Source organism: Astatotilapia calliptera, chromosome 15, assembly GCF_964374335.1.
Source record: "Astatotilapia calliptera chromosome 15, fAstCal68.1, whole genome shotgun sequence".
Classification (NCBI taxonomy): Eukaryota; Metazoa; Chordata; class Actinopteri; order Cichliformes; family Cichlidae; genus Astatotilapia; species Astatotilapia calliptera.
Genome location: NC_137436.1, coordinates 28,664,859 through 28,905,752, shown reverse-complemented (window position 1 = coordinate 28,905,752; position 240,894 = coordinate 28,664,859). Strand labels below are relative to the sequence as shown.

The 240,894-nt window shown below is 42.6% G+C and overlaps 2 protein-coding genes and 2 long non-coding RNA genes across 9 annotated transcripts; 3 read left to right on the top strand and 1 right to left on the bottom strand.

The window, feature by feature from the left end:
* The first annotated feature begins 3,911 nt into the window (after window positions 1–3,911).
* LOC145420594 (uncharacterized) lies at window positions 3,912–6,992 on the top strand. 3 transcript variants are annotated; one of them, XR_013901922.1, is made up of 5 exons: window positions 3,912–4,200; window positions 4,643–4,678; window positions 5,037–5,189; window positions 5,556–5,646; window positions 6,241–6,992. It is a non-coding gene; the product is annotated as an uncharacterized LOC145420594 (long non-coding RNA). The 3 variants fall into 3 exon arrangements; XR_013901921.1 differs by having other exon boundaries at window positions 3,919–3,947; window positions 4,069–4,678; XR_013901920.1 differs by having other exon boundaries at window positions 3,912–4,678.
* Window positions 6,993–10,862: 3,870 nt separating this feature from the next.
* Window positions 10,863–13,452, bottom strand: LOC145420304 (uncharacterized). The gene is made up of 4 exons (XM_080289390.1): window positions 13,339–13,452; window positions 13,046–13,229; window positions 11,331–12,641; window positions 10,863–10,882 (listed from the first exon to the last, which is right to left on the bottom strand). The coding sequence occupies exons 1-4, from the start codon at window positions 13,450–13,452 to the stop codon at window positions 10,863–10,865; spliced, it is 1,629 nt and encodes a 542-aa protein (XP_080145516.1).
* A 16,280-nt stretch (window positions 13,453–29,732) lies between these two features.
* On the top strand, window positions 29,733–231,203 carry tnfrsf21 (tumor necrosis factor receptor superfamily, member 21). 4 transcript variants are annotated; one of them, XM_080289960.1, is made up of 6 exons: window positions 29,733–30,121; window positions 71,697–72,387; window positions 80,815–81,381; window positions 124,665–124,930; window positions 194,534–194,786; window positions 228,954–231,203. In XM_080289960.1, the coding sequence occupies exons 1-6, from the start codon at window positions 30,086–30,088 to the stop codon at window positions 229,181–229,183; spliced, it is 2,043 nt and encodes a 680-aa protein (XP_080146086.1). In that variant the 5' UTR covers window positions 29,733–30,085; the 3' UTR covers window positions 229,184–231,203. The 4 variants fall into 4 exon arrangements, 3 of the variants coding, with proteins under 3 accessions (XP_080146086.1, XP_080146087.1, XP_080146089.1); XM_080289961.1 differs by lacking the exon at window positions 194,534–194,786; XM_080289963.1 differs by lacking the exon at window positions 71,697–72,387 and having other exon boundaries at window positions 29,751–30,121.
* Window positions 126,306–131,063, top strand: LOC145420593 (uncharacterized). Its single transcript, XR_013901919.1, has 2 exons — window positions 126,306–130,831; window positions 130,963–131,063. It is a non-coding gene; the product is annotated as an uncharacterized LOC145420593 (long non-coding RNA).
* Window positions 231,204–240,894: the final 9,691 nt, after the last annotated feature.

Here is a 240,894-nt window from a genome sequence, read left to right as displayed (position 1 = left end):
CTTTCTTTCTTTCTTTCTTTCTTTCTTTCTTTCTTTCTTTGTAGCTATGTGCGGATGCTCTTCGTGGATTACTGCTCAGCTTTTAACACCATCCTTCCACACAAACTGGTGGCCAAGCTACAAGACCTGGGGCTTCCATACAGCACCTGCATGTGGATCAATAGCTTCCTCTCGGGCCGTAGACAGAGAGTCAGAGTTGGCCATCACACATCCTCAGCCCTGAGTCTCAGCACTGGCTCACCCCAGGGCTGTGTGCTCAGTCCACTGCTCTACTCTCTCTACACACACGACTGCACTCCTCGCCACCACAGCAACATCTTTGTGAAATTTGCAGATGACACCACAGTGGTGGGGCTCATTTCCAAGGGAGACGAGTCTACGTACAGAGACGAGGTGGAGCAGCTGACGTCATGGTGTAAGGCCAATAACCTCCTCCTCAACACTTCAAAAACCAAAGAACTCATAATAGACTTCAGAAGGAAAAAGGCAGAGATCCAACCACTATTCATAAATGGGGACTGTGTAGAAAGGGTGGCAAGCTTCCGCTTCCTGGGAGTCAATATAGAGGAGAACCTTTCCTGGAGTGTGAACACCTCCGAGCTGCTGAAAAAGGCCCAACAGAGACTGTACTTCCTGAGAATTCTCAGGAGGAATAACATCACACAGAGACTGCTGGTGTCCTTCTACAGAGCCACCATTGAGAGTGTTCTAACTTACTGCATATGCATCTGGTACACTAGCTGCACAGGGGCTCAGAGGAAAGCACTCCAAGGGATCATTAACACCGCCCAAAAGATCACTGGCTGCCCTCTCCCCACACTGGAAGTTCTACACAACGCCCACTGTTTTAAAAAGGCCCAAAACATCATAAAAGACACCTCACATCCTGGCCACTCCCTGTTCGAACTGTTGCCCTCAGGCAGACGGTACAGGGCAATCAGAGCAAGGACTAATAGACTCAAACACAGCTGTTATCCAACTGCAATAACACATCTGAATACTACAAAAAAATGTCCATCACGCCACTCTTGTGTTAATCTATGCACGGTCTGAAGCATGTGTGTGGGAATGTATGTGAATGTTTTACTGTTATATCTTATTAGTATTTTAAGTATTCTATCTATTTTATTTATTGAATTTTATTGTTTTATTTATATTTTGATATTGCTAGGGATGATGCAATGATCGGGGACCATTCTTAATTTCGTTGTTCTCATGACAATGACAATAAAGTTTCTGATTCTGATTCTGATTTCTCCTTTTCCTATCCCCCAGTCATGTCAGTAGTAAGTAGTAGTTAGGCATTTTTCTTGGCCTTCAGACCAAAATTCCGATTGCTAGAGAACCAAATGGGACAGATAATAATAATAATAATAATAATAATAATAATAATAATAATAATAATAAATTGTAAAATTGCACTTTTGAAAATGATAGTCGGGATATTTGAATTGCAATGACAATTTCTGTCCAGTAGATGTCAGGCAATTGTCAGGCTACTGGAATTTTCAAGGTTCAAGGTTCTTTATTTGTCACATGCATAGTTATACAAGTATAACACACAGTGAAATGTAGCCTGACACACTCCTCGACATGTGCAAAAATTGGGGGGGGGGGGGGGGGGGGGGGCTGTAGAGGAAGAACATTATATATATATATATATATATATATATATATATATATATATATATAGTATATACATTGGGTGAATGTGCAGTAGTAGCAGCAAGCAGGTGAATTCTGTACATTAATATGAATAGACATCTGACTATTTTACAGGATAGACAATATAAACATGTTTAAAATTAAAGGAATTTGAAATGTACATTGTTCCTTGGTTTAGTGTCTGGAAGAGAGTCCTGTCTCAGTCAATTATAGATGATGTGAGATAATGTGAGATGATGTGAGCGGGCGGGTGTGTGTGTTTAGGGCACGGATGGCTTGGGGATAGAAGCTCCTCTTGAGTCTCTCTGTCCTTGCCCGGAAGATGCGGAACCTTCTACCAGATTGCAGAAGTTGGAACAGTTTGTTGCCAGGATGGGACGGGTCCTTCAGTATCTCCTGCAATTTGCCATTGCAGGAGATCCTGAGCAGGAGAGCAGAGCAGGAGATGAAGGAAAGCTGCTGATGACAGTTAACAGGAAAACGGGAACACAGAATCTCAAGTGACAAGTTTGGTCTTGCAGTTACCCTGACACATTGTTTTGTACTAAATGCTAAACTCCTCGTTTAGTCTGCAGTGTGTTTATTACAGTGTAGGAAGACTGTCATGTTGTCGATTTAAGTCATCAAAGGAGTTTATTTTTTTATTTAAATGCTGTTTCTGTATCACTTCACACTAACAAATGACTTACTGTGCTCATTAAAAAATCCACTGCCACTTGCTGAAGGAACTAACATTTCAAATGCCACATTATATCACAGTATTGACCATAGGCAGCGTGTCTGGCCTTTTACTGGGTGCATCCTTTTTTTTTTTTTAACAATATTTTTATTGTTTTTGCAACAGCATACAAAGATTTGTTTTCACAGTAATATGCAGCAGTAGTAACAAAAAATGTCCCACAGGCTTCTCCACATTTAAAACATGTATCTGGAATTCTGATGTTTTAATTGTTCAATTTCACCAGTGTTACATAAGTTTGCAGGATCCAGTTGTATTGTAATAGCTTTAGGTTGCTATTAATCGATTGTTTTTGTAATTTTAAACAAACTGACTTCCATGTATCCTCAGAAATGTTGATATTTAAGTAATTTCACCAAGATTCTAACTTAGAAGCTGATGTTTCTGGAAAGGCAGTGACAATCCTGTTATAGAATGTTGAAATTAAGCCTTTGTTACAACATTTTTTCAACATGAACTCCTCTAGATGAGTTAACCGTTTTTTTTTCTTCTCCAATTCACCACATCTGTAAAGTTCAGTATGACGTTGTACATGATACAAAAGAATAAATACAGAAGAATAAAAACTTTATGTGAATATCTTTACTCTTCTTAAAAAAAACTCATAAAACAAGTAAAAGTACAAATGTGTACAAGTTACAGACTTCCTCAGTAAGTTTAAACTCTTTTGGAGAGATTTTAATTGTGTGTTAAAGGAGAAAGAGATACAGTAGAGGATGCAGAGTCCATCATCAATGAGGCTGTCTCTCCTGCATGACGTCCAGGTGCTGGTTTTCCAGTGTGTGCATCTGATGGCCCAAAGCTGACTCAGAGCTGTAACACCATCTATGGCTGCAGTATGGAATAGAGATGGACCAATCCGATATTACGTATCAGTCCGTTACTGACCTAAATTACTGGGTCGGATATCGGAGAGAAATAAGAAATGTAATCCGATCCATTAAATATCACGAAAGCACCTCACAAAACTTGCGACACGCCGTAACTCGCCTCATAACCTTAGCACGTTGGAGCAGTAGTGATGGTAAATTTGATTCTTTTTACTGAATCGAGTTTTAATGAGTCATTCACCAAAGTGAATCGGTTTTTTGAGTCACTGTTTATTGTTGATTCACTGAGTCAGTGGACCAGAGAGTGCAAAAAATTTACATTTTCACTCAAACTTAATTTGTTTCTCTTTTCATGTAAATCCTACTGCTAAGATGAATGATTCTATAAAAAAAACAACTATTTTATAGAGCAAAAAAAGAGCAAAAACATTTCTAAAATTAAGCAATTTCCTATCAAAATTGCTTAATAAACATTTATTTGGTTTATTTTTATTTTATTAGTATTTTCCTTAGATGTTAAATATATATTTTCTCATCTAAATGTCCACTGAAATGTGAGCCAGAGGGCGGTAATGCGCCTTAACATTGGTTGCCAACCAAAAAGAAGAAGAAGCTGTGAGCCAGGAGGGAGGGGGTGAGTGATTGAGTGATTGGCTTACGCTTACGATTCAGCACACACTGAAAAAAAGGGACTGGCCATCTCTTGGATTTATGTAAGCATCTTGCATGCATTTAACACAATTGCCTCATGTTTTAAAGTTAAATGTAACTATATAGTGTAAAAACTACATGATATGCAGAAAGGGTGTATTAAATTGTTCATATCATGTTCAGGTGACGTAAGTCAATAAGATAGCAACGTTAAATCTCGTGAAACCACGCGTGATTTCATCTCGCGGGCTTTGGATCGTGGTTTAAAAAAGGCATCCATCTCAGTCAAGTCGAGCAGCCAACTCTACGTTTTTGGTATGTCTTGATTTTTTGAATTCATTTTTACCATAATTCAGCCAAATGTAGTTAAACGTCTAGAGTGTCGCCATGTAACATGCTAAAAAAGAGCCGTTAGCTTATTTGCTGTTTTATCTGTTGTCAAAGAATTGGCGCTTTTTCATTTGAATTTGTCTTTGGCACAAGAGCCGTAATATCACATTAAACCTAATTACGAGGCACTCTCAACATAATTTGGTTTTCTGTGTGAATAGATTTGTCAACTGACTCTTCAGTTACATTGTGTATTTACTGCACCGTGGTGTTAGTGAGATTTTGGACATTGAACAGCTTTAGCTAATATCATCAGCGGCATTATGCTAGCTTACATCCCTACCCCTCCTGCCCTCACCTGCTGTCCTTTTGTTTTTGTTTTTTTTGCTGCACATTGAGAGACCACATCTATTCTGCATTTCACCAGGAGTCAGCTGATGGATTGTGGGTTCAAGGTGTTATGGTAAGAAAGTATATTCTATTTTCGTTTCTGTAACTTAATTATAATAGGTTTTTTATAATTATTAGATGCATGCATACTCACCCTATTAATACAACTGAGAGATCCAAAATCTGCCATAGGTTTATCTTATACCTGTATGTATTGCCAGAAAGGTGATTACTGGACTCGCATTAATGCACACTTGAACTGAAATGAGGTTGTAACTTGTGGGTTGTTGGGTTGCAAATCAGAAACAAACATCTTTGGATTTTTTTTAATCCCATAAGATCTGGAAACACAGTTTTTATTCAACAAAACATTACTGATTAACCAAGCACAGTGCCTGCTGTTATTTCAAAATAATTTTATGTCATTTCAGATAAAATGCAGCATTCCAGTGCATCCCAACCATGCCTTTACAGTCAAGGTTTCTGACGGAGCTGAGTTTTTCTCTGACAGTCTGCTGAAAGTGTTTGCAAAGTGATCGGGGGAACAGGGCACAAAGCTAAAGGATGTAGCTGCCATAATGACAGTAAGAACTTTAAAATTCTTTAACTACAAAGTGTATATGTATTGCATTAGGTCAGTAAAAGATTTTTATGCTACATCCATTGAAACAGTCAACTATTACCTGTGAGTAATGATTCCACTAAAAGGATGCCATAATTTTCGTCATGCATTTACTGGCCCACTGAGAAAAAATTATCTTTTTTTAAAAATAAATGTTCTGGAAACTATATATCCATAAAGTTGATGTCAAACAGGAACTTTTGATATTGCTTTGTAGATGCTGGTGTTGCATGTTGACTGGTTTAAAAAGTCAAGAGTTTTTGTCTGGGATCATTTTCTTCTGTGCTACTGAAAAGTTCACAAATCTCTGTTTTCTTTGTTATAATAGTCAAGGATGACATTAATGCTCGGAGTCCCTCATCAAAGTGCTCCGCATCTGTGTGAAAGACAATTGCAACATCTTGGTGCAGGAGTTCATGGTGAGTGTTTTATGAGTAGATTGTGGCTTTGCAACATTTAAAAATGCATTTAGTTATCCACTTGATCCTCATTGGACTGGTTAGGACCAGTAGTCCTCTTTAATAATTTGAAGTTCACATGAGGCCTGGTAGTGAACTCGGCCGCCGGCCCTTGAGGCCCCATCCCCACCCCTGTATTAGGGGTCACATCAGTGTGAAAAAACTTTAAATTTGTCATTCTAATGAACAAAGGAAAATCCCACCAATATTTATATTAGCTTTTGTTTGAAAAAATGACCAACTGACCAACAGCTAACCAAATTGTGGGGCTGAAAGTCTAAATTCTAACATCTTCTGAGTGACATAACCTGGATTTCTGATGGGCCGGTGTCTTTCTAACAAAAACTAATGTAAAGCATTTGAAATTATTATGTTTTTCACCCTCTCTTAGAAACTCTGTTAGACCATGAATGGCAGCATGGCAGGCCACTCTTTGGCTATAGCTATTTACTATGTTGCTTGCATTGGTTTAAATTACTCTAACATTAGAACTGGTAGATTCAAAAGAGATGAGTTTAAAAAGGAATCTTAAAGAAATGTTTTGTGTTTAACCAGGACTTGACTGAGGCCACTGCACAGATTGAGAAAACCACAATGAACATCTGTCTCCAGAGGATGCGGCAGGCAATGACTTTTCTGATGTTGTTCTTCAAGATCTGGATAACGTGACCTTTGCAGTAGCCATGCTGTTTGGACCTTTTTTATTCCTTCAACATGAGTTACCCATCACAACTCTGCTACACTTTTGAGGTGATTCAATGGGTGGTAATGGAGTTGGATGCAACTCAGCTCTCAAGAAAAGCTCACAACTAAGACAAAACTGCTCCTGCAACGAAGCTCACTGTTATGCATGTGAGGTGACCAGCTCTAGGTGAGAGGACATTTAAATCTCACACTTGTTCTGCTGCATTTTTGAAGCTCAATTCCAGGAACGGATCGCAGGGTTCATTTTTATATACTCTGCAACTGCCATGAGGACGAGCCGTTTTTTGTTGTTGTTTGTTTTTCCTTTTGCTCTGTACAAGTTCTGTTTGTCTGTTTGGCAGCATTTTTAAATTTCTCTTTGTATTTTTTCTTTCTTTTACTAGTGAAGAGATGTAGCGTGAACAGTTATACAGTCTAAATATCCCATATGGGTCGTGTGAAATGGTATTTTCAGTTTCATTCAGTTGAAGTAAAGAACGTTGAATATTTCTAAGTGTGCTGTTTTGAACCAAGATGTCACAGTATGATCAGTGCTGTAATTTTTGACAGTCACTGTATCAATGTTATTTTTGCGTCTCTTGAATAAAGGTTTTGACCTGCAAGTGCTAATTTCTTTAGTTATTGGGGTAAAATGGGTAGTGTTAATAGGAAGGTGTTTGCCAATTCAGTAACCTAATTTAATGTTAATGGAAACTAACATTACCTCAAATTGTTTAGTCATAATTGTTGTTTAACTGAATCTTGACGTTAGAGGCCTTAAATAGAATGTTTTGTATTGTTCTTTCCCAACATTTTTCAAAAGAAACAGTCCAATTTCTGTGCTGTGATTGATTCCAGAGAACACGGAAGAACTGACATTATTTAACTGTTGATTTATATAGATTCAGTAGAGGAGTAATGTCAGTTTAATTCTTTACCTACTGTCAATGCAGTGAAATTAGACATTTTGTTTTGAAAGGTTACTGGTGGATGCCAGCAACCATCTTGGAAGAGAACAATACAATCTGTTATAAGGCCTCCATTTGAAAATTGTGTATTTGATACCAGAATATAATAGCAAAATGTAATTTGAAGATAACATGTAGTATTTAAGGGACCAAGTAGTATTGGGTAAAAGTTATTGAATCGTGTTGGGATAACGTGAGAAAATTGTGAAGGATTAAAATATTCCAAGAGCTCAAATTACTTCATCAAAACATGTTTAAGTCACATTTTATCAACACAAATTGCACAAGTTTATTGAACATGAATAAATCGTGTTAATTTAACTCAATTGTTTAAGTTGCTGCCAAAGCAAAACATCTGTGTGCAACAAATGTCCACCATTGAATTAAGTAAATCCAACAACATATTTTTTTCAGTGCAGGAGGGAGGAGGTAAGGCTACGTTCACACTGCAGGTCTTAATGCTCAATTCCGATTTTTTGATCAAATCCGATTTTCTTGTCTGCTTGTTCACACTACAAATAAAATGCGACTGCAAACGCTCTCTAGTGTGAACGCTCAAAGCGGCCCGCATGCGCAAAAGAAGATGTCACACACAACGCGCTCTGTTTAGACTCAGAGCAAACAATATTGTTTGACTGATGGCCCTTAATATAAAGACTTCGGACTTTACGTTTCCCAATTTTTGCTTTAAGTTATTTTCTTATTTACATAATAATGTAGATAACCTAATAATTATCCTTATTGCTGTTTTAGAGGAGCGGTGCTTCAAAGGATAGTTGCAGATTTCTGTCAGAATCTGCAGATTATACAGTACAAATAAAATGTTCACGTTTCTCCAACGTTGTCTTCCCAACAGTTTCACTGACATCTACACTGGATGGCCAGGAAGCGTTCGCGATGTGTTATCGGGCGCTTTTCCGGTGCTGATAATTGGCGTCTGTCTTGTGTCAGTGACGTAAAAGATGGATTTAATGCGACTTGACCGTTCAAACAGCAGTCGCTTTCTAAAACATCGGATATGTATCGGATTCAGTACCACATACGAAAGTGACCCAGATCGGATTTGAAAATATTGGATTTGCACCATTCACACTGTCATACCATACGATTCAACACGGGAGGGGGTTAGTGAGTGATTCGTTCGCTCTATGATTCAGTACAGGCGGGAGGGGGTGAGCGAGTCCTGAGTGATTCGCTTATGCTTACGATTCAGCACAGGAAGGGAGGGGGTGAGTAGCTCAAATGTGCTGTTAGCATGTTAGCAGAGTGATGCTACAGTGAACCGAGGAGCTATTTTCTTGATGTGAGCTTCTACTCAGGGTTTTTTCTTCCAGTTCAGAGCAGAATTTTTTTTGTTAAGATACTGGATGTTGTGTTTTTCTCCACAATTTTAATTATAAGCTAGATACATTGCTGCTAACAGCAACAGGGATGAGTCAGTGAGTCAGTTGGGCTTGTGAATCATGATTCATGAGTCAGTAAACTCAGCGGTGCCCAACCCCCGGGCCTCGGCAGGGCTGGACTGGGACTGTCACTACCCGATCCGTACCGGAAACCCGATCGGTACCCCGCATGCGCAAATCTTACGTCACTTCCTCTCTTTGCGACATTCAATATATTTGAATGATGCGGTTAGCGCCCAGTTAGCTCCTAGCATTTCTCAACAGCTCTGCCTCCTTTTCGACTGCCCGGGACATTTAAACAATGGATAATCCGTATACAAAGAAATTCATGCTTTTCTCCTCAACAGAGAGCGTCCCCTGATTGAGCAACAGCGCCGTAAAATAAGAAGAATGGCGCCTAATTACAGAGTTAATAATGCAGACTTTGTAATATCTCACGTGTAGATTCATCAGCCAGATGAAGTGTTTACTGACAATTGACAGTGATAGCGCACATCATCATCACTATTCCAACAATCCTCTCCTCACAGACAAGCATAAAGACACTCGACTATCGCTAAATCAAATTTAACACACGTTTGTAATGACGCTAATTCAGTTTATAATAGGGTTTATTCGCTCGGTCAGCAGGTGGCGGTATCCTCGTACACTGGGGAGTACACTGCCATTAAACGAACAGAAGAAGAAGAAAACATCTGCACATGCGCAGTACGGATCGGGTAGACCCGATTTGTTATTCTTAACATCTTAACAGATACTCTGACCTGTAACTATCGTAAAACACTACGACTGGAAGTAGAAACCTTTCGCGCATGCGGGGTACCGATCGGGTTTCCGGTACGGATCGGGTAGTGACAGGGACAAAAAAATCGGCCCGGGCATTTTGACTAAAGACCGGCCCACCAAAAATGTGACGTCATTCAGGGGTAAAACCGCAAAGGATTCTGGGAACTTGTGGCAAGAGGTACTAGCGCATGCAGGCTTTCAATTGAACTCAGTTACACAGCGATAAAAAGAAACACAAAAAATGCCAAGAAGCTGTTGTTGTCACGGCTCGGCTGTGTGGCAGGCAGGAGGAGGACCCAAACGCAAAACTCACAGACACGGGGATGAACTCAAAATCACAGCTTTAATGCTGGAATGGCAGAACATAGGAAATACAAAACTAAACTGGGAAAAGTAAACTAACACTCGGAGGGAGAGACACAGGGAAATCCACGCAGCATGAGGGACGACGTCACACTGAACAGAGGGAGACGCAGACAGAAATACACAGAGGGTTAACGAGGGAAGTGGGAACACACGGGGAACACAGGTGACACTGATAATCATAACGAGACAGGGCGGGGTGAACTGAACACTGACGGGAGAGGTGAAACAGGAAGTACAGGAGGAGAGAGAGCACGAGTAGAACCCCAACGTAACAGGCAGGGGAGACATGGAATAAACACGAAAGGGGACGAGGGCTCATAAATACATAGAGGGTACACAGGGGGAAGAGAGAGCACGGGGAGAACTTAGACATAATGGGCAGGGGAAGCATGGAATAAAATACAAACATACAAGGAAACTAAGAACGCTGGGCCAACATGGCCCAGGACCATGACAGTACCCCCCCCTCAAGGGCTGGCTCCAGACAGCCCAAACACAGAAAAACAAAACCAAACAGAAAACAACCCAGGGCGGGCGGCGGGGGCCCAGGACGGAGGGCCCGGAACAGAAAACAAAAGAGGAGCACAGCAAACACCGGAGCCCAAGAAAACAACCCAAACACAGAGCAGTTCAGGGGGCCGACCATGCGGAAGGCAACGGCGGAGACGTGGAACCAGTTCAGGGGGCCGACCGTGCGGAAGGCAACGGCGGAGACGCGGAACCAGTTCAGGGGGCCGACCGTGCGCAAGGCAACGGCGGCGACGCGGAAACAGTTCAGGAGGCCGACCGTGCGCAAGGCAACGGCGGCGACGCGGAAACAGTACAGGAGGCCGGCCGTGCGCAAGGCAACGGCGGCGACGCGGAAACAGTACAGGAGGCCGGCCGTGCGCAAGGCAGCGGCGGCGGCGAAGGAGACGACGGAGCAGTTCAGGGGGCCGACCGCGCGGAAGGCAGCGGCGGCCCTCCAGTCTCAGGCGTGCTGGCCATGGCCTGGTGGGCACAGGACCAGACAAGGCGGAAGCTGGACCAGACGAAGCAGCTGATGAGGAGGCTGGACCAGACGAAGCAGCTGATGAGGAGGCTGGACCAGACGAAGCAGCTGATGAGGAGGCTGGACCAGACGAAGCAGCTGATGAGGAGGCTGGACCAGACGAAGCAGCTGAGGAGGCTGCAGCAGACGAAGACTCGGAGGCCGCAGCAGACGAGGACGAAGACTCGGAGGCCGGACCAGACGAGGACGAAGACTCGGAGGCCGGACCAGGCGAGGTTGCAGAGGCTGAGGCCGGGCCAGGCGAGGTTGCAGAGGCTGAGGCCGGGCCAGGCGAGGTTGCAGAGGCTGAGGCCGGGCCAGGCGAGGTTGCAGAGGCTGAGGCCGGGCCAGGCGAGGTTGCAGAGGCTGAGGCCGGGCCAGGCGGAGCTGCAGAGGCTGAGGCCGGGCCAGGCGGAGCTGCAGAGGCTGAGGCCGGGCCAGGCGGAGCTGCAGAGGCTGAGGCCGGGCCAGGCGGGGTTGCAGAGGCTGAGGCCGGGCCAGGCGGGGTTGCAGAGGCTGAGGCCGGGCCAGGCGGAGCTGCAGAAGCACAGGTAGAGGCTGGCCCAGGCGTAGCAGAAGCGGTCGCAGATGGCGGCTGGACAGGCTCCTCGGGCCCTCCAGCTGATGCGGCGTGAGGCTGGACAGGCCCCTCGGACCCTCCAGCGGAGACAGGAGGCTGAACGGGCCCCTCGGACCCTCCAGCGGAGACAGGAGGCTGAACGGGCCCCTCGGACCCTCCAGCGGAGACAGGAGGCTGAACGGGCCCCTCGGACCCTCCAGCGGAGACAGGAGGCTGAACGGGCCCCTCGGACCCTCCAGCGGAGACAGGGAGGTGCTGGCCGGGCTCACTGGAACCCCCAGCGGACGAGGTAGATGGCGGCGTGGGGGCCGCGGAGTCCTGGATGAGCTCATCCGAGCTTCCAGCAAGAGCTGATGTAGAGCCAGAGAGAATTGGGGCCCCGGGCTCAACGTTAAGCTGGCTAGAAAACCGCACTGCTACGGGGAACAGGGCCAAGGGTTCAGGTGGGACCTGAGCTGCTGGACACACGGGGACCTGAGCTGCTGGACACACGGGGACCTGAGCTGCTGGACACACGGGGACCTGAGCTGCTGGACACACGGGGACCTGAGCTGCTGTCTGTAGTAACGGTGGTGGTGAGAGTGGAGTAGGTAGTGGAGATAATGACTTCACAGGGGAACGAACTAGAGGTAGTGACGGTTGTGGTGCTGGTGGTTGAGTGGGTGACTGTGCTAAAGGAGGCTGCACTGGGGACACTGGAGACCGCACTGGGGACACTGGAGACCGCACTGGGGACACTGGAGACCGCACTGGGGACACTGGAGACCGCACTGGGGACACTGGAGACCGCACTGGGGACACTGGAGACTGCACTGGGGACACTGGAGACTGCAGTGATGGTTGTAGTGGAGGTGTAACGGGTGAAGGAGTGGCTGAAGTGGCTGTGGGTCGGGCGGCTAGTGGCTCAGCTACAGGGTATGGTAACGGCAGGGCTATGGGTTGAATGACTGACTGAGTAGCAGCCTGAGTGGCTGGGTGTAGCGACGGTTGTGGTGAAAGAGAAACAGGTGGTAGTGTGGATGACGGAACTAAGGGCGACTGAGTGGCAGACCGAACTGATGACTGAAGCGATGGTAGAGGTGAAAATGGAGCGTGTGGTGGAGTTAATGGCTGAGCTAGCGGGGACACAGGAGACTGAACTGAGGGGGACACAGGAGACTGAACTGAGGGGGACACAGGAGACTGAACTGAGGGGGACACTGGAGACTGAACTGAGGGGGACACTGGAGACTGAACTGAGGGGGACACTGGAGACTGAACTGAGGGGGACACTGGAGACTGAACTGAGGGGGACACTGGAGACTGAGCTGAGGGTGGCTGCGAGGGAGCTAACTGAGCTGAGGGTGGCTGCGAGGGAGCTAACTGAGCTGAGGGTGGCTGCGAGGGAGCTAACTGAGCTGAGGGTGGCTGCGAGGGAGCTAACTGAGCTGAGGGTGGCTGCGAGGGAGCTAACTGAGCTGTGAAGGGCTGCGAGGGAGCTAACTGAGCTGTGAAGGGCTGCGAGGGAGCTGACTGAGCTGTGAAGGGCTGCGAGGGAACTGACCGAGCTGGAAGCAGCAGCGAGGGAGCCGACGGAGCTTCTGGTAGCACAGCAGGTGAATTAGAAGGCCGAATGTCCGGCTGTGGGGTGGCGCGTCGGCGGCGTGAATGCCGTTTCCTTTTTGATGATGGCTCTGACGGGCCGAGCGGCTCCACATCCGGGCCTTCAGGCAGGTGGGTAGTAGCAGCTGGGGGATGAAGGTGGAGCTCGTTGCGGATTAAATCCTGTTCGAGTGGGTGGAGCGCACTGAGTAGCCAGGGAAGACCAGAGATTAAACGCTGTAGTTTGGTTTCCACAGCACGGCGAAATTCCTTCCCCTCACGTTCGAGCCACAGATGCAGGAGTCTTTCCACGGAGTAGATAATGTCCAGACGCAGTTCTTCTGGTGGGTTGAGTGCTGCTGGGTCCATATCTGGTGACGTCGTACTGTCACGGCTCGGCTGTGTGGCAGGCAGGAGGAGGACCCAAACGCAAAACTCACAGACACGGGGATGAACTCAAAATCACAGCTTTAATGCTGGAATGGCAGAACATAGGAAATACAAAACTAAACTGGGAAAAGTAAACTAACACTCGGAGGGAGATACACAGGGAAATCCACGCAGCATGAGGGACGACGTCACACTGAACAGAGGGAGACGCAGACAGAAATACACAGAGGGTTAACGAGGGAAGTGGGAACACACGGGGAACACAGGTGACACTGATAATCATAACGAGACAGGGCGGGGTGAACTGAACACTGACGGGAGAGGTGAAACAGGAAGTACAGGAGGAGAGAGAGCACGAGTAGAACCCCAACGTAACAGGCAGGGGAGACATGGAATAAACACGAAAGGGGACGAGGGCTCATAAATACATAGAGGGTACACAGGGGGAAGAGAGAGCACGGGGAGAACTTAGACATAATGGGCAGGGGAAGCATGGAATAAAATACAAACATACAAGGAAACTAAGAACGCTGGGCCAACATGGCCCAGGACCATGACAGTTGTATTATTAACTGCAAAAACTGTTGTGCCAAAAAGTGATTTCCGGTATTTGCCAAAAAATGATTCCTCGTATTTAAATTGCTATAAGTAACTTGTTGGGCTATAATATGTGAAACATATGTCAAATGCATCCCTCATGGATGACATAAAGTCATCTCTCCATCTCTCTCTCCTGCTCTTTTATTTCTCTCTCTTGCTCCATCTCTCTCTGCTGCTCTTCTGTCTCCTCTGTCACAGACTTCTCCACTTTTGATGATAAATCAGCCTGGTGCAACATGTAAGGATTGGCACAATTTGTTAAGATTTTGAGGAGTTTGAGAAACTAACCTTAAGCATAAAATAAAATTTACTATCAGTAACTTCATAGCACCCGACCAGCAGTATATAAACTCCGTCATGCTAGCTAGTACGCAGTACCAGTTATTCTAAGTGACTGTAAAAAGTCAGCACAACGAAAATAAACTCCACCTAAACTTGGTTTATATCTGACACAGATAGACAGCAGGTCATAACTTCTTACCTGAAGTTCAGTTCCTCTGCCACTATGACCAGCGGCCGCCTCGGGTCTCTCCTCCTCTTGCCTCCCCTTTCCCTTATCCACCTGCTGGCCTCCACCACTTGCTGAGGTTGCTAAATCTGTGGAAGCTATGCCATAGCTACCGCCAAACAATTCAGTTATTTTTGCACATTTGGCAGCGTCTGCCTGAAGGGCTTGTTTCTTTTTGGCCCTAATTTTTTCTGCACCTCCTTTCCTTTTTTTGTTCTCCATTTTCTTTAGTTCATCTATAAGATTGCTAAACAAGGGGGAGGGTGCAACCGACCTCCTCGGCTGTAATTGGTCCAGCCCAGAGTCGATCATGACCAATTGGCCAATCCAACACCTTTCATTATTTATACCCTTCCAAAAAAAAAAAAAAAATCGATCAGCCCATAAAAACAAAAAATCGCCAGCGGCCCACCAGGCAAATGCCCGGCATGCCCGATGCCCAGTCCAGCTATGGGCCTCGGACCAGTACCTGTCCGTGAGTCGTTTGGTACCGGGCCGCAAGAGTTGAGGCTCAGGTGTGAAATGTATGGTTTTCAGGGTTGTTATTGTTTTTATCGTTAACTCGGTTTTCCTGGGTCTTTTCAAGTGTGTTATGAATAAATCTTCTTTTTTCGGTACCGGTACTAGTTTTATTTTGTTGTATTTATCCGTGACACCTTAAAGGCCGTTCCGTGAAAATATTGTTGGGCATAAACTGGTTCGTGGCGCAAAAAAGGTTTGGGACCGCTGAGTAAAGTGATTCTCGAGTATTGAACGATTCATTCATGATTCGCGCATCACTACAGAGCAGTATGCATCACGTGATAGAGCAGCTGTGGCGTGCGAGACCTGTCGGTGGTCTGGTTCAGCATTTGGAGCTTCGCTACCAACCCAGCATTTCATCTCCGAAAAAGTTATCCCCGAGAGAAGTAAAGCAAGTGTGTGTGTTTGTAAAGCATTCCCACGTTAAGCTTAACAACTGATTTATGGAGCGACTGCCTCTTCTCTCTCTCTCTCCCTCTCCTGCTGCTACTTCAATTATGAAACTGCTTAATGATCTTTTTTCTGTCGCGACTCCATCTCTCTTGTTTGTTTTTGGCCCACTTTGCACCAGAAAGAGAGAACCAGCAGATAAACAACAGCAGCACGTTTAAGCTTGATAAGCTGTTGTTAGAATTTATTTAATATTACTTTCTACACCAGGATCCTTTTCTATGTAGCTGACGGCTGGTAACTGTGCAGGGGCGGATCTAGCAAAGTTTAGCCAGGGGGGCAGGTAGGGCATTAACAGGGAAAAGGGGGGCACAAAGAAATACTTTCTTTCTTATTCTCATTTAAAATGTCTAGCTTTTATTAAATAATTATCTGACACCCAAAGTTTTAATTTGATATAAAATGAATAGAAGTCCATTACTGTATATAGTAACTATTAAGTCTAATATATATACCCTAGTAAGCTATAGTACATTTTCCTTTGGGAAGGCACCATCTGTGCAGTCTGCAATTCTGTTAAAGAAAGATGTTGAATCTATTTAATATTTCTTGAAAAATAATTGATTTCTGTGTATTTTCTTTTCACGCTGCATCAAATTAAGGTTGATTATGTCGATTAAGCATCTTGAGGTGGAGCATAAGGAGTTGTTCTCTATTTTTCTTTTTTGCTGGGAGTTAGGTTGCTTAATATTTACGCTAAGTACTCTTTAAAATACCAGAATAGGGAGGATGGTGTAGGTTTATGTTTATTAGATTGATCAGTATTGCTGAACTATGAAATATTTTTTTTGCATACAGGTATAACAGAATAGCTTTAGTGTTGTTGTTTTTTAAACTTGAGTATGAACTTATACAAAATGCAGCAAGACATTAAAGAAAACAGTTTTATTGATTAAAAAAAAACACTATATCGGATTCATATCGGTATCGGCAGATATCCAAATTTATGATATCGGTATCGGACATAAAAAAGTGGTATCGTGCCATCTCTAGTATGGAACAGATGTGGGTGTGTCCTCATCTCCCAGAGGAGTTCAAATCGTCATCAAACAGCCCTACAGACACAAAAACATGTGAAAATATAAACCACCAGACTAGCCGCAGTGATTTAAGCACTTTAAGACCTCTGTGAAAATCATTAACTGTATATATCACAGAATTTAAGGCCTTTATAATCACAGAGCATACAGAGAAAAGTAATAAACTGAATCAATTTCAGCTTTCATTTTTCATGATGTATATTGTATTAATAATTACATTTCACTATCTGTATCTTTACCACACATTTGCCACACAGGTGTAGATACTGTAGGTTCAGTGAATGCTTAAATTGCACTGATTAGAATATACTGGACATTCAAAGCTAAGATTCAGCGCACTGTGTTAGAGGCTGGGATTTGATGAATTCATCATATATACAACCTTTGATCATCATTTACGTCCAGTTGAGAATGAATCTGTGCACTCACATATTAAATGAACTGAAATCAGTAGTGTGATCTTCAGTCTTTATATAAGGAATGAGAGAACTAACAGCTGTTATTTTAATCAGCCTGTCTCAGTTGTTTTAACTCTAAGTATCACAAAGTAATGTGGTAACATCTGGACTGACGAGTTTACTGTCAGCATTTTAATCGCTAGTTTAAAGGCTGTAGGTTGCAGCCACTGCTCTAACTCTGTATAAACGAAACAGGGCCCAGTGCTGGTTCTAATAGTCTGAGCTGCTTCAAGCTTTATTTGTGAAGAGCACAGCGGTTTACAAAACACGTAGCTAGCTCGTACAGTTGCGATGTAAGATTTTCTCAATGCTAAGATGACCTTAAGAGATAGCAAAATGGCGACTGAGCGTGTCGGACAATCGGAGAGTGGGTTGTTGGGCTCCACCTTAACGCTCTTTATTCTGACATTCTCTTTATCGCTATTTTATGCTCTGATTTACATATTACAGCAAACTTTCAGCACTTCTCAGGATGATTTTAAAACCCCTGGAGGGTCTTAGGTCGATTTGTGGCTTTTTTCAAATTTTGATTACATGCCATTTGCACAGTGTTGAATGGACTATAGCCAAATTCTCCAAAAAAAGTTTGATATGATTTTATTTCAAAATTCAAGTCTGACTTCCTTCAATTAGCTTCAGTGGCTAAGCTACAAATAAACTTACACTATTGGGCTTAGTGGTCGATTTGTGCCCCATTGAAACCCATTATAAACTCTATTTTTCACTGCAAATTAATTACGGTCAAAGGGATCGTCGATGTTTAAGTTTCATTTTCATTTTGCAGTAGGGGCCTTAGAGTTGTAATTTTTTTATTTGTCCACCGGGTGGCGCCCTTGCTCCACATTTGACCCCAGGCTGGAAAACAGCGGGCTGCTTAGACAGACCTGCGGGAAATGAAGCCTCCTTTCCGGCGTGCAGCAGCAGCTTCGCCCGCTGATTGGGCGGGACCATTTTCGGTCCCTAGGGCTGTGAGAGGGTGCATTTTTTTTTTTAGTCAACAGGAAATGACGTATTTGTTGTCACGTGGTATCGGACGTGTGTGCTGGAAAAAGGAGTCCGACGCAACATGCCCCGGTCATCGTCGCGACTTACCCCGGCAAGATGCACTTCTTTCGGCCTAGAGTAGCATTTGCCGCCTGGAGACCATTTTCTGGTCCTGAAAAAAAAAAAAAAGGCGATCGAAATGAATGTTGGTGCCAATCTTTAGTCCATCTAAAGGCCTAATTATAATAACAATTGAATATTACCTCAAATGTTTTTTTTGGAAAATATTCAAGTTTTTTGTTTTTTGGGGCAAAAAAAGCAGTGCGCTCATGTGACGAAACCGGGATATAAAGGGTTAAAATCCGCGAAATGTAATTAAAACTTGACATGAATATTTCAAGGAGAAGTAGGTCCCTCATAATCAGATGACTTTGTGACCCTTAAAGAGGAAAAATCTGGAAATGCATCAGTGTAAAACTGAAACATTCAGGTGAATAAACAAGGAACAAAACCCATGCTTTACAGCGCTATCTAATGGGGAACTCTAGCCACAGTGCATACTGTAAAAGCCAAGTTTGAAAGATAATTGGCAGCTCGGCCTTCATTTCTCTCATACTTTATAAAACTGTCTTTACGAAAGTTGTTGCTGGGTTCTAGAAACAAACCCACATCAAAGCCAGAAACAGAGATAGTCAGATGATCGAGTCAGCACCACCTTTGTTTGGGTGTGTGTGTGTTTAATTCCACAACTTTGCTTTATGCCTTTGTTTTCATTTAGGAATAAGCATGTCTAACCACAGGGTGTGTTTGCGACCTGTGTGGTCGTCTGACTGCTCGTGTTCCTCGCCCTGCCTCACTTCTTTTTACAGATGTTGCTCTAACTACCAAAATAATAGACCCAAGTTGTAATAAAGCGGAACTACCCTTTAAAAGGAATTACGACAGCCATGATTAAAATGTTTGCCAGGCTGTGTGTGCTTGCGGCTATAGTAGATGCTTGTGTGTGTCTGCTGTTGAAGCATATGTGATTTAACAAACAAACAAACAAACACGTGCATCTGGTAACGGCTTTGCACACCTATACACAGTCTCTCTCTCTCTCACACACACACGCGCGCACACACACACACACACACACACACACACACACACACACACACACACATGAATCTCCTCACCACCGTAGTGGCCTGTTTATAACTTCACTTCTATATAAGGCAGCTTCACCTAGTAACTGCTGTTTGAGAATATGTGTGGCCCTGTGGCAACACAGGCTGTTTGGCCCACTGAATGTTAGCTCTGCATTGCAGCATGACTGAGCAGCTGCGTAGGTCAAGGCAAGCGCTATGTGTAACATGCTCTCCGGCTTTGCTCATTCGTGTCTTCGCATTAATCGCTTCCAGGCTGAGGTCCTATATAAGAAGGATTGAATCAAAATCTTGATTTTACATTGATTTTCCCTTCATTCCGAGTGAGTCACTGACCCGCTTACACTCTCTTCTTCCCCCACCAGCAAAAAGCAAAGCGGCATGTTTCATCCCTTTATCTCCCCCCCTTTCCTCCCTGTCCACTGTCTTCCTCTCCACGTGCAGGGCAGATGGAGCTCCGCTCTCATATCGGCTGCTATTTCCAGAAAAGTCTGTGGCTATAAGTGTGCCAGTTTGCGTGCGTATGCAGACTGCTCACTAACAGCTTGCCTGACAGGCCACAGAGCTGGGCGTATTGTGTCTGGGTAGCTCGACAGCAGGACGGTAAATGGGTGGGTGAGGGGTTGAGAACAGATGACTGAGTGGCTAGCTCAAGGAGCCATGTTTGCTCCACTGACACACATGGGACAGTTGCTGTCCCTCTCTTGGAGCCGGATACCACAATGAAAGATTAAACCAGTGGAACCCAGGACTAGGGATGGGTACCGGTATCCGGTGCCATGATGGTACCGGTATCCGGTGCCATCTGACATAAACGGTAGTAACCAGACCGAAAAGCAGCGCACATTATATACATAAGTCACTCATTAATAAATAGCTGGAAAAGAAACGTGTAGTTGTAGCAGTAACCAGTGTGTTAAGTGGATGCGTTGTACAGGGAGATGGCCACAGGCAGGAAAGATTTCCTGTGTCGTTCAGTGGTGCTTTTCGGTAATCTCAGTCTCTCACTGAACGTGCTCCTGTGACTGACCAGCATGCCATGGAGTGAGTGGGAGGTGTTATCCAATATTGTCTTTATCTTGGACAGCATCCGCCTCTCCGACACCACCTTGAGGGAGTCCAGCTCCATCCCCACAACATTACTGGCCTTATGGATTAGTTTATTAAGTCTGTTGGCATCTGCTACCCTCAGCCTGCTCCCCCAGCATGCAACAGCATAGACGATTGCACTGGCCACAACAGAATCATAGAAAATCCTGAGCATTTTCTGGCAGATGTTGAAGGACCTCAGTCGCCTCAAAAAATAGAGACGACTCTGGCCCTTGCGGTAAAGTGCTGTGGTGCTTTTAGCCCAGTCCAGTTTATTGTCAATGTGTACTCCAAGGTATTTATAGTCCTCAATGGAATACATGGAACTCATAATAATGGAATACATGTACCGGTGTTATGTATTTAAAATACAAAATATGAGTAACTCTATTCCTCTACAGTTACTGTTTAAAAAGGTGGTATTCAGAATACAGTTACTTTGTTGAATATATATATATATATATATATATATATAAAAATTGGCAACATTGCAGACATAGAGGACAGTTACAAGTACCTGGGGATCCCGCAGGCGAATGGGAACCATGAAGGGGCCGCTAGAAAAGCTGCAACCACCAAGTACCTGCAGAGATTCAGGCAAGTCCTGAGGAGTCAGCTGAATGGTAAGAACAAGATCCGGGCCATCAATACGTGATCAGGTACCCTGCTGGGGTAATAGGCTGGCCAAAGGAGGAGATAGAAGCCACTGACATAAAGACAAGAAAGCTCCTTACCATGCATGGAGGGTTTCACCCCAAGTCCAGCACCCTGAGGCTGTACGCTAAGCGGAAGGAAGGGGGCCGGGGACTGGTGAGTGTCAGCACCACAGTCCAGGATGAGACAACGAACATCCAAGAATACATTGGGAAGATGGCCCCAACTGACCGAGTGCTCAGTGAGGCATACATGGAACACCATAACCAAGTGGCGTTCCATGCAATACGTACCAGTGGCCAGAAGAGCGCAGTCCTGGGAACAGCTAAGATACTGCGCAGGACCCTCAAGCTCCCAGGCCTCTGGTAGAGGACCCGAGCTTGAAGGATAAACCGCCCGCAGGGGCGTGCTGGGTGTTGTGTATATATATATATATATATATATATATATATATACACACACATGGATGCTAGCAGGCAAGGCATACATGGAACGCCATAACCAAGTGGCTGGCATAGTGTACAGGAACATCTGTGCCGAGTATAACCTGGAAGTCCCAAGGTCAAAATGGGAGATGCCCCCAAGGGTGGTGGAGAATGACCGAGCTAAGATCCTGTGGGACTTCCAGATACAGACGGACAAAATGGTGGTGGCTAACCAACCGGACATAGTGGTGGTAGACAAACAGAAGAAGACGGCCGTAGTGATCGATGTAGCGGTTCCGAATGACAGCAATATCAGGAAGAAGGAACATGAGAAGCTGGAGAAATACCAAGGGCTCAGAGAAGAGCTCGAGAGAATGTGGAGGGTGAAGGTAACAGTGGTCCCCATGGTAATCGGAGCACTAGGTGCGGTGACTCCCAAGCTAGGTGAGTGGCTCCAGCAGATCCCGGGAACAACATCGGAGATCTCTGTCCAGAAGAGCGCAGTCCTGGGAACAGCTAAGATACTGCGCAGCAGGCACGTGCAGAGGGGGGGGGCTAGAGGGGCTTGAGGGCGGGTGCTCATCCTTTCCTGATGGGTGCCCAAAGTGCCCTTTTGTTGAGGCAACTTTTAATTTTTTTTTATTTATTTATTTATTTTTTATGTGTGTGGGCGTGCGGAGTCCTGTCTGTGCCCCTCAACAATAATATTTAACTATTAATCACAGTTTTGCTTGTAGGAGAAACACAAGTTAACTCAGAGACACAGACTGATGCGACAAAACCAGTAAGTAGGTGTGCAGCGCACACTGTAGTGTGTAGCACCCAGGAGTATTAGCTTATTACGTACACGTTGGTAAGTTGTCTTGTGGCAACTGACGAACTGAAACAAACGAGCGTGCTGTGTGTGCAACAGCGCGACAAACATTACCTGTCCTTTTATTAACTGCACAAGTAGTGCTGGTCACAGCTGCTGGCTACCTGTGTAAGGCTGTCATGGGTCTGTAGCTCTGTCACCGTTTTAGGGAACATATTTAGTTTTAAAGTATTTAGAAACATTTAGTTTTAAAGTATTTAGAAACATATTTAGTTTTAAAGTAAGTTTCCGGGCTTTTCCTGCCTTTCTGGAGGGATTATATTTCACTAAAAAACGATCTAATATGCATGTCCACATAATTATGCATTATTATAATATTTTAAAAAACACACGCTGTATTTTAAAGAACATACATTAAGAAGCAGATTATATTAGATTTATATTTTAAATAAGACAAAATTTGGAATTTACAGCAGTAAAATTATTGTATCTCTACAGTTTAAAAATGTAATAAGCTTTGCCCCTGCACAGAGTGGATAGTGAAACAAATGGAATCATCATAATGACATTATTTCATATTTATTACTTCCCCCTCCTCATTGCTTTATTATTGTAACTCTAGTAATAAATAATAATGTAAGGATTCTGGATCAGCACCATGATGCCCATAGTATATACAGTATTCTGAAGAAGGTCTAAAATGTCCCTGTGTGTGCGTGCATGTGTTTGTTTTATTTAGATGGATTAAAAAAAAAATATTACTCATGATATAACATTGTCCAGACATGGCTGGTAAGGACATGAGGAAGAAACAGTAGGAGCTGTGTGAGGCTACTAAAGGCAGTGCTATAACATTTTTCTGTCATCATTTTATTTTAGATTAAGTGCAAGAGTTGTTAGGTGTGGATAATTAGATTATAGTTTATTGCAATAGCAAGTTGTGCCTTGTTCTCAGATAGACAGCAAGTGGAGAGTGATATATGAAAAGATGGGATGGAAGGAAGAAGAGAAGCAAAGAGTGATTCACAGGCAGAGCCTAAATTATTTCTCACAGTTTTTTGTGTCCTTATGGTTCCAAGCGCTGTCACCAATCTTTGCATTTTGTTATTATCTCATGACACTTGTTTAATCTGCTACCATCTCTCCTATGGACTTTTTAATGTCTACAGTCTCAGATCAACACAGCCCTGCCCTTCCCATATTAGATTCTTGATGAATGTATGTTGTTGTTATTCAGCCTGGTTCAATGTGCCCCTTTTTAACTTTGAGCACCCGCCCCTTTAAACCTCTCTGCACGGCCCTGCTGCGCAGGACCCTCAACCTCCCAGGCCTCTGGTAGAGGACCCGAGCTTGAAGGTTAAACCGCCCGCAGGGGCGTGCTGGGTGTGTGTATATACATATACAGTGGGGCAAAAAAGTATTTAGTCAGCCACCGATTGTGCAGGTTCCCCCACCTAAAATGATGACAGAGGTCAGTAATTTGCACCAGAGGTACACTTCAACTGTGAGAGACAGAATGTGAAAAAAAAATCCATGAATCCACATGGTAGGATTTGTAAAGAATTTATTCATAAATCAGGGTGGAAAATAAGTATTTGGTCACCTCAAACAAGGAAAATCTCTGGCTCTCACAGACCTGTAACGTCTTCTGTAAGAAGCTTTTCTGTCCCCCACTCGTTACCTGTATGAATGGCACCTGTATGTGTATTAGGTTATGCCCTAGGTTCTAATGCTTGTGTCGCAGCCCATGTCATCTCTACTTGCGCCCGCATAATGACGTGAAGAAATTTTTTTTTTTATTATTATTCAAAAAAATGACCGACCTAAAACGGGAGATTTAAGTATGTAAATATAATAATAACCACTGCAGACAAAACGAGTGCCTGACGAGCCCAGTTGTAATTAAGCTATTAAGACTCGACTGTATACTGTGTTCATGTTTTCCTCCGAAACAATAAGTTCCGTTGGAGCAGCCTTTCAACACCTCTCTCTGTCTCTCGTTAGCAAAGTTGACCCAGACAACAAAGCAAAGCTACACTGAACAAAAATATAAACGCAACACTTTTGTTTTTGCTCCCATTCCCCATGGGATGGACGTAGAGACCTAAAATTCATTCCAGATACACAATATAACCATCCCTCCCAAACAGTGGTCACAAATCAGTCCAAATGTGTGGTAGTGGGCACATCTGCTATATTGAGATAATCCATCCCACCTCACAGGTGTGCCACATCAGGATGCTGATCTGACATCATGAGTAGTGCACAGGTGTACCTCAGACTGCCCACAACAAAAGGCCACCCTGGAATGTGCAGTTTTGTCTCACAGCAAAATACCACAGATGCCACAAGCAATGAGGGAGCGTGCAATTGGCATGCTGACAGCAGGAATGTCAACCAGATCTGTCGCCCGTGCATTGAATGTTCATTTCTCAACCATAAGCCGTCTCCACAGGCATTTCAGAGAATATGGCAGCACATCCAACCGGCCTCACAACCGCAGACCCCGCAGGTCCACACCAGCCCAGGACCTCCACATCCAGCAGGTTCACCTCCAAGATCGTCTGAGACCAGCCACCCAGACAGCTGCTGGAACAATTGGTTTGCACAACCAAACAATTTCTGCACAAACTGTCAGAAACCGTCTCAGGGACGCTCAACTGCATGCCCGTCGTCCTCATCGGGGTCTTGACCTGACTCCAGCTCGTCGCCGTAACAGACTTGTGTGGGCAAATGCTCACATTCGATGGCATCTGGCACGTTGGAGAGGTGTGCGCTTCACGGATGAATCATGGTTCACATTGTTCAGGGCAGATGGCAGCTGAGAATGTCCCAGTTCTTGCATGGCCAGCATACTCACCGGACATGTCACCCATTGAGCATGTTCGGGATGTGCTTGACCGGCGTATACGACAGCGTGTACCAGTTCCCACGAATATCCAACAACCTCGCACAGCCATTGAAGTGGAGTGGACCAACATTCCACAGGCCACAATTGACAATCTGATAGACTCCATGCGACGATGTGTTGCACTGCATGAGGCAAATGGTGGTCACACCAGATACTGACCGGTTCTGGGTCCCCAGACCCCCAATAGCGCAAAAAACTGCACATTCCAGGGTGGCCTTTTGTTGTGGGCAGTCTGAGGTACACCTGTGCACTACTCATGATGTCAGATCAGCATCCTGATGTGGCACACCTGTGAGGTGGGATGGATTATCTCAATATAGCAGATGTGCCCACTACCACACATTTGGACTGATTTGTGACCACTGTTTGGGAGGGATGGTTATATTGTGTATCTGGAATGAATTTTAGGTCTCTACGTCCATCCCATGGGGAATGGGAGCAAAAACAAAAGTGTTGCGTTTATATTTTTGTTCAGTGTACTTTTCGGCTACGAACCCGAAACAGAACCCGTCGTATTAACCAGAGGTCCCTTTACTATGGTTTGGAGTTGCGGACCTGTTTTATATATGGGCGGAAAACGAGAGAATGCAGAACTGAAAAGGCTGATAAATGATTCATATGCTGGGCTCCAAGACTAAGCAATTTCTAAAAATAGCAAAATACATTCAGAATACCCCAGTGCTGTTTTGGGAGAAATGGAGTAACCATCTAGTATAATGTAAACCAGAAAATAGAACAAAAATATCGCCTGGTCTGACAAGTCTTGGTTTCTATTGCAAGATTCAGATGGTAGAGTTACAATTAGGAACAAATGAGACAAATGACTAAGGCCTCTGGAGCTATGTGTAAAAAGCTGAATGTGTGGTGTGTATTAGAGATGGACCGATCCGATATTACGTATCGGTATCGGTCCGATACTGACCTAAATTACTGGATCGGATATCGGAGAAAAATAAAAAATGTAATCCGATCCATTAAATATCACGAAAGCACCTCACAAAACTTGCAACACGCCGTAACTCACCTCAGAACGTTAGCACGTCGGAGCAGTATGCATCACGTGGGCTGTGGCATGCGGGACCTGTCTGGTCTGGATAGCATGTGGAGCTTCGCTAGCAACCCGGCATTTCATCTCCGACAAAGTTATCCCCGAGAGAAGTAAAGCAAGTGTGTAAGTCCATCTCTGAATGTTTGTAAAGCATTCCTGCGTTAAGCTTAACAAACAATATATGGAGCGACTGCCTCTTCTTGCTGCTACTTCAATCATGAAACTGTTTAATGATCAGCTGATCGGCTTTTCTGTCGCGAGTCCGTCTCTCTTGTTTGTTTTTGGCCCACTTTGCACCAGAAAGAGGAAACCAGCAGCTGAACAACAGCAGCACGTTTAAGCTTGATATGCTGTTGTTAGAATTTATTTAATATTACTTTCTACACCAGGATCTTTTTCTACGTAGCTGACGGCTGGTAACTGTACAGGGGCGGATCTAGCAAAGTTTAGCCAGGGGGGCCGATAGGGCATTAACAGGGAAAAGGGGGCACAAAGACATACTTTTCTTTCTTATTCTTATTTAAAATGTCTAGCTTTTAATAAATAATTATCTGACACCCAAAGTTTTAATTTGATGTAAAATGAATAGAAGTCCATTACTGTATATAGTAACCATTAAGTCTAATATATATATACCTAACTAATATATAAGCTATAGTACTAATATGTAAGCTATAGTACTTTTTCCTTTGGGAAGGTACCATCTGTGCAGTGTGCAATTTTGTTGAAGAAGGATGTTGAATCTATTTAATATTTCTTGAAAAATAATTGATTTCTGTGCATTTTTTTTTCACACTGCATCAAATTAAGGTTGATTACGTCGATTAAGCATCATGAGGTGGAGGGTGGTTCCCTATTTTTTATTTATTTATTTTTGTTGTTGCTGGGAATTTGCAACCCTATTAGTTAGGTTGCTTAATATTTACGCTAAGTACTCTTTAAAATACCAGAATAGGGAGGATGGTGTAGGTTTAAGTTTATTAGATTGATCAGTATTGCTGAACTATGAAATATTTTTTTTTTGCATACAGGTATAACAGAATAGCTTTAGTGTAGTTGTTGTTTTAAACTTGAGTATGAACTTATACAAAATGCAGCAAGATATTTAAAAAAACAGTTTTGTTGATTAAAACACACTATATCGGATTCATATCGGTATCGGCAGATATCCAAATTTATGATATCGGTATCGGACATAAAAAAGTGGTATCGTGCCATCTCTAGTGTGTATCACACAAATTGTCATCAGCAAATGTAAAGATGCAGTAAAACTACATTTAAACCTTACATTAGAAACATTCGTCAAGTTCTGACAGAGATTTCGGAAAAATGAAAAGGTAGAGCTCTGATATCACTTTGGACATAAATGAAGACAGAAAATCAAACTGCAGCAACATTTGAAGGATTACTGAAGTTGGGTGGGCTAGCTGGAATGTAATGGTGTGCTATGTGGTGGATAGCTACTAGAGATGGCACAATACCACTTTTTCATATTTTCAGTTCTTACCCTCTCCGACTAAATCGGTTTCAGTTATGTACTGAAATATAAGAATGGACATTAGACGGTTCTTTCAAAGAAAAAACTCAGGTAAATGTTATTTTATATATTATGCTTTGGATGTTGTTCAGTATATTTCTATGCAAAACAAGAGGGATTTCAGTACACAGCAGGATATTCACATTTGTAACCAGATATTTACATACACTTTAGGGAGAAAACATAAAACATTTTTACTGTACAACATCAATTTAGAGTAAACTTTTGTTTTAGATAAATATCGAAATATCTTTTGAATTAGTTAAATGTCAGAATAAAGAGAGACAGAGCTGTCTATTTTTTATCACTTTGATCAAATTTAGGAGTACATATACACTAAGTTTGTTAATGTCATGGTCCTGCGACCATGACTCAGTGACTTTATGTTTATGTACTTATTGTTATTACTTTCATTATTATTCATGGCTGTTTTGGGATGGTTTGTGTTTGGGATTTTAGACACTGGGTTCTGGGTTTGTGCTCCCTCTGTTGGTCCCTGGTGTTAGTGTTCCCCTGTCTCGTCAGGTTAATCAGGTCCAGCTGTTTCCCCCATCTGTGTGTGATTTCCCAGTGTCTCTTTGTGTATTTATAACGTGTGATTTCCTCTGCTCCTCGTCGCGTCGTCTGTATTCCTACCTGTGTTCCTACCTGGTGTAATCCTCTGCGTGTTCTCCCTGCTGTTCTCCCTTGATGTTCAGGTTTGCCACTCCTCTGTGTAGTTTATCCCAGTTTAGTTTCGTCCTTAGTTCTGTTTGCCATCTCCACTTTGTGTTTGTTATTAACAATAAATCACCCTCACATCTGAATAAGTGCTGCATTTTGGGTCCTCCTTCCACTTTCCACACGGCCGCTGCCCCGGACCGTGACAGTTAATTAATAAGAAAACTCCAGACGATTCCATTCTGAGCTGAAGAAGCTTCTGATAGGTTAGTAGAGTCCATGTGAGTAAATTGGTGGCACACCTGTGGATGCATATAAGGCAAAACACAGAGCCTGTTTCTTTGACATGGGGAAATCAAGAGATTTCAACCAAAACACCAGGAAAAGAACTGTGGAGCTCCATAAGTGTGGCTCAATTTTGAATACAATTTGGTGCTATTTGCAATTAAGAAATACAGATAGTTTCTCTCTTTACTCTTAAAGTTAACAAATATGTTTTTTATATTTATCAATCTAAAAAAATAAACATTTAGTCTGATTTGATGTTACAATTAAAAAAGTGTTTGTGTTTTGATCTGAAGAGTACATAACATAAATATGTGGTTTCAACTGTATATTTGATGATTGTCAGCACAAAGAGGGAGAGAGAGTAACAGAGAGGGAGATGGAGAATGAGGACAGAACAGAGCAGGTGAGACATACATGTTAGTCAAATGGTTCTTTACCAAAAGTATCACCGTATCATAGGTCCTCATGTATCTCGTACCTAGTGTTTCTTTTTAGGTTTGCTATTTTTCAAATTCTATATTTATTAAGTTATGCAGGCTTGTATGCACAACAAGGCTAAATAATTATACAAACTTTTCTCAATCTAAATAGTGTACTTTGGTAGAATTAAAAAGTGCAGGTCTATGATGATTTTTAGTGCTACTATCATCTAGTTCTGATTCTGATTCTGTCTTGGTTAAATCCTAAGTAGTCCTGATTTTGAACTGTTGTAGTCCTGTTTTAATTCCGGATCAGTTTAGGGGTCTGGTTGAATTGGGGTTTAGACCTCGTGTCTTGATACAGCCCCGATTTTGTTCTGCCTTGCTGCTTAATTAAAAAACTAGTTTAAGGTGTCCTGCACATGTGATATATATTTTTCCCTATAAGAAGTCATTCTTTTTTGAACCAAACTCAAAACAGAGCCTATTAATCTTTCAGTCATTTCTAAAAAAAAAAAAAAAAAAAAAAAAAATCCCACATGCATACTACCCTTTAGGGCTAAACCCCGGGTGTTTCAAATGTCTTCCACTGCAACCCCTGTTTTCCTAACCAGAAGCGGGGTTCAATACACGTGCACGACTCATTCGTGACTGGGATTGGCCGACAGCCCTTCGCTAAGTCCCGCCTCTCGCTTTACGTCAGCAGTGTCTGTGGAGGACTGCAAGAGCGGACGGAGAGCCGCACTGCACGCTGACAAGCCAGGACAGGGCGAGGCGGCGGTCCCGGTGTATGCCCCCATCCATCATCGCAATGGGAATTACCACAGCGTTGTCTGTGAAGCAGACCCTCACCTCGCATCTAAAACCGGTTCACCTGGAGACACAGACTATAAAACACTGCAGTGGAGACTGTCGCTGCTCAGAGCCGGGCTCAGCTTCTCTCCTCCGGTAAACTGAGGAGGACGATGATGATGATGATGACTAACATCTATAGATGAGAAGTCTTTCTCAAGCCGTCACCTTGGACCTCTGCTCGACCTTCATCTGTATACTCTAAATGAGGACCATGCCTGCCATGTGTGTATCCGCAGTGGTGAGTACATCCCATTTCAATTCACCTCCGTGCATGTTTTTCTTTCTTTCTAAGTACTGCTCTAGCAGGTTCTTCATTTAAAGGGCCAGTGCCTGTTTTTTTGCCCCCTGCTCTGATTCAGCTTAAAATGAATTATCCAAATTTCTTTAAGAGTTGACACGTGAAGAATTTATTTCGTTATTTTTTCACTCATTTATTATTTTTTCAGTTCAACGTTTGAAAACTGTGTCACGAGTCTCAGTCAGTGGAAAGATGGAGAAAGAAATGCCACTCAACAGTCTGTTGTTTAGCCCTGTTGCACTGCGAACAATTAAAACGTCAGTCAGCGGAGTTTAAACTGATAGGTTTTTGTCACAGCTGATAAAGAATATGGCTCTAGATATTTAAACACACAAACAAATAATTAAATAATTTAAAACTGTAAAAAAAAAAGTAATGGTTGTTTTACAAATGTTTTACAATTCCACTTGATTTTCATTTTAAAAAGTCAAAGTATTATTATTATTATTATTATTATTATTATTATTATTATTATTATTATTATTATTATGATGGCCATCACTCAAGTTTTAGGGATGGGTGAGCTGATGTTTTCATGCATTTTAATATAGTTAGTGTCATCATTCCAGCCTTCGGGCAGATGAGACTGTGCCTTTGTCTCCTCCCAGTCATGTTGACATGTGCTAAAAAAGAGTGAAGTGTTTCCCTCAGTAGACATCATACTTATTTCATCAGGGCAATTTTATGGAGTTCATAGCTTCGTGCTTGGTGTATTTCTAGCGTTTAAAAAAATAATTTATTTGAAAAAAAAAGCTTTTGCCATGATTATATATTATATTTGATTTTTATTTTCAAACGATTTAAAGCTTTAAACCCCTGCTTTACTGCAGTGGTTAATGCATGTGACTAAGGGGTAATAACAATTTAACATCTCCACTAGGAGTTTCAAACAAGCAATTAAAAAGTACCATCTGCTATGATCTACTGCAATGCAATATAAAAGGTTTGGAGCATGCTGGCAGGACTAACACACAATTTATACTTAACACTACTGCATGGCTACACCTCTTTGCAAGGGTCTGTCTGTGTGATGTTAATGGTGTCATCTAATTATCTCCATAAGAACTGATTTGTGTGGACCTTACACGTGTTAGGCTACAAACACTGTCAGCTGCATTCTGTCTATTATATATCTATTTATGCATTTTTTTTTAAAAAAGTGTCCCAACAAAAGTGAGATCAGGTTTAGTTCGAGTTGTTGCATGAAACTTTAGTTGTTGCTTTGAATTTGCCAGTTGCCTGTGTCATGTCATGTTGCCTGTTGGAAAACAGACAGACAACTGCTAGGGTAATGGCATGTTTTACAATGTATTGCATTAGACTAGTCTGCAATGGATGATGTAAAGTACAGATACAACTTCAAATCCTGGGTTTGGTCATTAATAAACATGCTCAGGTTTTGGGTTTCACTTTTAAGCTTTTATGCTTTTTTTTCTTCTTTACAACATATTTTAAAATAAGACCACAGCCAATGTAAAAGTAAAATCTCTAAAATGTATAAAAAGTAAAGCCAATGCAAAGTGCCTTAAACACGTTTTCTGTTTATTGGCCACCAAGGTTTGATGCTTAGCAAAAAACTTGCAATGGAATCTTATAGAAGTCTATAGGAAAATGGCTTTCTGCCTTTATCCATGGAAACACTTTCCTACTTAACTTATGGGCTCAGTAAATTGTGCATTTATGACACGCCCCTTTCTCATCACATCTAGTTTCAAAAGACCAGGATGTGAAAACTGTGAAAACACTCAGCCTGATGCTTCAAAACATGAGATTATAAATCATTGTCCAATAGTGAATGATATCACAAGAAATTCACCTTGTATGATACCAGAGACAGTTTAAGAGAGAGGCATGGCATGTGAAAAGTCAGACATTAGCAAAGATGGCAGTGACATACAAAAAAATAAATAAACACTTTTAATTATGTAATTTTCCATTTTGTTCTGCGGTGATGTTAAATGGAATCCAGCCATTAATAATATCATGACAACTAATTAACTTCCTTGAGCAGTTATTTTGAAGCATTTTCTAAATTAACTAGTGGCCATCCACCAGCTCCCAGAGAAGAGTTGTGTAAACAAGTCGTGTGTGAATATTATTCACACTCACCTTTTTTTAATGCAGTACAGACTGCGTGTTTTCACAGGATGAATTTGTGGAATTAATGTTTTTGGATCATACTTGATTTTTCAGATTGTTTGGACGCAAAAAACAGATCTGACCAATGAGAACATTTGGTGCGCTCGTAGTTCAAACGTACATTGGTACTGAACATACAACGATATATAAATAGTTAAATATTACTATTTTACATCAGAGCCGAGATCAGATAGAATCAGTTAGAACCTGTTGTGGTCCCAACTCTGTCACGAAAAGCTTAAACTGACCCACTGACATCCTAAAATATGCACAAAAGTGTTATAGCTTTAACTCATGGATCAAACCATGAACTTCTCCCTGGTGCTGCCTTCTTGTGAGAATTGGATGAACCATGAATCTCTGTTTTTTTTTCTTTTTCAGGACCGGCTCATCATCACTTTACATTTTTTCACAGTGCATTTTTCGAGGACAAATTTTTCTAAACACTCAATGCTGCTGATGTTTCTATATGTTACCCAACAAATTTGCATCCAAAATTTCGGGATTCTGTGACATTTTTTCACTAGGTGGCCTTTAGGGTTCAGCTTTAGTAGGGTTAGGGATAGACTGAGAAACGAGAACAAATTCTGTTTGTGTATGCCAACTAAAAAATCCATACTTCAATTGGCATTAATAGCATCCCCAGGCTTCTACCTTTCTACCTATAAAACCCGGAGAGCAGTCAAATGGTGGAAGTGGAAGCTAAATTGGCTAGTCATTCATATGTATATTAGGTCGTTACCTAGGAGTTCTGGAGGGAGGGGAGTGGGGGTGAGTGATTGAGGGGGTGGGGGAGTGGAGTGTTTCAGTTTGCCATCTTAGGGAGAAATCAACACATGTCCTTTGTATGTCCTTTGTTGCTGACATTTATTGATGAAAACAGTACAAAAAACCAACCATTTGTACACATATTTACAAATAATGATAAAAAGTGAGTGAGTACATTTCAACATTTTCAGCAATCACTCACAATCCTGGCACTGCCACGGTATCTGTCGTCTGCATTTACCACATGTGTACCTGTAGCAGTGAACACATCGCACAGTGGCCTGATTTTTTTTGCATCTGTGTACTTGGATTTTAGGTCGCAAGCCACCCAAAACTTGATCCCAAACTTGTCAGGTTTACTTGCAATATACTGCAGGAAACAGCACCGAGTCTTTGATGGGAAAAGCTGTTCATCAACGGTGATATGTAGACCAGGGTTGTAGCACGTGATGCAGTTGGTGACAAATGATCCCCACACACTGGAAATTGCAGCGAACTTATCAGTCTTTGCTCGATCACTGCGGGTGGACTTGTCATCAAAGCGTAGGTGTTGCATGATGTCTTGGAAGCGGTTTCGTGCCATAGTTCCAATTATCTGTGGGTTTCCCAGGTTTGCTGACCAGCAGTCATTTACCGATGGAACCCTGTAAACCCCCCGCAAGATGACAATTGCAATAAATGCCATTAGTTCAGGGAGGTCCATGAACCAATGAACATGCACTGCACTTAGCCTAATCCTTCATTGAAGAATCTTCATTGAAGAATCCTCTCCAAGGAAAGAAAATTCATCGCCCTGAAGAATCCTCTGGTGTACGGACCTCCTCTCCAAGGAAAGAAAATTCAGAGAAGACTCACTACTCAGCAGGCGTTGGAAATGATCCTGACGGAAGTCGACCCTTGTGACTCGGATGGAGAAGACCTAGCAGTTCAGCCGGATTCGGACTCAGAGCTGTCTGATCAGTCTTCCGGTTAGTTTCATTTCATGTTATTTCCTTTTTCATTTCAAACAAGTAAGTGGATGTAGTTAGTAAGTAAGATATTTCAGACATTATTCTGATACAGAGGAGGAGATACTGGAATTATAATTAGTATCTATGCATGCATTTGTGATTTTGTTTGACCTTCCCATTTTGCTCACAATTTGAATTTGTTCACACTGCAGATGAGGAGACTGCTTCTCCACCGAAAAAGAGAGCTTGTTTGGGGACTGAGACAGCGAAAGATGGCACAGTGTGGCGTGAAGAACATGTGGGGACCCGTCTCCCTTTCACCCCAATAGAACCGTACGCTGCAGATGGAGAGCCAACGGCTAAGGCCAGGAGAAGTATCTCGAGTCGCCTTCAGAGCTTCCTGTGTTTCGTCACTCTTGACATGCTTTGTAGCATTCAAGAATGGACTATTCAACATGCACAGCAAACGGAGCATGTTCATTGGTTCATGGACCTCCCTGAACTAATGGCATTTATTGCAATTGTGATCTTGCGGGGGGTTTGCAGGCTTCCATCTGTAAATGACTGCTGGTCAGCAAACCTGGGAAACCCACAGATAATTGGAATTATGGCACGAAACCGCTTCCAAAACATCATGCAACACCTACGCTTTGATGACAAGTCCACCCGCTGTGATCGAGCAAAGACTGACAAGTTTGCTGCAATTTCCAGTGTGTGGGGATCATTTGTCACCAACTGCATCACGTGCTACAACCCTGGTCTACATATCACCATTGATGAACAGCTTTTCCCATCAAAGACTCGGTGCTGTTTCCTGCAGTATATTGCAAGTAAACCTGACAAGTTTGGGATCAAGTTTTGGGTGGCTTGCGACCTAAAATCCAAGTACATTTGCAATGTCTTCCCATATCTTGGCAAGGACCCCAGTCGTCCCACTGGGGAGAGACTTTCTGAAAATGTAGTAATGAGGCTGATGGAACCATTCCTAGACAAGGGCAGAAATGTTACCACGGACAATTTCTTCACATCGCTTTCACTTGCGCAAAAACTTCTTGGACGGAAAACCACCATCCTCGGCACAGTCAACAAGATTCACAGGGAAATTCCTCAATCCACTAGACAGACAGATCGCAATGAATTCACCACTCAGGTATGCCACTCCACACCGAGCCCTGGAAAAAGGGCCACGTGTCAGGTCAAACACAGATGCAAAAAAAATCAGGCCACTGTGCGATGTGTTCACTGCTACAGGTACACATGTGGTAAATGCAGACGACAGATACCGTGGCAGTGCCAGGATTGTGAGTGATTGCTGAAAATGTTGAAATGTACTCACTCACTTTTTATCATTATTTGTAAATATGTGTACAAATGGTTGGTTTTTTGTACTGTTTTCATCAATAAATGTCAGCAACAAAGGACATGTGTTGATTTCTCCCTAAGATGGCAAACTGAAACACTCCACTCACAGTTGGTGACAAATGATCCCCACACACTGGAAATTGCAGCAAACTTGTCAGTCTTTGCTCGATCACAGCGGGTGGACTTGTCATCAAAGCGTAGGTGTTGCATGATGTTTTGGAAGCGGTTTCGTGCCATAGTTCCAATTATCTGTGGGTTTCCCAGGTTTGCTGACCAGCAGTCATTTAGAGATGGAACCCTGGTAACCCCCCGCAAGATGACAATTGCAATAAATGCCATTAGTTCAGGGAGGTCCATGAACCAATGAACATGCTCCATGCACCACTCAGCAGGCCATTTGTAAATATGTGTACAAATGGTTGTTTTTTTGTACTGTTTTTATCAATAAATCTCAGCAACAAAGGACATACACCCATGTGTGTTGATTTCTCCCTAAGATGGCAAACTGAAACACTCCAAGTTGGTGACTTTTGGAGATTTGTTTCCCTGGATGATTGAGAATGCATCAAGATGAAACACAAAAGGAAGCTCACCGCTTTTAGCAGCTCCCCCACCCCCTCAATCACTCACCCCCACTCCCCTCCCTCCAGAATTCCTAGGTAACGACCTAATATACATATGAATGACTCCAGCATTTGACTGACTGCTCTCCAGCTTTTAAAGGTAGAAACGCAAAATGATGACTCCGCGGGGGTCTAAGGTAGAAAACCAAAATGACTGCTCTCCGGGGGTCTAAGTGTTAAAATATGAAATGACAGATGGCCATCTTTCCCTGAGCTTGCCTAGTTCTGTCGGCGGTTTCTTCCTGTTAAAAGGGAGTTTTTCTTTCCCACTGTTGAAAAGTGCTTGCTCGTAGGGGATTGTATGATTGTTGGGAGTCTTTACCCTACAATATAAAACGCTTTGAGGCAAGTGTTGCTGTGATTTGGCACTATTTGAATGTCTAAAAGAGTAACCCATTTTATTAATTTAATAAGACAGACTACAGTCAATCAATAGCAACATAAAAAAACTACATCACTTAATTTATTGACTGCATCCATCAATTTTTTATTTAAATTATTAGATTAGTGCTTACTGATTAGTGCTAATGACATAAAATCATCGGTACTGCTGAATGGCGACCCCAGCTAATGGCATATTTCAGTACTGTTTAACCTCAAACACTCTAAAAAACCCCAAATATTCTTGCAACACTTGAAAACAAACACAATGAGCTCATCAGGCAGTCCTGCCATTATTCACTCATTAGCAATAAACTCAATAAGCATCTACAGGAATAATCATTGCTGCCTATTGTGAGTGATATGTTCAGCGCGACTGAATCCAAACAGAGTCTCTTTCTCCCAGTGAGCAGTGACACGAGGATATGCAGCAACAGGTGCTGGGTAAATGTGTGTGTGTGTTCGCTGGTTAATAAGACCATGTGCAGGTGCAAGCATGTGTGTTTGTGCTCACTGTTTGTTTGCTAGTGTGTGTCTATCCATGCATGTTTGCTCATGTGCATTACTTAAATTTGGATAGTAGTTACAGTCTAATGTTGTCTGCCACAAACATCCTACCCATGTAGTGTATGCACGCACCTTGTTACATAACAGTTTCAAGCACACACACACAAAACACGCACAACATCCTAAACAGTAACTGATTGTTTCTGTCATGACCGACTGTGTGCAGTTAATGAAGTCATTTATTAAAATGAGTCATGTATTTCTATTATGTAAAAAAAATGCGAGGTTGATGCATGGAAAACTTCTCACCGACAGTCCACTTCCTGTTCTGTGGTAATCCTTGTAAGCACTAATCATAAGTCTTGTCACAGGATGTGTTCACGTTGTGTAGCACAGCTGCAGTAGCTTCAGATCACAAGTCTCGAAGACAGTCACTATGCCTCTGACGGGGTGAAAGCGGTCACACGTTGCATATTTTACCTGCATGTTTTTGACCATTGGTGGGATGTGTAAAAGCATTTAAATGTGCTTCTGTCTGTCTGGGGTGGCTGTAGCTCAGGTGGTAGAGCAGGTCAGCTATTAACTGGAAGGTTGGGAGTTCAATTCTTGAGCAAGATACTAACCCCATGTTGCCCTCCGATGCATCCATTGGAGTACGAGTGTTAGATAGTGAGCACTTACAGCTTAGAAAAAGTGAATGAATTAGTTGTATTGAGTGCTCAGACAGAGTAGAAAAGCGCTATATAAGAACCAGTCCATTTTGCACATATTTCAGGTCAGTGGGTTCATTTGGAATTTGTGTAATTTGGAATTTGCCATATTTATTTCAGCATAAATATTTAAGCCTTAATTTAAAGTCTTGCATAGAGCATTGCAAAGTCCAGTACTGTATTGATTTTGGGAAATACATTAGAATGAATAGCTATGACTCAACAGTTTTGCCTCAGCATCCACAAAAGCATTTACTCACAAAGCACTTCTAGTATCCAGTAAATCTTTGAACTTGAACTAGTGCAGCACTCACGGTTAATGGAAACCTTATATGGGATTGTTTTTTCAATAAACCTAAGTTAGGAACCACTGGTTACTAAAAGTAACCAACTGTCAATTTCTAGGGATAAAAAATGTAACTATCGCAGGGACAAAAAATGCAGTTTCTCTACTGGCGAGGAAGTGAGTCAGTCCCTATAGACTCCTATGCTAAAATGCCTGGCTTTTTAGAACAGTGATTAACAGTGATTAGCCTGGTACAAACAATTGTCTTGAGGGCTTTACATATCAAGAACATCACCTTTCAGATGCAAACGTCTTGTGTAACAGATCAAACACCACACCAAAAGCCTTGTGTTTTTGGAAAAATTCATCTTTGTTGAGCATGTTAAGGCAAGGCAAGTTTATTTGTATAGCACAATTCAACAACAAGGTGATTCAAAGTGCTTTACAGAGACATTAGAAACAAAAACAAATAAAAAGCATGATTTAAAATTGATTAAAACAAGCAAACAAACAAACTAATTAACAAACAAACAAAACAGTATATAAAATCAAAACAGATAAAATCAGAACAATAGATAAAATCAGTAGTTAAATGTAAGTTTTGAAATTTAAGCTTAAAAGTGTGGATTTGGTGCTTTATTCAAATGCAGCTGAGAATAGGTGAGTCTTCAACCTGGATTTAAATAAACTGAGTGTTTCAGCTGATCTGAGGCTTTCTGGGAGTTTGTTCCAGATATAAGGAGCATAAAAGCTGAATGCAGCTTCTCCGTGTCTGGTTCTGACTCTGGGAACTGATAAAAGACCGGATCCAGACGACCTGAGGGATCTGGAAGGTTCATACTGGGTCAGGAGGTCACTGATGTATTTTGGTCCTAAACCATTCAGAGCTTTATAGACCAGCATCAGAACTTTAAAGTCCATCCTCTGACGGACAGGCAGCCAGTGTAAAGACCTCAGAGCTGGACTGATGTGGTCCACTTTTTTGGTCTTAGTGAGGACGCAAGCAGCAGAGTTCTGAATGAGCTGTAGTTGTCTGACTGATTTTTTTTAGGTAGACCTGTAAAGATGCTGTTACAGTAGTCAAGCCTACTAAAGATGAATGCATGGACTAGTTTTTCCAGGTCCTGTTGGGACATCAGATCTTTTATCCTTGAAATGTTCTTGAGGTGATAGTAAGCTGACTTTGTTATTGTCTTAATGTGTTTTTCTAAGTTTAGGTCTGCATCCATCACTACACCCAAATTTCTCGCCTGGTTTGTGGTTTTTAGGTGTATAGATTGAAGTTCTCTGGTGACCTGTAATCGTTTTTCTTTGGCGCCAAAGACTATTACCTCAGTTTTGTTTTTGTTTAGCTGGAGAAAATTGTGGCACAGCCAGTCATTAATTTCCTCAATGCATTTACCAAGAGCCTGTACAGGGCCTTGGTCTCCTGGTGACATTGTGATATATATTTGTGTGTCATCTGCATAGCTGTGGTAGTTTATTTTGTTGTTCTTTATAATCTGTGCCAGTGGGAGCATGTAAATGTTAAACAGAAGGGGTCCCAAGATGGAACCTTAGGGAACTCCACATGTGATACTTGTCTGCTCAGATGTGAAGTTACCTATTGATACAAAGTATTTCCTGTTTTCTAAGTATGTTTTGAACCAGTTTAGTACAGTTCCTGAAAGACCTGCCCAGTTCTCCAGTCGTTTGAGTAATATGTTGTGGTCAACTGTATCAAATACTGCACTGAGATCCAGTAAAACTAGGACTGACATTTTTCCACTGTCTGTATTCAGACATATGTCATTAAACACTTTGGTCAGAGCGGTTTCAGTGCTGTGATTCTGTCTAAAACCTGACTGGAAGGCATCATAGCAGTTATTCTGTTTTAAGAAGTAATTGAGCTGTTGAGAAACTGCTTTTTCAATGATCTTACTTAAAAATGGGAGATTTGAGATCGGCCTGTAGTTGTTCATTTGTGTCTTGTCAAGATTGTCCTTTTTCAGTATAGGTTTTATTACAGCAGTTTTTAGTGGTTCTGGAAACACGCCTGATATTAATTAAAGAAAAGTTGGCGATCTGTAACAGGTCTGACTCCAAAGTCTTTGAGACCTTTTTGAAAAAACTTGTTGGCAGGACATCTAAACAGCAGGAGGAGGAGTTCAGTTGACCTAAGATGTCCTCCAGGTCTTTGCTGTTAATAGGGTGAAACTGTTTCATGGTGTTTAAACAGTTTTTCGGTGGACACAGTACATATTCTGGATCTGCTGTTGATGTACCAATTGCTTGTCTAATTTTTTGGATTTTTTCTGTGAAGAATTTGGCAAAGTCATTGCAGGCCATGGTCAAATGAAGTTCAGCTGCCACTGACACAGGAGGGTTTGTTAGCCTGTCAACTGTAGAAAATAAGACCCGAGCATTATGGCTGTTTTTAGTGATGATGTCAGAGAAGTAGGACCTCCTTGCACTCCTCAGTTGTAAATTATAATTGTGAAGTTTCTCTTTATAGATGTCATAATGAACCTGGAGGTTTGTTTTTCTCCATCTGCGCTCAGCTTTCCTACACTCTCTTTTTTCATTTTTTACCAGTGTGGAGTTTCTCCATGGAGACTTTTTCCTTCCAGAGATAACCTTCACCTTAATGGGAGCAATAGTGTCCATTACATTTAACATTTTAGCATTGAAGCTATTGATGAGCTCATTGACTGACCCTCTGGACAGGTCAGGTGTTAATGGGAAGACCTGGTTAAAAATTGCACTACTGTGTTCAGTTATACACCGTTTTGTGATCACTGTTGTTGATATATTTATGTGGGCTGAGATTTTACTTTCAAAGAAAACACAGTAATGATCAGACACGCCCACATCAGACACAGTAACCTTTGAAATGCTCAGGTCCTTGGATATCAGTAGGTCAAGAGTGTGTCCTCTATTATGTGTGGCCTCTGTTACATGCTGAGTCAGCCCAAAGTTGCCCAGAGTGTTACTCAGGTCTTTAGTCCCTTTGTCCTGAGGGTTGTCCACATGGATGTTAAAATCCCCAACAATAATTACACAGTCGAAATCAACACAGATCACAGACAGCAGTTCACTGAGGTCATTAAAAAAAGTCTGTGCAGTATTTGGGAGGCCTGTAAACATTAAGAAACACAACTTTGGATGGGGCCTTCAGCTGTAAAGCCACATATTCAAAAGACTGAAAACTTCCAGGAGATAGCTGCTTACATTGAAATGATTCATTAAATAAGACAGCGATCCCCCCTCCTCTCCTGCTCACCCTGGCCTCACTGATAAAACTGTAGTTAGGAGGGGTCGTCTCGATGAGAACAGCTCCACTGTTACTTTGGTCCAACCAAGTTTCAGTTAAAAACATAAAATCAAGGCTGTGCTCAGTGATTAAATCATTAATTAAAAATGTTTTCCCAGCTACAGATCTAACGTTTAATAAAGCCAACTTAAGTGTTTTAGAGGTATTACTTCCCCCTCGTGTTTGGGAACAGTCTGTGGCACACAAGGTATGTTTACTATGTTTAAAGATCTTTTAGAGTGCAGCTCTCTGTGTTTTGACCAGGCCACATGTCTCCTTCTGTCACCTAAAAGTACAGAGATTTTAAAACCTTCTAGTAAACAGGGTCCCAGCTTCTCCTGGGAAAAGTCACCACTGCCATAATCCTCGCAGCCCGGACCCTCCACACATCACACATCAGACTTCGGAGACAGAGCATGAAGGTGGTAAGGAGGAACTAAGGGGGGCGAGGCTGAGCAATGTGACTTCGATTGCTCTGTTGACGGTGGGGCTCGATGGCGAACCTTTGGCCGCTCTGGTGGGGGGTTTATAGGGGACAAAAAGGGATTGGGCCGGGGGGTAGATCTGAGCCCAGCATTGACCCACTCCATCATCTCCTCAGTGAATTTCAGGTGTGGGGAGGAGGGAGAAAGGGAGGGGGAGGAGGGTGATGGGGGTGATGGCCTGTCAGGGGTTTGGGGGACTGGGGAAGATCGTGGTCCCTGGTCCTGGTCCTGGTCGTTGGTGTTGTTGAGAGAGTTGGAGGCAAATAGGGACCCCTCTTCTTGCCTCAGATGTCTCTCCTTTCTGAGGCTCTTCCCGGGTGGGGGCAGATGGAGCTCCTCCTCAAGGTTTCTGCTGGGCTTTGTCTGTTCTTGGAGTACTGTTTGTTCCTCTTTATGAGATAACTCCTCGTTTATCTCAGCCTTGGCACCAAGCACAGATGGATGACGTATGGAATAAAACAAGTTGGAGGTGAACAGTTTCACCCCTGACTTGTTAAAATTAAATCCATTTGCTTTAAACAGATGCCTGCGTTCCCAAAAAATAAAGTTGTTGATGAGAGTGGTCAGTACATGCTGATATAAGCCATTTATTCAGTGTAAATAACCTGCTGAATCTCTCGTCTCCTCCTCTGACGGGTGGTACAGGTCCACTGATGAATACAGCTGCATTCAGAGAGTTTACAGTATTTAGTAATCCAGTAAAGTCCCGTTTCAGAACCTCCGACTGTTGTTTGGACACATCGTTTGACCCTGTATGCAGAACAATGTTTGTCACAGTTGGATATTCATCTGCAATTTGAAGAATTCTCTCCTTCAGGTTGTTGACCATATCCTTAGGAAAGCAGAGGACTTTAGTGTTCTTACCGCACATCCTTTGTACATCTTTACGGCAGAGTCACCCACAATCAGAGTTTCAGGCCTAGCCTTTAGCTTTCCCTGTGGTCTTTTACTTTTCAACAGATTTTCGGACCTTACTTTGCTGCTTTTAGATGGATGGTTGTCCGATATAGATCCAGGGTCCTTTGATAGTGGAGCAAATCTGTTCTGCAGTTTCACATTCAGTTGTTTTGGAGGTTTGTTGTTAACCTTCCTATTCACGGTTGTCCAGTCCTGTTTCCTCTCGTATACAGGGGTAGAAGAGCTTCTCTGTCTCGTAGGAAGTGAAGGCCCGTCGGTTTCAGAGATTTCAGCTCGCTGTGCTCTGCCCGTGATACGTCCTCCCCCTTCCAGGAGACATGATTTATGTCTTGGTTTTGCACCAAGACAGTCCAAGGGGGGATTATCACTTGAGGATTTATAATAATGCACAGAGTCTACTTTCTTGGTCATGTTATCTGTGCTCCTTAGCTGTGTACTAGCTTGCTCATCGCCATTGTTTTGAATCAAAGGCAAGGTTGTTTCATTTCCACACAGTCCATTTACCTCCACGTTTACTTCTAAGCGATGAATTTTTGTCTCCAGGGCCCTATTTCAGGAAGCCGGTTTAGTGCAAACTCTCAGTAAGTATACCCTGAGTTAACGAAAACTCTGGGTTTTCAGTTTCACAAAGCGAGTTTAGATTAATTCTGAGTAAGTTACTATGACGACACACTCCGTGAAGCTAACCTGCTCCCTAGCAGGTTTACTTCAACTAACCCTGACCTTCTCCGCCTCTTTGTCGGAAACCTGACTGTAGGAAGTGTCAGACATGGCGTGTCCCTTCCTTGAAGAGCCAGTAGATGGTGAAGCCCAAATTCTCCGCAGAGCTCTCCGCCGGGAGAGAGTGATTAGAGCGCGTTTGGACATTTTATCATTTCCTGATGATTTCCTGTGTGAACGTTACCGTTTTTCAGCACAATCTATAATTTATTTGAATAACATCCTCAGGCCTAATATTGCTCATGTGACACATCGCGGACATTCTCTCAGTTCTGTACATATTATTTGTATTGCACTTCGTTTGTGGTGTTCCCCGGTCATAGACCCACAAGATTTATCAAAGAGGGATGCCACAAAATTGCAGGTATCAGGATGAACGAAACTTAATTCATGATGTGGTGATACTTGAACTACTACTTAAATTTTACATTTATTTTCAGGGTTCCCAGGCGTGATTGGCTGTACAGATGGCACTCACATTCCAATCATTGCTCCTTCAGTAAATGAAGGAGACTATGTGAACAGGTAGTCTTTCCACAGCATTAATGTACAGGTACATAGTTCCCTGTAGCATTTCAAACTAACAAATTATTTCATTATAGTAATGGATGCTAATTTGTGTTCTCTGCACTGTGAAGAACATATGTGATGCTGCCAACATTATCACAAATGTGGAAGCCAACTGCTCAGCCTCTGTGAGTGGTGGTGGTGGAGGACCCCCACCTGTTTTTCGGGCCTCCGCTTTTTTTTCTGTTGGCTATAACGGGTCACATTTGAGCATACAGAGTAAGCAAATATGTACTTGTAATGTGCTCAGATAATTTCAGTAAGTGCTTACACACACTACTGAAACGCTCTCACACACACTACTGAAACGCTCTCACACACACTACTGAAATGCTCTCACACACACAACTGAAACGCTCTCACACACACAACTGAAACGCTCTCACACACACTACTGAAATTTTAGCTCTCACACACACAACTGAAACGCTCTCTCACACACAACTGAAATGCTCTCACACACACTACTGAAACGCTCTCACACACACTACTGAAACGCTCTCACACACACTACTGAAATTTTAGCTCTCACACACACTACTGAAACGCTCTCACACACACAACTGAAACGCTCTCACACACACAACTGAAACGCTCTCACACACACTACTGAAATTTTAGCTCTCTCACACACAACTGAAACGCTCTCACACACACTACTGAAACGCTCTCACACACACTACTGAAATTTTAGCTCTCTCACACACAACTGAAACGCTCTCACACACACAACTGAAACGCTCTCACACACACACTACTGAAACGCTCTCACACACACTACTGAAACGCTCTCACACACACTACTGAAACGCTCTCACACACACTACTGAAATTTTAGCTCTCACACACACAACTGAAACGCTCTCACACACACTACTGAAATTTTAGCTCTCACACACACAACTGAAACGCTCTCACACACACTACTGAAACGCTCTCACACACACTACTGAAATTTTAGCTCTCACACACACTACTGAAACGCTCTCACACACACTACTGAAACGCTCTCACACACACTACTGAAACGCTCTCACACACACTACTGAAATTTTAGCTCTCACACACACTACTGAAACGCTCTCACACACACACTACTGAAACGCTCTCACACACACTACTGAAACGCTCTCACACACACTACTGAAATTTTAGCTCTCACACACACAACTGAAACGCTCTCACACACACAACTGAAACGCTCTCACACACACAACTGAAACGCTCTCACACACACTACTGAAACGCTCTCACACACACTACTGAAATTTTAGCTCTCACACACACAACTGAAACGCTCTCACACACACAACTGAAACGCTCTCACACACACAACTGAAACGCTCTCACACACACTACTGAAATTTTAGCTCTCACACACACTACTGAAACGCTCTCACACACACTACTGACAAACCAAGTCATTTCAGTTGAACAGGAAGGCATTTCAGTTGAACAGGAAGGCATTTCAGTTGAACAGGAAGGCGTTTCAGTTGAACAGGAAGGCATTTCAGTTGAACAGGAAGGCATTTCAGTTAAACAGGAAGGCGTTTCAGTTGAACAGGAAGGCGTTTCAGTTAAACAGGAAGGCATTTCAGTTGAACAGGAAGGCATTTCAGTTGAACAGGAAGGCATTTCAGTTGAACAGGAAGGCATTTCAGTTAAACAGGAAGTTAATTCTTGACAAGGAAACTGAAGGAAAAAGTGTTAGATTTCAAACAAACCACTACACAGATGTCTACTCAGCAACCTGTTAGTTAGGGGTGGGTTTTTATAATCGATTTATTGATTAAAATCGATTCTGGCTTGGATAACGTGAAATCGATTCATTAAAATCCTGAATCGATTCTTTTTTTCTTTTCTTTTTTTTTCGCCTGTCCCATTTGGTTCTTTAGCCATCAGAATTGTTGTCTGAAGACCAACAAGGATACCCAATGGATTTACTTTGCCAAATGGATCATCGTGGCATTGCCGTATTGGTCCATTTGGTCGATCTTTGTTTTTATTATTTATTATATTTTATTTCCAGATGTTACAGACGGGACAGACATGAGTGAGAGATAGGAAAGGGAGAAAGAAAGAGGAAGGAAAGGAAAAACAGAAGGGGAGAGGGACAGTGAGAAAGGGGGGGAGAAAAAAAAATAAAAATCTCCTGGATCACCTGTTGAGAGAAGAATAGAAAACAAGCAAAAAAAGACAACAAAAAAAAAGAAACAAAGCAACATACTAAACACAACACCATCGCATTAATCTAGCTAAGTGTAAACAGCAGTAAATACTAAATATTCAATGTTGTTGTGCAGCACGCAGGACAGATGTGCTTCGAAGTAGCAGCCAAGAAAGGTGTAATTTGGGTCTACGAGCAGTGAACACCCGTGTGCATACCTGTGTGGATCAGCGCGCTTGTATTCCAAAGGTTTCTCCATGTAACGATCTGCTAGGGAGTGTGGGGGGGCCACAGCCCCGTCCTCCAGGGTGTGAAGCAGGTATGGAGGAGATCAAAACTCCAGACATTCAGAGGCCCCCAGAACACAAGAAACCATGGAAGACCAACAGAGGGGCAGCCGCGCCACTGTTCCAGTAAGAGCTGAGGAGAGTCCCAGATGAGGGTTCACTCAGCAGCCGCGGAGCAGAAGCCAGGGGGAGTTGCAGTGACGCGTCCGTGAGCTCCGCCGGCCGCCAGCTGTGCCTGAGTGACCGAGCCCCAGGCCGAGAGGCCGGGGGCACCCCACCCCCGAAGGGGCCCGAGCGAGCCCCAGGCTCCAGGCCCCGATAAGCGGCCGCCAAGGAGTGAGCCGGTGTGTACCTGGACGCCCACCCCCAGACACAAAGAACCACCAACGCACCGACACCTGAGGGAGTCCGCCACCGGCAGGGGAAGTGGTGGTAGGTGGAGATAGGCCTCCAAACCTTGGAGGGCCTGAGGTGTCCCCAGAGAGGTGGCGTCTGATACCCAACCTGACATATAGACACAGACATACAGGCACACACAGACACAAACATCCATTCCCCCCCTCATGCTCTCATATGCACTCACTCCACACTCAACCAACGTGGAGACAGACATAAAGAGACGCTGTACACACGATCACACTCCCCAAGCGTACTCTACAAACCGGGTCTAGGTACCCTTGCCCCTGGAGGGGGGAACTGCACCCAGACCCAGGTGGTGTTACCCTTTTCCCTGCGGTGGGGAGAGGCAGACCACCCCGACTCCGTAGCAGCAGGGAGGCCCCACACCCCAGACCGCAGTCGGACGGCCAACTCCACCTAGCCCTCCCGCTCCAGCAGGCCGCAGAGAATGGGGGTGGGAGAAGACTCCAAACCTCCCTCCACCCGCTCATTGTAGTGTTGATGCATGTGTGTTCTAAGGTGCAATTAAAACCCAGGAGGGCACGGAGCTACCTGCCAAGGAGCAGCAGGTAAGCGCATAGTCCCTCCTGATAGCCCTCAATGTCTAAGTGTATTTAAAATTGAGAGGTGGGCAACGACGCCAGGGGTGAGGTGTACACCCTGATGGTAATTTGGACTCCGTGATTGTGCCCACCCCCAAGATCCTATATGTATGTGTAATGAGAGTGTGAATAATGTGAATGTCTAAGTTGTGGGATAAAATTGAGGCAGAGGCAGCCAGCAGGGGACAGGGGGGGGGGGGGTAGCCTCCTCTGCACCCTGGTGACATACCCCTACTCCAAGGCCCTGCATGTGTGGGTGGTTGTGGTGGAGCGGGAAGAGAGAGGCAGCTGGAGATGGGGAGGGAAGGAAGGGAGGGGCAGGTAACCCCTCCCTGGGGCCAGCTCCCCCGCTGACCCCAGTAGTCACTCCCACACTCCGCGACCCGCCAGGGAAAGGGGGCCCAGGCCCATCCAGACCGGGGCCCAGTGCAGCAGCGCCTCCCGGCCCCACACAGCCCGGGACAGTCCACCCAACCCCACCACAGAGAAAACTGCACCCACCCCACCATCCACTCATCTTCCAGACTACATAAGACAGTAAACGCCCAGGCTGAGATCTTCCTCCACCTCTCCTGTATCTCCCCCTCATGCAGAGAGAGTTCCTGAAGAGAGGAAAGCTCCTGCAAGATGTGACCATCTCCCCCACCAGTTGAAGAGCCCCCCAGGTGGTTCGACGCACCGGCGGCACCCTGCTCCAGGGCCGGGCCCCCATGCACCCACCCGCCCACAACCCCGGCAACACACCAACCAGGATCCAAGCCCCGAGGCCCGGCCCGGGCCCCAGCCCAGAGACGGAGCGCCCCCAGAACCTCACGCCCATCCCGGACCCACCCAGGGCCAGCCAGGCTACCAGGTCAGTAACCCACGTCCGTCAGCGCAGACCCTCCCCTAGCCCCGCTGCACGCAGCGGCGAGGAAACAGTCACCTGAGAGCCAACAGAGCCCCCAACCGGACATGACCGCTACCCCGGGTTGAGCCCCCCAAGGAAGATGCCTCCGGGGAACCCCCCGACGCCCTAAGCCTGTCCCTACCCCCACACCAATCACAACAGTGAAAGTGGGACCAAATTATGACCCCCCACCCCCACTAGGTGATGGAGCTGATAAAAGGAGTCCAGAGCAATTGATCTGATGTGGTGGCAGAGGCTGTATCAAGACTAATGTAATCTAATAGATAATTTCTATATTGGTTAGAATTAAGATTATTTTTATTTTTCCAGTTCATGAGGACTGTTTTCTTGGCTATGCATAGGGCAGTGAAAATCATATGGGCTATATTCTTTTCTGAAGTGACATTATCTAAGCTGCCCAGTAAACACACTAAGGGGGAGGTTGGAATGTTACATTTCAGACACTTTGATAAGTCTTCACATATCTCGCGCCAAAACTTTTGCACTGGTGGACAGAACCAAAGAGCGTGGATGTAATTGTCTGGTGTATTGCCTTGACAGTGTGAGCAGTTGTTGGAAGATGTAAAGCCCATCTTGAACATCCGATGACCTGTATAGTGCACTCTATGTAGTATTTTGTATTGTATTAATTGCAGACTGGGATTTTTAATTAATTTAAAGGTTTTTAAGCAAATCTGAGACCAGAAGTTTTGGTCTAAGCTGACTGATAAATCTGCTTCCCACTTTGCAATAGGAAGGGATATTGATTCATCTAATTTAGAAAGTGTTCTGTATATTTTAGATAATAATTTGGGGGATTTAAGAGTAAGAAAATGTGCCGCACTTAGTGGTGTTTGTAATTCAACTTGACTGAGGTTAAATTTCTTTTTTACTATGGATTTAATTTGTTGATATTCTAAAAATCTTGTCTTGTTGATCCCATATTGTGCAACTAGTCTGTCAAATGGAATAAATTCTGTTCCCTCTAATATATGTTCTAAGTATTTAATTCCTTTACAACTCCATTCTGGGAAATTAATCATATTATTGTTTTGTAATATGTCAGGGTTATTCCAGATAGGTGTACGTTTGCATGGGATTAATGAAGACTCCGTTATTTTTAGAAACTCCCACCATGCTGTCAGAGAAAAGCTGATGTTGATACTTTTAAAGCATTCATGTCTTTTGATGTTTGAGCTAATAAATGGTAGGTCTGAAATCTCTAGATCCTTGCATAGTGCCTGTTCAACATCTAGCCAGGGCTCAACTAAGAAGGTATGTTTTAACCATTCTGAGATGAACTGAAGCCTGTTGGCTAAGAAGTATTGGTGAAAATTAGGCAGATCTAATCCTCCTCTATCCTTGGTTCTTTGTAACGTTTTTAAGCTGATACGCGGGGGTTTATCTTTCCAAAGGAATTTGCAAATATATGAATCCAGAGATCTGAACCAATCTTGTGATGGTTTGTTAGGGATCATCAAAAATAAGTAATTTATTTTTGGCAAGATCATCATTTTTATAGTGGCGACCCTTCCCATGAGTGATATGGGTAAAGATTTCCATCTAGTCAGATCGCCTTCTACTTTCTTTAGAAGTGGGATGTGGTTTAATTTAGTTAAGTCTGAAAGCTTAGGAGAGACATTAATACCTAAATATTTAATATTTCCGGATTGCAGTGGGGCAGAGGAAGAATTATGGAAGGAGCAGTTAATGGTGAGAACTGTAGATTTTAGCCAGTTAATTGAATAATCTGAAACTCTTGAAAACCAGTTTATTAAAGTAATTACCTCAGAGAGGTTGGTTTGTGTGTTTTGCAGAAAAAGCAACACATCATCCGCATAGAGACTGATTTTATGTTCTATGTTCTTACATTTTATGCCCTTAATTGTTGTAGCCTGTCTAAATGCTGCTGCTAGAGGTTCGATAAAAATTGCAAAAAGTGAAGGGGAGAGTGGGCATCCCTGTCTGGTGCCCCTCAGGAGATAGAAGCTGGAGGATGTCTGGTCATTTGTTCTGATACGAGCTTTTGGGGAATCGTATAGTATTCTTATCCAGTTTATGAAAGAGTTTCCAAAACCAAATTTGTGTAAAGTTGCGAATAAAAATTTCCAGTTAACTCTGTCAAATGCTTTTTCTGCATCTAGAGATAATATTATGGTTTCGATGTTTTTATCGTATGAGTAGTCTATTAAATTAAGTAATCTACGAGTGTTTGTTGAGGAGTGCCGACCTTTTATGAAACCAGTTTGGTCAGGATGAATTAAGAGGGGGGTCATTTTCTCTAATCTCTTTGAGAGAGCTTTGCAGATTATTTTAAGGTCTACATTTAAAAGAGAAATTGGACGATAGCTTGAGGGAAATAAAGGGTCTTTGCCTGGTTTTAGCAGGAGACTAATGTTGGCAGAATTCATATTTGGTGGTAGTCTGCCATTTTCCTCGATTTCCTGCAACATGCCGTGGAATACTGGTGCCAAAATTATCCAGAATTCTTTGTAGAATTCTGCAGGGAAGCCGTCTGGACCTGGAGCCTTATTATTGGGAATACTTATCAGGGCTTCCTGGAGTTCACTTGGCGTCAGTGGCGAATCCAGTTCCATTGCTTGACTATCTAGTAATTTTGGAAGAGTTACGTTGTCAAGAAACAGATCAATTTCATTTTTAGATGGGTTTATTTGTGGTGAGTATAAAGTTTCATAGAAATCCCTAAAAATGTTGTTTATTCTTCCAGGATCATATATTATGTTCCCCGATAAATCTTTAGCAGCACATATAGTTGTTTTTTCTTTATTTATTTTTAGCTGGTTAGCTAGAAATCGACCTGATTTGTTACTGTGTTCAAAATTCTGCAAGCGAAGTCTTTGTATAAGGAATTGTGTTTTTTTATTAATAATTTCATTTAATTCTAGTTTTGTTTTGCATATTTTGTTCAATGTTTCCTGATCTTGGTCGCACGCGTAGGCTTCTTCTAGTGATTTGATGTTTTTTTCTAATTCCTGTATATTTTTGTTTTCTTCTTTCTTTTTGTGTGATGAGAAAGAAATTATTTTACCTCTCATCACAACTTTCCCTGCTTCCCATAGAACAGAAGCAGATATTCCGGGAGTGTCATTAAAGTCTAAATATGAAGTCCATTCCTTTTTAAAATATTTAATAAAGTCTTCATCTTTAAGTAGTGATATATTAAATCTCCAGTTTTTTCTTGGCGTAGTGTTATTCTTGTGCATTAGTGTTAAAGATACAGGAGCATGATCGCTGACAGCTATAGGATGAATCTCAGTGTCTGAAATGTCACACAGCAGTGAGCTGCTGACCAAAAAATAATCCAGACGAGAGTAAGAGTGATGAACATGCGAGAAAAAAGTATATTCCTTACTGGTGGGGTGAAGAGAGCGCCATGCATCGCAAAGACCAAAGTCGCTCATATACTGTTTGATTATATTTGTGGACTGCCAATTGCGCTGAGTTCCTGTTGTGTTGAGCCTATCCATGTCTTCATTTAGTCCAAGGTTGAGGTCACCGCCAAGAATGAGTGTGCAATCAAGGTGTTCAGAGAGTGCACTAAAAAATCCGTGGAAGAATGAGGGTTCATCAACATTTGGACCGTATATACTTACAATACATAGTTTTTTGTTCAATATTGATAGTTTAATAATTAGAAATCTACCCTCTGGATCTATAACTGTATCGAGTACTGTAAAATTAACATTTTTATGTATTAAAATTGCTACTCCCCGTTGTCTAGAATTATAACTGCAAACACGTTAGGAAACTCAGGTGTTTTAAGTTCGTTTAAACCTGTGACAGGTCTGTGAGTTTCTTGTAATAAAACAACATCTGCCTGTAGTTTTTTAAGCTGGTTAAATATCTTTAACCTCTTTCCTCTGGAGCCAGCTCCATTTACATTCCATGTGACAAACCTCAGCATGCCCATAATTGTGTGTGTATGTCTAATGAAGTATGCTGGGTGTTTCGTTTAGACAGGTGGAGAGAATGTGGAAACATCCCTTGTTTGTAAATAGAAAGAGAAAAAGAAGTGTGGTGAGAGGCTCCATAAGTCTGACTATGTGTGTGAATATTCACTAATATGAACAAGCGTGGCTTGCTTATGTGTCCTGCAAGTCTGTGCGTGCTGTGAGGCTGTTGTGAATGTGCTGCCGTTGAGCTGATGTGTTTGCGTGATCGTGGTGTGAAAATATGGAGAAATAGAGGGTGTTGTTTGTAGGTGAGTGGGGAAGTAGGTGATCACAGCAGTGAAAGACAAGAGAAAGAAAGAAACCACATGAACTGTGAGCAACAACAACAAAAAAGAAACGAAACGAAAACATTCCAATTAAAGCAATGACGGAGGGTGACGGTGTTATATCTGCTATGACATCATATTGATATTACTAGGTTAAACCCATGTTAAAAGAGAAAGTGTGAATGAATAAGAAAAGAGTGTAGCGGGTTCTTATCTGGAGTGCAGTCAATATAACCACGGTGTGGTGCCGGGGTCGCGGTAGAGCTGTCCGTCCACGTAGAGCCGGTCCACGGCGATGACAGCACGGGAGCCTTTCTGGATGAAGCTACGTCGAACTGGGAACAGGACCTTGCGTCGTTCCAGGATCTCTTTGGGGAACTGGTCGTTCACGCTGAAGTCTGTTCCTTTCAGCTCTCTGCCGCGACTCTTCACCTGTTCCTTCTGTTTGAATTGACCGAATTTGGCCACAATAGGCCGTGGTCTCCCGGTCCGCGACCGCACGCCCCCCAAGCGATGTACTCTATCGAAGTTGATGTTCTTTACGGTGTCCTCCGGCAGCTTCAGGTGGATTTTAATGAAGCTTTTCACCGTTGCCTCTGCGTCCTCTCCGGCAGTTTCTGGAATACCAGAAAACACAAGATTATCTCTCATGCTACGGGCTTGTAGATCGATAACGGACTCTTTTATTTTTTTATTTTCAATGTTTAGCTGGGTCACGTTATCGGTGAGAGATTTGACCGACTCCCGTAGCGTGGCATTTTCAGCGGCAAGCGTTTCCACCTGCTGCTGGCTGAATTCCAGGGATTCTCTCAGAGATTTAAATTCCCGGTGTAAAATCTCCACCAGGGACAGCCTCGCATCGAAACTGGACAATCGCTTGTCGATTGACTCCAGGATGTCTGCGATGTCTTTGCCGGCAGGCGATGTTGTACCGGGGGAGTCTGCCGGGCGACATCTCTTCGATGACGGCGTCTCAATTTTGGCCGGGGAAGATGCACTCTGGGCCTTATTCATTACTAAATCTTGAAAACAGCGGTCGATGTAATCTTGGAGAGCGTCTAAACTCTCCCTGTTGTCCTCCAGGGTGTTAGAGATGATAAAACAGATGTTGTTAGTTATATGACAGTTGATTAGTATATTTGGTAATACTGAAGCTTGAAAAACCTTTGTTAAACTCTATGCTACCATTTGCTTTTTCTCCGCCAAAATCTCCGGCGTCTGACGTCCCCTACAACATGGGTCGCTTACCTTGTCCGTCACTTCCGTCACTTACCTTCTTCCGTCGAATCGATTTTTTAATATAAATTTATTTTACCCGAAATGCCAGAATCTCTGGTGAAACCTCACAAAATTTCAACAACCACCAAACAGCTAAGACAGTAAATGAGAGCAGGTACACGGCTTCTGCACAAAGACGTAAACACACAGCGCGGACCCGCGGATCAGAATCAGTGAGATGTCGCCTTTCTCACCCGACAGCACGGACACGGTCGGGGCTGAAAGCCGACAGCTCGCTGACTCTGATCTGTCGGCAGGTCCGCGCTTTGTTTTCACGCCGTTTTTGCGCCGATTCTAAAGCTGTTAGTTTTATCTCTCTCCAAACAATATTGACTGAACCAGCAGCAAAAGAAGATCCAAACTGCGCTTCACATAAACATCGTCATGAATTCACTCACTGTTTTGCTTCCACCACGATAAAATCGCACGTCATGCACAGCCCTCTCTTTCTCTCTCTCTGTACTTCAAGAACAGTTTCCCGTCTAAAAATCTGTTTTCTGTATTATTCGCTTGCTTGTTATGCACAAGTCTACTGTTGTTTACAGCGCAGTCGGCCGCTGTTTTTTTTTTTTTCATTTTACATACTTCCGAAAAGAAAACCTAATTTCTGCCGTTCAATACTGAATAAATTTAAACTTTTTAAAATTATGCAAAATGCAAAACGTTAGCCGTGTCTCTAATAAAACCGCTGTAACGTCAGAGGTAATGTTCATATGTTGATTAATGGTTTTCTTTCGTTTTTGATGTACTGCAGAATATTTTTTATAAAATCCCAGGCCAGGAAAACCACCTTCATGTTTTTATGTGTTTTATCTTCAGCTACTTTGACACAAAGGCATCTGCTGTGATGCTCACACCTTTGATAAAGTCTTGCGTGTGTCAGCTTCCTTTTTTTAAATACAAAAATATGTAAATGTACTGATCTGAATTATAATATTTCTGACTGTCAAAATTCCCCATAATCAAATCGAATTGAATTGAATCGAATCGTGGAACAAATCGATTCTGGACCTTAGTGAGACAGCTGCATTACTTAACAATATATTAGCCTCAGCATAAGTCAAAATCTAGAATAGCGGGAGACGTACATTATCCTGGTTATTTTTTTGGCATATGTGCTTTTTGTCTTTTTTAGCAAAGAAAAATATCTTAAAATCATCAATAAAACCAGGGAGAGAAGGCTTAGCATTCCTCCATTTAGCACAATGGATATGATATTTCAACCCGTTCTCACTCCCAAAGCGTAACATTTTACGCTAGGTGACAAATCGTCACCATATTACGTTTTCGGCTACCCACCACGTTCCTAAATGACGACCTCGGAAAAAGAGGAAATATGAGAACCGTCTGGACTGAACCTACACATGTTCGCTCTTATTCTTCAAATCGCTTAGAAACACGCTATTTAACATCATTAAAGTCCTGGTTAAGGTCAGGAATAAGGTTATGGTCAGGGCTAGGGATAAGGTTAGGTTTAGGGCTGGAATACAGGGCTGGAACGTCTACTCCCGCGGGAGCGTCATTGCACTGGATTCCAGCCATAACCCGCCGCGTACCATAAGAACTCCGAAGGTGTCCTTTCGCGTTCCTCAGGAACGCCGCGGGACGTGACAAAACGTCGACATGTTACGCCTCGGGAGTGAGAACGCTCTGGATATTTACTCAAAAGTATGATGATGCACAGCAAATTCAAAAGTGTTAAATGTTTTGGTGTTAATAGTCTTCTTGCAAAAGTATAGTTAATTTTACTCTAAGCAGAGTCACATTCTTTTAATGTAACTCTGAGGTGTAAAATGATAGTAGTTAAAATCGAGTGTTAAAAATGAGTGTTTCTCTGTCAAATCTGGAGGTGTTACAATGGAAACATTAACTCTTGACCTCTTAACTCTGAACTCCTACAGGGGCTATGACACCAATAGTGTAAATTCACAGACTCCGCCCCCAGCACGGCTCCAATCGAAGCTGAAGTGAAGCCGTTTCAGAACATTTTGCTCTACATATTTGAGTTGTTTGCCATGCTTGGTAAGTCATTTTTTCAAAGATTGTTTCAATTATTATTATGAGCTTTTACTTCTGTGGCTCTTTGGAGTTGAGACAAAGCTGTGTGAAAGACATTAGCCATGTTGCTCGGTGATAGCATAATATTCTGTCTTAGCTAGCTGAAAGGTATTGTTTGCGGGCAAATACCACAGCCTTGAAAAAAAGCTTGCATGTGAATTTTCAGTCAAACTTTTGGTCAAATACACCTAAAACAATGTCTGGAATGTGAAATGTTGGTATAATGGTGCTACTTGAAGCCTGAAAACGATCGCCCATAAAAAAAAACAAAAAAAAAACACGAGCAAACAGCAGTAGCAGGCGTCCTGACTCGATTCTACGTTAGCATAGATCCCTCCAGAGTTTTGTGCACACGGTTTAGGTAAAAATGAAAAAGGTTGAGGTTTTACATTTAGTTCAGTATTACCTGTTGCCTGTGTCTTTGTCTTTTGGGAAAATACTTTACACAAGTAATGGCTCAAAGAGGATTCCTTTTTTTTTTTTTTTTTTACTGTGCTGCAATTGTTTACTGGATTATTTGTGCCATTAATTAGTGTCAACTAATTTTTATTCAATCTCCGCACAGGATATGCTTGTGAAGATGGAATATGGGGGAGAGCAGAAGTGCGTTGAAGTTCCACAAAGGGATGAATGAAGGACATGCATATTGTATTGAAGAAATAAGTGATGAGAATGCTGTTATTTGCATTTACTATGTCAGACCTTTTGATAAACAAAATTCTAATGAAAGTGAGAACATGTATACTGTTACATCTTTCAGAAATGTTTTGAAATTGTGGTGCACAGTTCAGAATAAATGTTTTTCAAAAACCATTGCATCTTTTTAGTAAATGTTTATTTCCAAAAGAAATTTCTAGACGTTCAGAACAGTAAAATTCCCGCTTTTTAGAATGAATTAGAAGATAACTCTTACGTAGTTAAACTAAAATACTCTTTGAGAGTTAATATATAAACTCTTAACACCAAGTGTTAAATTATCAACTCCAGACAGATTTGGTGTTTAACACTAAATCAGAGTTAAATTAACACTCTCTGGTGTGGACCCATATAGACACTTTAATAGTGTTGAAATCAAATCCGACAGTGTTAATTTGGACATGCTGGATTTGCTGTGTGTTAATAATGTCTGAGACATCCAATGCTAGATGATCCATATAAAAAAAATTATGATGTAATTTAAACAGTGGCACATCATTAATATTTAGGGAAATCCAATTTTTTAAGTTGCACCAAATACATTGTGTGATAGGGCATAGGAAAAAAAAAGATGTTCTAGGGTTTCATTTTCATCAGTACAAAAAGAACACTGATCCACCTCAAAGCCAAATCTCTTTTTTTAGAAATTCTGCCACAGTATTAGTTTTGTTTAAAGTGTGTTTCTTTAACTTTAGGTAGAATAGGCTATTTCATAAATTTTTAGTATGCTTTATCCAGTGTATATGAAATAACTAAATTAGAACCATGCCATGTAACCATTCTGTTGTAACTATGAAATATTTTGTCTTTGAAGAAACTACTAACAAATTTCTTATTGCATTTTTATCAAACAGCTGACATTGCCCTAGCAATAAATTTGGGAGCACTGATGAGAAATTATTGTATATCATAAAAATTTTAATCAAATGAAGCAGAGGCAGTGGGACCAGTTCACAAAATTTGTTATATTCTCTTTGAGAACAGTTTAGACAATATTTTTCTGAAAAGTCTGTGTAACTTAGAATGACACCGTTATCATCCAACAAATCTGTTATGAATATAATATTTTTGTTCAAACCAGTCACTCTTGAAAATTGATTTTTGATTAAGTGTTATTACCCTATTATTCCATAAGGTTGAATTATGGGGAGAAGTTGTGGGTAAATCTCATTTTCCCAAAAATGCAACGTCTGTTTTGGAAAGTTTGATATCTTTATGGGGATTTTATTTGCCGCAAAATCACATTTCAAAATAAAGTCTAATCCTGTATACTATTTTATTAAACAAGAATCATGGGATGTGGAGCTAAGTAGAGTCTGGCTGTGACAGACAAGATTTTAACCATTTAATTCTAAGGGTGCCAACCATAAATTCCAATTCTGGAGTTTTGATACCACCTTTATTGTATCCCTTCACAAGCTGAGATCTTTCTATGTAATGGGTTTTATTCCTCCACAAAAATTCGAACACATTTCTATTTATGGTTTTCATGGTATTTATCGTTTTTTCATTTTTATATCGTTTACGTGGCGCAAAAAAGGTTGGGGACTGCTGTACTAGCAGATTGCTGAGTAGAAATCCTTGTAGTGTTTTGAAATATACCACTTTTTCCATCAGTTTCCTTGTCAGGAAACAACTTCCTGTTCAGCAGAAATGCCTCTGGTTTCAGTGGTGTGTGTGAGAGCGTTTCAGTTGTGTGTGTGAGAGCGTTTCAGTTGTGTGTGTGAGAGCGTTTCAGTAGTGTGCGTGAGAGCTAAAATTTCAGTAGTGTGTGTGAGAGCGTTTCAGTAGTGTGTGTGAGAGCGTTTCAGTAGTGTGTGTGAGAGCGTTTCAGTAGTGTGTGTGAGAGCTAAAATTTCAGTAGTGTGTGTGAGAGCGTTTCAGTAGTGTGTGTGTGAGAGCGTTTCAGTAGTGTGTGTGAGAGCTAAAATTTCAGTAGTGTGTGTGAGAGCTAAAATTTCAGTAGTGTGTGTGAGAGCTAAAATTTCAGTAGTGTGTGTGAGAGCGTTTCAGTAGTGTGTGTGAGAGCGTTTCAGTTGTGTGTGTGAGAGCGTTTCAGTAATAATGTCCCTTACGGCACCTCATACAAACAGACCAAGCACTATGGCTCATAATACAATTACACCTTACCTGTTTGGACTATATTTTTATATTTCATTTTTACTTGCTGCCAGGAACGTTTGGGGCCTGTTGGGTTGCACCTGCGCTCAAATCACATCACAAAATCAAATGTATAAAATAAAAAATAAAATAAAATATAATAAAATAACGTGTTAAATGGGTGGAAATCCCTAGATCAATGTTTAAATTAACACTCACGCATTGACTCTGTCGGCTTTGTTTTGCCATGCATGCTCCCTTTGTTTTGCAGCTGAGGCTGTGTTACTTTTTTTCCGCGGAATTTGCATGTTATCGGCATATGCTGCCATCAGAATTTCGGCCTCAAGCGCTGTAAGATACATTGACCGCGCCTTCTTTCCCTCCGTCTCCATGGTGACTCGCTTAATCTGTGCTCCACTAATCAGGGCTTTATGTATCCTCGTGCGCGCGCTTAACTTGGGGTTAAAGCAACTCCGCGTTGATTGAACTAATTGTTATCAGCCTTTCTGAAACCGAATATTCCGAGTTGGACAGTTCGGGGTTACTCAACCCTGAGTATCGTTTTTCACTCTGAGTTTTCTAAACCAGCTTCCTGAAATAGGGCCCAGTACTGCAATCTTCTGCAGGAGGCTGTGGTAGTCATCTGTGGAGAGGGAAGGCATCTTGTTGCTAGTTAGCCTAGCGGTTAGCACCTTTCCAGGCTATTGAGGCTGTTCGGTGCCCAGACGCTGTAATCAGGCTTCAGCTGTGTCTAGGCCACAGACACACGGAGCGCTGAGGATAAGGTAACTATAAAAATGTTGCTGTTTCTGTTAAGAACACTTTAGTCCTAATGATCTATAAGTGTCCAGAAGCTATCGCGGGTAAGCTCATACGGAAAAAAGGGAAAAAATCAGCATAAAAATCAATAAAAATCAATAAAAGAAGCAAAGCATTTAAGAGCAAAGAGATGAAGCGTCCACACTCACAAAAGGGGAGGAGCAAAAAGCAGTGAAGTGTTCCTGATGTTTCTAAAGAAGAAAATTAAGGAAAGAGATTTGTGGTTCATTATATTCTCAGAAGAAGGCAGCAACAGAGAGAATATCATGGTTTGATCCGGGAAGCCGACGCTGTATCACAGCCGCTTTTATACATATTTGAAGATTTCATTGCAGAAGTCTTAGCAGAACTAGGACCACATCTGTGGAGACAGAGAAATAATTTCAGAGCCGACTGGCCAAGTTTTAAGCTACAAGCATGCTTGTTGTCAAATGAATCTGATCGGTCAGATCTGTTTATTTACATGTGGGAGATCATCAAAAAATCATGATTGATCTGAAAAAAAAAATAGTTGCTGCAAATTTGTGGTATGAATTTGCACTGAACAGCTGTAATAAGAAAATGTCAGCGTGAAAAACAATATTCCATCCATTCGCTTATCCTTTTCAGGGTCGCTGGAGCCTATCCCAGCTGTTATAGGGCGAGAGGCGGGGTACACCCTGGACAGGTCGCCAGTCTGTCGCAGGGCCAACACACAGGGACAAACAACCATTCGCACTCACATTCATTCGCACATTCACACCTATTGACAATTTGGATTATCTAATTAACCTATCCCCACAAGCTGCATGTCTTTGGACGGTGGGAGGAAGCCGGAGTACCCGGAGGGAACCCACGCAAACACGGGGAGAACATGCAAACTCCACACAGAAAGACCCCGGCCTGATGTTGGAATTGAACTCAGGACCTTCTTGCTGTGCGACAACAGTGCTAACCACCGTGCCACCGTGCTGCCTGCAAAACAATATTCTTACAGATTATTGCATCCTGAGTGTAAAAGCTTTTTGTCTCTAGAGCCAAATTTTTACACAGCTGTATAATAAAATTTCAGAGGTGACCAATTTGAGTGACAAGTGGCTGCTGCTTTTCAACTCAACAAGCTAGCTAGTCAGCACTAGTATACAATAAGAACTGCAAGCTCTAAAATCCTATCTGATGGTAGCCATAAAAATATTCAGAGAGGTGAAAAGCTTACTGAATAGCTTTGTTTTGAAAAAATGTTAGCCTTCACTGTTAAAGATGTGTGAGTACCCTCTATCTAATTAACTGCTAAGAAGCTAATACTAGCGATGTGTTATTATACTACTGTAATTAGCTGCACTTGGAAGCATAATACCATTACTCATGGATTTCTGAATCATCCACATTCCACTGGAACAGAAAGAGTTCACTATCAAAATGCTTTAGCTTAACTTAAAGAAATATGTTCTCTGTCTCACATTTTATTTATTGCTGCTTCCTACTCTTACTTTTTAAAAATGTTATTGCTTGAGTTGGAAGTTGCACTTAGTTGCCTTATTATTTCCCAAGATATAATGGGGTGTCAGAATCTTTTAAAAGTGAGATGTGTTGTTGGGACCTATGTGGCTGTGTGTGGATCTTCATAATACAGACTCTATGAAAAAGGGCAAAACTACCTTAAGGGGTAATTGCAGTGGTTCAGTATTGCACTGACATGTTGCTTGATGGCTGAAACCTAGAGCTTAAATAGGAAAAACATTTAAAATAGAGGCAATAGAATTGTTAGCATGACCTGTAATTGACATGCTCATGTGTTCCAAACCTCTAAACACATTTTTTCCCCATGATTTCTTTTTTTGTTTGAGAGCGTAAGTCAGTTAAAATGTTAAATTGACTTTATTGATAGGAAAATACTGTGGTTTAGCTACTCAAAAAATCAAATGTAGTGTCTATGTAATACTGCTAAGCTATGGAATCGGTAAGTATGTTGAAAATGGTCTGACCTATCGGCTCTACTTGGGAGCAGAGTTGGACCCAGGCGTCTATGCAGTAGCTGGAGTTGGAAGTAGAATTACAGGTTTTCTGCTTAGGGAGTCACAAAGTCGGTTGTGTTTTCTGGAAGTGACTGTGTGTGTGTGTGTGTGTGTGTGTGTGTGTGTGTGTGTGTGTGTGTGTGTGTGTGTGTGTGTGTGTGTGTGTGTGTGTGTGGCGGGTGGGAGTGCTCAGTGCGATCCTGCTCTGCAGTGGTAGTGCAGTGGTGTCACACTGATGCCTCTGTGATGTAAACACAAGCTTCCTGGCTAAAGACTCCACCCTCAGATCTTTCGCTCTATCCTCTGCTCTGTGCTTCACTCTGTGAGTCACAGAGACATCAGCCAAATATCCACTGGGATTCCCTCTACAGTTTCTACCAGCAAAACTTTAACCTTCAAGTTCAGCTAGCACCAGCTAAACATAAATAGATCCTGAATGTCTCAGAAAGTTGATTCTGTTCATTTGGAAGTAACGTTGTCAGTGAGAGAAACATTTCGTCACTCACCCAAGTGACTCCTTCAGGCTCAGCTGACTGCAGGTTTCCCCAACCTTATAAACAGTACCGCTGCATAATAGCGCTGCATAATAGTGCTGCATAATAACATGCACCATGTGCACTATTACCTAACAATGAGTCACAAGCCACAATTTCACGATTGTTAATATACAAATTGTCATGAGCATTAATCAAGTGGCCATGAGTTCTGTTCACGGAAACTTAGGGAGTGACTGTAACATGGTGAACAATGTATTCAGAGGAGGGGGCCAAACGTTTAAAATCTTTCAGCTCAACTTTGAGAACTTGTATCTCTATTTTTATTAATGTGTATTCTCAAAGTTGAGATCATCAGAGTCAAAGCTGTACAATGCTTCTATGGGGGCAGGGAGGATGTTATAAAAAAACATTTAGATGTTTTTTCACACAAGTGTGTGACTGAAGAGGGGAATCAGATCACACAGCATCTTAAGTTTTTTATGCTCTTCTCTGAAAAACAGTCAAAATGAATTTATTTCACCTGCTTTGGTGCAAATGTAAATGGCCACAGGTGCATGGGAGGCGAAACAGCAAGACACACCCCCAACAGGTAGTTATTTAGCAAGTTCGAGACTATTGCAGTGAATTAGGTGAAATGGATTCACAGTTTGCTTACATTTTTTGGAGCAGTGCATATGCATCCAAGTTCCCCACTGTTCCAACTGGCTTCAAAGAAGCCCTGCGACTGCTCCTGGTTATGAGTAGTAAACTGGATTTCAGATTGTAAAGTTGGTTTACCTCTACTTTATGAATATGTGAAGTAGCTATAAATGAAGATTTAGGTCAACGGGTCAGGCTGGAAGCTGGTGAGGGTTTCCCTGTATGTTGTTAATGCCTATTAGGTTGAGTAACTTGTGGAGACTGCCAGACAACAGTAATGTTTGCAGAGGCAGGACTACAGAGATGGAACAGAACATACATATGATAGCCCAGGTCTTTTCCAATCCGTTTGTGTCTGACTCTGATTGAAGGTCTGTGCACCAGGCAAATGATGTAGTTGATCAACAGTGTGGACAGAGAGAGAGAGAAGGCTGTTGTAAAAGGAGGAGTGCTGGCAGAGGAAAGACAGAAATTGATTCACACACTAAATCTGCTGAGGTTTTATTGTGGATCTTCAGACAGCGTCTGTCTGTCCTGACAAAGTACCATTACTGCACTTTGCTTCCTCTTCTGCTCCTGTGTGTCTTTGTTGCCAGTTTGTCTTGTATCTAAAATGCAGAAAGAGGGAGGATTAAAAAAAGCAGAGGGCACACAGCCAAATGGGACCATGTGCGGCCATTAGCTTACTCACCACTTCCCCAACATGCTGACTAACAGCCGTTGCAGTAATTACCTTCATTGGCTTAAAAGCATAGATGCAGACAGAAAAGGGTCATGAGGTCAGTCTGCTCCCTGAACAGCTTTACCATGAGAGAAATAGAATACAATAAAATCCTTCCCTTTACCAGGAGATGTTCTGTTTTTTGTTTAAAGGTCCAAATGTTCTGTTAAGTGTGTGTTAAGCAGTGTTCTGCTTAACACACACTCCAGGGCCTGATCAACCCTGGCAGGGCCTCTTTGGATGAGGGTGTCTAGTGATAATGGCCGAAACACCCGATGAATCCAAGGTCCACTACTGACGATGTGTCCCAAACTGGTGAAGTGTCTGGGCTGCCTTTCCTCATAACAGTCATCCCTCAAGATTTTCTCCATTTAAAGCAATGCATTATCAGGGACTGTAACATCTGGTCCTTATTACTGAATCTCCACACCTTTAAGAATTGTTCAACGTTACCAAGCTCCCATAAATCACAAGGGCATATAATAGAATTAAATAGGTATGAATTCAGTTGATGGTTAAGCAAGAAAGTATTCAGAGCACCTCACTTGTTCCACATTTTGCAATGTTACAGCCTTATTCCAAATTGTATTAAATTCATTTTCACTTCAAAACTGCACATTCCAGGGTGGCCTTTTGTTGTGGTCAGTCTGAGGTACACCTGTGCACTACTCATGATGTCAGATCAGCATCCTGATGTGGCACACCTGTGAGGTGGGATGGATTATCTCAATATAGCAGATGTGCCCACTACCACACATTTGGACTGATTTGTGACCACTGTTTGGGAGGGATGGTTATATTGTGTATCTGGAATGAATTTTAGGTCTCTATGTCCATCCCATGGGGAATGGGAGCAAAAACAAAAGTGTTGCGTTTATATTTTTGTTCAGTGTATAATATCAAACAAAAGCCATTTTTGGATCTCTACAGAGATGTTCAGGTTCAATCAGGTTCTGGGAAGAGGGCCATCTTCCCTTACATTCCTATAGAACTGGACGATTTTTTGCAATCACACTTGCTGCCCCCTTGTTGCCTTTAAAAAGACTACAAGTTTCAGGCACTTCTGTGTTGAATTTACTTTTAAGACCTGGAAGTCGCTACCATCTGCGGCTGTGTCAGGCTTACAGGGTCACAGACTACTTACCATATTCTATGAAATTAATGGGGAAACATGTATAAGGAGTATATGCTTTATAGTCCAGCATGACGAGAAAGTACAGTCATCTCTTTTACATATAACAAGGATAATCAGTGAACATAAGTGGAGATCTTCGTGTTAAAAAAAACTAAATTAAGTAATAATATTTTCCTATTTAGTTTCATGCTGTATGATTTTATTTGTGAAGAAAAGCTATCGAGAACAGTAGGCAAACAAAATATGTGAGCTAGCTTAATGTTGAACAGCTAGCTTAATGGGATGAAAAGCGGTCCAAGTCAGGTGGTGTTGCTCATGATCCCTTACTGTACCTTAAAGGTGCACAGGGATATATATCAAATGGTAAATTTTTTATTTTTTCTTCCAGCATAACAACATCAGCACCAATGGTAGGGGAATGGGATAGAAAATTTCAGAATCCTCTTGATTAATACCATCACTTGTGATAATCTCCAAATGCTTACTGTGTCAGTAATCAAATTCTATAAACAAACAGTAGCCCCGTGGTGGGGAAATATCCATTGTGTTCTGTAACAAGCAGAATGTCTCCATTTACTGCTGCGTGTGTTTTCACTTTGAACACTGATGTGAGTGAATGCATTGACATGAGTGACGCAAGTGAGTTATGAGTAGCGCCTCGAGAACATGCTCTAATGTTTATGGATGAGGTTCTTGGAACGAACACAAAGAAGCAAAGGAGTGGTGTGGCAAAGGGCAACAGAGTCCTGAAAGAATGGAAAGCTTTATCCTTTTTAGCACTAATCATAGAAAGAGTTTGGCTTCCATTGACTGTTTAATTGCAAGTAGTCTGTGGTAAGTTCCTTCACATATTCATATAAGTAATTTCCAATGACCAAAACATACATGTGTGGTCCGTTTATACCCACCCATTCCTACCACATTGGTATCACTCTGACCCCCTGCTTCCAAAGCAAAGAATTAGAGTTATCTTTGCTCAGGAGGATCTTATGAGAAACGGTGTCAAATGCCGCACTAAGATCGAGAAGGATGAGAATGGTTAAAAGACCAGAATCAGCTGCCATCAGAAGGTCATTAGTAATCCTTAACAAAGCCGTTTCTGTACTATGATTGGGGCAGAAACTAGGATGAAATTGTTTTTAGAGATTATGGTCATTGAGGTATGAGTGAAGCTGGGAGGCAACAACTTTCTCAAGGATTTTTAAAATAAAGGGCAGGTTTAGAATAGAATAGAATAGAATAATCCTTTAATTGACCCACAAGGGGAAATTTGGTTGTAACAGCAGCCAAAAAGACACATATACAAACAAACAGTACACAGGACACGGAACAGAAACATACACAATTTTTCTTACATATTTACATTAAGGACAGTGGTCACTATAAACAGAATACTGTACAGTTATTAAATTAAATAAAAATAACTACAGATAAGAGGCAAACCAGGTTGTAGTGCAAATCGGTTAATTAACTTATTGCAGTTACAGCGCAGATGTAAACATCTATGTCAAATCAAAATCAAATCAAATCACTTTTTATTGTCACATCACATGTGCAGGTACATTGGTACAGTACATGTGAGTGAAATTCTTGTGTGCGAGCTTCACAAGCAACAGAGTTGTGCAAATACAATAATGTAAACAAGCAAAATACAAGAATGGCTACATCTGAAACTAATAAATATATGTACAATATATAATAGTATATGCATTTCTGGATGTGTATACTAAATATTTTTCTACGTGTGTGTGTGTGTGTGTGTACACATATTTTATAAATTAAATAGAGTAAACAATAAATAAAATATATAAATATATACAGAGTTGGTTGAGACATGTGCAAAACAGTGGCATTACTGTACAGTATGGAGTGCATAATGTTGAAGTTCCAGTAGTGAAGCTGAGGTGTCTATGACGTGTTCAGCAGTCTGATGGCCTGATGGAAAAAGCTGTCTCTCAGTCTGCTAGTACGGGACCGGATGCTGCAGAACCTCCTTCCTGATGGAAGTAGTCTGAACAGTTTATGGCTGGGGTGACTGGAGTCCTTGATGATCCTCCCCGCTTTCCTCAGGCACCGCTTCCTGTAGATGTCTTGGAGGGAGGGAAGCTCACCTCCAATTATCCGTTCAGAGCACCGCACTACTCGCTGGAGAGCTTTGCAGTTGTAGGCGGTGCTGTTGCCATACCAGGTGGTGATGCATCCAGTGAGGATGCTCTCAATGGCACAGCGATAGAAGGTCCTGAGGATGCGGGGGCTCATGCCGAATCTTTTCAGTCTCCTGAGAAAGAAGAGGCGCTGCTGCGCCTTCTTCACTGTTTTGTTTGTGTGTACTGACCACGTAAGATCCTCAGCCAGGTGTACGCCAAGGAACCGGAAGCTGCTCACTCTCTCCACAGCAGCGCCATTGATGGTGATCAACAAATATATACTAGAGCTGGGCGATAGAACGATAATGATATGTATCGCGATATAACTTTTACTCGATAGAGAAATTAAGCTATCGCGATAGACCTCGCTGCTCTTGTCCTCAAAAAAAAAAAAAAAAATCCAAATTAAGTAGCGCAGAGCCAAACCAATCACAGCCGCAGCGTCACGTCGCGTGACTTGTTACGTACAGCACAAGTGCCAAGCCGCACGTGTGTTTGTTTGGGAAGCAGCCAGCGGGTAATGGAGCCAGCGCGTAATGGAGGAAATGAGTGTGCCGACTAGAAAAATCAACCGAGCGTGACCGAAGAGAAAACAGATGATGGTTCCAATGCCGGAGAGGTTGTCAAACGGAAGAGCCAAAGAAGTTCCGTAGTGTGAAGGTATTTCGGCTATTTCAAGTCTGACAAAAAATAGAGTAGCGTGCACTGTAAATTGTGCCGAAAGCAAGTCTGGAAATACAATAAACTGGTGCATGCGTCACACTGTGCGCCACGTTATTGTTTCGGTGAAATGAATTTCTACAATACTGTTACTGTTAATTCTACTCTCTGCAGTGTTTAAATGCTTACATATACACACAGTTACTGTCCCTCCACACATACGACTCGGTTCTGCTTCTATGCCCCAGCTTTGTTTATTTTTTCCCACCGAGGCTTCTAGACTTCTGATTGGCCAACATTTCGGTACGGTTAGGAATCTAGCGCCACCTGCTGCTTTGGGATGTTCATAGCAGCGTTTTCCTTCATTTCTGCCTTTATGTGTGTACGGGATTATTTTTTAAAACGTAAACGGAAAATCTCCGTTTTCAAAAATACCCGTGTACGTGTGGACGTAGCCTCAGTCTCTGACTGGAAGCGCTAATTCGTCATTCGGCTTTTGTCAGACTAAAGTAACTGTTAAAACTGTTTGAAAAGCTAAGCTATACAACAAGGAGAGATTGAGAATTTCCTTTTAGTTCTCAGTTTATTTGATATTGACAAAAGTTAGTCAGTTTTGTCTGTTCTTCTGTAAAACAATCTAAGATTTATTTTTAGAATTAATATTTTGTTTCTAAGTGGAATTGACAATTTAGTCTGTTTTGTTTGTTCTATTTTGAAACGTAAACGCTTTAGTGGCTGCCTTTTGTGTAGTTTGCAATATTTGCCTTTATTTATCTGAAAAAGTCTCATGTTCCTTAAGTACATCTACCCTGTTGAACTTATTATGGGAAATAAATATTTAAATAAAAACAAGCTGCTGATTATTTCACATTTTACTTGTGAGCAACGGCACATTTAAATCTTACAAATATAGTTATTTGGTTATATCGTGATAGATATCGTTATCGCCTGAAATGAAAAAAACATATCGTGATATGAAAAAATCTCATATCGCCCAGCTCTAATATATACCCATTTCAATTATTTATTTTTACCAGTGAAACCAATATAACATCTCCACATTCACAAATATACATTTCTGACATTCAAAAACAAAACAAAAACAAATCAGCGACCAATATAGCCACCTTTCTTTGCAAGGACACTCAAAAGCCTGCCATCCATGGATTCTGTCAGTGTTTTGATCTGTTCACCATCAACATTGCGTGCAGCAGCAACCACAGCCTCCCAGACACTGTTCAGAGAGGTGTACTGTTTTCCCTCCTTGTAAATCTCACATTTGATGATGGACCACAGGTTCTCAATGGGGTTCAGGTCAGGTGAACAAGGTGGCCATGTCATTAGTTTTTCTTCTTTTATACCCTTTCTTACTCACTGTGGAGTACTTGGACGCGTGTGATGGAGCATTGTCCTGCATGAAAATCATGTTTTTCTTGAAGGATGCAGACTTCTTCCTGTACCACTGCTTGAAGAAGGTGTCTTCCAGAGACTGGCAGTAGGACTGGGAGTTGAGCTTGACTCCATCCTCAACCCGAAAAGGCCCCACAAGCTCATCTTTGATGATACCAGCCCAAACCAGTACTCCACCTCCACCTTGCTGGCGTCTGAGTCGGACTGGAGCTCTCTGCCCTTTACCAATCCAGCCACGGGCCCATCCATCTGGCCCATCAAGACTCACTCTCATTTCATCAGTCCATAAAACCTTAGAAAAATCAGTCTTGAGATATTTCTTGGCCCAGTCTTGACGTTTCAGCTTGTGTGTCTTGTTCAGTGGTGGTCGTCTTTCAGCCTTTCTTACCTTGGCCATGTCTCTGAGGATTGCACACCTTGTGCTTTTGGGCACTCCAGTGATGTTGCAGCTCTGAAATATGGCCAAACTGGTGGCAAGTGGCATCTTGGCAGCTGCACGCTTGACTTTTCTCAGTTCATGGGCAGTTATTTTGTGCCTTGGTTTTTCCACACGCTTCATGCGACCCTGTTGACTATTTTGAATGAAACGCTTGATTGTTCGATGATCACGCTTCAGAAGCTTTGCAATTTTGAGACTGCTGCATCCCTCTGCAAGATATCTCACTATTTTTGACTTTTCTGAGCCTGTCAAGTCCTTCTTTTGACCCATTTTGCCAAAGGAAAGGACGTTGCCTAATAATTATGCACACCTGATATAGGGTGTTGATGTCATTAGACCACACCCCTTCTCATTACAGAGATGCACATCACCTAATATGCTTAATTGGTAGTAGGCTTTCGAGCCTATACAGCTTGGAGTAAGACAACATGCATGAAGAGGATGATGTGGACAAAATACTCATTTGCCTAATAATTCTGCACTCCCTGTAGTATGAAACAAGTTCACCAGGGGATAAGAAGCTGTGAATGAATGGAAGGTCATAAATAGCAGATGAACGATCTGCAGGGTTAATACTACTAATTTTCCTAAATGTGATTACACAGGGAGTATCGCTTTTGGAGGCTGTTGTATTTACAATAAAATAAATAAACATGATCAGATTGGGGAAACAAATTGCCTTTACAGTGGTATTACTTAGACTTCACATGAGTAAGAGGTTAATGTTATAGCGTCCCTAAAAATCTTATGATTGGTTGTTTTGAAGTAAATAAGTGTAAAAGACTGCAACTGGTTGTTTAAAAGTATAAAATGGTAAAGCCATGTATGGTCTGTAGCATTTTCTGATAACATCACTCTGACATGACTCAGCTTGGGCCTGTGTAAATGTGTAACCCTAGACATGTGTGGGTTACTCCCCTAAACCCGCTGAGCTGAGGTTCCCAGCAGCAGTGAGAGGGAAGCCTTTGGGAAGAAAAAAGAACAAAGTTCCCCATGATACATCAGTTAAATTCTTAACTGTGGAAATGAATGCACACCATTTGACACTAAAGTTGTGACGAGCATGATGAGTCAGTGTAGTGACTAAGTGATATTAGCGATACCAGATGGAGGTATGAGTGTATCCATGTGGTCATGTCTTTTCTGTCTGGTGAGGGATGTTGAGTACCAAAAAAGGCAATGATAAACCAGAGAATGTTCACAGACTTACTATAATGTATTAATAAATTAATGAATAAGTATAATATGATTTCTCTATTTAGTTCTAATTTGTGACTCTGTAAAAAACCTAATATTAAAGTACATGTAGTATTTTAGGCATAGGAGTTGTGTCATTGTTTGACTGAGAGGGCCTGGACCTTCTGTGCTTCTCCCAAGTCTTGTTATCACGGGACAAGTAATCATTTTAACTGACACACATAAAAATGTATGTTTCTTTCTTCTAAATTTTTTTTGCTTAATTCCAAAGCAGGTTTAAGTTTAGGTTTTAGGGCTAGGGTTGGGACCATCACTGATGACAATTTAGACCTCAGATGGTTAACCTCTTACCATCCACAACGTCGCTGGCAACCTGTTGGTTTTGGTTTTGTTAGAGCCACATGCTCAAGAGGCAAATTTTCATAAACTACATGTTAGCTGTCATACATTTTTGCATTGAAGTTTTTCATATTAAATTGGAATGCTTCAGTCAGGGCAAAAATTTATAAAAAAGCCATGGACAGCATAAAAAATAGTAGATGGTAAAGGAAATAAGTACCATAACAGGATATTAGTTAAATGGACTGGTTCTTAAATAGCGCTTTTCTACTTTGTCTGTGCACTCAAAGTGCTTTATACAACTAATTCATTCACCCAATCACATCTTCTAAGCTCTTAAGTGCTAAATATCTTACATTTATACACATTCACACTCAGATGGATGCATCGGAGAGCAACATGGGGCGACCGTGGCTCAGGGGGTTGGGAAGCGCATCTGTAACCGGAAGGTTGCCGGCTCGATCCCCGGGCTCTCTGTCCTGGTCGTTGTGTCCTTGGGCAAGACACTTTACCCTACCGCCTACTGGTGTTCGCCAGAGGGGCCGATGGCGCGATATGGCTTCTGTCAGTCTGCCAGGTCAGCTGAGGCTACAACTGTAGCTTGCCTCCACCAATGTGTGAATGTGAGAGTGAATGAATAGTGCCATTGTAAAGCGCTTTGGGTGCCTTGAAAAGTGCTATATAAATCCAATCCATTATTATTAGTATCTTGCCCAAGAATTATTTGGCATTTTGCACAGACTAGAGCAGTCTGGGATCAAACCACCGACCTTCTGGGTAGTGGTTGACCTGCTCTGCCACCTGAGCTACAGCCTTAATGTGGGTGGTTCTTGTAAAATTAAGTTACTTCATACTCCATCTTTCAGTGGACAGTACTGACAAAACCGCCTAATGTGTGAAACTGACATTGTGGATCCCAGTCTTAAGAATTCAGATAGTGTTTGGTTTTTGCTTTAAACACTTACTGCAGTATAATGAATGCAGCATCATTCAGGGGTTGACAATCTGTCCTGTTGCATAAATTTCTACACCAGAACATTTTTCAAAACATTTTTAGTCTTTCGCCTAATAGCTGCCTTCTCTTTTCCCCTCAGCTCTTATGTACAGTTGTGGTTGATATCTCAGCTCGGGTTTTGACCACATCCAGCACAGATGACCAGCCCATTTTTTCTCAACGGCACTATCAGCACACCGACCAAGACACGGGCACCCAGCTGGTCTGTGATAAGTGCCCGGCTGGCACCTATGTCTCCATCCACTGCTCTCCAACTTCTGTGAGGGAATGCAGCCCCTGTCCCAAAGGCACCTTCACACGGGGAGAGAATGGAGTTCAGCAATGCCATCGCTGCAGGAGTCCTTGCCCAGCTGGCTTTATTGAGAAAACGCCTTGCACAGCCACCCAGGATCGAATCTGCACATGCCCACCCAATACATTCCTGTCAGGGGATGGTGCTGCTGTGTGTAAGCCCCACTCTTTGTGCCCCCCAGGCAAGAGGGTGAAAAAGCAGGGCAGTGAGAAAAAGGACGTGGTCTGTAAGCAGTGCTCTGAGGGAACTTTTTCAGATGTGAAATCAAGTGCAACACAGTGCAGAAATCACACAGGCTGCCAGGTTCAGGGGCTGGTGCTGCTCTCACCAGGGACTAGAGAGAAAGATAATATCTGTGGACCCCTTTCTACAGCTCCATCCTCTGCCTCCACCACCGCTTCAGGTGGCTCAGGACTTGTACAGGAACCCATTATTTCTTCAATCTTTCCAGCACCCCTGGCTGGACCTGCACAAAAAGGTGAGGGATGGGAATTCTGTTTAATAATCTTCTATTTGAATTTATATAGTTTTCAACTTTAACTGTTTTTTATTTTAATGTTTCTTTACATTTATAAAAGTTGACCTAATAAAAGTTGCATTTTTCAAACATTTTCCATGTGAATTTCCCTGCGAAATTTCAAAGGTGGCATTTATTGTCTCCTCCATTATTGCCTTGCCTAAAGGCCTCTTTTATGCTTGCTTACATTATCAACAGCAAACAATATTAGCTACCAATAGCTAAAAAAGTGCTAATCATAATAATACTGCCATTGACGTCTATAGCCGTCAATTGCAGTGAATGAGTCAATGGGTTTAACTCATTCACTGCCAATGGCTGGCAGTGAATGAGTTAATAAACAGCTGGAAAGTCAATAAAGCGCGTTTGTGCCACCTCATAGACATTCGGTTGTAATTAAAGTTATAAGCCACCACCTAGTTTTTTTTCACCAACACTTTACCATTACGTAGCTTTAGTTAGTGTACGACGCTCACGCCATGTTATAATGATGCAGTGTGTTAGTGCCAGCCAAAATATCACACTGATTTTGAGGATTTGTCTTGCATAAACAGAAGCCAGTTGCTTCTGTGAGCAGCAGGGTGGTACTGGCTGACACACTGATAATCAATAGTGGTAAATAATGCACTGATATTGATTGATCATTGGTTTGTTCCAGTGTCCACAAAGCACTGCTCCACTTTTATGTCAAACACATTGCTAATTGTTCTACCATTTCAACAGACTGAAAGCAGTTTTTAAGTTGTTCTGTCTGACTAGTTCCCTCTCTTTTTTTGATTTAGCACTGTTCCTCCACCCAGGCTGATTACAATGTCCCTCACTTCTTAATTAATGAACAGACTGTGGAATGAGCAATTTAGAGCTCATCTGCTCTACGATAACAAGATGGAGCACAGCTTTATTTGCAAAGCAGAAGGAGGAGAAGGATATTAGGGGAAAGTTTGTAGTTACATTTTGACGGATGATTTACCTCTTGAGGGATGCAAACATACTGTAGTCACCCAAGTCAGTTGTGTTCACACTAAGTACGACTGAAACAATATTCAGCACCTCATCATCACTTCTGTGCAGTCCCTTTGGAAAGCTGTGCCTTTTCAGGCTTCTGTCTTGGATATTATTATTTCATTTTCTTCACTTGAAACCCACTCCTGCACCTAATGTAAGAACAAAATTAAAAAATTTTCTGTTTGTGCACCAAGCTATGCTAATTGCAGATGCTCAGATTAAGCTCTCTGGTCATTTTTTGTGTGTGTTGTGTACAGCTTCTCCTTGTTCTCCCCAAATGTGGGCATATGTATTAGAGACGGACCGATCCGATATTACGTATCGGTATCGGTCCGATACTGACGTAAATTACTGGATCGGATATCGGAGAGAAATAAAAAATGTAATCCAATCCATTAAATATCAGAAAAGTACCTCACAAAACTTGCCACACGGCGTAACTCGGCTCATAACCGTAGCACGGAGCAGTGTGCTCAAGTGATAGAGCGGCTACGTGTATTTGTAGCCTCAAACCAGCATTTCATCTCTGATGAAGTCATCACAGAGAGAAGAAAAGCAAGTGTGTAAGTTCATCTCTGAATGTTTGTAAAGCATTCCCACGTTAAGATTAACAACCGATATATGGAGCGACTGCCTCTTCTTGCTGCTACTTCAATCGTGAAACTGCTTAATGATCAGCTGATCGGCTTTTCTGTCGCGAGTCCGTCTCTCTTGCTTGTTTGTGGCCCACTTTGCACCAGAAAGAGGAAACCAGCGGCTGAACAACAGCAGCACGTTTAAGCTTGATTAACTGTTGTTAGAATTTATTTAATATTACTTTCTAGACCAGGATCCTTTTCTACGCAGCTGACGGCTGGTAACTGTGCAGGGGCGGATCTAGCAAAGTTTAGCCAGGGGGGCCGATAGGGCATGAACAGGGAAAAGGGGGCACAAAGACATACTTTTCTTTCTTATTCTCATTTAAAATGTCTAGCTTTTAATAAATAATTATCTGAATCTTACACCCAAAGTTTTAATCTTATGTAAAATATATAGAAGTCCATTACTGTATATAGTAACTGTTAAGTCTAATATACCCTAGTAAGCTATACTACTTTTTCCTTTGGGAAGGTACCATCTGTGCAGTCTGCAATTCTGTTGAAGAAAGATGTTGAATCTATTTAATTATTCTTGAAAAAGAATTGATTTCTGTGCATTTTTTTCCCACACTGCATCAAATTAAAGTTGATTACGTCGATTAAGCATCTTGAGGTGGAGGGTGGGGGTGGTTCCCTATTTTTTTTGCTGGGAGTTTGCAACCCTATTAGTTAGGTTGCTCAATGTTTCTGCTAAGTAGGCAAGGCAAGGCAAGGCAAGTTTATTTGTATAGCACAATTCAACAACAAGGTGATTCAAAGTGCTTTACAGAGACATTAGAAACAAGAACAAATAAAAAGCATGATTTAAAATTGATTAAAACAAGCAAATAAACTAACTAACTAATTAACAAACAAAACAGTATATAAAATCAAAACAGATAAAATCAGAACAGTAGATAAAATCAGTAGTTAAATGTAAGTTTTGAAATTTAAGCTTAAAGTGTGGATTTGGTGCTTTATTCAAATGCAGCTGAGAACAGGTGAGTCTTCAACCTGGATTTAAATAAACTGAGTGTTTCAGCTGATCTGAGGCTTTCTGGGAGTTTGTTCCAGATATAAGGAGCATAAAAGCTGAATGCAGCTTCTCCGTGTCTGGTTCTGACTCTGGGAACTGATAAAAGACCGGATCCAGATGACCTGAGGGATCTGGATGGTTCATACTGGGTCAGGAGGTCATTGATGTATTTTGGTCCTAAACCATTCAGAGCTTTATAGGCCAGCATCAGAACTTTAAAGTCTATCCTCTGACGGACAGGCAGCCAGTGTAAGGACCTCAGAGCTGGACTGATGTGGTCCACTTTTTTGGTCTTAGTGAGGACTCGAGCAGCAGAGTTCTGAATGAGCTGTAGTTGTCTGACTGATTTTTTAGGTAGACCTGTAAAGATGCTGTTACAGTAATCAAGCCTACTAAAGATGAATGCATGGACTAGTTTTTCCAGGTCCTGTTGAGACATCAGATCTTTTATCCTTGATATATTCTTGAGGTGATAGTAAGCTGACTTTGTTATTGTCTTAATGTGTTTTTCTAAGTTTAGGTCTGCATCCATCACTACACCCAAATTTCTCGCCTGGTTTGTGGTTTTTAGATGTATAGATTGAAGTTCTCTGGTGACCTGTAATCGTTTTTCTTTGGCGCCAAAGACTATTACCTCAGTTTTGTTTTTGTTTAGCTGGAGAAAATTGTGGCACAACCAGTCATTGATTTCCTCAATGCATTTACCAAGAGCCTGTACAGGGCCTCGGTCTCCTGGTGACATTGTGATATATATTTGTGTGTCATCTGCATAGCTGTGATAGTTTATTTTGTTGTTGTCTGTGCCAGTGGGAGCATGTAGATGTTAAACAGAAGGGGTCCCAAGATGGAACCTTGGGGAACTCCACATGTGATACTTGTCTGCTCAGATGTGAAGTTACCTATTGATACAAAGTATTTCCTGTTTTCTACGTATGTTTTGAACCAGTTTAGTACAGTTCCTGAAAGACCTGTCCAGTTCTCCAGTCGTTTGAGTAATATGTTGTGGTCAACTGTATCAAATGCTGCACTGAGATCCAGTAAAACTAGGACTGACATTTTTCCACTGTCTGTATTCAGACATATGTCATTAAACACTTTGGTCAGAGCGGTTTCAGTGCTGTGGTTCTGTCTAAAACCTGACTGGAAGGCATCGTAGCAATTATTCTGTTTTAAGAAGTAACTGAGCTGTTGAGAAACTGCTTTTTCAATGATCTTACTTAAAAACGGGAGATTTGAGATTGGCCTGTAGTTGTTCATTTGTGTCTTGTCAAGATTGTCCTTTTTCAGTATAGGTTTGATTACAGCAGTTTTTAGTGATTCTGGAAACACACCTGATAATAAAGAAAAGTTGACGATCTGTAACAGGTCTGACTCTAAAGTCTTTGAGACCTTTTTGAAAAAACTTGTTGGCAGGACATCTAAACAGCAGGAGGAGGAGTTCAGTTTACCTAAGATGTCCTCCAGGTCTTTGCTGTTAATAGGTTGAAACTGTTTCATGGTGTTTAAACAGTTTTTTGGTGGACACAGTACATATCCTGGATCTGCTGTTGATGTACCAATTGCTTGTCTAATTTTTTGGATTTTTTCTGTGAAGAATTTGGCAAAGTCATTGCAGGCCATGGTCGAATGAAGTTCAGCTGCCACTGACACAGGAGGGTTTGTTAGCCTGTCAACTGTAGAAAATAAGACCCGAGCATTATGGCTGTTTTTAGTGATGATGTCAGAGAAGTAGGACCTCCTTGCATTCCTCAGTTGTAAATTATAATTGTGAAGTTTCTCTTTATAAATGTCATAATGAACCTGGAGGTTTGTTTTTCTCCATCTGCGCTCAGCTTTCCTACACTCTCTTTTTTCATTTTTTACCAGTGTGGAGTTTCTCCATGGAGACTTTTTCCTTCCAGAGATAACCTTCACCTTAATGGGAGCAATAGTGTCCATTACATTTAACATGTTAGCATTGAAGCTATTGATGAGCTCATTGACTGACCCTCTGGGCAGGTCAGGTGTTAATGGGAAGACCTGGTTAAAAATTGCACTACTGTGTTCAGTTATACACCGTTTTGTGATCACTGTTGTTGATATATTTGTGTGGGCTGAGATTTTACTTTCAAAGAAAACACAGTAATGATCAGACAGGCCCACATCAGACACAGTAACCTTTGAAATGCTCAGGCCTTTGGAGATCAGTAGGTCAAGAGTGTGTCCTCTATTATGTGTGGCCTCTGTTACATGCTGAGTCAGCCCAAAGTTGCCCAGAGTGTTACTCAGGTCTTTAGTCCCTTTGTCCTGAGGGTTGTCCACATGAATGTTAAAATCCCCAGCAATAATTACACAGTCGAAATCAACACAGATCACAGACAGCAGTTCACTGAGGTCATTAAAAAAGTCTGTGCAGTATTTGGGAGGCCTGTAAACATTAAGAAACACAACTTTGGATGGGGCCTTCAGCTGTAAAGCCACATATTCAAAAGACTGAAAACTTCCAGGAGATAGCTGCTTACATTGAAATGATTCATTAAATAAGACAGCAACCCCTCCTCCTCTCCTGCTCGCCCTGACCTCACTGATAAAACTGTAGTTAGGAGGGGTCGTCTCGATGAGAACAGCTCCACTGTTACTTTGGTCCAACCAAGTTTCAGTTAAAAACATAAAATCAAGGCTGTGCTCAGTGATTAAATCATTAATTAAAAATGTTTTCCCAGCTAGAGATCTAATGTTTAATAAAGCCAACTTAAGTGTTTTAGAGGTATTACTTGTCCCCTCGTGTTTGGGAGCAGTCTGTGGCACACAAGGTATGTTTACTATGTTTAAAGATCTTTTAGAGTGCAGCTCTCTGTGTTTTGACCAGGCCACATGTCTCCTTCTGTCACCTAAAAGTACAGAAATTTTAAAACCTTCTAGTAAACAGGGTCCCAGCTTCTCCTGGGAAAAGTCATCACTGCCATAATCCTCACAGCCCGGACCCTTCACACATCACGCATCAGACTGCGGAGACAGGGCATGAAGAGGAACTAAGGGGGGCGAGGCTGGGCAATGTGACTTCGATTGCTCTGTTGAGGGTGGGGCTCGATGGCGAACCTTTGGCCGCTCTGGTGGGGGGTTTATGGGGGACAAAAAGGGATTGGGACGGGGGGTAGATCTGAGCCCAGCATTGACCCGCTCCATCATCTCCTCAGTGAATTTCAGGTGTGGGGAGGAGGGAGAAAGGGAGGGGGAGGAGGGTGATGGCCTGTCAGGGGTTTGGGGGACTGGGGAAGGTCGTGGTCCCTTGTCCTGGTCGTTGGTGTTGTTGAGAGAGTTGGAGGCAAATAGGGACCCCTCTTCTTGCCTTAGATGTCTCTCCTTTCTGAGGCTCTTCCTCAGATGCCATGGATGTCTCTCCTTTCTGAGGCTCTTCCCGGGTGGGGGCAAATGGAGCTCCTCCTCAAGGTTTCTGCTGGGCTTTGTCTGTTCTTGGAGTAATGTTTGTTCCTCTTTATGAGATAACTCCTCGTTTATCTCAGCCTTGGCACCAAGCACGGATGGATGACGTATGGAATAAAACAAGTTGGAGGTGAACAGTTTCACCCCTGACTTGTTAAAATTAAATCCATTTGCTTTGAACAGATGCCTGCGTTCCCAAAAAATATTAAAGTTGTCGATAAAGTGCACTGAGTGGTCAGCACATGCTGATATAAGCCATTTATTCAGTGTAAACAACCTGCTGAATCTCTCGTCTCCTCCTCTGACCGGCGGTACAGGTCCACTGATGAATACAGCTGCATTCAGAGAGTTTACAGTACTTAATAATCCAGTAAAGTCCCGTTTCAGAACCTCCGACTGTTGTTTGGACACATCGTTTGACCCTGTATGCAGAACAATGTTTGTCACAGTTGGATATTCATCTGCAATTTGAAGAATTCTCTCCTTCAGGTTGTTGACCATATCGTTAGGAAAGCAGAGGACTTTAGTGTTCTTACCGCACATCCTTTGTACATCCTTTACGGCAGAGTCACCCACAATCAGAGTTTCAGGCCTAGCCTTTAGCTTTCCCTGTGGCCTTTCACTTTTCAACAGATTTTCAGACCTTATTTCGCTGCTTTTAGATGGATGGTTGTCCGATATAGATCCAGGGTCCTTTGATAGTGGAGCAAATCTGTTCTGCAGTTTCACATTCAGTTGTTTTGGAGGTTTGTTGTTAACCTTCCTATTCACGGTTGTCCAGTCCTGTTTCCTCCCGTATATAGGGGTAGAAGAGCTTCTCTGTCTCGTAGGAAGTGAAGGCCAGTCGGTTTCAGAGATTTCAGCTCGCTGTGCCCTGCCTGTGATACGTCCTCCCCCTTCCAGGAGACATGATTTATGTCTTGGTTTTGCACCAAGACAGTCTAAGGGGGGATTATCACTTGAGGATTTATAATAATGCACAGAGTCTACTTTCTTGGTCATGTTATCTGTGCTCCTTAGCTGTGTACTAGCTTGCTCATCGCCATTGTTTTGAATCAAAGGCAAGGTTGTTTCATTTCCACACAGTCCATTTACCTCCACGTTTACTTCTAAGCGATGAATTTTTGTCTCCAGTACTGCAATCTTCTGCAGGAGGCTGTGGTAGTCATCTGTGGAGAGGGAAGGCATCTTGTTGCTAGTTAGCCTAGCGGTTAGCACCTTTCCAGGCTATTGAGGCTGCTCGGTGCCCAGACGCTGTAATCAGGCTTCAGCTGTGTCTAGGCCACAGACACACGGAGCGCTGAGGACAAGGTAACCATAAAATGTTGCTGTTTCTGTTAAGAACACTCAAGTCCTAATGATCTACAAGTGTCCAGAAGTAATCGCAGGTAAGCTCACACGGAAAAAAGGGAAAAAATCAGCATAAAAATCAATAAAAATCAATATAAGAAGCAAAGCATTCAAGAGCAAAGAGATGAAGTGTCCACACTCACAAAGGGGAGGAGCTAAAGAGTACTCTGTAAAATACCAGAATAGGAAGGATGGAGAAGGTTTAAGTTTATTAGATTGATCAGTATTGCTGAACTATGAAATATTTTGGGTGCAGTGTATTTTTTACATACAGGTATAACAGAATAGCTTTAGTGTTGTTGTTTATTGAAACTTGAGTATGAACTTATACAAAATGCAGCAATATATTTAAAAAAACAGTTTTATTGAATAAAAAAACACACTAATATTCATATCGGTATCGGCCGATATCCAAATTTATGATTTCGGTATCGGACATAAAAAAGTGGTATCGTGCCATCTCTAATATGTATATAGATTTTGACATTTGTCAGTCATCTACACTGGTCTGCAATTTCTGCAGAGTATTAGTATTAGTATGCTCAACAATGACTATAATGGCCACTGCCTGGAAAACAAAGGAGATTTTGACCCCTGTGAACATCATCTAAACACTCTTTTCGTTTTCATGAATACTCAGATTGTAATAACAATGTCAAAAAGGTGTACACAGCCCACTCAGTGATGAAGTAAGTCAACAAAGCGTGTCTGTGCCAGATTGCTTGGATGGATTAAGGTGTTAGGATCCTCCGCCCGTGATACCGTCTGTTTTTTGTTTTTTTTGTCTTAGTTAGACAGAACTCCCAAGTGACTGAGTTTAATTCCCTCTTTCTCTGTGTCACTGTTGTCTCTCATCTGCTACTTCTATACTATCTACTATCTTTGCTTTCCTTGTCTTTCTTATCTCTCTTCTTGCTTGTTCTGTGTCTCCATCAACCTCTCTGCCTCTCAACACAGGTACCCACAGCCAGTCAGCAGCCATTCAGCTGAAGGAACCCCAGGGTGGAAAAAGCCAGCGAGCAGAAGAGCCCCTCCGAAGCCATCCTGGCACTCTCACCCAACCAAATTGGACTCCAGTTCTCCCAGCTCATGAGGAACCAATGGACCATGAGTTGCAGAGGGGGCAACTGAATTCTGAACCAAACCCAGGGCCTAACAAGAGGGCAATGGAAGATCTGGGGACTGAAGAAATAGTCAAGGTTGAAACAAGCATAAGAAAGGTTAATGGACAAGATAGTGCAGGTGGGGCCTCCAGCTCCTACAGGCCAACTCGCAGGGGATTCCCAAGACCAAGCGCCCATAATCACTTTGACATAAACGAGCACCTGCCCTGGATGATTGTACTGCTGCTGCTGCTGGTGCTGGTGGTGATCGTAGTGTGTAGTGTGAAGCAGAGCTCTCAGGTGTTGAAGAAGGGCCCAATGCAGGACCCGAGCAGCATCATGGAGAAGGCAATTCAAAAGAAACCCCCTGCACCACTAACTCAAGTCCGAGAGAAGTGGATCTACTATGCCAACGGACAAGGTAAACCTACTGGATCTTTTGGTGTTGGAAACTGCTTTTCAACTGAGGTAGAAACACAGTTAGATCTTCAGAAGAGTCTCTAAGACTTTAAAATTGCACACATTCAATTATTTTGATAACTTGGGGTTTGGTGCTGAAGTTGTGGAACATAAAAATCTATCTCTATCATTTTCTCTCAGTTCGAGGGGTTAGGGTTAGGAGTTAGGGTCATTCAGTTAAAATTCAGCGACATGGATGAATAAAGGGAGAATTAATCATTTGATGTCAAGGTCAAGGTCAAGGTAACTTTATTTATACCCAAAGGCAAGGTAAATTTGCTTTACAGAAAAATGACAGCATTTGGCATCCCTTTAAAAACACACATACCTAGTAAATATATAAAGCTCACTGTGGCACATATATAGTAGTTTTGATATTTCGAATCAAAAACAGTTCTTATTTAATTCAGTGACAGCAACGGGGACAAAGCTATTTTTATAACGCTTGTGAATTTGGGGCTTCAAAGTTAATCTACTCCTAACCTTTAATCAAGTGACTGAAGAAACTACTAACATGACAGGGTCTTACCATGGCCATTGTGTTTTTTGTAAACTCAGCATTGTTTCTACTAAATGCTCTACATCTGCAGCTCACAGGAGGCTGCAGACTCTTAGTTACTCAGTGCATATCTCAGGCTAACGTTATAGCGTGCGTGAGTTCTGCTTGTGAACTGCGTAGATCCCCGTACCAATTCCACCCTCCCCTCCACAGTTTCTTATTGCCACTCTCTGTAGCTACAGATTGAGATGTAGGGTTGAATGTTTTCTACAAGTAGAAAACATTCAACCCTACAGCACAGATCTTGATTTCACACTGACTTAGGACAAGAGACCCAGACTCAGGGAACATATCCTGACAGAGACACTCAAGTCTCAAGTAGAAATCTGTGTATGTGTGCATGTAACCTTGTCTGTGTGTGTGTTCTTTGATCAAGCTGAGACATCCGCTACCCTCTCTCTGCTCCCTCATTGACTGACCACAGAGAACTGGAATAATCTGGTTTCAGCTGCATCAGAGTTGTTGTTTGGTTGGCAAGGAACATTAGTAGGTCAATCTGGTCTCTTACAGAGTGACAAAGAGATATATGGAGAAAAGGAAATGAAGAGGGAACGTGAGATAGTGCTGGGAGTTGTGTGTGTGTGTTGTTTGGAGGGGCTAAGGTTTGACACAGGAAGTGTTATACTGTTGCTGGCTAACCACATTGGGCTTTCCCTGCTGTTGCCTAGCAGCCCTGATACTTAAGATGCCTGTTATAGAAAGGAAAGGTAGGCAGTTAGAGAAACACAAGTACATTTTATGAAGCTATCAATTATCATTCAACTTTACAACTCCCAGCTTTACCAACATGGTAAATGTGATGGTCTTGAGTTGAGTCAAAGCATTTTTGACTTATACAGTTACTTCTTTTTAATACTCTTGATTTTTTAAAATATAAAAATAGCTCTTTCTTTTAGAAGTTCATACATTGAACAAATGAGTAATAGCAACAGTAGACTTAACTTTACAATTGTAGCAAATCCTCTGTGCTTATTTATAGTGGGTGGACCTAAAATAACCATAACGGCAACCGCCTGGCGAAGTTGGAAACAAAATATTTAAATAATGGCCAAAGTTTCAAAGATTGATGTAATCTCACAGCAAATCAAGATTCAGTATACTTTAAAAACTGTTTTCTATAGTTCATTATGAGTGCAGGAAGCCCCACCCAGCTGCTAACCTTGCTTTTTGGGTTTAAGCGGGAGGAGTGAAAAGGCCACCTGAGTGGCTGGGAGTCCCAGTTTGATATAAATAAGGATTATTATGGGTACTATGGATCATGCAGGTCTACTTTAATGTAAAAGAAGTTAAATTATGAGCTCCTGTTTTGGAGCTTGTTTTGTCTCTGTTGAATGGGCAAATAAGCAGTTAATTGCTGAAGTTTGTCATGTTAACTTTATATGGTAATAATAGTTTTGTGTTTACAGCTTGTCCTGATTCTGCCAAGTGACAAAAGAAAATGAAGAAACAAAAAAAACCCCAGTTAATTGTGCCTCATGTTGTTTTGTTTTATTTCAAATGGGTCTAAGATCAGATTATGTTTAACAGGAAATGATCTGGACTGTGTTACCGCCATGTTTCTCATTCCTGGATCTTGTAACCAAAAACCCTACTGGTGCTTAAACCGGACAAAACAAACATTGCCTTGACATGGCAATGTGAGTACATGTTAGTGTTCTTAAAAGAATGCTGACAGATAAACAGCACCTGCTAGAATAGATTGATGTCATAATCTACAACAACAGGTGTCCCCCGAGGATACAGTTCCTAAATGCACGACTATGGGCAAATCATTTGGAAAAAAAAAACTACTTGATGAAACTCATTAAACACATTAAAGTGAATAAAGTCTGGGTTTCAAATGAATCTGTTTAAATGATTCTGTGTTTTTGTGCATTATGTTTGTGTTCTCCTGATTAGATGAGTAATCCACTGCCCATGTGTATGCATTTAGGTGAAGATATACAGTGGGGCAAAAAAGTATTTAGTCAGCCACCGATTGTGCAAGTTCCCCCACCTAAAATGATGACAGAGGTCAGTAATTTGCACCAGAGGTACACTTCAACTGTGAGAGACAGAATGTTAAAACAGACCGTTCAATGGTGACCAGAACACTAAAGTAAGGGAGTTTGGAGTGCACACAACAGGAGGGCTATTAGTCATTATATTTTAAGCTAACAGATGCTTACATATCTAGCAACATTGTAGCCTTTGGCTCAGTGACACACAGCAACTGATCAGTTGGCAACCCCCTGGCAACATCTGGCAACTAGAGAAAAAAATTTATCTTCTAACTAGTTAGTGAGTAGGACTAGGCGATATGGCCCAAAATTCATATCTTGATATTCTTTAGCTGGATGTATGTCTCGAAGAAGATATATATTGAAGAAGGGATTTTTTGCCATAAAGTAAGAACAAAAAGAGTTCTTAGTCAAAGCTGTGTCTCAGATCTCAAACAGGCACTTTTATTAACATACAACGTAGATGTACATGAAATTACTCAGAAATAAATTATCAGCATTTATTAAATAATAATGCTGCATATATAAAATAAAAAATGTTGTTTTTGTGCATAACAAAAAGCTCACAATTGTGCATTCAAAATGTAAACTAAAAAGACGCTGAGCATAATAACAAAGACTGACAGATTTTGCAGCTGCTCTGTTCCCATGTTCTACTGCATGACTGACAGCCTTGAGTTTGAAATCCACTTCGTAACCATGTCTCTTAACAGGTGCCATTTGTAGTCCTTATACCCACACGATAATAATCCGCGCAATATTACGTTGAAGCACAGCACGTATTACTCCGCGAGGCTCCTGACTATGGCAGCCATATTGCTTTGACAATTAAGTAGTGCAGCTTCGTAGCTTGCCAAAGTCGTAATAAAACCTTTTTTGACAGATTTCTGAGCGCCGTGTACCACATAAAATCAGTTTTCGGTCAGTAAGCATAACCAGAATTCATACATAAGGCTCACTGTCCATTTTTGAGAAAATGAAAGGATTTTAGTGTAAGCTTACAGCCGAAAAATACGGTACACGAGTTTTGTAAGGTGGTTTGTTTCGGTGCAGGAGGCTGTGAGACTTCGCGGTCCAGGATACAGGACGCAGTTTCACACACTCTTCATTTTGCACTTCATGGCGCTGTTGTAAATAGTGAAAATACCAGTAGTGCTCCAACCTTTAGTCGGGACGCTTTCTCAACATTCTCTACAGAATACACTGCTGCTCATCTGACACTCCAAATAATACTAATAATAATTAGTGCTGCCAGCGTTAATCTTGTTAAAATGACATTAAGGCCATAACTGCATTAACACAGTTAATGAGTTATCGCGGATCACCCCTTGCGTGGGGCTGGACTTTGTCAACGCATTAACGACCTAACCGCGCTAATATGGATCTCTAAATTACTAATTTTCAAATGTTTTATTTTTACCGACCAGCTCCTCTTGTATAGTTGCAGTGTCCATCTTGTTATTGCCTGCAGGTGAAGCGATGGGGGAGGGGTAGTTGTGTTCAGTGAAGGAGAGAGGCGAGGCAGAGTAGCGTTGCTTAGAGACAAAAGTGGACGAAAGAGAGGCAAACTTGCGGGTCCACGAGTATAATCATAATGCAACATAGACTATATCGATATAAACAATATTGTCACATCTCATATAAAAATATATCGATATATACAGTGGGGCAAAAAAGTATTTAGTCAGCCACCGATTGTGCAAGTTTCCCCACCTAAAATGATGGCAGAGGTCAGTAATTTGCACCAGAGGTACACTTCAACTGTGAGAGACAGAATGTGAAAAAAAAATCCATGAATTCACATGGTAGGATTTGTAAAGAATTTATTCGTAAATTAGGGTGGAAAATAAATATTTGGTCACCTCAAACAAGGAAAATCTCTGGCTCTCACAGACCTGTAACGTCTTCTGTAAGAAGCTTTTCTGTCCCCCACTCGTTACCTGTATGAATGGCACCTGTTTGAACTCATCATCTGTATAAAAGACACTTGTCCACACCCTCAAACAGTCAGACTCCAAACGCCGCCATGGCCAAGACCAAAGAGCTTTCGAAGGACACCAGGAAAAGTATTGTAGACCTGCACCAGACTGGGAAGAGTGAATCTACAATAGGCAAGCAGCTTGGTGTGAAAAAATCAACTGTGGAAGCAATCATCAGAAAATGGAAGACATACAAGACCACTGATAATCTCCCTCGATCTGGGGCTCCACGTAAGATCTCATCCCGTGGGGTCAAAATGATCATGAGAACGGTGAGCAAAGATCCCAGAACCACACGGGGGGACCTGGTGAATGACCTGCAGAGAGCTGGGACCAAAGTAACAAAGGTCACCATCAGTAACACACTACAACGGCAGGGAATCAAATCCCGCAGTGCCAGACGTGTTCCGCTGCTGAAGCCAGTGCATGTCCAGGCCCATCTGAAGTTTGCCAGAGAGCACATGGATGATACAGCAGAGGATTGGGAGAATGTCATGTGGTCAGGTGAAACCAATGTAGAACTTTTTGGTATAAACTCAACTCGTCGTGTTTGGAGGAAGAAGAATACTGAGTTGCATCCCAAGAACACCATACCTACTGTGAAGCATGGGGGTGGAAACATCATGCTATGGGGCTTTTTTTCTGCCAAGGGGACAGGACGACTGATCCGTGTTAAGGACAGAATGAATGGGGCCATGTATCGTGAGATTTTGAGCCAAAACCTCCTTCCATCAGTGAGAACTTTGAAGATGAAACGAGGCTGGGTCTTCCAACATGACAATGATCCAAAACACACCGCCTGGGCAACAAAGGAGTGGCTCCGTAAGAAGCATTTGAAAGTCCTGGAGTGGCCTAGCCAGTCTCCAGACCTCAACCCCATAGAAAATCTTTGGCGGGAGTTGAAAGTCCGTGTTGCTCGGCGACAGCCCCAAAACATCACTGCTCTCGAGAAGATCTGCATGGAGGAATGGGCCAAAATACCAGCTACTGTGTGTGCAAACCTGGTAAAGACCTATAGTAAACGTTTGACCTCTGTTATTGCCAACAAAGGTTATGTTACAAAGTATTGAGTTGTATTTTTGTTATTGGCCAAATACTTATTTTCCACCCTGATTTACGAATAAATTCTTTACAAATCCTACCATGTGGATTCATGGATTTTTTTTTCACATTCTGTTACTCACAGTTGAAGTGTACCTCTGGTGCAAATTACTGACCTCTGTCATCATTTTAGGTGGGGGAACTTGCACAATCGGTGGCTGACTAAATACTTTTTTGCCCCACTGTATTTAAATGGCAAATGGCCTGTATTTGTATAGCGCTTTACTCGTCCCTAAGGACTCCAAAGCGCTTTACACATTCAGTCATCCACACATTCACACACTGGTGATGGCAAGCTACATTGTAGCCACAGCTGCGCTGGGGCGCACTGACAGAGGCCCACTGGCAACCTTCCGATTTCAAGACAAACTGCCAACTCTTGAGCCACAATCGCCCAATTTACAAACTCGATATATCCCCCAGCCCTATTGGCGAGTGTTGGCTGGAGGCGAGGCTGCCGGACACTGGCACCACCGGGCCCTCTGACCACCACCAATAGGAAACGGGTGAAGTGTCTAGCCCATGGACACAACGACCAAGACTGTCGGAGCCGGGGCTCAAACCGGCAACCTTCTGATTACAAGACGAACTGCCAACTCTTGAGCCATGATGGCCCCACATATTCTGAAATTATATATTCTGTTACACTATCCAATGGGACATAACTTCTTGTACAGGATCACCAGTCAAGTCTGGTAAAAATAACCTCAAAAGTCACAAAATAGCAGTTGTAAAGGTTTTATTCCCAGCACAACAACAGGTTAATATCCTTCCTAATTTTAATAGTTTAATAACTTTTTAGGGACAGGTGGGACAACCCTCATCTCAGCAAATCAGTTAGCAGTTCAGTATGTACGTGGCAATTATTGGGAAATGCATTGATGGAGGAAGAGGGCGTAGACTCTAGAAAGAGTAGGTTGTAGCAGTTTATTTAAGTTGCCTAATATGAGCTCATTCATTTTAACCTGCACAATGCTTGCTACATTGTAGCCTCAGCTGCCCTGGGGCGCACTGACAGAACGAGGCTGCCGGACACTGGCGCCACCGGGCCCTCTGATCACCACCAGTAGGAAACGGGTCAAGTGTCTTGCCCAACGACATAATGAACGAGATTGTCGGAGCCGGGGCTCGCACCGGCAACCTTCCGATTTCAAGACGAACTGCCAACTCTTGAGCCACGATCGTCCCATTTAAAAACTCGATATATCCCCCAGCCCTATTGGCGAGTGTTGGCTGGAGGCCGCTGGCTGTCGCCCAGTGAAATTTTCTACCAAGTGGTAGTGAAACAGCAAAGCTTTTACTTGGGAGGATAACATTTCTAGTTTTTTTCACATTTCTCACTCTTTCACTACAACTTGGCAAGTAGTTTGCAAGTATTTGCAGACAAATTTGTGTTTTCCATGCAAACTACTATTCACTGCAGCAACCTGCTTTTCATTGCAACTCTGAATGCCATGCTAGAGACTGCCAGCAACTACTCACCAACCAGTTGCAGAATCAGCATTTTTCCTAACCAGTTGTTACCAGATAGTTGCCAACTGATCTCTAGGCCTGCATGAACTGGGTTTTAGAAACTTCACAGCAACTAAGAGCAGCTATTGGAAGCTGGTAATCAGTGGTTCCCAGTGGATCACTGACTGATCTCTAGGACTCTGTGACTGAGCCAAAATGCCAAGTCTTTATGTACCTCTCTTTTCCAGATCATTTCAAATAGAGAGGAATCAAGCATAAAATCCATGGAACTGTTAATCAAAATGTATCTTCTTGGTTGGATCTTAGTTCCTTGATCTCAGTCTGTCATTTGTGTCTTAATGGAATAATTAACTCATTCACTGCCAGCCATTGGCAGTGAATGAGTTAAACCCATTGACTCATTCACTGCAATTGACGGCTATAGACGTCAATGGCAGTGAATGAGTTAATACAATGAATGAATGAATCTTTGGGCTATGCCTTACAGGCATTCATATTCTTAGGTGTTCACAAACACTGCCGCGTAGAATGTGTACTAGAAGTTAGACCATAAGCCTTCTTTTTGACTTCTGCACACTTAGCTAATCACTACTTAAATTCAAACCACAATCTGAAAGGTCATTTCAGACACTTCTAGGTGACTTGATGTTGGAATAACACAGCATATTCACTGACCTTAGTTTCATTTTAATTGCTGGCCTTTGTTTCAGAAAATAAATATATTTCTCAGATCCCAATAACACAAATCTAGGCTGCAGCCCTTGAGAGCCCCATTCAACCCCTGCTGTGGAGAAGTAGCACATTTCACTACTTCCTTGCCAGCCCTGACCAAATGCCAAACACTGTATGTGTGTGATCTGTGCTTTGACGTTTCCCTTTCTTGCACAAATGCTTTAACGGCCCCAGTAAAGGGGTGTTACAACCTTGAAGCAAAGCCAGCCACACACCTTGGAAGTATTAAGAAGCTGTTTTGTTGTAAGGTTCCAGAGAGTAAAAAGCAGAGAAAAGTGGCTATTTGGGGGTTGCACTTGTACACATACAGTGGGGCAAAAAACTGTTTAGTCAGCCACCGATTGTGCAAGTTCCCCCACCTAAAATGATGACAGAGGTCAGTAATTTATAGTAATAACAAAAATACAACTCAATACTTTGTAACATAACCTTTGTTGGCAATAACAGAGGTCAAACGTTTACTATAGGTCTTTACCAGGTTTGCACACACAGTAGCTGGTATTTTGGCCCATTCCTCCATGCAGATCTTCTCGAGAGCAGTGATGTTTTGGGGCTGTCGCCGAGCAACACGGACTTTCAACTCCCGCCAAAGATTTTCTATGGGGTTGAGGTCTGGAGACTGGCTAGGCCACTCCAGGACTTTCAAATGCTTCTTACGGAGCCACTCCTTTGTTGCCCAGGCGGTGTGTTTTGGATCATTGTCATGTTGGAAGACCCAGCCTCGTTTCATCTTCAAAGTTCTCACTGATGGAAGGAGGTTTTGGCTCAAAATCTCACGATACATGGCCCCATTCATTCTGTCCTTAACACGGATCAGTCGTCCTGTCCCCTTGGCAGAAAAAAAGCCCCATAGCATGATGTTTCCACCCCCATGCTTCACAGTAGGTATGGTGTTCTTGGGATGCAACTCAGTATTCTTCTTCCTCCAAACACGACGAGTTGAGTTTATACCAAAAAGTTCTACATTGGTTTCACCTGACCACATGACATTCTCCCAATCCTCTGCTGTATCATCCATGTGCTCTCTGGCAAACTTCAGATGGGCCTGGACATGCACTGGCTTCAGCAGCGGAACACGTCTGGCACTGCGGGATTTGATTCCCTGCCGTTGTAGTGTGTTACTGATGGTGACCTTTGTTACTTTGGTCCCAGCTCTCTGCAGGTCATTCACCAGGTCCCCCCGTGTGGTTCTGGGATCTTTGCTCACCGTTCTCATGATCATTTTGACCCCACGGGATGAGATCTTGCGTGGAGCCCCAGATCGAGGGAGATTATCAGTGGTCTTGTATGTCTTCCATTTTCTGATGATTGCTCCCACAGTTGATTTTTTCACACCAAGCTGCTTGCCTATTGTAGATTCACTCTTCCCAGTCTGGTGCAGGTCTACAATACTTTTCCTGGTGTCCTTCGAAAGCTCTTTGGTCTTGGCCATGGCGGCGTTTGGAGTCTGACTGTTTGAGGCTGTGGACAGGTGTCTTTTATACAGATGATGAGTTCAAACAGGTGCCATTCATACAGGTAACGAGTGGGGGACAGAAAAGCTTCTTACAGAAGACGTTACAGGTCTGTGAGAGCCAGAGATTTTCCTTGTTTGAGGTGACCAAATATTTATTTTCCACCCTAATTTACGAATAAATTCTTTACAAATCCTACCATGTGAATTCATGGATTTTTTTTTCACATTCTGTCTCTCACAGTTGAAGTGTACCTCTGGTGCAAATTACTGACCTCTGTCATCATTTTAAGTGGGGGAACTTGCACAATCGGTGGCTGACTAAATACTTTTTTGCCCCACTGTATATATCGATATATTTTTATATGAGATGTGACAATATTGTTTATATCGATATAGTCTATGTTGCATTATGATTATACTCGTGGACCCGCAAGTTTGCCTCTCTTTCGTCCACTTTTGTCTCTAAGCAACGCTACTCTGCCTCGCCTCTCTCCTTCACTGAACACAACTACCCCTCCCCCATCGCTTCACCTGCAGGCAATAACAAGATGGACACTGCAACTATACAAGAGGAGCTGGTCGGTAAAAATAAAACATTTGAAAATTAGTAATTTAGAGATCCATATTAGCGCGGTTAGGTCGTTAATGCGTTGACAAAGTCCAGCCCCACGCAAGGGGTGATCCGCGATAACTCATTAACTGTGTTAATGCAGTTATGGCCTTAATGTCATTTTAACAAGATTAACGCTGGCAGCACTAATTATTATTAGTATTATTTGGAGTGTCAGATGAGCAGCAGTGTATTCTGTAGAGAATGTTGAGAAAGCGTCCCGACTAAAGGTTGGAGCACTACTGGTATTTTCACTATTTACAACAGCGCCATGAAGTGCAAAATGAAGAGTGTGTGAAACTGCGTCCTGTATCCTGGACCGCGAAGTCTCACAGCCTCCTGCACCGAAACAAACCACCTTACAAAACTCGTGTACCGTATTTTTCGGCTGTAAGCTTACACTAAAATCCTTTCATTTTCTCAAAAATGGACAGTGAGCCTTATGTATGAATTCTGGTTATGCTTACTGACCGAAAACTGATTTTATGTGGTACACGGCGCTCAGAAATCTGTCAAAAAAGGTTTTATTACGACTTTGGCAAGCTACGAAGCTGCACTACTTAATGCATTGTCAAAGCAATATGGCTACCATAGTCAGGAGCCTCGCGGAGTAATACGTGCTGTGCTTCAACGTAATATTGCGCGGATTATTATCGTGTGTGTATAAGGACTACAAATGGCACCTGTTAAGAGACATGGTTACGAAGTGGATTTCAAACTTGAGGCTGTCAGTCATGCAGTAGAACATGGGAACAGAGCAGCTGCAAAATCTGTCAGTCTTTGTTATTATGCTCAGCGTCTTTTTAGTTTACATTTTGAATGCACAATTGTGAGCTTTTTGTTATGCACAAAAACAACATTTTTTATTTTATATATGCAGCATTATTATTTAATAAATGCTGATAATTTATTTCTGAGTAATTTCATGTACATCTACGTTGTATGTTAATAAAAGTGCCTGTTTGAGATCTGAGACACAGCTTTGACTAAGAACTCTTTTTGTTCTTACTTTATGGCAAAAAATCCCTTCTTCAATATATATCTTCTTCGAGATATACATCCAGATAAAGAATATCAAGATATGAATTTTGGGCCATATCGCCTAGTCCTACTCACTAACTAGTTAGAAGATAAATTTTTTTCTCTAGTTACCAGATGTTGCCAGGGGGTTGCCAACTGATCAATTGCTGTGTGTCACTGAGCCAAAGGCTACAATGTTGCTAGATATGTAAGCATCTGTTAGCTTTAAATATAATGACTAATAGCCCTCCTGTTGTGTGCACTCCAAACCCCCTTACTTTAGTGTTCTGGTCACCATTGAACGGTCTGTTTTAACAGTTCTCAAATTAAAAATTAAAAAATTCAGAGGCTGGGTCACTGGGTCGTTCAGTCGGTTGTTCAGTGGTCATTCAGTTGGCCATTCAGTGGGTGGTTCAGTAGATCGTAAAGTGGGTCTTTTATTTTGTCATTCAGGGGGTCAGAGGCCAAAGGGGTTGAGGGGTGGATTCCCATTCATTTTCTATGATGGTCGGGAACACCACAGATGTAACAAAGTTGATTAAAACACTCAAAATTCAACGAAAGAGGTGCTCATCACTTTTATATGTTCAAGTGCATAGTGTGGAGGATGTCATAAGGCCTCGAGCCAATGGGACATTTTTTAATTTGTAAATTGGTAAGATTTGACCTGAGCATGACAGGAAAGACAGTGAAGTTCCCACTTTATAAAAATTACAGTGTAATGTTGATGTTTCAAAGAGAAATCTTTGTGTTAGTTCTCAGTTTGGTCTGGAAAGAGCTGTTTCAATACAGCTTCACTGTTCCATCTGTGCCAGGTATAGCATCATAGCATTTCAGCAAGTGGATAGTGCTACAACGTAAAACTGCAATTCCGTTCTTACCACTTGGACAGGTTGCAGTTGCCTGGCTAACAGCTTTCATGGTTGAAACCCTGCCTTTGCAACTGCTTTTTCTCTATTGTCAACAGATTGTCAAGACATCCATCTATTTGTTGTGGTTGTAGATGTTGTTGTGCCAACCAGCAGTTGGCTAATACATGACTTTAGCGTTTCTGTTTGTGATGCAAATGCATACAGAAGATTTAGTTCTTGGAAAATTCGACAGTGATCACGTAACCTAGGGGAGTCCCTAGAACTCTTTGGACCGAAAAGTGCTTTTTGACACTGCATAATGAAACTGATATGTGTTCCTTTAATCGCTTGTGTTTGAGTATGTAATAATGTGAAGTGATGTGATTATGTTTCTCATACAAGGTTTGTTGCATTATCAAAACTGCTCTTTCCAATCAGTCCAAAACAGCTGTGACATTTTGTGTATGCAGTTTTTAGTGATGGCTTACAAAGATGGAAAAACACATTGTGTTCCTGTAAGATGACATCAAATAAAGGCAGGCTGCACTTAGTGTGGTTACCAGCCATATTATTTACAACCTATATTTCCAAAGTAAGTTGCACACTGTTGAGGAAAACATGAAGGAAAACAACATTCTAACTACCCACCATCCTTCCTCATTAAACATCCACACCGTTAATAATGCCAGGTTCCACATCCAAGCCCAGTGGGGAGTCGTGTTAGAATATACTTTGTGCTGTAACAGGGTGGGCTGGGGTAGCCTGCTCTCTGTTCAGCCTGGGATTGATTGTGGAGTAGAGTTTGAGGGGTTTGTTGCCTGGTTAGAGGTACACAGTTCCTGTTGCACTCCCACACAGCCACATAAACAATTCACTCATTTATTGTTTTGTGTTCCTAAATTGGAATGAACGTGAGAGGACTATCTGATGTGATTAATTCAACAAAATGGTATTTGTAAAGACGTTGACGCGCAAAGCACCCTGCTTCCCATCATGCTACGGTACAGAGGTGAGACCACCTGTTGGATCTAGTGTTTGTTTTCCCCAATTTCCCAATTCTCAGTTGGGTTTTAAGGAGTTTCCTGGACGATGTTCTGTAGCAATATTATCAGTAATTGGGGCTTACTGCATGCCCATATTACTGAGAACTCTAATATTCTTGAATTCTAAAATTGTAAGTGTTAACTGCTTAGATTATGCGTTTATGCTAATAAGTCTCAGAAGTGGTGTCACTAGCATTGCAATCAGGTCAAGATATTCATTATGTCCAAAATCATGCACAAGTCAAGAATATACTTTTATGTTGTTTCTATGGCTCTCTTGTCGGAGGATTTATTGTGAATGCGACGTTCTGGGAACACCTAGAAGATATTACTCTAAACAAACATTCAGGTAAACTCAAGGATGAACTGATTTGATTTTCTTGGTCAAAAAGTCAGTGTCACGGTTATAAAATAGAATACAGGGTGGGCCATTTATATGGTTACACCGTAATAAAATGGGAATGGTTCGTGATATTAAAGTCCTGTTTGTGGCCATTTAGAAGTCGGCCATCTTGGATACAACTTTTGTTTTTTCAATAGGAAGAGGGCCATGTGACTAGGGCTGGGCGATATGACCCAAAATTCATATCTCGATATTTTTTAGCTGGGTGGCAATATAAGATATATATCTCGATATTTTTTAAAGCCATAAGTTAAGAACAAAAAGAAAGTTCACACTGTGTCCCAGATGTCACACACGCATTTTTATTTACATACAGCATAGATTTACATGAAGAAATTACTCAAAAATAAATTATCAGCATTTATTAAATAATCATGCTCCATAAATAAAAGAAAACAATGTTGTTTTTGTGCATAACAAAAAGCTTATAATTGTGCAGTCAAAATGTAAACTAACAGACGCTGAGCATAATAACAAAGACAGATTTCACAGCTGCTCTGTGTACCACCTAAAATCGGTTCGCAGTCAGTAAGCACAACCAGAATTCATACATAAGGCACGCTGTCAACTTTTGAGAAAATGAAAGGATTTTAGGCCGTGCAGCCATTGTGGGCAGCATGTCGTTAGCGTGGTTAGCTCGTTAGCGCGGTTAGCTCGCTAACACGTTGTCACTACTCGATCCGTACCGGAAACCCGATCCGTACCCCGCATGTGCAAATCTTACGTCACTTCCTCTCTTTGCCAACATTGCGACATTCAATATATTTGAATGATACGGTTAGCGCCCAGTTAGCACCTAGCATTTCTCAACAGCTCTGCCTCCTTTTCGACTACCGGGACATTGAAACAATGGATAATCCGTATCCGCAACAAATTTTTGCTTTTCTCCTCAACAGAGAGCGTTCCCCGATTGAACAACAGCGCCCTAAAATAAGAAGAATGGTGCCTAATGACAGAGTTAATAATTACAGACTTTTTATAATATGTCACGTGAAGATTCAGCAGCCAGATGAAGTGTTTACTGGCAATTGACAGTGATAGCGGACATTATCATCACTTTTCCAACAATCCTCTCCACACAGACAAGCATAAACACACTCGATTATCACTAAATCAAATTTAACACATGTTTGTAATGACGCTAATTCAGTTTACAATAGGGTTCATTCGCTCAGTCAGCAGGTGGCGGTATCCTCGTACACTGGGGAGTAAACTGCCATTAAACGAACAGAAGAAGAAGAAAACCCCTGCACATGCGCGGTATGGATCGGGTAGACCCGATTTGTACGGTCCGGCTATGTACATGCGCAGTAAGGATCCCGATCTGTCACTATCTTTTTATTTTTTTGTTTTTGTCTACATTATGTTAAATGTTTCATTATCAGAAACATTTTAAGAAAGATTGTTATTCTTAACATCTTAACAGATACTCTGACCTGTAACTATCGTAAAATGCTTCGACCGGAAGTAGACCCCTTTCGCGCATGCGGGGTACCGATCGGGTTTCCAGTACGGATCGGGTAGTGACACACGTTGATGCCGTCCAGCCCCACAACTCGCTAACGGAGATTTGCCGTGTCCATCTGGTCGCTGCCTGCAGGTGAAGCTATTGGGGAGGGGGAGTTGTATTCAGTGAAGGAGAGGCGAGGCCGAGTAACGTTGCGTAGAGACAAAAGTGGACGAAAGAGAGGCAAACTTGTGGCTCCACAAGTATAATTATAACGTAACATAGACTATATCGATATAAAGGATATTGTCACGTCTTATATCTCGTATAAAAATATATCGATATTTTTTAAAAACTCGATATATCGCCCAGCCCTACATGTGACACATCAAACCTATTGGTAATGTCACAAGAAAAACAATGGTGTGCTTGGTTTCAACGTACCGTATTTTCACAACCATAAGGCGCACTTAAAAGTCTTAGATTTTCTTCAAAAAGTACGGCGCGCCCTATAGCGCAGTGCGCCCTGTGTGTTGTAATGAGGACGTAGTAGAGAACACCATGAGAACGCTAAAGGGTGAAGTGTGGGCGTTGACTTTATCGCACATACGGTACCTGTATAAAAGAACAGGTATGTGCGTTATGCAGGACATCGTTGTTTTAACAACCCTGAAAATGGCAAAGAGACACGCTTACGAAGCACAGTTTAAACTGAAGGCCATCAGCTACGCGGAGGAACATGGAAATCGAGCAGTGGCGAGAGAATTTAAGATTAACGAATCGATGGTTCGCAAATGGAGGAAGCTAGAAAACAAGCTCCGGCAGGTCAAGAAAACGCAGCTAAGTTTCCGTGGACATAAGGCGAGGTGGCCCGAGTTGGAGGAAAGACTCGAGCGGTGGATCATCGAGCAAAGAACGAGTGGGAGAAGCGTTTCGACGGTCACCATTCGGCTAAAAGCAGTTTCACTAGCTGAAGAGATGAACATTGAACATTTCCAAGGAGGCCCGTCTTGGTGCTTTCGTTTTATGAAACGTTGCCATTTTTCCATCCGGACCAGGACTACGGTAGCGCAGCAACTTCCAGCGGATTATAAGGAAAAGCTGGCCATCTTCCGCTCCTACTGCAGCAAACACATCCAGCCCAGCCACATCACAAACATGGACGAGGTCCCGCTCACTTTTGACATCCCGCTGAGTCACACTGTGGAGAAGAAGGGGACCAGCACGTTAGCGATACGCACAACGGGGTATGAAAAGTCTTCTTTTACTGTTGTGCTTGGCTGCCATGCTAATGGACAGAAACTGCCGCCTATGGTGATTTTTAAGCGAAAGACTTTGCCTAAAGAGAAGTTTCCAGCAGGAATCATCATTAAGGCAAATGAAAAGGGATGGATGGATGAGGAAATGATGAAAGACTGGCTGAGGGAGGTGTATGTAAGGAGACCAGGTGGTTTTTTCCACGCATCACCATCGCTCTTAATCTGTGACTCTATGCGTGCCCATCTCACAGCCGATGTGAAAAAACTAGTGAAACAAATGAACTGTGAGCTTGCTGTCATTCCGGGAGGCCTGACAAAGGAACTCCAACCGCTGGACATCGGTGTGAACCGCCCATTCAAAGTAAGGCTGCGAGTGGCCTGGGAGCGATGGATGACCAATGGAGACCACAGTTTCACCAAGAGTGGAAGGCAGCGCCGGGCGAGTTACGCCACAATTTGCCAATGGATTGTAGATGCTTGGGCTAACATGTCTGCTGGCACTGTTGTTCGAGCTTTCGCAAAAGCCGGCATAATTTCCAAGGAGCCGCACAGCACGGAAAGTGACTCTGACAGGGAAGAAAGTGAACCTGGCATGTTTGATGGAGATTTAGCGCAGCTGTTCAATTCAGACACAGAGGATGAGGACTTCGATGGGTTTGATTGATGATAAAAATGTGAGTACCAAACTTTGTTTTGCTCCTGCTTTATTTTTTAAATACGCACACTTGTATGCTTGTGTGTTGTTGATGATGACGATTACCGGTAATAAAAATGTGAGTACCAAACTCAGTTTTGCTCCTGCTTTATTTTTAAATATGCACACTTGTATGCTTGTGTGTTGTTGATGATGACAATTACCGGTAATAGAAATGTGAGTAAGGTACCGAACTCAGGTTTGCTCCCGCTTTATTTTTAAATACGCATACGGTACTTGTATGCGCCCTATAATCCAGTGCGCCTTATGTGTGTGTTAAATACAGTAATGGCACACATAACTGAGACGGCGCCTTTTAGTACAGTGCGTCTTATGGTCGTGAAAATACGGTAACTTTATTCTTTAATGAGTTATTTACAAGTTTCTGACCACTTATAAAATGTGTTCAATGTGCTGTCCATTGTGTTGGATTGTCAATGCAACCCTCTTCTCCCACTCTTCACACACTGATAGCAACACCGCAGGAGAAATGCCAGCACAGGCATCCAGCATACGTAGTTTCAGGTGCTGCACAGCTCGTATCTTCACACCATAGATAATTGCCTTCAGATGAACCCAAAGATAAAAGTCTAAGGGGGTCAGATTTGGAGACCTTGGGGGCCATTTAACTGGCCCACAATGACCAATCCACTTTCCAGGAAACTATTCATCTAGGAATGCTCGGACCTGGCACCCATAATGTGGTGGTGCACCATCTTTCTGGAAAAACTCAGCGAACGTGCCAGTTTCAGTGCATAAAGAGGGAAACACATCATCATGTAGCAATTTCAAATATCCAGTGGCCTTGAGGTTTCCATTGATGAAGAATGGACCCACTATCGTTGTACCCCATATACCACACCAAACCATCACTTTTGTTATTCCAACAGTCTTGGAGGGATCCATCCAATGTGGGTTAGTGTCAGACCAATAGTGGTGGTTTTGTTTGTTAACTTCACCATTCACATAAAAGTTTGCCTCATCACTGAACAAAATCTTCTTGCGTGAACTGAGGGTCCTGTTCCAATTTTTGTTGTGCCCATTCTGCAAATTCTGTGCGCCGATCTGGGTCATCCTCATTGAGATGCTGCAGTAGCTGGAGTTTGTAAGAGTGCCATTTGTGAGTAGCTAATATCCACCGAAGGGATGTTCGACTAATGCCACTCTCCAGTGACATGCCGTGAGTGCTACGCTGTGGGCTCTTGCTGAATGAAGCTAGGACAGCCACTGATGTTTCTTCATTAGTGACAGTTTTTCTTGCGCCCACATTTTGGCAAATCCAACACTGAACTTAGCAAGCAGTTTGCTAACTGTAGCATGGGAGATAGGTGGTCTTGTAGGGTGTCTTGCATTGAAATCTGCTGCAATGACCCGGTTACTGCGTTCACCAGATATCAACACAATTTCAATCCGCTCCTCACGTGTTAACCTCTTCGATATGTCAATGGCTGTGAACAAAGAGAAACTTATAAATAACTCATGAAAGAATAAGGTTACGTTGAAACCAAGCACACCGTTGTTTTTCTTGTGACATTACCAATAAGTTTGATGTCACATGGCCCTCTTCCTATTGAAAAAGCGAAAGTTGTATCCAAGATGGTCGACTTCTAAATGGCCACCATGGTCACCACCCATCTTGAGGAGTTTGCCCCCTCACATATGCTAATGTTCCACAAACAGGACTTTAATATCACCAACCATTCCCATTTTATCACGGTGTAGCCATATAAATGGTGCACCCTGTAGAATAGAATAAAATAGAACAGAACGCCTTTATTGTCACTATACAGATGTACAGTGAAATACGGAGCATCTCCTACGCAGTGCAAACGTGTGTGTGTGTGTGTGGGGGGGGGGGGTGCACAATTCTGCAGTACTATGTATATATGAACAGTATTTAGACAAAGAAATATATCAACTGTGAACACCATGCTGCCAACTTCAGGACTTCCTCTCTGTAGACTGCCTTGTCCCCCATTTCAGATGAGTCCGACTACCGTAGTGTCATCAGCAAATTTGATGATGTTGTGGGTCGAACTGCATTTGCGGTATTGAGAGAATACAGGAGGGGGATCAGCACACAGGCCTTTGGGGAGCAGGTGCACAGTGAGCATGAGTCTTACAGTCTGGGCCAGTTTGTAAGAAAGTCCTTTATCCAGGCACGTGTGAGAGGGGGGAGGCCAAGAGTGACCAGTTTAGTGATGAGGATGTCCAGGATGATTGTAATGAAAGCTGAGCTGTAGTCCACAAAGAGCATTTGGACATAGCTTTGCCGCTGTTCTAGGTGGCCCAGCACAGAGTGGAGGTCTATGGTGATGGTGTTTTCTGTGGATCTGTTCACGCGGTATGCAAACTGGTAGGGGCCAAAATCTGGGAGGAGGTAGTCCTTGATGTGTTGAAGGACTAGTTTCTCGAAACATTTCATGATTGTGTGTACCCTGGGTGTGAGGGCCACAGGGCAGTAATCGTTCAGGCTAGTGATGGGAGACTTCATCGGCACTGGGATGATTGTGGCTGACTTTAGACAGGATGGGATGGTTGCCTGATCCAGTGAAAGGTTGAAGGGTCTGGTGGGTACATGCTCTTAGCACCTTGCCAGGTACTCCATCTGGACTGGCAGCCTTCCTGGGGTTCACTGCTAGGAACACATGTGTGACATCATGTTCTGTTACAGTGACTGGAGAGCGGTGCAGGAAATAGGTAAGGATGGGAGCAGAGCTGAAGTAGATGAGTGCTGCTGTTGTGGTGTTTCAAAGTGGGGAAAGAAGCCGTTTATTTCCTCTGCCAGCTGGACACTCATATTTTCTGTCTTCGCAGTGCAGCCTTGTGGTTTATGTCTTGTATACCCTGCTACACGTCACATGTGTGTTGTTGCTGGACATGTGGAACACCATGCTTTTTTTGTGGTCTGACTTGGCTTTTTTGATTCCCCTTTTCAGATCAGGTCAGGCAACCCTGTACAGAGCTCTGTACATGTTGTATATGTCTGTATATGTTTTTTATATTTTGTTAAACAGACATTACAGAATGCCTGGAGGGAGTTGAATTATAGTCAGCACAAACACCCATTCAGACTTTAGGATAAAATGACCAAGGTTTAGCTCATGATAAGAGCAGTGTCTTGAGTTAATTTCTTCTGAGTTGGCACTGAAGTTAACTTGGAACTCAAGGATAAATTGAATAGAATTTGTTGTTTAAAGGTCAGTTTCACTGTGACCTCTATGAATTATTCATTAAATTTTATACACATATCCAACAGGATAAAATGGAGAAACGATGATATTTTAATCTTGTTGTATTTCCTGTTCCAGGGTCCTTAAACACTACAGTTGTCATTCACTATAACATGGTTCATCTCATGCCATGTCTCCTGAACAGTACAGAATGCGTTCAGCTTGTCAAATTTACATAAATTTTCGATCGCTAGAAGTGTAACTCTGAAGTGCTGTGCTGTATGTTTGTAAGGTTTCTCCCTAACAAACATAACAATGTTGTGATGAAACTGTTTGCACTACCTTGCCTTTGGCTTGATTCTATAATATTGGACTTATTTTTCTACGAAGGTTTGAACTTTGAAAGTGTTTAAACAAGAGAGAAAAGTATGAAAATGTTCATGCCTATCTGAGAAAAGCGTATAGTGTGTAGTGAGGGGTTTTACAGCCTTAAAACATCTATAATAATTGTAAAAAATGAAGTTGGCTACTGAGGAGATTTCACCTATCCCGAGTTATTTTTGGAACGTAACTCTCGTGACAAATGAGAGACCACTGTACTTCTATTGTCAGTTATCAGTTATTATCAAGTTGGTTTTAACAGTAACTCATTTTTTTTTTTAAATCTGACTCAATAGCAAAGATTTATACATTAGTAAGATTTTGTAATTATGCATACAACAGTTTTGAACTTTCAGTGATTTAGAACACAACATTTAAAGCAAATCTCTCACAACTGTTAATCAGTGCTTTTGACCAATGGAGGAAGAGAAATAGGTAAAACAACCCCTTCCAACCTTCCATCCATTCATGCAAAAGTAAAATACTTACTTAACCCTGTGAAGTCATCAGTGATGACATTAAACTTTAACTCTGTGGTATCAGAATACAAATTCACAAATTTTTCCACCAAGGTCATGATAATTATGGGACAAAGAAAGCAATCATGCCTTTTGCAAAGTGCACTGGCTGTAGCTCAGGAGGTAGAGCAGGTCATCTGCTCATTGGAAAGTTGCTAGTTTGATCCCTGGCTCCTCCAGTCTGCATACCAAATATCTTTGGGCAAAATACTAACCCCAAATTTCTGTCTGATGAGTCCATTAGACTGTGAATGTGTGTGAATGCTAGATAGAAGAGCACCAAGGTCGAAAACGCATAGAAAAAAGTGTTTGTATAAATGGTTGTGAATGAAGAAAATTGCATAAAATCCTCTGAGGGCTCAGGTAGACAAGATAAAATCCTCTATCCAAAATATAGAGTACATGTAAACGCATCTGCCAACTGAAATAGTAAATCACGAGCCCTATGTAGGTCATTTAAATGTGTCCAGCTAGCTTTGGCAGTGAGGCGTGCAGAGCAGGGGGATTTCTTGTCTGTTGTTGTGTTTTATGGCCAGCGATGTGGATGAGAGTCGACAGTCTCCCAGCCCAGAAGGCTGGCACACAAGGTCCTCTGGGTGACTCCAGCATTCGTGTGAGTGTATTAATCTAGAGTGTAATAGGGGATTGAGTGTGTGTATGTATTTATATATGTTTCCATGTGTGCACTCTTTCAGTCATGAGTTGTAAAGCCTTTTGGACTGGGGAAAGCTTGTAAAATGAGGTCAAATGAAACTGATCTGGTCACTTCTTTATTGGGTTAGTTTAGAGTTAGGGCTCCGATTTCAGCTTAGATTTAGCTTCATACGTTTGGGTAAGGAAAGGGTTCAAGATTTCAGATGGAAAATTAGAGTAAAATTTTTCTCTGCAAACGTGTATAGACTTCACATGTCTGTGTATACCTGCTTTTTGGCTTGAGTGTTCTTGCATCTTTACATAATAAAACAACAGATGGCATTTTAATAGCTAATCAACTGTAATTTTTAATCAAATGGATACAAAGGGACAACTATAACAACTTGTAGATAGATGTAGAACAAAATCAACTCAAAACATTTCATTTATAGACCTCCTCTTCCTACTGTCCTTAATTTAAATAAATAAATAAAATGCAGAAAACTACCTGAATGCAGTTATTGTTTCTCTGACAGCCTGGTGCAAAGCAAACAATATTACTAGTATTTACCTTGAGAAAATCAGAATGATTATGTTTGTTGAACTGACTGCAAATAGCAGACCTCATGGTTGCAGTGTGTCTGTAATCTATCTGTACTCATGTAAGACTGCAATTATTTGGAAACTTTTGAGAATCTGCCTGAGAGTGGTTGCGCTCTGTCTTTGGAGATCAATTGTCTCATACCAGGCGACTGGTGTACCTTGCGACCGAAAACAGTCATGCAGATGTTGAGGGTTTTGCATGTCATACCTCTGGGTGTCCAGTTGGTTTCTGCAATAATTTGCAATTAATGCAATTATATAAAGGAATGTTGTTTATTTTAACTGTAAGGTGTGACCATACATGCCAACCCTTTTTCATTGCCCCTCCCGAAAATCTCCCTGAGCCACCATTCTCCCGAATTTCTCCCGATTTTCCACCCGGACAACAAAATTGAAAAACCATATCCCAGAATTCATAGCACGGTCCAGCCAATTCAGGTTTCCAACAATGGCCGCAGCTACTTAGTTTTAATATTACTCTTATTACTCAACGCAAAATTTTTTTTTTAACATAATTTCAGGTGATAATGTAGCTGTGTAAACTTCAAATTTCTGAACAGCGAACTCCCGGCACATCATTTTTAAACCTCTGCAGCATCAGCATGCCTTTACCATTTTAAGGCCCAGGGAAACGAGCCTGCAAGCGCTCTGTAGCGGTCACTGGTGATAAGGAAAGGCTACTCCTCATAGAGGACTTACGCTCGGGCACACATTTTTTGGTTGACTCCAGCTCCCTTGGGAACCCAGAGTGCCGGCAGGCTAGTTTCCCTGGGCCTTAAAACTGCAAAGACAGCACGGCGCTATCATGCGGCTGATAAAACACAGCCCTTTTCCGCGGTGCTGCCGTGCCGCCATCCCAGCCACCATTGATGAGTTGGAGACCCCAAGGAGGATCGGTGGGGGCGGGGGAGATGCTGTTGGTGGGTCGGGAACTATCGCCTGGACGCCAAAGCTCCTGGTAGCCAGGAGAATGTAATCTGCTTCTTCTGTGAGTGAGCAGTAATCCTTTGTGGCCAGTAGCGGGGGGTTGGCGAGGCCAGCTCGCACCAGCAACTGTTGGAGGAAGACGGGTGAAGAGTGAAGAGGAATCCATTCCAAGCAAGGACATGAGCTCGAGAGCAGTACCATCACCCAGGCCTAAGAGAGAGGATTTTCTTGGCCCGTTCTGCATCGGAGAGGGAGTAGTGCAGAAGCAGCAGCGCCTTGCAAGTGCTGTATTTCCCTTGGGTGGGGGTATATCGGGGGAGGGTCATCACACGGTTGGTGGACAGCAGATCCAGCGAAGACACCACATGTATGGGCTCAAAATGTGGTCATAAATATTTTGTACTTGTAAAAAAGATTTGTATGTGTAAAAAAGATTTGTGTGTGCGTAAAAAAGATTTGTATGTGTAAAAAGAATTTGTGTGTGCGTAAAAAAGATTTGTATGTGTAAAAAAGATTTGTGTGTGCGTAAAAAAAGATTTGTGTGTGCGTGAAAAAGATTTGTATGTGTAAAAGAGATTTGTGTGTGCATAAAAAAGATTTGTGTGTGGACTTAGAAAAAAAAACCCTGCAAGTTACAAGTACGGATTTTGACCCTATTTTTCTTCCTTTCATCTGATTGGTCAATGTCATGTCAATCACAAATGTAACAATCCAATCAGAGAACAGATGGGTTTGGCTGTCCGAGGGGCGCTTTTTTGAACTGCAGGTCCTTGAAGGGTGATACAGTTTGAAGCTGGAGGATCACTATATAAATATCCGATAGCAGCTAGGTCCCCTAACTTTCAGTAGCTGTTGAAAGGAAAAAGTTGTGGTATATCAGTGGTTAGAAATACCATTATTACTTTAGGATTAGTTTAACACAAAGTCAGGGCTGACCCAGGACCATTGGTGTGAGTCACAGTGCGCAGCATAAAAGTCCTTTCACATCGGACGCAGGATGTGCTGCTAATGCTAACTGCTAACTAAAAGCAAAGGATCCAGAATTTGTTGCTGGCTGCTGAGCTCTGTGGGTTTTTGCAGCAGCTCTACCTGTACTAGATGCACCTGCTCCTTGTCTTTTCTATCTTTGACTTTATGTCCTCTACAAGAGTTTTTTTTGCTGGTTCTTCAAATGTTCAATAAAAACATGTATGCTAATTCATAACGAAGAAAGCTTTGTAATGAAGACTGTCATTTCCAAAACACTGCCCGCCCCCACCCCGCGGTCCGCAGCGCTGTTGAAAAGGCTGTGGAAGTCCCTGTATTAAACACGTACTCCTGTGACACAAAAATCACCAAACTCGGATGACCACAGACTGTTTTCCTTCGTGGTGATGAAGGAAAACGCTGGGTTGGCATGTAAAAGGGCATTTATTCCCTTCAAAGACCTGCAGTTCAAAAAAAGCGCCCCTCCGACAGCCAAACCCATCTGTTCTCTGATTGGATTGTTACATTTGTGATTGACATGACATTGACCAATCAGATGAAAGGAAGAAAAATAGGGTCAAAATCCGTACTTGTAACTTGCAGGGGTTTTTTTTCTAAGTCCACACACAAATCTTTTTTACGCACACACAAATCTTTTTTACACATACAAATCTTTTTTACGCACACACAAATCTCTTTTACACATACAAATCTTTTTTACGCACACACAAATCTTTTTTATGCACACACAAATCTTTTTTACACATACAAATCTTTTTTACGCACACACAAATCTTTTTACACATACAAATCTTTTTTACACATACAAATCTTTTTTACACATACAAATCTTTTTTACAAGTACAAATCTTTTTTACAAGTACAAATCTTTTTTACACATACAAATCTTTTTTACAAGTACAAAATATTTATGACCACATTTTGAGCCCATACACATGATGCTATTTCATGTCGTCGGCTGAAATGCCACAAAGAGCAACCTGAACTTCGATGTGCACGAACCATGAAGGAGGGTCGTGAATCCAAAAATCTGGCAGCTTAACCAGCACAGCAACCATAGCAAAAATTTATATTTACAGCTCTGCTATCACTTCAGACATAAATGAAGACAGAAAACTAAACAGCAGTGGTGTATGTAGGGTTACTGAAGTTGGGCTAGCTGGTATATAATGATGTGCTGCATGGTGGCTAGCTACACAGCTATGTTAGCATAACATAAACACAGTGAAGTTGGAGGATGGATGCTAACTTTTTTCCACTCGATAAAATTTGATGCAAGAGTTCCCGAAGGTTATGGACAAATTTAATCACATGGCAGAATGCTGTAAACGAATCAAACTTCAGTCAGGAGAACAACTGAGATAATCCATCCACAATACGAGGTTAGTCATTAATATACTGCTACATGGGCATGTAGTTACAGCATGTGGGTTAAAAAACTGAGCTTTAAAATGAACAGTGGTAATGAAAACCGAGATAGGCCGACAGTTATCACTGACTGTTTTTAGGGGCTTGTTCAGATTAAATAGAACAAAATACAAAGCATTAAAACGTAAAAAACACAACAGCCTTAACAAATGCAGAGTAGTTTGGACCTGGAAGCAGGGTTCATCAGGTCATCACTTAAAGACCGGATATCCCACCTGCTGTGAATGTTTTAATCCAATATACTTGTTATTGTTATCACTTGACACATCCTGTTTTTGACAGTAAAAATAAATAACATTCATATAAGAAATAAAATTGTCTGTGTAAACTATACAGTGGGGCAAAAAAGTATTTAGTCAGCCACCGATTGTGCAAGTTCCCCCACCTAAAATGATGACAGAGGTCAGTAATTTGCACCAGAGGTTCACTTCAACTGTGAGAGACAGAATGTGAAAAAAAAATCCATGAATCCACATGGTAGGATTTGTAAAGAATTTATTCGTAAATCAGGGTGGAAAATAAGTATTTGGTCAATAACAAAAATACAACTCAATACTTTGTAACATAACCTTTGTTGGCAATAACAGAGGTCAAACGTTTACTATAGGTCTTTACCAGGTTTGCACACACAGTAGCTGGTATTTTGGCCCATTCCTCCATGCAGATCTTCTCGAGAGCAGTGATGTTTTGGGGCTGTCGCCGAGCAACACGGACTTTCAACTCCCGCCACAGATTTTCTATGGGGTTGAGGTCTGGAGACTGGCTAGGCCACTCCAGGACTTTCTTACGGAGCCACTCCTTTGTTGCCCGGGCGGTGTGTTTTGGATCATTGTCATGTTGGAAGACCCAGCCTCATTTCATCTTCAAAGTTCTCACTGATGGAAGGAGGTTTTGGCTCAAAATCTCACGATACATGGCCCCATTCATTCTGTCCTTAACACGGATCAGTCGTCCTGTCCCCTTGGCAGAAAAACAGCCCCATAGCATGATGTTTCCACCCCCATGCTTCACAGTAGGTATGGTGTTCTTGGGATGCAACTCAGTATTCTTCTTCCTCCAAACACGACGAGTTGAGTTTATACCAAAAAGTTCTACTTTGGTTTCATCTGACCACATGACATTCTCCCAATCCTCTGCTGTATCATCCATGTGCTCTCTGGCAAACTTCAGACGGGCCTGGACATGCACTGGCTTCAGCAGCGGAACACGTCTGGCACCGTGGGATTTGATTCCCTGCCGTTGTAGTGTGTTACTGATGGTGACCTTTGTTACTTTGGTCCCAGCTCTCTGCAGGTCATTCACCAGGTCCCCCCGTGTGGTTCTGGGATCTTTGCTCACCGTTCTCATGATCATTTTGACCCCACGGGATGAGATCTTGCGTGGAGCCCCAGATCGAGGGAGATTATCAGTGGTCTTGTATGTCTTCCATTTTCTGATGATTGCTCCCACAGTTGATTTTTTCACACCAAGCTGCTTGCCTATTGTAGATTCACTCTTCCCAGTCTGGTGCAGGTCTACAATACTTTTCCTGGTGTCCTTCGAAAGCTCTTTGGTCTTGGCCATGGCGGAGTTTGGAGTCTGACTGTTTGAGGCTGTGGACAGGTGTCTTTTATACAGATGATGAGTTCAAACAGGTGCCATTCATACAGGTAACGAGTGGGGGACAGAAAAGCTTCTTACAGAAGACGTTACAGGTCTGTGAGAGCCAGAGATTTTCCTTGTTTGAGGTGACCAAATACTTATTTTCCACCCTAATTTACGAATAAATTCTTTACAAATCCTACCATGTGAATTCATGGATTTTTTTTCACATTCTGTCTCTCACAGTTGAAGTGTACCTCTGGTGCAAATTACTGACCTCTGTCATCATTTTAAGTGGGGGAACTTGCACAATCGGTGGCTGACTAAACACTCTTTTGCCCCACTGTATAAACTGAGCAAAATAGCGCCACGGGTGGCAGCCTCTGTACTGCGCTCTCTCGCACTTTTCTTTTTTTTGTTTATTTTCTGCACTTTTGGTCACTCAGACAACATCACTTTCTCCAGAGATCAACTGCTAAACATCAGGCAGTCGTCTCAAAATAGTTCTTATCCATTTTTCATAAACCCGTAAAGTTATTTGGAGATTTTAGTCAGAGGCGCAGTGGCTCCCTGTGGCTCCCAGAAGAGACACAGACGGGGGACTCATGCTGGTGAAACTACGTCGGCGAAGATTCCACACGGCACTCCCCAAATGCATCTTGCGAATCTCTGCTCTCTTCCAAACAAAGTCGATGAATTACTGCTTTTAGACCGGACTAACAAGGACTTTGCACGCTATGCTTCCCTCTGCTTCAATGAATCCTGGCTCATTGAGTGAATCCCAGACGCTGTCTTATATCTGCCAGGTTTCCAACTTCACCGGGCGTACCGCGGAATGGAGCTTTCAAGGGAAAAAAAGGGTGGCGGAGTCTGCTTCTGCATTAACAAAGGTTGGAGTACTGATGTCACAGTGTTACAGAAATACTGCAGCCCAAACCTGGAAACTTTTTTTCATCAACTGCAAACCTTTTTATTCACTGCGGGAGATTTCTTAATTCATGCTGGTCGGAGTTTACATCCCTCCTCAGGCTAACGCAAACAACGCACTGTGCGAGCTTGCTGACCAGATTACCACCCTGGAAAGGAAATTCCCGGATTCCTTTACAATTGTCTTAGAGGGTTTTAACAGAGCAAGCCTAAACCATGAACTTCCTAAATACAGACAGCATATAGACTGCCCCACCAGGGACAACATCACACTGAATCACTGTTACACCACTTTAAAAGATGCCTATTGCTCTGTCCTCCGGGCAGCTTTGGGAGATTCTGATCACTGCCTGGTCCATCTTATTCCAGTTTATAGGTAACAACTCAAACGTGCCAAGCCTGTAGTCAAAACTGTGAAGAAGTGGACTAACGCAGCAAAGCAGGAACTGCAGGACTGTTTTGACTGCACTGATTGGACTGCTTTTGAAGCTATGTGTGTGCCAACCAAGACCTTTTGCACGTACAACAACAATAAACCATGGTTCACTCCTAAACTCCTATGTTCCTTTCAACATGGCGGCGCGTGCACACGCAGCGGCTTCTCTCTCTCCCAAACAAACTACTTTTTCGTGTTTTTCGTCCTGTAAGTTGCATTGTTTTTGTAAGTCTTTGTCGCGTCTATCTGTGTGCAAGCGAGGATATGCCCGAACACTTCTTCTCGACATCGGCAGAAACAAACTTTTTAAGTTAAACTCTGTGGACATCGAGAAGCTGAAAGATCTGGGTCTGCTCCGAAGGCCTACTCAATCACCGACCCCCACTCCTGCACTTCGCCCACAATGGATGCGCCTCAAGCGGTGTGAGAGGAAGCAGAAGAGGGGTAAGCGCGGTGGCATCCGAGCTAGGCTAGCGGCTAGCCCACACAAACCCGCCATCCCCTCTATCGTTTTGGCCAACGTACGCTCGCTAGAAAATAAACTGGACGACATCCGACTGCTACGTTCATCTCAAAGGAACGTAAAGGACTGCTGTGCTTTTGTGTTCACGGAAACATGGCTTAGCGACAGTGTCCCGGACCGCGCCATTCAGCTCGACCAGCTAACATGCTACCGTGCTGACAGAGTCATCGTCGCGGGAGGTAAGACCCGCGGGGGAGGACTTTGTGTTTACATCAATGATGCCTGGTGTCGCGATGCTGCTGCGGTCTGCAAACACTGCTCACCAGTGCTGGAGTTTATGGTTATTAAGTGCCGGCCATTCTATCTACCGAGGGAATATACAGCCATACTACTGTGCGCTGTGTACATCCCTCCCTCCTCCAATGTCAACAACAGGAGTGAGGCACTGAATGAACTGTACCAGCACATCAGTGAGCAACAGACAGCCCATCCTGATGCTTTTCTCATCCTGGCTGGGGATTTCAATCATGCAGACTTAAAGTGCGTGTTTCCAAAAATACAACAACACATATACTTTCCAACAAGGGGAAATAACACACTGGACTTTGTTTACACCACCCAGAGAGGAGCCTACAAAGCTTTTCCCCTCCCCCACCTCGGCGCCTCAGACCATATCACTGTCATGCTAATGCCTGCTTACAGACCGCTCGTTAAAACCACCAAACCGGTTCGTAAGCGGATACAAGTGTGGCCAGAAGGGTCTTCAGAGGCTTTACAGGACTGCTTTAACACCACAGACTGGGACATGTTTAAGCAGGCTGCCACCTATAACAACACCACTGACCTCCAGGAGTACGCAGAGACTGTTACTGCCTACATCAACAAGTGTATTGAGGATGTAACAGTCACGAAAACCATAACTGTCCGGGCAAATCAAAAACCATGGATGACAGGAGAGGTCTACAGGCTGCTGAAAGCTCGGAATGTTGCCTTCAGAGATGGAGACGAGGCGAGCCTGAGGACAGCTAGGGCCAACCTTTCCCGTGGCATCAGAGAGGCTTAGAGACAGTACTCCAGGAAAATATCTCATCACTTCAAAGACAGCAGAGACTCACGGAGCCTGTGGCGGGGCATTCAGACCATCACAGATTACAAGCCCCCACCACAGACCTGTGATAGCACTATCCCCCTGCTGAACGAGCTGAATACTTTCTTTGCTCGCTTTGAAGTCCAAAACAACACCACTGCACAGAAGACCCCACCCCCTCCTGGTGACCAGGTGATGACTCTGTCCCCGGACAGCGTGAGGAGATCCCTCAGCAGGATCAATGCACGAAAAGCTCCGGGTCCTGACAACATTCCTGGTCGTGTACTGAGAGACTGTGCAGTGGAACTCACTGATGTCTTCACAGACATCTTCAACATATCACTCATCCAGGCTGTCGTCCCCACATGTTTTAAAGCCACCACAATCATTCCGGTTCCAAAAAAGTCATCTCCCTCCTGCTTTAATGACTACCGTCCTGTTGCACTTACTCCCATCCTGATGAAGTGCTTCGAACGACTAGTCATGAAACACATCAAGACTGTCCTGCCCCCCTCCCTGGATCCCTTCCAGTTTGCGTATCGGCCCAACCGCTCAACCGATGATGCCATCTCCACTGCACTCCACTCAGCACTCACACACCTGGACAAAAAAGACTCATATGTTCGAATGCTGTTCATAGATTTCAGTTCAGCATTCAACACTATAATCCCCCAACAGCTCACTCAAAAACTGGTCCAGCTGGGGCTCAACACCTCACTGTGCAACTGGCTGTTGGATTTCCTCACCGGAAGACCTCAAGCAGTACGGGTCGGCAGTAATACATCCAGCACCATAATTTTAAACACGGGGGCCCCGCAGGGATGTGTGCTGAGCCCCCTCCTCTTCACTCTGCTGACCCATGACTGCACTCCATCATATAGCTCCAACCTCTTCATCAAGTTTGCGGACGACACAACGGTCGTGGGTCTCATTAGCAACAGGGATGAGACCGACTACAGAAGTGAGGTGAGACGCCTGGCCACGTGGTGTGTTGACAACAATCTCTCTCTGAATGTGGAGAAGACGAAGGAGATTGTTGTGGACTTCAGGAGAATGCACACCCAACATGCTCCTCTGACCATTGACGGAGCGTCTGTGGAGAGAGTGAGCAGCACCAAGTTCTTGGGTGTGCACATCACAGAGGATCTCTCCTGGACGTACAACACCACAGCACTGGCCAAGAAATCACAGCAGCGTCTCTTCTTTCTCCGCAAACTAAGAAGAGCAGGAGCACCAGCCCCCATCATGTACACTTTCTACAGAGGCACCATCGAGAGCATCCTGTCGAGCTGCATCACTGTGTGGTTTGGAGCCTGCAATGCGTCCTGTCATAGAACCCTCCAACGCATAGTGAGAGCTGCAGAGAGGATCATTGGTGTCTCTCTCCCCTCCCTCCAGGACATTTACAGCACCCGTCTCACTAAAAAAGCCCTTTGCATAGCGGCTGATCCCACGCACCCAATGCAAAGCTTCTTCAAGCTGCTGCCGTCAGGGAGGAGACTGCGGAGTCTCCAGGCCAGGACCAGCAGACTGAAGGACAGCTTCAGCCATCAGGCTGTCAGGAAGCTTAACTCCCTCCCGATTCTGCCCCCTCTCCCCTCTTCTCCTCCATGGTCTCACTGAACTCTGTCACACACACACACACACACACACTCTGACTCACTCACTGGCCTGCACCAGTTACCAGTCACTTTGTGGAGCATTGGACTGCCACTACCTCATAAGACTTTGTTGTTATACTATCTCTTACTGTACATTACTAAATCTCCATTTGCACTATTTGCCTATTTGCACTACTCTGCCTGGTTTACACTCAATGTCATTTACCCTTACCTGAATACTGTATATTGTATATTGTATAGCTTTCTTGTTCATTTGTATTGTATTTATTTAAATTTTTACTTTTTAATTATTTTATTTGCATTTTTTAATCATTCTCTTATATTTAAATGTTCATTGCTATTTCATCTAGGGTTTGAGAGTAACGAAATTTCTATTCTCTGTATGTCCTGTACATGTGGCAGAATTGACAAATAAAGTTGACTTTGACTTTGACTTTTGACTAAACTCCAACATCTTCATAAGGCTAGGGAGGACGCCTACAGAAGTGGTAATGGGGCCCTGTACAAGCAGGCCAGGAACACACTGATCAAGGAGATTGTTATGGAAAATTTAACAATAACCTGCAACACACCCAGTGAGCTTGATTTGAAGTGGGTTTAATAAACACATTCCAATGTGGAGAGAGCATCCCAGTGAAACCCTAGGACCATCTCTGAATTTTGGCCACCGCCCTTACATCTTAAATACAGAGACACAGACAAAGAACATTCCACAAACTCTTATATGTTGGCCCCTCTTCATAGAGAGAATTATGACCTTGTTTTCTGCTTGGCCATTACCTAAGGATTTACATCCCTGATAAGGAGGAGTCCCACTATCTGTTCAACGTCTCCCATTACAATGGCCTCACTGTGTTAACATTTCACATGCATGCAAGCTGGTGACAGGAGTGCTCTTACTATAGTAAAGTGAGAAAGTGATATTACTATAACTAATGTGATATGATTAAATATGTGATTAATACATGAGAAAAGAAATCTGCCACCACAAAATCAAAGTAGCTAAAAGGATCTACTCCCAGAAGCTCAATGAACAGCTCTCAGCCACCGACCCTGCATCAGTGTGGTAGGGCCTGCGGGAAATCACCAGCTACAGACGCCCCCCACCCACTGTTGAAGCAAACAAAGACCTGGCCAATGGGTTAAATATATTCTACTGCAGAAGAATATATTGGCCACCTCTCCCCCCTCACCCTCCTCAATCCAGACTCAACAAGCTGCTTCAAACGCTCCACCATCATCCCGGTCCCCAAGAAACCCACCATTACAGGACTGAAAGATTACAGACCTGTTGTCTTGACGTCTGTGGTCATGAAATCCTTTGAACGACTGGTGTTAGCTCATTTGAAGGACACCAGTTGGACCCCCTGCAGTTTGCCTACCGGGAAAACAGTGAACATGGGGCTGCATTACATCCTGCACCAATGTGCCTGAACTTTTCTCCTCCAAACTCTCCCAGCTCAGCATGTCACCAGCTACCTGTCAGTGGATCACCAGCTTCCTGACAGACAGGAGGCTGTCAGGAGTGAGGCTGGGGGAGATCACCTCTAAAACTCAGTCCCTCAGTATTAGTGCCCCTCAAGGTTGTGTCCTCTCACCACTGTTGTTCTCCCTCTACACTAAAGACTGCACCTCCAAGAACTCGGCTGTTAAACTCCTAAAGTTTGCAGATGACACCACCATCATTGGCCTCATTCAGGATGGTGATGAGCCTGCATACCGGCAGGAAGTTGAGCGGCTGGTAATCTGGTGCAGTCAGCACAATGTGGAGCTGAACAAGCTTAAGACTGTACCCATATGGAAAAGATATATACAGTGGGGCAAAAAAGTATTTAGTCAGCCACCGATTGTGCAAGTTCCCCCACCTAAAATGATGACAGAGGTCAGTAATTTGCACCAGAGGTACACTTCAACTGTGAGTAACAGAATGTGAAAAAAAAATCCATGAATCCACATGGTAGGATTTGTAAAGAATTTATTCGTAAATCAGGGTGGAAAACAAGTATTTGGCCAATAACAAAAATACAACTCAATACTTTGTAACATAACCTTTGTTGGCAATAACAGAGGTCAAACGTTTACTATAGGTCTTTACCAGGTTTGCACACACAGTAGCTGGTATTTTGGCCCATTCCTCCATGCAGATCTTCTCGAGAGCAGTGATGTTTTGGGGCTGTCGCCGAGCAACACGGACTTTCAACTCCCGCCAAAGATTTTCTATGGGGTTGAGGTCTGGAGACTGGCTAGGCCACTCCAGGACTTTCAAATGCTTCTTACGGAGCCACTCCTTTGTTGCCCAGGCGGTGTGTTTTGGATCATTGTCATGTTGGAAGACCCAGCCTCGTTTCATCTTCAAAGTTCTCACTGATGGAAGGAGGTTTTGGCTCAAAATCTCACGATACATGGCCCCATTCATTCTGTCCTTAACACGGATCAGTCGTCCTGTCCCCTTGGCAGAAAAAAAGCCCCATAGCATGATGTTTCCACCCCCATGCTTCACAGTAGGTATGGTGTTCTTGGGATGCAACTCAGTATTCTTCTTCCTCCAAACACGACGAGTTGAGTTTATACCAAAAAGTTCTACATTGGTTTCACCTGACCACATGACATTCTCCCAATCCTCTGCTGTATCATCCATGTGCTCTCTGGCAAACTTCAGACGGGCCTGGACATGCACTGGCTTCAGCAGCGGAACACGTCTGGCACTGCGGGATTTGATTCCCTGCCGTTGTAGTGTGTTACTGATGGTGACCTTTGTTACTTTGGTCCCAGCTCTCTGCAGGTCATTCACCAGGTCCCCCCGTGTGGTTCTGGGATCTTTGCTCACCGTTCTCATGATCATTTTGACCCCACGGGATGAGATCTTACGTGGAGCCCCAGATCGAGGGAGATTATCAGTGGTCTTGTATGTCTTCCATTTTCTGATGATTGCTCCCACAGTTGATTTTTTCACACCAAGCTGCTTGCCTATTGTAGATTCACTCTTCCCAGTCTGGTGCAGGTCTACAATACTTTTCCTGGTGTCCTTCGAAAGCTCTTTGGTCTTGGCCATGGCGGAGTTTGGAGTCTGACTGTTTGAGGGTGTGGACAAGTGTCTTTTATACAGATGATGAGTTCAAACAGGTGCCATTCATACAGGTAACGAGTGGGGGACAGAAAAGCTTCTTACAGAAGACGTTACAGGTCTGTGAGAGCCAGAGATTTTCCTTGTTTGAGGTGACCAAATATTTATTTTCCACCCTAATTTACGAATAAATTCTTTACAAATCCTACCATGTGAATTCATGGATTTTTTTTCACATTCTGTCTCTCACAGTTGAAGTGTACCTCTGGTGCAAATTACTGACCTCTGCCATCATTTTAGGTGGGGAAACTTGCACAATCGGTGGCTGACTAAATACTTTTTTGCCCCACTGTATAAATCTTATAAAGTTTGTATCTATCTTGTGTGAAACTTGTATGAAAAGCATACAAGAGTGAAAACAGATATAAGATCCCTTGAAAAATTATATAATCAAACTTGTATGTTTTGGATACTTACTAAAACAATATATGAAAGTAATGAGAAAGTGGCCACTTTCATGAGTAAATCATATAAGTTTTTACTATATCTTTTCCATATGGGTAGAGATGACAGTAGACTACAGGAGACATCCCTCAACAATGCTCTCCCTCACTATATCAGACAGCCCGGTGTCGACTGTGGAGATCTTCAAGTTCCTGGGTACCACCATCTCCCAGGACCTGAAGTGGGAGACCAACATCAACTCCATCCTCAAAAAGACCCAGCAGAGGATGTACTTCCTGAGACAACTGGGGAAGTACAGTCTTCCACAGGAGCTGCTAGTCTTCTAGTTCTACACTACAGTCATTGAGTCTGTCCTGTCCTCCTCCATCGCAGTCTGGTATGGAGCAACCACTAAACAGGACAATCGCAGACTGCAGTGGATTGTACGGGCAGCAGAAATGTTCATCGGGGCCCCCTGCCCTCCATCCAGGACCCGTACCTCTCAAGAACCAGGAAATGCGCAGGGAAAATCTTCACAGACCCCTCACATCCTGGACACAGACTTTTTGACCTGCTGCCCTCTGGCAGACGGTATAGAAGCCTGCAGACCAGGACCACCCGACATGGGCACAGTTTCTTTCCTCTCGCCATTTCCCTCCTAAACAGTTGAACTGTCACACTGCTCCCACTGCCAGACTGCAACTGCACCTTATGGACATTCTGTGGTATTCATTTCACATTTAACTAGGTTGTAACTGGAAGGTGTGACATTAAAACTACATCTGGTAAAAACCTGTACAAGTGCACACACACAGACACAAAACAAACACACATGTCAAACAAAACAAGGGAGTTACTGTATATTTACCCTACAAACAGATGAAGCAGTGTTTAAGTTTCACTGAAAAGTCACATAAGAGTCAGTGAAAGTTGTTGAAAACACGCAGTTCTTTGTATCTTTGGGCTGAAGGAAGGACAATACTCGGTGTATAAATGCTCAATCAACAATCATTTATTTCCATACAATTCAACAATAAGAGCATTACAACGTCCGGACGGGAGAGATGCTACCAGAGGGTCAGGCACATGTCTCAAAATGGTGACGGGTTGCTCAGCTTTTTATAGTCTCTAGTGGCCCCCAGCTAGTCGTAAAAGCCAAAACATCACATTTTTTCTCTGTTACAGCGCCTAAGTTATGACCTCGGCAGTTGTTTCTCTGCTTTCTGTAAGGTGGGGGTGTGGAATGTGGTCTATCTATCTCCCCTGTCTTTAGACACAGAGTCTCCTGCTTACAACCTTCTCTTCATGATTCAACAATTAAGCATGTCAAGAAAACAGTGTAACACATTCCCAGCAGATCAAGGATACAGAGTGATGCACATTTATCTAATGAACTAATATGTGAATATGTTCTGTTAACTCAAAAGTATAATGAGAACTAAACTACATACAGCTCACACACTCTATATTAAAGGGTATAATGTGATCTACAGCAGTATTCTAATTCAACTACTTTGATTACATATATAAGGTAACATATAATAACAGAATAATTACCTCTGGTGCAAATTACTGACCTCTGCCATCATTTTAGGTGGGGAAACTTGCACAATCGGTGGCTGACTAAATACTTTTTTGCCCCACTGTATAAATCTTATAAAGTTTGTATCTATCTTGTGTGAAACTTGTATGAAAAGCATACAAGAGTGAAAACAGATATAAGATCCCTTGAAAAATTATATAATCAAACTTGTATGTTTTGGATACTTACTAAAACAATATATGAAAGTAATGAGAAAGTGGCCACTTTCATGAGTAAATCATATAAGTTTTTACTATATCTTTTCCATATGGGTAGAGATGACAGTAGACTACAGGAGACATCCCTCAACAATGCTCTCCCTCACTATATCAGACAGCCCGGTGTCGACTGTGGAGATCTTCAAGTTCCTGGGTACCACCATCTCCCAGGACCTGAAGTGGGAGACCAACATCAACTCCATCCTCAAAAAGACCCAGCAGAGGATGTACTTCCTGAGACAACTGGGGAAGTACAGTCTTCCACAGGAGCTGCTAGTCTTCTAGTTCTACACTACAGTCATTGAGTCTGTCCTGTCCTCCTCCATCGCAGTCTGGTATGGAGCAACCACTAAACAGGACAATCGCAGACTGCAGTGGATTGTACGGGCAGCAGAAATGTTCATCGGGGAGGGGTACGGGTCCTGGATGGAGGGCAGGGGGGCCCTCCATCCAGGACCCGTACCTCTCAAGAACCAGGAAATGCGCAGGGAAAATCTTCACAGACCCCTCACATCCTGGACACAGACTTTTTGACCTGCTGCCCTCTGGCAGACGGTATAGAAGCCTGCAGACCAGGACCACCCGACATGGGCACAGTTTCTTTCCTCTCGCCATTTCCCTCCTAAACAGTTGAACTGTCACACTGCTCCCACTGCCAGACTGCAACTGCACCTTATGGACATTCTGTGGTATTCATTTCACATTTAACTAGGTTGTAACTGGAAGGTGTGACATTAAAACTACATCTGGTAAAAACCTGTACAAGTGCACACACACAGACACAAAACAAACACACATGTCAAACAAAACAAGGGAGTTACTGTATATTTACCCTACAAACAGATGAAGCAGTGTTTAAGTTTCACTGAAAAGTCACATAAGAGTCAGTGAAAGTAGAGCAGAGAGAGTCTGAAGAGGCAGCAGTGTGTGTCTGAAGGAGATTGTGAAGTACAATGTGACGCCTAAGGCTATTTGAGAGAATTTACTGATACACACTTATGATTCATGGGAGATTGCTTCAGGAATGACAGCTGTCAGTGCAGCTGTGACTGGTTGATGTATTAGTTGGTATTCGTTGATGACTAAATCTGTCACAGCCATTTCTGTGTCTCTAAAAACTACAGCTGTTATAGGCTGACGAATCAGCACCCATAAATGCAGAGTTTAAACGATTCTATGAGATTTCTATAAAACTGAGCAAGGGGCTGACAGTACTGCTGCAAAGAGATTCGTCGCATTAAAACATCTAAAAAAACACAACAGCCTTACTAAATGCCGAGTAACCCTTCCCAAATCACATAATGAGGACAAAGAACTGCTTGATGCAGATATATCTGAGATGGAGGTACTCTGCGTCAACTGTTTACAAAATAATAAGACCCCTGGACCAGACGGATTCTTAGTCGATTATTATAAGGTTTTCTCAAATAAATTACTGACCCCAGTCACGAATATGATTATAGAAGCTTTAGAAAATAATAAATTACCAGACTGATTGTGTCATGACCCTGTGCCTTCTCGGCTGACTCTGTATGGCTACAAGTGTTTTTGTTGTGCTGCGTCTCTCTCTCTCCCCTCCTGCGCACTGCGCTTTACCGGGGCGGAGTCATGACGGCTCCAGCCCCTAGCTCGGACACCTGCAAACAATCGTCTCATCTCATTCACTTCTTAAGGCGGCTGCTGAGAGTGCTTCTTCACTGGATTATTGTGTAACACTCATTTCTCGCCAGCCTGAGGACCACCGTTTGGTGAGCTAAAAGCCGGAGTCCGAGCTACCTGAGCTTCAGTGAAGGATTGTGTACATAGCCCGCCCCCTTGCCGTGCCTGTGTTCCCCGGAGACCCTCTTCCTGTGCCCCCTCACCTGTATATATCCGCACCTGGTGTCTGTGTGTAAATAAATTGTGAACTTAAGTGACAGTCTGCCTCCGAGTCTCTCCTGAGCCTGACAGATTGGAAATCACAACATTGGATTGGAAGACATGCCTAAGATAATACACACTGACCAAACAGGCTTCATGAAAAACAGGCATGGAGCAGATAATGTACGACGTTTGCGCCATATATTGAATACTGCTCAAAAAAATCAAAACCCCCTGCTAATAATTTCTATGGATGCAAATAAAGCATTTGACAGGATTGAGCCAAACTTTCTATTTCAAATGTTGGAGGCTATGGGCTTTGGAGAGAAGTTTACCCGGTATAATATCTGCCATGTTCCTGAGTCTGACGACTCAGTGTTTTGTGTTTCCTTATATTATTCTATGTTCTTGCTTATTCTGGTTATGTCTTTTGTTAAGGTTTGCCATTTGTTAGGTTTCTGTTCTGTGCCTGCCTGCTCCCACTGCTGTGTTCCCTCTGTCTGTGCATGGTGTCACAGTGTCTGCTTGTGAATCTGTCTGTTAAGTTCAGTGTCTTGTCTGGTTCTGTGTCCGTGAGTTTCCTGTTTTATTCTGAAGGTCTCTATCTCGTGTGAGTGTTCTCAGCCTTACGTCTGTGTCTCGTCAGCCTTGATTTCTCCCAGGTGTGTTCTCCTCCTGTCTCCCATCCCACGATTACGCCTGTGAGTATTTAAGCCCTGTGTGTTCTCCTGCCTGTTGCTGGTTTGTCTGCGTTATCTCCCTCCGTCACCTCCCTGCTTCATTCTGTGTTGCTTCCCCAAGTCTACCTCTGTTGTCTCTGTTCTGGTTTCAGGTTAGTTTTGTTAGTTTTCCCAGTTTAGGTTCTCTTAGGTTTTGTTTTGTGCCTGCTATATTCCAGTTTGTATGTCCATCCTTTTTAACAAAGCTCACTCGCATCTGAAGCTGCCTGCATCTTGGGTCATCTATTAAAACTCACACGGCTTGCCCTGCTAGCCGTGACAATATCATAACAAATAATGTGATGTCAGGCACTTTTTTTTTCTTTTTTTTTTTGCCTGTCCCGTTTGGATCTTTAGCCATCAAAATTGTTGTCTGTAGGCCAAGAAAGATGCCAAGCGGATTTACTTTACCAATTGGATCATCATGGCCTTGCCATATTGGTCCATTTGATTGACCTTTATTATAATTATGTATTTATCTGATTGGATTTTCGGTTGTTACAGACGTCCCGTCAAACAGACATGACTGGAGGATAGGACAGGGAGAAAGAATGACAGAAAGAGAGGGAGAGAATGAAAAATAGAGGGGAGAAGAAATGGCGAGTAAAGGGGGAAGAAAAAGAAAAAAACAAACAAAACACCTGGATCACCTGTATTGAGATAAGAAAAAACAGAAGAGAAAACAAACAAAAAAGAGCAACATAATAAATACAACACCATCACAATCACAAAACTAGCTAACAGTAGATACTGAATATTACATGTTATTATACATGTGATTGACAGCGCACAATGTGCTTTGAGGTAGCAGCCAAGACAGGTGTAGTTTGTGTCTTTGAACACCCGTGTGTACACCTCGGGTGTGCACACAGGTGCACACCTGTGTGGATCAGCACGCTTGTATTCAAAAGGTTTCTCCATGTAACAATCTGCTAGGAAGTGTGGGAAGCCATAGCCCCGTCCCCCAGGGCATGAAGCAGGTATGGAGGAGATCATTCCCAGACATCCAGAGGCCCCAGAATACGAGGACCCAAGGAGGATCAGCAGGGGGTCAACCGAACCACCCTCTTAGGAAGAGCTGAGGAGAGCCCTGAATGAGAGGTCACCCAGCAGCCACAGAGCAGAGGCCAGAGGGGGTTGCAGTGACGTGCCTGCGGGCTCTGCCGGCAGACAGCTGTCAGGGCTCTAGACTAACTTTTTGACATGGGCGCACCGGTATGCCTAACTTCAGAAATGTAGGCATACCGGCACAAAAGTTATGTGCACTCAAATTTTTCAACCGCATCGCTTAACACCGCAGTTTTACATGTGCACTTTCTTTGGGGGGGGAGTCCATACAGACAATATTCATTTCTAAATTATTAACTAACAAACTTGTGCTTAAAGTGCTTTGTCAATATTGTAGAAAATGTTAAACTTAATCATCATCTTGGCCTCCTCTGACGACCTGTTTGCTGCTGTCTGTTGCTGAAAGGCAGTGGGGAGAGGGGACACTTGGGCAGTGCATTTATTGCATCATATCTGTTTCCTGGATACACTGTGCTTTTTCAGCATTCAAAGATTGATGGCACCGTGTCAGAGCACTGGCTATGAATTTCAGGCAGATCAGGCCTTAACTTAACAAAAAAGTTATCAATAGTTCTTTTCATCTTTTCTTATTACCCGCAGCTACATCCACTTCTCTCAGGCCTAGGCTGCTCAGTAGGGCTGGGTATCATCGCTGATTTCTATAATCCATTCGATTCCGGTTCTCAAAGTCCTGATTTGATTCAATTTAGCCTCAGACAGTCAGAAATATTATAATTCTGATCATTTATCAGTACTGATACACATGAGATTTCATCAGAATTGTGAAAATCACAGCAGATGCCTTTGTGTGAAAGTAACTGAGAATAAAACACAGAAAAACATGAAGGAGATTTTCCTGGTCTGGCTTTTCATAGCAGATAACCTTGGCCTGGTAAATGGCCTGTATTTATATAGCGCTTTACTAGTCCCTAAGGACCCCAAAGCGCTTTACACATCCAGTCATCCACCCATTCACACATACATTCACACACTGGTGATGGCAAGCTACATTGTAGCCACAGCCACCCTGGGGCGCACTGACAGAGGCGAGGCTGCCGGACACTGGCGCCACCGGGCCCTCTGACCACCACCAGTAGGCAACGGGTGAAGTGTCTTGCCCAAGGACACAACGACCAAGACTGTCCAAGCCAGGGCTCGAACCAGCAACCTTCCGATTACAAGGCGAACTCCCAACTCTTGAGCCACGATCGCCCCGTTAAACCTTAAAAATATTCTGCAATATTCTGCAATTTTGCATAATTTTAAGAAGTTTAAATTTCTTCAGTATTGAACAGCGTTCAATAGTGTTGCTGACTTATAAAATAATGATACATTTATTGACTTTCAACAACTAAAAGAAAAATTTAAACTTCCAAGACAAAGTTTCTTCAAAGAGAAATCCAAAGGGGCATTCCCCGAGATACCAAAACAAACCTCTCTTGAAACCCATCTTTGCACCAAACCGTGCAAGTCAATAAAAGGAATAGCATCTTCTATATATGCTATTATCAGTGAAAAGTTACCTGATCACAACAAAGCATCCATAAAAAGAAAATGGGAAACAGACCTGGGCTATGTTTATGAAGAGGTAGAATGGCACCACTTATTGGAACAGGCACAGACCATGTTAATCTCTATAAGACACAGGCAAATGCAATTTAACATATTTCATAGGATATATTACACCCCTTACAGACTACATAAAATTGAGTAATTATTCCCTCCAGATATACATGCTGTGGAATTGCCCAGTGATAGAACAATTTTGGAGACGCGCCATTGTAATAATCTCAAGGGTAATGGGAATCCCAATTGAACTGTACCCAAAACTATGGATTCTAGGTGACACAGCTTCTATTAATGTGAATTACTAGAAGAAATATTTTATTTTACTTGCGAGTACAGCGTTGAAAAGATGTATTCTGCTATATTGGAAATCTGAAAATCCTCCAACACTGAGACACTGGATTAATGAGCTAGTGTCCTCCTTTGACTACGATGACCTGGATGACTGAGAACCTTCACAGACATAGTGTCCTACTGCACACCTGAGAAGATATCGTAGTGTAAAAGGGAAGTATGAAACCTTTGAAAAAATCTGGGGCCCCTTGTTGGCAGTACTACCGTCTCTGGACTTGACAGATTATAGTGGTGACTCAAAATTCTTAATTGCCCCTTGGGGATAAATAAAGTCTTTCTGATCCTGAACCCCCCTGGGTCTGTTTTAAATTGATCCCCGGTTCAGCTTTCCTGGCTTGACTTCCTGATTGATGTGGTTTTACCGTGAAGTGCGTTGATTCCTGAACACAAGAGTTTCTATAAATAAGTGTGAATATAAACTGTCTAGATATAGGAATGTAAGGAGATTGAGAGCCATACAAGGTTAGAGGGATGGGGGGAGGGTGGGAAAAGTTCGTATAATGTGTTCTATACTTTTTGTTTTGCTGATTTTATTTGTTCTCTTTTGTCTTGCATACTGTCTCCTAATTCTTTCTTGTAATTACCAATATTGTTATGTTATTATTATTATTATTATGTTATTACTTTTTGTGTTTGGTTTTCAGATTTTTGGAATTATCCTTGAATGGCATGAAAACAAGAATATACACTTAAGAGTGTTCCTGTAGTCACAATAACTTGCCATGTTGTAGTGAGTTGTAGATATTTGCTTTGTGTCATAATTGTGAGATTTTTGTTTTTGTTTTTTTTTTTGTTTGTTTTTCAAATTTAAAAATGAAAATAAATCTTACGAAAAAAAAAAGATTGGTGATTAGTGCAATCAATTTACCTCTCCCCACTAACTAATAAGGTTTTTCTCTTTGAATAACCCATTAGTTCCTGAACAAATGATCACATGTGTTCTCTAACTGTTTTTTCTCCATCTTTTGGTGTTTTAGGAGTGGATATCCTGAAGCTCGTGGCAGCCCAGGTGGGCACGCAGTGGATCGACATCTATCAGTCGCTGGCTAATGTCACAGAGCGTGAGGTGGCTGCCTTCTCCAACGGCTACTCTTCTGATCATGAGAGGGCGTATGCTGCGCTGCAGCACTGGACGATCCGGGACAGCGATGCCAACCTGGCCAAGCTGATCAACGCCCTGCACCGGCAGCGCCGCATCGATGTGGTGGAAAAGATCCGCTGTGTAATGGAGGACAACCCACAGGTAGGCCTAATTAATGTCGAGGACAGACAGTCTACTGCCCCCCTGCCCTGTTTTCACTGAGGATATCTGTAATGTTGCTGTCTTCACATCTTCACATCCAGAGGTGGGTTGAGTATCCAAAAATTGTACTTAAGTAAATTAAAATAGTAAAATATTATTACTCAAGTAAAAGTGAAAAGTAGTTGTCAAAAAAATTGCCCAAATAAGAGTAAAAAAGTAATTGGTGAAAATGTATTTTTTAAATAAATGCTATCAGACAAACATAAATAAATAAATATACAAATGTTAGTATTTTCAAATAGAATATATGTATATGTACAATTCTAATTTCCAGATTTCAGTTTTTCACAACATAAAGCCTTTTTAACCAATATCTACAGTAAATAATATAAATATATAAACAGTGCAAACCATTTCCAGTGACGAGATATGCTGTAAACTTTATATTCATTTTTGCTCTAAATGGCACAGCAGCCTCAGAGAAAACATTAGAACATAACATGTAACATAAGACTGATATCAAACTAACCAAAGCTAAAAATATATTTAGAGTAAACTTACTGCGACACGTTTCCACAGGTTACATGAGTTGAGTTTTTTCACGCTGAAAAGTCTGTTTGCTTTGGCTCACACTGTAGAAACCAACACTGAAAATATAGCTGTTCTTTTGTACTGCTTTTAAGTGAAACAATCTTTGTATTGTTTTGATACAAAACAATCCAACTCTTCAGTTGGATGGTGTTCATCCAACTGAAGAGGATGAACACCCTTGGTGTTCATCCTCTTCAGTTCTAGCGGAGACAGTTGACTCTGCCATGTTTTCATGTGTTTCTTCTTTCCATGTATCTACACGCTACTTTAAAACACTTGGGCCGCTCTGTCCGCCACAGTTTCAAACTGGTCATGTGACTGCATCTGATTGGTAAAGGAGTTACAAGAAACTCCACTGGCAGAATGATCCATTATTAGCAGTATTATGTAATTGGGGCAGGGATAGCTCAGTAGGTAAAGTGGTCGCCCCATGATCGGAAGGTCGGCGGTTCGAATCCACTTAACGGCTACCCTGAGGTATCCCTGAGCAAGGTACCGTCCCTACACACTGCTCCCCGGGCGCCTGCTTAGTGGGCTGCCCACTGCTTCACTGAGTGAATGGGTCAAATGCAGAGAAAAACAAGTAATTTCCCCATGGGGATCAATAAAGTATCCATTATTATTATTAAACTGATTATTTAAAACAAAGTAATGAGTCAAATTTTGCCAAATATTGCCGAGTAAAAGTACCTCTCCAAAAGTTGAAATTGTTCATCTGGACGTAGCGTTTTGTGGGAGAAACATTTTGTGGGAGAAACGTTTCGTCACTCATCCAAGTGACTTCTTCAGTCTCAGCTGACTGCAGTTTTCCCCAATCTTATAAACAGTTGAGACGCATTTTTTCTAAACACCAGGTCTCTGTGGCTTTTAAAAACGCTGCGCCAAAAATTGGTCAACCCCAACGATGGGGTCCCCTGACACAAACAGAGTAACATAGTGTACGCTGTTAAGTGCCAAGAGGATTGCCAGGATTTATACATCGGGGAAACCAAACAACCTCTGGCTAAGAGGATGGCACAACACAGAAGAGCTACCTCGTCAGGCCAGGACTCTGCAGTCTATTTACACCTACAGGCCAGCGGACACTCTTTCAAGGATGAGGATGTACATATCTTGGACAGTGAGGAACGCTGGTTTGAGCGCGGAGTCAAGGAGGCCATTTACGTGAAAAGGGAAAGACCATTTTTGAATCGAGGAGGGGGCCTAAGGGTACATCTTTCGCCATCTTACAATGCTGTGATTGCAGCCATTCCTCAACTCTCTGTGAATGGTACTCATGGCCATTGATCAGTGGTCTTTGATCAGTGGGTTTTGGTCAGTGGTTGTTGATCAATGGTAGAGATGGACCAATCCGATATTACGTATCGGTATCGGTCCGATACTGACCTAAATTACTGGATCAGATATCGGAGAGAAATAAAAAATGTAATCCAATCCATTAAATATCACAAAAGCACCTCACAAAACTTGCGACACGCCGTAACTCGCCTCATAACCTTAGCACGTCGGAGCAGTATGCATCACGTGATAGAGCGGCTGTGGTGTGCGAGACCTGTCGGTGGTCTGGTTCAGCATTTGGAGCCGGCATTTCATCTCCGACAAAGTTATCCCCGAGAGAAGTAAAGCAAGTGTGTAAGTCCATTTCTGAATGTTTGTAAAGCATTCCCACGTTAAGCTTAACAACCGATTTATGGAGCGACTGCGTCTTCTCTGTCCCTCCCTCTCCTGCTGCTACTTCAATCATGAAACTGCTTAATGATCAGCTGATCGGCTTTTCTGTCGCGACTCCGTCTCTCTTGTTTGTTTTAAGCTGTTGTTAGAATTTATTTAATATTACTTTCTACACCAGGATCCTTTTCTACGTAGCTGACGGCTGGTAACTGTGCAGGGGCGGATCTAGCAAAGTTTAGCCAGGGGGGCAGGTAAGGCATTAACAGGGAAAAGGGGGGCACAAAGAAATACTTTTCTTTCTTATTCTCATTTAAAAAGTCTAGCTTTTATTAAATAATTATCTGACACCCAAAGTTTTAATTTGATCTAAAATGAATAGAAGTCCATTACTGTATATAGTAACTATTATGTCTAATATATACCCTAGTAAGCTATAGTACTTTTTCCTTTGGGAAGGTACCATCTGTGCAGTCTGCAGTTCTGTTAAAGAAAGATGTTGAATCTATTTAATATTTCTTGAAAAATAATTGATTTCTGTGTATTTTCTTTTCACACTGCATCAAATTAAGGTTGATTATGTCGATTAAGCATCATGAGGTGGCGCGTGAGGAGTGGTTCCCTATTTTTTATTTTTTATTTTTTTTGCTGGAAGTTAGGTTGCTTAATATTTACGCTAAGTACTCTTTAAAATACCAGAATAGGGAGGATGGTGTAGGTTTATGTTTATTAGATTGATCAGTATTGCTGAACTATGAAATATTTTTTTTTGCATACAGGTATAACAGAATAGCTTTAGTGTTGTTGTTTTTTAAACTTGAGTATGAACTTATACAAAATGCAGCAAGATATTTAAAAAACAGTTTTATTGATTAAAAAACACTATATCGGATTCATATCGGTATCGGCAGATACCCAAATTTATGATATCGGTATCGGACATAAAAAAGTGGTATCGTGCCATCTCTATGGTCATGAGAATTTGCATAATTAAGATTAAGGAACTGACCTCCCAGCTCATTGTTCCTTCTCTGGGCTTGTTTCAGTCATTATGCAAATGTACTGTTTATAAGATTGGGGAAAACTGCAGTCAGCTGAGACTGAAGAAGTTATTGGGATGAGTGAGAAAACGTTTCTCCCACAAAACGCTACGTCCAGATGAACAGAATCAACTTTTGGAGATATACTTTAAAAATAAATGTTTTTCAAAAACTTACTCAAGTAAATGTAACGGAGTAAATGTAACTCATTACTACCCACCTCTGTTCACATCACATCGTCAGCTCTGTTCTCTGAATGTCTCTTCTACTGACAGCTAATTTTGGAGAACATCTTTCCAATATGTCCCTCTGAAGCTGATCCCTCTGGGTTACTTCACTTGGACAGATAGAGTTGACATCTAAAAAGCTTTGGATGAGATTTTAGTCTCTTTGAGGGCAAGATGAACACTGTGTAAACTACAGAGTAGGCAGCAGTTCATTGGAGCTTTTCAGTTATTTATTCTTTTTTGGTGACATTTGTAGCCTGTGTCTAAAATACATGACAGTACTTAGTATTTAAAGTCGGATGCTGTATTATGTGATTCAAAACATGTTAGATGTTATTTATCAGAGTATTTACAAAGCTTTGAAAGAATAGCCTGCTAGCGTGCTGTAGCTTAGACATCATCTGGGGTACATTTGGCTTTGAGAAAAATGTTTCTTCAGTGATGTGTTGAACATCTTATGTTATCCAAGCACCTAGTGTTGCATCTTCCTTTGCACCGTTGCTGTTTGGAGAGGATAGTGAAAAGGTCTTGAGACATGCCTTTTTTATGTTTATTAAAGTTCTATAAGTATGTATTTCTTTATATTTTGTTAGGAAAATGGATAATAAATCATTAATCTTTCCAAGCCTTTGGTTTGCTACAAACACTCTCTGCGTTAATGATCTTTGGTTATATACCAGAATACTACTGCATTTGTATGTTAATAATATCTAAGCACGGTGGCACAGCAAGAAGGTCCTGAGCTGTGATACACTTCTAGCCAATCATTTTACGTTTCTGAGGATAGTAGGCGGGTCCAGGTACGTACGTTCTTTTAGAGCAGAGCTACAGATTAAAAATGCCCTAGGCGAAGCGGTCAAAAGTCTGGCTGTACTTCACAGCAAAATATGCAAACTCAGCAGCCTGCAACAAGTGCTTTAAGCTGATACTGTGATACTGTCAAAGGAGGTAACACCTCAAATCCGATGAAACACCTGGCGACGCATAGCGTTTTTTTTTTTTAAAGCCAAGAAATGCGCTGTATTTGATAGCTTGCTGCGAGACCTCACACAGAGTGCATCTACTGCGGGTGTGGTGCCTGTTATCAGACGCGGAGTTAGCAACATCCCCAAAAACACGAAGAGGAGAGTCCTGACCCCTAGCCTTGCCAGTGTAGCAGAAATGATGATGGATGATGATGGCAGCAGCAACCGTTCTTCTCTGCGTGAGTAACGTGAGGCTAACCACGTTATTACATTAATGCATGTAAGGTGAACTAGCAAACATCATCATCATAGCTACATGTGGCTGTCTTCTTGTTTGATGGCAGATGCTCCCTTCACCCTGGCCAAAAAGGCTAAAATGACCAAAGAAAAAGAGGGAAACAGTTAAACGAGAGGTTTTTGGATAAAGTTTGTGTTTTTTCCATTGTTTAAGCACTGCTTCCAGCCAAGAGTGATACCATATATGCCCCATAGCTGCAGAAAAGGCTAACATTGTTATCTTTTTACAAAAACCAGCTGAACATGAGGTTTTTGGACCAATTTTGTGTTCTCCATTCTTTAAGCACCGGTTTGAGCACCGGCACCGTTTCAAAAGTACCGATTTGGCACCGGTATCGGATAAAACCTAAACGATACCCATCCCTAATGATTACACAGATATTTAAACTTGGGCACCAACATATAATGACACAAACACATTTTTCCCATCTTCAGATGAGTATATTTTATTTTTGTGATCCTCACCTGCAGATTTTCTCTCAAAAGAAGGCAGAGTTCAAGAGACAAAACAACGTGGTTGTCAAAGTTGTTAAGCCCATCTGTCCACTCCTGGTATCTGTAGACCATCTGGCACTGAGGACACAATCTATGGTGTGTTGAAACATCTGTTAAAGACAAATCACATTAATGTCATTTAACAGGGCAGCCCTTAGCGGCTGGAAACACAGTGAGACAGACCAAGGCAAGTGTAGTGGAACAAAGTATTTATTTGCTATATGGCTCTCCTTAAAACAATTAACTTGTCGAGCTTCTTCGCAGCACAAAAATCCATCCTCTAATGACAACTGGCAGCCTTAAATATGTTCAGCTGTCACAGACTTAACCATTATTCCACTCTCAGGTAAATTCTTAAATCCCAACCTTCCACCACAGTATACAATATATCAATAAGAATAAATAAATACATAAATACATTTTCACATTTACATATTAATAAATACTTCACACTTTAATGTTACACCAAACCCAATATTATAAAAACCCAGAAACCCAAGCACAAAAAGATTCACCACACTCTCTTTACCAATGGTCTCTCCCGGAACCTTTAAATGGTGTCTGGACCCCCGGGGAAACATTTGCCCAAACACCTTGAAGAGGACACAGGCAAGAAAGGTGAGTAATCATTAACTTACAAACACTTATTTGCACCACTTTTATCCCTAGATTTCACACACACATGCATTAGTTTTCCTTATTGGTAAACCTTAATCACAATCTCAATCACCATTCTTCTCTCCTGACAGACAACCACCACATTCCTTGATGAGGAGCAGCTGTGCAGGATCTGAAACAAGGCTACCAACTGATTTTAAAATTCCCAATAAATAGTCAATAAATATTTAAACTTCTTGTGTGCAAATCCATGCTTAAAGTGCAATGCTCATAAAGTACTTGATAAGGTGCTTTTAATAAAGTGAAAGGTGTGCTCTAAAGTGCTATACAGACAATACAATATAAATAAATGCAGTAAGGGAGTCCTCTTCCTTTTTTTTTTTTTTTTTTTTTTAAATGACATCAGAAACAGCAGTATGCGACATTACGTGATGGCAGAGCTTCAGTTCATCCTTTGTCATTTTATTTTTTTTATTTTATTTTTTAATAAATAGGACAGGGGGAATGAATGAGAGAAAGAGGGGGAGAGAAAGAAAGAAAACCAAAGGGGAGAAGAGACGGTGAGAAGAGGGGGGAAGAGAGAGGAAAAAAAAAAAAAGAACTCCTGGGTCACCTGTATGGAGAGAAAAAAACAAACAAACAAACAAAAAAAAACAAACCGAGGAGACAGCAAACAACAAAGAGCAACATAATAATAGAGAAAACAAAGCACCATCACAATAAACTAGCTAGTCATAGATATCAATATTTACTAAATAATAAACGATATTGTGCAGCATGCAAGATAGACAGCGCACAGTGTGCTTTGAGGCAGCAGCCAAGAAAGCTTTAGTCCGCGTCTGTGAATACCCATGTGTGCATACCTGTGTGGATCAGCATGCTTGCATTCCAAAGGTTTCTCCATGTAATGATGTTACATCCTGGGAGGCTGTGGGAGTGTGTGGGCGTGGTGTTGTCTTCTCTCTCTCCTCCTCCTTCGTTCTGGCCCCTCCCCTTGTCTCTCTCTGCCCCTGCCCTCTCCTTTAGGTCACACCTGCTGCTCATCTGCTCTCGTTACAACCAATTACCCTCAGGGGTGATATAAGCTGGAGAAGAGCAGTGTGGAGGAGGAGGGAGAGGTTTCTGGTGGATTTCCTCTGTGCTGGTCAGAGCGTGCTACTGGCTTAGGTGTGGAACGGCCTGCTGCGTATGACCAGCCTTCTGGTGTGTGGCTCTTTGTGAGTAGTGTTTAACTGAGCAGTGATTGCCCATGAGTGACGGCGGCCTTCATTAGTTTGTGTGGCCTGCCTGGATATTGTTTGTTAGCAGCGTTGCTGTCTCTTTCTGTTGAAACCTTATTGTTGCTTTCTTTGTTGAGTGGTCATTACCACTTTGGGTTGACCTCCCTGATTTCTTATTATAGCAGCGGTGCTGTCTCCTTTTGTTGTTGCCATTTATATGATTATTGAGGTGTTTGCCTACAATAAAGATCTATTTTATGTTAAATACCTCTGCCTGGCGTTCTTTTCATTCCACCTGGATCTAACTGTTACTGTCCCCCACCCTCATCGCCTAGACTTTTATGTGGGGACGTAACAAAGTGGGGGCTCGTCCGGGATCGGAATGAAAGGAATTGGGTTGATTACAAGTGCGTACAGGTGTTTGTGTGTTGTGTGAAGGTCATTTGGCAACTGCTGCTCTCCCCGGCTAGCACAGGGGAGTGTCTAGCTGAGCATTTGCTCTTCCTTCGGACACTCGTTTTTTTGTTTTGCCTTTTTTATTTTCGGAGCAAACCCGGGTGGGGATTAATTCTCTGTTGGGGGTAGGCTTGTCGGTGCCTTTTGGCACTTGATGATTCGCCTTTAAAGTGGCCTCGAGCCTGGTACGCTCCAGAAGCTAGGACAGGCTAGATTCTGAGCAGGCAGGACTGGGGGGAGTGTGGGCTTTTCAATTAATGGTTGACTTTTTGACACAACACATTTCTCTTTCGCCTGTGTGTAGTTCTGTAGTGAAGGCATTGTGTGTGTGTGTGTGTGTGTGTGTGTGTGGCCTTTTAGTGGTTTGCTTGTGTTTTGGCAGGCCATTTTGGGTTTTCATGGCCACTTTTGATATTGCTGGGTTTACAGCAGAGCCGTCGCTTGCCCTGCTAGATGTTTGTAGGAAGAGGGATCTGCATGAGCTGGCTACACATTACGGGATCAGTGTCTCCACTGGTCTACGCAAAGCCGAGCTGAAAGCCGCTCTGGTGTCCGGGTTGTTGGAGAAGAGGGTGGTTGTAATGCAAGAACCTCCGAGCACACCCGGTCCGGCTGGACCAAGTGCGGCGCCTCCTGTTCGAGGCCAGGTTGTAGAACCAGCAGTGTCCACACCTATGGACCAGGGGTTGCCCGAGGGGGGGCCTATGACGCTGCCCCGTTTTGATCCACTCTCCATCCAGTCATCAGAGGGTTCTAAGCAGGATGCTAGGCTCAAAGTCCGTCTAGCTCGCCTCCAGCTGGAGAAGGAGCAGAGCGAGAGAGAGTTCCAGCTGAAGAGGGAGATAGAGCTTAGGCGTTTGGACGCAGAACTGGCTAGGGCTAGAGAGGTTGAGCTGATGAAAGTGGAGGCGGAGACGAAGGTCAAGCTGCGACAGCTGGAACTCCAGCAGGCCTCCACCCCTCCTGTGGTGGCTTCGCTGTCACATACAGACGTTCAGTTTGATGTAGGAAGGAATAGTCGTCTGGTCCCTGCATTTCGTGACACTGAGGTGGAGATTTATTTTGAATCGTTTGAGCGGATAGCGACAGCCTTGCGTTGGCCGCGGGATGTGTGGGCCATCCTGCTACAGTGCAAGCTGGTGGGCAAGGCGCAGGAAGTTTGTTCCTCGTTGTCCGCTGAATGCAGCTTGGACTACGACAAACTGAAAAGTGCAATCCTGTTAGCCTATGAACTAGTTCCCGAGGCTTACAGGCAGCGATTTCGGGGGCTGAAAAAGGTGCAGGGTCAATCCTTCCTGGATTTCGCAAGAGAAAAGAGTATCCTTTTTGATCGGTGGTGTATGGCCTGTAAAGCTGCAGACCTAGCTTCGGTACGGGAATTGATTCTCATTGAGGAGTTCAAAAATTGCGTCACCGAGCGGATGGCGGTATATCTGAATGAGCAGAAGGTCTCTACGTTGCAGCAGACCGCGACCCTGGCTGACGAGTTCGCACTCGTCCATAAAACCAGTGTTGGTAAGCATGAGCGACGCGACATACTAGCAAAGGCTAGTGGTGAGCAAGACACAAGGAGAGAGGTGCCTGTGCCTCGTCCCAGGTCAGACCGGAAATGTTTCTATTGTTTTAAATCCGGCCATTTAATAGCGGATTGCGAGGCCTACAGGCAAAGACAGCCAGTTTCAACACCACGTAAACCAAAAGGGATAGGGCTGATTAAAAACGCTTCTTCTGGTAGTAGACCACTTAGCACTGAAACGCCTGACGAATGTTTTAAACCTTTCATTTTCAAAGGAGCGGTGTCACTCTCTGGTAAGCCTGGAGATGGGCGTACTGTGACCATTCTACGCGACACAGGTGGTTCACAGTCCCTCATACTGGCTAGTGCACTTGCCTTTGATGAAAAGACCGCCAGCGGCACTGATGTTATTGTTAGGGGCGTTGGAATGACTTATGTGCCAGCCCCCCTCCATCAAATTTGGGTGCAGAGTGACCTAGTAAGTGGCATTTTTCCTGTAGCTGTGTGTCCTTGTTTCCCGATTGATGGTGTGGACTTCATAATGGGCAATGACATTGCAGGTGGGAAGGTTTATCCTGCCCCAGAGGTTACAAAGACCCCTGACCCAAGCCCCTTGCCAGATGTTTTAAACCGGCAGCACCCGGATGTATTTCCCGTAGGTGTTCTTACCCGGTCACAGGCCCATCGGCAGGGAGAAGTGGTTGACTTGTCAGGGTCAGTGGTCGGCTCTATGCTGGGGATGGATGTGATGCCCTCTGAGGAGGGGGAGGTGGGTCCTGATGCCAAGGAACTGGCTCAAGAAGTGGCTGAGCCTGCTCCTGAACCCGCAGCCCCCCCTCTCCTCACACGGGAGGCCCTTATTATCGCTCAGAAAGCAGACCCATCGTTAACCAAATGTTTTGCTGCCGTAGATGAGAGTGATCATCTGACAGGAGACAGGAAGCAGACATTTGTTGTATGTGATGGATTGCTAATGCGCAGGTGGACTTCAAAGCCAGGGGAGGACTGGAGTGTAGTCCAACAGATAGTGGTCCCGGCTAGTTTACGTCAGCACGTGCTACAGTTAGCCCATGACCATTCATGGTCAGGACATTTGGGGATAACTAAAACATATGACCGTATTCTGCAGCACTTCTTCTGGCCGGCAATGAAGACAGATGTTGCGAAGTACTGTAATATTTGTCATACGTGTCAACTGGTGGGCAAACCAAATCAAACTGTGCCCCCCGCCCCACTATGTCCAATACCAGCTGTTGGTGAGCCATTCGAGCATGTTTTGGTCGATTGTGTTGGTCCGTTGCCAAGAACACGAGCAGGCAATCAGTTTTTGTTGACCATAATGTGTTTGTCCACGCGGTTCCCCGAAGCAATTCCTCTGCGGAGGGTCACCACTGCAAACATTACTAAGACGCTAATCAAATTTTTCACCACCTTTGGTCTTCCAAAAACAGTGCAAACAGACCAGGGAACTAACTTCTTATCTCGAGCATTCAAACAGACTTTAGCTTCCCTGGGCGTCTCTCATTCTGTGTCTAGTGCTTATCACCCAGAGTCGCAGGGTGCACTTGAGCGTTGGCACCAAACACTTAAGGCTATGCTAAAAAAGTACTGCCATGACACGGGCAGAAGCTGGGATGAGGGTGTCCCCTTTGTACTGTTCGCAATACGCAATGTTAAGCAAGAGTCCTTAGGATTCAGCCCAGCTACACTTGTGTTTGGCCGCGAGGTGCGGGGCCCGCTAAAGATGTTGAAAGAGAGGTTCCTTAGTGGGGGTGCTCCAAAAACTAACGTGGCAGATTTTGTAAAGACATGTAAGGATCGTTGGCAACGTGCTACCTCATTAGCTAAAGAGGCCCTGTGTACTGCCCAGGCGTGCATGAAGACGTGGCATGACAGAAAGGCTGTGAAAAGGCATTTTCAGGCTGGGGACAAGGTTTTAGTGTTGCTACCGGTGCCTGGTTCTGCTCTTACGGCCCGTTTCGCGGGACCGTACGTCATAGTGAGGAAAGTGTCTGAGACAGATTATGTTCTCAGTACCCCAGAGCGCAGGAGGAAAACATGCCTGTGCCACATCAACATGTTAAAACCCTACCATGATAGGGAAACTCATGAGACTGTTGCCAGTGTGGCAACCTCCAGCTCTGTCTCCGCCACCGTGCTGAGTGTAGAGGCCAGTGCTGACGACGATCTGCATATACTTTCTGAGGGACAACAGTGTGGACGGTTGGCGAATTCAGCTTACTTAGCCGAAGTAACGGCCCACCTGTCTCATCTGTCCCCTTCACAAGGCGAAGATGTGCTTAATCTACTGCACTCCTACCCCTCTCTCTTTGGTGATGTGCCCTCGCGTACTAATGTTTGTGAACATGATATCGATGTTGGGGATGCAACCCCAATCAAACAGCACGCGTACCGCTGCCCTATGGGAAAGCGCGAGGTGATGAGGAAGGAGGTCAGTTATCTAGCGGAGAATGGTTTGGCGAAACCGAGTCACAGCCCTTGGAGCTCTCCATGTTTACTTACGCCCAAGTCTGATGGCACCCCACGTTTCTGCACCGACTACCGTAGGGTAAATGCAGTGACTGTCGCCGATTCTTTTCCACTTCCTCGTATGGAGGACTGCATTGACAACATAGGTCCTGCCACATTTATTTCCAAACTGGACCTTCTTAAAGGATATTGGCAAGTGCCTTTGACCCCCAGAGCCTCTGACATTTCTGCATTTGTCACACCCGACCATTTCATGCAGTACACCGTGATGGCGTTTGGCATGAAAAACGCTCCGGCCACATTTCAGCGGTTGATGCAGCTGGTTGTAGGAGACGTGCCTCAATGTAATGTGTACTTGGATGATGTGGTGATATACACAGCCACGTGGGAAGAGCATGTGGCCATCCTACGATCAGTATTTCAGCGACTGGCTGACGCCTCGTTGACTCTAAATCTCGCTAAGTGCGAGTTCGCCAAAGCGACAGTCATGTACCTGGGGAAACAGGTGGGTTTCGGGCGGGTACGCCCAGTGGAGGCAAAAGTCGAGGCTATCCTCAGCTACCCGGCCCCAGCCACTAGGCGGGAGTTAAAACGGTTCCTGGGCATGACTGGATACTACCGCTGTTTTTGCAAGAACTTTGCGGTAGTTGTGGCCCCTTTGACAAGGCTATGTAGCCCCAAAGTCCCTTTTGAGTGGTCAGGGGAATGCCAGCACGCATTCGAGTCTGCAAAATCCCTCCTTTGCAGCGCCCCAGTTCTGGCTGCCCCTAACTTCTCTCAGCCTTTCAAGCTGGAAGTCGACGCCAGTACCACCGGAGCTGGTGCGGTGCTATTACAAGACGACGCAGAGGGTGTGTGTCACCCAGTCTGCTACTACTCTGTAAAGTACAAGCGCCATCAGCTAAACTATTCCACCATAGAGAAAGAGGCTCTAGCGATGCTGATGGCCTTGCAGCACTTCACTGTGTATGTGGGCTCTAGCTCCTTTCCGGTAACGGTGTATACAGATCACAACCCCCTCACTTTCCTCCAGCGCATGTACAACCACAACCAACGACTAATGCGCTGGGCTTTGCTGGTGCAGGATTATGATCTGGTTATCCAGCACAAGAAAGGGACTGAAAATCTGGTGGCTGATGCACTCTCACGCAGTGCATAGTGATGAGTTTCTTCTGTGTTTTGTATAGTGTGGATTTAGGGTGGGGGGAATGTTACATCCTGGGAGGCTGTGGGAGTGTGTGGGCGTGGTGTTGTCTTCTCTCTCTCCTCCTCCTTCGTTCTGGCCCCTCCCCTTGTCTCTCTCTGCCCCTGCCCTCTCCTTTAGGTCACACCTGCTGCTCATCTGCTCTCGTTACAACCAATTACCCTCAGGGGTGATATAAGCTGGAGAAGAGCAGTGTGGAGGAGGAGGGAGAGGTTTCTGGTGGATTTCCTCTGTGCTGGTCAGAGCGTGCTACTGGCTTAGGTGTGGAACGGCCTGCTGCGTATGACCAGCCTTCTGGTGTGTGGCTCTTTGTGAGTAGTGTTTAACTGAGCAGTGATTGCCCATGAGTGACGGCGGCCTTCATTAGTTTGTGTGGCCTGCCTGGATATTGTTTGTTAGCAGCGTTGCTGTCTCTTTCTGTTGAAACCTTATTGTTGCTTTCTTTGTTGAGTGGTCATTACCACTTTGGGTTGACCTCCCTGATTTCTTATTATAGCAGCGGTGCTGTCTCCTTTTGTTGTTGCCATTTATATGATTATTGAGGTGTTTGCCTACAATAAAGATCTATTTTATGTTAAATACCTCTGCCTGGCGTTCTTTTCATTCCACCTGGATCTAACTGTTACTGTCCCCCACCCTCATTGCCTAGACTTTTATGTGGGGACGTAACAAATGATCTGCTAGGGAGTGTGGGGGGGCCACAGCCCCGTCCTCCAGGGTGTGAAGCGGGTATGGAGGAGATCAAAACTCTAGACATCCAGAGGCCCCCAGAACACAAGAGACCATGGAAGACCAACAGAGGGGCAGCCGCGCCACTGTTCCAGTAAGAGCTGAGGAGAGTCCCAGATGAGGGCTCGCCCAGCAGCCGCGGAGCAGAAGTCAGGGGGAGTTGCAGTGACGCGCCTGTGAGCTCCGCCGGCCCCCAGCCGTGCCTGAGTGACCGAGCCCCAGGCCGAGAGGCCGGGGGCACCCCACCTCCAAAGGGGCCCGAGCGAGCCCCAGGCCCCAGGCCCCGACAAGCGGCCGCCAAGGAGTGAGCCGGTGTGTACCCGGACGCCCACCCCCAGACACAAAGAACCACCAACACACCGACACCTGAGGGAGTCCGCCACCGGCAGGGGAAGTGGTGGTGGGTGGAGATAGGCCTCCAAACCTTGGAGGGCCTGAGGTGTCCCCAGAGAGGTGGCGTCTGATACCCAACCTGACATATAGACACAGACATACAGGCACACACAGACACAAACATCCATTCCCACCCTCATGCTCTCATATGCACTCACTCCACACTCAACCAACGTGGAGACAGACATAAAGAGACGCTGTACACACAATCACACTCCCCAAGCGTACTCTACAAACCGGGTCTAGGTACCCTTGCCCCTGGAGGGGGGAATTGCACCCAGACCCAGGTGGTGTTACCCTTTTCCCTGCGGTGGGGAGAGGCAGACCACCCCGACTCCGCAGCAGCAGGGAGGCCCCACACCCCAGACCGCAGTCGGACGGCCAACTCCTCCTACTAGCCCTCCTGCTCCAGCAGGCCGCAGAGAATGGGGGTGGGAGAAGACTCCAAACCTCCCTCCACCCGCTCATTGTAGTGTTGATGCATATGTGTTCTAAGGTGCAATTAAAACCCAGGAGGGCATGGAGCTACCTGCCAAGGAGCAGCAGGTAAGCGCATAGTCCCTCCTGCTAGCCCTCAATGACTAAGTGTATTTAAAATTGAGAGGTGGGCAACGACGTCAGGGGTGAGGTATACACCCTGATGGTAATTTGGACTCCGTGATTGTGCCCACCCCCAAGATCCTATATGTATGTGTAATGAGAGTGTGAATAATGTGAATGTCTAAGTTGTGGGATAAAATTGAGGCAGAGGCAGCCAGAAGGGGACGGGGGGGGGTAGCCTCCTCTGCACCCTGGTGACATACCCCCACTCCAAGGCCCTGCATGTGTGGGTGGTTGTGGAGGAGCGGGAAGAGGGAGGCAGCTGGAGATGGGGAGGGAAGGAAGGGAGGGGCAAGTGACCCCTCCCTGGGGCCAGCTCCCCCGCTGACCCCAGTAGGCACTCCCACCCTTCGCGACCCGCCAGGGAAGGGGGGCCCAGGCCCATCAGACCGGGGCCCAGTGCAGTAGCGCCCTCCGGCTCCACAGAGCCCTGGACAGTCCACCCACCCCACCATCCACACATCTTCCAGACTACATAAGACGGTAAACGCCCAGGCTGAGATCTTCCTCCACCTCTCCGGTATCTCCCCCTCCTGCAAAGAGTTCCTGAAGAGAAGAAAGCTCTTGCAAGATGTGACCATCCCCCCCACCAGTTGAAGAGCCCCCTAGGCGGCTCGACGCACCGGCGGCACCCTGCTCCAGGGCCGGGCCCCCATGCACCCACCCGCCCACAACCCCGGCAACACACCAACCAGGACCCAAGCCCCCGAGGCCCGGCCCGGGCCCCAGCCCAGAGACGGAGCGCCCCCAGAACCTCACGCCCATCCCGGACCCACCCAGGGCCAGCCAGGTTGCCAGGTCAGTAACCCACGTCCGTCAACACAGACCCTCCCCTAGCCCCGCTGCACGCAGCCGCGAGGAAACAGTCACCTGAGAGCCAACAGAGCCCCCAACCGGACGTGACCGCTACCCCGGGTTGAGCCCCCCAAGGAAGATGCCTCCGGGGAACCCCCCGACGCCCTAAGCCTGTCCCTACCCCCTCACCAATCACAACAGTGAAGGCGGGACCAAACTATGACCCCCCACCCCCACTAGGTGATGGAGCTGATAAAAGGGGCCCAGAGCAATTGATCTAATGTGGTGGCAGAGGCTGTGTCAAGACTAATGTAATCTAATAGATAATTTCTGTATTGGTTAGAATTAAGATTATTTTTATTTTTCCAGTTCATGAGGACTGTTTTCTTGGCTATGCATAGGGCAGTGAAGATCATATGGGCTATATTCTTTTCTGAAGTGACATTATCTAAGCTGCCCAGTAGACACACTAAGGGGGAAGTTGGAATGTTACATTTCAGACACTTTGATAAGTATTCACATATCTCGCGCCAAAACTTTTGCACTGGTGGACAGAACCAAAGAGCGTGGATGTAATTGTCTGGTGTATTGCCTTGACAGTGTGAGCAGTTGTTGGAAGATGTAAAGCCCATCTTGAACATCCGATGACCTGTATAGTGCACTCTATGAAGTATTTTGTATTGTATTAATTGCAGACTGGGATTTTTAATTAATTTAAAAGTTTTTAAGCAAATCTGAGACCAGAAGTTTTGGTCTAGGTTGACTGATAAATCTGCTTCCCACTTTGCAGTAGGAAGGGATATTGATTCATCTAATTTAGAGAGTGTTCTGTATATTTTAGATAATAATTTGGGGGATTTAAGAGTAAGAAAATGTGCCGCACTTAGTGGTGTTTGTAATTCAACTTGACTGAGGTTAAATTTCTTTTTTACTATGGATTTAATTTGTTGATATTCTAAAAACCTTGTCTTGTTGATCCCATATTGTTCAACTAGTCTGTCAAATGGAATAAATTCTGTTCCCTCTAATATATGTTCTAAGTATTTAATTCCTTTACAACTCCATTCTGGGAAATTAATCATATTATTGTTTTGTAATATGTCAGGGTTATTCCAGATAGGTGTACGTTTGCATGGGATTAATGAAGACTCCGTTATTTTTAGAAACTCCCACCATGCTGTTAGAGAAAAGCTGATGTTGATACTTTTAAAGCATTCATGTCTTTTGATGTTTGAGCTAATAAATGGTAGGTCTGAAATCTCTAGATCCTTGCATAGTGCCTGTTCAACATCTAGCCAGGGCTCAACTAAGAAGGTATGTTTTAACCATTCTGAGATGAACTGAAGCCTGTTGGCTAAGAAGTATTGGTGAAAATTAGGCAGATCTAATCCTCCTCTATCCTTGGTTCTTTGTAGCGTTTTTAAGCTAATACGCGGGGGTTTATCTTTCCAAAGGAATTTGGAAATATATGAATCCAGAGATCTGAACCAATCTTGTGATGGTTTGTTAGGGATCATCAAAAATAAGTAATTTATTTTTGGCAAGATCATCATTTTTATAGTGGCGACCCTTCCCATGAGTGATATGGGTAAAGATTTCCATCTAGTCAGATCGCCTTCTACTTTCTTTAGAAGTGGGATGTGGTTTAGTTTAGTTAAGTCTGAAAGCTTAGGAGAGACATTAATACCTAAATATTTAATATTTCCGGATTGCAGTGGGGCAGAGGAAGAATTATGGAAGGAGCAGTTAATGGGGAGAACTGTAGATTTTGGCCAGTTAATTGAATAATCTGAAACTCTTGAAAACCAGTTTATTAAAGTAATTACCTCAGAGAGGTTGGTTTGTGTGTTTTGCAGAAAAAGCAACACATCATCCGCATAGAGACTGATTTTATGTTCTATGTTCTTACATTTTATGCCCTTAATTGTTGTAGCCTGTCTAAATGCTGCTGCTAGAGGTTCGATAAAAATTGCAAAAAGTGAAGGGGAGAGTGGTCTGGTGCCCCTCAGGAGACAGAAGCTGGAGGATGTCTGGTCATTTGTTCTGATACGAGCCGTTGGGGAATTGTATAATATTCTTATCCAGTTTATGAAAGAGTTTCCAAAACCAAATTTGTGTAAAGTTGCGAATAAAAATTTCCAATTAACTCTGTCAAATGCTTTTTCTGCATCTAGAGATAATATTATGGTTTCGATGTTTTTATCGTATGAGTAGTCTATTAAATTAAGTAATCTACGAGTGTTTGCTGAGGAGTGCCGACCTTTTATGAAACCAGTTTGGTCAGGATGAATTAAGAGGGGGGTCATTTTCTCTAATCTCTTTGAGAGAGCTTTGCAGATTATTTTAAGGTCTACATTTAAAAGAGAAATTGGACGATAGCTTGAGGGAAATAAAGGGTCTTTGCCTGGTTTTAGCAGGAGACTAATGTTGGCAGAATTCATATTTGGTGGTAGTCTGCCCTTTTCCTCGATTTCCTGCAACATGCTGTGGAATACTGGTGCCAAAATTGTCCAGAATTCTTTGTAGAATTCTGCAGGGAAGCCGTCTGGACCTGGAGCCTTATTATTGGGCATACTTATCAGGGCTTCCTGGAGTTCACTTGGCGTCAGTGGCGAATCCAGTTCCATTGCTTGACTGTCTAGTAATTTTGGAAGAGTTACGTTGTCAAGAAACACATCAATTTCATTTTTAGATGGGTTTATTTGTGGTGAGTATAAAGTTTCATAGAAATCCCTAAAAATGTTGTTTATTCTTCCAGGATCATATATTGTGTTCCCCGATAAATCTTTAGCAGCACATATAGTTGTTTTTTCTTTATTTATTTTTAGCTGGTTAGCTAGAAATCGACCTGATTTGTTACTGTGTTCAAAATTCTGCAAGCGAAGTCTTTGTATAAGGAATTGTGTTTTTTTATTAATAGTTTCATTTAATTCTAGTTTTGTTTTGCATATTTTGTTCAATGTTTCCTGATCTTGGTGGGACGCGTAGGCTTCTTCTAGTGATTTGATGTTTTTTTCTAATTCCTGAATATTTTTGTTTTCTTCTTTCTTTTTGTGTGATGAGAAAGAAATTATTTTACCTCTCATCACAGCTTTCCCTGCTTCCCATAGAACAGAAGCAGATATTCCGGGAGTGTCATTAAAGTCTAAATATGAAGTCCATTCCTTTTTAAAGTATTTAATAAAGTCTTCATCTTTAAGTAGTGATATATTAAATCTCCAGTTTTTACTTGGCGTTGTATTATTCTTGTGCATTAGTGTTAAAGATACAGGAGCATGATCGCTGACAGCTATAGGATGAATCTCAGTGTCTGAAATGTCACACAGCAGTGAGCTGCTGACCAAAAAATAATCCAGACGAGAGTAAGAGTGATGAACATGCGAGAAAAAAGTATATTCCTTACTGGTGGGGTGAAGAGAGCGCCATGCATCGCAAAGACCAAAGTCGTTCATATACTGTTTGATTATATTTGTGGACTGCCAATTACGCTGAGTTCCTGTTGTGTTGAGCCTATCCATTTCTTCATTTAGTCCAAGGTTGAGGTCACCGCCAAGAATGAGTGTGCAATCAAGGTGTTCAGAGAGTGCACTAAAAAAACCGTGGAAGAATGAGGGTTCATCAACATTTGGACCATATATACTAACAATACATAGTTTTTTGTTCAATATTGATAGTTTAATAATTAGAAATCTACCCTCTGGATCTATAACTGTATCGAGTACTGTAAAATTAACATTTTTATGTATTAAAATTGCTACTCCCCGTTGTCTAGAATTATAACCGGCTGCAAACACGTTAGGAAACTCAGGTGTTTTAAGTTCATTTAAACCTGTGACAGGTTTGTGAGTTTCTTGTAATAAAACAATATCTGCTTGTAGTTTTTTAAGCTGGTTAAATATTTTTAACCTCTTTCCTCTGGTGCCAGCTCCATTTACATTCCATGTGACAAACCTCAGCATGCCCTTAATTGTGCGTGTATGTCTAATGATGTATGCTGGGTGTTTCGTTTAGACAGGTGGAGAGAATATGGAAACATCCCTTGTTTGTAAATAGAAAGAGAAAAAGAAGTGTGGTGAGAGACTCCATAAGTCTGACTATGTGTGTGAATATACACTAATATGAACAAGCGTGGCTTGCTTATGTGTCCTGCAAGTCTGTGCGTGCTGTGAGGCTGTTGTGAATGTGCTGCCGTTGAGCTGATGTGTTTGCGTGATCGTGTTGTGAAAATATGGAGAAATTGAGGGTGTTGTTTGTAGGTGAGTGGGGAAGTAGGTGACCACAGCAGTGAAAGACAAGAGAAAGAAAGAAACCACATGAACTGTGAGCGACAACAAAAAAAAAAAGAAACGAAACGGAAACATTCCAATTAAAGCAATGACGGAGGGTGACGGTGTTATATCTGCTATGACATCATATTGATATTACTAGCTTAAACTCATGTTAAAGGAGAAAGTGTGAGTGAATAAGAAAAGAGTGTAGCGGGTTCTTATCTGGAGTGCAGTTAATATAACCACGGTGTGGTGCCGAGGTCGCGGTAAAGCTGTCCGTCCACGTAGAGCCGGTCCACGGCGATGACAGCACGGGAGCCTTTCTGGATGAAGCTACGTCGAACTGGGAACAGGACCTTGCGTCGTTCCAGGATCTCTTTGGGGAACTGGTCGTTCACGCTGAAGTCCGTTCCTTTCAGCTCTCTGCCGCGACTCTTCACCTATTCCTTCTGTTTGAATTGACTGAATTTGGCCACAATAGGCCGTGGTCTCCCGGTCCGCGACCGCGCGCCCCCCAAGCGATGTACTCTATCGAAGTCGATGTTCTTTACGGTGTCCTCCGGCAGCTTCAGGTGGATTTTAATGAAGTTTTTCACCGTTGCCTCTGCGTCCTCTCCGGCAGTTTCTGGAATACCAGAAAACACAAGATTATCTCTCATGCTACGGGCTTGTAGATCGATAACGGACTCTTTTATTTTTTTATTTTCAATGTTTAGCTGGGTCACGTTATCGGTGAGAGATTTAACCGACTCTCGTAGCGTGGCATTTTCAGCGGCAAGCGTTTCCACCTGCTGCTGGCTGAATTCCAGGGATTCTCTCAGAGATTTAAATTCCCGGTGTAAAATCTCCACCAGGGACAGCCTCGCATCGAAACTGGACAATCGCTTGTCGATTGACTCCAGGATTTCTGCGATGTCTTTGCCGGCAGGCGATGTTGTACCGGGGGAGTCTGCCGGGCGACTTCTCTTCGATGACGGCGTCTCGATTTTGGCCGGGGAAGATGCACTCTGGGCCTTATGCATTACTAAATCTTGAAAACAGCGGTCGATGTAATCTTGGAGAGCGTCTAAACTCTCCCCGTTGTCCTCCAGGGTGTTAGAGATGATAAAACAGATGTTGTTAGTTATATGACAATTGATTAGTATATTTGGTAATACTGAAGCTTGGAAAACCTTTGTTAAACTCTATGCTACCATTTGCTTTTTCTCCGCCAAAATCTCCGGCGTCTGACGTCACCTACAACATCACTTCCGTCACTTACCGTTCCCTCCGTCACTTACCGTCAACTTCAGCGGGGGAGTCCTCTTCCTTACATTTCCTCCTCCCTCTCTTAAGCGCGAAGTGCTTCAGTCCTCTGTCATCCTAGATAAACAATCAGCAACCACATTTGACTTCCCCGGCCTATACTGGACCGTAAAGTCATAAGGCTGCAGAGACAGGTACCATCCTGCAATGCGGGCATTCGCATCCCTCATGCGGTTCAACCACTGGAGGGCACGATGATCAGTCTCCAGAGTGAAGTGACGTCCCAGAAGATAATACCTCAAGGCCTCAATAGCCCATTTCATGGCCAAGCACTCTTTCTCCACCGTCGAGTACCTCGTCTCCCTGTCGAGTAGTTTCCGACTCAGAAACACCACAGGCCTTCTTTCACCATCCACCTCTTGCTGAAGGACAGCACCAAGGCCAACTCCCGAAGCATCAGTTTGCAAGATGAATGGCTTGTTGAAGTCTGGACTGTGTAGAACTGGATGTGTGGAAACTGCTTCCTTGAGGTCTCTGAATGCTTGCTCACAGTCTTCCGTCCAACGCACTTTGTTAGGGGCTGAGCCTTTTGTGAGGTTATTAAGTACAGTGGATCGCTCTGCAAAAGAAGGTATGAATTTCCGGTACCAGCCTACTAGACCCAGAAAACCTCTCACCTTCCTTTTAGTTGTCGAAACTGGGAAGGACTGAATTGCTTCAATCTTTCCAACCTGCGGCTTTATCTTCCCAGAGCCAACTACAAAGCCCAAGTACTCCACTTCTCTCTTGGCTATGGAGCACTTCTTGGGATTGATAGTCAGTCCAGCCATTCTGATGGAGTGTAGCACCTTCTGTAGGTGAATGACATGCTCTTCCCAGGACTGGCTGTACACCACCACGTCATCCAGATATGCTGCAGAGAATGCTGACACATCTCTCAGTACATGGTCCATTAATCGTTGGAATGTCGCTGGTGCATCTTGAAGACCAAATGGCATGACTTTAAATTGGTACATACCAAACGGAGTTTTGAAGGCTGTCAGCTCTCTTGCTTCTGGTGCCAAAGCCACTTGCCAGTATCCTTTACACAAATCAAGTGTTGTAATGTACGTTGCTGATCCAACTCTCTCCAGCAGGTCATCCACCCTGGGCATTGGGTAGGGATCAAACTTGGATACTGCATTCAAATATCTGAAATCAATACAGAATCTCAGGGTGTCATCTTTCTTTGGTACCAAAACAATCGGGCTGCACCACTCACTACTTGACACCTCAATGATTCCCAGGTCCAACATCAGTTTTATTTCTTTCTGCAGCACTGGCACCAACCGTTCTGGAATTCTGTAGCTCTTTTGTCGAACGGGTGCATCCTCCTTCACCCGTATCTTATGCTGAACCAGTGATGTGAAACCTGGTGTTTCTCGAAAGAGCTGTGGGTCCACGAGTGGTTTTATATCAGCCTGCTCAGTAGGAGACAAATGAGAAAGGTCAACTGAAGCACAAACTTGAATGTTAGTTGGAAAGAACTTCTCAGTCACCTCCTCATCCTTAACTGAACGCACCAGTAACTGATAGACCGGCTCTTGTCGGCTGTGGAATTCCTTCAACAAGTTCACGTGAAATGTCTGATATTTTTTAACTCTTTCTGGCATATTCAGCTCATAAGTGACTTTACTCACTTGTCTGACGATCTCGTATGGTCCATGCCATTTTGTCAGCAACTTGTTATCGCTGGTGGGAAGCAATAACAGTACTTTCTGACCTGGAAGGAAGACCCTATCCCTGGCCTTCTGATCATACCAAGTCTTTTGATGTTTTTGTGCAGCTTTCATGTTGTCTTGCATCAATGATGCCATTTTCTCCAACCTCTCTCTCATGATGATGACGTAGGCTGCGATGTTTTCGCCCTCTGCTTTGGATTCCTCCCAGCAGTCCTTAAGCAGATCCAGGGGGCCTCTCACTTGGCGACCGTATAAAAGTTCAAAAGGCGAGAAGCCAGTGGAAACCTGCGGGACCTCCCGGTAGGCGAACAGAAGGTATGGCAGCCATTGATCCCAGTCAGCACCTGTGTCAGAGACAAACTTGCGCAGCATACTTTTGAGAGTCTGGTTGTATCTCTCCACTAGCCCGTCTGTTTGGGGGTGATACGGGGTGGTCTTAAGTCCCTTTATCCCTAACAGCTTATAAACCTGCTGCAAAAACTTTGATAGAAAGTTCGTTCCACAATCCGTCAGAATTTCTCTTGGTATGCCTACCCTAGAGAAAAGCTGCAGAAGACAATTAGCAATGTGACGAGCTTTAATTGATCTGAGTGGGAAGGCCTCAGGAAACCGTGTTGCATAGTCACATATGACTAATATGTAGCGATGACCTGTGGAGCTCCTCTCTAAAGGGCCCACGATATCCATGCCTAGCCTCTCAAACGGTGTTTCAATAATTGGCAGCGGTTGCAACTGGGCTCGTGCTACTCCTTTACCTGAGGTCAACTGACATTTTTCACAGGAACGGCAAAACTCAGAAACCTGGACATACATCCCTGGCCAAACAAAACGGCTGCTGATCCTATTCAGTGTTTTGTGAAAAGCCATATGACCTGCCCATGGAATTGAATGACCCAAATCCATAACTTTGTCTCTGAACTGTTGTGGGAGTGCCACAGCTTCGCACTTCCCCTTTCTCTGGTACAAGATGCCTCCTTTAATCAAGTAAACAGTGTCTGCAAGACAGCTTACCTGACCTTGACTAGCCCCCTCTACCTCGGTTACCTTCTCAAACCAGGGTTTTAGAGTAGGGTCGCTTCTTTGGAGTGCACCTAAATCTGAGGGAACATCAAACTCAAGTTGGTTATTTGGCTTAGGGAACAATGCTGTACCTTTTCCCCCTGAGCCTTTGAACTTTTCTTGTCTTTTCTGAGCCCTAGACTTCCTAATCTTCCCTGGCTCCGTTTCGAGAGACTCCTCAAAAAAGGGTAGTTCTTGCATCATTTCCTTTGCACTTTGTGCTCTTGTGACTACATGACAGGATTTAAATGGCTCAACTGTCATATCTAGAGGAAGTGAGCTTCCAGATTCATCACCTAAGCCTTGAATGTCTTTCTCAGCACTCACTTGAGGGTCATAATCCGACTGATGTATTAGATCAAAAAGAGTGGGGGTGTCATTACCAAGTATCACTGAATATGGCAAACTGGGAACAACAGCTATCACTAACAAGTAAGTTTGACCTCCTACTGTCAGGTAAACCTCAGCAGTGGGGTGCCTGTGTTCGTCTCCATGCACACAACTTATTGTAGCCCCAACCCCACTTAGCTTTTCTCCTGAAATTATGCTAGAGTGTACAAGAGTTTGGAAGCACCCAGAGTCAAGCAAAGCTTCCTCTTTACGCCCATTAATTAAAACAGGGACAGTACAAGCTTTCTTTCCTACTGGCTCTGTGGCTGGTCTTGGAACTGCACATAAAAGAGATGGTTTTGACTTAAGTGCAGGGCAAAATTGTTGTGTATGGCCAAAGTTATGACAGTGATAACATTTAATATCCTGAACTGAAGACTTAAAGGATTTCTTCACATTGTGAGGTCTATGGGAAGGGAGCTGCCTAGAACTAGAAAGATTTCTAGCCTGAACTTGACCAGAACCCTGTTCACCCCCAATGGACTTACTTGGTTGGGCGTAGTGGGTCTCCCGGCTGAAGTAGGTGCTCTTGCTTCCTTTTCTGGCTGAAGTGAAAACCTCTGCGAGGCTAGCTGCTTCCTTTGCAGTCTTCGGGTCATGCTCACGTATCCAAATCTCCAGCTCTGGATTAACCATTCTCAAAAACTGCTCCAGAATTATCTGCTCAGATATTTCTTCTACAGTTGATTTTTCAGGTTTAATCCATCTTGAAAACAGGTCTTTCAATCTTACATAAAGTTCACGTGGTGTCTCACCTGGTTCAACTTTCGAAGATCTGAAGCGGCATCTGTAGGTGTCAGCAGTGATCTCATATTTTACCAGAATTGCCTCTTTCACCTTATCATAATTCTCCGAGTCTGTTAAATCCATAGGAATGTAGGCTGTGCGGGCTCTACCTGTCAACAGGGGAACCAGACGAATAGCCCACTCATCTCTGGGCCATCGACACACGTTTGCCATTCTTTCAAACGTAGTCAGAAAATGTTCAATGTCATCTTCTGGTGACAGAGGAAAAAGTTTTGGTTCAATTAAAGACCTGGACCCACTGGCCACTGGAATGTCTTCACCATTGAATCCAAGTTCTTGTTCTTCAGATGTTGTAGGGGGCGCTGGCGCCTCTGGTGGGTCAGGCTTATCAGTTACAGCGTTAACTTGTAGCTGGATTTGCTGAAATTGATGCTGCATGCCTTTCCACCTTTGCTCCTGACGTGACAAATCCTTCTCCCACTTTTGGTCTCTGGCTGCTTGAGACCGCATAAGAGATTTCACCAACCCTGTCAACTCCTCCAATTTGTTCTCAGGGCTTGTTGCTGCCATGGCCTCTAGCTCAGATGAAGCTCCAACTCCTTCATCAGGCTGCTCCTCTTGGCCTGGCTTTCTTCCACCTCTTGTCATCATCTTCTCACTGTGGCATGAGTGACACACTCCTGACACCACTTGTAACAGGGCAGCCCTTAGCGGCTGGAAACACAGTGAGACAGACCAAGGAAAGTGTAGTGGAACAAAGTATTTATTTGCTATATGGCTCTCCTTAAAACAATTAACTTGTCGAGCTTCTTCACAGCACAAAAATCCATCCTCTAATGACAACTGGCAGCCTTAAATACACTGAACAAAAATATAAACGCAACACTTTTGTTTTTGCTCCCATTCCCCATGGGATGGACGTAGAGACCTAAAATTCATTCCAGATACACAATATAACCATCCCTCCCAAACAGTGGTCACAAATCAGTCCAAATGTGTGGTAGTGGGCACATCTGCTATATTGAGATAATCCATCCCACCTCACAGGTGTGCCACATCAGGATGCTGATCTGACATCATGAGTAGTGCACAGGTGTACCTCAGACTGCCCACAACAAAAGGCCACCCTGGAATGTGCAGTTTTTTGCGCTATTGGGGGTCTGGGGACCCAGAACCGGTCAGTATCTGGTGTGACCACCATTTGCCTCATGCAGTGCAACACATCGTCGCATGGAGTCTATCAGATTGTCAATTGTGGCCTGTGGAATGTTGGTCCACTCCACTTCAATGGCTGTGCGAGGTTGTTGGATATTCGTGGGAACTGGTACACGCTGTCGTATACGCCGGTCAAGCACATCCCGAACATGCTCAATGGGTGACATGTCCGGTGAGTATGCTGGCCATGCAAGAACTGGGACATTCTCAGCTGCCATCTGCCCTGAACAATGTGAACCATGATTCATCCGTGAAGCGCACACCTCTCCAACGTGCCAGATGCCATCGAATGTGAGCATTTGCCCACACAAGTCTGTTACGGCGACGAGCTGGAGTCAGGTCAAGACCCCGATGAGGACGACGGGCATGCAGTTGAGCGTCCCTGAGACGGTTTCTGACAGTTTGTGCAGAAATTGTTTGGTTGTGCAAACCAATTGTTCCAGCAGCTGTCTGGGTGGCTGGTCTCAGACGATCTTGGAGGTGAACCTGCTGGATGTGGAGGTCCTGGGCTGGTGTGGTTACACGAGGTCTGCGGTTGTGAGGCCGGTTGGATGTGCTGCCATATTCTCTGAAATGCCTGTGGAGACGGCTTATGGTTGAGAAATGAACATTCAATGCACGGGCGACAGATCTGGTTGACATTCCTGCTGTCAGCATGCCAATTGCACGCTCCCTCATTGCTTGTGGCATCTGTGGCATTTTGCTGAGACAAAACTGCACATTCCAGGGTGGCCTTTTGTTGTGGGCAGTCTGAGGTACACCTGTGCACTACTCATGATGTCAGATCAGCATCCTGATGTGGCACACCTGTGAGGTGGGATGGATTATCTCAATATAGCAGATGTGCCCACTACCACACATTTGGACTGATTTGTGACCACTGTTTGGGAGGGATGGTTATATTGTGTATCTGGAATGAATTTTAGGTCTCTACGTCCATCCCATGGGGAATGGGAGCAAAAACAAAAGTGTTGCGTTTATATTTTTGTTCAGTGTATGTTCAGCTGTCACAGACTTAACCATTATTCCACTCTCAGGTAAATTCTTAAATCCCAACCTTCCACCACAGTATACAATATATCAATAAGAATAAATAAATACATAAATACATTTTCACATTTACATATTAATAAATACTTCACACTTTAATGTTACACCAAACCCAATATTATAAAAACCCAGAAACCCAAGCACAAAAAGATTCACCACACTCTCTTTACCAATGGTCTCTCCCGGAACCTTTAAATGGTGTCTGGACCCCCGGGGAAACATTTGCCCAAACACCTTGAAGAGGACACAGGCAAGAAAGGTGAGTAATCATTAACTTACAAACACTTATTTGCACCACTTTTATCCCTAGATTTCACACACACATTTGCATTAGTTTTCCTTATTGGTAAACCTTAATCACAATCTCAATCACCATTCTTCTCTCCTGACAGACAACCACCACATTCCTTGATGAGGAGCAGCTGTGCAGGATCTGAAACAAGGCTACCAACTGATTTTAAAATTCCCAATAAATAGTCAATAAATATTTAAACTTCTTGTGTGCAAATCCATGCTTAAAGTGCAATGCTCATAAAGTGCTTGATAAGGTGCTTTTAATAAAGTGAAAGGTGTGCTCTAAAGTGCTATACAGACAATACAATATAAATAAATGCAGTAAGGGAGTCCTCTTCCTTACATGTCAAAACATTAGTATAGGAACAATTATAACTAATTATTTCACACTGATGTTTAATCTTATTCATTAAAACTTACTCTCAATCACTCCCATCATGCTGACAATCCTCGCTTTATTGGTAACTAGAACAGCCTCATCAAGTTTTGGGTGCTCTGGGCACACCTGGCACAACGTTTCACATGGAAAGAGCTGTTTCTGATGATCCATTTTCTGTGAGATGACATTTTCTGGAAGAGATCCAGGAATTTTTTTCTCTTTAAAAATATAGCGTATACTCCTTTCGACGGCAGCATTGTCCTCAAAGGAAGAACTCTCCTGAGTCGTCTGTGATGGGGTGCTTGATGATAGTGGTACAGTTGATTTGAAGATGTCTCTCTGTATCTGGAAGAGATGCCATTTAGCTATGTTTTTATGAGGACATGATATTCTTGGCTTTGTACAAACACAATGCCAGGTGTTCTTCAGAGCATTGTAAGTCACAAATATTCTGCCAAGACGGCAGAAACTGTGTATTTCCGGCTCAATTACAGACAAACAGATCTTTGTTGAGGATCCACCAAAATCCACCCTCACACAAAGTGGAGCATGTGCCATCTGGGCAGCTTTCTGTCTCTTTATGCATGTAGCAGCTTTGGCCTCTCCAAAAAATTGAAGGTCCACCATTTCCATCATGATGTGCTCTTGAAGAAAAACCTCCTTTACAGTTTCTCGGCAGTAATCTAGTGAGCGAAGGTGCTCACATAAACTGAAGCCTAGTCCGCTCCGCTGGGCTAGCAACTGGTATTGCTGACATTCCTCCAGCTCACATCTGATATTGTGAGACATCCCCCATGTTTTCCTCTGAACGTGAACTGGCACAGAAAACCCATGGCCAGTTCTCTGCACAGCAAATAACCCTGTAGTTTCATCTACACAAACACTGCAGATGACTGGCCAGGCAAACATCTATTGATTGGTTGGAGTGCTTCCTCATCATGTGAGCCTTGTAGTTTTTGGTACGAAGAATAAGGCCACAGTGAGGGCATGTCATTTTCATGGACTTTCCATCAGCTGCAATTTTATTGAGCACAGAGGGTAGAGCATATGAATGTTCTAACAAAGATTCAGAAAATGGTTCAGATACCGAAGACAAAACCTTGGGGGGGAGACGGGGCTCCTCGAAGCGTACTGCCGGAGGAATACGGGTCTCCTCGGAGAGTTCAGCGGGGAGCAGTCCTGATAATGATGGCTGACTTGGCATTGAAGAATGCTGACAAGACAATAAATGCCTTGCCATATCCCCACGTCATATGATTGTAATCTTACAGACAGGGCAGTGAAAGTGTCCTGTTGTCCTACAAGGCAGCCTGCACTGGCATATCATTTTATCTGTAAGAGAAGAAAACAAACAAACAGATGTAATTTAAATGTAGTTGTATAGAATGCAATCAATTTATCTAATAATCAGATTGTACATGTTAACAAAAACATCCAAGCCAACCTCAATAATGAAAGCAAAATGGTATGGATCACAAAAGTTATGTCAAGAAAAGTGGTGAAAAGTAAATAAAAATATATTTTATAAAAACACTATTTTTGTTGTAGATGAATGCACTGAACTGTACAATATCAACAGCAACTTTTAAGTCAACAAAGATACTGCAGAAGTGCTTAAAAAAGTGCATATTTATAACTAGAAAGTATATTTAATACAAACATACCGTTGAAATGCAAAGCATTTTTTATATGCACACTTAGATGCTCCTCAATCTTTGCCCTGACAGTAGGGCTGAAAGTGGGGCACAGAGGGCAGTGAAAGAGTCCTCTGCAACACGTGTTGCATTCCTGCAATTCTGGCTTTAAGCCCGAATTCCACATTGATATGTGCATCTAAAATAGAGAGAAAAACAGATAAACACCATATACACATTTAAGTTAAGGTTTTAGCAGAAATAACAATTTACAGTTGGCATGTAATAGATTTGGGAAGAAAATTCTTGGAAAAAACCCCCCAAATATTTTACAAGACACTTTAATTTGTGAGATATGTTTCTATTGACATGTAAAAGTCAATTGAACAGGGGCTAACTAAAATCTGGGCAATAAAAAAGCTGTACAGAATAGAATAACGAATAGAAGTATTGATAAATATATAAATCTGTTTGTGACGAAATTTACAGTGTTGACGCTAACCTAAGGTGTCACAAGTACACACGTTCCTTACTACAGTTTAGGTACCTCTGTTTAAAAATAATCAAATAAAAGTAGAAGCATTGACTCGACTTTTTAGTCAAGTGGAAGTAAGAAGTACAGGGTCTAAAATAATACATTTTGTACATAAGTAATAATTTATGTACAAAATTTTGAAGTAATCTTGCGTCCAAAGCACGCGTGCGGGGGCTGATTTACAAATGTACGGATTACAAAGTACAGATACGCGTGCTAAAATGTGAGAAGTAGAAGTATAAAGAAGTATACAGTAGGCACAAAAAAGTACAGCAATAAAGTAAAGATACCAGAAAATTCTACTTATGTACAGTATTGAAGTATTCGTTATTTTGCATCTCTGACGCCAACAATAAATCATATTCTAATGCAAAATATGTTTTTTTTTTCTTCTTCTCGCCCACAGAAGCCATTAATCCAGCTCTCTTACTTAAACCAGGCCCAGGAAAAAGCATATCTATGCGTTTCTCTGCCATGGAGCACAATGAAAAAAAAATTAAATAAGAAGGAATGTTGTTGTAATGCAAAAAAAGTGGCAACATGGCTACTGTGGAGGTCACGTGTATCCGGTTACTGTGGAGGTCACGTGTATCCGGTTACTGTGGAGGTCACGTGTATCCGGTTACTGTGGAGGTCACGTGTATCCAGTTATTGTGGAGCTCCACAGTGGCTGCAGCCAGACCCTTCTCACTTCCTTACTACACCCCCACCATTTGTCTTACTGTATGGGTGTCAGACATGTTAAAATCCAGTGGCACCAAGGCATTATACAATATGTTAGGGGAAAACTCTGTAAAAGACCCAGGAGAAATAAAGACACAATGAGACAAAGTTACTTTCTTTATCAAACGTGTACACGGGTGAGCTGCTAAGAACAACTCACACCATGCACAGTGGCTTGGTAATTTTTATAGGCACAGAGCACAGAGACAGTGAGAACAGGATAACAAATAATAAACAGATAAAATAAAACAACTCCATATATGGTGCTAGTCTCGTCAGCAGAGAGCTAGGGAAGATAAAACAATCTAAAACAATATGTCCCAGAAACAAGATGTGTTTGCTGGGAAAGTCTAAAAAGATAATTCTAAACTAATCTAACCATAGGCAGAGGGCAGACAAAAGGCATCTTTGTACATTTAAAAGAAGGTAAAGAAACATAGAATCATTTTTCCTGTAACATTCCCTCCTGTTTTAACTTATTTTAAATGTATACAACAATTGTCTGTGAAGGTTATTTATTAAGTATCTTAAACAATTTTTTAATTTTCAAAATGTCAGCATAGCAGAAATGGAAGTCATCTGGTCTAAAGAATAAAACAAAAGAAAATAATAAAAAGAAAAACATAGTAAATGAAAATCATAGTAATTGAAATAACAAGTGGAATAAACAAGAAAAAATAATAAAACTAAAACTACAAAAAATAAAAGATAAAAACCTTATATTTTAAAACGAAAACTACAAAAAATAAAAGGATGAAAACTAAAATGAAAACTTTGTATTTAAAAATGATGAAAACTTTGTATTTAAAAATGATGAAAACTTCATATGTAAAATGAAAACTTCAAAAAAAATACAAGGATGAAAACCTTATACTTAAAATGATGCAAACCTTAAATTGAAAACTTTATATTGTACCTGCATAAACTACTAATGTGTTAATCAGTGCATGATCACTTGAAAAAGGCAGAAGTCATTTTTAATCACCACGTCATTCATTAGCAGTTATTACAAGTTCTCCTCTAACAGAATTGCAACGGGATGCTGTTCTTCTTTAGGCACGGCAACATAAGCAGTCATTGTAGTTGTTATCATCTTTGAAATCATTACTCTTAGGCATGGCGGTGTAGCTGCTCCAGATGTGTGGTCAGTGACATATTTTTGCAGAATGGACAAATTCTGCAAAGTTTCATAAATGTCTCCTCCAGTTTCGTATCCATCAGGGATAAAAGTGCAACATGTTTCCCCGATCAGCTTGCAAACTCCTCCTTGTGATGCTGTTAGCAGGTCTAGTGTCAGTCTGTTCTGCAGCACCATCGTTCTGATGGCCTGCTGTTCTCCTGCTAAGGCGGTTCCCAGGGTCTTAGTCAAGTTGATGTGTTGTAGCAGAGCATATCGGTTGATTTCCACATGATCCCGCACCTCGGCAACTCCAATGCCGGGGATCAAGCTCTGTAAGAATTTCACTCCTCCTCAGATGCGAAACTCTGGTTCCTTTACTGCTTGGTGCCGTCCGTGCACATCCTGTCTGGTAATGAGTCTTTGTTTGTAGTATCATTCGGTAGCTGTAGTTGGAGCGACAGTTGAGGCTCATCAGTGTCGCGTTACTGGCACAGGTTTCGTTGAGTGAACAGTCCATACACTTCCTCTCGTTCCTTGGTGGGCAGAAAGTGTATATGTATTTGCATAGCAGTCAGTTTTATTATTCAAGTAAGCTGTAGTGTTCATAAACTGCCACCAGAAATTAGTGGCATAGCCATGGGGAAACTTGGTGTACTTTCCTTTGTCATACAGTGTCTGCCTTTTCTCCATATAACGTGACTTGTTGTCCCTCACGGAAGCAAAGGTGAGGAGCCCGGCCATGGTCAGGGCCGCTGCAGTTGTTAAGAGCCACCACCTCATGACGACGGGACACACCCTCCTGTCGCGAGTAGACCCCCCGGCCAGGAAAGCTGACCCCTCCACCGGGCGAGATCACAACAAGTGGGCAAGCCTGCCGTCAGCTGTGTTTAGATGGCTTCACTTACTGGCTCTGATGGATGCAAGATGGTCGTTCCGCTATTTTGCAAGCTCCAGTTTTTCCTTTGGAGCACTTTGATCAGAACCCAGTCACCGGGCTGTGATCTGCAAGACACTTGATAGACATCATTACATTCTTCGTCATTTACAATCATCTCTTTATTTTCCTACAACTTAGACATACATTTTGCTACTGAAATTGTATCTGCCTTTTTCACTGGGTAGATTTCTGGCCACTTTGAGAATACATCTATAACCACTAGGGTGTATTTTTACCCTTGGCATTCATATGGCTCAATAAAGTCCATATGGATTGTGTGGTCTCAGGTTTCCCTGAGCATTACATTTTTGACACGTCATGCATGTTCTGACAAATTGTTTTGCTGAGGTTTCAAAATTTACAGTGTAGAATTTACAGTGTAGAAATGAGAGTATTGTGTAGAATTTACAGTGTAGAAATGAGAGTTGACAATACTGGTCAGTCCCCCCGTTGACAAATGCGTACAGCCATGAGTCACTAATGCCGCCATTTTGTGGAGGAATTTTTTGGCAACACTGGCTTGCCATAACACATCATTAAGTCGTTTGTCAGAACTGCACCGTGTTTTAGCCATTTTGCCTGCTCTGCTGTGCTTGCTGCTTTTTGTTCATTTTTCAACACATCCAGTGGAATCTGATGTGTGTTTACTGCCATCAATGTGATGTTTGCCTGTTGTGCCGCCTATTTTGCTGCTCTGTCAGCAAAATTGTTGCCTGTAGTAATGAAAGAGTCAGTAGGCGTTGTAAGAGGTTGGCATGCTGGTTTGCCAGTTGGTGTAATCATTCCTCTGTTATGCCAAATTTTTTGCAAAATGATGCACAGCAGAGAAAACATACTGGCTGTCTGTATGTATGTTTATTAGTTTGTCTTTGTGTATTTAGCTTTCGCGTATCACAGCTATCAGCTCAGCGCTCTGTGCAGGACATGAAGAAGAAAGTGGTTTTGCTTCTATTATTTTACTATCTGTGGTTACTGCGTAACCTACACAATTTCGGCCTGTGCTGTAAGGTCAAATGCTGTTCTCCTAGCTTCCACACTTGCTGATCATAAGGTGGATCTGGGCCTGGAGTTTGTTTAAATCTCAGAATGTTGTGATACTCGGTCGGTTTCTGGCACTCAGGTGTAATACCAGAAAAGAATGGCATGACTGCTATCTTAGGTTTTGTCAGAGCGTCTCTACCTAGCAAATTTACTGGACACGACGGGTCATATATGCATTTAATAAAGCACCTGCGGCCACTTGCTGTGTGTACTAGTTCTAAAAGGGCAGTTAATTGTTGTACAGTTGTGTGGCCTGAAGCTGACTTTACAACTAATTTGTCCTCTACTCCTACAATCTCGTGGGAAGTGACCTTCCTCTCCACGGTTCTAGCAGGCGTTGTCTCTATGTTATCTGCTGTTTCTGCATGGCTGTCTGCAGCCTTGGTGTTTGTGACTTTGCTCGCCTCTCTGTTCCTGATAGCCACCTGCGGATTAGTGTTTTAGTCTGTTGTCAACACGTCAGCCTTATTTTTAAGTTACAGAATGCTTCTTCTTTTTTTTTCTTGGTTTGGGAGAATAGATGCAACACTACATTTTCACTTAAGGCAATTTTAAATAATTTCTAGTTTTTCAAACAATTCATGGATCTCACACATTTCAAACTTTCAAGTTAGGGTTGTTTCCCATTTATACATACATATATATATTTAACTTTGCATTGCTCACAGCTCATAGCTCACAGCTCTAAACCTAGGCATTTTTCAATCATATGCCTAATCACTATGTGTCACTGTGATTCTCAAGTATGGTCACAAGTTCGTTTAAATTCATTTCCAAAACCAACAAAATAATCAAACAAAACCAAAAAACATAAACGTGTCAGGACACAAAAGAAAAAAGAAAAATGCTGCCACCCGAACAAGGCAGAAGTCTGCATATGTTGGCTTGTAATAGCATGCAGCTTGTAACATGGTAGACTAATGTGCCTGTGTTAATTCAGCTCCATATTATTGTGTGAAGTTGCACTGGGTTGGGAGTGGTTTTGTGTGTGTCACATTTTTGGTGAGCCAATGGCTGGAATGGGGTTGGACTAATTAGAGGCAGGTGTACTTGATTGCACTGATACACTGGTCTACATATAGCCCACACTACAAACACTGCTGTGTTGTTTTGTCTCTCTGTGCAGTCCAGGGCCTATTATATGCCACAGCCTAAAGGCAGCAGAGTTCCAGAGGCTTGAGTGACCACTGACTATATGCTTGCAGGGTGGTGGGTCTCCAAGGACAACTTCTAACCCTGTTAAAGGCAACATGTGGAGTGCAACTTGGCCGTGTGGCATAGCTGGCTCTGGCCTTGGGACTGTGTGTTTTTATACAATTCATAAGTGGGACACTGGACTGTTTTATCTTTTATCTCTTGATATATTTTTCGTCAATAAATTATCTTTTAGAATTTTATTGACTGTCATCTTTTTGCCCACGACTGAGACGGTTGGTCAGACCTAGAGTCTTTCTTTGGGTGTGTTACAGCAGCTTCTGCTCTAAAAGAAAAGAAAAAGAAAAGAAAATGTGGAACATGCTCATCAGCTTAGCAGTGTCTACATATTTAATTCAGCTTCTCAATCCTGTAGTTTTAGCTGTTGTCTACAGGGTTTTGCTTATTGGTTGTTATTATAGGTGTGCTCTATATCTCAGCAATGTGTCATTCTAGGATGATAGGTTTCAAGCTGGTCAAGTGCCTCTATGCACTTCATTAGTTTAGTTATTCTCTGTATTGTCTTCATCCCACATGTCATTACACTGAGTTTCAGCAAACCTTAAGCTTGATGCAGACTACTGCTTAACAATTATCCACCTCACATCATAACCGATTAAGGTGCCTCTTCATATTAATATTATGTCATTGTTAATATTATCCTCTTTGTCTTATATGACAGCAATAGCATATTATAATATTTTACCAGTGTGTACCACTATACTACTCCTGAGCCAATTTGATAGTTAGGATCATCTTATTCAGCAAACAGATAATTTTGAATTCATCCAATCTGCGGTCACATTTGTTCTCTCTGTTGCATGGCGGACCAGGCAGTTCTATTATAATATATTATTTATATTTTATTTTGTATCCATCAAGGGCTTCAGATGACCTGCAGAATCATCCTTTTCCCAGGGTGGAGACAGTTACCTTTTCACACACTGTCCTTGGCTGAACAATGACACAGTCTTAATATACTTTATTTATGTTATTAAAATATTTTCGTGTGAATTATTTGCTTTATATTCATTTTATACATGCTGGGCATGGTCATCATGCCAACTGTGTTTCATTGTTAATATCACTTTACAGGTTGTTATCCTTGCTATTATTAATTTCAAATACTCTAAAGATCATTTCTACTGTAATTTTCCCTTTGTTTATCTTTATTTCGTACTTTTTATATTTATATCTACTCAGTGGGGTCTGTTTTCAACCCTTTTAAACTACTTCAGACTACTTTGATCTCTAGTTTTCACCTAATAAGGGATTATTATGTTCTTCCTGATATGGGTGTTGCTGCAGATGCGGCTGCAGGAATGGGTGATGGTTTACTAAAAGGGTTGTGGGAACTGCACAGTGTCTCGTCTTCTGGTTTTACTAAACTGGCAGTTGGATTCTGTTCTCCCGACTGTTTATATTTTGTTTTCTTAAATCTCTCAGTTTTTGTCCGGCGTCTGGACTTTTCTTTTCTCACCACTGCTCGTCAGCAGGAATGAGTTTTAATTTCACTTGCTTGATTACCCATCTTATTTATGTATTTACTTATTTTTGTTTATTAAGTAATATATACACGATACAGCTGCTATCACCTTCGCTGGTATTAGAGACGAGAGTGGTTGCTCACACGCCCTTCTACTTTCGGACTATTTCCAAAAGCGGTGTGAACTTTACGAGACGGAACTCGACCGTTCTCTCAACTCACCAGCACGTCAGTGAATAGCAGTAAAAGAAAAACACAGTAGGAGCAGCTCAGTCTCTTATTGGACCGTGAAAATTCAGCTTGCTCCATTAATTAAAACAATACACACACACACATTCACACCTATTCGCGCGATCGGAACCCTTATCATAAGGGGAGCTGCCAGTCTTTCTGTAGACGAGCTACTTATTCCCTAGACCCTGTCTAGACCCAGCTGGGGGAGCTACCCAGAGCTCCAAACCTAACCCACAGAAGTGGGGAGCTTCCAGTCGACGAGCTCCAAGCTACCAGCCGACGAGCTACTTTAAACCCACAGAGGTGGGGAGCTTCCAGTCGCGACGAGCTACTCTCGCTATTTTAAATTCCCTGAATTTAAAATACGCTTTTACGCAAGATTGTGTCAGTGTGTCTGTATCTACCTGGTCGGTGTCGCCGGGTCTGGTCCACCTCGATCGGGCCCCACCACCGTGGGTCGCTTTCTAGAACGTTGGCCAAGACTCGAATTTAACGCCCTTGGTCTTTGACCACACACCTAGTGTGTGTGGGCTGTCGACAGACGAACAACGTGGACTGGTCACGGAGATGGGACACTTATGTATTATTAATACATAAGTAAAAGAATTTCCTATACAGTAGTTATCCAAATTCAAAGCAAGGGTTGATGACTACAGCTCATAAGTAGTACCTGACCACAAATTGCTAACAATTTTTTATGCTCAGTACCGCATAGCAGCTGGAAAGAACTGAAAACTGCCTGTCCAATTAAATTTTTATGAACTGATTCTATAGGGAGCAACTTTTATGTCACCTTGTGGGTTTCTTTCTCATCTCTCGTTGGTATTCATGAAATAAGATGAATCTCAGTAAACAGCACATGTGTCCAGCCTCAGTGAACAGCCTGTACAGCTCCTGCTGTAGTCAAATGGGGACACATAGAGAACATGCCGGATCCTTCATCACCATTTACTTTTCTCTTCCTTTTCCTTCATCCTTCTCTTCTAAACTCCCAGTGATGTGTATCAAATTAGTGTTCTTTACCATGCTCACCAAGGTCAGCACTAAACACTCAGAGCCTTGTTCTTGTAAAAAAATAAAAATAAATAAATGCACCATCTAATTCTAAATTTGTCTTTCATCACTAAGTAATAATCAGAATATTATTTCCAGTGACAAGATATTAGGGGTAAGATAACAATCAGGGACTCCATACCTCTGACAAGGCTAAATTAACCCGATACCATTGGTAAAGAATGCTTAAAGCAGTTCTTGGATTCAAATTCAAATCTGGATTCAGCTCAAGAGTAACAGTTAATTACACCAACCATTCAATGTATTATTAACAAATCTGTGTCCAACAAACATGGGCCTGCAAATTAATTTTAACTGACATTTCATCAACTGCCTTTAGGCTGAATTGGAGCACTGAGCATGAGCCTGGTTTTACTCAGATTTTGTATTGTGAACTCATAGCCTTTTGACTGAAAGGGAACAAATCCTTTGGGCAAAATCTGAAAAATTTAACAGTTACATGGTTTAATAACTAATAATTTAGTCACCAGAAAAACTCCTAGTCATCAGATTGTGCTTGCAACATCAGACACTCTTTCCCAGGTGACCAATCAGGGCACAACTTGCCTTCCTAATCCAGAGCCATCTTGACCTATCTGCTGTCTGTTAGATGTAGGTTCCCTGCCCTCTTACTCCAGTGATGCCAGATCAGCTCAGAGCTTTGTTGACTCATGAATCCTCTTTACTCTTGATTACCATATTTTTCAGACTATAAAGTGCACTGGATTATAAGACACACTGTCGATGAGCGGGTCTGTTTTCATACATAATGCGCATTGGATTATAAGGCGCATTAAGCAAAAGAAAACAGTCAGATAAGTCAAACTTTACTCAACTCATTCTTCTTGCCTGCTCCACTTCCGGTACAGAAGGTGCATTGATTTAGTAATGTTGAATTCTCTCACAGCTGCTCTAATCCCATGTTGTTGCAGTATACAGTGGCTTGCAAAAGTATTCAGCCCCTTGAACTTTTCTACATTTTGTCACATTACAGCCACAAACATGAATCAATTTTATTGGAATTCCGTGTGAAAGACCAATACAAAGTGGTGAACACTTGAGAAGTGGAACGAAAATCATACATGATTCCAAACATTTTTTACAAAAAAATAACTGAAAAGTATTCAGCCCCCTTTAATCTGAGTGCAGTCAGTTGCCCATAGACATTGCTTGATGAGTGCTAATGACTAAATAGAGTGCACCTGTGTGTAATCTAATGTCAGTACAAATACAGCTGCTCTGTGACGGCCTCAGAGGTTGTCTAAGAGAATGTTGGGAGCAACAACACCATGACGTCCAAAGAACACACCAGACAGGTCAGGGATAAAGTTATTGAGAAATCTAAAGCAGGCTACAAAAAGATTTCCCAAGCCTTGAACATCCCACCGAGCACTGTTTAAGCGATCATTCAGAAATGGAAGGAGTATGGCACAACTGTAAACCTACCAAGACAAGGCCGTCCACCTAAACTCACAGGCAGAACAAGAAGAGTGCTGATCAGAAATGCAGCCAAGAGGCCCATGGTGACTCTGGACGAGCCGCAGAGATCTACAGTTCAGGTGGGGGAATCTGTCCATAGGACAACTATTAGTTGTGCACTGCACAAAGTTGGCCTTTATGGAAGAGTGGCAAGAAGAAAGCCATTGTTAACAGAAAACCATAAGAAGTCCCGTTTGCAGTTTTCCACAAGCCATGTGGGGAACACAGCAAACATGTGGAAGAAGGTGCTCTGGTCAGATGAGACCAAAATGCAAAACGCTATGTGTGGCAGAAAACTAACACTGCAAATCACTCTGAACTAGAGATGGACCGATCCGATATTACGTATCGGTATCGGTCCGATACTGACCTAAATGACTGGATCGGATATTGGAGAAAAATAAATGTAATCCGATCCATTAAATATCACGAAAGCACCTCACAAAACTTGCAACACGCCGTAACTCACCTCAGAACGTTAGCATGTCGGAGCAGTATGCATCACGTGATAGAGCGGCTGTGGCATGCGGGACCTGTGGTCTGGATAGCATTTGGAGCTTCGCTAGCAACCTGGCATTTCATCTCCGACAAAGTTATCCCCGAGAGAAGTAAAGCAAGTGTGTAAGTCCATCTCTGAATGTTTGTGAATGCGTTAAGCTTAAGGAGCGACTGCCTCTCGCTCGCCGGCTGCTACTTCAATCGTGAAACTGCTTAAATGATCAGCTGATCGGCTTTTCTGTCGTGAGTCCGTCTTTGTTTTTGGCCCACTTTGCACCAGAAAGAGGAAACCAGCGGCTGAACAACAGCAGCACGTTTAAGCTTGATAAGCTGTTGTTAGAATTTATTTAATATTACTTTCTACACCAGGATCTTTTTCTACGTAGCTGACGCTGGTAACTGTGCAGGGGCGGATCTAGCAAAGTTTAGCCAGGGGGGCCGATAGGGCATTAACTGGGAAAAGGGGGCACAAAGACATACTTTTCTTTCTTATTCTCATTTAAAATGTCTAGCTTTTAATAAATAATTATCTGACACACAGTTTTAATTTGATGTAAAATGAATAGAAGTCAATTACTGTATATAGTGACTATTAAGTCTAATATATATACCCTAGTAAGCTATAGTACTTTTTCCTTTGGGAAGGTACCATCTGTGCAGTCTGCAATTTTGTTGAAGAAAGATGTTGAATCTATTTAATATTTCTTGAAAAATAATTGATTTCTGTGCATTTTTTTCACACTGCATCAAATTAAGGTTGATTACGTCGATTAAGCATCATGAGGTGGCGCGTGAGGGGTGGTTCCCTATTTTTTTATTTATTTATTTTTGTTGTTGCTGGGAGTTGGAACCCTATTAGTTAGGTTGCTTAATATTTACGCTAAGTACTCTTTAAAATACCAGAATAGGGAGGATGGTGTAGGTTTAAGTTTATTAGATTGATCAGTATTGCTGAACTATGAAATATTTTTTTTGTATACAGGTATAACAGAATAGCTTTAGTGTAGTTGTTTTAAACTTGAGTATGAACTTGCAGACTTGCAAAATGCAGCAAGATATTTTAAAAAACAGTTTTGTTGATTAAAAAACACTATATCGGATTCATATCGGTATCGGCAGATATCCAAATTTATGATATCGGTATCGGTATCGGACATAAAAAAGTGGTATCGTGCCATCTCTACTCTGAACACACCATCCCCACTTTCAAATATGGTGGTGGCAGCATCATGCTCTGGGAGGGCTTCTCTTCAGCAGGGACAGGGAAGCTGGTCAGAGTTGATGGGAAGATGGATGGAGCCAAATACAGGGCAGTCTTGAAAGAAAACCTCTTGGAGTCTGCAAAAGACTTGAGACTGGGGCGGAGGTTCACTTTCCGGCAGGACAACGACCCTAAACATAAAGCCAGGGCAACAATGGAATGGTTTAAAACAAAACATATCCATGTGTTAGAATGGCCCAGTCAAAGTCCAGATCTAAATCCAATCGAGAATCTGTGACTCAAGGGGGCCGAATACTTTTGCAAGCCACTGAATGTTATGCTAATATAGCTGTGTTGCTAGTGATCATGTAGCACTTCATAATATACCAGTTAGAACAATTTCAACCCTACAACTGTGGTGTATTCATAATTGCCCCTGGTATATTTGATGTATGGGCAGTATGTGTTTATTGTTCGACTGTGTCATTACGTGTTACGCATAGGGATGGGTACCGGTATCCGGTGCCATTATGGCACCAGTTCTGACATAAACAATAGTAACCAGACCAAAAAGCAGCGCACATTTCGGTGCTTTATTTCGGTGCTTTTTTTTCCCCCTGAGATGTCATACACTTTGGATTCCAGCCAATCATTTTACCTTTGCGAGCGTAGTAGGCGGGCCCAGGTATGTACGTTCTTTTAGAGCAGAGCTACAGATTAAAATTGCCCAAAGCGAAGCGGTCAAAGTCTGGCTGTACTTCACAGCAAAAGATGCAAACTCAGCAGCCTGCAACAAGTGCTTTAAGGCGATACTGTGCAAAGGAGGTAACTCCTCGAATCTAATGAAACACCTGGCGACGTATAGCATTTTGTTAAAAGCCGAGAAATGCGCCATATTTGATAGCTTGCTGCGAGTCCTCACACCGTGCACATCTACTGCGCGTGGGTTGCCTGTTATCTGACCTGGAGTTAGCAACATCCCCCAAAAACCAGAAGAGTAGAGTCCTGGCCCCTAGCCCTGCTAGTGTAGCAGTGTCCACCACGAAAATGAGCTCGATGACGATCTCCCTTGCTGCCCTTTTTATTGAGACACAGTTCACACAAAACACGTCAGAACAAAGCCATGCCCAGACAAGGCATTGTATGTATATGTGTGAACTTCTGTATTTAAGTAATAATGTGTGTGTGTGTGTTGTTGATCAAAGGGTCCTATAACATAAAAGCAGAAGGAACATCCTTGGTCATAAAGAGGGTAGTCTCCCCCACACCCTAGATCAGCGGTCCCCAACCCCCGGGCCGGTACCGGTCCGTGAGTCGTTTGGTACCGGGCCGCGAGAGTTGAGGCTCAGGTGTGAAATGTATAGTTTTCAGGGTTTTTATCGGTTTTCAGCGTTATTTTGTTATCATTTTTATCGTTTACGTGGTTTTCCTTGGTCTTTTCACGTGTGTTATGAATAAATTTTCTTTTTTTCGGTACCGGTACTAGTTTTATTTTGTTGTATTTATCCGCGACACCTTAAAGGCCGGTCCATGAAAATATTGTCGGGCATAAACCGGTCCGTGGCACAAAAAAGGTTGGGGACCGCTGCCCTAGATGATTCACCCTAGGCAAGGCAATTTTATTTGTATAGCACACTTTCAGCACAAGGCAATTCAAGGTGCTTTACATGATTAAAATAAAACACAAAAAATAAAACATAAAACACTATAAAAGTAAAATACAAGAAAACATTTACAAAAAAGCATTTACAATAAAACAATAATCAAAACAAGAATTTATATGAAAAAATTAAAACAAACAAGTAGAGAGCCATAATAGGATCAGTTACTCATAAGCAAGTCTAAATAAGTGAGTTTTAATTTTAGACTTAAAAGAGTTCAGTGTCTCTGCAGCTTTGCATTCTCCCGATAATGTGTTCCATATGGGCAGAAATCTGTGCCATCAGAAACTGAATTTGAATAAGTTCAATTTGAATTTGAAATGCTCAGATTGAATCTGAATTGTAACTTGAATAAATGCTTTTGAAAACTGAATTTGAATTAGTCTAATTTGAAATTGAATTTATGGTTTGAAAATGATCATCACTAAATTGAAATTGCATTTTATATTTTGAAAATGAATTCATTTGCTTTGAAACTGCATTTTATCCTTTAAAAATTCAGCTCTCGAATAATTTCAGTTTCACTTCTCACCATTCAGTTTCAGTTCTACAATTCAATTTCAGTTCCAAAATTCAGTTTTTTGGAACTTACATCCGGTTCCGGTTCAAGCGCAGATTAATAGAACTACGTTTTACTAGCGGACCGAAAGTGTTACTGACGGGAATCTACAGCATCTTGAGCTGAATTAAGACTTCAGAAGTCATTCGTCATGTCGAATGACCAGCGGATAAACTCTCAGGTTGGTATTAAATGTATTACATGCATAAGAACAAGCGTCATGTTAACAAATGATAGCCGTAAGGTAACTGTTATGCTTATTGTAGCTGTTAGCTAAAAACGCTAATTTAGCGTAGTTTGCCCTGAATTCAGCTTTGACAAACAAATATGATCGACTGTTTCTAGTAGAATTCCAGAGTTGTCATCTTGGACCCTCTCAGAGCACCCCCTCTGTATGCTTGCAGAGACCCCTGCAGTAGGGAAACATGCAAAACAGTGCCCAAACTTTTGTATTTTAGCTTTATTTATGTCTTACACAGCATCCCAACTCTTTGGCTAACTTAATAACTTTAGCTAAAGTAAATAGTTAGTCTAATTCATTAGTGCAGCATTACTGGGTCACCTCTGTTTGAAGTGATATAATGTGATATACAACTATCACTGTGTTTAACTACCATAATAATTCCTGGGGTACTGAGTGCATGCTTAATTAGATTTTTTTTTTTTTTTTAAACATACTACTCCACTTAAAGAAGTCCAGACGCTTTTCTTTGCAAGCTCCTTTGAATACTGCTCCATTACTATGTTTGACAGGCTGAAGTTGTCGGGTCACCTCCTAAATCGACCATCTTTTACAGGTGTTTTGTGCCAGAAATGGAGTGTCCACTGAAGACTGAAGATACTGAATCTCTACGCCTTGCCATTGATCCCTCTTGTGCCTTCATCGAGACAAGAGACAAACTTAACCACTCTCATATGCTCTGTACCTACATCACCTTCCCTGACAGTCGTAGCTTGGCTCATCTGAGGGTGAAATTATAAGAATGTGTTATTTTGCAAAGTGCTCTCTAGGGTTCCTAAATAAAATATGGCATTGAGGTCATTTCTTTTGAATTAATCCCTTCTTCTGAAATATAAGAACCTCTCCTGGTTTTAATGGCACTTTGGATTTCCTTACTTTCTGTTCCACTCCCAACCCCAAATAGATGCTGACAAGCTGCCACAGTAACATGGAAGAGGGAAAGACGTTGGAAAGAACTACTACAAATAAACCTAATGCCTAACAATGTATAATAATAATAATAATAATAATAATAATAATAATAATAATAATAATGATAAAAGATGAAGTAACAAGTTGTTAGTTTTTTGTTTATTCCAAATGATCATCCAGATGTCTGTGACATGTGATGACAAACACCATAATGGAAGGCCTTAGTCATCACATGCTTAAACTCATATATTTTTGCATATGCTGAACAGGCAGTCAGACATGCTGTAACTGTGTGGTAGAAAACAGCATGAACACCATACGGCAGGGGTCTCAAACTCCAGTCCTCGAGGGCATGGAAAAGTTGCATGACACTGGCCCTTGAGGACTGGAGTTTGAGACCCCTGCCGTATGGAATGTGACAGGTGTGGTTGAACTGCATGAAGACTGAAGTTTCTCTTCTCTTCTGGCAGGACAGGAATGTGGCCTTGTCCTGTGAGCCACTGTAAGGATGTACTTAGAGTAGAACTGGACTGTCACCGGCCTCAGGCTCTTCACCCTTTTCAATATTAGATATTGTTTACCTGTAAATGCACAAAGTAAATTTTGAAATGTAATTCTTGTCAAGAGTGAACAAGCACTGATAGTGTAATCTACAGCTGTGGCCAAACGTTTAAAGAATGAGAAGTGTTGTTTGCTTATTTACAAAGTTTGCTGTTTCAGTGATAGTTGTATATCACATTATATCACTTCAAACAGAGGTGATCCAGTAATGCTGCACTAATGAATTAGACTAACTATTCACTTTAGCTAAAGTTATTAAGTTAGCTAAAGAGTTGGGATGCTGTGTAAGACATAAATAAAGCTAAAATACAAAAGTTTGGGCACTGTTTTGCATGTTTCCCTACTGCAGGGGTCTCTGCAAGCATACAGAGGGGGTGCTCTGAGAGGGTCCAAGATGACAACTCTGGAATTCTACTAGAAACAGTCGATCATATTTGTTTGTCAAAGCTGAATTCAGGGCAAACTACGCTAAATTAGCGTTTTTAGCTAACAGCTACAATAAGCATAAAAGTTACCTTACGGCTATCATTTGTTAACATGACGCTTGTTCTTATACATGTAATACATTTATTACCAACCTGAGAGTTTATTCGCTGGTCATTCGACATGACGAATGACTTCTGAAGTCTTAATTCAGCTCAAGACGCTGTAGATTCCCGTCAGTAACACTTTTGGTCCGCTAGTAAAACGTAGTTCTATTAATCTGCGCTTGAACCGGAACCGGATGTAAGTTCCAAAAAACTGAATTTTGGAACTGAAATTGAATTGTAGAACTGAAACTGAATGGTGAGAAGTGAAACTGAAATTATTCGAGAGCTGAATTTTTAAAGGATAAAATGCAGTTTCAAAGCAAATGAATTCATTTTCAAAATATAAAATGCAATTTCAATTTAGTGATGATCATTTTCAAACCATAAATTCAATTTCAAATTAGACTAATTCAAATTCAGTTTTCAAAAGCATTTATTCAAGTTACAATTCAGATTCAATCTGAGCAATTCAAATTGAACTTATTCAAATTCAGTTTCTGATGGCACAGATTTCTGCCCATAGTTCCAGATGTGGGGAGCATAGAAACTAAAAGCTGCTTCTCCATGTTTAGTTCTGGTTCTAGGGACGGTCAATAAACGAGAGCTGGAGGACCTGACTGATCTACAGGGAGTGCAGAATTATTAGGCAAATGAGTATTTTGTCCACATCATTCTCTTCATGCATGTTGTCTTACTCCAACCTGTATAGGCTCGAAAGCCTACTACCAATTAAGCATATTAGGTGATGTGCATCTCTGTAATGAGAAGGGGTGTGGTCTAATGACATCAACACCCTATATCAGGTGTGCATAATTATTAGGCAACGTCCTTTCCTTTGGCAAAATGGGTCAAAAGAAGGACTTGACAGGCTCAGAAAAGTCAAAAATAGTGAGATATCTTGCAGAGGGATGCAGCAGTCTCAAAATTGCAAAGCTTCTGAAGCGTGATCATCGAACAATCAAGCGTTTCATTCAAAATAGTCAACAGGGTCGCAAGAAGCGTGTGGAAAAACCAAGGCGCAAAATAACTGCCCATGAACTGAGAAAAGTCAAGCGTGCAGCTGCCAAGATGCCACTTGCCACCAGCTTGGCCATATTTCAGAGCTGCAACATCACTGGAGTGCCCAAAAGCACAAGGTGTGCAATCCTCAGAGACATGGCCAAGGTAAGAAAGGCTGAAAGACGACCACCACTGAACAAGACACACAAGCTGAAACGTCAAGACTGGGCCAAGAAATATCTCAAGACTGATTTTTCTAAGGTTTTATGGACTGATGAAATGAGAGTGAGTCTTGATGGGCCAGATGGATGGGCCCGTGATGGGCCAGATGGATGGGCCCGTGGCTGGATTGGTAAAGGGCAGAGAGCTCCAGTCCGACTCAGACGCCAGCAAGGTGGAGGTGGAGTACTGGTTTGGGCTGGTATCATCAAAGATGAGCTTGTGGGGCCTTTTCGGGTTGAGGATGGAGTCAAGCTCAACTCCCAGTCCTACTGCCAGTCTCTGGAAGACACCTTCTTCAAGCAGTGGTACAGGAAGAAGTCTGCATCCTTAAAGAGAAAAATATGATTTTCATGCAGGACAATGCTCCATCACACGCGTCCAAGTACTCCACAGCGTGGCTGGCAAGAAAGGGTATAAAAGAAGAAAAACTAATGACATGGCCACCTTGTTCACCTGATCTGAACCCCATTGAGAACCTGTGGTCCATCATCAAATGTGAGATTTACAAGGAGAGAAAACAGTACACCTCTCTGAACAGTGTCTGGGAGGCTGTGGTTGCTGCTGCACGCAATGTTGATGGTAAAAAGATCAAAACACTGACAGAATCCATGGATGGCAGGCTTTTGAGTGTCCTTGCAAAGAAAGGTGGCTATATTGGTCGCCGATTTTTTTTTTTTTTTGTTTTGTTTTGTTTTGTTTTGTTTTTGACTGTCAGAAATGTATATTTGTGAATGTGGAGATGTTATATTGGTGTCACTGGTAAAAATAAATAATTGAAATGGGTATATATTTGTTTTTTGTTAAGTTGCCTAATAATTATGCACAGTAATAGTCACCTGCACACACAGATATCCCCCTAAAATAGCTAAAAGTAAAAACAAACTAAAAACTACTTCCAAAAACATTCAGCTTTGATATTAATGAGTCTTTTGGGTTCATTGAGAACATGGTTGTTGTTCAATAATAAAATTATTCCTCAAAAATACAACTTGCCTAATAATTCTGCACTCCCTATAATGAGCTTTAATTTTCTGCTTCTAAGTTCAGATAGAACTGAGGTTATTGTAACGGGGTGTAAAAATCTTAGACTGTGGCTAACAAGATCCTTACTCTGGATGGCATCGTCTTGAGCCGCCTGTTGTAGTGATTTGGTACATTATAAGTAAAATTGAAACATACAATCCCATAGCACAACATCAACATTTATTTATAAAATAAAAATGCTTTTTCAGAAAAGAATTGTAACTTCACAATTCATCACCGATTACGTAGGTACATTTTTTTTTAATGTACTAAATGTATAATACATTCTTTGGTAAAATGCTGGTTACACGTTCTAAGAATGAAAAAAAAATCAGTCTTTCAGAGAAAAAATTAGCAGCCACCTTTGTAACACTCTGCGACCAACCGTAGCTGTCTGATTTTCACCATGTCCAATCCTACCAGTTTGGTGTATGCCTCGGTGATGGCGTCAAAGACTTTCCTTTCCGATTTCAGTTCGTGCAAGAGCGTTTCTGCCACCATGCAGACTTTGACGTCGTCCATTTTGATGTGGCGAGCAATCAGCAGCCGTTGAATGGATGGAATGAAACGAGGGGTGAGGAGTCTTTTTCTGATGCTGTAATAATTTTCAGCGTAAAAGTCATCCTCCAACACTCGCGCACACTCATGCTGTTTCTGGCGGGGTTGATCGGACATACAACTGTTGCATTTGTCAGTGAGGTACTTGTTGATTACTAGGTTGACAAGATGATACACCGCGGTTTTCACGGTATCGATGAACAAAGAAGATGCCCAACCGTCAAGCTCGTCCGCTTGCTGCTGCTTTTCCAAGGGGCGATAGTAACCGGGCGTGTCAGGTAATATTGTGATTGTGCCCTCGTCCGCAGAACTTTCCTCCTCCTCCGCAGGGTGGCGCAGGGCTGTAGAGGCCATACTTCTCTCTGTTTTTGAGCTAAAAAAAAAAAAGGTTTGAAGGAATGAGGCCCTGCGCCACCCTGCGGAGGAGGAGGAAAGTTCTGCGGACGAGGGCACAATACAGAAGCCTGTGGAGCTTCATAATTAACCTCAGTGTGTGAAGAGGACTCTCCATTTAATAATAGCTGTAATAAAATGTTATGGCCAACGGTGTTAAACGCTGCACTTGGGTTTAGCAGGGAAGATTTCAACTTTTCAATATGAATGAAGGCTGAAAACTGATTAGATTAATGTGTGATGATCTTTTCTGTGCTTCTTCAAGTTCGTAACACCAAACATATTAAAGGATGATATAAGGTTCACAGGAAGAGTTTAATTAGACACACATTTACTATTTTTCATTATACTCTTTCTTTCTTGACATGTTTAATATGCTTACTATCAGAGGAGAAAATGACCCTTGTGTAGTTTAAAAACTTTTTATTTAATCAAACTGTAATCTTGTTGAACTCTGACGGACATGTCTTTTAATCTTGTCTTTTTTTTTTTTTTTTTTTTTTTTTCTAAATGACATCAGAAACAGCAGTATGCGACATTACGTGATGGCAGAGCTTCAGTTCATCCTTTGTCATTTTTTTTTTTTTTTTTTTTTTTTTTAATAAATAGGACAGGGGGAATGAATGAGAGAAAGAGGGGGAGAGAAAGAAAGAAAACCAAAGGGGAGAAGAGATGGTGAGAAGGGGGGGGAAGAGAGAGAAAAAAAAAAAAACTCCTGGGTCACCTGTATGGAGAAAAAAAACAAACAAACAAACAAACAAAAACAAACAGAGGAGACAGCAAACAACAAAGAGCAACATAATAATAGAGAAAACAAAGCACCATCACAATAAACTAGCTAGTCATAGATATCAGTATTTACTAAGTAATAAACGATATTGTGCAGCACGCAAGATAGACAGCGCACAGTGTGCTTTGAGGCAGCAGCCAAGAAAGCTTTAGTCCGCGTCTGTGAATACCCATGTGTGCATACCTGTGTGGATCAGCATGCTTGCATTCCAAAGGTTTCTCCATGTAATGATCTGCTAGGGAGTGTGGGGGGGCCACAGCCCCGTCCTCCAGGGTGTGAAGCGGGTATGGAGGAGATCAAAACTCCAGACATCCAGAGGCCCCCAGAACACAAGAGACCATGGAAGACCAACAGAGGGGCAGCCGCGCCACTGTCCCAGTAAGAGCTGAGGAGAGTCCCAGATGAGGGCTCGCCCAGCAGCCGCGGAGCAGAAGTCAGGGGGAGTTGCAGTGACGCGCCCGTGAGCTCCGCCGGCCCCCAGCTGCGCCTGAGTGACCGAGCCCTAGGCCGAGAGGCCGGGGGCACCCCACCTCCACTTTTAATCTTGTCAACAAATCCTTAATCACCTAAATCTGCCATTTATCATCTAGTAAAATGTTCCCTCTGCTTCTGTTGCACATCTCCCCGGACACTCTCTGCTTCACCTGTCCTGTGCAGGTGGTCCAACCCCTGCCTGCCTCCTTAAACTGGGGTGTTTAAATCTCTTTACCTCTGTTGTGAACTTCACACAAAGTTTGTGGTAACAAAATCAAACTGACGAGGATCTCGTTTGAAAAACAAACAAACACACAGTCACGAGACAAAATAAAAATGGTAAATGGCCTGTATTTATATAGCGCTTTTCTAGTCCCTAAGGACCCCAAAGCGCTTTACATATCCAGTCATCCACCCATTCACACACACATTCACACACTGGTGATGGCAAGCTACATTGTAGCCACAGCCACCCTGGGGCACACTGACAGAGGCGAGGCTGCCGGACACTGGCGCCACCGGGCCCTCTGACCACCACCAGTAGGCAACGGGTGAAGTGTCTTGCCCAAGGACACAACGACCGAGACTGTCTGAGCCGGGGCTCGAACCGGCAACCTTCCGATTACAAGGCGAACTCTCAACTCTTGAGCCACGATCGCCCCCGATCAAAAAACAGACTGCTCAAAGCAAAAGCAGAGCCCTCACAGCTGGTAGTACAAAAACACAGTGACAACATGCGTATCAGATACCCTCAGTGCCAAAAGCATGAATATGAAAAAGGTGGGATCACCAAGAATATCCTAAAAATGGCATTGAGGTGGGTGTTACAGTGAAAAAAACAAAAAGCAGCCAAATTTTCATCTGGAAATGTTGAATTTTAGTAAAAACAATGCTCTGTAGTTTGATACTGTCGTTACAGACAAAGCAGATGTTTAAAGCCTTTGGACGCTCATTTGAAATGCACTCATTCTCCTTATCAGCTGGAAACATTAAAGCCGTAAAATGACTTTTTCGAATAGATAAAAACTATTGAACAGCAGCAATGTTGAGCCTGTTCCAAAATTTGAATGTACATGTGTTGAAGGTGCGGGTCTTGTTGAATTATTAAACATACTTTCTTTAATTTTTCGAGCCACAAAAACAACAACTTTTAATTTTCTTCTGCTTGAGTATCGGCCTCGGGTAGCTCTACTTATCATTGCTCAGTCTGTTGTCTGTTTGTGCTACTTTTTCAAGGAGCAGCGGATTATTGGTAAGGGTGACTTTATGTGTTTAGTTACTTAAGTGGTAGTACTGTGGATAGTTTTACCTTACATACATAGATCTACCAGTACAGCTTCTGAGGTAACCGTTTACAAAATGTTATATTCTATCCACAAGTTCTTTGCAATTTTACATTGATAAACATTATCCTTAACACTTTTGGCCCACATAAAGTACTATGGCCATCACACTGTCATTTAGAATTGTTTAAATAACTCGTGTCTTAAGTCATTCCATCAAACAGAAAATAAAAAAAGTCGCATGGTTCACTTTTATATCACAAAATGTTAGAAATATAAGTCGTTCATAACAAACTGAAAGGCTGGGAGTTTAAAATGCAAATCGATGGAAGTAGAAGACTATAATGTCACAGAGCACATGGTGTCTATTATTGTGTAGACATTTATAAATAAGAGCTTAATAAAGATGCTTAATTTCTTAAGAAATAAACAGGTGGAGTGATCTTTATCAAAAGTGGATGTTGCATCTGTGGCTAAACCCCTGTACCCAAAAACTTTAAAAATCAACTGTGTGTGAGGCTGTGTAAGTAAAGCTTGCCCTTCACACCCGCGTGTAACAAACCATTTGTTGGGGGTTGTGGATTTGACACCTCAGCATTGTGAAAGTGGGGAAACATGTTTCTGGCTGTGCATAAGATTTCTGCTTACAACTTAGAATCTCAGTTCTAAATGAAATTCAGATGTTTTTTTTAAGTATGGCTAATGTATTATTTGACTTCTAAGGCACACACACACACACACACACACACACACACACACACACACACACACACACACACACACGAACAACACCAACACAGAGAAGAAGAAGAGGGGGTCGTTTTACATCATAAAAACGCAATCATTCATCTTCCAACTGTATCTTTCTGTTCTGGCTTTAGAATCATTGGTTGTTTACTGAGCCGTACTTTGGGAGTCATACTGTTGTGATACTGGGGGAAAAAAGGGTAAGGTTTGATAGACTAAACCCTTACACACATAACTTGAAAAACCTAAAGAGTGTGTGAGTGTCATGGTCCTGGGTCGTTGACCCAGCGTTTTGTGTTTTGTGATTATTTCCCTCTGTTCTAGTTATTCTGTGTCTTCCCCCCTTGTGTCCGGTTCGGGTTCTAGATTTCCTGTTTTGTTCTGAAAGTCTGTGTCTGTTGTCATTGTGTTCCGCTTGTGTCCTCCAGTCATCATGTGTATTCAGATCAGCTGTTCTTCCCTCCTGTGTGCGATTACCCGATTACCGTGTGTGTGTGTGTGTGTGTGTGTGTGTGTGTGTGTGTGTGTGTGTGTGTGTGTGTGTATATAGTGGGTGTCGGTCTGTGTTCGTTGTCGGCTCGTCTGTGTTTCTTGGTATCCTGTTCCTTAGTCTGCGTCTCTCTGCTCCGCTCTCCGTTTTGTAGACTTCAGGTTTGCTCTTTAGTTTCTCCCAGTTTAGGTTTGTCATTACTCATGCTTCATTGCCTGCTTTTGCCACTGCCACCATGTAAATAAACTTCACTCGTATCATCAGTTTGCTGCATTTTGGGTCCTCCTTTTCCTCCACTCCACACGGCTCACTCCGCCAGCCGTGACAGTGAGACTGCTAGCTGTGTTGTTCAGCAATAAACTTATCTACAAATGTGTTAGTAAAGAGTGAATTGTACTTCTGTCCCATTAAGCAATGGTTTAACAAATTTCACTGCAAACTATAAAAGGAATCTGGATTTATATAGAACATAGTAGTGCAGGAAACACTAGTATAAGGTGTCTATGGAAGAAATCTCCTTCAGCGTTCAAATGACCAAGTGAGGACTACAGGCGTTGGTTGGTTGTGTTCAGGGAAAAAGCAGCTAAATACACTGTGACTGCTCCATTGTTAGTGAGTTAACTCTGGATATCTGTAGGTTTTGTCAAACTTGGAGTGAACAAAAGCAGAAAAACAGTAAAAGATGCAGACAGTGAAAGTCTGGTTTATTTCATGAACACAATGAAACATTTTACAGTCCACAGAGCAAAGTAGCATACATGATAAATAGATACACATAACACGGACAGTGAGAAGTAAAACTCGTCGTCTTACCACATGTTATATTCTGTAAACTTAAAATAAACCACAGAAATTAGAGTTTAGTGTTTTAAAGTCATTATTAAAAACTAGAGATGGACCGATCCGATATTACGTATCGGTATCGGTCCGATACTGACCTAAATTACTGGATCGGATATCGGAGAAAAATAAAAAATGTAATCCGATCCATTAAATATCACGAAAGCACCTCACAAAACTTGCAACACGCCGTAACTCACCTCAGAACGTTAGCACGTCGGAGCAGTATGCATCACGTGATAGAGTGGCTGTGGCATGCAGGACCTGTTGGTGGTCTGGATAGCATGCGGAGCTTCGCTAGCAACCCGGCATTTCATCTCCGACAAAGTTATCCCCGAGAGAAGTAAAGCAAGTGTGTAAGTCCATCTCTGAATGTAAAGCATTCCTACGTTAAGCTTAACAAGCGACTGCCTCTTCTTGCTGCTACTTCAATCATGAAACTGCTTAAATGATCAGTTGATCGGCTTTTCTGTTGCGAGTCCGTCTCTTTTGTTTGTTTTTGGCCCACTTTGCACCAGAAAGAGGAACCCAGCGGCTGAACAACAGCAGCACGTTTAAGCTTGATAAGCTGTTGTTAGAATTTATTTAATATTACTTTCTACTCGAGGATCTTTTTCTACGTAGCTGACGCTGGTCACTGTGCAGGGGCGGATCTAGCAAAGTTTAGCCAGGGGGGCCGATAGGGCATTAACAGGGAAAAGGGGGCACAAAGACATACTTTTCTTTCTTATTCTCATTTAAAATGTCTAGCTTTTAATAAATAATTATCTGACACCCAAAGTTTTAATTTGATCTAAAATGAATAGAAGTCAATTACTGTATATAGTGACTATTAAGTCTAATATATATACCCTAGTAAGCTATAGTACTTTTTCCTTTGGGAAGGTACCATCTGTGCAGTCTGCAATTTTGTTGAAGAAAGATGTTGAATCTATTTAATATTTCTTGAAAAATAATTGATTTCTGTGCATTTTTTTTCACACTGCATCAAATTAAGGTTGATTACATCGATTAAGCATCATGAGGTGGAGCGTGAGGGGTGGTTCCCTATTTTTTATTTATTTATTTTTGTTGCTGGGAGTTGGAACCCTATTAGTTAGGTTGCTTAATATTTACGCTAAGTACTCTTTAAAATACCAGAATAGGGAGGATGGTGTAGGTTTAAATTTATTAGATTGATCAGTATTGCTGAACTATGAAAAAAAAATTTTCCATACAGGTATAACAGAATAGCTTTAGTGTAGTTGTTGTTTTAAACTTGAGTATGAACTTGAGACTAGCAGCAAGATATTTAAAAAAACAGTTTTGTTGATTAAAAAAAGACTATATCGGATTCATATCGGTATCGGCAGATATCCAAATTTATGATATCGGTATCGTATCGGACATAAAGTGGTATCGTGCCATCTCTATTAAAAACATGAGTCAACATTACTGAAGTGACACTTTAACGATGCTTCATATCACCGTGTTTATGATGATAAAACATGTTCTCTCATTAGTAGTTGTCTGCGCTGTCACTTGTCATGAAAATGTCCTGAGCCTGGGTTCCTCTTCAATTATCATTGATCATTAATAGGACGCACAAAAGATCCCCATAAACAACACGCTTTTATAGAAATCATTGTGACACAAATATTTAGATTCTTGCTTCACAATGTGCACGAACTCAAAATCTTTAGTTTCATATTTATAAAGTATCGCAAAGAATACATTTATACCATTGTATGAGCTACACTTCTTGTAAAAAACTGATTGGTAATGCGTTTGAGAAAAGCGCCTGCTGTGACCTTCCTTCTGTGAGGACACACACACACACACACACACACACACACACACACACACACACACACACACACACACACACACACACACACACACACACACACACACACACAGAGAGAGAGAGAGAGGGGGGAGATCATTAATACAAAGGATTGGAGCCGTTTTTGGATTTTCACTTGTTGTTGGCTTTAATATGAAGTCACATAAAATTCATTCCAGTTTTTTTTGCCTTTGCTTCAATTAAGATGTTTCTTTAAATCTACAACAGCTTCCTTTTCAAAAAAGTTTACTGACATAGTAAGGAAGTAGCTAGCGACCTCAGTAAGTATGAGCAACAATAGCTTAGGGACAGTTTCTACAATAAAGAGGATTTCATCATCTGCTGTTCGTCAAAAAGTGCCGTATTAAAAACAATTCAGCAGACCCTCAGAGTACGGATACAAACTGTTTTCAGCTGTAGAGGTAGAGGTACGCTTCATGTACTTATCAACATTCAGTTTAGCGGAGTGGATTAGAGTGCATTGGTGCTTGGGCCTCTTTTATTTAGCACGGTTATACCATTGTGAATTTAGCTATATAAATATGCTAAAGAGTCTATAATATGTTTGACATGCAACTAAAAGTTCGAAAATATATATTTTTTAAATCAGTAACTTTGCAAATTTAGAGGAAATATTTTCGGACAACATATGTGTCACATTTTAAAAAGGGTTTGAATAATCAGCACTGACATACAGACATTTATGCCCTGGGTATAACAGACATGCTTACCTTGTGAAAGGCCCTCAGATTTCTTGGAGCAGAGAAACACTCTGTATTGTTGCTTTTCTCTATTGTATAAGCAGCGCCCGGCTGTCAGAAACGCTCTGTGCGGGTAGCAAAGTCGGCTCCAACGCACATTCAGGTGAAAAAATAAAAAGTTAAAATGATATACCTTGTGGCAGTTGTGAAGTGCTGAGGAAAATACTGTGTGTCTGATGGGGTGTTTTTATATAGGTGGGGCTACTTTCAGTTGACCTCTGCGATGTAGAGATAAAAGAGTACGTTGTAAGGAAGAAAGGTGGAAAGCCTTTGGAGACTCTGTTGGACAAGGTTTCTGTTGGCCTCTGACATGATAAGATAAGATAATGGAATTAACCGTTTGTTTGTAATTAAAAAATGTGGAATGTATGGAACTACAGTTGAGATGGGTGCTGGGATACTCTTGATAAGGGAGCCTCTTTTGTTTGCTTCATGACTTCTTTTGCAGACTGTTGGGAGCCTAACTGCAACCCCCTCTGTCTAACTGTTACAGAGTGTGGGAATTAACTGTTTGTGAAGAAACACCTTTGGGCTGGGGTGCTCTTGATAAGGGAGCCTCTTTTGTTGCTTCATACCTTTTTACAGACTGTTGGGAGCCTAACTGCACCCCCTCTGTCTAACTGTTACAGAGTGTGACTAGGTGTGAATATGTGTTTTTTAGAAGTATCACAGTTTATTTCTAAAAGAATACATGTTGTTTGCGGTGCTCTATTTAAAACTATTGGCCTGTGAAACTTTTAGAAAAGTGAAATGCCCCTAAAGTAGTTAAATCATCTATGTGTAATCTAACTGTTGCAGACTAGTAGATAACTATAAGACTAGTTGCATTAAAGCCACATTGGGGTTGATATACAGCGCTAGTGTGAATATGTACTTTTAGAAGTATCACACTTTATTTCTAAAGGGATACATGTTGTTTGTGGTGGTCTATTTAAAAAATATTAGCCTGTGAAACTATTAGAAAAGTGAAATCTTCCTAAACTAGCTAAATTAAATGCTGTAAGCTATAGGTATATTACTACTGAGGGATGCGTTAACTATTTGGACCAGATCTTCCCTGATGGCTGGGAGGACCTTTTTAAGAAAACCTGTCGGTAATATATCCAAGCAGCAGGTGGCAGAGCTTAGATTCTCAATAATTTTATCGAGGCTTGATTGATTTATTGTTTGAAAGTGAGTCATTTTCTCTGCATAAGTGGTAATTGGGCTTAACGTCGGTATTGGGGTTGAAACTAATGTGTCAATCGATCTTCTGATTTTCAAGATCTTTTCAATAAAGAAGCTGGCAAATTCATTACAGGCCCTGGTGGAGCTTAATTCAGGGGCTATTTCCACTGGAGGAGTGGTTAATCTCTCGACTGTAGCAAATAATGTCCTAGCATTGTTGTTGTTTCTATGAATAATCTCAGAGAAAAATGACTCCCTTGCATCCTTCAGAGCTAGCTGATACTTATTCAGCCTCTCTTTATATATCTCGCAGTGAACCTGGAGTCGAGTTTTCTGCCATTTTCTCTCAGCATGCCAGCACTCTCTTTTTTCATTACATACCAGTGGATCACTTCTCCACAGAGACTTCTTTTTACTAGAGACAGTTTTAACCTTGAATGGTGCAATCTTATCCATCATGTCTAAGATTTTGGATAGAAAATCATCTGTCAGTTTGTTTACTGAATGTGTGTTGGTGGATGTTGGTGATTTAAACAAGGTGGAAGTGTACATCAGTTTAAAATATTCAGCTGAGTTTTCTCCAAAGAAGCGTTTTTAACAGTGATCTTACTCTGATTAGGTATATTGGCTAAGATGTTGCTATCAAATGAAATGCAGAAATGATCAGATAATGCAATATCAGTAACGGCAATGTTAGAGATATTTAGATCTTCGCTAATAAGTAGGTCCAGAGTGTGTCTTCGATTATGCGTTGGCTCACTAAAGTGCTGGATTAGATCAAAGTTATGGAGGACATAATTTAATGCTTTTGTTCTGCTATCTTGAAGCTTGTCAGTATGAATGTTAAAATCTCCCACAATTGCTATCTGGTCATAGTCTAGACATATTGCAGAGCAAAGGTCATTGAAATCATTAAAAAAGTTTGTATTAGATTTTGGTGGTCTATATATGTTTAAAAATAAAACTTTGTTTGGTTCATTTATTTCAGTAGCTAAATATTCAAAGGTGCTGAACTCACCTAGCGATACCTTTTTAAAGTTTAGTGATTGGTGAAAGATTACAGCAAGACCACCACCTCTTTTTTTTTTTTTCTGGTCTCACTAATGAAGTGATAATCAGTTGGGCAAGTCTCTATTAATACAGCTTGTTCTGAATTTCCATCTAACCAAGTTTCTGAAAGAAAGAGAACATGTATATCATGTGAAATGATGTAATCATTAATTAGGAGAGACTTCCCTGATAGAGATCTAATATTTAGTGCAGCTGCTTTAATATTTCTTTTAGTGATTGAGAGATTATTGTTGCACAGTATTATATTCAGATTCTGTACTGTTTGATTATAAGTACTTTTAATGTGTAAGGATCTGTTGCCTATAATAACTGGTATTTTGCTTTTAATATATGAATGAGAGTGACCGGACACATTTTGGTGGAAATGATGCAATCCGGTAACGGCATCCGGTCGGTATCAGATATCAGACTCAGTTAGGTGGAGTGGAGAGCCACATTGTTTATAATTAGTAGGCGGGTGTGGTCCCACTTTTGGTGTCAGATGAATCCCTCTGTTTATTTGGGTTTGAAGGGGTTCGGGAAACGACTTAAATGGTGATATGATCACTGATGAGGATGAGGATGATGAAGGTGTACAGGCATCAGCTGGTGAGTTTCTGCACGGAGTTGAAACTGCATATTTGGCTGGAGTTGCTGTAATCTCTGCTGGAAGTGAAGTTGTTGGGGGCTGGCATAGTAACTCAGCTGTTTGAGCTATGTCAACTGATGTGTTTCTGCACAGCGTTGCTGAAACTCTGTGTTTCTTTCGAGTCGTCAGGTGCCGTTGTTTTTGGGTTGGCTGATACGTCTCTGGCAGGCTTATCACTGAAAGGTGCAAGTACGTCATGGTCTCTGTGTGATACAGCTGGTTGGCGTCCACTGTGTGTCTCAGCTGATACTGACGTCTTTATCTCAATTTGAGAACAGGGCAATGAGTTCACGTGAGAAAAGTTCAGAAGATAAAGCCTCTGACCTTTCTTATTAATGTTACGTTCATTTCTTGTAAACAGGTGCTTCCTTCCACAAAAAATCTTAAAATTATTTAGATATCGAATTGACCTTTCAGCACAGACAGTTTTAACAAACCTGCTGAACGATTTCATCTTGCTATATTCTTCACCGTAGGGCGTTGCTGGAATCGGTCCAGATACGTGGAGTTGCACCTTGTGGTTGTCAAAGTTCTGAAGTAAATCCAAAAAGTCTTTCTTTAAAATTTCGGATTTTTTCAAAAGGATGTCAGCAGCTCCAGCATGAACAACAACTTTTTCTAGCTCTGGGTTATTCTCAATAATTGATGGAATCCTCTCAGAAATTTATTTTACTGTCATTTGTGGACAATTAAAGACACTAGTATTGATGCATAGCTGTTCAATTCCTTTGATTGATCCGTCATGAATAATAGCAAGTGCTCTCCCTCGCTTGCTGTTCTCTGTTCTCTTTGCCCATTTCGTGCGGGTTGTTTTATCTTTATTTACATTCCGGTGACCTCGCTCTGCAGCTGACAGTCTTTGCGGGCTGGACGGTAATGAGCTGAGAGGCGCAAATCTATTTTTTAGAGGAATAATCGAAGTTGTTTCTTGTTGGAGTGTCTTTCGATGTTCCTTTATCTTCTTCCTGGGAGTCTCCCGTCTAAGAAGGTCTGATGAATGGGGAGTCCCTCCCGACAAACGTCCTCCACTCGGAGGGGTCCCACTCTGTGTTGATGGTATTGGTCCGCCCGGTTGTTGCTTGCCGTAAGCCACAGGCAGAGTTTTATTGCTTTCGCTTTTGGCGTTCTCCTCAAGGCGTCTGATTTTCATTTCCATGTCGTGGATTCTTTGTAATAGTTCCTGAAAAGTCTCGTCCGAGCAGAGGGCCATCCTCTGATCCTTGATTCCGTGCGCGGCCTCCTTGCTGTCTCCCACACGCACCCACGAACGCCACAGCTAATCGTCAGTAGCCCAGCAGCAGGGCCGGCCCCGCGGCCGAAAACCGCAGAAACAGCCTGATTTCTGTCTGTCAATGAGTAACGTGATTGTTGGTGTCTTCATCTGACTCGGCTGTCTTAGCTCGAGCTCGACCTGCTGAGTGTGACGGGCTCAACAGAGCGGTAAAAAGGCGAGCAAAGCACGTAGTGCGAGCATGTAGCATGAATGTACTAAAAGTACCTGGTTTTGTGGTTGATAACACAGTGAAGCCATACAAAGGGGAGGAAGTTTACCAACATCAAACAGACCTTCACAAGGATGTTCCTGTGATAAAAAAACACTACCGCCCCCCTCCCAGAATCTTAAGAATCTGGGGAGGGAAGGACAGAAAGAATTCCTTAAAACAATGTACAAATGGTAAACATAAAAATGACAAACATTTAACAATTCACTCTAACATTCCCTCCTGTTATGTTATTTTTATGCTTCAAATTATTCCTATGTAGTATATTCTAAGCCATGCACCTCATGCTTGACATTTTCAGCGCTGGCGTCATTTATACACACGCTTCTGTCATGTCAGTAATTTCAGTCATGTCATGTTGTTATAAAAGTACATAATTAACAAATGTATTGGAATCATTTTAGTTAGCATTGATCTTATACACGGTAAAATGCATCCTATACATAAGCAAATCAATATCAACAGTCCAAAAACAGGAATTAATATTTTCAAAAGAAGATGCCACCAAGGACCAGACATTAACCAAACTATCCAGCCTTGTGGTGCATCTACTCCTGTCGTGCGATTCATTATGTATTTCTGCAAGTAAACAACTGAATGTCAAAAGTCAAAGAAGAAGAATCATCATTCTCAAAAATCATATGTCACTACAATCCAACTGTATACAGACATAGGCATTCAAACGCATCAGTTGACTTTATTGTTTGTCCATGTGGCTCTCAGCTAACTTCAAAGCTGTAGCCTGGTCAACACCCTTCTTTATTGACTCCTATCACCCCCCCCCCCCCCCCCCAAATCTTCTCACTGTAGGCATCCTGTGGGGGTTAGAGTCAACTGGTGAATTATCTGCATTTACAACTCTTCTCCTGTCCTGTTGTCACCACAGAAAACGATTTGTAAAGGAAATTGGATCAAGCTGTTTTGATCTTCTTGGCTCAAAACCTCAAGTGTTCATGATGTAAATGTAGACAAAAGGTTTCTCTGTTTACATCCTTCTTGCAGAAGACAAAAGAATAGGTGATGTTACCATGTTCCATGGTAAATCTCCAACTTGGACTAATCCATTGTCCTTCATACACATAGGCAATTGGCCTGTTTCCAGTTCGTTTAGCTGTTCAATGTCCTGCAGCAAGTCAGATACTTTGAGACAGACTAGCAGGTCTGTCTTACCACTCATCCCCCTCTGGGCCCACAGGCTCAAGAAGATGCACAGCACATTCCCAGCCATTCTGATGAGTACCTGTGGCTCAGTTGGTTTCATCACCAGATTGAGACGAAGGGCCGTGGAGGCTTTCCCCGCCCCTTTGTACCCGGTCTTCCTGCCACTTACTCCGAGCTGGCCTGGATCTGTGTCACCTTCTTGCAGTGTGCTTGATATATCCAAGTGTTTCTTCCAGCAATCTTCACTGCTGTAGTCGTCATCAGCAGCACCTAATAGGGACCTTTCCATCACAGACTGGATCAGCACTTCCTCTCCATGGCCTTATCAACATCCAATCTCCAGACTTCAGACTCTGCTCCTGCAGAGAAACAGAATCATCTGGCAGATCATTTGTTCTCATGACTTCTTTACTTTTAAACATTTCAAGCATCTAATCTGCTAATATGCTCTCTCTTCTGCTTTTCTATCATCACTACAGAAGACTAGAACTCTAAATGCTCTAACATATGTAATCTCAAAGAGTCAGACCGTTCTCTGTTGGAGTAATCCTCATGTACATCTTAACGAATTCTATACAGTCTAACCATGTCCTGCCCGTCTTCCTAAGTCTTAACTTTACTGTTCTATTAGTTCTCTCTACCTGCAATTTTTTTAAAAGTATTTAATAATCCTAGAGTGAGTATAAACTACTGCTCATCTCCCTCCTGTTGAGACATGGTATAGCCCATGGCTCAAAATAGCAGCAGTCTTATACAAATTCTAAGGCAGTATTGGTTTATCACACAGATAATAAACACCAACCTGCAAGCTCGCTCCTTCTGTAAATCACAACTGTTTTCCTGCTGTAGGTGAGTGGGCCTGCATGTCTGCCAATGTTGTACTGCTAAAATATTAACACCATGTTCTCCTAAAGATGCAAAAACTTTCCCTAATGCAACTGGATCTTTCCCTCACATATGTGCTGCACATTTACAAACGGCAAGTCTACTGGACAATAACACTGCCTCCAGCAGATTTTGCAAGAGTTTGGCTTGGCTACAGGTTTCCCTGTAGAGGTTGTCACACCTCGTCTCACTCACTGCACTACAAAGAAATGTAATGTAGCAAATGCATACTGCCTATCAGGGTATATTGTCTCTCTGCAGCTTCACACGCTTCCGTTAAAGCTAGAATCTCTGCTGCTTAAGCAAATATGAAACATGTTAGTTGTCCTGCATAGATAACTCTCTCTCACTGTCTGCTACAGTAAAACCTGTTTTAGTCTGTCCCTCTGCTGTCGTAAAACTCAAATCATCAACAAACCAAACCTTTCTCTCAACGAGTGGCACATCTGTTAAGTCATCCCTCAGCTTACACTTCTTCCCCACGTGCTACTCGTGAGAAGTGCCCTCTTCTATTTTTGGCAAAAAGGGTTGACAAATTCAGAATTGTACACCACTTTATGGTTATGTATGGTTGTGAGAGTAATAGTAACATTAAAGGCAAGTGTCTTGTAGGTGACAGAAATGTAAGTTTAGTCTGCAGTAGTAAACATCTACCTCGTGTGGAACTAACAATGTCAAAAGGTGAAATAAACTATTTCCTGAAATATTGTACAGCTTAAGCTGCTGCACATACTGATCTCACGCATGGAGGTAAAGCACATGCGTGCCTGTGGTCCCTGGTGTGCCACACCAAGCTACCATAGTTGAGGAGGGCCACAAGAATGGTAAATGGCCTGTATTTATATAGCGCTTTACTAGTCCTTAAGGACCCCAAAGCGCTTTACATATCCAGTCATCCACCCATTCACACACACAAGAATGGTTCTTGTGGGGATGGCGAGGGGAATGAGCGGGGGAAAACGCCACGCACACTTCCTCGCTATGATCCACTCTCCTCTGGGAGTTCAGAAGGCAGAGAAGGAGCTTGGCTGAAAGTGCGGCTGGCACGTCTCCAATTGGAGGCTGAGGAGAAGGCCCAGAACAGGCAGGCTCAGCTAGAGCTTGAAATACGAAGGCTGGAGATAGAGGCAGACAAAGATTGAGCTGGAGTCTCAGCCACAAGCCTCGTCTACCTCTGCTGACAATTCCGGTTCCACCTCCTCGTCTGCTTCTGCTTTTGATATCAGTAAGTGCATTTCTTTAGTGCCCACTTTTAGAGAAACTGAGGTTGACACATTGCAGCATTTGAGCATATCGCTGGTGCGTTGCAGTGGCCTAGTGATATTTGGCCTCTTTTGTTACAGTGCAAACTGTCTGGAAAAGCCCAAGAGGTGGTGGCTTCGCTTTCTTTAAAGGACAGTTTAGACTATGCGTGAGTTAAAACAGCTGTTTCGCAGGCATATGAGTTAGTCCCCGAAGCCAGAGGTTTCGCCAGCAGAAGAAATTGCTGACCCAAACTTATGTAGAGTTTGCTAGAGAAAAGGGTATTCTCTTTGATAAATGGTGCGTTGCTTCAAAAGTGAGTGACCATGATGCTCTGCGAGAGTTAGTTTTGTTAGAGGATTGTGTTTTACCTTTTTCTGCTGAAAGTGAATGTGGTTTTAATTCTGTTCTACTGGGGATAGAGATGGGTTACGCTCCCAAGACCAGTTCACAGAGTTTTTATAAAATCAAAACTTGTTACAGGATTTTTCCCTGTTGCTGTTTGCCCATCCTTGCCAATAGAGGGTGTGGCCATGTTGTTGGGCAATGATATTGCAGGAGGGTTAATGCTCCCTCGTCTTGAGGTTTTAGACAACCCCCTAAATCAGAAAACCTCTGATGTTTCCATGCACCCTGGGCTGTATCCAGCCTGTGCAATTACTCGAGCACAAGCTCGTAAAGATACTGATGTTGCTCTCTCTGATTCGGTGTTGATGTCCTCATTTTCCGAGGAGAATGATGTACAAACTAAAAGAAACAATCTTCTGTCACCGCCAGACTCAGTGAAACCTGAGGAGCCCGATCCATTTCCAAAGATCTCTTCGCTGCCCTTGACCAAAGACCAGCTGTCAGCAGCTCAATTAGCTGATAAAACGCTGCAGAGCTGTTTCAAACATACGGTAAGTGCTGAGCAAGTCAATAAAGAGCAACAAGCCTATTTTGTAGAACATGATGTTCTAATGCGTCAGTGGTCTCCACCAGGTGCAGAAGGTGCAGAATGGAGTAATGTTAAGCAGGTTGTCGTGCCCGCTGTGTACCGGCAGAAAATCCAGGCTCTTGCCCATGAATGCCAGTGGTCAGGACACTTGGGCATCACAAAAACATACCAGCTACTATTAAAGCATTTCTTTTGGCCTGGTATGAAGCGTGATGTTTCTAAATTTTGCCGCAGTTGTCATATGTGTCAGATTGCATGTAAACCTAATCAAGTAATACCCCCAGCTCCGTTATGTCCCATTCCTGTAGTGGATCAGCCATTTGACCATGTCATAGTCGATTGTGTGGGTCCACTACCTAGAACAAAATCAGGAAAGCAATACCTTCTCACGATCATGTGTGTAGCTACCTGTTTCCCAGAGGCTGTCCCGTTACATAAGGTTACAGCGAAATCAGTTGTTAAGGCGTTGACAACATTCTTTTCAGTGTTTGGCCTGCCAAAGGTCATACAGACTGACCAGGGCTCAAACTTTCAATCTAAGTTATTCAAACAAGTGGCTAGCACTCTAGGTGTCAAACATGTTGTGTCCTCTGCTTATCATCCTGAATCGCAAGGTGCATTAGAGCGGTGGCATCAGACCTTAAAGGCGATGCTGCGCAAATACTGCTTACGGTCTGAAAAGAGCTGAGATGAGGGAGTTCCATTTGTGTTATTTGCTGCCCGTGACGCTATTTAGGAGTCACTTGGTTTTAGTCCTTCTGAGCTGGTATTTGGCCATAGGCCACGCGGATCCCTCAAAGCTCTGAAAGAGTTATTTTTGAGCCCACACAGGGTTTCCAAGGTAAATGTAAGGAGGTATGTAAAACACTTCCGTGAGCGTTTGAACCAAGCCAATGCTCTGGCTAAACAGCACCTTGCTGTTTCACAGGGGAAAATGAAACGCCATTACGATAAGGCTTCTGTTAAAAGAACCTTTCAGGTGGGTGACCAGGTTCTTGTGCTGTTGCCTGTTCTGGGCTCAGCCTTGTCTGCTAGGTATAGCAGCCCCTTTGAAGTCTGTGAAAAGAGAGGGGAGACTGATTATGTAATTTGCACTCCCGACCACAGGTGCAAAACACGCGTCTGCCACATAAGCATGTTGAAATTATACCATCCTCGATCGACACCAGGGCCGGCTATCGCCTGTGCTTGTTGTAGCCTCAAGCCACCTAGAGGAAGGAGGGGTGGACGAGGTTGATGGTTTAAAACTAAGTTATCCCACCTGTTCTAGACCCCGTCTGTCTAACTCAGAAATGCTGAAAGCATTACCGAGCTTGCTCGAACATCTGTCTTCTGAGCAGCAAGATGACATAACTGTCTTGATTAGTGAATACACCTGTTTATTGTGTAGTGTGCCAACTCACACTACAGTGCTAGAGCATGATATCGATGTCCAGGGAGCTAAACCTATTAAGCAGCATCCTTGTCGAGCCAGCCCCCATAAGCTCATGAAACAGGACGCTGACTATCTGCTGCAACATGGCTTAGCGAAGCCATGTTGCAGTCAAAGCCCCTGGAGCTCACCTTGTATAGTGGAGTCTAAGCCAGATGGCTCGCCCCATTTCATTACAGACTTATGGAAGGTGAATTCTGTGACTGACTCACATCCTCTCCAAAGAATTGAGGATTGTGTGGACAGTATTGTGACTGCTCAGTATGGCACTAAATTAGATCTTAAAGGTTACTGGCAGGTCCCTTTAACTGAGCATGCCTCTAACATCTCTGCCTTTGTAACACCTGATGATTTTCTACAGTACCTATGTACCTACAGTGGGGCAAAAAAGTATTTAGTCAGCCACCGATTGTGCAAGTTCCCCCACTTAAAATGATGACAGAGGTCAGTAATTTGCACCAGAGGTACACTTCAACTGTGAGAGACAGAATGTGGAAAAAAAAAATCCATGAATCCACATGGTAGGATTTGTAAAGAATTTATTTGTAAATTAGGGTGGAAAATAAGTATTTGGTCACCTCAAACAAGGAAAATCTCTGGCTCTCACAGACCTCTAACATCTTCTGTAAGAAGCTTTTCTGTCCCCCACTCGTTACCTGTATGAATGGCACCTGTTTGAACTCATCATCTGTATAAAAGACACCTGTCCACAGCCTCAAACAGTCAGACTCCAAACGCCGCCATGGCCAAGACCAAAGAGCTTTCGAAGGACACCAGGAAAAGTATTGTAGACCTGCACCAGACTGGGAAAAGTGAATCTACAATAGGCAAGCAGCTTGGTGTGAAAAAAATCAACTGTGGGAGCAATCATCAGAAAATGGAAGACATACAAGACCACTGATAATCTCCCTCGATCTGGGGCTCCACGCAAGATCTCATCCCGTGGGGTCAAAATGATCATGAGAACGGTGAGCAAAGATCCCAGAACCACACGGGGGGACCTGGTGAATGACCTGCAGAGAGCTGGGACCAAAGTAACAAAGGTCACCATCAGTAACATACTACAACGGCAGGGAATCAAATCCCGCAGTGCCAGACGTGTTCCGCTGCTGAAGCCAGTGCATGTCCAGGCCCGTCTGAAGTTTGCCAGAGAGCACATGGATGATACAGCAGAGGATTGGGAGAATGTCATGTGGTCAGATGAAACCAAAGTAGAACTTTTTGGTATAAACTCAACTCGTGGTGTTTGGAGGAAGAAGAATACTTCTTGCATCCCAAGAACACCATACCTACTGTGAAGCATGGGGGTGGAAACATCATGCTATGGGGCTGTTTTTCTGCCAAGGGGACAGGACGACTAATCCGTGTTAAGGACAGAATGAATGGGGCCATGTATTGTGAGATTTTGAGCCAAAACCTCCTTCCATCAGTGAGAACTTTGAAGATGAAACCAGGCTGGGTCTTCCAACATGACAATGATCCAAAACACACCACCCGGGCAACAAAGGAGTGGCTCCGTAAGAAGCATTTGAAAGTCCTGGAGTGGCCTAGCCAGTCTCCAGACCTCAACCCCATAGAAAATCTGTGGCGGGAGTTGAAAGTCCGTGTTGCTCGGCGACAGCCCCAAAACATCACTGCTCTCGAGAAGATCTGCATGGAGGAATGGGCCAAAATACCAGCTACTGTGTGTGCAAACCTGGTAAAGACCTATAGTAAACGTTTGACCTCTGTTATTGCCAACAAAGGTTATGTTACAAAGTATTGAGTTGTATTTTTGTTATTGACCAAATACTTATTTTCCACCCTGATTTACGAATAAATTCTTTACAAATCCTACCATGTGGATTCATGGATTTTTTTTTTCACATTCTGTCTCTCACAGTTGAAGTGTACCTCTGGTGCAAATTACTGACCTCTGTCATCATTTTAGGTGAGGGAATTTGCACAATCGGTGGCTGACTAAATACTTTTTTGCCCCACTGTATGTACCTATGGCATTCGGCATGTGTAACGCTCCTGCCACCTTCCAGAGGCTGGTAAATAAAGTCCTCCGTGGCCTGTCCAACTGCAGTGCCTACCTAGATGATCTAGTAATTTATACTGAAACATGGAAAGATCATTTGGAAACTCTACGCCAGGTATTTCACCATTTGGCTCAAGCTACTCTAACTCTCAACTTAGCTAAGTGTGAGTTTACCAAAGCTACAGTGACGTACTTGGGCAGGGAGGTGGGACGTGGACAGGTCCGGCCCATTGATGCAAAAGTGGGGCGATCGTGGCTCAAGAGTTGGGAGGTCGCCTTGTTATCGGAAGGTTGCCGGTTCGAGCCCCGGCTTGGACAGTCTCGGTCGTTGTGTCCTTGGGCAAGACACTTCACCCATTGCCTACTGGTGGTGGTCAGAGGGCCCGGTGGCGCCACTGTCCGGCAGCCTCGCCTCTGTCAGTGCGCCCCAGGGTGGCTGTGGCTACAATGTAGCTTGCCATCACCAGTGTGTGAATGTGTGTGTGAATGGGTGGATGACTGGATATGTAAAGCGCTTTGGGGTCCTTAGGGACTAGTAAAGCGCTATATAAATACAGGCCATTTACCATTTACCAGGCCATTTACCAAAAGTGGCAGTGATTAAAGAGTTCCCCACACCTAGCACCAGCCGTGAGTTGTGTAGGTTTCTAGGGATGGTGGGCTACTACAGAAACTTTTGTAAAAATTTCTCCTCTGTAGTCAAGCCACTGACTGACCTACTCAGTCTAAAGGTTCAGTTTCTATGGTCAAGTGAGTGTCAAGATGCTTTTGAAAGTGCAAAAGCCCTCCTCTGCCACACTCCTGTGTGAGCTGCACCTGATTTGACGCGACCATTCAAACTTCAGGTTGATGCCAGTGCTGTCGGGGCTGGGGCAGTGCTGTTGCAAGAAGACTTGCAGGGTTTGGACCACTCCGTTTGTTACTTTTCCCGCAAGTTTAATAAAAATCAGTTAAACTACTCCACCATTGAAAAGGAGACCCTGACTTTGTTGTTGGCTCTTCAGCACTTTCACGTATACCTGGGGTCTAGCATGTTACCTCTTGTTATGTACACTGACCACAACCCACTTGTGTCCTTTGCTCGCATGTTTAATCATAAGCAGCGCCTTATGCGCTGGGCTCTGTTGCTGCAGGAATACAACTTAAGTATTCACCACAAAAAGGGGTCTGAAAATGTTTTGGCTGATGGTCTGTTTTGGTTGTAAACATGTTTTGTGGTGTTTGTTCTTTGTTTTTGTTACAGTTCCTAATATCTGCTTTTGCCCAACATAGTTGGTAATTTAAGGGGAGGGATGTTACGGCCCCCGGCCTCATGTGGCCCTGCCTTCCTCTGTCGAAATCAAAGCGTTCCAGGACTCACGGGTGATTGGCTGGCCAGGGACCTATGCAGTTGTGTTTTAATTTTTCAGAAAATTTAGTGAGAAACTTCAGGCCAGTATATATTCCTTTTACCTTGATGCTTCATTTGTTTCGTTAACATCATGTGTCATGGGGGGGAGAGAGAGAGAGAGAGCTCACTAGTATTACCCAAATGTTCAGATCTTGTTAATGGGAGTCAGTCGTAGCCAGGAACTTTTTGGTGTTATCACATTGCATCTTACCGTGAGTTTCTCCGGCAAGTGCATTCAAAGTTTCTTTGTAAAAGCCTGCATGTCAAACTTAACATCTACTTTACATAAATATAATATGTCTCTGCACTTTCAGCGATTCAACTAAAGGTCATTATCTTCTGGACCTTTGTGCCATATATCATCAATCATATTGTCATTAAGAGCCATTTCCACCAATCTCCTAAAATGTTTTTTTCCTCTTGTCAATTCCCCTTCTCATCATCTTCCTCTTCTTTTCCTCACTTTCCACTCCTCCTTCATATTTGCAGTTTGACATCAACCAGCTGATGACCTCAGGGAATGTAAGCAATAGACACAGTCCAATCCAGAAGCCCACAGAGTCTCCTATTAGCATTGCCAGCAACAGTAGCATGGGCCGGGTCAGTGGCATGGGTTTGGAGCAGTCACCAGTGGACCGCACCAAAGGCTTCTTCCCTGATGAATCGGAGCCCCTGCTTCGCTGCGACTCTACCTCCAGCAAAGACTCCGCCCTGAGTAGGAATGGCTCCTTTATTACCAAAGGTGAGACATGACCACAAACAGATCTATTCCAATTAAGTCCCAAGGATGGTTCAATTCATTTGGTGCTTTTGCGGTTCTTGGTGGTCTAGGAACGCCTTTGCAGTTCCCAGCTTCCCTTGGTTAGTGACACTTCTCGGTGCATTTGCTGGTGCATCCTCCAGAAGTATCCACTTGCACCTCATATTCAACTAAACTAGAAGGACAGATGGTCCCACATGACCTGCCGGCGCTTTGTAATGTGACAGTGTGTAATCACAAAAAGGAAAACCACCCACAGACCACAACAGTCTCACCAAAACAAATCTCGGGTTGTATTTTGCCTACTGAACCTGTCTGCTGTCATCTTGCATGGTCAAAAACTTCACTTGATCAGTTCAGCTTCGACCCCTCCATCAGTGAACAAGCAGATCCTCACTGAAAAAATGTAGTTTTGCCAATAAGTATCAAATTTTTGTCTAGTATGCCTTCCATCCGGTTTGAGCTGATATGGGATCCCAGAATGGAATTATGAGGTTTTATGAGAAATCTGATTGTGGGCAGAACTTGCTGGGATCGGCAAAAATGGGCAAACCATCACACTTCTAGAATCTATACCATTTGTAGACACCACGAGCTATCAGGGCCCGAGCACTGAGAGTGCGAAGGCCCTTTTGTATCTGCTCCGTTTTTAGGGCCCGCGCACCGAGAGTGCGAAGGCCCTATTGTATCTGCTCCGTTTCTTCTTCTTCTTATTATTATTATTATTAGGGCCCGAGCACTGACAGTGCGAAGGCCCTATTGTAATTGCTCTGTTTATTATTAGGGCCCGAGCACTGATAGTGCGAAGGCCCTATTGTAATTGCTCTGTTTATTATTATTATTATTATTAGGGCCCGAGCACCGAGAGTGCGAAGGCCCTATTGTATCTGCTCCGTGTCTTATTAGGGCCCGAGCACTGAGAGTGCGAAGGCCCTATTGTATCTGCTCCGTTTCTTATTATTAGGGCCCGAGCACCGAGAGTGCGAAGGCCCTATTGTATCTGCTCCGTTTCTTATTATTAGGGCCCGAGCACTGACAGTGCGAAGGCCCTATTGTAATTGCTCTGTTTATTAGGGCCCGAGCACTGACAGTGCGAAGGCCCTATTGTAATTGCTCTGTTTATTATTATTATTATTATTATTATTATTATTATTAGGGCCCGAGCACTGACTGTGCGAAGGCCCTATTGTATCTGCTCCGTTTCTTATTAGGGCCCGAGCACTGATAGTGCGAAGGCCCTATTGTAATTGCTCTGTTTATTATTATTATTAGGGCCCGAGCACCGAGAGTGCGAAGGCCCTATTGTATCTGCTCCGTTTCTTATTATTATTATTATTATTATTATTATTATTATTATTATTATTATTAGGGCCCGAGCACTGACAGTGCGAAGGCCCTATTGTAATTGCTCTGTTTATTAGGGCCCGAGCACCGAGAGTGCGAAGGCCCTATTGTATCTGCTCCGTTTCTTATTATTATTATTATTATTATTATTATTATTATTATTATTCAGGCGAAACAAGGGCCTTTTTGAGGGCCTAAACATGCTCAAAAACTCATGAAATTTTGCACACATGCCAGGTCTGGTGAAAAATTTTGTATTTTAATGGTTTTACATATGAGCACTGGGAAATGGCTCTAGAGCGCCACCTATGCCTTGTTAAATGCAGCCCTACGACCACATCGTTTGAGCTACATGTATGAAATTTGGCACACATATGTATCATGCCAAGACGAACAAAAAAGTCTGTGGGCCCATTGACGCAAACCCAACAGGAAGTCCGCCATTTGGAAGAGAAGGTGACATTTTGGCTCAAATTTTGCCATTTCCATGCCTCGAACTTTTGCGAACTCCTCCTTGGGGTTTGATTTCATAACCTTCATATTTGGTCAGTGTCAACTACACCCTTGTGCCATGTTAAATTGCGGAGCTTTTGAGTTTTCACAATACTATGAGGCCGTGGCGCCATGGCGAATTTCGATGACTCGCCATGAAAATCTTATTGCCTCTCATTTTGTCATACATTTTCTGACCTTGACCAAAGTGAACACATATGATAAGGCTCCACCCCTGAACATATTTCAACTGCCATATTTGACACCAGGTACAGCGCCACCTAGTGGGAACAGGAAATGTCATGTTTTACACTTTGGGGTACAGTATTGTGATGGGTGACATCTGCAGCCTCAAATTTCTCCAGGAAAGCCTTAAGGAGTTGGTCTTGGGTTACAGTGAAAACTGTGACTTTTCACGAAAGGGTGTGACCCCAGCAGCATGGCGAACTTTGATGTCACGCCATGAAGAAACAAATTAGTATAACTCAATGAAATCCAGTCTGATCAGTACCAGACTTTACAGGCATGATGTCAGACCCGCCCTGAACAGATTGATGTGCCCATTGTCGGAAATACGGACAGCGCCACCTAGTGGCAACAGGAAATGTCATGGCTTTAATTTTGTTTTACTGATTTTCACAGGTTCATCGTGGCCACCTCAAAAGCGGTGAATATCAACATCAGTCCCTCGTGATGCTTCAGTGCAAAAATTGTGACTTTAAACTGAACGGCGCACCCTGTTGGTAACGCGGTTCACCATGAAAGATGAAGTGGCTTTTGAGGGGCTTGGAAAGTTTATAGAGGCTTGAAATTTGGCACACACCTCCAAATGGATGAAGGCTTTGTTGTCATGTGATCATTTTCATTGAATAGCGCGAAATGGCTCCACAGCGCCCCCTACAATATTTCAAAACATCAGCCCCTGCTCTGTGTTTCATCTATGAGTCTGACACTTGGTAAGCTTGTGTAAGATATCAAGATGTACAAAAAAGTCTCTTGGAGCAATATCCCAAATCCAACAGGAAGTCAGCCATTTTAAAATTAATGTGTAATTTTGATGACATTTTCCCCCCTTTTCAGGCCTCATACTTTGACGAACTCCTCCAAGGGATTTCATCATATTGAAGCATTCTTCAGGGTGTAGAATCTAAAGACCTTTGTGATGTTAAATTGCGAAGCTTTTTCCGTTCAGGGAAACGGGGTGGTCATGGCGGCACGTAGAGTTTCAATCACTCGCAAAAAGCAGTAATCTGCTGTCACTAAAAAACACAATGTCCAATCTCTCCCAAAGGTCGCAGGTGTGATGAGACTCGAGCTTGGAAATGTTTGTTATGCCATTTGTCAATAATGGTTAGAGCGCCACCTAGTGGCATGACTATAATCCTGGTTGAATAAGATGAAATGTTAGCTGGTGATTAAAAGCATGAAATCCATCAATGTGACATCACATCGGACGTGCCGGTTTGAGGTGTTGGCAGTGGCTCGACGTGCCGGGGGTGCGAGGGCCCTCATAACGCTGCTTGCAGCTTTAATTAGGGCCCGAGCACTGACAGTGCGAAGGCCCTATTGTAATTGCTCTGTTTATTATTATTATTATTATTATTATTATTATTATTATTATTATTATTATTATTATTCCGGCAAATGAATCGGCCTTTTGAGGGCCTAAACATGCTCGAAAACTCATGAAATTTTGCACACGCGTCAGGTCTGGTGAAAATTTACGTATTTTAATGTTCTCAGACATGGCCAGGGAAAATTAGCTCAGTAGCGCCACCTAGAAAAATGAAAAACGCGAGCCCCCGATATGGGTATGACCTACATGTTTGAAAGTCGGTACACCTATATAACGTTCAGAGTCGAACAAAAAAGTCTATTATGGCAATGTCCTAAACCCAACAGGAAGTCCGCCATTTTGGATTGAAGGTGACATTTTGGCTCTGATTTTACCGTTTCCATGCCTCGAACTTTAACGAACTCCTCCTTGGGGTTTGATTTCATAACCTTCAAATTTGGACAGTGTCAACTACACCCTTGTGCCATGTTAAATTGCGGAGCTTTTGAGTTTTCACAATAGTATGAGGCCGTGGCGCCATGGCGAATTTTGATGACTCGCCATGAAAATCTTATTGCCTCTCATTCTGTCATACATGTTCCGATCTGGACCAAAGAGCACACATATGATAAGGCTCCACCCCTGAACATATTTCAACTGCCATATTTGACATCAAGGACAGCGCCACCTAGTGGGAACAGGAAATGTCATGTTTTACACTTTGGGGTACAGTATAGTGATGGGTGACATCTGCAGCCTCAAATTTCTCCAGGAAAGCCTTAAGGAGTTGGTCTTGGGTTACAGTGAAAACTGTGACTTTTCGCGAAAGGGTGTGACCCCAGCAGCATGGCGAATTTTGATGTCACGCCATGAAGAAACAAATTAGTATAACTCAATGAAATCCAGTCTGATCAGTACCAGACTTTACAGGCATGATGTCAGACGCGCCCTGAACAGATTGATGTGCCCATTGTCAGAAATACGGACAGCGCCACCTAGTGGCAACAGGAAATGTCATGGCTTTAATTTTGTTGTACTGATTTTCACAGGTTGATCGTGGCCACCTCAAAAGCGGTGAATATCCCCATCAGTCCCTCGTGATGCTTCAGTGCAAAAATTGTGACTTTAAACTGAACGGCGCACCCTGGTGGCAACGCTGTTCAACATGAAAGATGAAGTGGCTTTTGAGGGGCTTGGAAAGAATATAGAGGCTTTAAATTTAGCACACACCTCCAAATGGATGAAGGCTTTGTTGTCATGTGATCATTTTCATTAAATAGTGCGAAGTGGCTCCACAGCGCCCCCTACAAACTTTCAAAACCACAGCCCCTGCTCTGTGTTTTATGTATGAGTCTGAAACCTGGTAAGCTTATAGGAGATATCAAGATGTACAAAAAAGTCTCTTGGAGCAATATCCCAAATCCAACAGGAAGTCAGCCATTTTAAAATGAATGTGCAATTTTGGCGACATTTTGCCCTCTTTCCAGGCACCCTTCTTTGACGAACTCCTCCAAGGGATTTCATCAGATTGAACCAATCTCCAGTGTGAGGAATCTAAAGACCTTTGTGATGTTAAATTGCGAAGGTTTTTACGTTCAGGGAAACGGGGTTGTCATGGCGGCACGTGGAGTTTCAATCACTCGCCAAAAAGCAGTAATCTGCTGTCACTCAAAGACACAATGTCCAATCTCTCCAAAAGCTCATAGGAGTGATGAGACTCGAGGTCAGAAATGTTTATTATGTCATTTGTACATAATGGTTAGAGCGCCACCTAGTGGAACGACTAACTAATCATGAATGAATGAGTTGAAATGTTAGCTGGTGGTTAAATGCATGAATTCCATCAATGTGACATCAGATCCGAGGTGCTGGTTGTAGGTGTTGGGCGTAGCTTGACGCGATGGGGTGCGAGGGCCCTCATAACGCTGCTTGCAGCTTTAATTATTATTATTATTATTATTCCGGCAAATGAATCGGCCTTTTGAGGGCCTAAACATGCTCGAAAACTCTTGAAATTTTGCGCATGCGTCAGGTCTGGTGAAAATTTACGTATTTTAATGGTTTTACATATGAGCACTGGGAAATGGCTCTAGAGCGCCACCTATGCCTTGTTAAATGCAGCCCTACGACCACATCGTTTGAGCTACATGTATGAAATTTGGCACACATGTGTATCATGCCAAGACGAACAAAAAAGTCTGTGGGCCCATTGACGCAAACCCAACAGGAAGTCCGCCATTTGGAAGAGAAGGTGACATTTTGGCTCTAATTTTGCCATTTCCATGCCTCGAACTTTTTCGAACTCCTCCTTGGGATTTGGTCGTATAAGCTTCAAATTTGGACAGTGTCAACTACACCCTTGTGCCATGTTAAATTGCGGAGCTTTTGAGTTTTCACAATACTATGAGGCCGTGGCGCCAAGGCGAATTTCGATGACTCGCCATGAAAATCTTATTGCCTCTCATTTTGTCATACATGTTCCGATCTGGACCAAAGAGCACACATATGATAAGGCTCCACCCCTGAACATATTTCAACTGCCATATTTGACACCAGGGACAGCGCCACCTAGTGGGAACAGGAAATGTCATGTTTTACACTTTGGGGTACAGTATTGTGATGGGTGACATCTGCAGCCTCAAATTTCTCCAGGAAAGCCTTAAGGAGTTGGTCTTGGGTTACAGTGAAAACTGTGACTTTTCACGAAAGGGTGTGACCCCAGCAGCATGGCGAACTTTGATGTCACGCCATGAAGAAACAAATTAGTATAACTCAATGAAATCCAGTCTGATCAGTACCAGACTTTACAGGCATGATGTCAGACCCGCCCTGAACAGATTGATATGCCCATTGTCGGAAATACGGACAGCGCCACCTAGTGGCAACAGGAAATGTCATGGCTTTAACTTTGTTGTACTGATTTTCACAGGTTGATCGTGGCCACCTCAAAAGCGGTGAATATCACCATCAGTCCCTCGTGATGCTTCAGTGCAAAAATTGTGACTTTAAACTGAACGGCGCACCCTGGTGGCAACGCAGTTCATCATGAAAGATGAAGTGGCTTTTGAGGGGCTTGGAAAGTTTATAGAGGCTTGAAATTTGGCACACACCTCCAAATGGATGAAAGCATTGTTGTTATGTAACCATTTTCCTTGAATAGCGCAAAATGGCACCACAGCGCCCCCTACAATATTTCAAAACATCAGCCCCTGCTCTGTGTTTCATCTATGAGTCTGACACTTGGTAAGCTTGTGTAAGATATCAAGATGTACAAAAAAGTCTCTTGGAGCAATATCCCAAATCCAACAGGAAGTCAGCCATTTTAAAATTAATGTGTAATTTTGATGACATTTTCCCCTCTTTTCAGGCTTCATACTTTGACGAACTCCTCCAAGGGATTTCATCATATTGAAGCATTCTTCAGTGTGTAGAATCTAAAGACCTTTGTGATGTTAAATTGCGAAGCTTTTTCCATTCAGGGAAACGGGGTGGTCATGGCGGCACGTAGAGTTTCAATCACTCGCAAAAAGCAGTAATCTGCTGTCTCTAAAAAACACAATGTCCAATCTCTCCCAAAGGTCGCAGGTGTGATGAGACTCGAGCTTGGAAATGTTTGTTATGCTATTTGTCAATAATGGTTAGAGCGCCACCTAGTGGCATGACTATAATCCTGGTTGAATAAGATGAAATGTTAGCTGGTGATTAAAAGCATGAAATCCATCAATGTGACATCACATCGGACGTGCCGGTTTGAGGTGTTGGCAGTGGCTCGACGTGCCGGGGGTGCGAGGGCCCTCATAACGCTGCTTGCAGCTTTAATTATTATTATTATTATTATTATTATTCAGGCAAAACAAGGGCCTTTTTGAGGGCCTAAACATGCTGAAAAACTCATGAAATTTTGCACACATGACAGGTCTGGTGAAAAATTTTGTATTTTAATGGTTTTACATATGAGCACTGGGAAATGGCTCTACAGCGCCACCTATGCCTTGTTAAATGCAGCCCTACGACCACATCGTTTGAGCTACATGTATGAAATTTGGCACACATGTGTATCATGCCAAGACGAACAAAAAAGTCTGTGGGCCCATTGACGCAAACCCAACAGGAAGTCCGCCATTTGGAAGAGAAGGTGACATTTTGGCTCTAATTTTGCCATTTCCATGCCTCGAACTTTTGCGAACTCCTCCTTGGGGTTTCATTTCATAACCTTCATATTTGGTCAGTGTCAACTACACCCTTGTGCCATGTTAAATTGCGGAGCTTTTGAGTTTTCACAATACTATGAGGCCGTGGCGCCATGGCGAATTTCGATGACTCGCCATGAAAATCTTATTGCCTCTCATTTTGTCATACATTTTCTGACCTTGACCAAAGTGAACACATATGATAAGGCTCCACCCCTGAACATATTTCAACTGCCATATTTGACATCAAGGACAGCGCCACCTAGTGGGAACAGGAAATGTCATGTTTTACACTTTGGGGTACAGTATAGTGATGGGTGACACCTGCAGCCTCAAATTTCTCCAGGAAAGCCTTAAGGAGTTGGTCTTGGGTTACAGTGAAAACTGTGACTTTTCGCAAAAGGGTGTGACCCCAGCAGCATGGCGAACTTTGATGTCACGCCATGAAGAAACAAATTAGTATAACTCAATGAAATCCAGTCTGTTCAGTACCAGACTTTACAGGCATGATGTCAGACCCACCCTGAACAGATTGATGTGCCCATTGTCGGGAATACGTACAGCGCCACCTAGTGGCAACAGGAAATGTCATGGCTTTAATTTTGTTGTACTGATTTTCACAGGTTCATCGTGGCCACCTCAAAAGCGGTGAATATCAACATCAGTCCCTCGTGATGCTTCAGTGCAAAAATTGTGACTTTAAACTGAACGGCGCACCCTGGTGGCAACGCGGTTTACCATGAAAGATGAAGTGGCTTTTGAGGGACTTGGAAAGTTTATAGAGGCTTGAAATTTGGCACACACCTCCAAATGGATGAACGCTTTGTTGGCATGTGATCATTTTCATTGAATAGCGCGAAATGGCTCCACAGCGCCCCCTACAATATTTCAAAACATCAGCCCCTGCTCTGTGTTTCATCTATGAGTCTGCCACTTGGTAAGCTTGTGTAAGATATCAAGATGTACAAAAAAGTCTCTTGGAGCAATATCCCAAATCCAACAGGAAGTCAGCCATTTTAAAATTAATGTGCAATTTTGGCAAGATTTTCCCCTCTTTTCAGGCACCGTGCTTTGACGTACTCCTCCAAGGGATTTCATCAGATTGATGCAATCTCCTGTGTGTGGAATCTAAAGACCTTTGTGATGTTAAATTGCGAAGCTTTTTACATTCAGGGAAACGGGGTGGTCATGGCGGCACGTAGAGTTTCAGTCACTTGCCAAAAAGCAGTAATCTGCTGTCACTCAAAAACACAATGTCCAATCTCTCCCAAAGCTCATAGGCGTGATGAGACTCGAGCTCGGAAATGTTTGTTATGCCATTTGTGCATAAGGGTTAGAGCGCCACCTAGTGGAACGACTAACAAATCATGAATGAATGAGTTGAAATGTTAGCTGGTGGTTAAATGCATGAATTCCATCAATGTGACATCAGATCGGAGGTGCTGGTTTTAGGTGTTGGGCGTGGCTCGACGCGCCGGGGGTGCGAGGGCCCTCATAACGCTGCTTGCAGCTTTAATTATTATTAGGGCCCGAGCACTGACAGTGCGAAGGCCCTATTGTAATTGCTCTGTTTCTTATTATTATTATTATTATTTCGGCAAATTAATTGGCTTTTTGAGGGCCTAAACATGCTCAAAAACTCATGAAATTTTGCACACATGCCAGGTCTGGTGAAAAATTTTGTATTTTAATGGTTTTACTCATGAGCACTGGGAAATGGCTCTACAGCGCCACCTATGCCTTGTTAAATGCAGCCCTACGACCACATCGTTTCAGCTACATGTATGAAATTCGGCACACATGTGTATCATGCCACGACAAACAAAAAAGTCTGCGGGCCCATTGACGCAAACCCAACAGGAAGTCCGCCATTTGGAAGAGAAGGTGACATTTTGGCTCTAATTTTGCCATTTCCATGCCTCGAACTTTTGCGAACTCCTCCTTGGGATTTGGTTGTATAAGCTTCATCTTTGGTCAGTGTCAACTACACACCTGGGCCATGTTAAATTGTGGAGCTTTTGAGTTTTCACAATACTATGAGGCCGTGGCGCCATGGCGAATTTCGATGACTCGCCATGAAAATCTTATTGCCTCTCATTCTGTCATACATGTTCCGATCTGGACCAAAGAGCACACATATGATAAGGCTCCACCCCTGAACATATTTCAACTGCCATATTTGACATCAAGGACAGCGCCACCTAGTGGGAACAGGAAATGTCATGTTTTACACTTTGGGGTACAGTATAGTGAAGGGTGACATCTGCAGCCTCAAATTTCTCCAGGAAAGCCTTAAGAAGTTGGTCTTGGGTTACAGTGAAAACTGTGACTTTTCGCAAAAGGGTGTGACCCCAGCAGCATGGCGAACTTTGATGTCACGCCATGAAGAAACAAATTAGTATAACTCAATGAAATCCAGTCTGATCAGTACCAGACTTTACAGGCATGATGTCAGACCCGCCCTGAACAGATTGATGTGCCCATTGTCGGAAATACGGACAGCGCCACCTAGTGGCAACAGGAAATGTCATGGCTTTAATTTTGTTGTACTGATTTTCACAGGTTCATCTTGGCCACCTCAAAAGCGGTGAATATCACCATCAGTCCCTCGTGATGCTTCAGTGCAAAAATTGTGAGTTTAAACTGAACGGCGCACCCTGGTGGCAACGCTGTTCAACATGAAAGATGAAGTGGCTTTTGAGGGTCTTGGCAAGTTTATAGAGGCTTGAAATTTGGCACACACCTCCAATGTGATGAAGGCTTTGTTGTTATGTGATCATTTTCATTGAATAGCGCGAAATGGCTCCACAGCGCCCCCTACAATATTTCAAAATATCAGCCCCTGCTCTGTGTTTTATGTATGATTCTGAAACCTGGTAAGCTTATAGGAGATATCAAGATGTACAAAAAAGTCTCTTGGAGCAATATCCCAAATCCAACAGGAAGTCAGCCATTTTAAAATTAATGTGCAATTTTGGCAACATTTTCCCCTCTTTTCAGGCACCCTTCTTTGACGAACTCCTCCAAGGGATTTCATCAGATTGATGCAATCTCCTGTGTGTGGAATCTAAAGACCTTTGTGATGTTAAGTTGCGAAGCTTTTTACATTCAGGGAAACGGGGTGGTCATGGCGGCACGTAGAGTTTGAATCACTCGCCAAAAAGCAGTAATCTGCTGTCACTCAAAGACACAATGTCCAATCTCTCCCAAAGCTCATAGGCGTGATGAGACTCGAGCTCGGAAATGTTTGTTATGCCATTTGTACATGATGGTTAGAGCGCCACCTAGTGGAACGACTAACTAATCATGAATGAATGAGTTGAAATGTTAGCTGGTGGTTAAATGCATGAATTCCATCAATGTGACATCAGATCGGACGTGCTGGTTTTAGGTGTTGGGCGTGGCTCGACGCGCCGGGGGTGCGAGGGCCCTCATAACGCTGCTTGCAGCTTTAATTAGGGCCCGAGCACCGAGAGTGCGAAGGCCCTATTGTATCTGCTCCGTTTCTTATTATTATTATTATTATTATTATTATTATTATTCACCCCAAACAAGGGCCTTTTTGAGGGCCTAAACATGCTCAAAAACTCATGAAATTTTGCAGACATGCCAGGTCTGGTGAAAAATTTTGTATTTTAATGGTTTTACTTATGAGCACTGGGAAATGGCTCTAGAGCGCCACCTATGCCTTGTTAAATGCAGCCCTACGACCACATAGTTTGAGCTACATGTATGAAATTTGGCACACATGTGTATCATGCCAAGACGAACAAAAAAGTCAGTGGGCCCATTGATGCAAACCCAACAGGAAGTCCGCAATTTAGAAGTGAAGGTGACATTTTGGCTCTAATTTTGTCGTTTCCATGCCTCGAACTTTAACGAACTCCTCCTTGGAAATTGGTCGTATAAGCTTCATATTTGGTCAGTGCCAACTACACCCTTGTGCCATGTTAAATTGCGGAGCTTTTGAGTTTTCACAATACTATGAGGCCGTGGCGCCATGGCGAATTTCGATGACTCGCCATGAAAATCTTATTGCCTCTCATTCTGTCATACATGTTCCGATCTGGACCAAAGAGCACACATATGATAAGGCTCCACCCCTGAACATATTTCAACTGCCATATTTGACATCAAGGACAGCGCCACCTAGTGGGAACAGGAAATGTCATGTTTTACACTTTGGGGTACAGTATTGTGATGGGTGACATCTGCAGCCTCAAATTTCTCCAGGAAAACCTTAAGGAGTTGGTCTTGGGTTACAGTGAAAACTGTGAGTTTTCGCGAAAGGGTGTGACCCCAGCAGCATGGCGAACTTTGATGTCACGCCATGAAGAAACAAATTAGTATAACTCAATGAAATCCAGTCTGATCAGTACCAGACTTTACAGGCATGATGTCAGACCCGCCCTGAACAGATTGATGTGCCCATTGTCGGAAATACGGACAGCGCCACCTAGTGGCAACAGGAAATGTCATGGCTTTAATTTTGTTGTACTGATTTTCACAGGTTCATCGTGGCCACCTCAAAAGCGGTGAATATCACCATCAGTCCCTCGTGATGCTTCAGTGCAAAAATTGTGACTTTAAACTGAATGGCGCACCCTGGTGGCAACGCTGTTCACGATGAAAGATGAAGTGGCTTTTGAGGGGCTTGGAAAGTTTATAGAGGCTTGAAATTTGGCACACACCTCCAAATGGATGAAGGCATTGTTGTTATGTAACCATTTTCCTTGAATAGCGCAAAATGGCTCCACAGCGCCCCCTACAATATTTCAAAACATCAGCCCCTGCTCTGTGTTTCATCTATGAGTCTGACACTTGGTAAGCTTGTGTAAGATATCAAGATGTACAAAAAAGTCTCTTGGAGCAATATCTCAAATCCAACAGGAAGTCAGCCATTTTAAAATTAATGTGTAATTTTGATGACATTTTCCCCCCTTTTCAGGCCTCATACTTTGACGAACTCCTCCAAGGGATTTCATCATATTGAAGCATTCTTCAGTGTGTAGAATCTAAAGACCTTTGTGATGTTAAATTGCGAAGCTTTTTCCGTTCAGGGAAACGGGGTGGTCATGGCGGCACGTAGAGTTTCAATCACTCGCAAAAAGCAGTAATCTGCTGTCACTAAAAAACACAATGTCCAATCTCTCCCAAAGGTCGCAGGTGTGATGAGACTCGAGCTTGGAAATGTTTGTTATGCTATTTGTCAATAATGGTTAGAGCGCCACCTAGTGGCATGACTATAATCCTGGTTGAATAAGATGAAATGTTAGCTGGTGATTAAAAGCATGAAATCCATCAATGTGACATCACATCGGACGTGCCGGTTTGAGGTGTTGGCAGTGGCTCGACGTGCCGGGGGTGCGAGGGCCCTCATAACGCTGCTTGCAGCTTTAATTATTATTATTATTATTATTCACCCCAAACAAGGGCCTTTTTGAGGGCCTAAACATGCTCAAAAACTCATGAAATTTTGCACACATGCCAGGTCTGGTGAAAAATTTTGTATTTTAATGGTTTTACATATGAGCACTGGGAAATGGCTCTACAGCGCCACCTATGCCTTGTTAAATGCAGCCCTACGACCACATCGTTTCAGCTACATGTATGAAATTTGGCACACATGTGTATCATGCCAAGACGAACAAAAAAGTCTGTGGGCCCATTGACGCAAACCCAACAGGAAGTCCGCCATTTGGAAGAGAAGGTGACATTTTGGCTGTAATTTTGCCATTTCCATGCCTCGAACTTTTGCGAACTCCTCCTTGGGGTTTCATTTCATAACCTTCAAATTTGGACAGTGTCAACTACACCCTTGTGCCATGTTAAATTGCGGAGCTTTTGAGTTTTCACAATACTATGAGGCCGTGGCGCCATGGCGAATTTCGATGACTCGCCATGAAAATCTCATTGCCTCTCATTTTGTCATACATTTTCTGACCTTGACCAAAGTGAACACATATGATAAGGCTCCACCCCTGAACATATTTCAACTGCCATATTTGACATGAAGGACAGCGCCACCTAGTGGGAACAGGAAATGTCATGTTTTACACTTTGGGGTACAGTATAGTGATGGGTGACATCTGCAGCCTCAAATTTCTCCAGGAAAGCCTTAAGGAGTTGGTCTTGGGTTACAGTGAAAACTGTGAGTTTTCGCGAAAGGGTGTGACCCCAGCAGCATGGCGAACTTTGATGTCACGCCATGAAGAAACAAATTAGTATAACTCAATGAAATCCAGTCTGATCAGTACCAGACTTTACAGGCATGATGTCAGACCCGCCCTGAACAGATTGATGTGCCCATTGTCGGAAATACGGACAGCGCCACCTAGTGGCAACAGGAAATGTCATGGCTTTAACTTTGTTGTACTGATTTTCACAGGTTGATCGTGGCCACCTCAAAAGCGGTGAATATCACCATCAGTCCCTCGTGATGCTTCAGTGCAAAAATTGTGACTTTAAACTGAACGGCGCACCCTGGTGGCAACGCGGTTCATCATGAAAGATGAAGTGGCTTTTGAGGGGCTTGGAAAGTTTATAGAGGCTTGAAATTTGGCACACACCTCCAAATGGATGAAGGCATTGTTGTTATGTAACCATTTTCCTTGAATAGCGCAAAATGGCTCCACAGCGCCCCCTACAATATTTCAAAACATCAGCCCCTGCTCTGTGTTTCATCTATGAGTCTGACACTTGGTAAGCTTGTGTAAGATATCAAGATGTACAAAAAAGTCTCTTGGAGCAATATCCCAAATCCAACAGGAAGTCAGCCATTTTAAAATTAATGTGTAATTTTGATGACATTTTCCCCCCTTTTCAGGCCTCATATTTTGACGAACTCCTCCAAGGGATTTCATCATATTGAAGCATTCTTCAGTGTGTAGAATCTAAAGACCTTTGTGATGTTAAATTGCGAAGCTTTTTCCGTTCAGGGAAACGGGGTGGTCATGGCGGCACGTAGAGTTTCAATCACTCGCAAAAAGCAGTAATCTGCTGTCACTAAAAAACACAATGTCCAATCTCTCCCAAAGGTCGCAGGTGTAATGAGACTCGAGCTTGGAAATGTTTGTTATGCTATTTGTCAATAATGGTTAGAGCGCCACCTAGTGGCATGACTATAATCCTGGTTGAATAAGATGAAATGTTAGCTGGTGATTAAAAGCATGAAATCCATCAATGTGACATCACATCGGACGTGCCGGTTTGAGGTGTTGGCAGTGGCTCGACGTGCCGGGGGTGCGAGGGCCCTCATAACGCTGCTTGCAGCTTTAATTATTATTATTATTATTATTCAGGCAAAACAAGGGCCTTTTTGAGGGCCTAAACATGCTCAAAAACTCATGAAATTTTGCACACATGCCAGGTCTGGTGAAAAATTTTGTATTTTAATGGTTTTACATATGAGCACTGGGAAATGGCTCTACGGCGCCACCTATGCCTTGTTAAATGCAGCCCTACGACCACATCGTTTGAGCTACATGTATGAAATTTGGCACACATGTGTATCATGCCAAGACGAACAAAAAAGTCAGTGGGCCCATTGACGCAAACCCAACAGGAAGTCCGCCATTTGGAAGAGAAGGTGACAATTTGTCTCTAATTTTGCCATTTCCATGCCTCGAACTTTAACGAACTCCTCCTTGGCATTTGGTCCTATAAGCTTCAAATTTGGACAGTGTCAACTACACCCTTGTGCCATGTTAAATTGCGGAGCTTTTGAGTTTTCACAATACTATGAGGCCGTGGCGCCATGGCGAATTTCGATGACTCGCCATGAAAATCTTATTGCCTCTCATTCTGTCATACATGTTCCGATCTGGACCAAAGAGCACACATATGATAAGGCTCCACCCCTGAACATATTTCAACTGCCATATTTGACATCAAGGACAGCGCCACCTAGTGGGAACAGGAAATGTCATGTTTTACACTTTGGGGTACAGTATAGTGATGGGTGACATCTGGAGCCTCAAATTTCTCCAGGAAAGCCTTAAGGAGTTGGTCTTGGGTTACAGTGAAAACTGTGACTTTTCGCAAAAGGGTGTGACCCCAGCAGCATGGCGAACTTTGATGTCACGCCATGAAGAAACAAATTAGTATAACTCAATGAAATCCAGTCTGATCAGTACCAGACTTTACAGGCATGATGTCAGACCCGCCCTGAACAGATTGATGTGCCCATTGTCGGAAATACGGACAGCGCCACCTAGTGGCAACAGGAAATGTCATGGCTTTAACTTTGTTGTACTGATTTTCACAGGTTGATCGTGGCCACCTCAAAAGCGGTGAATATCACCATCAGTCCCTCGTGATGCTTCAGTGCAAAAATTGTGACTTTAAACTGAACGGCGCACCCTGGTGGCAACGCGGTTCATCATGAAAGATGAAGTGGCTTTTGAGGGGCTTGGAAAGTTTATAGAGGCTTGAAATTTGGCACACACCTCCAAATGGATGAAGGCATTGTTGTTATGTAACCATTTTCCTTGAATAGCGCAAAATGGCTCCACAGCGCCCCCTACAATATTTCAAAACATCAGCCCCTGCTCTGTGTTTCATCTATGAGTCTGACACTTGGTAAGCTTTTGTAAGATATCAAGATGTACAAAAAAGTCTCTTGGAGCAATATCCCAAATCCAACAGGAAGTCAGCCATTTTAAAATTAATGTGTAATTTTGATGACATTTTCCCCCCTTTTCAGGCCTCATACTTTGACGAACTCCTCCAAGGGATTTCATCATATTGAAGCATTCTTCAGTGTGTAGAATCTAAAGACCTTTGTGATGTTAAATTGCGAAGCTTTTTCCGTTCAGGGAAACGGGGTGGTCATGGCGGCACGTAGAGTTTCAATCACTCGCAAAAAGCAGTAATCTGCTGTCACTAAAAAACACAATGTCCAATCTCTCCCAAAGGTCGCAGGTGTGATGAGACTCGAGCTTGGAAATGTTTGTTATGCTATTTGTCAATAATGGTTAGAGCGCCACCTAGTGGCATGACTATAATCCTGGTTGAATAAGATGAAATGTTAGCTGGTGGTTAAATGCATGAATTCCATCAATGTGACATGAGATCGGACGTGCTGGTTTCAGGTGTTGGGCGTGGCTCGACGCGCCGGGGGTGCGAGGGCCCTCATAACGCTGCTTGCAGCTTTAATTATTATTATTATTATTATTATTATTATTAGGGCCCGAGCACTGAGAGTGCGAAGGCCCTATTGTATCTGCTCCGTTTCTTATTATTATTATTATTATTATTATTATTATTATTCACCCCAAACAAGGGCCTTTTTGAGGGCCTAAACATGCTCAAAAACTCATGAAATTTTGCACACATGCCAGGTCTGGTGAAAAATTTTGTATTTTAATGGTTTTACATATGAGCACTGGGAAATGGCTCTACAGCGCCACCTATGCCTTGTTAAATGCAGCCCTACGACCACATCGTTTGAGCTACATGTATGAAATTTGGCACACATGTGTATCATGCCAAGACGAACAAAAAAGTCTGTGGGCCCATTGACGCAAACCCAACAGGAAGTCCGCCATTTGGAAGAGAAGGTGACATTTTGGCTCTAATTTTGCCATTTCCATGCCTCGAACTTTTGCGAACTCCTCCTTGGGGTTTCATTTCTTAACCTTCAAATTTGGACAGTGTCAACTACACCCTTGTGCCATGTTAAATTGCGGAGCTTTTGAGTTTTCACAATACTATGAGGCCGTGGCGCCATGGCGAATTTCGATGACTCGCCATGAAAATCTTATTGCCTCTCATTTTGTCATACATTTTCTGACCTTGACCAAAGTGAACACATATGATAAGGCTCCACCCCTGAACATATTTCAACTGCCATATTTGACCTCAAGGACAGCGCCACCTAGTGGGAACAGGAAATGTCATGTTTTACACTTTGGGGTACAGTATAGTAATGGGTGACATCTGCAGCCTCAAATTTCTCCAGGAAAGCCTTAAGGAGTTGGTCTTGGGTTACAGTGAAAACTGTGACTTTTCGCAAAAGGGTGTGACCCCAGCAGCATGGCGAACTTTGATGTCACGCCATGAAGAAACAAATTAGTATAACTCAATGAAATCCAGTCTGATCAGTACCAGACTTTACAGGCATGATGTCAGACCCGCCCTGAACAGATTGATGTGCCCATTGTCGGAAATACGGACAGCGCCACCTAGTGGCAACAGGAAATGTCATGGCTTTAATTTTGTTGTACTGATTTTCACAAGTTCATCGTGGCCACCTCAAAAGCGGTGAATATCACCATCAGTCCCTCGTGATGCTTCAGTGCAAAAATTGTGACTTTAAACTGAACGCCGCACCCTGGTGGCAACGCTGTTCACGATGAAAGATGAAGTGGCTTTTGAGGGTCTTGGCAAGTTTATAGAGGCTTGAAATTTGGCACACACCTCCAATGTGACGAAGGCTTTGTTGTTATGTGATCATTTTCATTGAATATCCCAAAATGGCTCCACAGCGCCCCCTACAAAATTTCAAAACCACAGCCCCAGCTCTGTGTTTTATGTATGAATCTGAAACCTGGTAGGCTTATAGGAGATATCAAGATGTACAAAAAAGTCTCTTGGAGCAATATCCCAAATCCAACAGGAAGTCAGCCATTTTAAAATTAATGTGCAATTTTGGCGACATTTTCTCCTCTTTTCAGGCTTCATACTTTGACGAACTCCTCCAAGGGATTTCATCATATTGAACCATTCTCCAGTGTGTGGAATCTAAAGACCTTTGTGATGTTAAATTGCGAAGCTTTTTACGTCCAGGGAAACGGGGTGGTTATGGCGGCACTTAGAGTTTGAATCACTCGCCAATAAGCAGTAATCTGCTGTCACTCAAAAACACAATGTCCAATCTCTCCCAAACGTCTCAGGTGTGATGAGACTCGAGCTTGGAAGTGTTTGTTATGCCATTTGTCAGTAATGGTTAGAGCGCCACCTAGTGGGACGACTATAATGATGATTGAATGAGATGAAATGTTAGCTGGTGGTTAAATGCATGAATTCCATCAATGTGACATCAGATCGGAGGTGCTGGTTGTAGGTGTTGGGCGTGGCTCGACGCGATGGGGTGCGAGGGCCCTCATAACGCTGCTTGCAGCTTTAATTATTATTATTATTATTAGGGCCCGAGCACTGACAGTGCGAAGGCCCTATTGTAATTGCTCCGTTTATTATTATTAGGGCCCGAGCACTGAGAGTGCGAAGGCCCTATTGTATCTGCTCCGTTTCTTATTATTATTATTATTAGGGCCCGAGCACTGACAGTGCGAAGGCCCTATTGTAATTGCTCCGTTTATTAGGGCCCGAGCACTGACAGTGCGAAGGCCCTATTGTAATTGCTCTGTTTATTATTAGGGCCCGAGCACTGATAGTGCGAAGGCCCTATTGTAATTGCTCTGTTTATTATTATTATTATTATTATTATTAGGGCCCGAGCACTGACAGTGCGAAGGCCCTATTGTAATTGCTCTGTTTATTATTATTATTATTATTATTATTATTATTATTATTATTATTTCGGCAAATGAATTGGCCGTTTGAGGGCCTAAACATGCTCGAAAACTCATGAAATTTTGCACACGCGTCAGGTCTGGTGAAAATTTACGTATTTTAATGTTCCCAGACATGGCCAGGGAAAATTAGCTCAGTAGCGCCACCTAGAAAAATGAAAAACGCGAGCCCCCGGTATGGGTATGACCTACACGTTTGAAAGTCGGTACACCTATATAACGTTCAGAGTCGAACAAAAAAGTCTATTATGGCAATGTCCTAAACCCAACAGGAAGTCCGCCATTTTGGATTGAAGGTGACATTTTGGGTCTGATTTTACCGTTTCCATGCCTTGTACTTTAACGAACTCCTCCTTGGGATTTTGTCCTATAAACTTCAAATTTGGACAGTGTCAACTACACCCTTGTGCCATGTTAAATTGCGGAGCTTTTGAGTTTTCACAATACTATGAGGCCGTGGCGCCATGGCAAATTTCGATGACTCGCCATGAAAATCTTATTGCCTCTCATTCTGTCATACATGTTCCGATATGGACCAAAGAGCACACATATGATAAGGCTCCACCCCTGAACATATTTCAACTGCCATATTTGACATCAAGGACAGCGCCACCTAGTGGGAACAGGAAATGTCATGTTTTACACTTTGGGGTACAGTATAGTGATGGGTGACATCTGCAGCCTCAAATTTCTCCAGGAAAGCCTTAAGGAGTTGGTCTTGGGTTACAGTGAAAACTGTGACTTTTCGTGAAAGGGTGTGACCCCAGCAGCATGGCGAACTTTGATGTCACGCCATGAAGAAACAAATTAGTATAACTCAATGAAATCTAGTCTGATCAGTACCAGACTTTACAGGCATGATGTCAGACCCGCCCTGAACAGATTGATGTGCCCATTGTCGGAAATACGGACAGCGCCACCTAGTGGCAACAGGAAATGTCATGGCTTTAATTTTGTTGTACTGATTTTCACAGGTTCATCTTGGCCACCTCAAAAGCGGTGAATATCACCATCAGTCCCTCGTGATGCTTCAGTGCAAAAATTGTGACTTTAAACTGAACGGCGCACCCTGGTGGCAACGCTGTTCAACATGAAAGATGAAGTGGCTTTTGAGGGTCTTGGCAAGTTTATAGAGGCTTGAAATTTGGCACACACCTCCAAATGGATGAAGGCTTTGTTGGCATGTGATCATTTTCATTGAATAGCGCGAAATTGCTCCACAGCGCCCCCTACAAAATTTCAAAACCACAGCCCCTGCTCTATGTTCTATGTATGATTCTGAAACCTGGTAAGCTTATAGGAGATATCAAGATGTACAAAAAAGTCTCTTGGTGCAATATCCCAAATCCAACAGGAAGTCAGCCATTTTAAAATTAATGTGTAATTTTGGCAACATTTTCCCCTCTTTCCAGGCACCGTTCTTTGACGAACTCCTCCAAGGGATTTCATCATATTGAACCAATCTCCAGTGTGTGGAATCTAAAGACCTTTGTGATGTTAAATTGCGAAGCTTTTTACGTTCAGTGAAACGGGGTGGTTATGGTGGCACTTAGAGTTTGAATCACTCGCAAAAAGCAGTAATCTGCTGTCACTCAAAAACACAATGTCCAATCTCTCCCAAACGTCTAAGGTGTGATGAGACTCGAGCTCGGAAGTGTTTGTTATGCCATTTGTACATAATGGTTAGAGCGCCACCTAGTGGAACGACTAACTAATCATGAATGAATGAGTTGAAATGTTAGCTGGTGGTTAAATGCATGAATTCCATCAATGTGACATCAGATCGGACGTGCTGGTTGTAGGTGTTGGGCGTGGCTCGACGCGCCGGGGGTGCGAGGGCCCTCATAACGCTGCTTGCAGCTTTAATTAGGGCCCGAGCACTGAGAGTGCGAAGGCCCTATTGTATCTGCTCCGTTTCTTATTAGGGCCCGAGCACTGAGAGTGCGAAGGCCCTATTGTATCTGCTCCGTTTCTTATTATTATTATTATTATTATTATTATTATTATTATTATTATTATTATTATTATTATTATTATTCACCCCAAACAAGGGCCTTTTTGAGGGCCTAAACATGCTCAAAAACTCACGAAATTTTGCACACATGCCAGGTCTGGTGAAAAATTTTGTATTTTAATGGTTTTACATATGAGCACTGGGAAATGGCTCTACAGCGCCACCTATGCCTTGTTAAATGCAGCCCTACGACCACATGGTTTGAGCTACATGTATGAAATTTGGCACACATGTGTATCATGCCAAGACGAACAAAAAAGTCTGTGGGCCCATTGACGCAAACCCAACAGGAAGTCCGCCATTTGGAAGAGAAGGTGACATTTTGGCTCTAATTTTGCCATTTCCATGCCTTGAACTTTAACGAACTCCTCCTTGGGATTTGGTCCTATAAGCTTCAAATTTGGACAGTGTCAACTACACCCTTGTGCCATGTTAAATTGCGGAGCTTTTGAGTTTTCACAATACTATGAGGCCGTGGCGCCATGGCGAATTTCGATGACTCGCCATGAAAATCTTATTGCCTCTCATTTTGTCATACATTTTCTGACCTTGACCAAAGTGAACACATATGATAAGGCTCCACCCCTAAACATATTTCAACTGCCATATTTGACGTCAAGGACAGCGCCACCTAGTGGGAACAGGAAATGTCATGTTTTACACTTTGGGGTACAGTATAGTGATGGGTGACATCTGCAGCCTCAAATTTCTCCAGGAAAGCCTTAAGGAGTTGGTCTTGGGTTACAGTGAAAACTGTGAGTTTTCACGAAAGGGTGTGACCCCAGCAGCATGGCGAACTTTGATGTCACGCCATGAAGAAACAAATTAGTATAACTCAATGAAATCCAGTCTGATCAGTACCAGACTTTACAGGCATGATGTCAGACCCGCCCTGAACAGATTGATGTGCCCATTGTCGGAAATACGGACAGCGCCACCTAGTGGCAACAGGAAATGTCATGGCTTTAATTTTGTTGTACTGATTTTCACAGGTTCATCGTGGCCACCTCAAAAGCGGTGAATATCACCATCAGTCCCTCATGATGCTTCAGTGCAAAAATTGTGACTTTAAACTGAACGGCGCACCCTGGTGGTAACGCTGTTCACGATGAAAGATGAAGTGGCTTTTGAGGGTCTTGGCAAGTTTATAGAGGCTTGAAATTTGGCACACACCTCCAATGTGATGAAGGCTTTGTTGTTATGTGATCATTTTCATTGAATATCCCAAAATGGCTCCACAGCGCCCCCTACAAAATTTCAAAACCACAGCCCCAGCTCTGTGTTTTATGTATGAATCTGAAACCTGGTAGGCTTATAGGAGATATCAAGATGTACAAAAAAGTCTCTTGGAGCAATATCCCAAATCCAACAGGAAGTCAGCCATTTTAAAATTAATGTGCAATTTTGGCGACATTTTCTCCTCTTTTCAGGCTTCATACTTTGACGAACTCCTCCAAGGGATTTCATCATATTGAACCATTCTCCAGTGTGTGGAATCTAAAGACCTTTGTGATGTTAAATTGCGAAGGTTTTTACGTTCAGGGAAACGGGGTTGTCATGGCGGCACGTGGAGTTTCAATCACTCGCCAAAAAGCAGTAATCTGCTGTCACTCAAAATCAAAATGTCCAAACTCTCCCAAAGGTCGCAGGCGTGATGAGACTCGAGCTCGGAAATGTTTGTTATACCATTTGTCAGCAATGGTTAGAGCGCCACCTAGTGGGACGACTATAATGATGATTGAATGAGATGAAATGTTAGCTGGTGGTTAAATGCATGAATTCCATCAATGTGACATCAGATCGGAGGTGCTGGTTTTAGGTGTTGGCCGTGGCTCGACGCGCCGGGGGTGCGAGGGCCCTCATAACGCTGCTTGCAGCTTTAATTATTATTATTATTATTATTCAGGCGAAACAAGGGCCTTTTTGAGGGCCTAAACATGCTCAAAAACTCATGAAATTTTGCACACATGCCAGGTCTGGTGAAAAATTTTGTATTTTAATGGTTTTACATATGAGCACTGGGAAATGGCTCTACAGCGCCACCTATGCCTTGTTAAATGCAGCCCTACGACCACATCGTTTGAGCTACATGTATGAAATTTGGCACACATGTGTATCATGCCAAGACGAACAAAAAAGTCTGTGGGCCCATTGACGCAAACCCAACAGGAAGTCCGCCATTTGGAAGAGAAGGTGACATTTTGGCTCTAATTTTGCCATTTCCATGCCTCGAACTTTTGCGAACTCCTCCTTGGGATTTGGTCGTATAAGCTTCATCTTTGGTCAGTTTCAACTACACACCTGGGCCATGTTAAATTGCGGAGCTTTTGAGTTTTCACAATACCATGAGGCCGTGGCGCCATGGCGAATTTCGATGACTCGCCATGAAAATCTTATTGCCTCTCATTTTGTCATACATTTTCTGACCTTGACCAAAGTGAACACATATGATAAGGCTCCACCCCTGAACATATTTCAACTGCCATATTTGACACCAGGGACAGCGCCACCTAGTGGGAACAGGAAATGTCATGTTTTACACTTTGGGGTACAGTATAGTGATGGGTGACATCTGCAGCCTCAAATTTCTCCAGGAAAGCCTTAAGGAGTTGGTCTTGGGTTACAGTGAAAACTGTGACTTTTCGCAAAAGGGTGTGACCCCAGTGGCATGGCGAACTTTGATGTCACGCCATGAAGAAACAAATTAGTATAACTCAATGAAATCCAGTCTGATCAGTACCAGACTTTACAGGCATGATGTCAGACCCGCCCTGAACAGATTGATGTGCCCATTGTCGGGAATACGGACAGCGCCACCTAGTGGGAACAGGAAATGTCATGGCTTTAATTTTGTTGTACTGATTTTCACAGGTTCATCGTGGCCACCTCAAAAGCGGTGAATATCACCATCAGTCCCTTGTGATGCTTCAGTGCAAAAATTGTGACTTTAAACTGAACGGCGCACCCTGGTGGCAACGCGGTTCACCATGAAAGATGAAGTGGCTTTTGAGGGGCTTGGAAAGTTTAAAAAGTCTTGAAATTTGGCGCACACCTCCAATGTGGTTAAGGCTTTGTTGTTATGTGATCATTTTCATTGAATATCCCAAAATGGCTCCACAGCGCCCCCTACAAAATTTCAAAATCACAGCCCCTGCTCTGTGTTTTATGTATGAGTCAGAAACCTGGTAAGCTTATAGGAGATATCAAGATGTACAAAAAAGTCTTTTGGAGCAATATCCCAAATCCAACAGGAAGTCAGCCATTTTAAAATGAATGTGCAATTTTGGCAACATTTTCCCCTCTTTCCAGGCATCGTTCTTTGACGAACTCCTCCAAGGGATTTCATCATATTGCACTATTCTTCAGTGTGTGGAATCCAAAGACCTTTGTGTTGTTAAATTGCGAAGCTTTTTACGTTCAGGGAAACGGGGTGGTTATGGCGGCACGTAGACTCTCAATCACTCGCCAAAACGCAGTAATATGCTGTCACTCAAAAACACAATGTCCAATCTCACCCAAAGGTCGCAGGCATAATGAGACTCGAGTTCGGAAATGTTTGTTATGCCATTTGTACATAATGGTTAGAGTGCCACCTAGTGGAACGACTAGCTAATCATGAATGAATGAGTTGAAATGTTAGCTGGTGGTTAAATGCATGAATTCCATCAATGTGACATCGATCGGACGTGCTGGTTTTAGGTGTTGGGCGTGGCTCGACGTGCCGGGGGTGCGAGGGCCCTCATAACGCTGCTTGCAGCTTTAATTATTATTATTATTATTATTTCGGCAAATGAATTGGCCGTTTGAGGGCCTAAACATGCTCGAAAACTCATGAAATTTTGCACACGCGTCAGGTCTGGTGAAAATTTATGTATTTTAATGTTCTCAGACATGGCCAGGGAAAATTAGCTCAGTAGCGCCACCTAGAAAAATGAAAAACGCGAGCCCCCGATATGGGTATGACCAACATGTTTGAAAGTCGGTACACCTATATAACGTTCAGAGTCGAACAAAAAAGTCTGTTATGGCAATGTCCTAAACCCAACAGGAAGTCCGCCATTTTGGATTGAAGGTGACATTTTGGCTCTGATTTTACCGTTTCCATGCCTCGAACTTTTGCGAACTCCTCCTTGGGGTTTCATTTCATAACCTTCAAATTTGGACAGTGTCAACTACACCCTTGTGCCATGTTAAATTGCGGAGCTTTTGAGTTTTCACAATACTATGAGGCCGTGGCGCCATGGCGAATTTCGATGACTCGCCATGAAAATCTTATTGCCTCTCATTCTGTCATACATGTTCCGATCTGGACCAAAGAGCACACATATGATAAGGCTCCACCCCTGAACCTATTTCAACTGCCATATTTGACATCAAGGACAGCGCCACCTAGTGGGAACAGGAAATGTCATGTTTTACACTTTGGGGTACAGTATAGTGATGGGTGACATCTGCAGCCTCAAATTTCTCCAGGAAAGCCTTAAGGAGTTGGTCTTGGGTTACAGTGAAAACTGTGAGTTTTCGCGAAAGGGTGTGACCCCAGCAGCATGGCGAACTTTGATGTCACGCCATGAAGAAACAAATTAGTATAACTCAATGAAATCCAGTCTGATCAGTACCAGACTTTACAGGCATGATGTCAGACCCGCCCTGAACAGATTGATGTGCCCATTGTCGGAAATACGGACAGCGCCACCTAGTGGCAACAGGAAATGTCATGGCTTTCATTTTGTTGTACTGATTTTCACAGGTTCATCGTGGCCACCTGAAAAGCGGTGAATATCACCATCAGTCCCTCGTGATGCTTCAGTGCAAACATTGTGACTTTAAACTGAACGGCGCACCCTGGTGGCAATGCTGTTCACCATGAAAGATGAAGTGGCTTTTGAGGGTCTTGACAAGTGTATAGAGGCTTGAAATTTGGCACACACCTCCAATGTGACGAAGGCTTTGTTGTCATGTCATAATTTTCATTGAATATCCCAAAATGGCTCCACAGCGCCCCCTACAAAATTTCAAAACCACAGCCCCAGCTCTGTGTTTTATGTATGAATCTGAAACCTGGTAGGCTTATAGGAGATATCAAGATGTACAAAAAAGTCTCTTGGAGCAATATCCCAAATCCAACAGGAAGTCAGCCATTTTAAAATTAATGTGTAATTTTGGCGACATTTTCCCCTCTTTTCAGGCTTCATACTTTGACGAACTCCTCCAAGGGATTTCATCAGATTGGACCGATCTGAAGTTTGTGGAATCTAAAGACCTTTGTGATGTTAAATTGCGAAGCTTTTTACGTCCAGGGAAACGGGGTGGTTATGGCGGCACTTAGAGTTTGAATCACTCGCCAAAAAGCAGTAATCTGCTGTCACTCAAAAACACAATGTCCAATCTCTCCCAAACGTCTCAGGTGTGATTAGACTCGAGCTCGGAAGTGTTTGTTATGCCATTTGTACATAATGGTTAGAGCGCCACCTAGTGGAACGACTAACTAATCATGAATGAATGAGTTGAAATGTTAGCTGGTGGTTAAATGCATGAATTCCATCAATGTGACATCAGATCGGACGTGCTGGTTTTAGGTGTTGGGCGTGGCTCGACGCGCCGGGGGTGCGAGGGCCCTCATAACGCTGCTTGCAGCTTTAATTATTATTATTATTATTAGGGCCCGAGCACTGACAGTGCGAAGGCCCTATTGTAATTGCTCTGTTTATTATTATTATTATTAGGGCCCGAGCACCGAGAGTGCGAAGGCCCTATTGTATCTGCTCCGTTTCTTATTAGGGCCCGAGCACTGAGAGTGCGAAGGCCCTATTGTAATTGCTCTGTTTCTTATTAGGGCCCGAGCACCGAGAGTGCGAAGGCCCTATTGTATCTGCTCCGTTTCTTATTATTATTATTATTCACCCCAAACAAGGGCCTTTTTGAGGGCCTAAACATGCTCAAAAACTCATGAAATTTTGCACACATGCCAGGTCTGGTGAAAAATTTTGTATTTTAATGGTTTTACATATGAGCACTGGGAAATGGCTCTACAGCGCCACCTATGCCTTGTTAAATGCAGCCCTACGACCACATCGTTTGAGCTACATGTATGAAATTTGGCACACATGTGTATCATGCCAAGACGAACAAAAAAGTCTGTGGGCCCATTGACGCAAACCCAACAGGAAGTCCGCCATTTGGAAGAGAAGGTGACATTTTGGCTGTAATTTTGCCATTTCCATGCCTCGAACTTTTGCAAACTCCTCCTTGGGGTTTCATTTCATAACCTTCAAATTTGGACAGTGTCAACTACACCCTTGTGCCATGTTAAATTGCGGAGCTTTTGAGTTTTCACAATACCATGAGGCCGTGGCGCCATGGCGAATTTCGATGACTCGCCATGAAAATCTTATTGCCTCTCATTTTGTCATACATTTTCTGACCTTGACCAAAGTGAACACATATGATAAGGCTCCACCCCTGAACATATTTCAACTGCCATATTTGACATGAAGGACAGCGCCACCTAGTGGGAACAGGAAATGTCATGTTTTACACTTTGGGGTACAGTGTAGTGATGGGTGACATCTGCAGCCTCAAATTTCTCCAGGAAAGCCTTAAGGAGTTGGTCTTGGGTTACAGTGAAAACTGTGAGTTTTCGCGAAAGGGTGTGACCCCAGCAGCATGGCGAACTTTGATGTCACGCCATGAAGAAACAAATTAGTATAACTCAATGAAATCCAGTCTGATCAGTACCAGACTTTACAGGCATGATGTCAGACCCGCCCTGAACAGATTGATGTGCCCATTGTCGGAAATACGGACAGCGCCACCTAGTGGCAACAGGAAATGTCATGGCTTTAACTTTGTTGTACTGATTTTCACAGGTTCATCGTGGCCACCTCAAAAGCGGTGAATATCACCATCAGTCCCTCGTGATGCTTCAGTGCAAAAATTGTGACTTTAAACTGAACGGCGCACCCTGGTGGCAACGCGGTTCATCATGAAAGATGAAGTGGCTTTTGAGGGGCTTGGAAAGTTTATAGAGGCTTGAAATTTGGCACACACCTCCAAATGGATGAAGGCATTGTTGTTATGTAACCATTTTCCTTGAATAGCGCAAAATGGCTCCACAGCGCCCCCTACAATATTTCAAAACATCAGCCCCTGCTCTGTGTTTCATCTATGAGTCTGACACTTGGTAAGCTTGTGTAAGATATCAAGATGTACAAAAAAGTCTCTTGGAGCAATATCCCAAATCCAACAGGAAGTCAGCCATTTTAAAATTAATGTGTAATTTTGATGACATTTTCCCCCCTTTTCAGGCCTCATACTTTGACGAACTCCTCCAAGGGATTTCATCATATTGAAGCATTCTTCAGTGTGTAGAATCTAAAGACCTTTGTGATGTTAAATTGCGAAGCTTTTTCCGTTCAGGGAAACGGGGTGGTCATGGCGGCACGTAGAGTTTCAATCACTCGCAAAAAGCACTAATCTGCTGTCACTAAAAAACACAATGTCCAATCTCTCCCAAAGGTCGCAGGTGTGATGAGACTCGAGCTTGGAAATGTTTGTTATGCTATTTGTCAATAATGGTTAGAGCGCCACCTAGTGGCATGACTATAATCCTGGTTGAATAAGATGAAATGTTAGCTGGTGATTAAAAGCATGAAATCCATCAATGTGACATCACATCGGACGTGCCGGTTTGAGGTGTTGGCAGTGGCTCGACGTGCCGGGGGTGCGAGGGCCCTCATAACGCTGCTTGCAGCTTTAATTATTATTAGGGCCCGAGCACCGAGAGTGCGAAGGCCCTATTGTATCTGCTCCGTTTCTTATTATTATTATTATTATTATTATTATTATTCAGGCGAAACAAGGGCCTTTTTGAGGGCCTAAACATGCTCAAAAACTCACGAAATTTTGCACACATGCCAGGTCTGGTGAAAAATTTTGTATTTTAATGGTTTTACATATGAGCACTGGGAAATGGCTCTAGAGCGCCACCTATGCCTTGTTAAATGCAGCCCTACGACCACATGGTTTGAGCTACATGTATGAAATTTGGCACACATGTGTATCATGCCAAGACGAACAAAAAAGTCTGTGGGCCCATTGACGCAAACCCAACAGGAAGTCCGCCATTTGGAAGAGAAGGTGACATTTTGGCTCTAATTTTGCCATTTCCATGCCTCGAACTTTTGCGAACTCCTCCTTGGGGTTTCATTTCATAACCTTCAAATTTGGACAGTGTCAACTACACACCTGGGCCATGTTAAATTGCGGAGCTTTTGAGTTTTCACAATACTATGAGGCCGTGGCGCCATGGCGAATTTCGATGACTCGCCATGAAAATCTTATTGCCTCTCATTTTGTCATACATTTTCTGACCTTGACCAAAGTGAACACATATGATAAGGCTCCACCCCTGAACATATTTCAACTGCCATATTTGACACCAGGGACAGCGCCACCTAGTGGGAACAGGAAATGTCATGTTTTACACTTTGGGGTACAGTATAGTGATGGGTGACACCTGCAGCCTCAAATTTCTCCAGGAAAGCCTTAAGGAGTTGGTCTTGGGTTACAGTGAAAACTGTGACTTTTCGCAAAAGGGTGTGACCCCAGCAGCATGGCGAACTTTGATGTCACGCCATGAAGAAACAAATTAGTATAACTCAATGAAATCCAGTCTGATCAGTACCAGACTTTACAGGCATGATGTCAGACCCGCCCTGAACAGATTGACGTGCCCATTGTCGGAAATACGGACAGCGCCACCTAGTGGCCACAGGAAATGTCATGGCTTTAATTTTGTTGTACTGATTTTCACAGGTTCATCGTGGCCACCTCAAAAGCGGTGAATATCACCATTAGTCCCTCGTGATGCTTCAGTGCAAAAATTGTGACTTTACACTGAACGGCGCACCCTGGTGGCAATGCGGTACAACATGAAAGATGAAGTGGCTTTTGAGGGTCTTGGCAAGTTTATAGAGGCTTGAAATTTGGCACACACCTCCAAATGGATGTAGGCTTTGTTGTCATGTGATCATTTTCATTGAATAGCTCGAAATTGCTCCACAGCGCCCCCTACAAAATTTCAAAACAACAGCCCCTGCTCTGTGTTTCATCTATGAGTCTGAAACCTGGTAAGCTTATGGAAAATATCAAGATGTACAAAAAAGTCTCTTGGAGCAATATCCCAAATCCAACAGGAAGTCAGCCATTTTAAAATTAATGTGTAATTTTGGCGACATTTTCCCCTCTTTTCAGGCTTCATACTTTGACGAACTCCTCCAAGGGATTTCATCATATTGAACCATTCTCCAGTGTGTGGAATCTAAAGACCTTTGTGATGTTAAATTGCGAAGCTTTTTACGTTCAAGGAAACGGGGTGGTCATGGCGGCACGTGGAGTTTCAATCACTGGCCAAAAAGCAGTAATATGCTGTCACTCAAAGACACAAAGTCCAATCTCTCCCAAAGGTCGCAGGCGTGATGAGACTCGAGCTTGGAAATGTTTGTTATTCCCTTTGTCTATAATGGTTAGAGCGCCACCTAGTGGGACGACTATACTCATGGTTGAACCAAATGAAATGTTAACTGGTGGTTAAATGCATGAATTCCATCAATGTGACATCAGATCGGAGGTGCTGGTTTCAGGTGTTGGGCATGGCTCGACACGCCGGGGGTGCGAGGGCCCTCATAACGCTGCTTGCAGCTTTAATTATTATTATTATTATTCACCCCAAACAAGGGCCTTTTTGAGGGCCTAAACATGCTCAAAAACTCATGAAATTTTGCACACATGCCAGGTCTGGTGAAAAATTTTGTATTTTAATGGTTTTACATATGAGCACTGGGAAATGGCTCTACAGCGCCACCTATGCCTTGTTAAATGCAGCCCTACGACCACATGGTTTGAGCTACATGTATGAAATTTGGCACACATGTGTATCATGCCAAGACGAACAAAAAAGTCAGTGGGCCCATTGACGCAAACCCAACAGGAAGTCCGCCATTTGGAAGAGAATGTGACATTTTGGCTCTAATTTTGCCATTTCCATGCCTCGAACTTTTGCGAACTCCTCCTTGGGATTTCATTTCATAACCTTCAAATTTGGACAGTGTCAACTACACGCTTGTGCCATGTTAAATTGCGGAGCTTTTGAGTTTTCACAATACTATGAGGCCGTGGCGCCATGGCGAATTTCGATGACTCGCCATGAAAATCTTATTGCCTCTCATTTTGTCATACATTTTCTGACCTTGACCAAAGTGAACACATATGATAAGGCTCCACCCCTAAACATATTTCAACTGCCATATTTGACATGAAGGACAGCGCCACCTAGTGGGAACAGGAAATGTCATGTTTTACACTTTGGGGTACAGTATAGTGATGGGTGACATTTGCAGCCTCAAATTTCTCCAGAAAAGCCTTAAGGAGTTGGTGTTGGGTTACAGTGAAAACTGTGACTTTTCGCAAAAGGGTGTGACCCCAGCAGCATGGCGAACTTTGATGTCACGCCATGAAGAAACAAATTAGTATAACTCCATGAAATCCAGTCTGATCAGTACCAGACTTTACAGGCATGAAGTCAGACCCGCCCTGAACAGATCGATGTGCCCATTGTCGGGAATACGGACAGCGCCACCTAGTGGGAACAGGAAATGTCATGGCTTTAATTTTGTTGTACTGATTTTCACAGGTTCATCGTGGCCACCTCAAAAGCGGTGAATATCACCATCAGTCCCTTGTGATGCTTCAGTGCAAAAATTGTGACTTTAAACTGAACGCCGCACCCTGGTGGCAACGCAGTTCTCCATGAAAGATGAAGTGGCTTTTGAGGGGCTTGGAAAGTTTATAGAGGCTTGAAATTTGGCACACACCCCCAAATGGATGAAGGCTTTGTTGTCATGTGATCATTTTTATTGAATATCCCAAAATGGCTCCACAGCGCCCCCTACAAAATTTCAAAACCACAGCCCCAGCTCTGTGTTTTATGTATGAATCTGAAACCTGGTAGACTTATAGGAGATATCAAGATGTACAAAAAAGTCTCTTGGAGCAATATCCCAAATCCAACAGGAAGTCAGCCATTTTAAAATTAATGTGCAATTTTGGCAACATTTTCCCCTCTTTTCAGGCATCGTTCTTTGACGAACTCCTCCAAGGGATTTCATCAGATTGAACTATTCTTCAGTGTGTGGAATCCAAAGACCTTTGTGTTGTTAAATTGCGAAGCTTTTTACGTTCAGGGAAACGGGGTGGTCATGGCGGCATGTGGAGTTTCAATCACTCGCCAAAAAGAAGTAATCTGCTGTCACTCAAAAACACAATGTCCAATCTCACCCAAAGGTCGCAGGCATAATGAGACTCGAGTTCGGAAATATTTGTTATGCCATTTGTACATAATGGTTAGAGTGCCACCTAGTGGAACGACTAGCTAATCATGAATGAATGAGTTGAAATGTTAGCTGGTGGTTAAATGCATGAATTCCATCAATGTGATATCGATCGGACGTGCTGGTTTTAGGTGTTGGGCGTGGCTCGACGCGCCGGGGGTGCGAGGGCCCTCATAACGCTGCTTGCAGCTTTAATTATTATTATTATTATTCACCCCAAACAAGGGCCTTTTTGAGGGCCTAAACATGCTCAAAAACTCATGAAATTTTGCACACATGCCAGGTCTGGTGAAAAATTTTGTATTTTAATGGTTTTACATATGAGCACTGGGAAATGGCTCTACAGCGCCACCTATGCCTTGTTAAATGCAGCCCTACGACCACATCGTTTCAGCTACATGTATGAAATTTGGCACACATGTGTATCATGCCAAGACGAACAAAAAAGTCTGTGGGCCCATTGACGCAAACCCAACAGGAAGTCCGCCATTTGGAAGAGAATGTGACATTTTGGCTCTAATTTTTCCATTTCCATGCCTCGAACTTTTTCGAACTCCTCCTTGGGATTTGGTCATATAAGCTTCATCTTTGGTCAGTGTCAACTACACACCTGGGCCATGTTAAATTGCGGAGCTTTTGAGTTTTCACAATACGGTGAGGCCGTGGCGCCATGGCGAATTTCGATGACTCGCCATGAAAATCTTATTGCCTCTCATTTTGTCATAGATTTTCTGACCTTGACCAAAGTGAACACATATGATAAGGCTCCACCCCTGAACATATTTCAACTGCCATATTTGACATCAGGGACAGCGCCACCTAGTGGGAACAGGAAATGTCATGTTTTACACTTTGGGGTACAGTATAGTGAGCGTTTTGTTGTGTGTGTCAGAACATTGAGGCAACTGCTAAATGTTACAGGTGTTACAGGAGTGATACATCTCCTGTTGTCAGGCCTACAGGTATCAGGCTGTTGTTCTCCTTTATCTCATAGTGGACAGAAATTATTATTATTTGATGCAGAACACTTGATTGTTATGTAAATAGTTTGAAATGCTTATTTAAAAAAACATCTTGGCTGCATTATTCGGTAAATAATGGGCAATCGGCAAAAAACTTTTTTTTTTGTTTGCATAACTCAGTAACTTTTTTGAAGAAGTAACTATATAATTAATTGCCCAACATATACTGTATTTTACAGACAGAGACTTACAGGACTCTCTGCCAGACCACAGACTCATACTCATAATACAAGTCAGAGCTTTATTTAAAAAAGAAAAAAGAAAGGCAGTTGTTTCCAAAATTGGAGTTCAAGTTATTTTTACTTCCAATAGTGTTAACATACTAAACGGGTCATGAACAAGATTGTTTTTTAATTTTCATTTTAAGTGGGCTAAATCAGTTAATTAAAAGTAGTCTAACATGTAAAATGTAAATGCTGTAATTTGAGTATTTTAATAAACCATGTAACTTGGATGGATTCGATGCTGGCGTGACCACAGTGCACACGTCTGCTGTTGCTCACAGTGGTCCAAGGGATCGCTCAGGGAGTTTGTGTGTTCGCTCAGACACATGAAAAATTAGAGGGAACATTGCTTAGGGTAATCTTTGTCTCTTTTTTGTCTTTCAGAGAAGAAAGACACAGTGCTCCGACAGGTGCGTCTGGACCCATGTGACCTGCAGCCCATCTTTGACGACATGCTGCACATCCTCAACCCAGAGGAGTTGCATATCATCGAACAGATCCCAGCCGCTGAGGACAAACTGGACAGGCTCTTTGAGATTGCAGGAGTGAAGAGTCAGGAGGCCAGCCAGAAGCTGCTGGACTCTGTGTACAGCCATCTCCCTGACCTCTTGTAGCAGAGGAAAGATCAGGAAACAGCACAGACTGGAGTTGGCACAAGAATAAAAAGAAGTACGAGGGATGAATACAATGTTGTGTTCCAGTTAAGTCTTGGGTGGCATTTCATCTAAAAAGCTGTCATCATGCCACTTCATTTGAACATGGTCTGTGTCTGCTACCTCCAGTGACTCTTTAAAATCTTTACTTTATTCCTTTTCTTGTTCTTCTAATACACACAAGTACAAAAAATAATTTCCCCCAGGGATCAATAAAGTATTCTGATTCTGATTCTGATTCCTTTAAAACAACCCAGCCTATACCACGATGAACTCAATCTAACAGAGAGAATGGCTCAACAGCCTAACAGCCTCCTAATTTAGAGGAATACTGGGTTGAAAAGTAGCGTAGACGTAAATGGACTCCATAGAAAATCACACGTAGCACTTTCTTTATCTGAAATGGTCTTCATGCCTTCATGTCTGGTGGTGGTGGTGGTGGGGGGGGGTTGTAGTTTGTCCCTGTTGTTCAGGCTTCTCATGCCTTTAACATGGATCAAGTGTTACACGCTACATTTAGCAATGAACATGGTAAAGGTAAATAAGCTATAACTTCAAATGATGCTGGTATTATTCTTTAATTTTAGGGTTCTTGTAAAGAATATTTTTGCCCAGGTGTAGGTTTAACTGTAAGTCATGTGCCTGAACTTTCCAAAGCTTTGTTCCTCCCTCCCTCTTACTGTAACCACCAGCAGGGAGCAGCATTACTTAGATGGTTGTCCTGCTTTTCTGCAACCAAAACCATAGCTCAAAAAATGACCTTCTAAACTTTGTCTAATGTTCTGATATATGGTTCTGCAAAAACTCTTTTTGAGAAAAAAAAAAAAAGCTGAACTAAACGGGAAGCTTAACTGCGTTGACCGGCCGCAGTCTACTTCTCTGGAACTGAAACCATGTCTGCAAAGGTTCAGCCACCTTTGAATTCATGGGCAGGAAAAATACTTGGACTAGTACACTCATGCAGACCTCAACTAGCTACCCCTAGTTGCCTCAACAAATGTAGTGTTGATAAAGTGTTCTTGATACATTCTGGAGTTCATGTCAGTGTGGTTTTCAATCAGACAGAGTTGCCTGAGTGTTTCACTGCTAGAGTAAAAATGATAAAATACAACAGATTTTTTTTCTTTTTCATGCGGTAGTATTTTGCTACCTGTATCATTTAGTTGATGAGAAAATGTCATAATGATGCACTAATCCTATTTTCCATTAAGAGAGAGATGTTGTACTTTATTTGTCTTTAATGTTTTATAACTAACATTTGATTTTATTGGTTATTATATTTGTGTCACAATGTTTCCATTTTTCTTTCACCAGCATTCAGACAGATGTGCTCACCAGGATGTAGCGTATACATACTCCATAATCTACTTGAAGTCTGTCTAGTTGGCTCTTTTACATGATGTAACAGAAAAAAAATGCAATTTCTGTTCCCTCAACGTTCCACTCAACAAAACACATCAACATTTGGTGCACGCCTGATCTCTCACTGGCTGGCATTACTAGGGCAGAGATATGCGAATCCAGGGTAAAGATGAAAAATACTGACTGAATGAAAAAGACTTAAGGTTGTGTTCTAGGACTCTGTGAGCTTTCTCAACATCTGAACATCCACCATATCACTGGTGATGCAAGGCCATGGCTTGGTTTTATTTTATTCACATGCTAAATTGACATATTTGCAGAAACTACTGGATTTTATTTTAGAAATTAATTTGAATACATTTTTTTAAAGCTTTGCCATACATGTGCTGCAAGTAGGTACTGTAAAACATGGTAAGTGGTGCATGTTAATCAAACCCAAATCCTAGACGTGCCCATTGCCCTTATCCTAGATAACTGTACGATGTGAGCTTTTTATTTTCTGATGCACATGCAGATTGAGTGGCTGATCATCAAATTTCACACATGTAACCAGTAAGTTTATTACTATGTAACTGCTTAAAATCCACAAATTAAAGCTAAAAGATTTGTCATAAATTTACATGTAATTGTGTCCATTTAAATGACTAGGTGTTGTGTAAATTTCAGTGTTTACATTATATTGCAGGACTGCTGCTTAAAGTGGAACATTATCAGTATGAGACAAACACAACTTTACTTGTGTTTGTCGGGGAGAAAACTTGAGAAACAGTACAGAACTTGAGAGTCACTCTGCTACCGATGAAAGATTTATATACATTTATCAAGCTGAGTGCATTTTTTACTGTACAGGAAACACAGCATGACATTGACTGACAATGGCCTACAGCAAATTAGAATGCAGAACACAATGCTCTGTAAGAAAAAAAATAATAAGAAGGCAAAATTCACCAAAAAAAAGGTTGCGAAACAGCGAGACCACCAAAGGTGAACGGCGTGGCGAGGGGCTACTGTAAACAGTTTCTGTACAACTTCATAAAGATAGCTGTAACTATTGAAAGAAAACTCAGAAAATCACATTGATGTCTTAATCTTATAGTATTAAACATCCCCATGTTGTGCAAAAAGGTTTTGCAGCTGTTTGAGCTAAGATTATTGAGATATTCAGAAACTGAAAAACTATACTTTGTTCAGAACTCCATTCAAATGAATGCAACTGTCTTGGCGAAATAAAGCGTTTTTTTACAACTTCATGAAGCTAGCTATAACTTTTGATAGAAGACTAACATACACATATTTATGGCTTTATCTTATAGAATTCAATATCCCCGTGTTTAGCAAACAGGTTTTAAAGCTGTTTGAGCTAAGATTTTCAAGTTATTCAGAAGATGAAAACCTATACTTTGTTTCGGGCGAGTTCCCCATTCAAATGCATGTAACAGTGAGAAATACACTGTCTTTACGACATTAAGCGTTTTTGTACAACTTCAGCTGTAACTTTTGATAGAAGACTCAGACACACATATTTATGGCTTTATCTTATACAATTCAATATCCCCGTGTCTGGGAAATAGGTTTTGCAGCTGTTTGAGCTATAGTATAGGTTTTCATTATTCACATAAGTGTTAGAAAATCAGCACTGCTGATTTTCTAACACTGGAATATTTCTAACATTTTGAGTTATTTTCCAGTGTTAGAAAATCAGCACTGCTCAGTGTTAGCCATTGTTAATCTTCAAAACTGACTAGGTTACTTTTAAACATATAACACTGTCAAAAGTGTTCATTTAACACTCAACAGTGTTGTATTTAACACTCAGAAGTGTGGACCCATATAGACACTCTCCAGTGTTAATTTAACACTGGAGATTTTGCTGTGTAGAAGTTTTAACATGGCACACATTTAGTAACATGAGAAGAAACTTATTATGTGCTAAGACAACAGGGTTATGCTGTATTTTGTGTGTGATTGGATGAATGTTTGAGATTAAAGTGGCTGTTGATTTGTCTTTTGTTACTAAGTTCAGCCTGCCAATTGGGTTGTTACGATTTATCCCTCTGGCATGAAGAACACGTGTCATGACTTAAACAAGGCCTTTCTTTCCTTTGCTTTCCTTTATTTTCTGTCTTTTATTTTGTTACTTTCATGGTGCACTGAAAGTTTTGTTTGATGATCTTTGTTTGAATGCGACGATAATTTCCACAATCAGCAAAAGAAGGAATCACTGAGTGAATGAGTAAGAATTTTTAAATAAATGGGGAACTGACTGACTGATTTAACACCATTGTGTGAAGTTAACCCCCACCTGACAAAGGTGTGGCTGTATCTCTGTGTGTGTCTCTGTTGCAGGAGCAGAAGGAGACCACAGGAGGAAACTTGGGTCACATGACTATGTGAACTCGGAAATTTTAACCTTTTTAGTTTAATTTTTTCTGTGTCTGTGAATTTACCAGGTACCATTCACTACCTTGTGTTGCTCACAGAGAATACTGTGAGAAAGAGTGTATACACCTGCGCAGCGCTAACATTTACATTTCTTTTTACAGCAGATGGTTAATCATGTGATTTACAGCAGGACACAACTTAATGATGTTTTTCTACCACAGGATCCTGTGGTTTTTCTACCACAGGATTACTGAGATTTCGTATGAAGAAAACTGTAGTTACAGCCTATATGTTGATGATGAAATTACACTGTGTTGTTGAGAGAATGTTAGAGAAAATGTGAATGTTACAGGGGAGAAATTAATGCAGTTTGAGACATACTGTGATGAGACCATTGTTACTTTTTCCACAGCGAGTGTTAACTTTATGACTTTTCACAGCTCCTCTGGAATCTGGATGGCCGACACCTGACAACCAGGATGAACCGTGTGTTTGGCTAATGTTTGTTTTTCTTTAAGAGTGCTTGTAAAGGATTCAGCACAGACAGACAAGTGACAATTGAACTATTGGGCTCATGGTGAGTGACAAACTTAAGGAAAGTCACTGATTACAATGTGGAATAACATTGAGATGTTAAATAATTTGGAACAAATTATGGGAAAAAGTAGGAGTTTAATGAGTTTAGAATAAACTTGCAATGATACTTGTCTCTGTGACGCTGAATACTTTATTACCCTTATGATCTACAGTTGGTTGCAAATGTGAAGTTGTTTTAACTTTAAGACTTTGTCTTCTAGGATACAGGAGCTGGGAGTTAAACAAGCTGAACATTTAAGTGCTGACTAATGTTTTTACACAGGGTTACAGCTTGGAGTGAAGCTGCTCCAAGGGAAAAACCCTGGAGATTGTTTTAGGGAGACTTTGCAACATTCTTGTACATGTCTCATTGGGGAGTTGACACATGGCGAAAGCCGTGTGGCGAGAGGAGTGTCATTTTTCAATTTGTAGCTGTCGTGAGGTGCCATGACGAGAAGGAGTGACTCAGAGGATTGTCCACAAGATGGAAGCTGAGGCCTGGAGAGAGTCTTCAGGAGGATCGGAGATCACCTTCAGCACAGAGAGCTGTGCTACTGGGCTTCCAAAGGATTGTCACGAGGAGACTTTGCACAGCAAATCTTAAATAAGATGAAAGAGTTTCGACGTTGACGTTAAGGAAGACAACTAAGGTGTATGACGTGCTCTGCCTTAAAATCTTCAGCAGCATTGGAAAATGGAACCTGAGGGAGTGTGCCAAGCTCCATAAGTGACAGCGCAGAGGAGGTCCAGCGATGGACTTGTGGTTCTGTGAACAGCACAAATGCCAGGTGACTGTAAAATAACTAACAGCATTTTTTCCACAAGTGAAGCCAGTAACTCACTATCCTAAAAGATTAGCTCTAGTTGCTCGTGCTTTACCTCCATGCGTGAGATCAGTATGTGCAGCAGTTTAAGCTGTACAATGTTTTAATAGTTTATTTCACCTTTTGACATTGTTAGTTCCACACGAGGTAGATGTTTACTACTGCAGACTAAACTTACATTTCTGTCACCTACAAGACACTTGTCTTTAATATTACTGTTACTCTCACAACCACACATATTACCATAAAGTGGTGCACAATTCTGAATCTGTCAAACCCTTTTTGCCAACGAAAGAAGAGGGCACTTCTCATGAGAGTAGAGAGCACGTGTAAGCCGAGGGATGACTTAATAGCTGTGCCACTTGTTGAGGGAAAGGTTTGGTTTGTTGATAGTTTGAGTTGTACAATAGCAGAGGGACAGACTAAAACAGGTTTTACTGTAGCAGACAGTGAGAGTTATCTATGCAGGGCAACTAGCATGTTTCATATTTGCTTGAGCAGCAGAGATGCTAGCTTTAACGGAAGCTAGTAAAGCTGTAGAGAGACAATATACACTGATAGGCCGTATGCATTTGCTACATTACATTTTGTAGTGCAGTGAGTGAGACGAGGTGTGACAACCTCTACAGGGAAACCTGTAGAACACACCAAACTCTTGCAAAATCTGCTGGAGGCAGTGTTATTAACAAGTGGAATTGCCGTTTGTAAATGTGCAGCACACATGTGAGGGAAAGATCCAGTTGCATTAGGGAATGATTTTGCAGATAAGATCGCAAAAGAGGTAGCTTTAGGAGAACATGGTGTTAACATTTTAGCAGTACAACATCAGCAGACATATAGGGCCACTCACCTACTGCAGGAAAACAGTTGTGACTTACAGAAGGAGCGAGTTTGCAGGTTGGTGTTTTATTTTTTTATCTGTGTGATAACCCAATACTGCCTAATAATTTTTATAAGACTGCTGCTATTTTGAGCCATGGGCCATGCCATGTCTCAACAGGAGGGAGATGAGCAGTCGTTATACTCACTCTAGAAGTAGTTTATACTTTAGGATTATTAAATACTTAAAAAAAAACTTTTTGCAGGCAGAGAGAACTAATGGAACAGTAAAGTTAAGACTTAGGAAGACAGGCAGGACATGGTTAGACTATATAGAATTAGTTAAAATGTACATGAGGATTCCTCCAACAGAGAATGGTCTGACTCTTTGAGATTACATATGTTAGAGCATTTAGAGTTCTAGTCTTCTATAGTGATGATAGAAGAGCAAAAGAGAGAGCATATTAGCAGATTAGATGCTTGAAATGTTTAAAAGTAAAGAAGTCTTGAGAACAAATGATCTGCCAGATGATTCTGTTTCTCCGCAGGAGCAGAGTCTGAAGTCTGGAGATTGGATGTTGATAAGGCCATGGAGAGGAAGTGCTGATCCAGTCCACGATGGAAAGGTCCATATCAGGTGCGGCTGACAACGACCACAGCAGTGAAGATCACTTGGATACATCAAGCACACTGCAAGAAGGTGACACACATCCAGGCCAGCTCGGAGTAAGTGGCAGGAAGACCGGGTACAAAGGGGGGGGGGAAGCCTCCAGGGCTCTTCGTCTCAATCCGGTGAAGAAACCAACTGAGCCACAGGTACTCATCAGAATGGCTGGGAATGTGCTGTGCATCTTCTTGAGCCTGTGGACCCTGAGTGGGATGACAGGGAGCGCACTGGAACAGAGCAAACCACACCCAGTACCCGCATGGGTTTTCAACAACTACTGGTGGCAGTTTAAGAACACAACCGCTCACATAAAGAATGAGACCAATGGTTATGTTTGTGATGCCACTGGCTACACATTCTTCTGGACTGTGGCCATATAGCATCACTGAGAGCGAGACAGTTTGTTTGGTTGCTTTAGCAACACATCCAGGAACACTGCTAACTTTTCAACTGCTCTGAACCTGATTGGACGGTTGATTCACCAGTAGCCGGGAAGGTGAACTGCTCTGTTACGACAGACCTGCTAGTCTGACTCAAAGTATCTGACTTGCTGCAGGACATTGAACAGTTAAACGAACTGAAAACAGGCCAATTGCCTATGTGTATGAAGGACAATGGATTAGTCCAAGTTGGAGATTTATCATGGAATTTGTGCAACATCACCTATTCTTTTGTCTTCTGCAAGAAGGATGTAAACAGAGAAGCCTTTTGTCTACATTTACATCATGATCACTTGAGGTTTTGAGCCAAGAAGATCAAAACAGCTTGATCCAATTTCCTTTACAAAGCTTTTTCTGTGGTGACAACAGGACAGGAGAAGAGTTGTAAATGCAGATAATTCACCAGTTGACTCTAACCCCCACAGGATGCCTACAGTGAGAAGATTTGGGGGGGGGGTGATAGGAGTCAATAAAGAAGGGTGTTGACCAGGCTGTAGTTTTGAAGTTAGATGAGAGCCACATGGACAAACAATAAAGTCAACTGATGCGTTTGAATGCCTATGTCTGTATACAGTTGGATTGTAGTGACATATGATTTTTGAGAATGATGATTCTTCTTGTTCGACTGTTGACGCTCAGTTGTTTACTTGAAGAAATACATAATGAATTGCACGACAGGAGTAGATCCGCCACAAGGCTGGATAGCTTGGTTAATGTCTGGTCCTTGGTGGCATCTTCTTTAGAAAATATTAATTCCTCTTTTTGGACTGTTGACATTGATTTGCTTATGTATAGGATGTAGTTTACTGTGTATGAATGAAATCTACACGGACACTGTCCAAACAAAGGGTGCATAAGTTGAAATGTAAGTATACAATGACAAAAAGGAGGGAAATGTTAAGTCTAATTGTTGAATGTTGCCATTGTGTTTCTTAAATTTGTACAGTCTTAGTTCAAGCAGTAGGATCAAAGCCATTCCTTTGATCCTGACCACCTCTCCCAACCACTCTGTGCTGGGGGAGGTTTTATTGTAGATACATCCTATCTGAAAGATCTGTTTCTTTTGATGTAAGCTTCCTTTAGTCAGCAGGAGGTCTGACACACACACACACACACACACACACACACACACACACACACACACACACACACACACACACACACACACACACACACTCTTACAGAAGTTCACACATACACATAAAATGCTTTGCCTTAGAACCAAGGGGGCGTGGCTTTGTTCTGACGTGTTTTGTGTGAAGTGTCTCTCAATAAAAGGTAGCAGGAGGAGGTCAGATCTGGGGGTCATTTTCGTGGTGGACACAGACGAAGCCACCCTTGCGCAAATAATCGATCGATCGACTGTCTTGTTTTCTTCATGATGAATAAGTCTCTAGAATTAGCGGGGTTTGTGGAAACACAGACCCAACATTCCCCATTCAAATGCATGTAAAGGCACTGTGTTGACGAAATAAAGTGTTTTTGTACAACTTCATGAAGTTAGCTTTAACTTTTGATAGAAGACTCAGACCTACATATTTGCGGCTTTATCTTATAGAATTCCTCCTCTCCGTGCTAGGCAAACAGGTTTTGCAGCTGTTTGAGCTAAGATTTTCAAGTTATTCACATAATGAAAACCTATACTTTGTTCCGGGCGAGTTCCCCATTCAAATGCATGTAACAGTGAGAAACGCACTGTTTTGGCGAAAGAAAGTGTTTTTGTACAACTTCATATAAATAGGTGTAACTTTTGATGGACGACTCAGACACACATGTTTATGGCTTTATCTTATAGACTTCAATATCCCCATGTTGGGCAAACAGGTTTTGCAGCTGTTTGAGCTAAGATTTTCAAGTTATTCACATAATGAAAACCTATACTTTGTTTCGGGCGAGTTCCCCATTCAAATGCATGTAATAGTCAGAAACGTACAAAAACGCTTTCTTTTGTCAAGACTGTGCAACTGTAGCTGTAACTTTTGATAGAAGGCTCAGACACACATATTTATGGCTTTATCTTACAGAATTCAATATCCCCGTGCTGGGCAAACAGGTGTTGCAGCTGTTCGAGCTAAGATTTTCAAGATATTCACATAATGAAAACCTATACTTTGTTTCGTGCGAGTTCCCCATTCAAATGCATGTAATCGTCAGAAACGCACTGTGTTGACGAAATAAAGCGTTTTTGTACAACTTCATATGAATAGCTGTAACTTTTGATAGAAGACTCAGACTCACATGTTTATGCCTTTATCTTTTAGACTTCAATATCCCCGTGCTGGGCAAACAGGTTTTGCAGCTGTGTGAGCTAAGATGTTAAAGTTATTCACATAATGAAATCCTATACTTTGTTTCGGGCGAGTTCCCCATTCAAATGCATGTAATAGTCAGAAACGCACTGTCTTGACGAAAGAAAGCGTTTTTGTACAACTTCATATAAATAGGTGTAACTTTTGATAGACGACTCAGACACACATGTTTATGGCTTCATCTTATAGAATTCAATATCCCCGTGCTGGGCAAACAGGTTTTGCAGCTGTGTGAGCTAAGATGTTAAAATTATTCACGTAATGAAAACCTATGCTTTTTTTCAGGCGAGTTTCCAATTCAAATGCATGTAACAGTGAGAAACGCATTGTCTTGGCGAAATAAAGCGTTTTTCTACAACTTCATTGCGTTTTATGGGTTTTCTATAAGATAAAGCCATAAAGCCATCTTTCGCCAAGTTGAAGTTGTTTCTTTCTCACTGTTACATGCATTTGAATGGGAAACTCGCCCGAGACAAAGTATAGGTTTTCATTATGTGAATAATTTTAAAATCTTAGCTCAAACGGCTGCAAAACCTGTTTGCCCAGCACGGGGATATTGAGTTCTATAAGATAAAGCCATAAACATGTTTGTCTGAGTCTTCTATCAAAAGTTACAGCGATTTATATGAAGTTGTACGAAAATGCTTTCTTTCGCCAAGACAGTGTGTTTCTCACTGTTACATGCATTTGAATGGGAAACTCGCCTGAAACAAAGTATAGGTTTTCATTATGTGAATAATTTTAAAATCTTAGCTCAAACGGCTGCAAAACCTGTTTGCCCAGCACGGGGATATTGAGTTCTATAAGATAAAGCCATAAACATGTGTTTCTGAGTCTTCTATCAAAAGTTACAGCGATTTATATGAAGTTGTACGAAAATGCTTTCTTTCGCCAAGACAATGCGTTTCTCACTGTTACATGCATTTGAATGGGAAACTCGCCTGAAACAAAGTATAGGTTTTCATTATGTGAATAATTTTAAAATCTTAGCTCAAACGGCTGCAAAACCTGTTTGCCCAGCACGGGCATATTGAGTTCTATAAGATAAAGCCATAAACATGTTTGTCTGAGTCTTCTTTCAAAAGTTACAGCGATTTATATGAAGTTGTTCAAAAATGCTTTCTTTCGCCAAGACAGTGTGTTTCTCACTGTTACATGCATTTGAATGGGAAACTCGACTGAGACAAAGTATAGGTTTTCATTATGTGAATAATTTTAAAATCTTAGCTCAAACGGCTGCAAGACCTGTTTGCCCAGCACGGGGATATTGAGTTCTATAAGATAAAGCCATAAACATGTTTGTCTGAGTCTTCTATCAAAAGTTACAGCGATTTATATGAAGTTGTTCGAAAATGCTTTCTTTCGCCAAGACAGTGTGTTTCTCACTGTTACATGCATTTGAATGGGAAACTCGACTGAGACAAAGTATAGGTTTTCATTATGTGAATAATTTTAAAATCTTAGCTCAAACGGCTGCAAAACCTGTTCTGTTTTCCCAGCACGGGGATATTGAGTTCTATAAGATAAAGCCATAAACATGTTTGTCTGAGTCTTCTATCAAAAGTTACAGCGATTTATATGAAGTTGTACGAAAACGCTTTCTTTCGCCTAGTGAGAAACAATGCGTTTCTCACTGTTACATGCATTTGAATGGGAAACTCGCCTGAAATAAAGTATAGGTTTTCATTATGTGAATCATTTTAAACAAGATAAAGCCACAAACATGTTTTTCTGAGTCTTCTATCAAAAGTTACAGCGATTTATATGAAGTTGTACGAAAACGCTTTCTTTCGCCAGTGAGAAACAATGCGTTTCTCACTGTTACATGCATTTGAATGGGAAACTCGCCTGAAACAAAGTATAGGTTTTCATTATGTGAATAATTTTAAAATCTTAGCTCAAACGGCTGCAAAACCTGTTCTGTTTTCCCAGCACGGGGATATTGAGTTCTATAAGATAAAGCCATAAACATGTTTGTCTGAGTCTTCTATCAAAAGTTACAGCGATTTATATGAAGTTGTACGAAAACGCTTTCTTTCGCCAAGACAATGCGTTTCTCACTGTTACATGCATTTGAATGGGAAACTCGCCTGAAACAAAGTATAGGTTTTCATTATGTGAATAATTTTAAAATCTTAGCTCAAACGGCTGCAAAACCTGTTTGCCCAGCACGGGGATATTGAGTTCTATAAGATAAAGCCATAAACATGTGTTTCTGAGTCTTCTATCAAAAGTTACAGCGATTTATATGAAGTTGTACGAAAACGCTTTCTTTCGCCAAGACAATGCGTTT

Excerpts from the sequence above, each read along its gene's own strand:
- tnfrsf21 (XM_080289960.1), top strand. The coding sequence starts at position 30,086 with ATGAGGACCATGCCTGCCATGTGTGTATCCGCAGTG. Across the intron at positions 81,382-124,664 it reads CTACTATGCCAACGGACAAG|GAGTGGATATCCTGAAGCTC; the intron begins GTAAACCTACTG and ends TTGGTGTTTTAG. Across the intron at positions 124,931-194,533 it reads TAATGGAGGACAACCCACAG|TTTGACATCAACCAGCTGAT; the intron begins GTAGGCCTAATT and ends TCATATTTGCAG.
- LOC145420304 (XM_080289390.1), bottom strand. The coding sequence starts at position 13,452 with ATGGACCCAGCAGCACTCAACCCACCAGAAGAACTGCGTCTGGACATT. Across the intron at positions 13,230-13,338 it reads GGAAGGAATTTCGCCGTGCT|CTGCTACTACCCACCTGCCT; the intron begins GTGGAAACCAAA and ends TTCATCCCCCAG. Across the intron at positions 10,883-11,330 it reads AGCCTCTGCAGCTCCGCCTG|GCCATGGCCAGCACGCCTGA; the intron begins GCCCGGCCTCAG and ends TGTGCCCACCAG.